Below are 287718 nucleotides of genomic sequence, written 5' to 3' on the forward strand. Positions count from 1 at the left end.
AATCTTGGAACCTCCTGACTCAGAGTACTGCTACCTTCTCACTGCCATAGGAATGCAGCTAGTTGACAGCTGGCTTCAAGACATGCTTCCCTGTGAGAGCTGAGGACAGGGCAGAACCCTCCCGCATGCTGCCTGACTGTAGGAGTAGCTGCTAACATCCTAATGTTAGTGGCTGGGAGAGGTTGCGGGAAAAGCATGTGTGAGCACTGGGCCTGAACTCCCGTGTATCTGAGTTGAATACAGCGATTTCCAATGGCCTTCTCCAATCACAGTGTAGCTAGGTTCCAACTCCCATGTCCGAGTGGGTAGCAGACATCTGCCTCCCATGCATACACACTTCTGAGAGTTGAGCTTATGGCCTGTACCTCCACATCCAGCCTGCTGGTACCCTTTTCTTCTAAAAGGTCTAGGCTCGCTGTTTGACGGAAGTGCTGGGAGAGGTAATTGGAATCACCCGGCACACAAGACTAGTGCCTCCAAGCTCAGTTCAGCGATTTCCTAGTAATTCCTGTGGTAGACTGGTGCTACATACTAAGTTCCATACGTGAGAGGGTAGCTGAACGCCTTGTCCAAAACCATCTTACTTCTGAGAGTTGAGCTCAGCCTCAGTCCCTCACAGTTCCACACTGCCTGCAGAGTGAGTTAAGCAGGTCTTCAGCAGAGACGTTTGCCAGAGGCTTCTGAGACGCAGGGTAACAATGCAGACCTGGAGGGTATCCCCAGGTGTAGTCGACTGATAATCTTGGAACCTCCTGACTCAGAATACTGCTACCTTCTCACTGCCATAGGAATGAAGCTAGTTGACAGCTAGCTGGCTTCAAGACATGCTTCCCTGAGAGAGCTGAGGACAGGGCAGAACCCTCCCGCATGCTGCCTGACTGTAGGAGTAGCTGCTGACATCCTAAAGTTAGTGGCTGGGAGAGGTTGCGGGAAAAGCATGTGTGAGCACTGGGCCTGAACTCCCGTGTATCTGAGTTGAATACAGCGATTTCCAACGGCTTTCCTCAACCAGAGTGTAGCTAGGTTCCAAATCCCATGTACGAGCGGGTAGCAGACATCTGACTCCCATGCATACACACTTCTGAGAGTTGAGCTTATGGCCTGTAACTCCACATCCAGCCTTCTGGTAGCCTTGGCTTCTAAAAGGCCTAGGCTCGCTGTTTGACGGAAGTGCTGGGAGAGGTAATTGGAATCTCCCGGCACACAAGACGAGTGCCTCCAAGCTCAATTCACGATTTCCCAGTAATTCTTGTGGTAGACAGGTGCTACATACTAAGTTCCATATGTGAGATGGTAGCTGAACGCCTTGTCCAAAAGCATCTTACTTCTGAGAGTTGAGCCCAACCTCAGTCCCTCACATTTCCACACTGCCTGCAGAGTGAGTTTCACACGTCTTCACCAGAGACGATTGCCAGAGGCTTCTGAGTACAAGTTAACAATGCAGACCTGGAGGGTATCTCCAGGTGCAGTAGAGTGGTAATCTTGGAACCTCCTGACTCAGAGTACTGCTACCTTCTCAGTGCCATAGGAATGCAGCTAGTTGACAGCTGGCTTCAAGACATGCTTCCCTGTGAGAGCTGAGGACAGGGCAGAACCCTCCCGCATGCTGCCTGACTGTAGGTGTAGCTGCTAACATCCTTATGTTAGTGGCTGGGAGAGGTTGCGGGAAAAGCATGTGTGAGCACTGGGCCTGAACTCCCGTGTATCTGAGTTGAATACAGCGATTTCCAACGGCTTTCCTCAACCAGAGTGTAGCTAGGTTCCAAATCCCATGTACGAGCGGTAGCAGACATCTGCGTCCCATGCATACACACTTCTGAGAGTTGAGCTTATGGCCTGTACCTCCACATCCAGCCTGCTGGTACCCTTGGCTTCTAAAAAGCCTAGGCTCGCTGTTTGACGGAAGTGCTGGGAGAGGTAATTGGAATCACCCGGCACACAAGACGAGTGCCTCCAAGCTCAGTTCAGCGATTTCCTAGTAATTCCTGTGGTAGACTGGTGCTACATACTAAGTTCCATACGTGAGAGGGTAGCTGAACGCCTTGTCCAAAACCATCTTACTTCTGAGAGTTGAGCTCAGCCTCAGTCCCTCACAGTTCCACACTGCCTGCAGAGTGAGTTTCGCAGGTCTTCAGCAGAGACGTTTGCCAGAGGCTTCTGAGAGGCAGGGTAACAATTCAGACCTGGAGGGTATCCCCAGGTGCAGTCGACTGGTAATCTTGGAACCTCCTGACTCAGAATACTGCTACCTTCTCACTGCCATAGGAATGCAGCTAGTTGACAGCTGGCTTCAAGACATGATTCCCTGTGAGAGCAGAGGACAGGGCAGAACCCTCCCGCATGATGTCTGACTGTAGGAGTAGCTGCTAACATCCTTATGTTAGTGGCTGGGAGAGGTTGCGGGAAAAGCATGTGTGAGCACTGGGCCTGAACTCCCGTGTACCTGAGTTGAATACAGCGATTTCCAACGGCTTTCCTCAACCAGAGTGTAGCTAGGTTCCAAATCCCATGTACGAGCGGGTAGCAGACATCTGCCTCCCATGCATACACACTTCTGAGAGTTGAGCTTATGGCCTGTACCTCCACAGCCAGCCTGCTGGTACCCTTGGCTTCTAAAAGGCCTAGGCTCGCTGTTTGACGGAAGTGCTGGGAGAGGTAATTGGAATCACCCGGCACACAAGACTAGTGCCTCCAAGCTCAGTTCAGCGATTTCCTAGTAATTCCTGTGGTAGACTGGTGCTACATACTAAGTTCCATACGTGAGAGGGTAGCTGAACGCCTTGTCCAAAACCATCTTACTTCTGAGAGTTGAGCTCAGCCTCAGTCCCTCACAGTTCGACACTGCCTGCAGAGTGAGTTTCGCAGGTCTTCAGCAGATAGTTTGCCAGAGGCTTCTGAGACGCAGGGTAACAATGCAGACCTGGAGGGTATCCCCAGGTGCAGTCGACTGGTAATCTTGGAACCTCCTGACTCAGAATACTGCTACCTTCTCACTGCCATAGGAATGCAGCTAGTTGACAGCTGGCCTCAAGACATGCTTCCCTGTGAGAGCTGAGGACAGGGCAGAACCCTCCCGCATGATGCCTGACTGTAGGAGTAGCTGCTAACATCCTTATGTTAGTGGCTGGGAGAGGTTTCGGGAAAAGCATGTGTGAGCACTGGGCCTGAACTCCCGTGTACCTGAGTTGAATACAGCGATTTCCAACGGCTTTCCTCAACCAGAGTGTAGCTAGGTTCCAAATCCCATGTACGAGCGGGTAGCAGACATCTGCCTCCCATGCATACACACTTCTGAGAGTTGAGCTTATGGCCTGTACCTCCACAGCCAGCCTGCTGGTACCCTTGGCTTATAAAAGGCCTAGGCTCGCTGTTTGGCGGAAGTGCTGGGAGAGGTAATTGGAATCACCCGGCACACAAGACTAGTGCCTCCTAGCTCAGTTCAGCGATTTCCTAGTAATTCCTGTGGTAGACTGGTGCTACATACTAAGTTCCATACGTGAGAGGGTAGCTGAACGCCTTGTCCAAAACCATCTTACTTCTGAGAGTTGAGCTCAGCCTCAGTCCCTCACAGTTCGACACTGCCTGCAGAGTGAGTTTCGCAGGTCTTCAGCAGAGACGTTTGCCAGAGGCTTCTGAGACGCAGGGTAACAATGCAGACCTGGAGGGTATCCCCAGGTGCAGTCGACTGGTAATCTTGGAACCTCCTGACTCAAATACTGCTACCTTCTCACTGCCATAGGAATGCAGCTAGTTGACAGCTGGCTTCAAGACATGCTTCCCTGTGAGAGCTGAGGACAGGGCAGAACCCTCCCGCATGATGCCTGACTGTAGGAGTAGCTGCTAACATCCTTATGTTAGTGGCTGAGAGAGGTTGCGGGAAAAGCATGTGTGAGCACTGGGCCTGAACTCCCGTGTACCTGAGTTGAATACAGCGATTTCCAACGGCTTTCCTCAACCAGTGTGTAGCTAGGATCCAAATCCCATTTACGAGCGGGTAGCAGACATCTGCGTCCCATGCATACACACTTCTGAGAGTTGAGCTTATGGCCTGTACCTCCACAGCCAGCCTGCTGGTACCCTTGGCTTCTAAAAGGCCTAGGCTCGCTGTTTGGCGGAAGTGCTGGGAGAGGTAATTGTAATCACCCGGCACACAGACTAGTGCCTCCAAGCTCAGTTCAGCGATTTCCTAGTAATTCCTGTGGTAGACTGGTGCTACATACTAAGTTCCATACGTGAGAGGGTAGCTGAACGCCTTGTCCAAAACCATCTTACTTCTGAGAGTTGAGCTCAGCCTCAGTCCCTCACAGTTCGACACTGCCTGCAGAGTGAGTTTCGCAGGTCTTCAGCAGAGACGTTTGCCAGAGGCTTCTGAGACGCAGGGTAACAATGCAGACCTGGAGGGTATCCCCAGGTGCAGTCGACTGGTAATCTTGGAACCTCCTGACTCAGAATACTGCTACCTTCTCACTGCCATAGGAATGCAGCTAGTTGACAGCTGGCTTCAAGACATGCTTCCCTGTGAGAGCTGAGGACAGGGCAGAACCCTCCCGCATGATGCCTGACTGTAGGAGTAGCTGCTAACATCCTTATGTTAGTGGCTGGGAGAGGTTGCGGGAAAAGCATGTGTGAGCACTGGGCCTGAACTCCCGTGTACCTGAGTTGAATACAGCGATTTCCAACGGCTTTCCTCAACCAGTGTGTAGCTAGGTTCCAAATCCCATGTACGAGCGGGTAGCAGACATCTGCGTCCCATGCATACACACTTCTGAGAGTTGAGCATATGGCCTGTACCTCCACAGCCAGCCTGCTGGTACCCTTGGCTTCTAAAAGGCCTAGGCTCGCTGTTTGGCGGAAGTGCTGGGAGAGGTAATTGGAATCACCCGGCACACAGACTAGTGCCTCCAAGCTCAGTTCAGCGATTTACTAGTAATTCCTGTGGTAGACTGGTGCTACATACTAAGTTCCATACGTGAGAGGGTAGCTGAACCCCTTGTCCAAAACCATCTTACTTCTGAGAGTTGAGCTCAGCCTCAGTCCCTCACAGTTCGACACTGCCTGCAGAGTGAGTTTCGCAGGTCTTCAGCAGAGACGTTTGCCAGAGGCTTCTGAGACGCAGGGTAACAATGCAGACCTGGAGGGTATCCCCAGGTGCAGTCGACTGGTAATCTTGGAACCTCCTGACTCAGAATCCTGCTACCTTCTCACTGCCATCGGAATGCAGCTAGTTGACAGCTGGCTTCAAGACATGCTTCACAGTGAGAGCTGAGGACAGGGCAGAACCCTCCCGCACGCTGCCTGACTGTAGGAGTAGCTGCTAACATCCTTATGTTAGTGGCTGGGAGAGGTTGCGGGAAAAGCATGTGTGAGCACTGGGCCTGTACTCCCGTGTATCTGAGTTGAATACAGCGATTTCCAACGGCTTTCCTCAACCAGAGTGTAGGTAGGTTCCAAATCCCATGTACGAGCGGGTAGCAGACATCTGCCTCCCATGCATACACACTTCTGAGAGTTGAGCTTATGGCCTGTACCTCCACAGCCAGCCTGCTGGTACCCTTGGCTTCTAAAAGGCCTAGGCTCACTGTTTGACGGAAGTGCTGGGAGAGGTAATTGGAATCTCCAGGCACACAAGACGAGTGCCTCCAAGCTCAATTCACGATTTCCCAGTAATTCTTGCGGTAGACAGGTGCTACATACTAAGTTCCATATGTGAGAAGGTAGCTGACCGCTTTGTCCAAAAGCATCTTACTTCTGAGAGTTGAGCACACCCTCAGTCCCTCACACTTCCACACTGCCTGCAGAGTGAGTTTCACACGTCTTCACCAGAGACGATTGCCAGAGGCTTCTGAGTACAAGTTAACAATGCAGACCTGGAGGGTATCTCCAGGTGCAGTAGAGTGGTAATCTTGGAACCTCCTGACTCAGAGTACTGCTACCTTCTCACTGCCATAGGAATGCAGCTAGTTGACAGCTGGCTTCAAGACATGCTTCCCTGTGAGAGCTGAGGACAGGGCAGAACCCTCCCGCTTCCTGCCTGACTGTAGGAGTAGCTGCTAACATCCTTATGTTAGTGGCTGGGAGAGGTTGCGGGAAAAGCATGTGTGAGCACTGGGCCTGAACTCCCGTGTATCTGCGTTGAATACACCGATTTCCATCGGCTTTCCTCAACCAGAGTTTAGCTAGGTTCCAAATCCCATGTACGAGAGGGTAGCAGACATCTGCCTCCCATGCATACACACTTCTGAGAGTTGAGCTTATGGCCTGTACCTCCACATCCAGCCTGCTGGTACCCTTGGCTTCTAAAAGGCCTAGGCTCGCTGTTTGACGGAAGTGCTGGGAGAGGTAATTGGAATCACCCGGCACACAAGACTAGTGCCTCCAAGCTCAGTTCAGCGATTTCCTAGTAATTCCTGTGGTAGACTGGTGCTACATACTAAGTTCCATACGTGAGAGGGTAGCTGAACGCCTTGTCCAAAACCATCTTACTTCTGAGAGTTGAGCTCAGCCTCAGTCCCTCACAGTTCCACACTGCCTGCAGAGTGAGTTTCGCAGGTCTTCAGCAGAGACGTTTGCCAGAGGCTTCTGAGACGCAGGGTAACAATGCAGACTTGGAGGGTTCCCCAGGTGCAGTCGACTGGTAATCTTGGAACCTCCTGACTCAGAATACTGCTACCTTCTCACTGCCATAGGAATGCAGCTAGTTGACAGCTGGCTTCAAGACATGCTTCCCTGTTAGAGCTGAGGACAGGGCAGAACCTTCCGCATGCTGCCTGACTGTAGGAGTAGCTGCTAACATCCTTATGTTAGTGGTGGGAGAGGTTGCGGGAAAAGCATGTCTGAGCACTGGGCATGAACTCCCGTGTATCTGAGTTGAATACAACGATTTCCAATGGCCTTCTTCAATCACAGTGTAGCTAGGTTCCAACTCCCATGTCAGAGTGGGTAGCAGACATCTGCCTCCCATGCATACACAATTCTGAGAGTTGAGCTTATGTCCTGTACCTCCACATCCATCCTGCTGGTACCCTTGGCTTCTAAAAGGCCTAGGCTCGCTGTTTCACGGAAGTGCTGGGAGACGTAATTGGAATCACCCGGCACACAAGACTAGTGCCTCCAAGCTCAGTTCAGCGATTTCCTAGTAATTCCTGTGGTAGACTGGTGCTACATACTAAGTTCCATACATGAGAGTTTAGCTGAACGCCTTGTCCAAAACCATCTTACTTCTGAGAGTTGAGCTCAGCCTCAGTCCCTCACAGTTCCACACTGCCTGCAGAGTGAGTTTCGCAGGTCTTCAGCAGAGACGTTTGCCAGAGGATTCTGAGATGCAGGGTAACAATGCAGACCTGGAGGGTATCCCCAGGTGCAGTCGACTGGTAATCTTGGAACCTCCTGACTCAGAATACTGCTACCTTCTCATTGCCATAGGAATGCAGCTAGTTGACAGCTGGCTTCAAGACATGCTTCCCTGTGAGAGCTGAGGACAGGGCAGAACCCTCTCGCATGCTGCCTGACTGTAGGAGTAGCTGCTAACATCCTCATCTTAGTGGCTGGGAGAGGTTGCGGGAAAAGCATGTGTGAGCACTGGGCCTGAACTCCCGTGTATCTGAGTTGAATACAGCGATTTCCAACGGCTTTCCTCAACCAGAGTGTAGCTAGGTTCCAAATCCCATGTACGAGCGGGTAGCAGATATCTGCCTCCCATGCATACACACTTCTGAGAGTTCAGCTTATGGCCTGTACCTCCACATCCAGCCTGCTGGTACCCTTGGCTTCTAAAAGGCCTAGGCTCGCTGTTTGACGGAAGTGCTGGGAGAGGTAATTGGAATCACCCGGCACACAAGACTAGTGCCTCCAAGCTCAGTTCAGCGATTTCCTAGTAATTCCTGTGGTAGACTGGTGCTACATACTAAGTTCCATACGTGAGAGGGTAGCTGAACGCCTTGTCCAAAACCATCTTACTTCTGAGAGTTGAGCTCAGCCTCAGTCCCTCACACTTCCACACTGCCTGGAGAGTGAGTTTCGCAGGTCTTCAGCAGAGACGTTTGCCAGAGGCTTCTGAGACGCAGGGTAACAATGCAGACCTGGAGGGTATCCCCAGGTGCAGTCGACTGGTAATCTTGGAACCTCCTGACTCAGAATACTGCTACCTTCTCACTGCCATAGGAATGCAGCTAGTTGACAGCTGGCTTCAAGACATGCTTCCCTGTGAGAGCTGAGGACAGGGCAGAACCCTCCCGCATGCTGCCTGACTGTAGGAGTAGCTGCTAACATCCTTATGTTAGTGGCTGGGAGAGGTTGCGGGAAAAGCATGTGTGAGCACTGGGCCTGAACTCCCGTGTATCTGAGTTGAATACAGCGATTTCCAACGGCTTTCCTCAACCAGAGTGTAGCTAGATTCCAAATCCCATGTACGAGCGGGTAGCAGACATTTGCCTCCCATGCATACACACTTCTGAGAGTTGAGCATATGGCCTGTACCTCCACAGCCAGCCTGCTGGTACCCTTGGCTTCTAAAAGGCCTAGGCTCGCTGTTTGACGGAAGTGCTGGGAGAGGTAATTGGAATCTCCCGGCACACAAGACGAGTGCCTCCAAGCTCAATTCACGATTTCCCAGTAATTCTTGTGGTAGACAGGTGCTACATACTAAGTTCCATATGTGAGAAGGTAGCTGACCGCTTTGACCAAAAGCATCTTACTTCTGAGAGTTGAGCACACCCTCAGTCCCTCACACTTCCACACTGCCTGCAGAGTGAGTTTCACACGTTTTCACCAGAGACGATTGCCAGAGGCTTCTGAGTACAAGTTAACAATGCAGACCTGGAGGGTATCTCCAGGTGCAGTAGAGTGGTAATCTTGGAACCTCCTGACTCAGAGTACTGCTACCTTCTCCCTGCCATAGGAATGCAGCTAGTTGACAGCTGGCTTCAAGACATGCTTCCCTGTGAGAGCTGAGGACAGGGCAGAACCCTCCCGCATCCTGCCTGACTGTAGGAGTAGCTGCTAACATCCTAATGTTAGTGGCTGTGAGAGGTTGCGGGAAAAGCATGTGTGAGCACTGGGCCTGAACTCCCGTGTATTTGAGTTGAATACAGCGATTTCCAATGGCCTTCTCCAATCACAGTGTAGCTAGGTTCCAACTCCCATGTCCGAGTGGGTAGCAGACATCTGCCTCCCATGCATACACACTTCTGAGAGTTGAGCTTATGGCCTCTACCTCCACATCCAGCCTGCTGGTACCCTTGGCTTCTAAAAGACCTAGGCTCGCTGTTTGACGGAAGTGCAGGGAGAGGTAATTGGACTCACCCGGCACACAAGACTAGTGCCTCCAAGCTCAGTTCAGCGATTTCCTAGTAAGTCCTGTGGTAGACTGGTGCTACATACTAAGTTCCATACGTGAGAGGGTAGCTGAACGCCTTGTCCAAAACCATCTTACTTCTGAGATTTGAGCTCAGCCTCAGTCCCTCACAGTTCCACACTGCCTGCAGAGTGAGTTTCGCAGGTCTTCAGCATAGACGTTTGCCAGAGGCTTCTGAGACGCAGGGTAACAATGCAGACCTGGAGGGTATCCCCAGGTGCAGTCGACTGGTAATCTTGGAACCTCCTGACTCAGAATACTGCTACCTTCTCACTGCCATAGGAATGCAGCTAGTTGACAGCTGGCTTCAAGACATGCTTCCCTGTGAGAGCTGAGGACAGGGCAGAACCCTCCCGCATCCTGCCTGAGTGTAGGAGTAGCTGCTAACATCCTAATGTTAGTGGCTGGGAGAGGTTGCGGGAAAAGCATGTGTGAGCACTGGGCCTGAACTCCCGTGTATCTGAGTTGAATACAGCGATTTCCAATGGCCTTCTTCAATCACAGTGTAGCTAGGTTCCAACTCCCATGTCCGAGTGGGTAGCAGACATCTGCCTCCCATGCATACACACTTCTGAGAGTTGAGCTTATGGCCTGTACCTCCACATCCAGCCTGCTGGTACCCTTGGCTTCTAAAAGGCCTAGGCTCGCTGTTTGACGGAAGTGCTGTGAGAGGTAATAGGAATCTCCCGGCACACAAGACGAGTGCCTCCAAGCTCAATTCACGATTTCCCAGTAATTCTTGTGGTAGACAGGTGCTACATACTAGGTTCCATATGTGAGATGGTAGCTGAACGCCTTGTCCAAAAGCATCTTACTTCTGAGAGTTGAGCCCAACCTCAGTCCCTCACAGTTCCACACTGCCTGCAGAGTGAGTTTCACACGTCTTCACCAGAGACGATTGCCAGAGGCTTCTGAGTACAAGTTAACAATGCAGACCTGGGGGGTATCTCCAGGTGCAGTAGAGTGGTAATCTTGGAACCTCCTGACTCAGAGTACTGCTACCTTCTCACTGCCATAGGAATGCAGCTAGTTGACAGCTGGCTTCAAGACATGCTTCCCTGTGAGAGCTGAGGACAGGGCAGAACCCTCCCGCATCCTGCCAGACTGTAGGAGTAGCTGCTAACATCCTTATGTTAGTGGCTGGGAGAGGTGCGGGAAAAGCATGTGTGAGCACTGGGCCTGAACTCCCGTGTACCTGAGTTGAATACAGCGATTTCCAACGGCTTTCCTCAACCAGAGTGTAGCTAGGTTCCAAATCCCATGTACGAGCGGGTAGCAGACATCTGCCTCCCATGCATACACACTTCTGAGAGCTGAGCTTATGGCCTGTACCTCCACAGCCAGCCTGCTGGTACCCTTGGCTTCTAAAAGGCCTAGGCTAGCTGTTTGACGGAAGTGCTGGGAGAGGTAATTGGAATCACCCGGCACACAAGACTAGTGCCTCCAAGCTCAGTTCAGCGATTTCCTAGTAATTCCTGTGGTAGACTGGTGCTACATACTAAGTTCCATACGTGAGAGGGTAGCTGAACGCCTTGTCCAAAACCATCTTACTTCGGAGAGTTGAGCTCAGCCTCAGTCCCTCACAGTTCGACACTGCCTGCAGAGTGAATTTCGCAGTTCTTCAGCAGAGACGTTTGCCAGAGGCTTCTGAGACACAGGGTAACAATGCAGACCTGGAGGGTATCCCCAGGTGCAGTCGACTGGTAATCTTGGAACCTCCCGACTCAGAATACTGCTACCTTCTCACTGCCATAGGAATGCAGCTAGTTGACAGCTGGCTTCAAGACATGCTTCCCTGTGAGAGCTGAGGACAGGGCAGAACCCTCCCGCATGCTGCCTGACTGTAGGAGTAGCTGCTAACATCCTTATGTTAGTGGCTGGGAGAGGTTGCGGGAAAAGCATGTGTGAGCACTGGGCCTGAACTCCCGTGTATCTGAGTTGAATACAGCGATTTCCAACGGCTTTCCTCAACCAGAGTGTAGCTAGGTTCCAAATCCCATGTACGAGCGGGTAGCAGACATCTGCCTCCCATGCATACACACTTCTGAGAGTTGAGCTTATGGCCTGTACCTCCACAGCCAGCCTGCTGGTACCCTTGGCTTCTGAAAGGCCTAGGCTCGCTGTTTGACGGAAGTGCTGGGAGAGGTAATTGGAATCTCCCGGCACACAAGACGAGTGCCTCCAAGCTCAATTCACGATTCCCCAGTAATTCTTGGGGTAGACAGGTGCTACATACTAAGTTCCATATGTGAGAAGGTAGCAGAACGCCTTGTCCAAAAGCATCTTACTTCTGAGAGTTGAGCACACCCTCAGTCCCTCACACTTCCACACTGCCTGCAGAGTGAGTTTCGCAGGTCTTCAGCAGAGACGTTTGCCAGAGGCTTCTGAGACGCAGGGTAACGATGCAGACCTGGAGGGTAACCGCAGGTGCAGTCAACTGGTAATCTTGGAACCTCCTGACTCAGAATACTGCTACCTTCTCACTGCCATAGGAATGCAGCTAGTTGACAGCTGGCTTCAAGACATGCTTCCCTGTGAGAGCTGAGGACAGGGCAGAACCCTCCCGCATGCTGCCTGACTGTAGGAGTAGCTGCTAACATCCTTATGTTAGTGGCTGGGAGAGGTTGCGGGAAAAGCATGTGTGAGCACTGGGCCTGAACTCCCGTGTACCTGAGTTGAATACAGCGATTTCCAACGGCTTTCCTCAACCAGAGTGTAGCTAGGTTCCAAATCCCATCTACGAGCGGGTAGCAGACATCTGCCTCCCATGCATACACACTTCTGAGAGTTGAGCTTATGGTCTGTACCTCCACAGCCAGCCTGCTGGTACCCTTGGCTTCTAAAAGGCCTAGGCTCGCTGTTTGGCGGAAGTGCTGGGAGAGGTAATTGGAATCACCCGGCACACAAGACTAGTGCCTCCAAGCTCAGTTCAGCGATTTCCTAGTAATTCCTGTGGTAGACTGGTGCTACATACTAAGTTCCATACGTGAGAGGGTAGCTGAACGCCTTGTCCAAAACCATCTTACTTCTGAGAGTTGAGCTCAGCCTCAGTCCCTCACAGTTCCACACTGCCTGCAGAGTGAGTTTCGCAGGTTTCAGCAGAGATGTTTGACAGAGGCTTCTGAGACGCAGGGTAACAATGCAGACCTGGAGGGTATCCCCAGGTGCAGTCGACTGGTAATCTTGGAACCTCCTGACTCAGAATACTGCTACCTTCTCACTGCCATAGGAATGCAGCTGGTGGATAGCTAGCTGGCTTCAAGACATGCTTCCCTGAGGGAGCTGAGGACAGGGCAGAACCCTCCCGCATCCTGCCTGACTGTAGGAGTAGCTGCTAACATCCTTATGTTAGTGGCTGTGAGAGGTTGCGGGAAAAGCATGTGTGAGCACTGGGCCTGAACTCCCGTGTATCTGAGTTGAATACAGCGATTTCCAATGGCCTTCTTCAATCACAGTGTAGCTAGGTTCCAACTCCCATGTTCGAGTGGGTAGCAGACATCTGCCTCCCATGCATATACACTTCTGAGAGTTGAGCTTATGGCCTGTACCTCCACAGCCAGCCTGCTGGTACCCTTGGCTTCTAAAAGGCCTAGGCTCGCTGTTTGACGGAAGTGCTGGGAGAGGTAATTGGAATCACCCGGCACACAAGACTAGTGCCTCCAAGCTCAGTTCAGCGATTTCCTAGTAATTCCTGTGGTAGACTGGTGCTACATACTAAGTTCCATACGTGAGAGGGTAGCTGAACGCCTTGTCCAAAACCATCTTACTTCTGAGAGTTGAGCTCAGCCTCAGTCCGTCACAGTTCCACACTGCCTGCAGAGTGAGTTTCGCAGGTCTTCAGCAGAGACGTTTGCCAGAGGCTTCTGAGACGCAGGGTAACAATGCAGACCTGGAGGGTATCCCCAGGTGCAGTCGACTGGTAATCTTGGAACCTCCTGACTCAGAATACTGCTACCTTCTCACTGCCATAGGAATGCAGCTAGTTGACAGCTGGCTTCAAGACATGCTTCCCTGTGAGAGCTGAGGACAGGGCAGAACCCTCCCGCATGCTGCCTGAGTGTAGGAGTAGCTGCTAACATCCTTATGTTAGTGGCTGGGAGAGGTTGCGGGAAAAGCATGTGTGAGCACTGGGCCTGAACTCCCGTGTACCTGAGTTGAATACAGCGATTTCCAACGGCTTTCCTCAACCAGAGTGTAGATAGGTTCCAAATCCCATGTACGAGCGAGTAGCAGACATCTGCCTCGCATGCATACACACTTCTGAGTGTTGAGCTTATGGCCTGTACCTCCACATCCAGCCTGCTGGTACCCTTGGCTTCTAAAAGGCCTAGGCTCGCTGTTTGGCGGAAGTGCTGGGAGAGGTAATTGGAATCACCCGGCACACAAGACTAGTGCCTCCAAGCTCAGTTCAGCGATTTCCTAGTAATTCCTGTGGTAGACTGGTGCTACATACTAAGTTCCATACGTGAGAGGGTAGCTGAACGCCTTGTCCCAAACCATCTTATTTCTGAGAGTTGAGCTCAGCCTCAGTCCGTCACAGTTCCACACTGCCTGCAGAGTGAGTTTCGCAGGTCTTCAGCAGAGACGTTTGCCAGAGGCTTCTGAGACGCAGGGTAACAATGCAGACCTGGAGGGTATCCCCAGGTGCAGTTGACTGGTAATCTTGGAACCTCCTGACTCAGAATACTGCTACCTTCTCACTGCCATAGGAATGCAGCTAGTTGACAGCTGGCTTCAAGACATGCTTCCCTGTGAGAGCTGAGGACAGGGCAGAACCCTCCCGCATGCTGCCTGACTGTAGGAGTAGCTGCTAACATCCTTATGTTAGTGGCTGGGAGAGGTTGCGGGAAAAGCATGTGTGAGCACTGGGCCTGAACTCCCGTGTATCTGAGTTGAATACAGCGATTTCCAACGGCTTTCCTCAACCAGAGTGTAGCTAGGTTCCAAATCCCATGTACGAGCGGGTAGCAGACATCTGCGTCCCATGCATACACACTTCTGAGAGTTGAGCTTATGGCCTGTACCTCCACATCCAGCCTGCTGGTACCCTTGGCTTCTAAAAGGCCTAGGCTCGCTGTTTGACGGAAGTGCTGGGAGAGGTAATTGGAATCTCCCGGCACACAAGACGAGTGCCTCCAAGCTCAATTCACGATTTCCCAGTAATTCTTGTGGTAGACAGGTGCTACATACTAAGTTCCATATGTGAGATGGTAGCTGAACGCCTTGTCCAAAAGCATCTTACTTCTGAGAGTTGAGAACACCCTCAGTCCCTCACACTTCCACACTGCCTGCAGAGTGAGTTTCACACGTCTTCACCAGAGACGATTGCCAGAGGCTTCTGAGTACAAGTTAACAATGCAGACCTGGAGGGTATCTCCAGGTGCAGTAGAGTGGTAATCATGGAACCTCCTGACTCAGAGTACTGCTACCTTCTCACTGCCATAGGAATGCAGCTAGTTGACAGCTGGCTTCAAGACATGCTTCCCTGTGAGAGCTGAGGACAGGGCAGAACCCTTCCGCATCCTGCCTGACTGTAGGAGTAGCTGCTAACATCCTTATGTTAGTGGCTGGGAGAGGTTGCGGGAAAAGCATATGTGAGCACTGGGCCTGAACTCCCGTGTATCTGAGTTGAATACAGCGATTTCCAATGGCCTTCTTCAATCACAGTGTAGCTAGGTTCCAACACCCATGTCCGAGTGGGTAGCAGACATCTGCCTCCCATGCATACACACTTCTGAGAGTTGAGCTTGTGGCCTGTACCTCCACATCCAGCCTGCTGGTACCCTTGGCTTGTAAAAGGCCTAGGCTCGCTGTTTGACGGAAGTGCTGGGAGAGGTAATTGGAATCTCCTGGCACACAAGACGAGTGCCTCCAAGCTCAATTCACGATTTCCCAGTAATTCTTGTGGTAGACAGGTGCTACATACTAAGTTCCATATGTGAGAAGGTAGCTGAACGCCTTGTCCAAAAGCATCTTACTTCTGAGAGTTGAGCACACCCTCAGTCCCTCACACTTCCACACTGCCTGCAGAGTGAGTTTCACACGTCTTCACCAGGACGATTGCCAGAGGCTTCTGAGTACAAGTTAACAATGCAGACCTGGAGTGTATCTCCAGGTGCAGTAGAGTGGTAATCTTGGAACCTCCTGACTCAGAGTACTGCTACCTTCTCACTGCCATAGAAATGTAGCTAGTTGACAGCTGGCTTCGAGACATGCTTCCCTGTGAGAGCTGAGGACAGGGCAGAACCCTCCCGCATCCTGCCTGACTGTAGGAGTAGCTGCTAACATCCTAATATTAGTGGCTGGGAGAGGTTGCGGGAAAAGCATGTGTGAGCACTGGGCCTGAACTCCCGTGTATCTGAGTTGAATACAGCGATTTCCAACGGCTTTCCTCAACCAGAGTGTAGCTAGGTTCCAAATCCCATGTACGAGCGGGTAGCAGACATCTGCCTCCCATGCATACACACTTCTGAGAGCTGAGCTTATGGCCTGTACCTCCAAAGCCAGCCTGCTGGTACCCTTGGCTTCTAAAAGGCCTAGGCTCGCTGTTTGACGGAAGTGCTGGGAGAGGTAATTGGAATCACCCGGCACACAAGACTAGTGCCTCCAAGCTCAGTTCAGCGATTTCCTAGTAATTCCGGTGGTAGACTGGTGCTACATACTAAGTTCCATATGTGAGAGGGTAGCTGAACGCCTTGTCCAAAACCATCTTACTTCTGAGAGTTGAGCTCAGCCTCAGTCCCTCACATTTCCACACTGCCTGCAGTGTGAGTTTCGCAGGTCTTCAGCAGAGACGTTTGCCAGAGGCTTCTGAGACGCAGGGTAACAATGCAGACCTGGAGGGTATCCCCAGGTGCAGTCGACTGGTAATCTTGGAACCTCCTGACTCAGAATACTGCTACCTTCTCACTGCCATAGGAATGCAGCTAGTTGACAGCTGGCTTCAAGACATGCTTCCCTGTGAGAGCTGAGGACAGGGCAGAACCCTCCCGCATGCTGTCTGACTGTAGGAGTAGCTGCTAACATCCTTATGTTAGTGGCTGGGAGAGGTTGCGGGAAAAGCATGTGTGAGCACTGGGCCTGAACTCCCGTGTATCTGAGTTGAATACAGCGATTTCCAATGGCCTTCTTCAATCACAGTGTAGCTAGGTTCCAACTCCCATGTCCGAGTGGGTAGCAGACATCTGCCTCCCATGCATACACACTTCTGAGAGTTGAGCTTATGGCCTGTACCTCCACATCCAGCCTGCTGGTACCCTTGGCTTCTAAAAGGCCTAGGCTCGCTGTTTGACGGAAGTGCTGGGAGAGGTAATTGGAATCACCCGGCACACAAGACTAGTGCCTCCAAGCTCAGTTCAGCGATTTCCTAGTAATTCCTGTGGTAGACTGGTGCTACATACTAAGTTCCATACGTGAGAGGGTAGCTGAACGCCTTGTCCAAAACCATCTTACTTCTGAGAGTTGAGCTCAGCCTCAGTCCCTCACAGTTCCACACTGCCTGCAGAGTGAGTTTCGCAGGTCTTCAGCAGAGACGTTTGCCAGAGGCTTCTGAGACGCAGGGTAACAATGCAGACCTGGAGGGTATCCCCAGGTGCAGTCGACTGGTAATCTTGGAACCTCCTGACTCAGAATACTGCTACCTTCTCACTGCCATAGGAATGCAGATAGTTGACAGCTGGCTTCAAGACATGCTTCCCTGTGAGAGCTGAGGACAGGGCAGAACCCTCCCGCATGCTGCCTGACTGTAGGAGTAGCTGCTAACATCCTTATGTTAGTGGCTGGGAGAGGTTGCGGGAAAAGCATGTGTGAGCACTGGGCCTGAACTCCCGTGTACCTGAGTTGAATACAGCGATTTCCAACGCCTTTCCTCAACCAGAGTGTAGATAGGTTCCAAATCCCATGTACGAGCGGGTAGCAGACATCTGCCTCGCATGCATACACACTTCTGAGAGTTGAGCTTATGGCCTGTACCTCCACATCCAGCCTGCTGGTACCCTTGGCTTCTAAAAGGCCTAGGCTCGCTGTTTGGCGGAAGTGCTGGGAGAGGTAATTGGAATCACCCGGCACACAAGACTAGTGCCTCCAAGCTCAGTTCAGCGATTTCCTAGTAATTCCTGTGGTAGACTGGTTCTACATACTAAGTTCCATACGTGAGAGGGTAGCTGAACGCCTTGTCCAAAACCATCTTACTTCTGAGAGTTGAGCTCAGCCTCAGTCCCTCACAGTTCCACACTGCCTGCAGAGTGAGTTTCGCAGGTCTTCAGCAGAGACGTTTGCCAGAGGCTTCTGAGACGCAGGGTAACAATGCAGACCTGGAGGGTATCCCCAGGTGCAGTCGACTGGTAATCTTGGAACCTCCTGACTCAGAATACTGCTACCTTCTCACTGCCATAGGAATGCAGCTAGTTGACAGCTGGCTTCAAGACATGCTTCCCTGTGAGAGCTGAGGACAGGGCAGAACCCCCCCGCATGCTGCCTGACTGTAGGAGTAGCTGCTAACATCCTTATGTTAGTGGCTGGGAGAGGTTGCGGGAAAAGCATGTGTGAGCACTGGGCCTGAACTCCCGTGTATCTGAGTTGAATACAGCGATTTCCAACGGCTTTCCTCAACCAGAGTGTAGCTAGGTTCCAAATCCCATGTACGAGCGGGTAGCAGACATCTGCCTCCCATGCATACACACTTCTGAGAGTTGAACTTATGGCCTGTACCTCCACAGCCAGCCTGCTGGTACCCTTGGCTTCTAAAAGGCCTAGGCTCGCTGTTTGACGGAAGTGCTGGGAGAGGTAATTGGAATCTCCCGGCACACAAGACGAGTGCCTCCAAGCTCAATTCACGATTTCCCAGTAATTCTTGTGGTAGACAGGTGCTACATACTAAGTTCCATATGTGAGATGGTAGCTGAACGCCTTGTCCAAAAGCATCTTACTTCTGAGAGTTGAGCACACCCTCAGTCCCTCACACTTCCACACTGCCTGCAGAGTGAGTTTCACACGTCTTCACCAGAGACGATTGCCAGAGGCTTCTGAGTACATGTTAACAATGCAGACCTGGAGGGTATCTCCAGGTGCAGTAGAGTGGTAATCATGGATCCTCCTGACTCAGAGTACTGCTACCTTCTCACTGCCATAGGAATGCAGCTAGTTGACAGCTGGCTTCAAGACATGCTTCCCTGTGAGAGCTGAGGACAGGGCAGAACCCTTCCGCATCCTGCCTGACTGTAGGAGTAGCTGCTAACATCCTTATGTTAGTGGCTGGGAGAGGTTGCGGGAAAAGCATGTGTGAGCACTGGGCCTGAACTCCCGTGTATCTGAGTTGAATACAGCGATTTCCAATGGCCTTCTTCAATCACAGTGTAGCTAGGTTCCAACACCCATGTCCGAGTGGGTAGCAGACATCTGCCTCCCATGCATACACACTTCTGAGAGTTGAGCTTTTGGCCTGTACCTCCACATCCAGCCTGCTGGTACCCTTGGCTTGTAAAAGGCCTAGGCTCGCTGTTTGACGGAAGTGCTGGGAGAGGTAATTGGAATCTCCTGGCACACAAGACGAGTGCCTCCAAGCTCAATTCACGATTTCCCAGTAATTCTTGTGGTAGACAGGTGCTACATACTAAGTTCCATATGTGAGAAGGTAGCTGAACGCCTTGTCCAAAAGCATCTTACTTCTGAGAGTTGAGCACACCCTCAGTCCCTCACACTTCCACACTGCCTGCAGAGTGAGTTTCACACGTCTTCACCAGGACGATTGCCAGAGGCTTCTGAGTACAAGTTAACAATGCAGACCTGGAGTGTATCTCCAGGTGCAGTAGAGTGGTAATCTTGGAACCTCCTGACTCAGAGTACTGCTACCTTCTCACTGCCATAGAAATGTAGCTAGTTGACAGCTGGCTTCGAGACATGCTTCCCTGTGAGAGCTGAGGACAGGGCAGAACCCTCCCGCATCCTGCCTGACTGTAGGAGTAGCTGCTAACATCCTAATGTTAGTGGCTGGGAGAGGTTGCGGGAAAAGCATGTGTGAGCACTGGGCCTGAACTCCCGTGTATCTGAGTTGAATACAGCGATTTCCAACGGCTTTCCTCAACCAGAGTGTAGCTAGGTTCCAAATCCCATGTACGAGCGGGTAGCAGACATCTGCCTCCCATGCATACACACTTCTGAGAGCTGAGCTTATGGCCTGTACCTCCAAAGCCAGCCTGCTGGTACCCTTGGCTTCTAAAAGGCCTAGGCTCGCTGTTTGACGGAAGTGCTGGGAGAGGTAATTGGAATCACCCGGCACACAAGACTAGTGCCTCCAAGCTCAGTTCAGCGATTTCCTAGTAATTCCGGTGGTAGACTGGTGCTACATACTAAGTTCCATATGTGAGAGGGTAGCTGAACGCCTTGACCAAAACCATCTTACTTCTGAGAGTTGAGCTCAGCCTCAGTCCCTCACATTTCCACACTGCCTGCAGAGTGAGTTTCGCAGGTCTTCAGCAGAGACGTTTGCCAGAGGCTTCTGAGACGCATGGTAACAATGCAGACCTGGAGGGTATCCCCAGGTGCAGTCGACTGGTAATCTTGGAACCTCCTGACTCAGAATACTGCTACCTTCTCACTGCCATAGGAATGCAGCTAGTTGACAGCTGGCTTCAAGACATGCTTCCCTGTGAGAGCTGAGGACAGGGCAGAACCCTCCCGCATGCTGTCTGACTGTAGGAGTAGCTGCTAACATCCTTATGTTAGTGGCTGGGAGAGGTTGCGGGAAAAGCATGTGTGAGCACTGGGCCTGAACTCCCGTGTATCTGAGTTGAATACAGCGATTTCCAATGGCCTTCTTCAATCACAGTGTAGCTAGGTTCCAACTCCCATGTCCGAGTGGGTAGCAGACATCTGCCTCCCATGCATACACACTTCTGAGAGTTGAGCTTATGGCCTGTACCTCCACATCCAGCCTGCTGGTACCCTTGGCTTCTAAAAGGCCTAGGCTCGCTGTTTGACGGAAGTGCTGGGAGAGGTAATTGGAATCACCCGGCACACAAGACTAGTGCCTCCAAGCTCAGTTCAGCGATTTCCTAGTAATTCCTGTGGTAGACTGGTGCTACATACTAAGTTCCATACGTGAGAGGGTAGCTGAACGCCTTGTCCAAAACCATCTTACTTCTGAGAGTTGAGCTCAGCCTCAGTCCCTCACAGTTCGACACTGCCTGCAGAGTGAGTTTCGCAGGTCTTCAGCAGAGACGTTTGCCAGAGGCTTCTGAGACGCAGGGTAACAATGCAGACCTGGAGGGTATCCCCAGGTGCAGTCGACTGGTAATCTTGGAACCTCCTGACTCAGAATACTGCTACCTTCTCACTGCCATAGGAATGCAGCTAGTTCACAGCTGGCTTCAAGACATGCTTCCCTGTGAGAGCTGAGGACAGGGCAGAACCCTCCCGCATGCTGCCTGACTGTAGGAGTAGCTGCTAACATCCTTATGTTAGTGGCTGGGAGAGGTTGCGGGAAAAGCATGTGTGAGCACTGGGCCTGAACTCCCGTGTACCTGAGTTGAATACAGCGATTTCCAACGCCTTTCCTCAACCAGAGTGTAGATAGGTTCCAAATCCCATGTACGAGCGGGTAACAGACATCTGCCTCGCATGCATACACACTTCTGAGAGTTGAGCTTATGGCCTGTACCTCCACATCCAGCCTGCTGGTACCCTTGGCTTCTAAAAGGCCTAGGCTCGCTGTTTGGCGGAAGTGCTGGGAGAAGTAATTGGAATCACCCGGCACACAAGACTAGTGCCTCCAAGCTCAGTTCAGCGATTTCCTAGTAATTCCTGTGGTAGACTGGTGCTACATACTAAGTTCCATACGTGAGGGGGTAGCTGAACGCCTTGTCCCAAACCATCTTACTTCTGAGAGTTGAGCTCAGCCTCAGTCCCTCACAGTTCCACACTGCCTGCAGAGTGAGTTTCGCAGGTCTTCAGCAGAGACGTTTGCCAGAGGCTTCTGAGACGCAGGGTAACAATGCAGACCTGGAGGGTATCCCCAGGTGCAGTCGACTGGTAATCTTGGAACCTCCTGAGTCAGAATACTGCTACCTTCTCACTGCCATAGGAATGCAGCTAGTTGACAGCTGGCTTCAAGACATGCTTCCCTGTGAGAGCTGAGGACAGGGCAGAACCCTCCCGCATGCTGCCTGACTGTAGGAGTAGCTGCTAACATCCTTATGTTAGTGGCTGGGAGAGGTTGCGGGAAAAGCATGTGTGAGCACTGGGCCTGAACTCCCGTGTATCTGAGTTGAATACAGCGATTTCCAATGGCCTTCTTCAATCACAGTGTAGCTAGGTTCCAACTCCCATGTCCGAGTGGGTAGCAGACATCTGCCTCCCATGCATACACACTTCTGAGAGTTGAGCTTATGGCCTGTACCTCCACATCCAGCCTTCTGGTACCCTTGGCTTCTAAAAGGCCTAGGCTCGCTGTTTGACGGAAGTGCTGGGAGAGGTAATTGGAATCACCCGGCACACAAGACTAGTGCCTCCAAGCTCAGTTCAGCGATTTCCTAGTAATTCCTGTGGTAGACTGGTGCTACATACTAAGTTCCATACGTGAGAGGGTAGCTGAACGCCTTGTCCAAAACCATCTTACTTCTGAGAGTTGAGCTGAGCCTCAGTCCCTCACAGTTCCACACTGCCTGCAGAGTGAGTTTCGCAGGTCTTCAGCAGAGACGTTTGCCAGAGGCTTCTGAGACGCAGGGTAACAATGCAGACCTGGAGGGTATCCCCAGGTGCAGTCGACTGGTAATCTTGGAACCTCCTGACTCAGAATACTGCTACCTTCTCACTGCCATAGGAATGCAGCTAGTTGACAGCTGGCTTCAAGACTTGCTTCCCTGTGAGAGCTGAGGACAGGGCAGAACCCTCCCGCATGCTGCCTGACTGTAGGAGTAGCTGCTAACATCCTTATGTTAGTGGCTGGGAGAGGTTGCGGGAAAAGCATGTGTGAGCACTGGGCCTGAACTCCCGTGTATCTGAGTTGAATACAGCGATTTCCAATGGCCTTCTTCAATCACAGTGTAGTTAGGTTCCAACTCCCATGTCCGAGTGGGTAGCAGACATCTGCCTCCCATGCATACACACTTCTGAGAGTTGAGCTTATGGCCTGTACCTCCACATCCAGCCTGCTGGTACCCTTGGCTTCTAAAAGGCCTAGGCTCGCTGTTTGACGGAAGTGCTGGGAGAGGTAATTGGAATCACCCGGCACACAAGACTAGTGCCTCCAAGCTCAGTTCAGCGATTTCCTAGTAATTCCTGTGGTAGACTGGTGCTACATACTAAGTTCCATACGTGAGAGGGTAGCTGAACGCCTTGTCCAAAACCATCTTACTTCTGAGAGTTGAGCTCAGCCTCAGTCCCTCACAGTTCCACACTGCCTGCAGAGTGAGTTTCGCAGGTCTTCAGCAGAGACGTTTGCCAGAGGCTTCTGAGACGCAGGGTAACAATGCAGACCTGGAGGGTATCCCCAGGTGCAGTCGACTGGTAATCTTGGAACCTCCTGACTCAGAATACTGCTACCTTCTCACTGCCATAGGAATGCAGCTAGTTCACAGCTGGCTTCAAGACATGCTTCCCTGTGAGAGCTGAGGACAGGGCAGAACCCTCCCGCATGCTGCCTGACTGTAGGAGTAGCTGCTAACATCCTTATGTTACTGGCTGGGAGAGGTTGCGGGAAAAGCATGTGTGAGCACTGGGCCTGAACTCCCGTGTACCTGAGTTGAATACAGCGATTTCCAACGCCTTTCCTCAACCAGAGTGTAGATAGGTTCCAAATCCCATGTACGAGCGGGTAGCAGACATCTGCCTCGCATGCATACACACTTCTGAGAGTTGAGCTTATGGCCTGTACCTCCACATCCAGCCTGCTGGTACCCTTGGCTTCTAAAAGGCCTAGGCTCGCTGTTTGGCGGAAGTGCTGGGAGAGGTAATTGGAATCACCCGGCACACAAGACTAGTGCCTCCAAGCTCAGTTCAGCGATTTCCTAGTAATTCCTGTGGTAGACTGGTGCTACATACTAAGTTCCATACGTGAGAGGGTAGCTGAACGCCTTGTCCAAAACCATCTTACTTCTGAGAGTTGAGCTCAGCCTCAGTCCCTCACAGTTCCACACTGCCTGCAGAGTGAGTTTCGCAGGTCTTCAGCAGAGACGTTTGCCAGAGGCTTCTGAGACGCAGGGTAACAATGCAGACCTGGAGGGTATCCCCAGGTGCAGTCGACTGGTAATCTTGGAACCTCCTGACTCAGAATACTGCTACCTTCTCACTGCCATAGGAATGCAGCTAGTTGACAGCTGGCTTCAAGACATGCTTCCCTGTGAGAGCTGAGGACAGGGCAGAACCCTCCCGCATGCTGCCTGACTGTAGGAGTAGCTGCTAACATCCTTATGTTAGTGGCTGGGAGAGGTTGCGGGAAAAGCATGTGTGAGCACTAGGCCTGAACTCCCGTGTATCTGAGTTGAATACAGCGATTTCCAACGGCTTTCATCAACCAGAGTGTAGCTAGGTTCCAAATCCCATGTACGAGCGGGTAGCAGATATCTACCTCCCGAGCATACACACTTCTGAGAGTTGAGCTTATGGCCTGTACCTCCACATCCAGCCTGCTGGTACCCTTGGCTTCTAAAAGGCCTAGGCTCACTGTTTGTGGGAAGTGCTGGGAGAGGTAATTGGAATCACCCGGCACACAAGACTAGTGCCTCCAAGCTCAGTTCAGCGATTTCCTAGTAATTCCTGTGGCAGACTGGTGCTACATACTAAGTTCCATACGTGAGAGGGTAGCTGAACGCCTTGTCCAAAAGCATCTTACTTCTGAGAGTTGAGCTCAGCCTCAGTCCCTCACAGTTCCACACTGCCTGCAGAGTGAGTTTCGCAGGTCTTCAGCAGAGACGTTTGCCAGAGGCTTCTGAGACGCAGGGTAACAATGCAGACCTGGAGGGTATCCCCAGGTGCAGTCGACTGGTAATCTTGGAACCTCCTGACTCAGAATACTGCTACCTTCTCACTGCCATAGGAATGCAGCTAGTTGACAGCTGGCTTCAAGACATGCTTCCCTGTGAGAGCTGAGGACAGGGCAGAACCCTCCCGCATGCTGCCTGACTGTAGGAGTAGCTGCTAACATCCTTATGTTAGTGGCTGGGAGAGGTTGCGGGAAAAGCATGTGTGAGCACTGGGCCTGAACTCCCGTGTATCTGAGTTGAATACAGCGATTTCCAACGGCTTCCTCAACCAGAGTGTAGCTAGGTTCCAAATCCCATGTACGAGCGGGTAGCAGATATCTACCTCCCGAGCATACACACTTCTGAGAGTTGAGCTTATGGCCTGTACCTCCACATCCAGCCTTCTGGTACCCTTGGCTTCTAAAAGGCCTAGGCTCGCTGTTTGACGGAAGTGCTGGGAGAGGTAATTGGAATCACCCGGCACACAAGACTAGTGCCTCCAAGCTCAGTTCAGCGATTTCCTAAAAATTCCTGTGGTAGACTAGTGCTACATACTAAGTTCCATACGTGAGAGTGTAGCTGAACACCTTGTCCAAAACCATCTTACTTCTGAGAGTTGAGCTCAGCCTCAGTCCCTCACAGTTCCACACTGCCTGCAGAGTGAGTTTCGCAGGTCTTCAGCAGAGACGTTTGCCAGAGGCTTCTGAGACGCAGGGTAACAATGCAGACCTGGAGGGTATCCCCAGGTGCAGTCGACTGGTAATCTTGGAACCTCCTGACTCAGAATACTGCTACCTTCTCACTGCCATAGGAATGCAGCTAGTTGACAGCTGGCTTCAAGACATGCTTCCCTGTGAGAGCTGAGGACAGGGCAGAACCCTCCCGCATGCTGCCTGACTGTAGGAGTAGCTGCTAACATCCTTATGTTAGTGGCTGGGAGAGGTTGCGGGAAAAGCATGTGTGAGCACTGGGCCTGAACTCCCGTGTATCTGAGTTGAATACAGCGATTTCCAATGGCCTTCTTCAATCACAGTGTAGCTAGGTTCCAACTCCCATGTCCGAGTGGGTAGCAGACATCTGCCTCCCATGCATACACACTTCTGAGAGTTGAGCTTATGGCCTGTACCACCACATCCAGCCTGCTGGTACCCTTGGCTTCTAAAAGGCCTAGGCTCGCTGTTTGACGGAAGTGCTGGGAGAGGTAATTGGAATCACCCGGCACACAAGACTAGTGCCTCCAAGCTCAGTTCAGCGATTTCCTAGTAATTCCTGTGGTAGACTGGTGCTACATACTAAGTTCCATACGTTAGAGGGTAGCTGAACGCCTTGTCCAAAACCATCTTACTTCTGAGAGTTGAGCTCAGCCTCAGTCCCTCACAGTTCCACACTGCCTGCAGAGTGAGTTTCGCAGGTCTTCAGCAGAGACGTTTGCCAGAGGCTTCTGAGACGCAGGGTAACAATGCAGACCTGGAGGGTATCCCCAGGTGCAGTCGACTGGTAATCTTGGAACCTCCTGACTCAGAATACTGCTACCTTCTCACTGCCATAGGAATGCAGCTAGTTCACAGCTGGCTTCAAGACATGCTTCCCTGTGAGAGCTGAGGACAGGGCAGATCCCTCCCGCATGCTGCCTGACTGTAGGAGTAGCTGCTAACATCCTTATGTTAGTGGCTGGGAGAGGTTGCGGGAAAAGCATGTGTGAGCACTGGGCCTGAACTCCCGTGTATCTGAGTTGAATACAGCGATTTCCAACGGCTTTCCTCAACCAGAGTGTAGCTAGGTTCCAAATCCCATGTACGAGCGGGTAGCAGATATCTACCTCCCGAGCATACACACTTCTGAGAGTTGAGCTTATGGCCTGTACCTCCACATCCAGCCTGCTGGTACCCTTGGCTTCTAAAAGGCCTAGGCTCACTGTTTGGCGGAAGTGCTGGGAGAGGTAATTGGAATCACCCGGCACACAAGACTAGTGCCTCCAAGCTCAGTTCAGCGATTTCCTAGTAATTCCTGTGGTAGACTGGTGCTACATACTAAGTTCCATACGTGAGAGGGTAGCTGAACGCCTTGTCCAAAACCATCTTACTTCTGAGAGTTGAGCTCAGCCTCAGTCCCTCACAGTTCCACACTGCCTGCAGAGTGAGTTTCGCAGGTCTTCAGCAGAGACGTTTGCCAGAGGCTTCTGAGACGCAGGGTAACAATGCAGACCTGGAGGGTATCCCCAGGTGCAGTCGACTGGTAATCTTGGAACCTCCTGACTCAGAATACTGCTACCTTCTCACTGCCATAGGAATGCAGCTAGTTGACAGCTGGCTTCAAGACATGCTTCCCTGTGAGAGCTGAGGACAGGGCAGAACCCTCCCGCATGCTGCCTGACTGTAGGAGTAGCTGCTAACATCCTAATGTTAGTGGCTGGGAGAGGTTGCGGGAAAAGCATGTGTGAGCACTGGGCCTGAACTCCCGTGTATCTGAGTTGAATACAGCGATTTCCAACGGCTTTCCTCAACCAGAGTGTAGCTACGTTCCAAATCCCATGTACGAGCGGGTAGCAGACATCTGCGTCCCATGCATACACACTTCTGAGAGTTGAGCTTATGGCCTGTACCTCCACAGCCAGCCTGCTGGTACCCTTGGCTTCTAAAAGGCCTAGGCTCGCTGTTTGACGGAAGTGCTGGGAGAGGTAATTGGAATCTCCCGGCACACAAGACGAGTGCCTCCAAGCTCAATTCACGATTTCCCAGTAATTCTTGTGGTAGACAGGTGCTACATAATAAGTTCCATATGTGAGAAGGTAGCTGAACGCCTTGTCCAAAAGCATCTTACTTCTGAGAGTTGAGAACACCCTCAGTCCCTCACACTTCCACACTGCCTGCAGAGTGAGTTTCACACGTCTTCACCAGGACGATTGCCAGAGGCTTCTGAGTACAAGTTAACAATGCAGACCTGGAGGGTATCTCCAGGTGCAGTAGAGTGGTAATCTTGGAACCTCCTGACTTAGAGTACTGCTACCTTCTCACTGCCATAGGAATGCAGCTAGTTGACAGCTGGCTTCAAGACATGCTTCCCTGTGAGAGCTGAGGACAGGGCAGGACCCTCCCGCATGCTGCCTGACTGTAGGAGTAGCTGCCAACATCCTAATGTTAGTGGCTGGGAGAGGTTGCGGGAAAAGCATGTGTGAGCACTGGGCCTGAACTCCCGTGTACCTGAGTTGAATACAGCGATTTCCAACGGCTTTCCTCAACCAGAGTGTAGCTAGGTTCCAAATCCCATGTACGAGCGGGTATCAGACATCTGCGTCCCATGCATACACACTTCTGAGAGTTGAGCTTATGGCCTGTACCTCCACAGCCAGCCTGCTGGTACCCTTGTCTTCTAAAAGGCCTAGGCTCGCTGTTTGGCGGAAGTGCTGGGAGAGGTAATTGGAATCACCCGGCACACAAGACTAGTGCCTCCAAGCTCAGTTCAGCGATTTCCTAGTAATTCCTGTATTAGACTGGTGCTACATACTAAGTTCCATACGTGAGAGGGTAGCTGAACGCCTTGTCCAAAACCATCTTACTTCGGAGAGTTGAGCTCAGCCTCAGTCCCTCACAGTTCGACACTGCCTGCAGAGTGAGTTTCGCTGGTCTTCAGCAGAGACGTTTGCCAGAGGCTTCTGAGACGCAGGGTAACAATGCAGACCTGGAGGGTATCCCCAGGTGCAGTCGACTGGTAATCTTGGAACCTCCTGACTCAGAATACTGCTACCTACTCACTGCCATAGGAATGCAGCTAGTTGAAAGCTGGCTTCAAGACATGCTTCCCTGTGAGAGCTGAGGACAGGGCAGAACCCTCCCGCATGCTGCCTGACTGTAGGAGTAGCTGCCAACATCCTTATGTTAGTGGCTGGGAGAGGTTGCGGGAAAAGCATGTGTGAGCACTGGGCCTGAACTCCCGTGTATCTGAGTTGAATACAGCGATTTCCAACGGCTTTCCTCAACCAGAGTGTAGCTAGGTTCCAAATCCCATGTACGAGCGGGTAGCAGACATCTGCGTCCCATGCATACACACTTCTGAGAGTTGAGCTTATGGCCTGTACCTCCACATCCAGCCTGCTGGTACCCTTGGCTTCTAAAAGGCCTAGGATCGCTGTTTGACGGAAGTGCTGGGAGAGGTAATTGGAATCACCCGGCACACAAGACTAGTGCCTCCAAGCTCAGTTCAGCGATTTCCTAGTAATTCCTGTGGTAGACTGGTGCTACATACTAAGTTCCATACGTGAGAGGGTAGCTGAACGCCTTGTCCAAAACCATCTTACTTCTGAGAGTTGAGCTCAGCCTCCGTCCCTCACAGTTCGACACTGCCTGCAGAGTGATTTTCGCAGGTCTTCAGCAGAGACGTTTGCCAGAGGCTTCTGAGACGCAGGGTAACAATGCAGACCTGGAGGGTATCCCCAGGTGCAGTCGACTGGTAATCTTGGAACCTCCTGACTCAGAATACTGCTACCTTCTCACTGCCATAGGAATGCAGCTAGTTGACAGCTGGCTTCAAGACATGCTTCCCTGTGAGAGCTGAGGACAGGGCAGAACCCTCCCGCATGCTGCCTGACTGTAGGAGTAGCTGCTAACATCCTTATGTTAGTGGCTGGGAGAGGTTGCGGGAAAAGCATGTGTGAGCACTGGGCCTGAACTCCCGTGTACCTGAGTTGAATACAGCGATTTCCAACGGCTTTCCTCAACCAGAGTGTAGCTAGGTTCCAAATCCCATGTACGAGCGGGTAGCAGACATCTGCCTCCCATGCATACACACTTCTGAGAGTTGAGCTTAAGGCCTGTACCTCCACAGCCAGCCTGCTGGTACCCTTGGCTTCTAAAAGGCCTAGGCTCGCTGTTTGACGGAAGTGCTGGGAGAGGTAATTGGAATATCCCGGCACACAAGACGAGTGCCTCCAAGCTCAATTCACGATTTCCCAGTAATTCTTGTGGTAGACAAGTGCTACATACTAAGTTCCATATGTGAGAAGGTAGCTGAACGCCTTGTCCAAAAGCATCTTACTTCTGAGAGTTGAGCACACCCTCAGTCCCTCACACTTCCACACTGCCTGCAGAGTGAGTTTCACACGTCTTCACCAGGACGATTGCCAGAGGCTTCTGAGTACAAGTTAACAATGCAGACCTGGAGGGTATCTCCAGGTGCAGTAGAGTGGTAATCTTGGAACCTCCTGACTCAGAGTACTGCTACCTTCTCACTGCCATAGGAATGCAGCTCGTTGACAGCTGGCTTCAAGACATGCTTCCCTGTGAGAGCTGAGGACAGGGCAGAACCCTCCCGCATCCTGCCTGACTGTAGGAGTAGCTGCTAACATCCTAATGTTAGTGGCTGGGAGAGGTTGCGGGAAAAGCATGTGTGAGCACTGGGCCTGAACTCCCGTGTATCTGAGTTGAATACAGCGATTTCCAATGGCCTTCTTCAATCACAGTGTAGCTAGGTTCCAACTCCCATGTCCGACTGGGTAGGAGACATCTGCCTCCCATGCATACACACTTCTGAGAGTTGAGCTTATGGCCTGTACCTCCACATCCAGCCTGCTGGTACCCTTGGCTTCTAAAAGGCCTAGGCTCGCTGTTTGACGGAAGTGCTGGGAGAGGTAATTGGAATCACCCGGCACACAAGACTAGTGCCTCCAAGCTCAGTTCAGCGATTTCCTAGTAATTCCTGTGGTAGACTGGTGCTACATACTAAGTTCCATACGTGAGAGGTTAGCTGAACGCCTTGTCCAAAACCATCTTACTTCGGAGAGTTGAGCTCAGCCTCAGTCCCTCACAGTTCCACACTGCCTGCAGAGTGAGTTTCGCAGGTCTTCAGCAGAGACGTTTGCCAGAGGCTTCTGAGACGCAGGGTAACAATGCAGACCTGGAGGGTATCCCCAGGTGCAGTCGACTGGTAATCTTGGAACCTCCTGACTCAGAATACTGCTACCTTCTCACTGCCATAGGAATGCAGCTAGTTGACAGCTGGCTTCAAGACATGCTTCCCTGTGAGAGCTGAGGACAGGGCAGAACCCTCCCGCATCCTGCCTGACTGTAGGAGTAGCTGCTAACATCCTTATGTTAGTGGCTGGGAGAGGTTGCGGGAAAAGCATGTGTGAGCACTGGGCCTGAACTCCCGTGTATCTGAGTTGAATACAGCGATTTCCAACGGCTTTCCTCAACCAGAGTGTAGCTAGGTTCCAAATCCCATGTACGAGCGGGTAGCAGACATCTGCCTCCCATGCATACACACTTCTGAGAGTTGAGCTTATGGCCTGTACCTCCACAGCCAGCCTGCTGGTACCCTTGGCTTCTAAAAGGCCTAGGCTCGCTGTTTGACGCAAGTGCTGGGAGAGGTAATTGGAATCACACGGCACACAAGACTAGTGCCTCCAAGCTCAGTTCAGCGATTTCCTAGTAATTCCTCTGGTACACTGGTGCTACATACTAAGTTCCATACGTGAGAGGGTAGCTGAACGCCTTGTCCAAAACCATCTTACTTCTGAGAGTTGAGCTCAGCCTCAGTCCCTCACAGTTCCACACTGCCTGCAGAGTGAGTTTCACAGGTCTTCAGCAGAGACGTTTGCCAGAGGCTTCTGAGACGCAGGGTAACAATGCAGACCTGGAGGGTATCCCCAGGTGCAGTCGACTGGTAATCTTGGAACCTCCTGACTCAGAATACTGCTACATTCTCACTGCCATAGGAATGCAGCTAGTTGACAGCTGGCTTCAAGACATGCTTCCCTGTGAGAGCTGAGGACAGGGCAGAACCCTCCCGCATGCTGCCTGACTGTAGGAGTAGCTGCTAACATCCTTATGTTAGTGGCTGTGAGAGGTTGCGGGAAAAGCATGTGTGAGCACTGGGCCTGAACTCCCGTGTATCTGAGTTGAATACAGCGATTTCCAACGGCTTTCCTCAACCACAGTGTAGCTAGGTTCCAAATCCCATGTACGAGCGGGTAAAAGACATCTGCCTCCCATGCATACACACTTCTGAGAGTTGAGCTTATGGCCTGTACCTCCACAGCCAGCCTGCTGGTACCCTTGGCTTCTAAAAGGCCTAGGCTCGCTGTTTGACGGAAGTGCTGGGAGAGGTAATTGGAATCTCCCGGCACACAAGACGAGTGCCTCCAAGCTCAATTCACGATTTCCCAGTAATTCTTGTGGTAGACAGGTGCTACATACTAAGTTCCATATGTGAGAAGGTAGCTGAACGCCTTGTCCAAAAGCATCTTACTTCTGAGAGTTGAGAACACCCTCAGTCCCTCACACTTCCACACTGCCTGCAGAGTGAGTTTCACACGTCTTCACCAGGACGATTGCCAGAGGCTTCTGAGTACAAGTTAACAATGCAGACCTGGAGGGTATCTCCAGGTGCAGTAGAGTGGTAATCTTGGAACCTCCTGACTCAGAGTACTGCTACCTTCTCACTGCCATAGGAATGCAGCTAGTTGACAGCTGGCTTCAAGACATGCTTCCCTGTGAGAGCTGAGGACAGGGCAGGACCCTCCCGCATGCTGCCTGACTGTAGGAGTAGCTGCCAACATCCTAATGTTAGTGGCTGGGAGAGGTTGCGGGAAAAGCATGTGTGAGCACTGGGTCTGAACTCCCGTGTACCTGAGTTGAATACAGCGATTTCCAACGGCTTTCCTCAACCAGAGTGTAGCTAGGTTCCAAATCCCATGTACGAGCGGGTAGCAGACATCTGCGTCCCATGCATACACACTTCTGAGAGTTGAGCTTATGGCCTGTACCTCCACAGCCAGCCTGCTGGTACCCTTGGCTTCTAAAAGGCCTAGGCTCGCTGTTTGGCGGAAGTGCTGGGAGAGGTAATTGGAATCACCCGGCACACAAGACTAGTGCCTCCAAGCTCAGTTCAGCGATTTCCTAGTAATTCCTGTATTAGACTGGTGCTACATACTAAGTTCCATACGTGAGAGGGTAGCTGAACGCCTTGTCCAAAACCATCTTACTTCTGAGAGTTGAGCTCAGCCTCAGTCCCTCACAGTTCCACACTGCCTGCAGAGTGAGTTTCGCTGGTCTTCAGCAGAGACGTTTGCCAGAGGCTTCTGAGACGCAGGGTAACAATGCAGACCTGGAGGGTATCCCCAGGTGCAGTCGACTGGTAATCTTGGAACCTCCTGACTCAGAATACTGCTACCTACTCACTGCCATAGGAATGCAGCTAGTTGAAAGCTGGCTTCAAGACATGCTTCCCTGTGAGAGCTGAGGACAGGGCAGAACCCTCCCGCATGCTGCCTGACTGTAGGAGTAGCTGCCAACATCCTTATGTTAGTGGCTGGGAGAGGTTGCGGGAAAAGCATGTGTGAGCACTGGGCCTGAACTCCCGTGTATCTGAGTTGAATACAGCGATTTCCAACGGCTTTCCTCAACCAGAGTGTAGCTAGGTTCCAAATCCCATGTACGAGCGGGTAGCAGACATCTGCGTCCCATGCATACACACTTCTGAGAGTTGAGCTTATGGCCTGTACCTCCACATCCAGCCTGCTGGTACCCTTGGCTTCTAAAAGGCCTAGGATCGCTGTTTGACGGAAGTGCTGGGAGAGGTAATTGGAATCACCCGGCACACAAGACTAGTGCCTCCAAGCTCAGTTCAGCGATTTCCTAGTAATTCCTGTGGTAGACTGGTGCTACATACTAAGTTCCATACGTGAGAGGGTAGCTGAACGCCTTGTCCAAAACCATCTTACTTCTGAGAGTTGAGCTCAGCCTCCGTCCCTCACAGTTCGACACTGCCTGCAGAGTGATTTTCGCAGGTCTTCAGCAGAGACGTTTGCCAGAGGCTTCTGAGACGCAGGGTAACAATGCAGACCTGGAGGGTATCCCCAGGTGCAGTCGACTGGTAATCTTGGAACCTCCTGACTCAGAATACTGCTACCTTCTCACTGCCATAGGAATGCAGCTAGTTGACAGCTGGCTTCAAGACATGCTTCCCTGTGAGAGCTGAGGACAGGGCAGAACCCTCCCGCATGCTGCCTGACTGTAGGAGTAGCTGCTAACATCCTTATGTTAGTGGCTGGGAGAGGTTGCGGGAAAAGCATGTGTGAGCACTGGGCCTGAACTCCCGTGTACCTGAGTTGAATACAGCGATTTCCAACGGCTTTCCTCAACCAGAGTGTAGCTAGGTTCCAAATCCCATGTACGAGCGGGTAGCAGACATCTGCCTCCCATGCATACACACTTCTGAGAGTTGAGCTTATGGCCTGTACCTCCACAGCCAGCCTGCTGGTACCCTTGGCTTCTAAAAGGCCTAGGCTCCCTGTTTGACGGAAGTGCTGGGAGAGGTAATTGGAATATCCCGGCACACAAGACGAGTGCCTCCAAGCTCAATTCACGATTTCCCAGTAATTCTTGTGGTAGACAAGTGCTACATACTAAGTTCCATATGTGAGAAGGTAGCTGAACGCCTTGTCCAAAAGCATCTTACTTCTGAGAGTTGAGCACACCCTCAGTCCCTCACACTTCCACACTGCCTGCAGAGTGAGTTTCACACGTCTTCACCAGGACGATTGCCAGAGGCTTCTGAGTACAAGTTAACAATGCAGACCTGGAGGGTATCTCCAGGTGCAGTAGAGTGGTAATCTTGGAACCTCCTGACTCAGAGTACTGCTACCTTCTCACTGCCATAGGAATGCAGCTCGTTGACAGCTGGCTTCAAGACATGCTTCCCTGTGAGAGCTGAGGACAGGGCAGAACCCTCCCGCATCCTGCCTGACTGTAGGAGTAGCTGCTAACATCCTAATGTTAGTGGCTGGGAGAGGTTGCGGGAAAAGCATGTGTGAGCACTGGGCCTGAACTCCCGTGTATCTGAGTTGAATACAGCGATTTCCAATGGCCTTCTTCAATCACAGTGTAGCTAGGTTCCAACTCCCATGTCCGACTGGGTAGGAGACATCTGCCTCCCATGCATACACACTTCTGAGAGTTGAGCTTATGGCCTGTACCTCCACATCCAGCCTGCTGGTACCCTTGGCTTCTAAAAGGCCTAGGCTCGCTGTTTGACGGAAGTGCTGGGAGAGGTAATTGGAATCACCCGGCACACAAGACTAGTTCCTCCAAGCTCAGTTCAGCGATTTCCTAGTAATTCCTGTGGTAGACTGGTGCTACATACTAAGTTCCATACGTGAGAGGGTAGCTGAACGCCTTGTCCAAAACCATCTTACTTCGGAGAGTTGAGCTCAGCCTCAGTCCCTCACAGTTCCACACTGCCTGCAGAGTGAGTTTCGCAGGTCTTCAGCAGAGACGTTTGCCAGAGGCTTCTGAGACGCAGGGTAACAATGCAGACCTGGAGGGTATCCCCAGGTGCAGTCGACTGGTAATCTTGGAACCTCCTGACTCAGAATACTGCTACCTTCTCACTGCCATAGGAATGCAGCTAGTTGACAGCTGGCTTCAAGACATGCTTCCCTGTGAGAGCTGAGGACAGGGCAGAACCCTCCCGCATGCTGCCTGACTGTAGGAGTAGCTGCTAACATCCTTATGTTAGTGGCTGGGAGAGGTTGCGGGAAAAGCATGTGTGAGCACTGGGCCTGAACTCCCGTGTACCTGAGTTGAATACAGCGATTTCCAAAGGCTTTCCTCAACCAGAGTGTAGCTAGGTTCCAAATCTCATGTACGAGCGGGTAGCAGACATCTGCGTCCCATGCATACACACTTCTGAGAGTTGAGCTTATGGCCTGTACCTCCACAGCCAGCCTGCTGGTACCCTTGGCTTCTAAAAGGCCTAGGCTCGCTGTTTGGCGGAAGTGCTGGGAGAGGTAATTGGAATCACCCGGCACACAAGACTAGTGCCTCCAAGCTCAGTTCAGCGATTTCCTAGTAATTCCTGTGGTAGACTGGTGCTACATACTAAGTTCCATACGTGAGAGGGTAGCTGAACGCCTTGTCCAAAACCATCTTACTTCTGAGAGTTGAGCTCCGCCTCAGTCCCTCACAGTTCCACACTGCCTGCAGAGTGAGTTTCGCAGGTCTTCAGCAGAGACGTTTGCCAGAGGCTTCTGAGACGCAGGGTAACAATGCAGACCTGGAGGGTATCCCCAGGTGCAGTCGACTGGTAATCTTGGAACCTCCTGACTCAGAATACTGCTACCTTCTCACTGCCATAGGAATGCAGCTAGTTGACAGCTGGCTTCAAGACATGCTTCCCTGTGAGAGCTGAGGACAGGGCAGAACCCTCCCGCATGCTGCCTGACTGTAGGAGTAGCTGCTAACATCCTTATGTTAGTGGCTGGGAGAGGTTGCGGGAAAAGCATGTGTGAGCACTGGGCCTGATCTCCCGTGTATCTGAGTTGAATACAGCGATTTCCAACGGCTTTCCTCAACCAGAGTGTAGCTAGGGTCCAAATCCCATGTACGAGGGGGTAGCAGACATCTGCCTCCCATGCATACACACTTCTGAGAGTTGAGCTTATGGCCTGTACCTCCACATCCAGCCTGCTGGTACCCTTGGCTTCTAAAAGGCCTAGGCTCGCTGTTTGACGGAAGTGCTGGGAGAGGTAATTGGAATCTCCTGGCACACAAGACGAGTGCCTCCAAGCTCAATTCACGATTTCCCAGTAATTCTTGTGGTAGACAGGTGCTACATACTAAGTTCCATATGTGAGAAGGTAGCTGAACGCCTTGTCCAAAAGCATCTTACTTCTGAGAGTTGAGAACACCCTCAGTCCCTCACACTTCCACACTGCCTGCAGAGTGAGTTTCACACGTCTTCACCAGGACGATTGCCAGAGGCTTCTGAGTACAAGTTAACAATGCAGACCTGGAGGGTATCTCCAGGTGCAGTAGAGTGGTAATCTTGGAACCTCCTGACTCAGAGTACTGCTACCTTCTCACTGCCATAGAAATGCAGCTAGTTGACAGCTGGCTTCAAGACATGCTTCCCTGTGAGAGCTGAGGACAGGGCAGAACCCTCCCGCATGCTGCCTGACTGTAGGAGTAGCTGCTAACATCCTTATGTTAGTGGCTGGGAGAGGTTGCGGGAAAAGCATGTGTGAGCACTGGGCCTGAACTCCCGTGTACCTGAGTTGAATACAGCGATTTCCAACGGCTTTCCTCAACCAGAGTGTAGCTAGGTTCCAACTCCCATGTCCGACTGGGTAGGAGACATCTGCCTCCCATGCATACACACTTCTGAGAGTTGAGCTTATGGCCTGTACCTCCACATCCAGCCTGCTGGTACCCTTGGCTTCTAAAAGGCCTAGGCTCGCTGTTTGACGGAAGTGCTGGGAGAGGTAATTGGAATCACCCGGCACACAAGACTAGTTCCTCCAAGCTCAGTTCAGCGATTTCCTAGTAATTCCTGTGGTAGACTGGTGCTACATACTAAGTTCCATACGTGAGAGGGTAGCTGAACGCCTTGTCCAAAACCATCTTACTTCGGAGAGTTGAGCTCAGCCTCAGTCCCTCACAGTTCCACACTGCCTGCAGAGTGAGTTTCGCAGGTCTTCAGCAGAGACGTTTGCCAGAGGCTTCTGAGACGCAGGGTAACAATGCAGACCTGGAGGGTATCCCCAGGTGCAGTCGACTGGTAATCTTGGAACCTCCTGACTCAGAATACTGCTACCTTCTCACTGCCATAGGAATGCAGCTAGTTGACAGCTGGCTTCAAGACATGCTTCCCTGTGAGAGCTGAGGACAGGGCAGAACCCTCCCGCATGCTGCCTGACTGTAGGAGTAGCTGCTAACATCCTTATGTTAGTGGCTGGGAGAGGTTGCGGGAAAAGCATGTGTGAGCACTGGGCCTGAACTCCCGTGTACCTGAGTTGAATACAGCGATTTCCAAAGGCTTTCCTCAACCAGAGTGTAGCTAGGTTCCAAATCTCATGTACGAGCGGGTAGCAGACATCTGCGTCCCATGCATACACACTTCTGAGAGTTGAGCTTATGGCCTGTACCTCCACAGCCAGCCTGCTGGTACCCTTGGCTTCTAAAAGGCCTAGGCTCGCTGTTTGGCGGAAGTGCTGGGAGAGGTAATTGGAATCACCCGGCACACAAGACTAGTGCCTCCAAGCTCAGTTCAGCGATTTCCTAGTAATTCCTGTGGTAGACTGGTGCTACATACTAAGTTCCATACGTGAGAGGGTAGCTGAACGCCTTGTCCAAAACCATCTTACTTCTGAGAGTTGAGCTCCGCCTCAGTCCCTCACAGTTCCACACTGCCTGCAGAGTGAGTTTCGCAGGTCTTCAGCAGAGACGTTTGCCAGAGGCTTCTGAGACGCAGGGTAACAATGCAGACCTGGAGGGTATCCCCAGGTGCAGTCGACTGGTAATCTTGGAACCTCCTGACTCAGAATACTGCTACCTTCTCACTGCCATAGGAATGCAGCTAGTTGACAGCTGGCTTCAAGACATGCTTCCCTGTGAGAGCTGAGGACAGGGCAGAACCCTCCCGCATGCTGCCTGACTGTAGGAGTAGCTGCTAACATCCTTATGTTAGTGGCTGGGAGAGGTTGCGGGAAAAGCATGTGTGAGCACTGGGCCTGATCTCCCGTGTATCTGAGTTGAATACAGCGATTTCCAACGGCTTTCCTCAACCAGAGTGTAGCTAGGGTCCAAATCCCATGTACGAGGGGGTAGCAGACATCTGCCTCCCATGCATACACACTTCTGAGAGTTGAGCTTATGGCCTGTACCTCCACATCCAGCCTGCTGGTACCCTTGGCTTCTAAAAGGCCTAGGCTCGCTGTTTGACGGAAGTGCTGGGAGAGGTAATTGGAATCTCCTGGCACACAAGACGAGTGCCTCCAAGCTCAATTCACGATTTCCCAGTAATTCTTGTGGTAGACAGGTGCTACATACTAAGTTCCATATGTGAGAAGGTAGCTGAACGCCTTGTCCAAAAGCATCTTACTTCTGAGAGTTGAGAACACCCTCAGTCCCTCACACTTCCACACTGCCTGCAGAGTGAGTTTCACACGTCTTCACCAGGACGATTGCCAGAGGCTTCTGAGTACAAGTTAACAATGCAGACCTGGAGGGTATCTCCAGGTGCAGTAGAGTGGTAATCTTGGAACCTCCTGACTCAGAGTACTGCTACCTTCTCACTGCCATAGAAATGCAGCTAGTTGACAGCTGGCTTCAAGACATGCTTCCCTGTGAGAGCTGAGGACAGGGCAGAACCCTCCCGCATGCTGCCTGACTGTAGGAGTAGCTGCTAACATCCTTATGTTAGTGGCTGGGAGAGGTTGCGGGAAAAGCATGTGTGAGCACTGGGCCTGAACTCCCGTGTACCTGAGTTGAATACAGCGATTTCCAACGGCTTTCCTCAACCAGAGTGTAGCTAGGTTCCAAATCCCATGTACGAGCGGGTAGCAGACATCTGCCTCCCATGCATACACACTTCTGAGAGCTGAGCTTATGGCCTGTACCTCCACAGCCAGCCTGCTGGTACCCTTGGCTTCTAAAAGGCCTAGGCTCGCTGTTTGACGGAAGTGCTGGGAGAGGTAATTGGAATCACCCGGCACACAAGACTAGTGCCTCCAAGCTCAATTCAGCGATTTCCTAGTAATTCCGGTGGTAGACTGGTGCTACATACTAAGTTCCATACGTGAGAGGGTAGCTGAACGCCTTGTCCAAAACCATCTTACTTCTGAGAGTTGAGCTCAGCCTCAGTCCCTCACAGTTCCACACTGCCTGCAGAGTGAGTTTCGGAGGTCTTCAGCAGAGACGTTTGCCAGAGGCTTCTGAGACGCAGGGTAACAATGCAGACCTGGAGGGTATCCCCAGGTGCAGTCGACTGGTAATCTTGGAACCTCCTGACTCAGAATACTGCTACCTTCTCACTGCCATAGGAATGCAGCTAGTTCACAGCTGGCTTCAAGACATGCTTCCCTGTGAGAGCTGAGGACAGGGCAGAACCCTCCCGCATGCTTCCTGACTGTAGGAGTAGCTGCTAACATCCTTATGTTAGTGGCTGGGAGAGGTTGCGGGAAAAGCATGTGTGAGCACTGGGCCTGAATACCGTGTACCTGAGTTGAATACAGCGATTTCCAACGGCTTTCTTCAACCAGAGTGTAGATAGGTTCCAAATCCCATGTACGAGCGGGTAGCAGACATCTGCCTCGCATGCATACACACTTCTGAGAGTTGAGCTTATGGCCTGTACCTCCACATCCAGCCTGCTGGTACCCTTGGCTTCTAAAAGGCCTAGGCTCGCTGTTTGACGGAAGTGCTGGGAGAGGTAATTGGAATCACCCGGCACACAAGACTAGTGCCTCCAAGCTCAGTTCAGCGATTTCCTAGTAATTCCTGTGGTAGACTGGTGCTACATACTAAGTTCCATACGTGAGAGGGTAGCTGAACGCCTTGTCCAAAACCATCTTACTTCTGAGAGTTGAGCTCAGCCTCAGTCCCTCACAGTTCCACACTGCCTGCAGAGTGAGTTTCGCAGGTCTTCAGCAGAGACGTTTGCCAGAAGCTTCTGAGACGCTGGGTAACAATGCAGACCTGGAGGGTATCCCCAGGTGCAGTCGACTGGTAATCTTGGAACCTCCTGACTCAGAATACTGCTACCTTCTCACTGCCATAGGAATGCAGCTAGTTGACAGCTGGCTTCAAGACATGCTTCCCTGTGAGAGCTGAGGACAGGGCAGAACCCTCCCGCATGCTGCCTGACTGTAGGAGTAGCTGCTAACATCCTAATGTTAGTGGCTGTGAGACGTTGCGGGAAAAGCATGTGTGAGCACTGGGCCTGAACTCCCGTGTATCTGAGTTGAATACAGCGATTTCCAACGGCTTTCCTCAACCAGAGTGTAGCTAGGTTCCAAATCCCATGTACGAGCGGGTAGCAGACATCTGCCTCCCATGCATACACACTTCTGAGAGTTGAGCTTATGGCCTGTACCTCCACAGCCAGCCTGCTGGTACCCTTGGCTTCTAAAAGGCCTAGGCTCGCTGTTTGACGGAAGTGCTGGGAGAGGTAATTGGAATCTCCCGGCACACAAGACGAGTGCCTCCAAGCTCAATTCACGATTTCCCAGTCATTCTTGTGGTAGACAGGTGCTACATACTAAGTTCCATATGTGAGAAGGTAGCTGAACGCCTTGTCCAAAAGCATCTTACTTCTGAGAGTTGAGAACATCCTCAGTCCCTCACACTTCCACACTGCCTGCAGAGTGAGTTTCACACGTCTTCACCAGGACGATTGCCAGAGTCTTCTGAGTACAAGTTAACAATGCAGACCTGGAGGGTATCTCCAGGTGCAGTAGAGTGGTAATCTTGGAACCTCCTGACTCAGAGTACTGCTACCTTCTCACTGCCATAGGAATGCAGCTAGTTGACAGCTGGCTTCAAGACATGCTTCCCTGTGAGAGCTGAGGACAGGGCAGAACCCTCCCGCATCCTGCCTGACTGTAGGAGTAGCTGCTAACATCCTAATGTTAGTGGCTGGGAGAGGTTGCGGGAAAAGCATGTGTGAGCACTGGGCCTGAACTCCCGTGTATCTGAGTTGAATACAGCGATTTCCAATGGCCTTCTTCAATCACAGTGTAGCTAGGTTCCAACTCCCATGTCCGAGTGGGTAGCAGACATCTGCCTCCCATGCATACACACTTCTGAGAGTTGAGCTTATGGTCTGTACCTCCACATCCAGCCTGCTGGTACCCTTGGCTTCTAAAAGGCCTAGGCTCGCTGTTTGACGGAAGTGCTGGGAGAGGTAATGGAATCACCCGACACACAAGACTAGTGCCTCCAAGCTCAGTTCAGCGATTTCCTAGTAATTCCTGTGGTAGACTGGTGCTACATACTAAGTTCCATACGTGAGAGGGTAGCTGAACGCCTTGTCCAAAATCATCTTACTTCGGAGAATTGAGCTCAGCCTCAGTCCCTCACAGTTCGACACTGCCTGCAGAGTGAGTTTCGCAGGTCTTCAGCAGAGACGTTTGCCAGAGGCTTCTGAGACGCAGGGTAACAATGCAGACCTGGAGGGTATCCCCAGGTGCAGTCGACTGGTAATCTTGGAACCTCCTGACTCAGAATACTGCTACCTTCTCACTGCCATAGGAATGCAGCTAGTTGACAGCTGGCTTCAAGACATGCTTCCCTGTGAGAGCTGAGGACAGGGCAGAACCCTCCCGCATGCTGCCTGACTGTAGGAGTAGCTGCTAACATCCTTATGTTAGTGGCTGGGAGAGGTTGCGGGAAAAGCATGTGTGAGCACTGGGCCTGAACTCCCGTGTACCTGAGTTGAATACAGCGATTTCCAAAGGCTTTCCTCAACCAGAGTGTAGCTAGGTTCCAAATCTCATGTACGAGCGGGTAGCAGACATCTGCGTCCCATGCATACACACTTCTGAGAGTTGAGCTTATGGCCTGTACCTCCACAGCCAGCCTGCTGGTACCCTTGGCTTCTAAAAGGCCTAGGCTCGCTGTTTGGCGGAAGTGCTGGGAGAGGTAATTGGAATCACCCGGCACACAAGACTAGTGCCTCCAAGCTCAGTTCAGCGATTTCCTAGTAATTCCTGTGGTAGACTGGTGCTACATACTAAGTTCCATACGTGAGAGGGTAGCTGAACGCCTTGTCCAAAACCATCTTACTTCTGAGAGTTGAGCTCAGCCTCAGTCCCTCACACTTCCACACTGCCTGGAGAGTGAGTTTCGCAGGTCTTCAGCAGAGACGTTTGCCAGAGGCTTCTGAGACGCAGGGTAACAATGCAGACCTGGAGGGTATCCCCAGGTGCAGTCGACTGGTAATCTTGGAACCTCCTGACTCAGAATACTGCTACCTTCTCACTGCCATAGGAATGAAGCTAGTTGACAGCTGGCTTCAAGACATGCTTCCCTGTGAGAGCTGAGGACAGCGCAGAACCCTCCCGCATGCTGCCTGACTGTAGGAGTAGCTGCTAACATCCTTATGTTAGTGGCTGGGAGAGGTTGTGGGAAAAGCATGTGTGAGCACTGGGCCTGAACTCCCGTGTATCTGAGTTGAATACAGCGATTTCCAACGACTTTCCTCAACCAGAGTGTAGCTAGGTTCCAAATCCCATGTACGAGCGGGTAGCAGACATCTGCCTCCCATGCATACACACTTCTGAGAGTTGAGCTTATGGCCTTTACCTCCACATCCAGCCTGCTGGTACCCTTGGCGTCTAAAAGGCCTAGGCTCGATGTTTGACGGAAGTGCTGGGAGAGGTAATTGGAATCACCCGGCACACAAGACTAGTGCCTCCAAGCTCAGTTCAGCGATTTCCTAGTAATTCCTGTGGTAGACTGGTGCTACATACTAAGTTCCATACGTGAGAGGGTAGCTGAACGCCTTGTCCAAAACCATCTTACTTCTGAGAGTTGAGCTCAGCCTCAGTCCCTCACAGTTCGACACTGACTGCAGAGTGAGTTTCGCAGGTCTTCAGCAGAGACGTTTGCCAGAGGCTACTGAGACGCAGGGTAACAATGCAGACCTGGAGGGTATCCCCAGGTGCAGTCGACTGGTAATCTTGGAACCTCCTGACTCAGAATACTGCTACCTTCTCACTGCCAAGGGAATGCAGCTAGTTGACAGCTGGCTTCAAGACATGCTTCCCTGTGAGAGCTGAGGACAGGGCAGAACCCTCCCGCATGCTGCCTGACTGTAGGAGTAACTGCTAACATCCTTATGTTAGTGGCTGGGAGAGGTTGCGGGAAAAGCATGTGTGAGCACTGGGCCTGAACTCCCGTGTATCTGAGTTGAATACAGCGATTTCCAACGGCTTTCCTCAACCAGAGTGTAGCTAGGTTCCAAATCCCATGTACGAGCGGGTAGCAGACATCTGCCTCCCATGCATACACACTTCTGAGAGTTGAGCTTATGGCCTTTACCTCCACATCCAGCCTGCTGGTACCCTTGGTTTCTAAAAGGCCTAAGCTCGCTGTTTGACGGAAGTGCTGGGAGAGGTAATTGGAATCTCCCGGCACACAAGACGAGTGCCTCCAAGCTCAATTCACGATTTCCTAGTAATTCTTGTGGTAGACAGGTGCTACATACTAAGTTCCATATGTGAGAAGGTAGCTGAACGCCTTGTCCAAAAGCATCTTACTTCTGAGAGTTGAGCCCACCCTCAGTACCTCACAGTTGAACAGTGCCTGCAGAGTGAGTTTCACACGTCTTCACCAGAGACGATTGCCAGAGGCTTCTAAGTACAAGTTAACAATGCAGACCTGGAGGGTATCTCCAGGTGCAGTAGAGTGGTAATCTTGGAACCTCCTGACTCAGAGTACTGCTACCTTCTCACTGCCATAGGAATGCAGCTAGTTGACAGCTGGCTTCAAGACGTGCTTCCCTGTGAGAGCTGAGGACAGGGCAGAACCCTCCCGCATCCTGCCTGACTGTAGGAGTAGCTGCTAACATCCTAATGTTAGTGGCTGGGAGAGGTTGCGGGAAAAGCATGTGTGAGCACTGGGCCTGAACTCCCGTGTATCTGAGTTGAATACAGCGATTTCCAATGGCCTTCTTCAATCACAGTGTAGCTAGGTTCCAACTCCCATGTTCGAGTGGGTAGCAGACATCTCCCTCCCATGCATATACACTTCTGAGAGTTGAGCTTATGGCCTGTACCTCCACATCCAGCCTGCTGGTACCCTTGGCTTCTAAAAGGCCTAGGCTCGCTGTTTGACGGAAGTGCTGGGAGAGGTAATTGTAATCACCCGGCACACAAGACTAGTGCCTCCAAGCTCAGTTCAGCGATTTCCTAGTAATTCCTGTGGTAGACTGGTGCTACATACTAAGTTCCATACGTGAGAGTGTAGCTGAACGCCTTGTCCAAAACCATCTTACTTCTGAGAGTTGAGCTCAGCCTCAGTCCCTCACAGTTCCACACTGCCTGCAGAGTGAGTTTCGCAGGTCTTCAGCAGAGACGTTTGCCAGAGGCTTCTGAGACGCAGGGTAACAATGCAGACCTGGAGGGTATCCACAGGTGTAGTCGACTGGTAATCTTGGAACCTCCTGACTCAGAATACTGCTACCTTCTCACTGCCATAGGAATGCAGCTAGTTGACAGCTAGCTGGCTTCAAGACATGCTTCCCTGAGAGAGCTGAGGACAGGGCAGAACCCTCCCGCATGCTGCCTGACTGTAGGAGTAGCTGCTAACATCCTAATGTTAGTGGCTGGGAGAGGTTGCGGGAAAAGCATGTGTGAGCACTGGGCCTGAACTCCCGTGTACCTGAGTTGAATACAGCGATTTCCAACGGCTTTCCTCAACCAGAGTGTAGCTAGTTTCCAAATCCCATGTACGAGCGGGTAGCAGACATCTGCCTCCCATGCATACACACTTCTGAGAGTTGAGCTTATGGCCTGTACCTCCACATCCAGCCTGCTGGTACCCTTGGCTTCTAAAAGGCCTAGGCTCGCTGTTTGACGGAAGTGCTGGGAGAGGTAATTGGAATCACCCGGCACACAAGACTAGTGCCTCCAAGCTCAGTTCAGCGATTTCCTAGTAATTCCTGTGGTAGACTGGTGCTACATACTAAGTTCCATACGTGAGAGGGTAGCTGAACGCCTTGTCCAAAACCATCTTACTTCTGAGAGTTGAGCTCAGCCTCAGTCCCTCACAGTTCCACACTGCCTGCAGAGTGAGTTTCGCAGGTCTTCAGCAGAGACGTTTGCCAGAGGCTTCTGAGACGCAGGGTAACAATGCAGACCTGGAGGGTATCCCCAGGTGCAGTCGACTGGTAATCTTGGAACCTCCTGAGTCAGAATACTGCTACCTTCTCACTGCCATAGGAATGCAGCTAGTTGACAGCTGGCTTCAAGACATGATTCCCTGTGAGAGCTGAGGACAGGGAAGAACCCTCCCGCATGCTGCCTGACTGTAGGAGTAGCTGCTAACATCCTTATGTTAGTGGCTGGGAGAGTTTGCGTGAAAAGCATGTGTGAGCACTGGGCCTAAACTCCCGTGTATCTGAGTTGAATACAGCGATTTCCAACGGCTTTCCTCAACCAGAGTGTAGGTAGGTACCAAATCCCATGTACGAGCGGGTAGCAGATATCTGCCTCCATGCATACACACTTCTGAGAGTTGAGCTTATGGCCTGTACCTCCACAGCCAGCCTGCTGGTACCCTTGGCTTCTAAAAGGCCTAGGCTCGCTGTTTGACGGAAGTGCTGGGAGAGGTAATTGGAATCACCCGGCACACAAGACTAGTGCCTCCAAGCTCAGTTCAGCGATTTCCTAGTAATTCCTGTGGTAGACTGGTGCTGCATACTAAGTTCCATACGTGAGAGGGTAGCTGAACGCCTTGTCCAAAACCATCTTACTTCTGAGAGTTGAGCTCAGCCTCAGTCCTCACAGTTCCACACTGCCTGCAGAGTGAGTTTCGCAGGTCTTCAGCAGAGACGTTTGCCAGAGGCTTCTGAGACGCAGGGTAACAATGCAGACCTGGAGGGTATCCACAGGTGCAGTCGACTGTTAATCTTGGAACCTCCTGACTCAGAATACTGCTACCTTCTCACTGCCTTAGGAATGCAGCTAGTTGACAGCTGGCTTCAAGACATGCTTCCCTGTGAGAGCTGAGGACAGGGCAGAACCCTCCCGCATCCTGCCTGACTATAGGAGTAGCTGCTAACATCCTTATGTTAGTGGCTGGGAGAGGTTGCGGGAAAAGCATGTGTGAGCACTGGGCCTGAACTCCCGTGTATCTGAGTTGAATACAGCGATTTCCAATGGCCTTCTTCAATCACAGTGTAGCTAGGTTCCAACTCCCATGTCCGAGTGGGTAGCAGACATCTGCCTCCCATGCATACACACTTCTGAGAGTTGAGCTTATGGCGTGTACCTCCACATCCAGCCTGCTGGTACCCTAGGCTTCTAAAAGGCCTAGGCTCGCTGTTTGACGGAAGTGCTGGGAGAGGTAATTGGAATCACCCGGCACACAAGACTAGTGCCTCCAAGCTCAGTTCAGCGATTTCCTAGTAATTCCTGTGGTAGACTGGTGCTACATACTAAGTTCCATACGTGAGAGGGTAGCTGAACGCCTTGTCCAAAACCATCTTACTTCTGAGAGTTGAGCTCAGCCTCAGTCCCTCACAGTTCCACACTGCCTGCAGAGTGAGTTTCGCAGGTCTTCAGCAGAGACGTTTGCCAGAGGCTTCTGAGACGCAGGGTAACAATGCAGACCTGGAGGGTATCCCCAGGTGCAGTCGACTGGTAATCTTGGAACCTCCTGACTCAGAATACTGCTACCTTCTCACTGATATAGGAATGCAGCTAGTTGACAGCTGGCTTCAAGACATGCTTCCCTGAGAGAGCTGAGGACAGGGCAGAACCCTCCCGCATGCTGCCTGACTGTAGGAGTAGCTGCTAACATCCTAATGTTAGTGGCTGGGAGAGGTTGCGGGAAAAGCATGTGTGAGCACTGGGCCTGAACTCCCGTGTATCTGAGTTGAATACAGCGATTTCCAACGGCTTTCCTCAACCAGAGTGTAGCTAGGTTCCAAATCCCATGTACGAGCGGGTAGCAGACATCTGCCTCCCATGCATACACACTTCTGAGAGTTGAGCTTATGGCCTGTACCTCCACATCCAGCCTGCTGGTACCCTTGGCTTGTAAAAGGCCTAGGCTCGCTGTTTGACGGAAGTGCTGGGAGAGGTAATTGGAATCTCCTGGCACACAAGACGAGTGCCTCCAAGCTCAATTCACGATTTCCCAGTAATTCTTGTGGTAGACAGGTGCTACATACTAAGTTCCATATGTGAGAAGGTAGCTGAACGCCTTGTCCAAAAGCATCTTACTTCTGAGAGTTGAGCACACCCTCAGTCCCTCACACTTCCACACTGCCTGCAGAGTGAGTTTCACACGTCTTCACCAGGACGATTGCCAGAGGCTTCTGAGTACAAGTTAACAATGCAGACCTGGAGGGTATCTGCAGGTGCAGTAGAGTGGTAATCTTGGAACCTCCTGACTCAGAGTACTGCTACCTTCTCACTGCCATAGAAATGTAGCTAGTTGACAGCTGGCTTCGAGACATGCTTCCCTGTGAGAGCTGAGGAGAGGGAAGAACCCTCCCGCATCCTGCCTGAATGTAGGAGTAGCTGCTAACATCCTAATGTTAGTGGCTGGGAGAGGTTGCGGGAAAAGCATGTGTGAGCACTGGGCCTGAACTCCCGTGTATCTGAGTTGAATACAGCGATTTCCAACGGCTTTCCTCAACCAGAGTGTAGCAAGGTACCAAATCCCATGTACGAGCGGGTAGCAGATATCTGCCTCCATGCATACACACTTCTGAGAGTTGAGCTTATGGCCTGTACCTCCACAGCCAGCCTGCTGGTACCCTTGGCTTCTAAAAGGCCTAGGCTCGCTGTTTGACGGAAGTGCTGGGAGAGGTAATTGGAATCACCCGGCACACAAGACTAGTGCCTCCAAGCTCAGTTCAGCGATTTCCTAGTAATTCCTGTGGTAGACTGGTGCTACATTCTAAGTTCCATACGTGAGAGGGTAGCTGAACGCCTTGTCCAAAACCATCTTACTTCTGAGAGTTGAGCTCAGCCTCAGTCCCTCACAGTTCCACACTGCCGGCAGAGTGAGTTTCGCAGGTCTTCAGCAGAGACGTTTGCCAGAGGCTTCTGAGACGCAGGGTAACAATGCAGACCTGGAGGGTATCCCCAGGTGCAGTCGACTGGTAATCTTGGAACCTCCTGACTCAGAATACTGCTACCTTCTCACTGCCATAGGAATGCAGCTAGTTGACAGCTGGCTTCAAGACATGCTTCCCTGTGAGAGCTGACGACAGGGCAGAACCCTCCCGCATGCTGCCTGACTGTAGGAGTAGCTGCTAACGTCCTTATGTTAGTGGCTGGGAGAGGTTGCGGGAAAAGCATGTGTGAGCACTGGGCCTGAACTCCCGTGTATCTGAGTTGAATACAGCGATTTCCAACGGCTTTCCTCAAGCAGAGTGTAGCTAGGTTCCAAATCCCATGTACGAGCGGGTAGCAGACATCTGCCTCCCATGCATACACACTTCTGAGAGTTGAGCTTATGGCCTGTACCTCCACAGCCAGCCTGCTGGTACCCTTGGCTTCTAAAAGGCCTAGGCTCGCTGTTTGACGGAAGTGCTGGGAGAGGTAATTGGAATCTCCCGGCACACAAGACGAGTGCCTCCAAGCTCAATTCACGATTTCCCAGTAATTCTTGTGGTAGACAGGTGCTACATACTAAGTTCCATATGTGAGAAGGTAGCTGAACGCCTTGTCCAAAAGCATCTTACTTCGGAGAGTTGAGCACACCCTCAGTCCCTCACACTTCCACACTGCCTGCAGAGTGAGTTTCACACGTCTTCACCAGAGACGATTGCCAGAGGCTTCTGAGTACAAGTTAACAATGCAGACCTGGAGGTATCTCCAGGTGCAGTAGAGTGGTAATCTTGGAACCTCCTGACTCAGAGTACTGCTACATTCTCACTGCCATAGGAATGCAGCTAGTTGACAGCTGGCTTCAAGACATGCTTCCCTGTGAGAGCTGAGGACAGGGCAGAACCCTCCCGCATCCTGCCTGACTATAGGAGTAGCTGCTAACATCCTTATGTTAGTGGCTGGGAGAGGTTGCGGGAAAAGCATGTGTGAGCACTGGGCCTGAACTCCCGTGTATCTGAGTTGAATACAGCGATTTCCAATGGACTTCTTCAATCACAGTGTAGCTAGGTTCCAACTCCCATGTCCGAGTGGGTAGCAGACATCTGCCTCCCATGCATACACACTTCTGAGAGTTGAGCTTATGGCGTGTACCTCCACATCCAGCCTGCTGGTACCCTTGGCTTCTAAAAGGCCTAGGCTCGCTGTTTGACGGAAGTGCTGGGAGAGGTAATTGGAATCACCCGGCACACAAGACTAGTGCCTCCAAGCTCAGTTCAGCGATTTCCTAGTAATTCCTGTGGTAGACTGGTGCTACATACTAAGTTCCATACGTGAGAGGGTAGCTGAACGCCTTGTCCAAAACCATCTTACTTCTGAGAGTTGAGCTCAGCCTCAGTCCCTCACAGTTCCACACTGCCTGCAGAGTGAGTTTCGCAGGTCTTCAGCAGAGACGTTTGCCAGAGGCTTCTGAGACGCAGGGTAACAATGCAGACCTGGAGGGTATCCCCAGGTGCAGTCGACTGGTAATCTTGGAACCTCCTGACTCAGAATACTGCTACCTTCTCACTGCCATAGGAATGCAGCTATTTGACAACAAGCTGGCTTCAAGACATGCTTCCCTGATTGAGCTGAGGACAGGGCAGAACCCTCCCGCATGCTGCCTGACTGTAGGAGTAGCTGCTAACATCCTAATGTTAGTGGCTGGGAGAGGTTGCGGGAAAAGCATGTGTGAGCACTGGGCCTGAACTCCCGTGTATCTGAGTTGAATACAGCGATTTCCAACGGCTTTCCTCAACCAGAGTGTAGCTAGTTTCCAAATCCCATGTACGAGCGGGTAGCAGACATCTGCCTCCCATGCATACACACTTCTGAGAGTTGAGCTTATGGCCTGTACCTCCACAGCCAGCCTGCTGGTACCCTTGGCTTCTAAAAGGCCTAGGCTCGCTATTTGACGGAAGTGCTGGGAGAGGTAATTGGAATCTCCTGGCACACAAGACGAGTGCCTCCAAGCTCAATTCACGATTTCCCAGTAATTCTTGTGGTAGACAGGTGCTACATACTAAGTTCCATATGTGAGAAGGTAGCTGAACGCCTTGTCCAAAAGCATCTTACTTCTGAGAGTTGAGCACACCCTCAGTCCCTCACACTTCCACACTGCCTGCAGAGTGAGTTTCACACGTCTTCACCAGGACGATTGCCAGAGGCTTCTGAGTACAAGTTAACAATGCAGACCTGGAGGGTATCTGCAGGTGCAGTAGAGTGGTAATCTTGGAACCTCCTGACTCAGAGTACTGCTACCTTCTCACTGCCATAGAAATGTAGCTAGTTGACAGCTGGCTTCAAGACATGCTTCCCTGTGAGAGCTGAGGACAGGGAAGAACCCTCCCGCATCCTGCCTGACTGTAGGAGTAGCTGCTAACATCCTAATGTTAGTGGCTGGGAGAGGTTGCGGGAAAAGCATGTGTGAGCACTGGGCCTGAACTCCCGTGTATCTGAGTTGAATACAGCGATTTCCAATGGCCTTCTTCAATCACAGTGTAGCTAGGTTCCAACTCCCATGTCCGAGTGGGTAGCAGACATCTGCCTCCCATGCATACACACTTCTGAGAGTTTAGCTTATGGCCTGTACCTCCACATCCAGCCTGCTGGTACCCTTGGCTTCTAAAAGGCCTAGGCTCGCTGTTTGGCGGAAGTGCTGGGAGAGGTAATTGGAATCACCCGGCACACAAGACTAGTGCCTCCAAGCTCAGTTCAGCGATTTCCTAGTAATTCCTGTGGTAGACTGGTGCTACATACTAAGTTCCATACGTGAGAGGGTAGCTGAACGCCTTGTCCAAAACCATCTTACTTCTGAGAGTTGAGCTCAGCCTCAGTCCCTCACAGTTCCACACTGCCTACAGAGTGAGTTTCGCAGGTCTTCAGCAGAGACGTTTGCCAGAGGCTTCTGAGACGCAGGGTAACAATGCAGACCTGGAGGGTATCCCCAGGTGCAGTCGACTGGTAATCTTGGAACCTCCTGACTCAGAATACTGCTACCTTCTCACTGCCATAGGAATGCAGCTAGTTGACAGCTGGCTTCAAGACATGCTTCCCTGTGAGAGCTGAGGACAGGGCAGAAGCCTCCCGCATGCTGCCTGACTGTAGGAGTAGCTGCTAACATCCTTATGTTAGTGGCTGGGAGAGGTTGCGGGAAAAGCATGTGTGAGCACTGTGTCTGAACTCCCGTTTATCTGAGTTGAATACAGCGATTTCCAACGGCTTTCCTCAACCAGAGTGTAGCTAGGTTCCAAATCCCATGTTCGAGCGGGTAGCAGATATCTACCTCCCGAGCATACACACTTCTGAGAGTTGAGCTTATGGCCTGTACCTCCACATCCAGCCTGCTGGTACCCTTGGCTTCTAAAAGGCCTAGGCTCACTGTTTGGGGGAAGTGCTGGGAGAGGTAATTGGAATCACCCGGCACACAAGACTAGTGCCTCCAAGCTCAGTTCAGCGATTTCCTAGTAATTCCTGTGGCAGACTGGTGCTACATACTATGTTCCATACGTGAGAGGGTAGCTGAACGCCTTGTCCAAAACCATCTTACTTCTGAGAGTTGAGCTCAGCCTCCGTCCCTCACAGTTCGACACTGCCTGCAGAGTGAGTTTCGCAGGTCTTCAGCAGAGACGTTTGCCAGAGGCTTCTGAGATGCAGGGTAACAATGCAGACCTGGAGGGTATCCCCAGGTGCAGTCGACTGGTAATCTTGGAACCTCCTGACTCAGAATACTGCTACCTTCTCACTGCCATAGGAATGCAGCTAGTTGACAGCTGGCTTCAAGACATGCTTCCCTGTGAGAGCTGAGGACAGGGCAGAACCCTCCCGCATGCTGCCTGACTGTAGGAGTAGCTGCTAACATCCTTATGTTAGTGGCTGGGAGAGGTTGCGGGAAAAGCATGTGTGAGCACTGGGCCTGAACTCCCGTGTATCTGAGTTGAATACAGCGATTTCCAACGGCTTTCCTCAACCAGAGTGTAGCTAGGTTCCAAATCCCATGTACGAGCGGGTAGCAGACATCTGCCTCCCATGCATACACACTTCTGAGAGTTGAGCTTATGGCCTGTACCTCCACAGCCAGCCTGCTGGTACCCTTGGCTTCTAAAACGCCTAGGCTCGCTGTTTGACAGAAGTGCTGGGAGAGGTAATTGGAATCTCCCGGCACCCAAGAGAGTGCCTCCAAGCTCAATTCACGATTTCCCAGTAATTCTGTGGTAGACAGGTGCTACATACTAAGTTCCATATGTGAGAAGGTAGTTGAACGCCTTGTCCAAAAGCATCTTACTTCTGAGAGTTGAGCACACCCTCAGTCCCTCACACTTCCACACTGCCTGCAGAGTGAGTTTCACACGTCTTCACCAGGAGGATTGCCAGAGGCTTCTGAGTACAAGTTAACAATGTAGACCTAGAGGGTATCTCCAGGTGCAGTAGAGTGGTAATCTTGGAACCTCCTGACTCAGAGTACTGCTACCTTCTCACTGCCATAGGAATGCAGCTAGTTGACAGCTGGCTTCAAGACATGCTTCCCTGTGAGAGCTGAGGACAGGGCAGAACCCTCCCGCATCCTGCCTGACTGTAGGAGTAGCTGCTAACATCCTAATATTAGTGGCTGGGAGAGGTTGCGGGAAAAGCATGTGTGAGCACTGGGCCTGAACTCCCGTGTATCTGAGTTGAATACAGCGATTTCCAATGGCCTTCTTCAATCACAGTGTAGCTAGGTTCCAACTCCCATGTCCGAGTGGGTAGCAGACATCTGCCTCCCATGCATACACACTTCTGAGAGTTTAGCTTATGGCCTGTACCTCCACATCCAGCCTGCTGGTACCCTTGGCTTCTAAAAGGCCTAGGCTCGCTGTTTGGCGGAAGTGCTGGGAGAGGTAATTGGAATCACCCGGCACACAAGACTAGTGCCTCCAAGCTCAGTTCAGCGATTTCCTAGTAATTCCTGTGGTAGACTGGTGCTACATACTAAGTTCCATACGTGAGAGGGTAGCTGAACGCCTTGTCCAAAACCATCTTACTTCTGAGAGTTGAGCTCAGCCTCAGTCCCTCACAGTTCCACACTGCCTGCAGAGTGAGTTTCGCAGGTCTTCAGCAGAGACGTTTGCCAGAGGCTTCTGAGACGCAGGGTAACAATGCAGACCTGGAGGGTATCCCCAGGTGCAGTCGACTGGTAATCTTGGAACCTCCTGACTCAGAATACTGCTACCTTCTCACTGCCATAGGAATGCAGCTAGTTGACAGCTGGCTTCAAGACATGCTTCCCTGTGAGAGCTGAGGACAGGGCAGAAGCCTCCCGCATGCTGCCTGACTGTAGGAGTAGCTGCTAACATCCTTATGTTAGTGGCTGGGAGAGGTTGCGGGAAAAGCATGTGTGAGCACTGTGTCTGAACTCCCGTGTATCTGAGTTGAATACAGCGATTTCCAACGGCTTTCCTCAACCAGAGTGTAGCTAGGTTCCAAATCCCATGTTCGAGCGGGTAGCAGATATCTACCTCCCGAGCATACACACTTCTGAGAGTTGAGCTTATGGCCTGTACCTCCACATCCAGCCTGCTGGTACCCTTGGCTTCTAAAAGGCCTAGGCTCACTGTTTGGGGGAAGTGCTGGGAGAGGTAATTGGAATCACCCGGCACACAAGACTAGTGCCTCCAAGCTCAGTTCAGCGATTTCCTAGTAATTCCTGTGGCAGACTGGTGCTACATACTATGTTCCATACGTGAGAGGGTAGCTGAACGCCTTGTCCAAAACCATCTTACTTCTGAGAGTTGAGCTCAGCCTCCGTCCCTCACAGTTCGACACTGCCTGCAGAGTGAGTTTCGCAGGTCTTCAGCAGAGACGTTTGCCAGAGGCTTCTGAGACGCAGGGTAACAATGCAGACCTGGAGGGTATCCCCAGGTGCAGTCGACTGGTAATCTTGGAACCTCCTGACTCAGAATACTGCTACCTTCTCACTGCCATAGGAATGCAGCTAGTTGACAGCTGGCTTCAAGACATGCTTCCCTGTGAGAGCTGAGGACAGGGCAGAACCCTCCCGCATGCTGCCTGACTGTAGGAGTAGCTGCTAACATCCTTATGTTAGTGGCTGGGAGAGGTTGCGGGAAAAGCATGTGTGAGCACTGGGCCTGAACTCCCGTGTATCTGAGTTGAATACAGCGATTTCCAACGGCTTTCCTCAACCAGAGTGTAGCTAGGTTCCAAATCCCATGTACGAGCGGGTAGCAGACATCTGCCTCCCATGCATACACACTTCTGAGAGTTGAGCTTATGGCCTGTACCTCCACAGCCAGCCTGCTGGTACCCTTGGCTTCTAAAACGCCTAGGCTCGCTGTTTGACAGAAGTGCTGGGAGAGGTAATTGGAATCTCCCGGCACCCAAGAGAGTGCCTCCAAGCTCAGTTCAGCGATTTCCCAGTAATTCCTGTGGTAGACTGGTGCTACATACTAAGTTCCATACGTGAGAGGGTAGCTGAACGCCTTGTCCAAAACCATCTTACTTCTGAGAGTTGAGCTCAGCCTCAGTCCCTCACAGTTCCACACTGCCTGCAGAGTGAGTTTCGCAGGTCTTCAGCAGAGACGTTTGCCAGAGGCTTCTGAGACGCAGGGTAACAATGCAGACCTGGAGGGTATCCCCAGGTGCAGTCGACTGGTAATCTTGGAACCTCCTGACTCAGAATACTGCTACCTTCTCACTGCCATAGGAATGCAGCTAGTTGACAGCTGGCTTCAAGACATGCTTCCCTGTGAGAGCTGAGGACAGGGCAGAACCCTCCCGCATGCTGCCTGACTGTAGGAGTAGCTGCTAACATCCTTATGTTAGTGGCTGGAAGAGGTTGCGGGAAAAGCATTTGTGAGCACTGGGCCTGAACTCCCGTGTACCTGAGTTGAATACAGCGATTTCCAACGGCTTTCCTCAACCAGTGTGTAGCTAGTTTCCAAATCCCATGTACGAGCGGGTAGCAGACATCTGCCTCCCATGCATACACACTTCTGAGTTGAGCTTATGGCCTGTACCTCCACATCCAGCCTGCTGGTACCCTTGGCTTCTAAAAGGCCTAGGCTCGCTGTTTGACGGAAGTGCTGGGAGAGGTAATTGGAATCACCCGGCACACAAGACTAGTGCCTCCAAGCTCAGTTCAGCGATTTCCTAGTAATTCCTGTGGTAGACTGGTGCTACATACTAAGTTCCATACGTGAGAGGGTAGCTGAACGCCTTGTCCAAAACCATCTTACTTCTGAGAGTTGAGCTCCGCCTCAGTCCCTCACAGTTCCACACTGCCTGCAGAGTGAGTTTCGCAGGTCTTCAGCAGAGACGTTTGCCAGAGGCTTCTGAGACGCAGGGTAACAATGCAGACCTGGAGGGTATCCCCAAGTGCCGTCGACTGGTAATCTTGGAACCTCCTGACTCAGAATACTGCAACCTTCTCACTGCCATAGAAATGCAGCTAGTTGACAGCTGGCTTCAAGACATGCTTCCCTGTGAGAGCTGAGGACAGGGCAGAACCCTCCCGCATGCTGCCTGACTGTAGGAGTAGCTGCTAACATCCTTATGTTAGTGGCTGGGAGAGGTTGCGGGAAAAGCATGTGTGAGCACTGGGCCTGAACTCCCGTGTACCTGAGTTGAATACAGCGATTTCCAACGGCTTTCCTCAACCAGAGTGTAGCTGGGTTCCAAATCCCATGTACGAGCGGGTAGCAGACATCTGCCTCCCATGCATACACACTTCTGAGAGTTGAGCTTATGGCCTGTACATCCACAGCCAGCCTGCTGGTACCCTTGGCTTCTAAAAGGCCTAGGCTCGCTGTTTGGCGGAAGTGCTGGGAGAGGTAATTGGAATCACCCGGCACACAAGACTAGTGCCTCCAAGCTCAGTTCAGCGATTTCCTAGTAATTCCTGTGGTAGACTGGTGCTACATACTAAGTTCCATACGTGAGAGGGTAGCTGAACGCCTTGTCCAAAACCATCTTACTTCTGAGAGTTGAGCTCAGCCTCAGTCCCTCACAGTTCCACACTGCCTGCAGAGTGAGTTTCGCAGGTCTTCAGCAGAGACGTTTGCCAGAGGCTTCTGAGACGCAGGGTAACAATGCAGACCTGGAGGGTATCCCCAGGTGCAGTCGACTGGTAATCTTGGAACCTCCTGACTCAGAATACTGCTACCTTCTCACTGCCATAGGAATGCAGCTAGTTGACAGCTGGCTTCAAGACATGCTTCCCTGTGAGAGCTGAGGACAGGGCAGAACCCTCCCGCATGCTGCCTGACTGTAGGAGTAGCTGCTAACATCCTTATGTTAGTGGCTGGGAGAGGTTGCGGGAAAAGCATGTGTGAGCACTGGGCCTGAATTCCCGTGTATCTGAGTTGAATACAGCGATTTCCAACGGCTTTCCTCAACCAGAGTGTAGCTAGGTTCCAAATCCCATGTACGAGCGGGTAGCAGACATCTGCCTCCCATGCATACACACTTCTGAGAGTTGAGCTTATGGCCTGTACCTCCACAGCCAGCCTGCTGGTACCCTTGGCTTCTAAAAGGCCTAGGCTCGCTGTTTGACGGAAGTGCTGGGAGAGGTAATTGGAATCTCCTGGCACACAAGACGAGTGCCTCCAATCTTAATTCACGATTTCCCAGTTATTCTTGTGGTAGACAGGTGCTACATACTAAGTTCCATATGTGAGAAGGTAGCTGAACGCCTTGTCCAAAAGCATCTTTCTTCTGAGAGTTGAGCACACCCTCAGTCCCTCACACTTCCACACTGCCTGCAGAGTGAGTTTCACACGTCTTCACCAGGAGGATTGCCAGAGGGTTCTGAGTACAAGTTAACAATGCAGACCTGGAGGGTATCTCCAGGTGCAGTAGAGTGGTAATCTTGGAACCTCCTGACTCAGAGTACTGCTACCTTCTCACTGCCATAGGAATGCAGCTAGTTGACAGCTGGCTTCAAGACATGCTTCCCTGTGAGAGCTGAGGACAGGGCAGAACCCTCCCGCATGCTGCCTGACTGTAGGAATAGCTGCTAACATCCTTATGTTAGTGGCTGGGAGAGGTTGCGGGAAAAGCATGTGTGAGCACTGGGCCTGAACTCCCGTGTATCTGAGTTGAATACAGCGATTTCCAACGGCTTTCCTCAACCAGAGTGTAGCTAGGTTCCAAATCCCATGTACGAGCGGGTAGCAGACATCTGAGTCCCATGCATACACACTTCTGAGAGTTGAGCTTATGGCCTGTACCTCCACAGCCAGCCTGCTGGTACCCTTGGCTTCTAAAAGGCCTAGGCTCGCTGTTTGACGGAAGTGCTGGGAGAGGTAATTGGAATCTCCCGGCACACAAGACGAGTGCCTCCAATCTTAATTCACGATTTCCCAGTAATTCTTGTGGTAGACAGGTGCTACATACTAAGTTCCATATGTGAGAAGGTAGCTGAACGCCTTGTCCAAAAGCATCTTTCTTCTGAGAGTTGAGCACACCCTCAGTCCCTCACACTTCCACACTGCCTGCAGAGTAAGTTTCACACGTCTTCACCAGGACGATTGCCAGAGGCTTCTGAGTACAAGTTAACAATGCAGACCTGGAGGGTATCTCCAGGTGCAGTAGAGTGGTAATCTTGGAACCTCCTGACACAGAGTACTGCAACCTTCTCACTGCCATAGGAATGCAGCTAGTTGACAGCTGGCTTCAAGACATGCTTCCCTGTGAGAGCTGAGGACAGGGAAGAACCCTCCCGCATCCTGCCTGACTGTAGGAGTAGCTGCTAACATCCTAATGTTAGTGGCTGGGAGAGGTTGCGGGAAAAGCATGTGTGAGCACTGGGCCTGAACTCCCGTGTATCTGAGTTGAATACAGCGATTTCCAATGGCCTTCTTCAATCACAGTGTAGCTAGGTTCCAACTCCCATGTCCGAGTGGGTAGCAGACATCTGCCTCCCATGCATACACACTTCTGAGAGTTGAGCTTATGGCCTGTACCTCCACATCCAGCTTGCTGGTACCCTTGGCTTCTAAAAGGCCTAGGCTCGCTGTTTGACGGAAGTGCTGGGAGAGGTAATTGGAATCACCCGGCACACAAGACTAGTGCCTCCAAGCTCAGTTCAGCGATTTCCTAGTAATTCCTGTGGTAGACTGGTGCTACATACTAAGTTCCATACGTGAGAGGGTAGCTGAACGCCTTGTCCAAAACCATCTTACTTCTGAGAGTTGAGCTCAGCCTCAGTCCCTCACAGTTCCACACTGCCTGCAGAGTGAGTTTCGCAGGTCTTCAGCAGAGACGTTTGCCAGAGGCTTCTGAGACGCAGGGTAACAATGCAGACATGGAGGGTATCCCCAGGTCCAGTCGACTGGTAATCTTGGAACCTCCTGACTCAGAATACTGCTACCTTCTCACTGCCATAGGAATGCAGCCAGTTGACAGCTGGCTTCAAGACATGCTTCCCTGTGAGAGCTGAGGACAGGGAAGAACCCTCCCGCATGCTGCCTGACTGTAGGAGTAGCTGCTAACATCCTAATGTTAGTGGCTGGGAGAGGTTGCGGGAAAAGCATGTGTGAGCACTGGGCCTGAACTCCCGTGTATCTGAGTTGAATACAGCGATTTCCAACGGCTTTCCTCAACCAGAGTGTTGCTAGGTTCCAAATGCCATGTACGAGCGGGTAGCAGACATCTACCTCCCATGCATACACACTTCTGAGAGTTGAGCTTATGGCCTGTACCTCCACATCCAGCTTGCTGGTACCCTTGGCTTCTAAAAGGCCTAGGCTCGCTGTTTGACGGAAGTGCTGGGAGAGGTAATTGGAATCTCCCGGCACACAAGACGAGTGCCTCCAAGTTCAATTCACGATTTCCCAGTAATTCTTGTGGTAGACAGGTGCTACATACTAAGTTCCATATGTGAGATGGTAGCTGAACGCCTTGTCCAAAAGCATCTTTCTTCTGAGAGTTGAGCCCACCCTCAGTCCCTCACAGTTCCACACTGCCTGCAGATTGAGTTTCACACGTCTTCACCAGAGACGATTGCCAGAGGCTTCTTAGTACAAGTTAACAATGCAGACCTGGAGGGTATCTCCAGGTGCAGTAGAGTGGTAATCTTGGAACCTCCTGACTCAGAGTACTGCTACCTTCTCACTGCCATAGGAATACAGCTAGTTGACAGCTGGCTTCAAGACATGCTTCCCTGTGAGAGCTGAGGACAGGGCAGAACCCTCCCGCATCCTGCCTGACTGTAGGAGTAGCTGCTAACATCCTAATGTTAGTGGCTGGGAGAGGTTGCGAGAAAAGCATGTGTGAGCACTGGGCCTGAACTCCCGTGTATCTGAGTTGAATACAGCGATTTCCAATGGCCTTCTTCAATCACAGTGTAGCTAGGTTCCAACTCCCATGTCCGAGTGGGTAGCAGACATCTGACTCCCATGCATACACACTTCTGAGAGTTGAGCTTATGGCCTGTACCTCCACAGCCAGCCTGCTGGTACCCTTGGCTTCTAAAAGGCCTAGGCTCGCTGTTTGGCGGAAGTGCTGGGAGAGGTAATTGGAATCACCCGGCACACAAGACTAGTGCCTCCAAGCTCAGTTCAGCGATTTCCTAGTAATTCCTGTGGTAGACTGGTGCTACATACTAAGTTCCATACGTGAGAGGGTAGCTGAACGCCTTGTCCAAAACCATCTTACTTCTGAGAGTTGAGCTCAGCCTCAGTCCCTCACAGTTCCACACTGCCTGCAGAGTGAGTTTCGCAGCTCTTCAGCAGAGACGTTTGCCAGAGGCTTCTGAGACGCAGGGTAACAATGCAGACCTGGAGGGTATCCCCAGGTGCAGTCGACTGGTAATCTTGGAACCTCCTGACTCAGAATACTGCTACCTTCTCACTGCCATAGGAATGCAGCCAGTTGACAGCTGGCTTCAAGACATGCTTCCCTGTGAGAGCTGAGGACAGGGAAGAACCCTCCCGCATGCTGCCTGACTGTAGGAGTAGCTGCTAACATCCTAATGTTAGTGGCTGGGAGAGGTTGCGGGAAAAGCATGTGTGAGCACTGGGCCTGAACTCCCGTGTATCTGAGTTGAATACAGCGATTTCCAACGGCTTTCCTCAACCAGAGTGTAGCTAGGTTCCAAATGCCATGTACGAGCGGGTAGCAGACATCTACCTCCCATGCATACACACTTCTGAGAGTTGAGCTTATGGCCTGTACCTCCACATCCAGCTTGCTGGTACCCTTGGCTTCTAAAAGGCCTAGGCTCGCTGTTTGACGGAAGTGCTGGGAGAGGTAATTGGAATCTCCCGGCACACAAGACGAGTGCCTCCAAGTTCAATTCACGATTTCCCAGTAATTCTTGTGGTAGACAGGTGCTACATACTAAGTTCCATATGTGAGATGGTAGCTGAACGCCTTGTCCAAAAGCATCTTACTTCTGAGAGTTGAGCCCACCCTCAGTCCCTCACAGTTCCACACTGCCTGCAGATTGAGTTTCACACGTCTTCACCAGAGACGATTGCCAGAGGCTTCTTAGTACAAGTTAACAATGCAGACCTGGAGGGTATCTCCAGGTGCAGTAGAGTGGTAATCTTGGAACCTCCTGACTCAGAGTACTGCTACCTTCTCACTGCCATAGGAATACAGCTAGTTGACAGCTGGCTTCAAGACATGCTTCCCTGTGAGAGCTGAGGACAGGGCAGAACCCTCCCGCATCCTGCCTGACTGTAGGAGTAGCTGCTAACATCCTAATGTTAGTGGCTGGGAGAGGTTGCGAGAAAAGCATGTGTGAGCACTGGGCCTGAACTCCCGTGTATCTGAGTTGAATACAGCGATTTCCAATGGCCTTCTTCAATCACAGTGTAGCTAGGTTCCAACTCCCATGTCCGAGTGGGTAGCAGACATCTGCCTCCCATGCATACACACTTCTGAGAGTTGAGCTTATGGCCTGTACCTCCACAGCCAGCCTGCTGGTACCCTTGGCTTCTAAAAGGCCTAGGCTCGCTGTTTGGCGGAAGTGCTGGGAGAGGTAATTGGAATCACCCGGCACACAAGACTAGTGCCTCCAAGCTCAGTTCAGCGATTTCCTAGTAATTCCTGTGGTAGACTGGTGCTACATACTAAGTTCCATACGTGAGAGGGTAGCTGAACGCCTTGTCCAAAACCATCTTACTTCTGAGAGTTGAGCTCAGCCTCAGTCCCTCACAGTTCCACACTGCCTGCAGAGTGAGTTTCGCAGGTCTTCAGCAGAGACGTTTGCCAGAGGCTTCTGAGACGCAGGGTAACAATGCAGACCTGGAGGGTATCCGCAGGTGCAGTCGACTGGTAATCTTGGAACCTCCTGACTCAGAATACTGCTACCTTCTCACTGCCATAGGAATGCAGCTAGTTGACAGCTGGCTTCAAGACATGCTTCCCTGTGAGAGCTGAGGACAGGGCAGAACCCTCCCGCATCCTGCCTGACTGTAGGAGTAGCTGCTAATATCCTAATGTTAGTGGCTGGGAGAGGTTGCGGGAAAAGCATGTGTGAGCACTGGGCCTGAACTCCCGTGTATCTGAGTTGAATACAGCAATTTCCAACGACTTTCCTCAACCAGAGTGTAGCTAGGTTCCAAATCCCATGTCGAGCGGGTAGCAGACATCTGCCTCCCATGCATACACACTTCTGAGAGTTGAGCTTATGGCCTGTACCTCCACAGGCAGCCTGCTGGTACCCTTGGCTTCTAAAAGGCATAGGCTGGCTGTTTGACGGAAGTGCTGGGAGAGGTAATTGGAATCTCCCGGCACACAAGACGAGTGCCTCCAAGCTCAATTCACGATTTCCCAGTAATTCTTGTGGTAGACAAGTGCTACATACTAAGTTCCATATGTGAGAAGGTAGCTGAACGCCTTGTCCAAAAGCATCTTACTTCTGAGAGTTGAGCACACCCTCAGTCCCTCACACTTCCACACTGCCTGCAGAGTGAGTTTCACACGTCTTCACCAGGACGATTGCCAGAGGCTTCTGAGTACAAGTTAACAATGCAGAACTGGAGGGTATCTCCAGGTGCAGTAGAGTGGTAATCTTGGAACCTCCTGACTCAGAGTACTGCTAGCTTCTCACTGCATTGGAATGCAGCTAGTTGACAGCTGGCTTCAAGACATGCTTCCCTGTGAGAGCTGAGGACAGGGCAGAACCCTCCCGCATCCTGCCTGACTGTAGGAGTAGCTGCTAACATCCTAATGTTAGTGGCTGGGAGAGGTTGCGGGAAAAGCATGTGTGAGCACTGGGCCTGAACTCCCGTGTATCTGAGTTGAATACAGCGATTTCCAATGGCCTTCTTCAATCACAGTGTAGCTAGGTTCCAACTCCCATGTCCGACTGGGTAGGAGACATCTGCCTCCCATGCATACACACTTCTGAGAGTTGAGCTTATGGCCTGTACCTCCACATCCAGCCTGCTGGTACCCTTGGCTTCTAAAAGGTCTAGGATCGCTGTTTGACGGAAGTGCTGGGAGAGGTAATTGGAATCACCCGGCACACAAGACTAGTTCCTCCAAGCTCAGTTCAGCGATTTCCTAGTAATTCCTGTGGTAGACTGGTGCAAATACTAAGTTCCATACGTGAGAGCGTAGCTGAACGCCTTGTCCAAAACCATCTTACTTCTGAGAGTTGAGCTCAGCCTCAGTCCCTCACAGTTCCACACTGCCTGCAGAGTGAGTTTCGCAGGTCTTCAGCAGAGACGTTTGCCAGAGGCTTCTGAGACGCAGGGTAACAATGCAGACCTGGAGGGTATCCCCAGGTGCAGTCGACTGGTAATCTTGGAACCTCCTGACTCAGAATACTGCTACCTTCTCACTGCCATAGGAATGCAGCTAGTTGACAGCTGGCTTCAAGACATGCTTCCCTGTGAGAGCTGAGGACAGGGCAGAACCTTCCCGCATGCTACCTGACTGTAGGAGTAGCTGCTAACATCCTTATGTTAGTGGCTGGGAGAGGTTGCGGGAAAAGCATGTGTGAGCACTGGACCTGAACTCCCGTGTACCTGAGTTGAATACAGCGATTTCCAAAGGCTTTCCTCAACCAGAGTGAAGCTAGGTTCCAAATCTCATTACGAGCGTGTAGCAGACATCTGCGTCCCATGCATACACACTTCTGAGAGTTGAGCTTATGGCCTGTACCTCCACAGCCAGCCTGCTGGTACCCTTGGCTTCTAAATGGCCTAGGCTCGCTGTTTGGCGGAAGTGCTGGGAGAGGTAATTGGAATCACCCGGCACACAAGACTAGTGCCTCCAAGCTCAGTTCAGCGATTTCCTAGTAATTCCTGTGGTAGACTGGTGCTACATACTAAGTTCCATACGTGAGAGGGTAGCTGAACGCCTTGTCCAAAACCATCTTACTTCTGAGAGTTGAGCTCAGCCTCAGTCCGTCACAGTTCCACACTGCCTGCAGAGTGAGTTTCGCAGGTCTTCAGCAGAGACGTTTGCCAGAGGCTTCTGAGACGCAGGGTAACAATGCCGACCTGGAGGGTATCCGCAGGTGCAGTCGACTCGTAATCTTCGAACCTCCTGACTCAGAATACTGCTACCTTCTCACTGCCATAGGAATGCAGCTAGTTGACAGCAGGCTTCAAGACATGCTTCCCTGTGAGAGCTGAGGACAGGGCAGAACCCTCCCGCATGCTGCCTGACTGTAGGAGTAGCTGCTAACATCCTTATGTTAGTGGCTGGGAGAGGTTGCGGGAAAAGCATGTGTCAGCACTGGGCCTGAACTCCCGTGTATCTGAGTTGAATACAGCGATTTCCAACGGCTTTCCTCAACCAGAGTGTACCTAGGTTCCAAATCCCATGTACGAGCGGGTAGCAGACATCTGCCTCCCATGCATACACACTTCTGAGAGTTGAGCTTATGGCCTGTACCTCCACAGCCAGCCTGCTGGTACCCTTGGCTTCTGAAAGGCCTAGGCTCGCTGTTTGACGGAAGTGCTGGGAGAGGTAATTGGAATCTCCCGGCACACAAGACGAGTGCCTCCAAGCTCAATTCACGATTTCCCAGTAATTCTTGTGGTAGACAGGTGCTACATACTAAGTTCCATATGTGAGAAGGTAGCTGAACGCCTTGTCCAAAAGCATTTACTTCTGAGAGTTGAGCACACCCTCAGTCCCTCACACTTCCACACTGCCTGCAGAGTGAGTTTCACACGTCTTCACCAGGACGATTGCCAGAGGCTTCTGAGTACAAGTTAACAATGCAAACCTGGAGGGTATCTCCAGGTGCAGTAGAGTGGTAATCTTGGAACCTCCTGACTCAGAGTACTGCTACCTTCTCACTGCCATAGGAATGCAGCTAGTTGACAGCTGGCTTCAAGACATGCTTCCCTGTGAGAGCTGAGGACAGGGCAGAACCCTCCCGCATCCTGCCTGACTGTAGGAGTAGCTGCTAACATCCTAATGTTAGTGGCTGGGAGTAGTTGCGGGAAAAGCATGTGTGAACACTGGGCCTGAACTCCCGTGTACCTGAGTTGAATACAGCGATTTCCAACGGCTTTCCTCAACCAAGTGTAGCTAGGTTCCAAATCCCATTTACGAGCGGGTAGCAGACATCTGCCTCCCATGCATACACACTTCTGAGAGTTGAGCTTATGGCCTGTACCTCCACAGCCAGCCTGCTGGTACCCTTGGCTTCTAAAAGGCCTAGGCTCGCTGTTTGGCGGAAGTGCTGGGAGAGGTAATTGGAATCACCCGGCACACAAGACTAGTTCCTCCAAGCTCAGTTCAGCGATTTCCTAGTAATTCCTGTGGTAGACTGGTGCAAATACTAAGTTCCATACGTGAGAGCGTAGCTGAACGCCTTGTCCAAAACCATCTTACTTCTGAGAGTTGAGCTCAGCCTCAGTCCCTCACAGTTCCACACTGCCTGCAGAGTGAGTTTCGCAGGTCTTCAGCAGAGACGTTTGCCAGAGGCTTCTGAGACGCAGGGTAACAATGCAGACCTGGAGGGTATCCCCAGGTGCAGTCGACTGGTAATCTTGGAACCTCCTGACTCAGAATACTGCTACCTTCTCACTGCCATAGGAATGCAGCTAGTTGACAGCTGGCTTCAAGACATGCTTCCCTGTGAGAGCTGAGGACAGGGCAGAACCTTCCCGCATGCTACCTGACTGTAGGAGTAGCTGCTAACATCCTTATGTTAGTGGCTGGGAGAGGTTGCGGGAAAAGCATGTGTGAGCACTGGACCTGAACTCCCGTGTACCTGAGTTGAATACAGCGATTTCCAAAGGCTTTCCTCAACCAGAGTGAAGCTAGGTTCCAAATCTCATTACGAGCGTGTAGCAGACATCTGCGTCCCATGCATACACACTTCTGAGAGTTGAGCTTATGGCCTGTACCTCCACAGCCAGCCTGCTGGTACCCTTGGCTTCTAAATGGCCTAGGCTCGCTGTTTGGCGGAAGTGCTGGGAGAGGTAATTGGAATCACCCGGCACACAAGACTAGTGCCTCCAAGCTCAGTTCAGCGATTTCCTAGTAATTCCTGTGGTAGACTGGTGCTACATACTAAGTTCCATACGTGAGAGGGTAGCTGAACGCCTTGTCCAAAACCATCTTACTTCTGAGAGTTGAGCTCAGCCTCAGTCCGTCACAGTTCCACACTGCCTGCAGAGTGAGTTTCGCAGGTCTTCAGCAGAGACGTTTGCCAGAGGCTTCTGAGACGCAGGGTAACAATGCCGACCTGGAGGGTATCCGCAGGTGCAGTCGACTCGTAATCTTCGAACCTCCTGACTCAGAATACTGCTACCTTCTCACTGCCATAGGAATGCAGCTAGTTGACAGCAGGCTTCAAGACATGCTTCCCTGTGAGAGCTGAGGACAGGGCAGAACCCTCCCGCATGCTGCCTGACTGTAGGAGTAGCTGCTAACATCCTTATGTTAGTGGCTGGGAGAGGTTGCGGGAAAAGCATGTGTCAGCACTGGGCCTGAACTCCCGTGTATCTGAGTTGAATACAGCGATTTCCAACGGCTTTCCTCAACCAGAGTGTACCTAGGTTCCAAATCCCATGTACGAGCGGGTAGCAGACATCTGCCTCCCATGCATACACACTTCTGAGAGTTGAGCTTATGGCCTGTACCTCCACAGCCAGCCTGCTGGTACCCTTGGCTTCTGAAAGGCCTAGGCTCGCTGTTTGACGGAAGTGCTGGGAGAGGTAATTGGAATCTCCCGGCACACAAGACGAGTGCCTCCAAGCTCAATTCACGATTTCCCAGTAATTCTTGTGGTAGACAGGTGCTACATACTAAGTTCCATATGTGAGAAGGTAGCTGAACGCCTTGTCCAAAAGCATTTACTTCTGAGAGTTGAGCACACCCTCAGTCCCTCACACTTCCACACTGCCTGCAGAGTGAGTTTCACACGTCTTCACCAGGACGATTGCCAGAGGCTTCTGAGTACAAGTTAACAATGCAAACCTGGAGGGTATCTCCAGGTGCAGTAGAGTGGTAATCTTGGAACCTCCTGACTCAGAGTACTGCTACCTTCTCACTGCCATAGGAATGCAGCTAGTTGACAGCTGGCTTCAAGACATGCTTCCCTGTGAGAGCTGAGGACAGGGCAGAACCCTCCCGCATCCTGCCTGACTGTAGGAGTAGCTGCTAACATCCTAATGTTAGTGGCTGGGAGTAGTTGCGGGAAAAGCATGTGTGAACACTGGGCCTGAACTCCCGTGTACCTGAGTTGAATACAGCGATTTCCAACGGCTTTCCTCAACCAAGTGTAGCTAGGTTCCAAATCCCATTTACGAGCGGGTAGCAGACATCTGCCTCCCATGCATACACACTTCTGAGAGTTGAGCTTATGGCCTGTACCTCCACAGCCAGCCTGCTGGTACCCTTGGCTTCTAAAAGGCCTAGGCTCGCTGTTTGGCGGAAGTGCTGGGAGAGGTAATTGGAATCACCCGGCACACAAGACTAGTGCCTCCAAGCTCAGTTCAGCGATTTCCTAGTAATTCCTGTGGTAGACTGGTGCTACATACTAAGTTCCATACGTGAGAGGGTAGCTGAACGCCTTGTCCAAAACCATCTTACTTCTGAGAGTTGAGCTCAGCCTCAGTCCCTCACAGTTCCACACTGCCTGCAGAGTGAGTTTCGCAGGTCTTCAGCAGAGACGTTTGCCAGAGGCTTCTGAGACGCAGGGTAACAATGCAGACCTGGAGGGTATCCCCAGGTGCAGTCGACTGGTAATCTTGGAACCTCCTGACTCAGAATACTGCTACCTTCTCACTGCCATAGGAATGCAGCTAGTTGACAGCTGGCTTCAAGACATGCTTCCCTGTGAGAGCTGAGGACAGGGCAGAACCCTCCCGCATGCTGCCTGACTGTAGGAGTAGCTGCTAACATCCTTATGTTAGTGGCTGGGAGACGTTGCGGGAAAAGCATGTGTGAGCACTGGGCCTGAACTCCCGTGTATCTGAGTTGAATACAGCGATTTCCAACGGCTTTCCTCAACCAGAGTGTAGCTAGGTTCCAAATCCCATGTACGAGCGGGTAGCAGACATCTGCCTCCCATGCATACACACTTCTGAGAGTTGAGCTTTTGGCCTGTACCTCCACAACCAGCCTGCTGGTACTCTTGGCTTCTAAAAGGCCTAGGCTCGCTGTTTGACGGAAGTGCTGGGAGAGGTAATTGGAATCTCCCGGCACACAAGACGAGTGCCTCTAATCTTAATTCACGATTTCCCAGTAATTCTTGTGGTAGACAGGTGCTACATACTAAGTTCCATATGTGAGAAGGTAGCTGAACGCCTTGTCCAAAAGCATCTTTCTTTTGAGAGTTGAGCACACCCTCAGTCCCTCACACTTCCACACTGCCTGCAGAGTGAGTTTCACACGTCTTCACCAGGACGATTGCCAGAGGCTTCTGAGTACAAGTTAACAATGCAAACCTGGAGGGTATCTCCAGGTGCAGTAGAGTGGTAATCTTGGAACCTCCTGACTCAGAGTACTGCTACCTTCTCACTGCCATAGGAATGCAGCTAGTTGACAGCTGGCTTCAAGACATGCTTCCCTGTGAGAGCTGAGGACAGGGCAGAACCCTCCCGCATCCTGCCTGACTGTAGGAGTAGCTGCTAACATCCTAATGTTAGTGGCTGGGAGTAGTTGCGGGAAAAGCATGTGTGAACACTGGGCCTGAACTCCCGTGTACCTGAGTTGAATACAGCGATTTCCAACGGCTTTCCTCAACCAAGTGTAGCTAGGTTCCAAATCCCATTTACGAGCGGGTAGCAGACATCTGCCTCCCATGCATACACACTTCTGAGAGTTGAGCTTATGGCCTGTACCTCCACAGCCAGCCTGCTGGTACCCTTGGCTTCTAAAAGGCCTAGGCTCGCTGTTTGGCGGAAGTGCTGGGAGAGGTAATTGGAATCACCCGGCACACAAGACTAGTGCCTCCAAGCTCAGTTCAGCGATTTCCTAGTAATTCCTGTGGTAGACTGGTGCTACATACTAAGTTCCATACGTGAGAGGGTAGCTGAACGCCTTGTCCAAAACCATCTTACTTCTGAGAGTTGAGCTCAGCCTCAGTCCCTCACAGTTCCACACTGCCTGCAGAGTGAGTTTCGCAGGTCTTCAGCAGAGACGTTTGCCAGAGGCTTCTGAGACGCAGGGTAACAATGCAGACCTGGAGGGTATCCCCAGGTGCAGTCGACTGGTAATCTTGGAACCTCCTGACTCAGAATACTGCTACCTTCTCACTGCCAAGGGAATGCAGCTAGTTGACAGCTGGCTTCAAGACATGCTTCCCTGTGAGAGCTGAGGACAGGGCAGAACCCTCCCGCATGCTGCCTGACTGTAGGAGTAGCTGCTAACATCCTTATGTTAGTGGCTGGGAGACGTTGCCGGAAAAGCATGTGTGAGCACTGGGCCTGAACTCCCGTGTATCTGAGTTGAATACAGCGATTTCCAACGGCTTTCCTCAACCAGAGTGTAGCTAGGTTCCAAATCCCATGTACGAGCGGGTAGCAGACATCTGCCTCCCATGCATACACACTTCTGAGAGTTGAGCTTATGGCCTGTACCTCCACAACCAGCCTGCTGGTACTCTTGGCTTCTAAAAGGCCTAGGCTCGCTGTTTGACGGAAGTGCTGGGAGAGGTAATTGGAATCTCCCGGCACACAAGACGAGTGCCTCTAATCTTAATTCACGATTTCCCAGTAATTCTTGTGGTAGACAGGTGCTACATACTAAGTTCCATATGTGAGAAGGTAGCTGAACGCCTTGTCCAAAAGCATCTTTCTTTTGAGAGTTGAGCACACCCTCAGTCCCTCACACTTCCACACTGCCTGCAGAGTGAGTTTCACACGTCTTCACCAGGACGATTGCCAGAGGCTTCTGAGTACAAGTTAACAATGCAGACCTGGAGGGTATCTCCAGGTGCAGTAGAGTGGTAATCTTGGAACCTCCTGACTCAGAGTACTGCTACCTTCTCACTGCCATAGGAATGCAGCTAGTTGACAGCTGGCTTCAAGACATGCTTCCCTGTGAGAGCTGAGGACAGGGCAGAACCCTCCCGCATCCTGCCTGACTGTAGGAGTAGCTGCTAACATCCTAATGTTAGTGGCTGGGAGAGGTTGCGGGAAAAGCATGTGTGAGCACTGGGCCTGAACTCCCGTGTATCTGAGTTGAATAGAGCGATTTCCAATGGCCTTCTTCAATCACAGTGTAGCTAGTTTCCAACTCCCATGTCCGAGTGGGTAGCAGACATCTGCCTCCCATGCATACACACTTCTGAGAGTTGAGCTTATGGCCTGTACCTCCACATCCAGCCTGCTGGTACCCTTGGCTTCTAAAAGGCCTAGGCTCGCTGTTTGACGGAAGTGCTGGGAGAGGTAATTGGAATCACCCGGCACACAAGACTAGTGCCTCCAAGATCAGTTCAGCGACTTCCTAGTAATTCCTGTGGTAGACTGGTGCTACATACTAAGTTCCATACGTGAGAGGGTAGCTGAACGCCTTGTCCAAAACCATCTTACTTCTGAGAGTTGAGCTCCGCCTCAGTCCCTCACAGTTCCACACTGCCTGCAGAGTGAGTTTCGCAGGTCTTCAGCAGAGACGTTTGCCAGAGGCTTCTGAGACGCAGGGTAACAATGCAGACCTGGAGGGTATCCCCAGGTGCCGTCGACTGGTAATCTTGGAACCTCCTGACTCAGAATACTGCTACCTTCTCACTGCCATAGGAATGCAGCTAGTTGACAGCTGGCTTCAAGACATGCTTCCCTGTGAGAGCTGAGGACAGGGCAGAACCCTCCCGCATGCTGCCTGACTGTAGGAGTAGCTGCTAACATCCTTATGTTAGTGGCTGGGAGAGGTTGCGGGAAAAGCATGTGTGAGCACTGTGCCTGAACTCCCGTGTATCTGAGTTGAATACAGCGATTTCCAACGGCTTTCCTCAACCAGAGTGTACCTAGGTTCCAAATCCCATGTACGAGCGGGTAGCAGACATCTGCCTCCCATGCATACACACTTCTGAGAGTTGAGCTTATGGCCTGTACCTCCACAGCCAGCCTGCTGGTACCCTTGGCTTCTAAAAGGCCTAGGCTCGCTGTTTGACGGAAGTACTGGGAGAGGTAATTGGAATCTCCCGGCACACAAGACGAGTGCCTCCAAGCTCAATTCACGATTTCCCAGTAATTCTTGTGGTAGACAGGTGCTACATACTAAGTTCCATATGTGAGAAGGTAGCTGAACGCCTTGTCCAAAAGCATCTTACTTCTCAGAGTTGAGCACACCCTCAGTCCCTCACACTTCCACACTGCCTGCAGAGTGAGTTTCACACGTCTTCACCAGGACGATTGCCAGAGGCTTCTGAGTACAAGTTAACAATGCAGACCTGGAGGGTATCTCCAGGTGCAGTAGAGTGGTAATCTTGGAACCTCCTGACTCAGAGTACTGCTACCGTCTCACTGCCATAGGAATGCAGCTAGTTGACAGCTGGCTTCAAGACATGCTTCCCTGTGAGAGCTGAGGACAGGGCAGAACCCTCCCGAATCCTGCCTGACTGTAGGAGTAGCTGCTAACATCCTAATGTTAGTGGCTGGGAGATGTTGCGGGAAAAGCATGTGTGAGCACTGGGCCTGAACTCCCGTGTATCTGAGTTGAATACAGCGATTTCCAATGGCCTTCTTCAATCACAGTGTAGCTAGGTTCCAACTCCCATGTCCGAGTGGGTAGCAGACATCTGCCTCCCATGCATACACACTTCTGAGAGTTGAGCTTATGGCCTGTACCTCCACATCCAGCCTGCTGGTACCCTTGGCTTCTAAAAGGCCTAGGCTCGCTGTTTGACGGAAGTGCTGGGAGAGGTAATTGGAATCACCCGGCACACAAGACGAGTGCCTTCAAGCTCAGTTCAGCGATTTCCTAGTAATTCCTGTGGTAGACTGGTGCTACATACTAAGTTCCATACGTGAGAGGGTAGGTGAACGCCTTGTCCAAAACCATCTTACTTCTGAGAGTTGAGCTCAGCCTCAGTCCCTCACAGTTCCACACTGCCTGCAGAGTGAATTTCGCAGGTCTTCAGCAGAGACGTTTGCCAGAGGCTTCTGAGACGCAGGGTAACAATGCAGAACTGGAGGGTATCCCCAGGTGCAGTCGACTGGTAATCTTGGAACCACCTGACTCAGAATACTGCTACCTTCTCACTGCCATAGGAATGCAGCTAGTTGACAGCTAGCTGGCTTCAAGACATGATTCCCTGTGAGAGCTGAGGACAGGGCAGAACCCTCCCGCATGCTGCCTGACTGTAGGAGTAGCTGCTAACATCCTTATGTTAGTGGCTGGGAGAGGTTGCGGGAAAAGCATGTGTGAGCACTGGGCCTGAACTCCCGTGTATCTGAGTTGAATACAGCGATTTCCAACGGCTTTCCTCAACCAGAGTGTAGCTAGGTTCCAAATCCCATGTACGAGCGGGTAGCAGACATCTGCCTCCCATGCATACACACTTCTGAGAGTTGAGCTTATGGCCTGTACCTCCACAGCCAGCCGGCTGGTACCCTTGGCTTCTAAAAGGCCTAGGCTCGCTGTTTGACGGAAGTGCTGGGAGAGGTAATTGGAATCTCCCGGCACACACGACAAGTGCCTCCAAGCTCAATTCACGATTTCCCAGTAATTCTTGTGGTAGACAGGTGCTACATACTAAGTTCCATATGTGAGAAGGTAGCTGAACGCCTTGTCCAAAAGCACCTTACTTCTGAGAGTTGAGCACACCCTCAGTCCCTCACACTTCCACACTGCCTGCAGAGTGAGTTTCACACGTCTTCACCAGGACGATTGCCAGAGGCTTCTGAGTACAAGTTAACAATGCAGACCTGGAGGGTATCTCCAGGTGCAGTAGAGTGGTAATCTTGGAACCTCCTGACTCAGAGTACCGCTACCTTCTCACTGCCATAGGAATGCAGCTAGTTGACAGCTGGCTTCAAGACATGCTTCCCTGTGAGAGCTGAGGACAGGGCAGAACCCTCCCGCATCCTGCCTGACTGTAGGAGTAGCTGCTAACATCCTAATGTTACTGCCTGGGAGAGGTTGCGGGAAAAGCATGTGTGAGCACTGGGCCTGAACTCCCGTGTATCTGAGTTGAATACAGCGATTTCCAATGGCCTTCTTCAATCAAAGTGTAGGGAGGTTCCAACTCCCATGTCCGACTGGGTAGCAGACATCTGCCTCCCATGCATACACACTTCTGAGAGTTGAGCTTATGGCCTGTACCTCCACATCCAGCCTGCTGGTACTCTTGGCTTCTAAAAGGCCTAGGATCGCTGTTTGACGGAAGTGCTGGGAGAGGTAATTGGAATCACCCGGCACACAAGACTAGTGCCTCCAAGCTCAGTTCAGCGATTTCCTAGTAATTCCTGTGGTAGACTGGTGCTACATACTAAGTTCCATACGTGAGAGGGTAGCTGAACGCCTTGTCCAAAACCATCTTACTTCTGAGAGTTGAGCTCAGCCTCAGTCCCTCACAGTTCCACACTGCCTGCAGAGTGAGTTTCGCAGGTCTTCAGCAGAGACGTTTGCCAGAGGCTTCTGAGACGCAGGGTAACAATGCAGACCTGGAGGGTATCCCCAGGTGCAGTCGACTGGTAATCTTGTATCCTCCTGACTCAGAATACTGCTACCTTCTCACTGGCATAGGAATGCAGCTAGTTGACAGCTGGCTTCAAGACATGCTTCCCTGTGAGAGCTGAGGACAGGGCAGAACCCTCCCGCATGCTGCCTTACTGTAGGAGTAGCTGCTAACATCCTTATGTTAGTGGCTGGGAGATGTTGCGGGAAAAGCATGTCTGAGCACTGGGCCTGAAATCCCGTGTATCTGAGTTGAATACAGCGATTTCCAACGGCTTTCCTCAACCAGAGTGTAGCTAGGTTCCAAATCCCATGTACGAGCGGGTAGCAGACATCTGCCTCCCATGCATACACACTTCTGAGAGTTGAGCTTATGGCCTGTACCTCCACAGCCAGCCTGCTGGTACCCTTGGCTTCTAAAAGGCCTAGGCTCGCTGTTTGACGGAAGTGCTGGGAGAGGTAATTGGAATCTCCCGGCACACAAGACGAGTGCCTCCAAGCTCAATTCACGATTTCCCAGTAATTCTTGTGGTAGACAGGTGCTACATACTAAGTTCCATATGTGAGAAGGTAGCTGAACGCCTTGTCCAAAAGCATCTTACTTCTGAGAGTTGAGCACACCCTCAGTCCCTCACACTTCCACACTGCCTGCAGAGTGAGTTTCACACGTCTTCACCAGAGACGATTGCCAGAGGCTTCTGAGTACAAGTTAACAATGCAGACCTGGAGGGTACTCCAGGTGCAGTAGAGTGGTAATCTTGGAACCTCCTGACTCAGAGTACTGCTACCTTCTCACTGCCATAGGAATGCAGCTAGTTGACAGCTGGCTTCAAGACATGCTTCCCTGTGAGAGCTGAGGACAGGGCAGAACCCTCCCGCATCCTGCCTGACTGTAGGAGTAGCTGCTAACATCCTAATGTTAGTGGCTGGGAGATGTTGCGGGAAAAGCATTTGTGAGCACTGGGCCTGAACTCCCGTGTATCTGAGTTGAATACAGCGATTTCCAATGGCCTTCTTCAATCACAGTGTAGCTAGGTTCCAACTCCCATGTCCGAGTGGGTAGCAGACATCTGCCTCCCATGCATACACACTTCTGAGAGTTGAGCTTATGGCCTGTACCTCCACATCCAGCCTGCTGGTACCCTTGGCTTCTAAAAGGCCTAGGCTCGCTGTTTGACGGAAGTGCTGGGAGAGGTAATTGGAATCACCCGGCACACAAGACGAGTGCCTTCAAGCTCAGTTCAGCGATTTCCTAGTAATTCCTGTGGGAGACTGGTGCTACATACTAAGTTCCATACGTGAGAGGGTAGGTGAACGCCTTGTCCAAAACCATCTTACTTCTGAGAGTTGAGCTCAGCCTCAGTCCCTCACAGTTCCACACTGCCTGCAGAGTGAATTTCGCAGGTCTTCAGCAGAGACGTTTGCCAGAGGCTTCTGAGACGCAGGGTAACAATGCAGACCTGGAGGGTATCCCCAGGTGCAGTCGACTGGTAATCTTGGAACCTCCTGACTCAGAATACTGCTACCTTCTCACTGCCATAGGAATGCAGCTAGTTGACAGCTAGCTGGCTTCAAGACATGCTTCCCTGAGAGAGCTGAGGACAGGGCAGAACCCTCCCGCATGCTGCCTGACTGTAGGAGTAGCTGCTAACATCCTTATGTTAGTGGCTGGGAGAGGTTGCGGGAAAAGCATGTGTGAGCACTGGGCCTGAACTCCCGTGTATCTGAGTTGAATACAGCGATTTCCAACGGCTTTCCTCAACCAGAGTGTAGCTAGGTTCCAAATCCCATGTACGAGCGGGTAGCAGACATCTGCCTCCCATGCATACACTCTTCTGAGAGTTGAGCTTATGACCTGTACCTCCACAGCCAGCCTGCTGGTACCCTTGGCTTCTAAAGGGCCTAGGCTCGCTGTTTGACGGAAGTGCTGGGAGAGGTAATTGGAATCTCCCGGCACACAAGACAAGTGCCTCCAAGCGCAATTCACGATTTCCCAGTAATTCTTGTGGTAGACAGGTGCTACATACTAAGTTCCATATGTGAGAAGGTAGCTGAACGCCTTGTCCAAAAGCACCTTACTTCTGAGAGTTGAGCACACCCTCAGTCCCTCACACTCCCACACTGACTGCAGAGTGAGTTTCACACGTCTTCACCAGGACGATTGCCAGAGGCTTCTGAGTACAAGTTAACAATGCAGACCTGGAGGGTATCTCCAGGTGCAGTAGAGTGGTAATCTTGGAACCTCCTGACTCAGAGTACCGCTACCTTCTCACTGCCATAGGAATGCAGCTAGTTGACAGCTGGCTTCAAGACATGCTTCCCTGTGAGAGCTGAGGACAGGGCAGAACCCTCCCGCATCCTGCCTGACTGTAGGAGTAGCTGCTAACATCCTAATGTTAGTGGCTGGGAGAGGTTGCGGGAAAAGCATGTGTGAGCACTGGGCCTGAACTCCCGTGTATCTGAGTTGAATACAGCGATTTCCAACGGCTTTCCTCAACCAGAGTGTAGCTAGGTTCCAAATCCCATGTACGAGCGGGTAGCAGACATCTGCCTCCATGCATACACACTTCTGAGAGTTGAGCTTATGGCCTGTACCTCCACATCCAGCCTGCTGGTACCCTTGGCTTCTAAAAGGCCTAGGCTCGCTGTTTGGCGGAAGTGCTGGGAGAGGTAATTGGAATCACCCGGCACACAAGACTAGTGCCTCCAAGCTCAGTTCAGCGATTTCCTATTAATTCCTGTGGTAGACTGGTGCTACATACTAAGTTCCATACGTGAGAAGGTAGCTGAACGCCTTGTCCAAAAGCATCTTACTTCTGAGAGTTGAGCCCACCCTCAGTCCCTCACACTTCCACACTGCCTGCAGAGTGAGTTTCACACGTCTTCACAGGACGATTGCCAGAGGCTTCTGAGTACAAGTTAACAATGCAGACCTGGAGGGTATCTCCACGTGCAGTAGAGTGGTAATCTTGGAACCTCCTGACTCAGAGTAGTGCTACATTCTCACTGCCATAGGAATGCAGCTAGTTGACAGCTGGCTTCAAGACATGCTTCCCTGTGAGAGCTGAGGACAGGGCAGAACCCTCCCGCATCCTGCCTGACTGTAGGAGTAGCTGCTAACATCCTAATGTTAGTGGCTTGGTGAGGTTGTGGGAAAAGCATGTGTGAGCACTGGGCCTGAACTCCCGTTATCTGAGTTGAATACAGCGATTTCCAACGGCTTTCCTCAACCAGAGTGTAGCTAGGTTCCAAATCCCATGTACGAGGGGGTAGCAGACATCTGCCTCCCATGCATACACACTTCTGAGAGTTGAGCTTATGGCCTGTACCTCCACAGCCAGCCTGCTGGTACCCTTGGCTTCTAAAAGGCCTAGGCTCGCTGTTTGACGGAAGTGCTGGGAGAGGTAATTGGAATCACCCGGCACACAAGACTAGTGCCTCCAAGCTCAGTTCAGCGATTTCCTAGTAATTCCTGTGGTAGACTGGTGCTACATACTAAGTTCCATACGTGAGAGGGTAGCTGAACGCCTTGTCCAAAACAATCTTACTTCTGAGAGTTGAGCTCAGCCTCAGTCCCTCACAGTTCCACACTGCCTGCAGAGTGAGTTTCGCAGGTCTTCAGCAGAGACGTTTGCCAGAGGCTTCTGAGACGCAGGGTAACAATGCAGACCTGGAGGGTATCCCCAGGTGCAGTCGACTGGTAATCTTGGAACCTCCTGACTCAGAATACTGCTACCTTCTCACTGCCATAGGAATGCAGCTAGTTGACAGCTGGCTTCAAGACATGCTTCCTTGTGAGAGCTGAGGACAGGGCAGAACCCTCCCGCATGCTGCCTGACTGTAGGAGTAGCTGCTAACATCCTTATGTTAGTGGCTGGGAGAGGTTGCGGGAAAAGCATGTGTGAGCACTGGGCCTGAACTCCCGTGTATCTGAGTTGAATACAGCGATTTCCAACGGCTTTCCTCAACCAGAGTGTAGCTAGGTTCCAAATCCCATGTACGAGCGGGTAGCAGACATCTGCCTCCCATGCATACACACTTCTGAGAGTTGAGCTTATGGCCTGTACCTCCATATCCAGCCTGCTGGTACCCTTGGCTTCTAAAAGGCCTAGGCTCGCTGTTTGACGGAAGTGCTGGGAGAGGTAATTGGAATATCCCGGCACACAAGACGAGTGCCTCCAAGCTCAATTCACGATTTCCCAGTAATTCTTGTGGTAGACAGGAGCTACATACTAAGTTCCATATGTGAGAATGTAGCTGAACGCCTTGTCCAAAAGCATCTTACTTCTGAGAGTTGAGCACACCCTCAGTCCCTCACACTTCCACACTGCCTGCAGAGTGAGTTTCACACGTCTTCACCAGGACGATTGCCAGAGGCTTCTGAGTACAAGTTAACAATGCAGACCTGGAGGGTATCTCCAGGTGCAGTAGAGTGGTAATCTTGGAACCTCCTGACTCAGGGTACTGCTACCTTCTCACTGCCATAGGAATGCAGCTAGTTGACAGCTGGCTTCAAGACATGCTTCCCTGTGAGAGCTGAGGACAGGGCAGAACCCTCCCGCATCCTGCCTGACTGTAGGAGTAGCTGCTAACATCCTAATGTTAGTGGCTGGGTGAGGTTGTGGGAAAAGCATGTGTGAGCACTGGGCCTGAACTCCCGTGTATCTGAGTTGAATACAGCGATTTCCAATGGCCTTCTTCAATCACAGTGTAGCTAGGTTCCAACTCCCATGTCCGAGTGGGTAGCAGACATCTGCCTCCCATGCATACACACTTCTGAGAGTTGAGCTTATGGCCTGTACCTCCACATCCAGCCTGCTGGTACACTTGGCTTCTAAAAGGCCTAGGCTCGCTGTTTGACGGAAGTGCTGGGAGAGGTAATTGGAATCACCCGGCACACAAGACTAGTGCCTCCAAGCTCAGTTCAGCGATTTCCTAGTAATTCCTGTGGTAGACTGGTGCTACATACTAAGTTCCATACGTGAGAGGGTAGCTGAACGCCTTGTCCAAAACCATCTTACTTCTGAGAGTTGAGCTCAGCCTCAGTCCCTCACAGTTCCACACTGCCTGCAGAGTGAGTTTCGCAGGTCTTCAGCAGAGACGTTTGCCAGAGGCTTCTGAGACGCAGGGTAACAATGCAGACCTGGAGGGTATCCCCAGGTGTAGTCGACTGGTAATCTTGGAACCTCCTGACTCAGAATACTGCTACCTTCTCACTGCCATAGGAATGCAGCTAGTTGACAGCTGGCTTCAAGACATGCTTCCCTGTGAGAGCTGAGGACAGGGCAGAACCCTCCCGCATGCTGCCTGACTGTAGGAGTAGCTGCTAACATCCTTATGTTAGTGGCTGGGAGAGGTTGCGGGAAAAGCATGTGTGAGCACTGGGCCTGAACTCCCGTGTATCTGAGTTGAATACAGCGATTTCCAACGGCTTTCCTCAACCAGAGTGTAGCTAGGTTCCAAATCCCATGTACGAGGGGGTAGCAGACATCTGCCTCCCATGCATACACACTTCTGAGAGTTGAGCTTATGGCCTGTACCTCCACAGCCAGCCTGCTGGTACCCTTGGCTTCTAAAAGGCCTAGGCTCGCTGTTTGACGGAAGTGCTGGGAGAGGTAATTGGAATCACCCGGCACACAAGACTAGTGCCTCCAAGCTCAGTTCAGCGATTTCCTAGTAATTCCTGTGGTAGACTGCTGCTACATACTAAGTTCCATACGTGAGATGGTAGCTGAACGCCTTGTCCAAAACAATCTTACTTCTGAGAGTTGAGCTCAGCCTCAGTCCCTCACAGTTCCACACTGCCTGCAGAGTGAGTTTCGCAGGTCTTCAGCAGAGACGTTTGCCAGAGGCTTCTGAGAGGCAGGGTAACAATGCAGACCTGGAGGGTATCCCCAGGTGCAGTCGACTTGTAATCTTGGAACCTCCTGACTCAGAATACTGCTACCTTCTCACTGCCATAGGAATGCAGCTAGTTAACAGCTGGCTTCAAGACATGCTTCCCTGTGAGAGCTGAGGACAGGGCAGAACCCTCCCGCATGCTGCCTGACTGTAGGAGTAGCTGCTAAGATCCTTATGTTAGTGGCCTGGAGAGGTTGCGGGAAAAGCATGTGTGAGCACTGGGCCTGAACTCCCGTGTATCTGAGTTGAATACAGCGATTTCCAACGGCTTTCCTCAACCAGAGTGTAGCTAGGATCCAAATCCCATGTACGAGCGGGTAGCAGACATCTGCCTCCCATGCATACACACTTCTGAGAGTTGAGCTTATGGCCTGTACCTCCACATCCAGCCTGCTGGTACCCTTGGCTTCTAAAAGGCCTAGGCTCGCTGTTTGACGGAAGTGCTGGGAGAGGTAATTGGAATCTCCCGGCACACAAGACGAGTGCCTCAAAGCTCAATTCACGATTTCCCAGTAATTCTTGTGGTAGACAGGTGCTACATACTAAGTTCCATATGTGAGAAGGTAGCTGAACGCCTTGTCCAAAAGCCTCTTACTTCTGAGAGTTGAGCACACCCTCAGTTCCTCACACTTCCACACTGCCTGCAGAGTGAGTTTCACACGTCTTCACCAGAGACGATTGCCAGAGGCTTCTGAGTACAAGTTAACAATGCAGACCTGGAGGGTATCTCCAGGTGCAGTAGAGTGGTAATCTTGGAACCTCCTGACTCAGAGTACTGCTACCTTCTCACTGCCATAGGAATGCAGCTAGTTGACAGCTGGCTTCAAGACATGATTCCCTGTGAGAGCTGAGGACAGGAACGAACCCTCCCGCTTCCTGCCTGACTGTAGGAGTAGCTGCTAACATCCTTATGGTAGTGGCTGGGAGAGGTTGCGGGAAAAGCATGTGTGAGCACTGGGCCTGAACTCCCGTGTATCTGAGTTGAATACAGCGATTTCCAATGGCCTTCTTCAATCACAGTGTAGCTGGGTTCCAACTCCCATGTCCGAGTGGGTAGCAGACATCTGCCTCCCATGCATAGACACTTCTGAGAGTTGAGCTTATGGCCTGTACCTCCACATCCAGCCTGCTGGTACCCTTGGCTTCTAAAACGCCTAGGCTCGCTGTTTGACGGAAGTGCTGGGAGAGGTAATTGGAATCACCCGGCACACAAGACTAGTGCCTCCAAGCTCAGTTCAGCGATTTCCTAGTAATTCCTGTGGTAGACTGCTGCTACATACCAAGTTCCATACGTGAGAGGGTAGCTGAACGCCTTGTCCAAAACCATCTTACTTCTGAGATTTGAGCTCAGCCTCAGTCCCTCACAGTTCCACACTGCCTGCAGAGTGAGTTACGCAGGTCTTCAGCACAGACGTTAGCCAGAGGCTTCTGAGACGCAGGGTAACAATGGAGACCTGGAGGGTATCTCCAGGTGCAGTAGAGTGGTAATCTTGGAACCTCCTGACTCAGAGTACTGCTACCTTCTCACTGCCATAGGAATGCAGCTAGTTGACAGCTGGCTTCAAGACATGCTTCCTTGTGAGAGCTGAGGACATGGCAGAACCCTCCCGCTTCCTGCCTGACTGTAGGAGTAGCTGCTAACATCCTTATGGTAGTGGCTGGGAGAGGTTGCGGGAAAAGCATGTGTGAGCACTGGGCCTGAACTCCCGTGTATCTGAGTTGAATACAGCGATTTCCAATGGCCTTCTTCAATCACAGTGTAGCTGGGTTCCAACTCCCATGTCCGAGTGGGTAGCAGACATCTGCCTCCCATGCATAGACACTTCTGAGAGTTGAGCTTATGGCCTGTACCTCCACATCCAGCCTGCTGGTACCCTTGGCTTCTAAAAGGCCTAGGCTCGCTGTTTGACGGAAGTGCTGGGAGAGGTAATTGGAATCAGCTGGCACACAAGACTAGTGCCTCCAAGCTCAGTTCAGCGATTTCCTAGTAATTCCTGTGGTAGACTGCTGCTACATACTAAGTTCCATACGTGAGAGTGTAGCTGAACGCCTTGTCCAAAACCATCTTACTTCTGAGAGTTGAGCTCAGCCTCAGTCCCTCACAGTTCCACACTGCCTGCAGAGTGAGTTACGCAGGTCTTCAGCACAGACGTTAGCCAGAGGCTTCTGAGACGCAGGGTAACAATGCAGACCTGGAGGGTATCCCCAGGTACAGTCGACTGGTAATCTTGGAACCTCCTGACTCAGAATACTGCTACCTTCTCACTGCCATAGGAATGCAGCTAGTTGACAGCGAGCTGGCTTCAAGACATGCTTCCCTGAGAGAGCTGAGGACAGGGCAGATCCCTCCTGCATGCTGCCTGACTGTAGGAGTAGCTGCTAACATCCTTATGTTAGTGGCTGGGAAAGGTTGCGGGAAAAGCATGTGTGAGCACTGGGCCTGAACTCCCGTGTATCTGAGTTGAATACAGCGATTTCCAACGGCTTTCCTCAACCAGAGTGTAGCTAGGATCCAAATCCCATGTACGAGCGGGTAGCAGACATCTGCCTCCCATGCATACACACTTCTGAGAGTTGAGCTTATGGCCTGTACCTCCACATCCAGCCTGCTGGTACCCTTGGCTTCTAAAAGGCCTAGGCTCGCTGTTTGACGGAAGTGCTGGGAGAGGTAATTTGAATCAGCTGGCACACAAGACTAGTGCCTCCAAGCTCAGTTCAGCGATTTCCTAGTAATTCCTGTGGTAGACTGCTGCTACATACTAAGTTCCATACGTGAGAGTGTAGCTGAACGCCTTGTCCAAAACCATCTTACTTCTGAGAGTTGAGCTCAGCCTCAGTCCCTCACCGTTCCACACTGCCTGCAGAGTGAGTTACGCAGGTCTTCAGCAGAGACGTTAGCCAGAGACTTCTGAGACGCAGGGTAACAATGCAGACCTGGAGGGTATCCCCAGGTACAGTCGACTGGTAATCTTGGAACCTCCTGACTCAGAATACTGCTACCTTCTCACTGCCATAGGAATGCAGCTAGTTGACAGCGAGCTGGCTTCAAGACATGCTTCCCTGAGAGAGCTGAGAACAGGGCAGATCCCTCCTGCATGCTGCCTGACTGTAGGAGTAGCAGCTAACATCCTTATGTTAGTGGCTGGGAGAGGTTGCGGGAAAAGCATGTGTGAGCACTGGGCCTGAACTCCCGTGTATCTGAGTTGAATACAGCGATTTCCAACGGCTTTCCTCAACCAGAGTGTAGCTAGGATCCAAATCCCATGTACGAGCGGGTAGCAGACATCTGCCTCCCATGCATAGACACTTCTGAGAGTTGAGCTTATGGCCTGTACCTCCACATCCAGCCTGCTGGTACCCTTGGCTTCTAAAAGGCCTAGGCTCGCTGTTTGACGGAAGTGCTGGGAGAGGTAATTGGAATCAGCTGGCACACAAGACTAGTGCCTCCAAGCTCAGTTCAGCGATTTCCTAGTAATTCCTGTGGTAGACTGGTGCTACATACTAAGTTCCATACGTGAGAGGGTAGCTGAACGCCTTGTCCAAAACCATCTTACTTCTGAGAGTTGAGCTCAGCCTCAGTCCCTCACAGTTCCACACTGCCTGCAGTGTGAGTTTCGCAGGTCTTCAGCAGAGACGATTGCCAGAGGCTTCTGAGACGCAGGGTAACATGCAGACCTGGAGGGTATCCCCAGGTGCAGTCGACTGGTAATCTTCGAACCTCCTGACTCAGAATACTGCTACCTTCTCACTGCCATAGGAATGCAGCTAGCTGACAGCTACTGGCTTCAAGACATGGTTCCCTGAGAGAGCTGAGGACAGGGCAGAACCCTCCCGCATGCTGCCTGACTGTAGGAGTAGCTGCTAACATCCTAATGTTAGTGGCTGGGAGTGGTTGCGGGAAAAGCATGTGTGAGCACTGGGCCTGAACTCCCGTGTATCTGAGTTGAATACAGCGATTTCCAACGGCTTTCCTCAACCAGAGTGTAGCTACGTTCCAAATCCCATGTACGAGCGGGTAGCAGATATCTGCCTCCCATGCATACACACTTCTGAGAGTTGAGCTTATGGCCTGTACCTCCACATCCAGCCTGCTGGTACCCTTGGCTTCTAAAAGGCCTAGGATCGCTCTTTGACGGAAGTGCTGGGAGAGGTAATTGGAATCACCCGGCACCCAAGACTAGTGCCTCCAAGCTCAGTTCAGCGATTTCCTAGTAATTCCTGTGGTAGACTGGTGCTACATACTAAGTTCCATACGTGAGAGTGTAGCTGAACGCCTTGTCCAAAACCATCTTACTTCTGAGAGTTGAGCTCAGCCTCAGTCCCTCACAGTTCCACACTGCCTGCAGAGTGAGTTTCGCAGGTCTTCAGCAGAGACGTTAGCCACAGGCTTCTGAGACGCAGGGTAACAATGCAGACCTGGAGGGTATCCCCAGGTACAGTCGACTGGTAATCTTGGAACCTCCTGACTCAGAATACTGCTACCTTCTCACTGCCATAGGAATGCAGCAAGTTGACAGCGAGCTGGCTTCAAGACATGCTTCCCTGAGAGAGCTGAGGACAGGGCAGATCCCTCCTGCATGCTGCCTGACTGTAGGAGTAGCTGCTAACATCCTTATGTTAGTGGCTGGGAGAGGTTGCGGGAAAAGCATGTGTGAGCACTGGGCCTGACCTCCCGTGTATCTGAGTTGAATACAGCGATTTCCAACGGCTTTCCTCAACCAGAGTGTAGCTAGGATCCAAATCCCATGTACGAGCGGGTAGCAGACATCTGCCTCCCATGCATACACACTTCTGAGAGTTGAGCTTATGGCCTGTACTTCCACAGCCAGCCTGCTGGTACCCTTGGCTTCTAAAAGGCCTAGGCTCGCTGTTTGACGGAAGTGCTGGGAGAGGTAATTGGAATCACCCGGCACACAAGACTAGTGCCTCCAAGCTCAGTTCAGCGATTTCCTAGTAATTCCTGTGGTAGACTGGTGCTACATACTAAGTTCCATTCGTGAGAGGGTAGCTGAACGCCTTGTCCAAAACCATCTTACTTCTGAGAGTTGAGCTCAGCCTCAGTCCCTCACAGTTCCACACTGCCTGCACCGTGAGTTTCGCAGGTCTTCAGCAGAGACGTTTGCCAGAGGCTTCTGAGACGCAGGGTAACAATGCAGACCTGGAGGGTATCCCCAGGTGCAGTCGACTGGTAATCTTGGAACCTCCTGACTCAGAATACTGCTACCTTCTCACTGCCAAGGGAATGCAGCTAGTTGACAGCTGGCTTCAAGACATGCTTCCCTGTGAGAGCTGAGGACAGGGCAGAACCCTCCCGCATGCTGCCTGACTGTAGGAGTAACTGCTAACATCCTTATGTTAGTGGCTGGGAGAGGTTGCGGGAAAAGCATGTGTGAGCACTGGGCCTGAACTCCCGTGTATCTGAGTTGAATACAGCGATTTCCAACGGCTTTCCTCAACCAGAGTGTAGCTAGGTTCCAAATCCCATGTACGAGCGGGTAGCAGACATCTGCCTCCCATGCATACACACTTCTGAGAGTTGAGCTTATGGCCTTTACCTCCACATCCAGCCTGCTGGTACCCTTGGTTTCTAAAAGGCCTAAGCTCTTTGTTTGACGGAAGTGCTGGGAGAGGTAATTGGAATCTCCCGGCACACAAGACGAGTGCCTCCAAGCTCAATTCACGATTTCCCAGTAATTCTTGTGGTAGACAGGTGCTACATACTAAGTTCCATATGTGAGAAGGTAGCTGAACGCCTTGTCCAAAAGCATCTTACTTCTGAGAGTTGAGCCCACCCTCAGTCCCTCACACTTCCACACTGCCTGCAGAGTGAGTTTCACACGTCTTCACCAGAGACGATTGCCAGAGGCTTCTGAGTACAAGTTAACAATGCAGACCTGGAGGGTATCTCCAGGTGCAGTAGAGTGGTAATCTTGGAACCTCCTGACTCAGAGTACTGCTACCTTCTCACTGCCATAGGAATGCAGCTAGTTGACAGCTGGCTTCAAGACATGCTTCCCTGTGAGAGCTGAGGACAGGGCAGAACCCTCCCGCATCCTGCCTGACTGTAGGAGTAGCTGCTAACATCCTAATGTTAGTGGCTGGGAGAGGTTGCGGGAAAAGCATGTGTGAGCACTGGGCCTGAACTCCCGTGTATCTGAGTTGAATACAGCGATTTCCAATGGCCTTCTTCAATCACAGTGTAGCTAGGTTCCAACTCCCATGTCCGAGTGGGTAGCAGACATCTGCCTCCCATTCATATACACTTCTGAGAGTTGAGCTTATGGCCTGTACCTCCACAGCCAGCCTGCTGGTACCCTTGGCTTCTAAAAGGCCTAGGCTCGCTGTTTGACGGAAGTGCTGGGAAAGGTAATTGGAATCACCCGGCACACAAGACTAGTGCCTCCAAGCTCAGTTCAGCGATTTCCTAGTAATTCCTGTGGTAGACTGGTGCTACATACTAAGTTCCATACGTGAGAGGGTAGCTGAACGCCTTGTCCAAAACCATCTTACTTCTGAGAGTTGAGCTCAGCCTCAGTCCTTCACAGTTCCACACTGCCTGCAGAGTGAGTTTCGCAGGTCTTCAGCAGAGACGTTTGCCAGAGGCTTCTGAGACGCAGGGTAACAATGCAGACCTGGAGGGTATCCCCAGGTGCAGTCGACTGGTAATCTTGGAACCTCCTGACTCAGAATACTGCTACCTTCTCACTGCCATAGGAATGCAGCTAGTTGACAGCTACCTGGCTTCAAGACATGCTTCCCTGAGAGAGCTGAGGACAGGGCAGAACCCTCCCGCATGCTGCCTGACTGTAGGAGTAGCTGCTAACATCCTTATGTTAGTGGCTGGGAGAGGTTGCGGGAAAAGCATGTGTGAGCACTGGGCCTGAACTCCCGTGTATCTGAGTTGAATACAGCGATTTCCAATGGCCTTCTTCAATCACAGTGTAGCTAGGTTCCAACTCCCATGTCCGAGTGGGTAGCAGACATCTGCCTCCCATGCATACACACTTCTGAGAGTTGAGCTTATGGCCTGTACCTCCACATCCAGCCTGCTGGTACCCTTGGCTTCTAAAAGGCCTAGGCTCGCTGTTTGACGGAAGTGCTGGGAGAGGTAATTTGAATCACCCGGCACACAAGACTAGTGCCTCCAAGCTCAGTTCAGCGATTTCCTAGTAATTCCTGTGGTAGACTGGTGCTACATACTAAGTTCCATACGTGAGAGGGTAGCTGAACGCCTTGTTCAAAACCATCTTACTTCTGAGAGTTGAGCTCAGCCTCAGTCCCTCACAGTTCCACACTGCCTGCAGTGTGAGTTTCGCAGGTCTTCAGCAGAGACGTTTGCCAGAGGCTTCTGAGACGCAGGGTAACAATGCAGACCTGGAGGGTATCCCCAGGTGCAGTCGACTGGTAATCTTGGAACCTCCTGACTCAGAATACTGCTACCTTCTCACTGCCATAGGAATGCAGCTAGTTGACAGCTGGCTTCAAGACATGCTTCCCTGTGAGAGCTGACGACAGGGTAGAACCCTCCCGCTTGCTGCCTGACTGTAGGAGTAGCTGCTAACATCCTTATGTTAGTGGCTGGGAGAGGTTGCGGGAAAAGCATGTGTGAGCACTGGGCCTGAACTCCCGTGTATCTGAGTTGAATACAGCGATTTCCAACGGCTTTCCTCAACCAGAGTGTAGCTAGGTTCCAAATCCCATGTACGAGCGGGTAGCAGACATCTGCCTTCCATGCATACACACTTCTGAGAGTTGAGCTTATGGCCTTTACCTCCACATCCAGCCTGCTGGTACCCTTGGCTTCTAAAAGGCCTTAGCTCGCTGTTTGACGGAAGTGCTGGGAGAGGTAATTGGAATCTCCCGGCACACAAGACGAGTGCCTCCAAGCTCAATTCACGATTTCCCAGTAATTCTTGTGGTAGACAGGTGCTACATACTAAGTTCCATATGTGAGAAGGTAGCTGAACGCCTTGTCCAAAAGCATCTTACTTCTGATAGTTGAGCCCACCCTCAGTCCCTCACACTTCCACACTGCCTGCAGAGTGAGTTTCACACGTCTTCACCAGAGACGATTGCCAGAGGCTTCTGAGTACAAGTTAACAATGCAGACCTGGAGGGTATCTCCAGGTGCAGTAGAGTGGTAATCTTGGAACCTCCTGACTCAGAGTACTGCTACCTTCTCACTGCCATAGGAATGCAGCTAGTTGACAGCTGGCTTCAAGACATGCTTCCCTGTGAGAGCTGAGGACAGGGCAGAACCATCCCGCATCCTGCCTGACTGTAGGAGTAGCTGCTAACATCCTTATGTTAGTGGCTGGGAGAGGTTGCGGGAAAAGCATGTGTGAGCACTGGGCCTGAACTCCCGTGTATCTGAGTTGAATACAGCGATTTCCAATGGCCTTCTTCAATCACAGTGTAGCTAGGTTCCAACTCCCATGTCCGAGTGGGTAGCAGACATCTGCCTCCCATGCATACACACTTCTGAGAGTTGAGCTCATGGCCTGTACCTCCACATCCAGCCTGCTGGTACCCTTGGCTTCTAAAAGGCCTAGGCTCGCTGTTTGACGGAAGTGCTGGGAGAGGTAATTGGAATCACCCGGCACACAAGACTAGTGCCTCCAAGCTCAGTTCAGCGATTTCCTAGTAATTCCTGTGGTAGACTGGTGCTACATACTAAGTTCCCTATGTGAGAAGGTAGCTGAACGCCTTGTCCAAAACCATCTTACTTCTGAGAGTTGAGCTCAGCCTCAGTCCCTCACAGTTCGACACTGCCTGCAGAGTGAGTTTCGCAGGTCTTCAGCAGAGACGTTTGCCAGAAGCTTCTGAGACGCAGGGTAACAATGCAGACCTGGATGGTATCCCCAGGTGCAGTCGACTGGTAATCTTGGAGCCTTCTGACTCAGAATACTGCTACCTTCTCACTGCATTAGGAATGCAGCTAGTTGACAGCTGGCTTCAAGACATGCTTCCCTGTGAGAGCTGAGGACAGGGCAGAACCCTCCCGCATCCTGCCTGACTGTAGGAGTAGCTGCTAACATCCTTATGTTAGTGGCTGGGAGAGGTTGCGGGAAAAGCATGTGTGAGCACTTGGCCTGAACTCCCGTGTATCTGAGTTGAATACAGCGATTTCCAACGGCTTTCCTCAACCAGAGTGTAGCTAGGTTCCAAATCCCATGTACGAGCGGGTAGCAGATATCTGCCTCCCTTGCATACACACTTCTGAGAGTTGAGCTTATGGCCTGTACCTCCACATCCAGCCTGCTGGTACCCTTGGCTTCTAAAAGGCCTAGGCTCGCTGTTTGACGGAAGTGCTGGGAGAGGTAATTGGAATCACCCGGCACACAAGACTAGTGACTCCAAGCTCAGTTCAGCGATTTCCTAGTAATTCCTGTGGTAGACTGGTGCTACATACTACGTTCCATACGTGAGAGTGTAGCTGAACGCCTTGTCCAAAACCATCTTACTTCTGAGAGTTGAGCTCAGCCTCAGTCCCTCACAGTTCCACACTGCCTGCAGAGTGAGTTTCGCAGGTCTTCAGCAGAGACGTTTTCCAGAGGCTTCTGAGACGCAGGGTAACAATGCAGACCTGGAGGGTATCCCCAGGTGCAGTCGACTGGTAATCTTGGAACCTCCTGACTCAGAATACTGCTACCTTCTCACTGCCATAGGAATGCAGCTAGTTGAGAGCTGGCTTCAAGACATGCTTCCCTGTGAGAGCTGAGGACAGGGCAAAACCCTCCCGCATGCTGCCTGACTGTAGGAGTAGCTGCTAACATCCTTATGTTAGTGGCTGGGAGAGGTTGCGGGAAAAGCATGTGTGAGCACTGGGCCTGAACTCCCGTGTATCTGAGTTGAATAGAGCGATTTCCAACGGCTTTCCTCAACCAGAGTGTAGCTAGGTTCCAAATCCCATGTACGAGCGGGTAGCAGACATTTGCCTCCCATGCATACACACTTCTGAGAGTTGAGCTTATGGCCTGTACCTCCACAGCCAGCCTGCTGGTACCCTTGGCTTCTAAAAGGCCTAGGCTCGCTGTTTGACGGAAGTGCTGGGAGAGGTAATTGGAATCACCCGGCACACAAGACAAGTGCCTCCAAGCTCATTTCACGATTTCCCAGTAATTCTTGTGGTAGACAGGTGCTACATACTAAGTTCCATATGTGAGAAGGTAGCTGAACGCCTTGTCCAAAAGCATCTTACTTCTGAGAGTTGAGCACACCCTCAGTCCCTCACACTTCCACACTGCCTGCAGAGTGAGTTTCACACGTCTTCACCAGGACGATTGCCAGAGGCTTCTGAGTACAAGTTAACAATGCAGACCTGGAGGGTATCTCCAGGTGCAGTAGAGTGGTAATCTTGAAACCTCCTGACTCAGAATACTGCTACCTTCTCACTGCCATAGGAATGCAGCTAGTTGACAGCTGGCTTCAAGACATGCTTCCCTGTGAGAGCTGAGGACAGGGCAGAACCCTCCCGCATCCTCCCTGACTGTAGGAGTAGCTGCTAACATCCTTATGTTAGTGGCTGGGAGAGGTTGCGGGAAAAGCATGTGTGAGCACTGGGCCTGAACTCCCGTGTATCTGAGTTGAATACAGCGATTTCCAATGGCCTTCTACAATCACAGTGTAGCTAGGTTCCAACTCCCATGTCCGAGTGGGTAGCAGACATCTGCCTCCCATGCATACACACTTCTGAGAGTTGAGCTTATGGCCTGTACCTCCACATCCAGCCTGCTGATACCCTTGGCTTCTAAAAGGCCTAGGCTCGCTGTTTGACGGAAGTGCTGGGAGAGGTAATTGGAATCACCCGGCACACAAGACTAGTGCCTCCAAGTTCAGTTCAGCGATTTCCTAGTAATTCCTGTGGTAGACTGGTGCTCCATACTAAGTTCCATACGTGAGAGGGTGCTGAACGCCTTGTCCAAAACCATCTTACTTCTGAGAGTTGAGCTCAGCCTCAGTCCCTCACAGTTCCACACTGCCTGCAGAGTGAGTTTCGCAGGTCTTCGGCAGAGACTTTTGCCAGAGGCTTCTGAGACGCAGGGTAACAATGCAGACCTGGAGGGTATCCCCAGGTGCAGTCGACTGGTAATCTTGGAACCTCCTGACTCAAAATACTGCTACCTTCTCACTGCCATAGGAATGCAGCTAGTTGACAGCTAGCTGGCTTCAAGACATGCTTCCCTGAAAGAGCTGAGGACAGGGCAGAACCCTCCCGCATGCTGCCTGACTGTAGGAATAGCTGCTAACATCCTAATTTTAGTGGCTGGGAGAGGTTGCGGGAAAAGAATGTGTGAGCACTGGGCCTGAACTCCCGTGTATCTGAGTTGAATACAGCGATTTCCAACGGCTTTCCTCAACCAGAGTGTAGCTACGTTCCAAATCCCATGTACGAGGGGGTAGCAGACATCTGCCTCCCATGCATACACACTTCTGAGAGTTGAGCTTATGGCCTGTACCTCCACAGCCAGCCTGCTGGTACCCTTGGCTTCTAAAAGGCCTAGGCTCGCTGTTTGACGGAAGTGCTGGGAGAGGTAATTGGAATCTCCCGGCACACAAGACGAGTGCCTCCAAGCTCAATTCACGATTTCCCAGTAATTCTTGTGGTATACAGGTGCTACATACTAACTTCCATATGTGAGATGGTAGCTGAACGCCTTGTCCAAAAGCATCTTACTTCTGAGAGTTGAGCCCACCCTCAGTACCTCACAGTTCCACAGTGCCTGCAGAGTGAGTTTCACACGTCTTCACCAGAGACGATTGCCAGAGGCTTCTAAGTACAAGTTAACAATGCAGACCTGGAGGGTATCTCCAGGTGCAGTAGAGTGGAAATCTTGGAACCTCCTGACTCAGAGTACTGCTACCTTCTCACTGCCATAGGAATGCAGCTAGTTGACAGCTGGCTTCAAGACGTGCTTCCCTGTGAGAGCTGAGGACAGGGCAGAACCCTCCCGCATCCTGCCTGACTGTAGGAGTAGCTGCTAACATCCTAATGTTAGTGGCTGGGAGAGGTTGCGGGAAAAGCATGTGTGAGCACTGGGCCTGAACTCCCGTGTATCTGAGTTGAATACAGCGATTTCCAATGGCCTTCTTCAATCACAGTGTAGCTAGGTTCCAACTCCCATGTTCGAGTGGGTAGCAGACATCTCCCTCCCATGCATATACACTTCTGAGAGTTGAGCTTATGGCCTGTACCTCCACAGCCAGCCTGCTGGTACCCTTGGCTTCTAAAAGGCCTAGGCTCGCTGTTTGACGGAAGTGCTGGGAGAGGTAATTGTAATCACCCGGCACACAAGACTAGTGCCTCCAAGCTCAGTTCAGCGATTTCCTAGTAATTCCTGTGGTAGACTGGTGCTACATACTAAGTTCCATACGTGAGAGGGTAGCTGAACGCCTTGTCCAAAACCATCTTACTTCTGAGAGTTGAGCTCCGCCTCAGTCCCTCACAGTTCCACACTGCCTGCAGAGTGAGTTTCGCAGGTCTTCAGCAGAGACGTTTGCCAGAGGCTTCTGAGACGCAGGGTAACAATGCAGACCTGGAGGGTATCCACAGGTGCAGTCGACTGGTAATCTTTGAACCTCCTGACTCAGAATACTGCTACCTTCTCACTGCCATAGGAATGCAGCTAGTTGACAGCTAGCTGGCTTCAAGACATGCTTCCCTGAGAGAGCTGAGGACAGGGCAGAACCCTCCCGCATGCTGCCTGACTGTAGGAGTAGCTGCTAACATCCTAATGTTAGTGGCTGGGAGAGGTTGCGGGAAAAGCATGTGTGAGCACTGGGCCTGAACTCCCGTGTACCTGAGTTGAATACAGCGATTTCCAACGGCTTTCCTCAACCAGAGTGTAGCTAGTTTCCAAATCCCATGTACGAGCGGGTAGCAGACATCTGCCTCCCATGCATACACACTTCTGAGAGTTGAGCTTATGGCCTGTACCTCCACATCCAGCCTGCTGGTACCCTTGGCTTCTAAAAGGCCTAGGCTCGCTGTTTGACGGAAGTGCTGGGAGAAGTAATTGGAATCACCCGGCACACAAGACTAGTGCCTCCAAGCTCAGTTCAGCGATTTCCTAGTAATTCCTGTGGTAGACTGGTGCTACATACTAAGTTCCATACGTGAGAGGGTAGCTGAACGCCTTGTCCAAAACCATCTTACTTCTGAGAGTTGAGCTCAGCCTCAGTCCCTCACAGTTCCACACTGCCTGCAGAGTGAGTTTCGCAGGTCTTCAGCAGAGACGTTTGCCAGAGGCTTCTGAGACGCAGGGTAACAATGCAGACCTGGAGGGTATCCCCAGGTGCAGTCGACTGGTAATCTTGGAACCTCCTGAGTCAGAATACTGCTACCTTCTCACTGCCATAGGAATGCGGCTAGTTGACAGCTGGCTTCAAGACATGATTCCCTGTGAGAGCTGAGGACAGGGAAGAACCCTCCCGCATGCTGCCTGACTGTAGGAGTAGCTGCTAACATCCTTATGTTAGTGGCTGGGAGAGTTTGCGGGAAAAGCATGTGTGAGCACTGGGCCTGAACTCCCGTGTATCTGAGTTGAATACAGCGATTTCCAACGGCTTTCCTCAACCAGAGTGTAGGTAGGTACCAAATCCCATGTACGAGCGGGTAGCAGATATCTGCCTCCATGCATACACACTTCTGAGAGTTGAGCTTATGGCCTGTACCTCCACATCCAGCCTGCTGATACCCTTGGCTTCTAAAAGGCCTAGGCTCGCTGTTTGACGGAAGTGCTGGGAGAGGTAATTGGAATCACCCGGCACACAAGACTAGTGCCTCCAAGTTCAGTTCAGCGATTTCCTAGTAATTCCTGTGGTAGACTGGTGCTCCATACTAAGTTCCATACGTGAGAGGGTGCTGAACGCCTTGTCCAAAACCATCTTACTTCTGAGAGTTGAGCTCAGCCTCAGTCCCTCACAGTTCCACACTGCCTGCAGAGTGAGTTTCGCAGGTCTTCGGCAGAGACTTTTGCCAGAGGCTTCTGAGACGCAGGGTAACAATGCAGACCTGGAGGGTATCCCCAGGTGCAGTCGACTGGTAATCTTGGAACCTCCTGACTCAAAATACTGCTACCTTCTCACTGCCATAGGAATGCAGCTAGTTGACAGCTAGCTGGCTTCAAGACATGCTTCCCTGAAAGAGCTGAGGACAGGGCAGAACCCTCCCGCATGCTGCCTGACTGTAGGAATAGCTGCTAACATCCTAATTTTAGTGGCTGGGAGAGGTTGCGGGAAAAGAATGTGTGAGCACTGGGCCTGAACTCCCGTGTATCTGAGTTGAATACAGCGATTTCCAACGGCTTTCCTCAACCAGAGTGTAGCTACGTTCCAAATCCCATGTACGAGCAGGTAGCAGACATCTGCCTCCCATGCATACACACTTCTGAGAGTTGAGCTTATGGCCTGTACCTCCACAGCCAGCCTGCTGGTACCCTTGGCTTCTAAAAGGCCTAGGCTCGCTGTTTGACGGAAGTGCTGGGAGAGGTAATTGGAATCTCCCGGCACACAAGACGAGTGCCTCCAAGCTCAATTCACGATTTCCCAGTAATTCTTGTGGTATACAGGTGCTACATACTAACTTCCATATGTGAGATGGTAGCTGAACGCCTTGTCCAAAAGCATCTTACTTCTGAGAGTTGAGCCCACCCTCAGTACCTCACAGTTCCACAGTGCCTGCAGAGTGAGTTTCACACGTCTTCACCAGAGACGATTGCCAGAGGCTTCTAAGTACAAGTTAACAATGCAGACCTGGAGGGTATCTCCAGGTGCAGTAGAGTGGTAATCTTGGAACCTCCTGACTCAGAGTACTGCTACCTTCTCACTGCCATAGGAATGCAGCTAGTTGACAGCTGGCTTCAAGACGTGCTTCCCTGTGAGAGCTGAGGACAGGGCAGAACCCTCCCGCATCCTGCCTGACTGTAGGAGTAGCTGCTAACATCCTAATGTTAGTGGCTGGGAGAGGTTGCGGGAAAAGCATGTGTGAGCACTGGGCCTGAACTCCCGTGTATCTGAGTTGAATACAGCGATTTCCAATGGCCTTCTTCAATCACAGTGTAGCTAGGTTCCAACTCCCATGTTCGAGTGGGTAGCAGACATCTCCCTCCCATGCATATACACTTCTGAGAGTTGAGCTTATGGCCTGTACCTCCACAGCCAGCCTGCTGGTACCCTTGGCTTCTAAAAGGCCTAGGCTCGCTGTTTGACGGAAGTGCTGGGAGAGGTAATTGTAATCACCCGGCACACAAGACTAGTGCCTCCAAGCTCAGTTCAGCGATTTCCTAGTAATTCCTGTGGTAGACTGGTGCTACATACTAAGTTCCATATGTGAGAGGGTAGCTGAACGCCTTGTCCAAAACCATCTTACTTCTGAGAGTTGAGCTCCGCCTCAGTCCCTCACAGTTCCACACTGCCTGCAGAGTGAGTTTCGCAGGTCTTCAGCAGAGACGTTTGCCAGAGGCTTCTGAGACGCAGGGTAACAATGCAGACCTGGAGGGTATCCACAGGTGCAGTCGACTGGTAATCTTTGAACCTCCTGACTCAGAATACTGCTACCTTCTCACTGCCATAGGAATGCAGCTAGTTGACAGCTAGCTGGCTTCAAGACATGCTTCCCTGAGAGAGCTGAGGACAGGGCAGAACCCTCCCGCATGCTGCCTGACTGTAGGAGTAGCTGCTAACATCCTAATGTTAGTGGCTGGGAGAGGTTGCGGGAAAAGCATGTGTGAGCACTGGGCCTGAACTCCCGTGTACCTGAGTTGAATACAGCGATTTCCAACGGCTTTCCTCAACCAGAGTGTAGCTAGTTTCCAAATCCCATGTACGAGCGGGTAGCAGACATCTGCCTCCCATGCATACACACTTCTGAGAGTTGAGCTTATGGCCTGTACCTCCACATCCAGCCTGCTGGTACCCTTGGCTTCTAAAAGGCCTAGGCTCGCTGTTTGACGGAAGTGCTGGGAGAGGTAATTGGAATCACCCGGCACACAAGACTAGTGCCTCCAAGCTCAGTTCAGCGATTTCCTAGTAATTCCTGTGGTAGACTGGTGCTACATACTAAGTTCCATACGTGAGAGGGTAGCTGAACGCCTTGTCCAAAACCATCTTACTTCTGAGAGTTGAGCTCAGCCTCAGTCCCTCACAGTTCCACACTGCCTGCAGAGTGAGTTTCGCAGGTCTTCAGCAGAGACGTTTGCCAGAGGCTTCTGAGACGCAGGGTAACAATGCAGACCTGGAGGGTATCCCCAGGTGCAGTCGACTGGTAATCTTGGAACCTCCTGAGTCAGAATACTGCTACCTTCTCACTGCCATAGGAATGCGGCTAGTTGACAGCTGGCTTCAAGACATGATTCCCTGTGAGAGCTGAGGACAGGGAAGAACCCTCCCGCATGCTGCCTGACTGTAGGAGTAGCTGCTAACATCCTTATGTTAGTGGCTGGGAGAGGTTGCGGGAAAAGCATGTGTGAGCACTGGGCCTGAACTCCCGTGTATCTGAGTTGAATAGAGCGATTTCCAACGGCTTTCCTCAACCAGAGTGTAGCTAGGTTCCAAATCCCATGTACGAGCGGGTAGCAGACATTTGCCTCCCATGCATACACACTTCTGAGAGTTGAGCTTATGGCCTGTACCTCCACAGCCAGCCTGCTGGTACCCTTGGCTTCTAAAAGGCCTAGGCTCGCTGTTTGACGGAAGTGCTGGGAGAGGTAATTGGAATCACCCGGCACACAAGACAAGTGCCTCCAAGCTCAATTCACGATTTCCCAGTAATTCTTGTGGTAGACAGGTGCTACATACTAAGTTCCATATGTGAGAAGGTAGCTGAACGCCTTGTCCAAAAGCATCTTACTTCTGAGAGTTGAGCACACCCTCAGTCCCTCACACTTCCACACTGCCTGCAGAGTGAGTTTCACACGTCTTCACCAGGACGATTGCCAGAGGCTTCTGAGTACAAGTTAACAATGCAGACCTGGAGGGTATCTCCAGGTGCAGTAGAGTGGTAATCTTGAAACCTCCTGACTCAGAATACTGCTACCTTCTCACTGCCATAGGAATGCAGCTAGTTGACAGCTGGCTTCAAGACATGCTTCCCTGTGAGAGCTGAGGACAGGGCAGAACCCTCCCGCATCCTCCCTGACTGTAGGAGTAGCTGCTAACATCCTTATGTTAGTGGCTGGGAGAGGTTGCGGGAAAAGCATGTGTGAGCACTGGGCCTGAACTCCCGTGTATCTGAGTTGAATACAGCGATTTCCAATGGCCTTCTACAATCACAGTGTAGCTAGGTTCCAACTCCCATGTCCGAGTGGGTAGCAGACATCTGCCTCCCATGCATACACACTTCTGAGAGTTGAGCTTATGGCCTGTACCTCCACATCCAGCCTGCTGATACCCTTGGCTTCTAAAAGGCCTAGGCTCGCTGTTTGACGGAAGTGCTGGGAGAGGTAATTGGAATCACCCGGCACACAAGACTAGTGCCTCCAAGTTCAGTTCAGCGATTTCCTAGTAATTCCTGTGGTAGACTGGTGCTCCATACTAAGTTCCATACGTGAGAGGGTGCTGAACGCCTTGTCCAAAACCATCTTACTTCTGAGAGTTGAGCTCAGCCTCAGTCCCTCACAGTTCCACACTGCCTGCAGAGTGAGTTTCGCAGGTCTTCGGCAGAGACTTTTGCCAGAGGCTTCTGAGACGCAGGGTAACAATGCAGACCTGGAGGGTATCCCCAGGTGCAGTCGACTGGTAATCTTGGAACCTCCTGACTCAAAATACTGCTACCTTCTCACTGCCATAGGAATGCAGCTAGTTGACAGCTAGCTGGCTTCAAGACATGCTTCCCTGAAAGAGCTGAGGACAGGGCAGAACCCTCCCGCATGCTGCCTGACTGTAGGAATAGCTGCTAACATCCTAATTTTAGTGGCTGGGAGAGGTTGCGGGAAAAGAATGTGTGAGCACTGGGCCTGAACTCCCGTGTATCTGAGTTGAATACAGCGATTTCCAACGGCTTTCCTCAACCAGAGTGTAGCTACGTTCCAAATCCCATGTACGAGCGGGTAGCAGACATCTGCCTCCCATGCATACACACTTCTGAGAGTTGAGCTTATGGCCTGTACCTCCACAGCCAGCCTGCTGGTACCCTTGGCTTCTAAAAGGCCTAGGCTCGCTGTTTGACGGAAGTGCTGGGAGAGGTAATTGGAATCTCCCGGCACACAAGACGAGTGCCTCCAAGCTCAATTCACGATTTCCCAGTAATTCTTGTGGTATACAGGTGCTACATACTAACTTCCATATGTGAGATGGTAGCTGAACGCCTTGTCCAAAAGCATCTTACTTCTGAGAGTTGAGCCCACCCTCAGTACCTCACAGTTCCACAGTGCCTGCAGAGTGAGTTTCACACGTCTTCACCAGAGACGATTGCCAGAGGCTTCTAAGTACAAGTTAACAATGCAGACCTGGAGGGTATCTCCAGGTGCAGTAGAGTGGAAATCTTGGAACCTCCTGACTCAGAGTACTGCTACCTTCTCACTGCCATAGGAATGCAGCTAGTTGACAGCTGGCTTCAAGACGTGCTTCCCTGTGAGAGCTGAGGACAGGGCAGAACCCTCCCGCATCCTGCCTGACTGTAGGAGTAGCTGCTAACATCCTAATGTTAGTGGCTGGGAGAGGTTGCGGGAAAAGCATGTGTGAGCACTGGGCCTGAACTCCCGTGTATCTGAGTTGAATACAGCGATTTCCAATGGCCTTCTTCAATCACAGTGTAGCTAGGTTCCAACTCCCATGTTCGAGTGGGTAGCAGACATCTCCCTCCCATGCATATACACTTCTGAGAGTTGAGCTTATGGCCTGTACCTCCACAGCCAGCCTGCTGGTACCCTTGGCTTCTAAAAGGCCTAGGCTCGCTGTTTGACGGAAGTGCTGGGAGAGGTAATTGTAATCACCCGGCACACAAGACTAGTGCCTCCAAGCTCAGTTCAGCGATTTCCTAGTAATTCCTGTGGTAGACTGGTGCTACATACTAAGTTCCATACGTGAGAGGGTAGCTGAACGCCTTGTCCAAAACCATCTTACTTCTGAGAGTTGAGCTCCGCCTCAGTCCCTCACAGTTCCACACTGCCTGCAGAGTGAGTTTCGCAGGTCTTCAGCAGAGACGTTTGCCAGAGGCTTCTGAGACGCAGGGTAACAATGCAGACCTGGAGGGTATCCACAGGTGCAGTCGACTGGTAATCTTTGAACCTCCTGACTCAGAATACTGCTACCTTCTCACTGCCATAGGAATGCAGCTAGTTGACAGCTAGCTGGCTTCAAGACATGCTTCCCTGAGAGAGCTGAGGACAGGGCAGAACCCTCCCGCATGCTGCCTGACTGTAGGAGTAGCTGCTAACATCCTAATGTTAGTGGCTGGGAGAGGTTGCGGGAAAAGCATGTGTGAGCACTGGGCCTGAACTCCCGTGTACCTGAGTTGAATACAGCGATTTCCAACGGCTTTCCTCAACCAGAGTGTAGCTAGTTTCCAAATCCCATGTACGAGCGGGTAGCAGACATCTGCCTCCCATGCATACACACTTCTGAGAGTTGAGCTTATGGCCTGTACCTCCACATCCAGCCTGCTGGTACCCTTGGCTTCTAAAAGGCCTAGGCTCGCTGTTTGACGGAAGTGCTGGGAGAAGTAATTGGAATCACCCGGCACACAAGACTAGTGCCTCCAAGCTCAGTTCAGCGATTTCCTAGTAATTCCTGTGGTAGACTGGTGCTACATACTAAGTTCCATACGTGAGAGGGTAGCTGAACGCCTTGTCCAAAACCATCTTACTTCTGAGAGTTGAGCTCAGCCTCAGTCCCTCACAGTTCCACACTGCCTGCAGAGTGAGTTTCGCAGGTCTTCAGCAGAGACGTTTGCCAGAGGCTTCTGAGACGCAGGGTAACAATGCAGACCTGGAGGGTATCCCCAGGTGCAGTCGACTGGTAATCTTGGAACCTCCTGAGTCAGAATACTGCTACCTTCTCACTGCCATAGGAATGCGGCTAGTTGACAGCTGGCTTCAAGACATGATTCCCTGTGAGAGCTGAGGACAGGGAAGAACCCTCCCGCATGCTGCCTGACTGTAGGAGTAGCTGCTAACATCCTTATGTTAGTGGCTGGGAGAGTTTGCGGGAAAAGCATGTGTGAGCACTGGGCCTGAACTCCCGTGTATCTGAGTTGAATACAGCGATTTCCAACGGCTTTCCTCAACCAGAGTGTAGGTAGGTACCAAATCCCATGTACGAGCGGGTAGCAGATATCTGCCTCCATGCATACACACTTCTGAGAGTTGAGCTTATGGCCTGTACCTCCACATCCAGCCTGCTGATACCCTTGGCTTCTAAAAGGCCTAGGCTCGCTGTTTGACGGAAGTGCTGGGAGAGGTAATTGGAATCACCCGGCACACAAGACTAGTGCCTCCAAGTTCAGTTCAGCGATTTCCTAGTAATTCCTGTGGTAGACTGGTGCTCCATACTAAGTTCCATACGTGAGAGGGTGCTGAACGCCTTGTCCAAAACCATCTTACTTCTGAGAGTTGAGCTCAGCCTCAGTCCCTCACAGTTCCACACTGCCTGCAGAGTGAGTTTCGCAGGTCTTCGGCAGAGACTTTTGCCAGAGGCTTCTGAGACGCAGGGTAACAATGCAGACCTGGAGGGTATCCCCAGGTGCAGTCGACTGGTAATCTTGGAACCTCCTGACTCAAAATACTGCTACCTTCTCACTGCCATAGGAATGCAGCTAGTTGACAGCTAGCTGGCTTCAAGACATGCTTCCCTGAAAGAGCTGAGGACAGGGCAGAACCCTCCCGCATGCTGCCTGACTGTAGGAATAGCTGCTAACATCCTAATTTTAGTGGCTGGGAGAGGTTGCGGGAAAAGAATGTGTGAGCACTGGGCCTGAACTCCCGTGTATCTGAGTTGAATACAGCGATTTCCAACGGCTTTCCTCAACCAGAGTGTAGCTACGTTCCAAATCCCATGTACGAGCGGGTAGCAGACATCTGCCTCCCATGCATACACACTTCTGAGAGTTGAGCTTATGGCCTGTACCTCCACAGCCAGCCTGCTGGTACCCTTGGCTTCTAAAAGGCCTAGGCTCGCTGTTTGACGGAAGTGCTGGGAGAGGTAATTGGAATCTCCCGGCACACAAGACGAGTGCCTCCAAGCTCAATTCACGATTTCCCAGTAATTCTTGTGGTATACAGGTGCTACATACTAACTTCCATATGTGAGATGGTAGCTGAACGCCTTGTCCAAAAGCATCTTACTTCTGAGAGTTGAGCCCACCCTCAGTACCTCACAGTTCCACAGTGCCTGCAGAGTGAGTTTCACACGTCTTCACCAGAGACGATTGCCAGAGGCTTCTAAGTACAAGTTAACAATGCAGACCTGGAGGGTATCTCCAGGTGCAGTAGAGTGGTAATCTTGGAACCTCCTGACTCAGAGTACTGCTACCTTCTCACTGCCATAGGAATGCAGCTAGTTGACAGCTGGCTTCAAGACGTGCTTCCCTGTGAGAGCTGAGGACAGGGCAGAACCCTCCCGCATCCTGCCTGACTGTAGGAGTAGCTGCTAACATCCTAATGTTAGTGGCTGGGAGAGGTTGCGGGAAAAGCATGTGTGAGCACTGGGCCTGAACTCCCGTGTATCTGAGTTGAATACAGCGATTTCCAATGGCCTTCTTCAATCACAGTGTAGCTAGGTTCCAACTCCCATGTTCGAGTGGGTAGCAGACATCTCCCTCCCATGCATATACACTTCTGAGAGTTGAGCTTATGGCCTGTACCTCCACAGCCAGCCTGCTGGTACCCTTGGCTTCTAAAAGGCCTAGGCTCGCTGTTTGACGGAAGTGCTGGGAGAGGTAATTGTAATCACCCGGCACACAAGACTAGTGCCTCCAAGCTCAGTTCAGCGATTTCCTAGTAATTCCTGTGGTAGACTGGTGCTACATACTAAGTTCCATATGTGAGAGGGTAGCTGAACGCCTTGTCCAAAACCATCTTACTTCTGAGAGTTGAGCTCCGCCTCAGTCCCTCACAGTTCCACACTGCCTGCAGAGTGAGTTTCGCAGGTCTTCAGCAGAGACGTTTGCCAGAGGCTTCTGAGACGCAGGGTAACAATGCAGACCTGGAGGGTATCCACAGGTGCAGTCGACTGGTAATCTTTGAACCTCCTGACTCAGAATACTGCTACCTTCTCACTGCCATAGGAATGCAGCTAGTTGACAGCTAGCTGGCTTCAAGACATGCTTCCCTGAGAGAGCTGAGGACAGGGCAGAACCCTCCCGCATGCTGCCTGACTGTAGGAGTAGCTGCTAACATCCTAATGTTAGTGGCTGGGAGAGGTTGCGGGAAAAGCATGTGTGAGCACTGGGCCTGAACTCCCGTGTACCTGAGTTGAATACAGCGATTTCCAACGGCTTTCCTCAACCAGAGTGTAGCTAGTTTCCAAATCCCATGTACGAGCGGGTAGCAGACATCTGCCTCCCATGCATACACACTTCTGAGAGTTGAGCTTATGGCCTGTACCTCCACATCCAGCCTGCTGGTACCCTTGGCTTCTAAAAGGCCTAGGCTCGCTGTTTGACGGAAGTGCTGGGAGAGGTAATTGGAATCACCCGGCACACAAGACTAGTGCCTCCAAGCTCAGTTCAGCGATTTCCTAGTAATTCCTGTGGTAGACTGGTGCTACATACTAAGTTCCATACGTGAGAGGGTAGCTGAACGCCTTGTCCAAAACCATCTTACTTCTGAGAGTTGAGCTCAGCCTCAGTCCCTCACAGTTCCACACTGCCTGCAGAGTGAGTTTCGCAGGTCTTCAGCAGAGACGTTTGCCAGAGGCTTCTGAGACGCAGGGTAACAATGCAGACCTGGAGGGTATCCCCAGGTGCAGTCGACTGGTAATCTTGGAACCTCCTGAGTCAGAATACTGCTACCTTCTCACTGCCATAGGAATGCGGCTAGTTGACAGCTGGCTTCAAGACATGATTCCCTGTGAGAGCTGAGGACAGGGAAGAACCCTCCCGCATGCTGCCTGACTGTAGGAGTAGCTGCTAACATCCTTATGTTAGTGGCTGGGAGAGTTTGCGGGAAAAGCATGTGTGAGCACTGGGCCTGAACTCCCGTGTATCTGAGTTGAATACAGCGATTTCCAACGGCTTTCCTCAACCAGAGTGTAGGTAGGTACCAAATCCCATGTACGAGCGGGTAGCAGATATCTGCCTCCATGCATACACACTTCTGAGAGTTGAGCTTATGGCCTGTACCTCCACAGCCAGCCTGCTGGTACCCTTGGCTTCTAAAAGGCCTAGGCTCGCTGTTTGACGGAAGTGCTGGGAGAGGTAATTGGAATCACCCGGCACACAAGACTAGTGCCTCCAAGCTCAGTTCAGCGATTTCCTAGTAATCCTGTGGTAGACTGGTGCTACATACTAAGTTCCATACGTGAGAGGGTAGCTGAACGCCTTGTCCAAAACCATCTTACTTCTGAGAGTTGAGCTCAGCCTCAGTCCCTCAAAGTTCCACACTGCCTGCAGAGTGAGTTTCGCAGGTCTTCAGCAGAGACGTTTGCCAGAGGCTTCTGAGACGCAGGGTAACAATGCAGACCTGGAGGGTATCCCCAGGTGCAGTCGACTGGTAATCTTGGAACCTCCTGACTCAGAATACTGCTACCTTCTCACTGCCATAGGAATGCAGCTAGTTGACAGCTGGCTTCAAGACATGCTTCCCTGAGAGAGCTGAGGACAGGGCAGAACCCTCCCGCATGCTGCCTGACTGTAGGAGTAGCTGCTAACATCCTAATGTTAGTGGCTGGGAGAGGTTGCGGGAAAAGCATGTGTTAGCACTGGGCCTGAACTCCCGTGTATCTGAGTTGAATACAGCGATTTCCAACAGCTTTCCTCAACCAGAGTGTAGCTAGGTTCCAAATCCCATGTACGAGCGGGTAGCAGACATCTGCCTCCCATGCATACACACTTCTGAGAGTTGAGCTTATGGCCTGTACCTCCACATCCAGCCTGCTGGTACCCTTGGCTTCTAAAAGGCCTAGGCTCGCTGTTTGACGGAAGTGCTGGGAGAGGTAATTGGAATCTCCTGGCACACAAGACGAGTGCCTCCAAGCTCAATTCACGATTTCCCAGTAATTCTTGTGGTAGACAGGTGCTACATACTAAGTTCCATATGTGAGAAGGTAGCTGAACGCCTTGTCCAAAAGCATCTTACTTCTGAGAGTTGAGCACACCCTCAGTCCCTCACACTTCCACACTGCCTGCAGAGTGAGTTTCACACGTCTTCACCAGGACGATTGCCAGAGGCTTCTGAGTACAAGTTAACAATGCAGACCTAGAGGGTATCTGCAGGTGCAGTAGAGTGGTAATCTTGGAACCTCCTGACTCAGAGTACTGCTACCTTCTCACTGCCATAGAAATGTAGCTAGTTGACAGCTGGCTTCGAGACATGCTTCCCTGTGAGAGCTGAGGACAGGGAAGAACCCTCCCGCATCCTGCCTGACTGTAGGAGTAGCTGCTAACATCCTAATGTTAGTGGCTGGGAGAGGTTGCGGGAAAAGCATGTGTGAGCACTGGGCCTGAACTCCCGTGTATCTGAGTTGAATACAGCGATTTCCAACGGCTTTCCTCAACCAGAGTGTAGCTAGGTACCAAATCCCATGTACGAGCGGGTAGCAGATATCTGCCTCCATGCATACACACTTCTGAGAGTTGAGCTTATGGCCTGTACCTCCACAGCCAGCCTGCTGGTACCCTTGGCTTCTAAAAGGCCTAGGCTCGCTGTTTGACGGAAGTGCTGGGAGAGGTAATTGGAATCACCCGGCACACAAGACTAGTGCCTCCAAGCTCAGTTCAGCGATTTCCTAGTAATTCCTGTGGTAGACTGGTGCTACATACTAAGTTCCATATGTGAGAAGGTAGCTGAACGCCTTGTCCAAAACCATCTTACTTCTGAGAGTTGAGCTCAGCCTCAGTCCCTCACAGTTCGACACTGCCTGCAGAGTGAGTTTCGCAGGTCTTCTGCAGAGACGTTTGCCAGAAGCTTCTGAGACGCAGGGTAACAATGCAGACCTGGATGGTATCCCCAGGTGCAGTCGACTGGTAATCTTGGAGCCTCCTGACTCAGAATACTGCTACCTTCTCACTGCCATAGGAATGCAGCTAGTTGACAGCTGGCTTCAAGACATGCTTCCCTGTGAGAGCTGAGGACAGGGCAGAACCCTCCCGCATGCTGCCTGACTGTAGGAGTAGCTGCTAACATCCTTATGTTAGTGGCTGGGAGAGGTTGCGGGAAAAGCATGTGTGAGCACTGGGCCTGAACTCCCGTGTATCTGAGTTGAATACAGCGATTTCCAACGGCTTTCCTCAACCAGAGTGTAGCTAGGTTCCAAATCCCATGTACGAGCGGGTAGCAGATATCTGCCTCCCATGCATACACACTTCTGAGAGTTGAGCTTATGGCCTGTACCTCCACATCCAGCCTGCTGGTACCCTTGGCTTCTAAAACGCCTAGGCTCGCTGTTTGACGGAAGTGCTGGGAGAGGTAATTGGAATCACCCGGCACACAAGACTAGTGCCTCCAAGCTCAGTTCAGCGATTTCCTAGTAATTCCTGTGGTAGACTGGTGCTACATACTAAGTTCCATACGTGAGAGTGTAGCTGAACGCCTTGTCCAAAACCATCTTACTTCTGAGCGTTGAGCTCAGCCTCAGTCCCTCACAGTTCCACACTGCCTGCAGAGTGAGTTTCGCAGGTCTTCAGCAGAGACGTTTGCCAGAGGCTTCTGAGACGCAGGGTAACAATGCAGACCTGGAGGGTATCCCCAGGTGCAGTCGACTGGTAATCTTGGAACCTCCTGACTCAGAATACTGCTACCTTCTCACTGCCATAGGAATGCAGCTAGTTGAGAGCTGACTTCAAGACATGCTTCCCTGTGAGAGCAGAGGACAGGGCAAAACCCTCCCGCATGCTGCCTGACTGTAGGAGTAGCTGCTAACATCCTTATGTTAGTGGCTGGGAGAGGTTGCGGGAAAAGCATGTGTGAGCACTGGGCCTGAACTCCCGTGTATCTGAGTTGAATAGAGCGATTTCCAACGGCTTTCCTCAACCAGAGTGTAGCTAGGATCGAAATCCCATGTACGAGCGGGTAGCATACATTTGCCTCCCATGCATACACACTTCTGAGAGTTGAGCTTATGGCCTGTACCTCCACAGCCAGCCTGCTGGTACCCTTGGCTTCTAAAAGGCCTAGGCTCGCTGTTTGACGGAAGTGCTGGGAGAAGTAATTGGAATCACCCGGCACACAAGACCAGTGCCTCCAAGCTCAATTCACGATTTCCCAGTAATTCTTGTGGTAGACAGGTGTCACATACTAAGTTCCATATGTGAGAAGGTAGCTGAACGCCTTGTCCAAAACCATCTTACTTCTGAGAGTTGAGCTCAGCCTCAGTCCCTCACAGTTCGACACTGCCTGCAGAGTGAGTTTCGCAGGTCTTCAGCAGAGACGTTTGCCACAGGCTTCTGAGACGCAGGGTAAAAATGCAGACCTGGAGGGTATCCCCAGGTGCAGTCGACTGGTAATCTTGGAACCTCCTGACTCAGAATACTGCTACCTTCTCACTGCCATAGGAATGCAGCTAGTTGACAGCTGGCTTCAAGACATGCTTCCCTGTGAGAGCTGAGGACAGGGCAGAACCCTCCCGCATGCTGCCTGACTGTAGGAGTAGCTGCTAACATCCTTATGTTAGTGGCTGGGAGAGGTTGCGGGAAAAGCATGTGTGAGCACTGGGCCTGAACTCCCGTGTATCTGAGTTGAATACAGCGATTTCCAACGGCTTTCCTCAACCAGAGTGTAGCTAGGTTCCAAATCCCATGTACGAGCGGGTAGCAGACATCTGCCTCCCATGCATACACACTTCTGAGAGTTGAGCTTATGGCCTGTACCTCCACAGCCAGCCTGCTGGTAACCTTGGCTTCTAAAAGGCCTAGGCTTGCTGTTTGACGGAAGTGCTGGGAGAGGTAATTGGAATCTCCCGGCACACAAGACGCGTGCCTCCAAGCTCAATTCACGATTTCCCAGTAATTCTTGTGGTAGACAGGTGCTACATACTAAGTTCCATATGTGAGAAGGTAGCTGAACGCCTTGTCCAAAAGCATCTTACTTCTGAGAGTTGAGCACACCCTCAGTCCCTCACACTTCCACACTGCCTGCAGAGTGAGTTTCACACGTCTTCACCAGAGACGATTGCCAGAGGCTTCTGAGTACAAGTTAACAATGCAGACCTGGAGGGTATCTCCAGGTGCAGTAGAGTGGTAATCTTGGAACCTCCTGACTCAGAGTACTGCTACCTTCTCACTGCCATAGGAATGCAGCTAGTTGACAGCTGGCTTCAAGACATGCTTCCCTGTGAGAGCTGAGGACAGGGCAGAACCCTCCCGCATCCTGCCTGACTGTAGGAGTAGCTGCTAACATCCTTATGTTAGTGGCTGGGAGAGGTTGCGGGAAAAGCATGTGTGAGCACTGGGCCTGAACTCCCGTGTATCTGAGTTGAATACAGCGATTTCCAATGGCCTTCTTCAATCACAGTGTAGCTAGGTTCCAACTCCCATGTCCGAGTGGGTAGCAGACATCTGCCTCCCATGCATACACACTTCTGAGAGTTGAGCTCATGGCCTGTACCTCCACATCCAGCCTGCTGGTACCCTTGGCTTCTAAAAGGCCTAGGCTCGCTGTTTGACGGAAGTGCTGGGAGAGGTAACTGGAATCACCCGGCACACAAGACTAGTGCCTCCAAGCTCAGTTCAGCGATTTCCTAGTAATTCCTGTGGTAGACTGGTGCTACATACTAAGTTCCCTATGTGAGAAGGTAGCTGAACGCCTTGTCCAAAACCATCTTACTTCTGAGAGTTGAGCTCAGCCTCAGTCCCTCACAGTTCGACACTGCCTGCAGAGTGAGTTTCGCAGGTCTTCAGCAGAGACGTTTGCCAGAAGCTTCTGAGACGCAGGGTAACAATGCAGACCTGGATGGTATCCCCAGGTGCAGTCGACTGGTAATCTTGGAACCTCCTGACTCAGAATACTGCTACCTTCTCACTGCCATAGGAATGCAGCTAGTTGACAGCTAGCTGGCTTCAAGACATGCTTCCCTGAGAGAGCTGAGGACAGGGCAGAACCCTCCCGCATGCTGCCTGACTGTAGGAATAGCTGCTAACATCCTAATGTTAGTGGCTGGGAGAGGTTGCGGGAAAAGAATGTGTGAGCACTGGGCCTGAACTCCCGTGTATCTGAGTTGAATACAGCGATTTCCAACGGCTTTCCTCAACCAGAGTGTAGCTACGTTCCAAATCCCATGTACGAGCGGGTAGCAGACATCTGCCTCCCATGCATACACACTTCTGAGAGTTGAGCTTATGGCCTGTACCTCCACATCCAGCCTGCTGGTACCCTTGGCTTCTAAAAGGCCTAGGCTCGCTGTTTGAGGGAAGTGCTGGGAGAGGTAATTGGAATCTCCCGGCACACAAGACGAGTGCCTCCAAGCTCAATTCACGATTTCCCAGTAATTCTTGTGGTATACAGGTGCTACATACTAACTTCCATATGTGAGATGGTAGCTGAACGCCTTGTCCAAAAGCATCTTACTTCTGAGAGTTGAGCCCACCCTCAGTACCTCACAGTTCCACAGTGCCTGCAGAGTGAGTTTCACACGTCTTCACCAGAGACGATTGCCAGAGGCTTCTAAGTACAAGTTAACAATGCAGACCTGTAGGGTATCTCCAGGTGCAGTAGAGTGGTAATCTTGGAACCTCCTGACTCAGAGTACTGCTACCTTCTCACTGCCATAGGAATGCAGCTAGTTGACAGCTGGCTTCAAGACGTGCTTCCCTGTGAGAGCTGAGGACAGGGCAGAACCCTCCCGCATCCTGCCTGACTGTAGGAGTAGCTGCTAACATCCTAATGTTAGTGGCTGGGAGAGGTTGCGGGAAAAGCATGTGTGAGCACTGGGCCTGAACTCCCGTGTATCTGAGTTGAATACAGCGATTTCCAATGGCCTTCTTCAATCACAGTGTAGCTAGGTTCCAACTCCCATGTTCGAGTGGGTAGCAGACATCTCCCTCCCATGCATATACACTTCTGAGAGTTGAGCTTATGGCCTGTACCTCCACAGCCAGCCTGCTGGTACCCTTGGCTTCTAAAAGGCCTAGGCTCGCTGTTTGACGGAAGTGCTGGGAGAGGTAATTGTAATCACCCGGCACACAAGACTAGTGCCTCCAAGCTCAGTTCAGCGATTTCCTAGTAATTCCTGTGGTAGACTGGTGCTACATACTAAGTTCCATACGTGAGAGGGTAGCTGAACGCCTTGTCCAAAACCATCTTACTTCTGAGAGTTGAGCTCAGCCTCAGTCCCTCACAGTTCCACACTGCCTGCAGAGTGAGTTTCGCAGGTCTTCAGCAGAGACGTTTGCCAGAGGCTTCTGAGACGCAGGGTAACAATGCAGACCTGGAGGGTATCCACAGGTGCAGTCGACTGGTAATCTTTGAACCTCCTGACTCAGAATACTGCTACCTTCTCACTGCCATAGGAATGCAGCTAGTTGACAGCTAGCTGGCTTCAAGACATGCTTCCCTGAGAGAGCTGAGGACAGGGCAGAACCCTCCCGCATGCTGCCTGACTGTAGGAGTAGCTGCTAACATCCTAATGTTAGTGGCTGGGAGAGGTTGCGGGAAAAGCATGTGTGAGCACTGGGCCTGAACTCCCGTGTACCTGAGTTGAATACAGCGATTTCCAACGGCTTTCCTCAACCAGAGTGTAGCTAGTTTCCAAATCCCATGTACGAGCGGGTAGCAGACATCTGCCTCCCATGCATACACACTTCTGAGAGTTGAGCTTATGGCCTGTACCTCCACATCCAGCCTGCTGGTACCCTTGGTTTCTAAAAGGCCTAGGCTCCTGTTTGACGGAAGTGCTGGGAGAGGTAATTGGAATCACCCGGCACACAAGACTAGTGCCTCCAAGCTCAGTTCAGCGATTTCCTAGTAATCCTGTGGTAGACTGGTGCTACATACTAAGTTCCATACGTGAGAGGGTAGCTGAACGCCTTGTCCAAAACCATCTTACTTCTGAGAGTTGAGCTCAGCCTCAGTCCCTCACAGTTCCACACTGCCTGCAGAGTGAGTTTCGCAGGTCTTCAGCAGAGACGTTTGCCAGAGGCTTCTGAGACGCAGGGTAACAATGCAGACCTGGAGGGTATCCCCAGGTGCAGTCGACTGGTAATCTTGGAACCTCCTGACTCAGAATACTGCTACCTTCTCACTGCCATAGGAATGCAGCTAGTTGACAGCTGGCTTCAAGACATGCTTCCCTGAGAGAGCTGAGGACAGGGCAGAACCCTCCCGCATGCTGCCTGACTGTAGGAGTAGCTGCTAACATCCTAATGTTAGTGGCTGGGAGAGGTTGCGGGAAAAGCATGTGTGAGCACTGGGCCTGAACTCCCGTGTATCTGAGTTGAATACAGCGATTTCCAACGGCTTTCCTCAACCAGAGTGTAGCTAGGTTCCAAATCCCATGTACGAGCGGGTAGCAGACATCTGCCTCCCATGCATACACACTTCTGAGAGTTGAGCTTATGGCCTGTACCTCCACATCCAGCCTGCTGGTACCCTTGGCTTGTAAAAGGCCTAGGCTCGCTGTTTGACGGAAGTGCTGGGAGAGGTAATTGGAACCTCCTGGCACACAAGACGAGTGCCTCCAAGCTCAATTCACGATTTCCCAGTAATTCTTGTGGTAGACAGGTGCTACATACAAAGTTCCATATGTGAGAAGGTAGCTGAACGCCTTGTCCAAAAGCATCTTACTTCTGAGAGTTGAGCACACCCTCAGTCCCTCACACTTCCACACTGCCTGCAGAGTGAGTTTCACACGTCTTCACCAGGACGATTGCCAGAGGCTTCTGAGTACAAGTTAACAATGCAGACCTGGAGGGTATCTGCAGGTGCAGTTGAGTGGTAATCTTGGAACCTCCTGACTCAGAGTACTGCTACCTTCTCACTGCCATAGAAATGTAGCTAGTTGACAGCTGGCTTCGAGACATGCTTCCCTGTGAGAGCTGAGGACAGGGAAGAACCCTCCCGCATCCTGCCTGACTGTAGGAGTAGCTGCTAACATCCTAATGTTAGTGGCTGGGAGAGGTTGCGGGAAAAGCATGTGTGAGCACTGGGCCTGAACTCCCGTGTATCTGAGTTGAATACAGCGATTTCCAACGGCTTTCCTCAACCAGAGTGTAGCTAGGTACCAAATCCCATGTACGAGCGGGTAGCAGATATCTGCCTCCATGCATACACACTTCTGAGAGTTGAGCTTATGGCCTGTACCTCCACAGCCAGCCTGCTGGTACCCTTGGCTTCTAAAAGGCCTAGGCTCGCTGTTTGACGGAAGTGCTGGGAGAGGTAATTGGAATCTCCCGGCACACAAGACGAGTGCCTCCAAGCTCAATTCACGATTTCCCAGTAATTCTTGTGGTATACAGGTGCTACATACTAACTTCCATATGTGAGATGGTAGCTGAACGCCTTGTCCAAAAGCATCTTACTTCTGAGAGTTGAGCCCACCCTCAGTACCTCACAGTTCCACAGTGCCTGCAGAGTGAGTTTCACACGTCTTCACCAGAGACGATTGCCAGAGGCTTCTAAGTACAAGTTAACAATGCAGACCTGTAGGGTATCTCCAGGTGCAGTAGAGTGGTAATCTTGGAACCTCCTGACTCAGAGTACTGCTACCTTCTCACTGCCATAGGAATGCAGCTAGTTGACAGCTGGCTTCAAGACGTGCTTCCCTGTGAGAGCTGAGGACAGGGCAGAACCCTCCCGCATCCTGCCTGACTGTAGGAGTAGCTGCTAACATCCTAATGTTAGTGGCTGGGAGAGGTTGCGGGAAAAGCATGTGTGAGCACTGGGCCTGAACTCCCGTGTATCTGAGTTGAATACAGCGATTTCCAATGGCCTTCTTCAATCACAGTGTAGCTAGGTTCCAACTCCCATGTTCGAGTGGGTAGCAGACATCTCCCTCCCATGCATATACACTTCTGAGAGTTGAGCTTATGGCCTGTACCTCCACAGCCAGCCTGCTGGTACCCTTGGCTTCTAAAAGGCCTAGGCTCGCTGTTTGACGGAAGTGCTGGGAGAGGTAATTGTAATCACCCGGCACACAAGACTAGTGCCTCCAAGCTCAGTTCAGCGATTTCCTAGTAATTCCTGTGGTAGACTGGTGCTACATACTAAGTTCCATACGTGAGAGGGTAGCTGAACGCCTTGTCCAAAACCATCTTACTTCTGAGAGTTGAGCTCAGCCTCAGTCCCTCACAGTTCCACACTGCCTGCAGAGTGAGTTTCGAAGGTCTTCAGCAGAGACGTTTGCCAGAGGCTTCTGAGACGCAGGGTAACAATGCAGACCTGGAGGGTATCCACAGGTGCAGTCGACTGGTAATCTTTGAACCTCCTGACTCAGAATACTGCTACCTTCTCACTGCCATAGGAATGCAGCTAGTTGACAGCTAGCTGGCTTCAAGACATGCTTCCCTGAGAGAGCTGAGGACAGGGCAGAACCCTCCCGCATGCTGCCTGACTGTAGGAGTAGCTGCTAACATCCTAATGTTAGTGGCTGGGAGAGGTTGCGGGAAAAGCATGTGTGAGCACTGGGCCTGAACTCCCGTGTACCTGAGTTGAATACAGCGATTTCCAACGGCTTTCCTCAACCAGAGTGTAGCTAGTTTCCAAATCCCATGTACGAGCGGGTAGCAGACATCTGCCTCCCATGCATACACACTTCTGAGAGTTGAGCTTATGGCCTGTACCTCCACATCCAGCCTGCTGGTACCCTTGGTTTCTAAAAGGCCTAGGCTCCTGTTTGACGGAAGTGCTGGGAGAGGTAATTGGAATCACCCGGCACACAAGACTAGTGCCTCCAAGCTCAGTTCAGCGATTTCCTAGTAATCCTGTGGTAGACTGGTGCTACATACTAAGTTCCATACGTGAGAGGGTAGCTGAACGCCTTGTCCAAAACCATCTTACTTCTGAGAGTTGAGCTCAGCCTCAGTCCCTCACAGTTCCACACTGCCTGCAGAGTGAGTTTCGCAGGTCTTCAGCAGAGACGTTTGCCAGAGGCTTCTGAGACGCAGGGTAACAATGCAGACCTGGAGGGTATCCCCAGGTGCAGTCGACTGGTAATCTTGGAACCTCCTGACTCAGAATACTGCTACCTTCTCACTGCCATAGGAATGCAGCTAGTTGACAGCTGGCTTCAAGACATGCTTCCCTGAGAGAGCTGAGGACAGGGCAGAACCCTCCCGCATGCTGCCTGACTGTAGGAGTAGCTGCTAACATCCTAATGTTAGTGGCTGGGAGAGGTTGCGGGAAAAGCATGTGTGAGCACTGGGCCTGAACTCCCGTGTATCTGAGTTGAATACAGCGATTTCCAACGGCTTTCCTCAACCAGAGTGTAGCTAGGTTCCAAATCCCATGTACGAGCGGGTAGCAGACATCTGCCTCCCATGCATACACACTTCTGAGAGTTGAGCTTATGGCCTGTACCTCCACATCCAGCCTGCTGGTACCCTTGGCTTGTAAAAGGCCTAGGCTCGCTGTTTGACGGAAGTGCTGGGAGAGGTAATTGGAATCTCCTGGCACACAAGACGAGTGCCTCCAAGCTCAATTCACGATTTCCCAGTAATTCTTGTGGTAGACAGGTGCTACATACAAAGTTCCATATGTGAGAAGGTAGCTGAACGCCTTGTCCAAAAGCATCTTACTTCTGAGAGTTGAGCACACCCTCAGTCCCTCACACTTCCACACTGCCTGCAGAGTGAGTTTCACACGTCTTCACCAGGACGATTGCCAGAGGCTTCTGAGTACAAGTTAACAATGCAGACCTGGAGGGTATCTGCAGGTGCAGTTGAGTGGTAATCTTGGAACCTCCTGACTCAGAGTACTGCTACCTTCTCACTGCCATAGAAATGTAGCTAGTTGACAGCTGGCTTCGAGACATGCTTCCCTGTGAGAGCTGAGGACAGGGAAGAACCCTCCCGCATCCTGCCTGACTGTAGGAGTAGCTGCTAACATCCTAATGTTAGTGGCTGGGAGAGGTTGCGGGAAAAGCATGTGTGAGCACTGGGCCTGAACTCCCGTGTATCTGAGTTGAATACAGCGATTTCCAACGGCTTTCCTCAACCAGAGTGTAGCTAGGTACCAAATCCCATGTACGAGCGGGTAGCAGATATCTGCCTCCATGCATACACACTTCTGAGAGTTGAGCTTATGGCCTGTACCTCCACAGCCAGCCTGCTGGTACCCTTGGCTTCTAAAAGGCCTAGGCTCGCTGTTTGACGGAAGTGCTGGGAGAGGTAATTGGAATCACCCGGCACACAAGACCAGTGCCTCCAAGCTCAATTCACGATTTCCCAGTAATTCTTGTGGTAGACAGGTGTCACATACTAAGTTCCATATGTGAGAAGGTAGCTGAACGCCTTGTCCAAAACCATCTTACTTCTGAGAGTTGAGCTCAGCCTCAGTCCCTCACAGTTCGACACTGCCTGCAGAGTGAGTTTCGCAGGTCTTCAGCAGAGACGTTTGCCAGAGGCTTCTGAGACGCAGGGTAACAATGCAGACCTGGAGGGTATCCCCAGGTGCAGTCGACTGGTAATCTTGGAACCTCCTGACTCAGAATACTGCTACCTTCTCACTGCCATAGGAATGCAGCTAGTTGACAGCTGGCTTCAAGACATGCTTCCCTGTGAGAGCTGAGGACAGGGCAGAACCCTCCCGCATCCTGCCTGACTGTAGGAGTAGCTGCTAACATCCTTATGTTAGTGGCTGGGAGAGGTTGCGGGAAAAGCATGTGTGAGCACTGGGCCTGAACTCCCGTGTATCTGAGTTGAATACAGCGATTTCCAACGGCTTTCCTCAACCAGAGTGTAGCTAGGTTCCAAATCCCATGTACGAGCGGGTAGCAGACATCTGCCTCCCATGCATACACACTTCTGAGAGTTGAGCTTATGGCCTGTACCTCCACAGCCAGCCTGCTGGTACCCTTGGCTTCTAAAAGGCCTAGGCTCGCTGTTTGACGGAAGTGCTGGGAGAGGTAATTGGAATCTCCCGGCACACAAGACGAGTGCCTCCAAGCTCAATTCACGATTTCCCAGTAATTCTTGTGGTAGACAGGTGTTACATACTAAGTTCCATATGTGAGAAGGTAGCTGAACGCCTTGTCCAAAAGCATCTTACTTCTGAGAGTTGAGCACACCCTCAGTCCCTCACACTTCCACACTGCCTGCAGAGTGAGTTTCACACGTCTTCACCAGAGACGATTGCCAGAGTCTTCTGAGTACAAGTTAACAATGCAGACCTGGAGGGTATCTCCAGGTGCAGTAGAGTGGTAATCTTGGAACCTCCTGACTCAGAGTACTGCTACCTTCTCACTGCCATAGGAATGCAGCTAGTTGACAGCTGGCTTCAAGACATGCTTCCCTGTGAGAGCTGAGGACAGGGCAGAACCCTCCCGCATCCTGCCTGACTGTAGGAGTAGCTGCTAACATCCTAATGTTAGTGGCTGGGAGAGGTTGCGGGAAAAGCATGTGTGAGCACTGGGCCTGAACTCCCGTGTATCTGAGTTGAATACAGCGATTTCCAATGGCCTTCTTCAATCACAGTGTAGCTAGGTTCCAACTCCCATGTCCGAGTGGGTAGCAGACATCTGCCTCCCATGCATACACACTTCTGAGAGTTGAGCTCATGGCCTGTACCTCCACATCCAGCCTGCTGGTACCCTTGGCTTCTAAAAGGCCTAGGCTCGCTGTTTGACGGAAGTGCTGGGAGAGGTAATTGGAATCACCCGGCACACAAGACTAGTGCCTCCAAGCTCAGTTCAGCGATTTCCTAGTAATTCCTGTGGTAGACTGGTGCTACATACTAAGTTCCCTATGTGAGAAGGTAGCTGAACGCCTTGTCCAAAACCATCTTACTTCTGAGAGTTGAGCTCAGCCTCAGTCCCTCACAGTTCGACACTGCCTGCAGAGTGAGTTTCGCAGGTCTTCAGCAGAGACGTTTGCCAGAAGCTTCTGAGACGCAGGGTAACAATGCAGACCTGGATGGTATCCCCAGGTGCAGTCGACTGGTAATCTTGGAGCCTTCTGACTCAGAATACTGCTACCTTCTCACTGCATTAGGAATGCAGCTAGTTGACAGCTGGCTTCAAGACATGCTTCCCTGTGAGAGCTGAGGACAGGGCAGAACCCTCCCGCATGCTGCCTGACTGTAGGAGTAGCTGCTAACATCCTAATGTTAGTGGCTGGGAGAGGTTGCGGGAAAAGCATGTGTGAGCACTGGGCCTGAACTCCCGTGTACCTGAGTTGAATACAGCGATTTCCAACGGCTTTCCTCAACCAGAGTGTAGCTAGGTTCCAAATCCCATGTACGAGCGGGTAGCAGACATCTGCCTCCCATGCATACACACTTCTGAGAGTTGAGCTTATGGCCTGTACCTCCTCATCCAGCCTGCTGGTACCCTTGGCTTCAAAAGGCCTAGGCTCGCTGTTTGACGGAAGTGCTGGGAGAGGTAATTGGAATCACCCGGCACACAAGACTAGTGCCTCCAAGCTCAGTTCAGCGATTTCCTAGTAATTCCTGTGGTAGACTGGTGCTACATACTAAGTTCCATACGTGAGAGGGTAGCTGAACGCCTTGTCCAAAACCATCTTACTTCTGAGAGTTGAGCTTAGCCTCAGTCCCTCACAGTTCCACACTGCCTGCAGAGTGAGTTTCGCAGGTCTTCAGCAGAGACGTTTGCCAGAGGCTTCTGAGACGCAGGGTAACAATGCAGACCTGGAGGGTATCCCCAGGTGCAGTCGACTGGTAATCTTGGAACCTCCTGAGTCAGAATACTGCTACCTTCTCACTGCCATAGGAATGCAGCTAGTTGACAGCTGGCTTCAAGACATGATTCCCTGTGAGAGCTGAGGACAGGGAAGAACCCTCCCGCATGCTGCCTGACTGTAGGAGTAGCTGCTAACATCCTTATGTTAGTGGCTGGGAGAGTTTGCGGGAAAAGCATGTGTGAGCACTGGGCCTGAACTCCCGTGTATCTGAGTTGAATACAGCGATTTCCAACGGCTTTCCTCAACCAGAGTGTAGGTAGGTACCAAATCCCATGTACGAGCGGGTAGCAGATATCTGCCTCCATGCATACACACTTCTGAGAGTTGAGCTTATGGCCTGTACCTCCACAGCCAGCCTGCTGGTACCCTTGGCTTCTAAAAGGCCTAGGCTCGCTGTTTGACGGAAGTGCTGGGAGAGGTAATTGGAATCACCCGGCACACAAGACTAGTGCCTCCAAGCTCAGTTCAGCGATTTCCTAGTAATTCCTGTGGTAGACAGGTGCTGCATACTAAGTTCCATACGTGAGAGGGTAGCTGAACGCCTTGTCCAAAACCATCTTACTTCTGAGAGTTGAGCTCAGCCTCAGTCCTCACAGTTCCACACTGCCTGCAGAGTGAGTTTCGCAGGTCTTCAGCAGAGACGTTTGCCAGAGGCTTCTGAGACGCAGGGTAACAATGCAGACCTGGAGGGTATCCACAGGTGCAGTCGACTGGTAATCTTGGAACCTCCTGACTCAGAATACTGCTACCTTCTCACTGCCTTAGGAATGCAGCTAGTTGACAGCAGGCTTCAAGACATGCTTCCCTGTGAGAGCTGAGGACAGGGCAGAACCCTCCCGCATCCTGCCTGACTATAGGAGTAGCTGCTAACATCCTTATGTTAGTGGCTGGGAGAGGTTGCGGGAAAAGCATGTGTGAGCACTGGGCCTGAACTCCCGTGTATCTGAGTTGAATACAGCGATTTCCAATGGCCTTCTTCAATCACAGTGTAGCTAGTTTCCAACTCCCATGTCCGAGTGGGTAGCAGACATCTGCCTCCCATGCATACACACCTCTGAGAGTTGAGCTTATGGCCTGTACCTCCACATCCAGCCTGCTGGTACCCTTGGCTTCTAAAAGGCCTAGGCTCGCTGTTTGACGGAAGTGCTGGGAGAGGTAATTGGAATCACCCGGCACACAAGACTAGTGCCTCCAAGCTCAGTTCAGCGATTTCCTAGTAATTCCGGTGGTAGACTGGTGCTACATACTAAGTTCCATACGTGAGAGGGTAGCTGAACGCCTTGTCCAAAACCATCTTACTTCTGAGAGTTGAGCTCAGCCTCAGTCCCTCACAGTTCCACACTGCCTGCAGAGTGAGTTTCGCAGGTCTTCAGCAGAGACGTTTGCCAGAGGCTTCTGAGACGCAGGGTAACAATGCAGACCTGGAGGGTATCCCCAGGTGCAGTCGACTGGTAATCTTGGAACCTCCTGACTCAGAATACTGCTACCTTCTCACTGCCATCGGAATGCAGCTAGTTGACAGCTGGCTTCAAGACATGCTTCCCTGTGAGAGCTGAGGACAGGGCAGAACCCTCCCGCATGCTGCCTGACTGTAGGAGTAGCTGCTAACATCCTTATGTTAGTGGCTGGGAGAGGTTGCGGGAAAAGCATGTGTGAGCACTGGGCCTGAACTCCCGTGTACCTGAGTTGAATACAGCGATTTCCAACGGCTTTCCTCAACCAGAGTGTAGCTAGTTTCCAAATCCCATGTACGAGCGGGTAGCAGACATCTGCCTCCCATGCATACACACTTCTGAGAGTTGAGCTTATGGCCTGTACCTCCACAGCCAGCCTGCTGGTACCCTTGGCTTCTAAAAGGCCTAGGCTCGCTGTTTGACGGAAGTGCTGGGAGAGGTAATTGGAATCTCCCGGCACACAAGACGAGTGCCTCTAAGCTCAAATAACGATTTCCCAGTAATTCTTGTGGTAGACAGGTGCTACATACTAAGTTCCATATGTGAGAAGGTAGCTGAACGCCTTGTCCAAGAGCATCTTACTTCTGAGAGTTGAGCACACCCTCAGTCCCTCACACTTCCACACTGCCTGCAGAGTGAGTTTCACACGTCTTCACCAGGACGATTGCCAGAGGGTTCTGAGTACAAGTTAACAATGCAGACCTGGAGGGTATCTCCAGGTGCAGTAGAGTGGTAATCTTGGAACCTCCTGACTCAGAGTACTGCTACCTTCTCACTGCCATAGGAATGCAGCTAGTTGACAGCTGGCTTCAAGACATGCTTCCCTGTGAGAGCTGAGGACAGGGCAGAACCCTCCCGCATGCTGCCTGACTGTAGGAGTAGCTGCTAACATCCTTATGTTAGTGGCTGGGAGAGGTAGCGGGAAAAGCATGTGTGAGCACTGGGCCTGAACTCCCGTGTATCTGAGTTGAATACAGCGATTTCCAACGGCTTTCCTCAACCAAGGTGTAGCTAGGTTCAAAATCCCATGTACGAGCGGGTAGCAGACATCTGCCTCCCATGCATACACACTTCTGAGAGTTGAGCTTATGGCCTGTACCTCCACAGCCAGCCTGCTGGTACCCTTGGCTTCTAAAAGGCCTAGGCTCGCTGTTTGACGGAAGTGCTGGGAGAGGTAATTGGAATCTCCCGGCACACAAGACGAGTGCCTCCAATCTTAATTCACGATTTCCCAGTAATTCTTGTGGTAGACAGGTGCTACATACTAAGTTCCATATGTGAGAAGGTAGCTGAACGCCTTGTCCAAAAGCATCTTTCTTCTGAGAGTTGAGCACACCCTCAGTCCCTCACACTTCCACACTGCCTGCAGAGTGAGTTTCACACGTCTTCACCAGCACGATTGCCAGAGGCTTCTGAGTACAAGTTAACAATGCAGACCTGGAGGGTATCTCCAGGTGCAGTAGAGTGGTAATCTTGGAACCTCCTGACTCAGAGTACTGCAACCTTCTCACTGCCATAGGAATGCAGCTAGTTGACAGCTGGCTTCAAGACATGCTTCCCTGTGAGAGCTGAGGACAGGGCAGAACCCTCCCGCATCCTGCCTGACTGTAGGAGTAGCTGCTAACATCCTAATGTTAGTGGCTGGGAGAGGTTGCGGGAAAAGCATGTGTGAGCACTGGGCCTGAACTCCCGTGTACCTGAGTTGAATACAGCGATTTCCAACGGCTTTCCTCAACCAGAGTGTAGCTAGGTTCCAAATCCCATGTACGAGCGGGTAGCAGACATCTGCCTCCCATGCATACACACTTCTGAGAGCTGAGCTTATGGCCTGTACCTCCACAGCCAGCCTGCTGTTACCCTTGGCTTCTAAAAGGCCTAGGCTCGCTGTTTGACGGAAGTGCTGGGAGAGGTAATTGGAATCACCCGGCACACAAGACTAGTGCCTCCAAGCTCAGTTCAGCGATTTCCTAGTAATTCCGGTGGTAGACTGGTGCTACATACTAAGTTCCATACGTGAGAGGGTAGCTGAACGCCTTGTCCAAAACCATCTTACTTCTGAGAGTTGAGCTCAGCCTCAGTCCCTCACAGTTCCACACTGCCTGCAGAGTGAGTTTCGCAGGTCTTCAGCAGAGACGTTTGCCAGAGGCTTCTGAGACGCAGGGTAACAATGCAGACCTGGAGGGTATCCCCAGGTGCAGTCGACTGGTAATCTTGGAACCTCCTGACTCAGAATACTGCTACCTTCTCACTGCCATAGGAATGAAGCTAGTTGACAGCTGGCTTCAAGACATGCTTCCCTGTGAGAGCTGAGGACAGGGCAGAACCCTCCCGCATGCTGCCTGACTGTAGGAGTAGCTGCTAACATCCTTATGTTAGTGGCTGGGAGAGGTTGCGGGAAAAGCATGTGTGAGCACTGGGCCTGAACTCCCGTGTATCTGAGTTGAATACAGCGATTTCCAATGGCCTTCTTCAATCACAGTGTAGCTAGTTTCCAACTCCCATGTCCGAGTGGGTAGCAGACATCTGCCTCCCATGCATACACACCTCTGAGAGTTGAGCTTATGGCCTGTACCTCCACATCCAGCCTGCTGGTACCCTTGGCTTCTAAAAGGCCTAGGCTCGCTGTTTGACGGAAGTGCTGGGAGAGGTAATTGGAATCACCCGGCACACAAGACTAGTGCCTCCAAGCTCAGTTCAGCGATTTCCTAGTAATTCCTGTGGTAGACTGGTGCTACATACTAAGTTCCATACGTGAGAGGGTAGCTGAACGCCTTGTCCAAAACCATCTTACTTCTGAGAGTTGAGCTCAGCCTCAGTCCCTCACAGTTCCACACTGCCTGCAGAGTGAGTTTCGCAGGTCTTCAGCAGAGACGTTTGCCAGAGGCTTCTGAGACGCAGGGTAACAATGCAGACCTGGAGGGTATCCCCAGGTGCAGTCGACTGGTAATCTTGGAACCTCCTGACTCAGAATACTGCTACCTTCTCACTGCCATCGGAATGCAGCTAGTTGACAGCTGGCTTCAAGACATGCTTCCCTGTGAGAGCTGAGGACAGGGCAGAACCCTCCCGCATGCTGCCTGACTGTAGGAGTAGCTGCTAACATCCTTATGTTAGTGGCTGGGAGAGGTTGCGGGAAAAGCATGTGTGAGCACTGGGCCTGAACTCCCGTGTATCTGAGTTGAATACAGCGATTTCCAACGGCTTTCCTCAACAAGAGTGTAGCTAGGTTCCAAATCCCATGTACGAGCGGGTAGCAGATATCTGCTTCCCGAGCATACACACTTCTGAGAGTTGTGCTTATGGCCTGTACCTCCACATCCAGCCTGCTGGTACCCTTGGCTTGTAAAAGGCCTAGGCTCACTGTTTGGGGGAAGTGCTGGGAGAGGTAATTGGAATCACCCGGCACACAAGACTAGTGCCTCCAAGCTCAGTTCAGCGATTTCCTAGTAATTCCTGTGGTAGACTGGTGCTACATACTAAGTTCCATACGTGAGAGGGTAGCTGAACGCCTTGTCCAAAACCATCTTACTTCTGAGAGTTGAGCTCAGCCTCAGTCCCTCACAGTTCGACACTGCCTGCAGAGTGAGTTTCGCAGGTCTTCAGCAGAGACGTTTGCCAGAGGCTTCTGAGACGCAGGGTAACAATGCAGACCTGGAGGGTATCCCCAGGTGCAGTCGACTGGTAATCTTGGAACCTCCTGACTCCGAATACTGCTACCTTCTCACTGCCATAGGAATGCAGCTAGTTCACAGCTGGCTTCAAGACATGCTTCCCTGTGAGAGCTGAGGACAGGGCAGAACCCTCCCGCATGCTTCCTGACTGTAGGAGTAGCTGCTAACATCCTTATGTTAGTGGCTGGGAGAGGTTGCGGGAAAAGCATGTGTGAGCACTGGGCCTGAACTCACGTGTACCTGAGTTGAATACAGCGATTTCCAACGCCTTTCCTCATCCAGAGTGTAGATAGGTTCCAAATCCCATGTACGAGCGGGTAGCAGACATCTGCCTCCCATGCATACACACTTCTGAGAGTTGAGCTTATGGTCTGTACCTCCACATCCAGCCTGCTGGTACCCTTGGCTTCTAAAAGGCCTAGGCTCGCTGTTTGACGGAAGTGCTGGGAGAGGTAATGGAATCACCCGGCACACAAGACTAGTGCCTCCAAGCTCAGTTCAGCGATTTCCTAGTAATTCCTGTGGTAGACTGGTGCTACATGCTAAGTTCCATACGTGAGAGGGTAGCTGAACGCCTTGTCCAAAATCATCTTACTTCGGAGAATTGAGCTCAGCCTCAGTCCCTCACAGTTCGACACTGCCTGCAGAGTGAGTTTCGCAGGTCTTCAGCAGAGACGTTTGCCAGAGGCTTCTGAGACGCAGGGTAACAATGCAGACCTGGAGGGTATCCCCAGGTGCAGTCGACTGGTAATCTTGGAACCTCCTGACTCAGAATACTGCTACCTTCTCACTGCCATACGAATGCAGCTAGTTGACAGCTGGCTTCAAGACATGCTTCCCTGTGAGAGCTGAGGACAGGGCAGAACCCTCCCGCATCCTGCCTGACTGTAGGAGTAGCTGCTAACATCCTTATGTTAGTGGCTGGGAGAGGTTGCGGGAAAAGCATGTGTGAGCACTGGGCCTGAACTCCCGTGTATCTGAGTTGAATACAGCGATTTCCAACGGCTTTCCTCAACCAGAGTGTAGCTAGGTTCCAAATCCCATGTACGAGCGGGTAGCAGACATCTGCCTCCCATGCATACACACTTCTGAGAGTTGAGCTTATGGCCTGTACCTCCACAGCCAGCCTGCTGGTACCCTTGGCTTCTAAAAGGCCTAGGCTCGCTGTTTGACGCAAGTGCTGGGAGAGGTAATTGGAATCACACGGCACACAAGACTAGTGCCTCCAAGCTCAGTTCAGCGATTTCCTAGTAATTCCTGTGGTAGACTGGTGCTACATACTAAGTTCCATACGTGAGAGGGTAGCTGAACGCCTTGTCCAAAACCATCTTACTTCTGAGAGTTGAGCTCAGCCTCAGTCCCTCACAGTTCCACACTGCCTGCAGAGTGAGTTTCACAGGTCTTCAGCAGAGACGTTTGCCAGAGGCTTCTGAGACGCAGGGTAACAATGCAGACCTGGAGGGTATCCCCAGGTGCAGTCGACTGGTAATCTTGGAACCTCCTGACTCAGAATACTGCTACCTTCTCACTGCCATAGGAATGCAGCTAGTTGACAGCTGGCTTCAAGACATGCTTCCCTGTGAGAGCTGAGGACAGGGCAGAACCCTCCCGCATGCTGCCTGACTGTAGGAGTAGCTGCTAACATCCTTATGTTAGTGGCTGTGAGAGGTTGCGGGAAAAGCATGTGTGAGCACTGGGCCTGAACTCCCGTGTATCTGAGTTGAATACAGCGATTTCCAATGGCCTTCTTCAATCACAGTGTAGCTAGGTTCCAAATCCCATGTACGAGCGGGTAGCAGACATCTGCCTCCCATGCATACACACTTCTGAGAGTTGAGCTTATGGCCTGTACCTCCACATCCAGCCTGCTGGTACCCTTGGATTCTAAAAGGTCTAGGCTCGCTGTTTGACGGAAGTGCTGGGAGAGGTAATTGGAATCACCCGGCACACAAGACTAGTGCCTCCAAGCTCAGTTCAGCGATTTCCTAGTAATTCCGGTGGTAGACTGGTGCTACATACTAAGTTCCATACGTGAGAGGGTAGCTGAACGCCTTGTCCAAAACCATCTTACTTCTGAGAGTTGAGCTCAGCCTCAGTCCCTCACAGTTCCACACTGCCTGCAGAGTGAGTTTCGCAGGTCTTCAGCAGAGACGTTTGCCAGAGGCTTCTGAGACGCAGGGTAACAATGCAGACCTGGAGGGTATCCCCAGGTGCAGTCGACTGGTAATCTTGGAACCTCCTGACTCAGAATACTGCTACCTTCTCACTGCCATAGGAATGCAGCTAGTTGACAGCTGGCTTCAAGACATGCTTCCCTGTGAGAGCTGAGGACAGGGCAGAACCCTCCCGCATGCTGCCTGACTGTAGGAGTAGCTGCTAACATCCTTATGTTAGTGGCTGGAAGAGGTTGCGGGAAAAGCATTTGTGAGCACTGGGCCTGAACTCCCGTGTACCTGAGTTGAATACAGCGATTTCCAACGGCTTTCCTCAACCAGAGTGTAGCTAGTTTCCAAATCCCATGTACGAGCGGGTAGCAGACATCTGCCTCCCATGCATACACACTTCTGAGAGTTGAGCTTATGGCCTGTACCTCCACAGCCAGCCTGCTGGTACCCTTGGCTTCTAAAAGGCCTAGGCTCGCTGTTTGACGGAAGTGCTGGGAGAGGTAATTGGAATCTCCCGGCACACAAGACGAGTGCCTCCAAGCTCAAATCACGATTTCCCAGTAATTCTTGTGGTAGACAGGTGCTACATACTAAGTTCCATATGTGAGAAGGTAGCTGAACGCCTTGTCCAAAAGCATCTTACTTCTGAGAGTTGAGCACACCCTCAGTCCCTCACACTTCCACACTGCCTGCAGAGTGAGTTTCACACGTCTTCACCAGGACGATTGCCAGAGGGTTCTGAGTACAAGGTAACAATGCAGACCTGGAGGGTATCTCCAGGTGCAGTAGAGTGGTAATCTTGGAACCTCCTGACTCAGAGTACTGCTACCTTCTCACTGCCATAGGAATGCAGCTAGTTGACAGCTGGCTTCAAGACATGCTTCCCTGTGAGAGCTGAGGACAGGGCAGAACCCTCCCGCATGCTGCCTGACTGTAGGAGTAGCTGCTAACATCCTTATGTTAGTGGCTGGGAAAGGTTGCGGGAAAAGCATGTGTGAGCACTGGGCCTGAACTCCCGTGTATCTGAGTTGAATACAGCGATTTCCAACGGCTTTCCTCAACCAGAGTGTAGCTAGGTTCAAAATCCCATGTACGAGCGGGTAGCAGACATCTGCCTCCCATGCATACACACTTCTGAGAGTTGAGCTTATGGCCTGTACCTCCACAGCCAGCCTGCTGGTACCCTTGGCTTCTAAAAGGCCTAGGCTCGCTGTTTGACGGAAGTGCTGGGAGAGGTAATTGGAATCTCCCGGCACACAAGACGAGTGCCTCCAATCTTAATTCACGATTTCCCAGTAATTCTTGTGGTAGACAGGTGCTACATACTAAGTTCCATATGTGAGAAGGTAGCTGAACGCCTTGTCCAAAAGCATCTTTCTTCTGAGAGTTGAGCACACCCTCAGTCCCTCACACTTCCACACTGCCTGCAGAGTGAGTTTCACACGTCTTCACCAGCACGATTGCCAGAGGCTTCTGAGTACAAGTTAACAATGCAGACCTGGAGGGTATCTCCAGGTGCAGTAGAGTGGTAATCTTGGAACCTCCTGACTCAGAGTACTGCAACCTTCTCACTGCCATAGGAATGCAGCTAGTTGACAGCTGGCTTCAAGACATGCTTCCCTGTGAGAGCTGAGGACAGGGCAGAACCCTCCCGCATCCTGCCTGACTGTAGGAGTAGCTGCTAACATCCTAATGTTAGTGGCTGGGAGAGGTTGCGGGAAAAGCATGTGTGAGCACTGGGCCTGAACTCCCGTGTATCTGAGTTGAATACAGCGATTTCCAATGGCCTTCTTCAATCACAGTGTAGCTAGGTTCCAACTCCCATGTCCGAGTGGGTAGCAGACATCTGCCTCCCATGCATACACACTTCTGAGAGTTGAGCTTATGGCCTGTACCTCCACATCCAGCCTGCTGGTACCCTTGGCTTCTAAAAGGCCTAGGCTCGCTGTTTGACGGAAGTGCTGGGAGAGGTAATTGGAATCACCCGGCACACAAGACTAGTGCCTCCAAGCTCAGTTCAGCGATTTCCTAGTAATTCCTGTGGTAGACTGGTGCTACATACTAAGTTCCATACGTGAGAGGGTAGCTGAACGCCTTGTCCAAAACCATCTTACTTCTGAGAGTTGAGCTCCGCCTCAGTCCCTCACAGTTCCACACTGCCTGCAGAGTGAGTTGCGCAGATCTTCAGCAGAGACGTTTGCCAGAGGCTTCTGAGACGCAGGGTAACAATGCAGACCTGGAGGGTATCCCCAAGTGCCGTCGACTGGTAATCTTGGAACCTCCTGACTCAGAATACTGCAACCTTCTCACTGCCATAGAAATGCAGCTAGTTGACAGCTGGCTTCAAGACATGCTTCCCTGTGAGAGCTGAGGACAGGGCAGAACCCTCCCGCATGCTGCCTGACTGTAGGAGTAGCTGCTAACATCCTTATGTTAGTGGCTGGGAGAGGTTGCGGGAAAAGCATGTGTGAGCACTGGGCCTGAACTCCCGTGTATCTGAGTTGAATACAGCGATTTCCAACGGCTTTCCTCAACCAGAGTGTAGCTAGGGTCCAAATCCCATGTACGAGGGGTAGCAGACTTCTGCCTCCCATGCATACACACTTCTGAGAGTTGAGCTTATGGCCTGTACCTCCACATCCAGCCTGCTGGTACCCTTGGCTTCTAAAAGGCCTAGGCTCGCTGTTTGAGGGAAGTGCTGGGAGAGGTAATTGGAATCACCCGGCACACAAGACTAGTGCCTCCAAGCTCAGTTCAGCGATTCCTAGTAATTCCTGTGGTAGACTGGTGCTACATACTAAGTTCCATACGTGAGAGGGTAGGTGAACGCCTTGTCCAAAACCATCTTACTTCTGAGAGTTGAGCTCAGCCTCAGTCCCTCACAGTTCGACACTGCCTGCAGAGTGATTTTCGCAGGTCTTCAGGGGAGACGTTTGCCAGAGGCTTCTGAGACGCAGGGTAACAATGCAGACCTGGAGGGTATCCCCAGGTGCAGTCGACTGGTAATCTTGGAACCTCCTGACTCCGAATACTGCTACCTTCTCACTGCCATAGGAATGCAGCTAGTTGACAGCTGGCTTCAAAACATGCTTCCCTGTGAGAGCTGAGGACAGGGCAGAACCCTCCCGCATGCTGCCTGACTGTAGGAATAGCTGCTAACATCCTTATGTTAGTGGCTGGGAGAGGTTGCGGGAAAAGCATGTGTGAGCACTGGGCCTGAACTCCCGTGTACCTGAGTTGAATACAGCGATTTCCAACGGCTTTCCTCAACCAGAGTGTAGCTGGGTTCCAAATCCCATGTACGAGCGGGTAGCAGACATCTGCCTCCCATGCATACACACTTCTGAGAGTTGAGCTTATGGCCTGTACCTCCACATCCAGCCGGCTGGTACCCTTGGCTTCTAAAAGGCCTAGGCTCGCTGTTTGACGGAAGTGCTGGGAGAGGTAATTGGAATCTCCCGGCACACACGACAAGTGCCTCCAAGCTCAATTCACGATTTCCCAGTAATTCTTGTGGTAGACAGGTGCTACATACTAAGTTCCATATGTGAGAAGGTAGCTGAACGCCTTGTCCAAAAGCACCTTACTTCTGAGAGTTGAGCACACCCTCAGTCCCTCACACTTCCACACTGCCTGCAGAGTGAGTTTCACACGTCTTCACCAGGACGATTGCCAGAGGCTTCTGAGTACAAGTTAACAATGCAGACCTGGAGGGTATCTCCAGGTGCAGTAGAGTGGTAATCTTGGAACCTCCTGACTCAGAGTACTGCTACCTTCTCACTGCCATAGGAATGCAGCTAGTTGACAGCTGGCTTTTAGACATGCTTCCCTGTGAGAGCTGAGGACAGGGCAGAACCCTCCCGCATCCTGCCTGACTGTAGGAGTAGCTGCTAACATCCTAATGTTACTGCCTGGGAGAGGTTGCGGGAAAAGCATGTGTGAGCACTGGGCCTGAACTCCCGTGTATCTGAGTTGAATACAGCGATTTCCAATGGCCTTCTTCAATCAAAGTGTAGGTAGGTTCCAACTCCCATGTCCGACTGGGTAGCAGACATCTGCCTCCCATGCATACACACTTCTGAGAGTTGAGCTTATGGCCTGTACCTCCACATCCAGCCTGCTGGTACTCTTGGCTTCTAAAAGGCCTAGGATCGCTGTTTGACGGAAGTGCTGGGAGAGGTAATTGGAATCACCCGGCACACAAGACTAGTGCCTCCAAGCTCAGTTCAGCGATTTCCTAGTAATTCCTGTGGTAGACTGGTGCTACATACTAAGTTCCATACGTGAGAGGGTAGCTGAACGCCTTGTCCAAAACCATCTTACTTCTGAGAGTTGAGCTCAGCCTCAGTCCCTCACAGTTCCACACTGCCTGCAGAGTGAGTTTCGCAGGTCTTCAGCAGAGACGTTTGCCAGAGGCTTCTGAGACGCAGGGTAACAATGCAGACCTGGAGGGTATCCCCAGGTGCAGTCGACTGGTAATCTTGGATCCTCCTGACTCAGAATACTGCTACCTTCTCACTGCCATAGGAATGCAGCTAGTTGACAGCTGGCTTCAAGACATGCTTCCCTGTGAGAGCTGAGGACAGGGCAGAACCCTCCCGCATGCTGCCTTACTGTAGGAGTAGCTGCTAACATCCTTATGTTAGTGGCTGGGAGATGTTGCGGGAAAAGCATGTGTGAGCACTGGGCCTGAACTCCCGTGTATCTGAGTTGAATACAGCGATTTCCAACGGCTTTCCTCAACCAGAGTGTAGCTAGGTTCCAAATCCCATGTACGAGCGGGTAGCAGACATCTGCCTCACATGCATACACACTTCTGAGAGTTGAGCTTATGGCCTGTACCTCCACAGCCAGCCTGCTGGTACCCTTGGCTTCTAAAAGGCCTAGGCTTGCTGTTTGACGGAAGTGCTGGGAGAGGTAATTGGAATCTCCCGGCACACAAGACGAGTGCCTCCAAGCTCAATTCACGATTTCCCAGTAATTCTTGTGGTAGACAGGTGCTACATACTAAGTTCCATATGTGAGAAGGTAGCTGAACGCCTTGTCCAAAAGCATCTTACTTCTGAGAGTTGAGCACACCCTCAGTCCCTCACACTTCCACACTGCCTGCAGAGTGAGTTTCACACGTCTTCACCAGAGACGATTGCCAGAGGCTTCTGAGTACAAGTTAACAATGCAGACCTGGAGGGTACTCCAGGTGCAGTAGAGTGGTAATCTTGGAACCTCCTGACTCAGAGTACTGCTACCTTCTCACTGCCATAGGAATGCAGCTAGTTGACAGCTGGCTTCAAGACATGCTTCCCTGTGAGAGCTGAGGACAGGGCAGAACCCTCCCGCATCCTGCCTGACTGTAGGAGTAGCTGCTAACATCCTAATGTTAGTGGCTGGGAGATGTTGCGGGAAAAGCATTTGTGAGCACTGGGCCTGAACTCCCGTGTATCTGAGTTGAATACAGCGATTTCCAATGGCCTTCTTCAATCACAGTGTAGCTAGGTTCCAACTCCCATGTCCGAGTGGGTAGCAGACATCTGCCTCCCATGCATACACACTTCTGAGAGTTGAGCTTATGGCCTGTACCTCCACATCCAGCCTGCTGGTACCCTTGGCTTCTAAAAGGCCTAGGCTCGCTGTTTGACGGAAGTGCTGGGAGAGGTAATTGGAATCACCCGGCACACAAGACGAGTGCCTTCAAGCTCAGTTCAGCGATTTCCTAGTAATTCCTGTGGGAGACTGGTGCTACATACTAAGTTCCATACGTGAGAGGGTAGCTGAACGCCTTGTCCAAAACAATCTTACTTCTGAGAGTTGAGCTCAGCCTCAGTCCCTCACAGTTCCACACTGCCTGCAGAGTGAGTTTCGCAGGTCTTCAGCAGAGACGTTTGCCAGAGGCTTCTGAGACGCAGGGTAACAATGCAGACCTGGAGGGTATCCCCAGGTGCAGTCGACTGGTAATCTTGGAACCTCCTGACTCAGAATACTGCTACCTTCTCACTGCCATAGGAATGCAGCTAGTTGACAGCTGGCTTCAAGACATGCTTCCTTGTGAGAGCTGAGGACAGGGCAGAACCCTCCCGCATGCTGCCTGACTGTAGGAGTAGCTGCTAACATCCTTATGTTAGTGGCTGGGAGAGGTTGCGGGAAAAGCATGTGTGAGCACTTGGCCTGAACTCCCGTGTATCTGAGTTGAATACAGCGATTTCCAACGGCTTTCCTCAACCAGAGTGTAGCTAGGTTCCAAATCCCATGTACGAGCGGGTAGCAGACATCTGCCTCCCATGCATACACACTTCTGAGAGTTGAGCTTATGGCCTGTACCTCCATATCCAGCCTGCTGGTACCCTTGGCTTCTAAAAGGCCTAGGCTCGCTGTTTGACGGAAGTGCTGGGAGAGGTAATTGGAATATCCCGGCACACAACACGAGTGCCTCCAGGCTCAATTCACGATTTCCCAGTAATTCTTGTGGTAGACAGGAGCTACATACTAAGTTCCATATGTGAGAATGTAGCTGAACGCCTTGTCCAAAAGCATCTTACTTCTGAGAGTTGAGCACACCCTCAGTCCCTCACACTTCCACACTGCCTGCAGAGTGAGTTTCACACGTCTTCACCAGGACGATTGCCAGAGGCTTCTGAGTACAAGTTAACAATGCAGACCTGGAGGGTATCTCCAGGTGCAGTAGAGTGGTAATCTTGGAACCTCCTGACTCAGGGTACTGCTACCTTCTCACTGCCATAGGAATGCAGCTAGTTGACAGCTGGCTTCAAGACATGCTTCCCTGTGAGAGCTGAGGACAGGGCAGAACCCTCCCGCATCCTGCCTGACTGTAGGAGTAGCTGCTAACATCCTAATGTTAGTGGCTGGGTGAGGTTGTGGGAAAAGCATGTGTGAGCACTGGGCCTGAACTCCCGTGTATCTGAGTTGAATAGAGCGATTTCCAATGGCCTTCTTCAATCACAGTGTAGCTAGGTTCCAACTCCCATGTCCGAGTGGGTAGCAGACATCTGCCTCCCATGCATACACACTTCTGAGAGTTGAGCTTATGGCCTGTACCTCCACATCCAGCCTGCTGGTACTCTTGGCTTCTAAAAGGCCTAGGCTCGCTGTTTGACGGAAGTGCTGGGAGAGGTAATTGGAATCACCCGGCACACAAGACTAGTGCCTCCAAGCTCAGTTCAGCGATTTCCTAGTAATTCCTGTGGTAGACTGGTGCTACATACTAAGTTCCATACGTGAGAGGGTAGCTGAACGCCTTGTCCAAAACCATCTTACTTCTGAGAGTTGAGCTCAGCCTCCGTCCCTCACAGTTCGACACTGCCTGCAGAGTGAGTTTCGCAGGTCTTCAGCAGAGACGTTTGCCAGAGGCTTCTGAGACGCAGGGTAACAATGCAGACCTGGAGGGTATCCCCAGGTGCAGTCGACTGGTAATCTTGGAACCTCCTGACTCAGAATACTGCTACCTTCTCACTGCCATAGGAATGCAGCTAGTTGACAGCTGGCTTCAAGACATGCTTCCCTGTGAGAGCTGTGGACAGGGCAGAACCCTCCCGCATGCTGCCTGACTGTAGGAGTAGCTGCTAACATCCTTATGTTAGTGGCTGGGAGAGGTTGCGGGAAAAGCATGTGTGAGCACTGGGCCTGAACTCCCGTGTATCTGAGTTGAATACAGCGATTTCCAACGGCTTTCCTCAACCAGAGTGTAGCTAGGTTCCAAATCCCATGTACGAGGGGGTAGCAGACATCTGCCTCCCATGCATACACACTTCTGAGAGTTGAGCTTATGGCCTGTACCTCCACAGCCAGCCTGCTGGTACCCTTGGCTTCTAAAAGGCCTAGGCTCGCTGTTTGACGGAAGTGCTGGGAGAGGTAATTGGAATCACCCGGCACACAAGACTAGTGCCTCCAAGCTCAGTTCAGCGATTTCCTAGTAATTCCTGTGGTAGACTGCTGCTACATACTAAGTTCCATACGTGAGATGGTAGCTGAACGCCTTGTCCAAAACAATCTTACTTCTGAGAGTTGAGCTCAGCCTCAGTCCCTCACAGTTCCACACTGCCTGCAGAGTGAGTTTCGCAGGTCTTCAGCAGAGACGTTTGCCAGAGGCTTCTGAGAGGCAGGGTAACAATGCAGACCTGGAGGGTATCCCCAGGTGCAGTCGACTGGTAATCTTGGAACCTCCTGACTCAGAATACTGCTACCTTCTCACTGCCATAGGAATGCAGCTAGTTGACAGCTGGCTTCAAGACATGCTTCCCTGTGAGAGCTGAGGACAGGGCAGAACCCTCCCGCATGCTGCCTGACTGTAGGAGTAGCTGCTAACATCCTTATGTTAGTGGCCTGGAGAGGTTGCGGGAAAAGCATGTGTGAGCACTGGGCCTGAACTCCCGTGTATCTGAGTTGAATACAGCGATTTCCAACGGCTTTCCTCAACCAGAGTGTTGCTAGGTTCCAAATCCCATGTACGAGCGGGTAGCAGACATCTGCCTCCCATGCATACACACTTCTGAGAGTTGAGCTTATGGACTGTACCTCCACATCCAGCCTGCTGGTACCCTTGACTTCTAAAAGGCCTAGGCTCGCTGTTTGACGGAAGTGCTGGGAGAGGTAATTGGAATCTCCCGGCACACAAGACGAGTGCCTCCAAGCTCAATTCACGATTTCCCAGTAATTCTTGTGGTAGACAGGTGCTACATACTAAGTTCCATATGTGAGAAGGTAGCTGAACGCCTTGTCCAAAAGCATCTTACTTCTGAGAGTTGAGCACACCCTCAGTCCCTCACATTTCCACACTGCCTGCAGAGAGAGTTTCTCACGTCTTCACCAGAGACGATTGCAAGAGGCTTCTGAGTACAAGTTAACAATGCAGACCTGGAGGGTATCTCCAGGTGCAGTAGAGTGGTAATCTTGGAACCTCCTGACTCAGAGTACTGCTACCTTCTCACTGCCATAGGAATGCAGCTAGTTGACAGCTGGCTTCAAGACATGCTTCCCTGTGAGAGCTGAGGACAGGGCAGAACCCTCCCGCATCCTGCCTGACTGTAGGAGTAGCTGCTAACATCCTAATGTTAGTGGCTGGGAGAGGTTGCGGGAAAAGCATGTGTGAGCACTGGGCCTGAACTCCCGTGTATCTGAGTTGAATAGAGCGATTTCCAATGGCCTTCTTCAATCACAGTGTAGCTAGGTTCCAACTCCCATGTCCGAGTGGGTAGCAGACATCTGCCTCCCATGCATACACACTTCTGAGAGTTGAGCTTATGGCCTGTACCTCCACATCCAGCCTGCTGGTACCCTTGGCTTCTAAAAGGCCTAGGCTCTCTGTTTGACGGAAGTGCTGGGAGAGGTAATTGGAATCACCCGGCACACAAGACTAGTGGCTCCAAGCTCAGTTCAGCGATTCCCTAGTAATTCCTGTGGTAGACTGGTGCTACATACTAAGTTCCATACGTGAGAGGGTAGCTGAACGCCTTGTCCAAAACCATCTTACTTCTGAGAGTTGAGCTCAGCCTCAGTCCCTCACAGTTCCACACTGCCTGCAGAGTGAGTTTCGCAGGTCTTCAGCAGAGACGTTTGCCAGAGGCTTCTGAGACGCAGGGTAACAATGCAGACCTGGAGGGTATCCCCAGGTGCAGTCGACTGGTAATCTTGGAACCTCCTGACTCAGAATACTGCTACCTTCTCACTGCCATAGGAATGCAGCTAGTTGACAGCTGGCTTCAAGACATGCTTCCCTGTGAGAGCTGAGGACAGGGCAGAACCCTCCCGCATGCTGCCTGACTGTAGGAGTAGCTGCTAACATCCTTATGTTAGTGGCTGGGAGAGGTTGCGGGAAAAGCATGTGTGAGCACTGGGCCTGAACTCCCGTGTATCTGAGTTGAATACAGCAATTTCCAACGGCTTTCCTCAACCAGAGTGTAGCTAGGTTCCAAATCCCATGTACGAGCGGGTAGCAGACATCTGCCTCCCATGCATACACACTTCTGAGAGTTGAGCTTATGGCCTGTACCTCCACAGCCAGCCTGCTGGTACACTTGGCTTCTAAAAGGCCTAGGCTCGCTGTTTGACGGAAGTCTGGGAGAGGTAATTGGAATCTCCCGGCACACAAGACGAGTGCCTCCAAGCTCAGTTCAGCGATTTCCTAGTAATTCCTGTGGTAGACTGGTGCTACATACTAAGTTCCATATGTGAGATGGTAGCTGAACGCCTTGTCCAAAAGCATCTTACTTCTGAGAGTTGAGCCCACCCTCAGTCCCTCACAGTTCCACACTGCCTGCAGAGTGAGTTTCACACGTCTTCACCAGAGACGATTGCCAGAGGCTTCTTAGTACAAGTTAACAATGCAGACCTGGAGGGTATCTCCAGGTGCAGTAGAGTGGTAATCTTGGAACCTCCTGACTCAGAGTACTGCTACCTTCTCACTGCCATAGGAATACAGCTAGTTGACAGCTGGCTTCAAGACATGCTTCCCTGTGAGAGCTGAGGACAGGGCAGAACCCTCCCGCATCCTGCCTGACTGTAGGAGTAGCTGCTAACATCCTAATGTTAGTGGCTGGGAGAGGTTGCGGGAAAAGCATGTGTGAGCACTGGGCCTGAACTCCCGTGTATCTGAGTTGAATAGAGCGATTTCCAATGGCCTTCTTCAATCACAGTGTAGGTAGGTTCCAACTCCCATGTCCGAGTGGGTAGCAGACATCTGCCTCCCATGCATACACACTTCTGAGAGTTGAGCTTATGGCCTGTACCTCCACATCCAGCCTGCTGGTACCCTTGGCTTCTAAAAGGCCTAGGCTCGCTGTTTGACGGAAGGGCTGGGAGAGGTAATTGGAATCACCCGGCACACAAGACTAGTGCCTCCAAGCTCAGTTCAGCGATTTCCTAGTAATTCCTGTGGTAGACTGGTGCTACATACTAAGTTCCATACGTGAGAGGGTAGCTGAACGCCTTGTCCAAAACCATCTTACTTCTGTGAGTTGAGCTCAGCCTCACTCCCTCACAGTTCCACACTGCCTGCAGAGTGAGTTTCGCAGGTCTTCAGCAGAGACGTTTGCCAGAGGCTTCTGAGACGCAGGGTAACAATGCAGACCTGGAGGGTATCCCCAGGTGCAGTCGACTGGTAATCTTGGAACCTCCTGACTCAGAATACTGCTACCTTCTCACTGCCATAGGAATGCAGCTAGTTGACAGCTGGCTTCAAGACATGCTTCCCTGTGAGAGCTGAGGACAGGGCAGAACCCTCCCGCATGCTGCCTGACTGTAGGAGTAGCTGCTAACATCCTTATGTTAGTGGCTGGGAGAGGTTGTGGGAAAAGCATGTTTGAGCACTGGGCCTGAACTCCCGTGTATCTGAGTTGAATACAGCGATTTCCAACGACTTTCCTCAACCAGAGTGTAGCTAGGTTCCAAATCCCATGTACGAGCGGGTAGCAGACATCTGCCTCCCATGCATACACACTTCTGAGAGTTGAGCTTATGGCCTGTACCTCCACATCCAGCCTGCTGGTACCCTTGGCGTCTAAAAGGCCTAGGCTCGCTGTTTGACGGAAGTGCTGGGAGAGGTAATTGGAATCACCCGGCACACAAGACTAGTGCCTCCAAGCTCAGTTCAGCGATTTCCTAGTAATTCCTGTGGTAGACTGGTGCTACATACTAAGTTCCATACGTGAGAGGGTAGCTGAACGCCTTGTCCAAAACCATCTTACTTCTGAGAGTTGAGCTCAGCCTCAGTCCCTCACAGTTCGACACTGACTGCAGAGTGAGTTTCGCAGGTCTTCAGCAGAGACGTTTGCCAGAGGCTACTGAGACGCAGGGTAACAATGCAGACCTGGAGGGTATCCCCAGGTGCAGTCGACTGGTAATCTTGGAACCTCCTGACTCAGAATACTGCTACCTTCTCACTGCCAAGGGAATGCAGCTAGTTGACAGCTGGCTTCAAGACTTGCTTCCCTGTGAGAGCTGAGGACAGGGCAGAACCCCCTTCATGCTGCCTGACTGTAGGAGTAGCTGCTAACATCCTTATATTAGTGGCTGGGAGAGGTTGCGGGAAAAGCATGTGTGAGCACTGGGCCTGAACTCCCGTGTACCTGAGTTGAATACAGCGATTTCCAACGGCTTTCCTCCACCAGAGTGTAGCTAGGTTCCAAATCCCATGTACGAGCGGGTAGCAGACATCTGCCTCCATGCATACACACTTCTGAGAGTTGAGCTTATGGCCTGAATCTCCACATCCAGCCTGTTGGTACCCTTGGCTTCTAAAAGGCCTAGGCTCGCTGTTTGGCGGAAGTGCTGGGAGAGGTAATTGGAATCACCCGGCACACAAGACTAGTGCCTCCAAGCTCAGTTCAGCGATTTCCTACTAATTCCTGTGGTAGACTGGTGCTACATACTAAGTTCCATACGTGAGTAGGTAGCTGAACGCCTTGTCCAAAAGCATCTTACTTCTGAGTGTTGAGCCCACCCTCAGTCCCTCACACTTCCACACTGCCTGCAGATTGAGTTTCACACGTCCTCACAGGACGATTGCCAGAGGCTTCTGAGTACAAGTTAACAATGCAGACCTGGAGGGTATCTCCAGGTGCAGTAGAGTGGTAATCTTGGAACCTCCTGACTCAGAGTACTGCTACCTTCTCACTGCCATAGGAATGCAGGTAGTTGACAGCTGGCTTCAAGACATGCTTCCCTGTGAGAGCTGAGGACAGGGCAGAACCCTCCCGAATCCTGCCTGACTGTAGGAGTAGCTGCTAACATCCTAATGTTAGTGGCTGGGAGAGGTTGCGGGAAAAGCATGTGTGAGCACTGGGCCTGAACTCCCGTGTATCTGAGTTGAATAGAGCGATTTCCAATGGCCTTCTTCAATCACAGTGTAGCTAGGTTCCAACTCCCATGTCCGAGTGGGTAGCAGACATCTGCCTCCCATGCATACACACTTCTGAGAGTTGAGCTTATGGCCTGTACCTCCACATCCAGCCTGCTGGTACCCTTGGCTTCTAAAAGGCCTAGGCTCGCTGTTTGACGGAAGTGCTGGGAGAGGTAATTGGAATCACACGGCACACAAGACTAGTGCCTCCAAGCTCAGTTCAGCGATTTCCTAGTAATTCCTGTGGTAGACTGGTGCTACATACTAAGTTCCATACGTGAGAGGGTAGCTGAACGCCTTGTCCAAAACCATCTTACTTCTGAGAGTTGAGCTCAGCCTCAGTCCCTCACAGTTCCACACTGCCTGCAGAGTGAGTTTCGCAGTTCTTCAGCAGAGACGTTTGCCAGAGGCTTCTGAGACGCAGGGTAACAATGCAGACCTGGAGGGTATCCCCAGGTGCAGTCGACTGGTAATCTTGGATCCTCCTGACTCAGAATACTGCTACCTTCTCACTGCCATATGAATGCAGCTAGTTGACAGCTGGCTTCAAGACATGCTTCCCTGTGAGAGCTGAGTACAGGGCAGAACCCTCCCGCATGCTGCCTGACTGTAGGAGTAGCTGCTAACATCCTTATGTTAGTGGCTGGTAGAGGTTGCGCGAAAAGCATGTGTGAGCACTGGGCCTGAACTCCCGTGTATCTGAGTTGAATACAGCGATTTCCAACGGCTTTCCTCAACCAGAGTGTAGCTAGGTTCCAAATCCCATGTACGAGCGGGTAGCAGACATCTGCCTCCCATGCATACACACTTCTGAGAGTTGAGCTTATGGCCTGTACCTCCACAGCCAGCCTGCTGGTACCCTTGGCTTCTAAAAGGCCTAGGCTCGCTGTTTGACGGAAGTGCTGGGAGAGGTAATTGGAATCTCCCGGCACACAAGACGAGTGCCTCCAAGCTCAATTCACGATTTCCCAGTAATTCTTGTGGTAGACAGGTGCTACATACTAAGTTCCATATGTGAGAAGGTAGCTGAACGCCTTGTCCAAAAGCATCTTACTTCTGAGAGTTGAGCACACCCTCAGTCCCTCTTCCACACTGCCTGCAGAGTGAGTTTCACATGTCTTCACCAGGACGTTTGCCAGAGGCTTCTGAGACGCAGGGTAACAATGCAGACCTGGAGGGTATCCCCAGGTGCATCGACTGGTAATCTTGGAACCTCCTGACTGAGAATACTGCTACCTTCTCACTGCCATAGGAATGCAGCTAGTTGACAGCTAGCTGGCTTCAAGACATGCTTCCCTTAGAGAGCTGAGGACAGGGCAGAACCCTCCCGCATGCTGCCTGACTGTAGGAGTAGCTGCTAACATCCTAATGTTTGTGGCTGGGAGAGGTTGCGGGAAAAGCATGTGTGAGCACTGGGCCTGAACTCCCGTGTACCTGAGTTGAATACAGCGATTTCCAACGGCTTTCCTCAACCAGAGTGTAGCTAGGTTCCAAATCCCATGTACGAGCGGGTATCAGACATCTGCCTCCATGCATACACACTTCTGAGAGTTGAGCTTATGGCCTGTACCTCCACAGCCAGCCTGCTGGTACACTTGGCTTCTAAAAGGCCTAGGCTCGCTGTTTGACGGAAGTCTGGGAGAGGTAATTGGAATCTCCCGGCACACAAGACGAGTGCCTCCAAGCTCAGTTCAGCGATTTCCTAGTAATTCCTGTGGTAGACTGGTGCTACATACTAAGTTCCATACGTGAGAGGGTAGCTGAACGCCTTGTCCAAAACCATCTTACTTCTGAGAGTTGAGCTCAGCCTCAGTCCCTCACAGTTCCACACTGCCTGCAGAGTGAGTTTCGCAGGTCTTCAGCAGAGACGTTTGCCAGAGGCTTCTGAGACGCAGGGTAACAATGCAGACCTGGAGCGTATCCCCAGGTGCAGTCGACTGGTAATCTTGGAACCTCCTGACTCAGAATACTGCTACCTTCTCACTGCCATAGGAATGCAGCTAGTTGACAGCTGGCTTCAAGACATGCTTCCCTGTGAGAGCTGAGGACAGGGCAGAACCCTCCCGCATGCTGCCTGACTGTAGGAGTAGCTGCTAACATCCTTATGTTAGTGGCTGGGAGAGGTTGCGGGAAAAGCATGTGTGAGCACTGGGCCTGAACTCCCGTGTATCTGAGTTGAATACAGCGATTTCCAACGGCTTTCCTCAACCAGAGTGTAGCTAGGTTCCAAATCCCATGTACGAGCGGGTAGCAGACATCTGCCTCCCATGCATACACACTTCTGAGAGTTGAGCTTATGGCCTGTACCTCCACAGCCAGCCTGCTGGTACCCTTGGCTTCTAAAAGGCCTAGGCTCGCTGTTTGACGGAAGTGCTGGGAGAGGTAATTGGAATCTCCCAGCACACAAGACGAGTGCCTCCAAGCTCAATTCACGATTTCCCAGTAATTCTTGTGGGAGACATGTGCTACATACTAAGTTACATATGTGAGAAGGTAGCTGAACGCCTTGTCCAAAAGCATCTTACTTCTGAGAGTTGAGCACACCCTCAGTCCCTCACACTTCCACACTGAGTGCAGAGTGAGTTTCACACGTCTTCACCAGAGACGATTGCCAGAGGCTTCTGAGTACAAGTTAACAATGCAGACCTGGAGGGTATCTCCAGGTGCAGTAGAGTGGTAATCTTGGAACCTCCTGACTCAGAGTACTGCTACCTTCTCACTGCCATAGGAATGCAGCTAGTTGACAGCTGGCTTCAAGACATGCTTCCCTGTGAGAGCTGAGGACAGGGCAGAACCCTCCCGCATCCTGCCTGACTGTAGGAGTAGCTGCTAACATCCTAATGTTAGTGGCTGGGAGAGGTTGCGGGAAAAGCATGTGTGAGCACTGGGCCTGAACTCCCGTGTATCTGAGTTGAATAGAGCGATTTCCAATGGCCTTCTTCAATCACAGTGTAGCTAGGTTCCAACTCCCATGTCCGAGTGGGTAGCAGACATCTGCCTCCCATGCATATACACTTCTGAGAGTTGAGCTTATGGCCTGTACCTCCACAGCCAGCCTGCTGGTACCCTTGGCTTCTAAAAGGCCTAGGCTCGCTGTTTGACGGAAGTGCTGGGAAAGGTAATTGGAATCACCCGGCACACAAGACTAGTGCCTCCAAGCTCAGTTCAGCGATTTCCTAGTAATTCCTGTGGTAGACTGGTGCTACATACTAAGTTCCATACGTGAGAGGGTAGCTGAACGCCTTGTCCAAAACCATCTTACTTCTGAGAGTTGAGCTCACCCTCAGTCCCTCACAGTTCCACACTGCCTGCAGAGTGAGTTTCGCAGGTCTTCAGCAGAGACGTTTGCCAGAGGCTTCTGAGACGCAGGGTAACAATGCAGACCTGGAGGGTATCCCCAGGTGCAGTCGACTGGTAATCTTGGAACCTCCTGACTCAGAATACTGCTACCTTCTCACTGCCATAGGAATGCAGCTAGTTGACAGCTACCTGGCTTCAAGACATGCTTCCCTGAGAGAGCTGAGGACAGGGCAGAACCCTCCCGCATGCTGCCTGACTGTAGGAGTAGCTGCTAACATCCTTATGTTAGTGGCTGGGAGAGGTTGCGGGAAAAGCATGTGTGAGCACTGGGCCTGAACTCCCGTGTATCTGAGTTGAATACAGCGATTTCCAATGGCCTTCTTCAATCACAGTGTAGCTAGGTTCCAACTCCCATGTCCGAGTGGGTAGCAGACATCTGCCTCCCATGCATACACACTTCTGAGAGTTGAGCTTATGGCCTGTACCTCCACATCCAGCCTGCTGGTACCCTTGGCTTCTAAAAGGCCTAGGCTCGCTGTTTGACGGAAGTGCTGGGAGAGGTAATTTGAATCACCCGGCACACAAGACTAGTGCCTCCAAGCTCAGTTCAGCGATTTCCTAGTAATTCCTGTGGTAGACTGGTGCTACATACTAAGTTCCATACGTGAGAGGGTAGCTGAACGCCTTGTCCAAAACCATCTTACTTCTGAGAGTTGAGCTCAGCCTCAGTCCCTCACAGTTCCACACTGCCTGCAGTGTGAGTTTCGCAGGTCTTCAGCAGAGACGTTTGCCAGAGGCTTCTGAGACGCAGGGTAACAATGCAGACCTGGAGGGTATCCCCAGGTGCAGTCGACTGGTAATCTTGGAACCTCCTGACTCAGAATACTGCTACCTTCTCACTGCCATAGAATGCAGCTAGTTGACAGCTGGCTTCAAGACATGCTTCCCTGTGAGAGCTGACGACAGGGCAGAACCCTCCCGCTTGCTGCCTGACTGTAGGAGTAGCTGCTAACATCCTTATGTTAGTGGCTGGGAGAGGTTGCGGGAAAAGCATGTGTGAGCACTGGGCCTGAACTCCCGTGTATCTGAGTTGAATACAGCGATTTCCAACGGCTTTCCTCAACCAGAGTGTAGCTAGTTTCCAAATCCCATGTACGAGCGGGTAGCAGACATCTGCCTCCCATGCATACACACTTCTGAGAGTTGAGCTTATGGCCTTTACCTCCACATCCAGCCTGCTGGTACCCTTGGCTTCTAAAAGGCCTAGGCTCGCTGTTTGACGGAAGTGCTGGGAGAGGTAATTGGAATCTCCCGGCACACAAGACGAGTGCCTCCAAGCTCAATTCATGATTTCCCAGTAATTCTTGTGGTAGACAGGTGCTACATACTAAGTTCCATATGTGAGAAGGTAGCTGAACGCCTTGTCCAAAAGCATCTTACTTCTGATAGTTGAGCCCACCCTCAGTCCCTCACACTTCCACACTGCCTGCAGAGTGAGTTTCACACGTCTTCACCAGAGACGATTCCCAGAGGCTTCTGAGTACAAGTTAACAATGCAGACCTGGAGGGTATCTCCAGGTGCAGTAGAGTGGTAATCTTGGAACCTCCTGACTCAGAGTACTGCTACCTTCTCACTGCCATAGGAATGCAGCTAGTTGACAGCTGGCTTCAAGACATGCTTCCCTGTGAGAGCTGAGGACAGGGCAGAACCCTCCCGCATCCTGCCTGACTGTAGGATTAGCTGCTAACATCCTAATGTTAGTGGCTGGGAGAGGTTGCGGGAAAAGCATGTGTGAGCACTGGGCCTGAACTCCCGTGTATCTGAGTTGAATACAGCGATTTCCAATGGCCTTCTTCAATCACAGTGTAGCTAGGTTCCAACTCCCATGTCCGAGTGGGTAGCAGACATCTGCCTCCCATGCATACACACTTCTGAGAGTTGAGCTTATGGCCTGTACCTCCACATCCAGCCTGCTGGTACCCTTGGCTTCTAAAAGGCCTAGGCTCGCTGTTTGACGGAAGTGCTGGGAGAGGTAATTGGAATCACCCGGCACACAAGACTAGTGCCTCCAAGCTCAGTTCAGCGATTTCCTAGTAATTCCTGTGGTAGACTGGTGCTACATACTAAGTTCCATATGTGAGAAGGTAGCTGAACGCCTTGTCCAAAACCATCTTACTTCTGAGAGTTGAGCTCAGCCTCAGTCCCTCACAGTTCGACACTGCCTGCAGAGTGAGTTTCGCAGGTCTTCAGCAGAGACGTTTGCCAGAGGCTTCTGAGACGCAGGGTAACAATGCAGACCTGGAGGGTATCCCCAGGTGCAGTCGACTGGTAATCTTGGAACCTCCTGACTCAGAATACTGCTACCTTCTCACTGCCATAGGAATGCAGCTAGTTGACAGCTGGCTTCAAGACATGCTTCCCAGTGAGAGCTGAGGACAGGGCAGAACCCTCCCGCATGCTGCCTGACTGTAGGAGTAGCTGCTAACATCCTTATGTTAGTGGCTGGGAGAGGTTGCGGGAAAAGCATGTGTGAGCACTGGGCCTGAACTCCCGTGTATCTGAGTTGAATACAGCGATTTCCAACGGCTTTCCTCAACCAGAGTGTAGCTAGGTTCCAAATCCCATGTACGAGCGGGTAGCAGACATCTGCCTCACATGCATACACACTTCTGAGATTGAGCTTATGGCCTGTACCTCCACAGCCAGCCTGCTGGTACCCTTGGCTTCTAAAAGGCCTAGGCTCGCTGTTTGACGGAAGTGCTGGGAGAGGTAATTGGAATCTCCCGGCACACAAGACGAGTGCCTCCAAGCTCAATTCACGATTTCCCAGTAATTCTTGTGGTAGACAGGTGCTACATACTAAGTTCCATATGTGAGAAGGTAGCTGAACGCCTTGTCCAAAAGCATCTTACTTCTGAGAGTTGAGCACACCCTCAGTCCCTCAAATTTCCACACTGCCTGCAGAGTGAGTTTCACACGTCTTCACCAGAGACGATTGCCAGAGGCTTCTGAGTACAAGTTAACAATGCAGACCTGGAGGGTATCTCCAGGTGCAGTAGAGTGGTAATCTTGGAACCTCCTGACTCAGAGTACTGCTACCTACTCACTGCCATAGGAATGCAGCTAGTTGACAGCTGGCTTCAAGACATGCTTCCCTGTGAGAGCTGAGGACAGGGCAGAACCATCCCGCATCCTGCCTGACTGTAGGAGTAGCTGCTAACATCCTTATGTTAGTGGCTGGGAGAGGTTGCGGGAAAAGCATGTGTGAGCACTGGGCCTGAACTCCCGTGTATCTGAGTTGAATACAGCGATTTCCAATGGCCTTCTTCAATCACAGTGTAGCTAGGTTCCAACTCCCATGTCCGAGTGGGTAGCAGACATCTGCCTCCCATGCATACACACTTCTGAGAGTTGAGCTCATGGCCTGTACCTCCACATCCAGCCTGCTGGTACCCTTGGCTTCTAAAAGGCCTAGGCTCGCTGTTTGACGGAAGTGCTGGGAGAGGTAATTGGAATCTCCCGGCACACAAGACTAGTGCCTCCAAGCTCAGTTCAGCGATTTCCTAGTAATTCCTGTGGTAGACTGGTGCTACATACTAAGTTCCCTATGTGAGAAGGTAGCTGAACGCCTTGTCCAAAACCATCTTACTTCTGAGAGTTGAGCTCAGCCTCAGTCCCTCACAGTTCGACACTGCCTGCAGAGTGAGTTTCGCAGGTCTTCAGCAGAGACGTTTGCCAGAAGCTTCTGAGACGCAGGGTAACAATGCAGACCTGGAGGGTATCCCCAGGTGCAGTCGACTGGTAATCTTGGAGCCTTCTGACTCAGAATACTGCTACCTTCTCACTGCATTAGGAATGCAGCTAGTTGACAACTGGCTTCAAGACATGCTTCCCTGTGAGAGCTGAGGACAGGGCAGAACCCTCCCGCATCCTGCCTGACTGTAGGAGTAGCTGCTAACATCCTTATGTTAGTGGCTGGGAGAGGTTGCGGGAAAAGCATGTGTGAGCACTTGGCCTGAACTCCCGTGTATCTGAGTTGAATACAGCGATTTCCAACGGCTTTCCTCAACCAGAGTGTAGCTAGGTTCCAAATCCCATGTACGAGCAGGTAGCAGATATCTGCCTCCCTTGCATACACACTTCTGAGAGTTGAGCTTATGGCCTGTACCTCCACATCCAGCCTGCTGGTACCCTTGGCTTCTAAAAGGCCTAGGCTCGCTGTTTGACGGAAGTGCTGGGAGAGGTAATTGGAATCACCCGGCACACAAGACTAGTGACTCCAAGCTCAGTTCAGCGATTTCCTAGTAATTCCTGTGGTAGACTGGTGCTACATACTACGTTCCATACGTGAGAGTGTAGCTGAACGCCTTGTCCAAAACCATCTTACTTCTGAGAGTTGAGCTCAGCCTCAGTCCCTCACAGTTCGACACTGCCTGCAGAGTGAGTTTCGCAGGTCTTCAGCAGAGACGTTTTCCAGAGGCTTCTGAGACGCAGGGTAACAATGCAGACCTGGAGGGTATCCCCAGGTGCAGTCGACTGGTAATCTTGGAACCTCCTGACTCAGAATACTGCTACCTTCTCACTGCCATAGGAATGCAGCTAGTTGAGAGCTGGCTTCAAGACATGCTTCCCTGTGAGAGCTGAGGACAGGGCAAAACCCTCCCGCATGCTGCCTGACTGTAGGAGTAGCTGCTAACATCCTTATGTTAGTGGCTGGGAGAGGTTGCGGGAAAAGCATGTGTGAGCACTGGGCCTGAACTCCCGTGTATCTGAGTTGAATAGAGCGATTTCCAACGGCTTTCCTCAACCAGAGTGTAGCTAGGTTCCAAATCCCATGTACGAGCGGGTAGCAGACATTTGCCTCCCATGCATACACACTTCTGAGAGTTGAGCTTATGGCCTGTACCTCCACAGCCAGCCTGCTGGTACCCTTGGCTTCTAAAAGGCCTAGGCTCGCTGTTTGACGGAAGTGCTGGGAGAGGTAATTGGAATCACCCGGCACACAAGACAAGTGCCTCCAAGCTCAATTCACGATTTCCCAGTAATTCTTGTGGTAGACAGGTGCTACATACTAAGTTCCATATGTGAGAAGGTAGCTGAACGCCTTGTCCAAAAGCATCTTACTTCTGAGAGTTGAGCACACCCTCAGTCCCTCACACTTCCACACTGCCTGCAGAGTGAGTTTCACACGTCTTCACCAGGACGATTGCCAGAGGCTTCTGAGTACAAGTTAACAATGCAGACCTGGAGGGTATCTCCAGGTGCAGTAGAGTGGTAATCTTGGAACCTCCTGACTCAGAATACTGCTACCTTCTCACTGCCATAGGAATGCAGCTAGTTGACAGCTTGCTTCAAGACATGCTTCCCTGTGAGAGCTGAGGACAGGGCAGAACCCTCCCGCATCCTCCCTGACTGTAGGAGTAGCTGCTAACATCCTTATGTTAGTGGCTGGGAGAGGTTGCGGGAAAAGCATGTGTGAGCACTGGGCCTGAACTCCCGTGTATCTGAGTTGAATACAGCGATTTCCAATGGCCTTCTACAATCACAGTGTAGCTAGGTTCCAACTCCCATGTCCGAGTGGGTAGCAGACATCTGCCTCCCATGCATACACACTTCTGAGAGTTGAGCTTATGGCCTGTACCTCCACATCCAGCCTGCTGATACCCTTGGCTTCTAAAAGGCCTAGGCTCGCTGTTTGACGGAAGTGCTGGGAGAGGTAATTGGAATCACCCGTCACACAAGACTAGTGCCTCCAAGTTCAGTTCAGCGATTTCCTAGTAATTCCTGTGGTAGACTGGTGCTCCATACTAAGTTCCATACGTGAGAGGGTGCTGAACGCCTTGTCCAAAACCATCTTACTTCTGAGAGTTGAGCTCAGCCTCAGTCCCTCACAGTTCCACACTGCCTGCAGAGTGAGTTTCGCAGGTCTTCGGCAGAGACTTTTGCCAGAGGCTTCTGAGACGCAGGGTAACAATGCAGACCTGGAGGGTATCCCCATGTGCAGTCGACTGGTAATCTTGGAACCTCCTGACTCAAAATACTGCTACCTTCTCACTGCCATAGGAATGCAGCTAGTTGACAGCTAGCTGGCTTCAAGACATGCTTCCCTGAAAGAGCTGAGGACAGGGCAGAACCCTCCCGCATGCTGCCTGACTGTAGGAATAGCTGCTAACATCCTAATGTTAGTGGCTGGGAGAGGTTGCGGGAAAAGAATGTGTGAGCACTGGGCCTGAACTCCCGTGTATCTGAGTTGAATACAGCGATTTCCAACGGCTTTCCTCAACCAGAGTGTAGCTACGTTCCAAATCCCATGTACGAGCGGGTAGCAGACATCTGCCTCCCATGCATACACACTTCTGAGAGTTGAGCTTATGGCCTGTACCTCCACAGCCAGCCTGCTGGTACCCTTGGCTTCTAAAAGGCCTAGGCTCGCTGTTTGACGGAAGTGCTGGGAGAGGTAATTGGAATCTCCCGGCACACAAGACGAGTGCCTCCAAGCTCAATTCACGATTTCCCAGTAATTCTTGTGGTATACAGGTGCTACATACTAACTTCCATATGTGAGATGGTAGCTGAACGCCTTGTCCAAAAGCATCTTACTTCTGAGAGTTGAGCCCACCCTCAGTACCTCACAGTTCCACAGTGCCTGCAGAGTGAGTTTCACACGTCTTCACCAGAGACGATTGCCAGAGGCTTCTAAGTACAAGTTAACAATGCAGACCTGGAGGGTATCTCCAGGTGCAGTAGAGTGGTAATCTTGGAACCTCCTGACTCAGAGTACTGCTACCTTCTCACTGCCATAGGAATGCAGCTAGTTGACAGCTGGCTTCAAGACGTGCTTCCCTGTGAGAGCTGAGGACAGGGCAGAACCCTCCCGCATCCTGCCTGACTGTAGGAGTAGCTGCTAACATCCTAATGTTAGTGGCTGGGAGAGGTTGCGGGAAAAGCATGTGTGAGCACTGGGCCTGAACTCCCGTGTATCTGAGTTGAATACAGCGATTTCCAATGGCCTTCTTCAATCACAGTGTAGCTAGGTTCCAACTCCCATGTTCGAGTGGGTAGCAGACATCTCCCTCCCATGCATATACACTTCTGAGAGTTGAGCTTATGGCCTGTACCTCCACAGCCAGCCTGCTGGTACCCTTGGCTTCTAAAAGGCCTAGGCTCGCTGTTTGACGGAAGTGCTGGGAGAGGTAATTGTAATCACCCGGCACACAAGACTAGTGCCTCCAAGCTCAGTTCAGCGATTTCCTAGTAATTCCTGTGGTAGACTGGTGCTACATACTAAGTTCCATACGTGAGAGGGTAGCTGAACGCCTTGTCCAAAACCATCTTACTTCTGAGAGTTGAGCTCAGCCTCAGTCCCTCACAGTTCCACACTGCCTGCAGAGTGAGTTTCGCAGGTCTTCAGCAGAGACGTTTGCCAGAGGCTTCTGAGACGCAGGGTAACAATGCAGACCTGGAGGGTATCCACAGGTGCAGTCGACTGGTAATCTTTGAACCTCCTGACTCAGAATACTGCTACCTTCTCACTGCCATAGGAATGCAGCTAGTTGACAGCTAGCTGGCTTCAAGACATGCTTCCCTGAGAGAGCTGAGGACAGGGCAGAACCCTCCCGCATGCTGCCTGACTGTAGGAGTAGCTGCTAACATCCTAATGTTAGTGGCTGGGAGAGGTTGCGGGAAAAGCATGTGTGAGCACTGGGCCTGAACTCCCGTGTACCTGAGTTGAATACAGCGATTTCCAACGGCTTTCCTCAACCAGAGTGTAGCTAGTTTCCAAATCCCATGTACGAGCGGGTAGCAGACATCTGCCTCCCATGCATACACACTTCTGAGAGTTGAGCTTATGGCCTGTACCTCCACATCCAGCCTGCTGGTACCCTTGGCTTCTAAAAGGCCTAGGCTCGCTGTTTGACGGAAGTGCTGGGAGAGGTAATTGGAATCACCCGGCACACAAGACTAGTGCCTCCAAGCTCAGTTCAGCGATTTCCTAGTAATTCCTGTGGTAGACTGGTGCTACATACTAAGTTCCATACGTGAGAGGGTAGCTGAACGCCTTGTCCAAAACCATCTTACTTCTGAGAGTTGAGCTCAGCCTCAGTCCCTCACAGTTCCACACTGCCTGCAGAGTGAGTTTCGCAGGTCTTCAGCAGAGACGTTTGCCAGAGGCTTCTGAGACGCAGGGTAACAATGCAGACCTGGAGGGTATCCCCAGGTGCAGTCGACTGGTAATCTTGGAACCTCCTGAGTCAGAATACTGCTACCTTCTCACTGCCATAGGAATGCAGCTAGTTGACAGCTGGCTTCAAGACATGATTCCCTGTGAGAGCTGAGGACAGGGAAGAACCCTCCCGCATGCTGCCTGACTGTAGGAGTAGCTGCTAACATCCTTATGTTAGTGGCTGGGAGAGTTTGCGGGAAAAGCATGTGTGAGCACTGGGCCTGAACTCCCGTGTATCTGAGTTGAATACAGCGATTTCCAACGGCTTTCCTCAACCAGAGTGTAGGTAGGTACCAAATCCCATGTACGAGCGGGTAGCAGATATCTGCCTCCATGCATACACACTTCTGAGAGTTGAGCATATGGCCTGTACCTCCACAGCCAGCCTGCTGGTACCCTTGGCTTCTAAAAGGCCTAGGCTCGCTGTTTGACGGAAGTGCTGGGAGAGGTAATTGGAATCACCCGGCACACAAGACTAGTGCCTCCAAGCTCAGTTCAGCGATTTCCTAGTAATTCCTGTGGTAGACTGGTGCTGCATACTAAGTTCCATACGTGAGAGGGTAGCTGAACGCCTTGTCCAAAACCATCTTACTTCTGAGAGTTGAGCTCAGCCTCAGTCCTCACAGTTCCACACTGCCTGCAGAGTGAGTTTCGCAGGTCTTCAGCAGAGACGTTTGCCAGAGGCTTCTGAGACGCAGGGTAACAATGCAGACCTGGAGGATATCCACAGGTGCAGTCGACTGGTAATCTTGGAACCTCCTGACTCAGAATACTGCTACCTTCTCACTGCCTTAGGAATGCAGCTAGTTGACAGCTGGCTTCAAGACATGCTTCCCTGTGAGAGCTGAGGACAGGGCAGAACCCTCCCGCATCCTGCCTGACTATAGGAGTAGCTGCTAACATCCTTATGTTAGTGGCTGGGAGAGGTTGCGGGAAAAGCATGTGTGAGCACTGGGCCTGAACTCCCGTGTATCTGAGTTGAATACAGCGATTTCCAATGGCCTTCTTCAATCACAGTGTAGCTAGGTTCCAACTCCCATGTCCGAGTGGGTAGCAGACATCTGCCTCCCATGCATACACACTTCTGAGAGTTGAGCTTATGGCGTGTACCTCCACATCCAGCCTGCTGGTACCCTTGGCTTCTAAAAGGCCTAGGCTCGCTGTTTGACGGAAGTGCTGGGAGAGGTAATTGGAATCACCCGGCACACAAGACTAGTGCCTCCAAGCTCAGTTCAGCGATTTCCTAGTAATCCTGTGGTAGACTGGTGCTACATACTAAGTTCCATACGTGAGAGGGTAGCTGAACGCCTTGTCCAAAACCATCTTACTTCTGAGAGTTGAGCTCAGCCTCAGTCCCTCACAGTTCCACACTGCCTGCAGAGTGAGTTTCGCAGGTCTTCAGCAGAGACGTTTGCCAGAGGCTTCTGAGACGCAGGGTAACAATGCAGACCTGGAGGGTATCCCCAGGTGCAGTCGACTGGTAATCTTGGAACCTCCTGACTCAGAATACTGCTACCTTCTCACTGCCATAGGAATGCAGCTAGTTGACAGCTGGCTTCAAGACATGCTTCCCTGAGAGAGCTGAGGACAGGGCAGAACCCTCCCGCATGCTGCCTGACTGTAGGAGTAGCTGCTAACATCCTAATGTTAGTGGCTGGGAGAGGTTGCGGGAAAAGCATGTGTGAGCACTGGGCCTGAACTCCCGTGTATCTGAGTTGAATACAGCGATTTCCAACGGCTTTCCTCAACCAGAGTGTAGCTAGGTTCCAAATCCCATGTACGAGCGGGTAGCAGACATCTGCCTCCCATGCATACACACTTCTGAGAGTTGAGCTTATGGCCTGTACCTCCACATCCAGCCTGCTGGTACCCTTGGCTTGTAAAAGGCCTAGGCTCGCTGTTTGACGGAAGTGCTGGGAGAGGTAATTGGAATCTCCTGGCACACAAGACGAGTGCCTCCAAGCTCAATTCACGTTTTCCCAGTAATTCTTGTGGTAGACAGGTGCTACATACTAAGTTCCATATGTGAGAAGGTAGCTGAACGCCTTGTCCAAAAGCATCTTACTTCTGAGAGTTGAGCACACCCTCAGTCCCTCACACTTCCACACTGCCTGCAGAGTGAGTTTCACACGTCTTCACCAGGACGATTGCCAGAGGCTTCTGAGTACAAGTTAACAATGCAGACCTGGAGGGTATCTGCAGGTGCAGTAGAGTGGTAATCTTGGAACCTCCTGACTCAGAGTACTGCTACCTTCTCACTGCCATAGAAATGTAGCTAGTTGACAGCTGGCTTCGAGACATGCTTCCCTGTGAGAGCTGAGGACAGGGAAGAACCCTCCCGCATCCTGCCTGACTGTAGGAGTAGCTGCTAACATCCTAATGTTAGTGGCTGGGAGAGGTTGCGGGAAAAGCATGTGTGAGCACTGGGCCTGAACTCCCGTGTATCTGAGTTGAATACAGCGATTTCCAACGGCTTTCCTCAACCAGAGTGTAGCTAGGTACCAAATCCCATGTACGAGCGGGTAGCAGATATCTGCCTCCATGCATACACACTTCTGAGAGTTGAGCTTATGGCCTGTACCTCCACAGCCAGCCTGCTGGTACCCTTGGCTTCTAAAAGGCCTAGGCTCGCTGTTTGACGGAAGTGCTGGGAGAGGTAATTGGAATCACCCGGCACACAAGACTAGTGCCTCCAAGCTCAGTTCAGCGATTTCCTAGTAATTCCTGTGGTAGACTGGTGCTACATACTAAGTTCCATACGTGAGAGGGTAGCTAAACGCCTTGTCCAAAACCATCTTACTTCTGAGAGTTGAGCTCAGCCTCAGTCCCTCACAGTTCCACACTGCCGGCAGAGTGAGTTTTGCAGGTCTTCAGCAGAGACGTTTGCCAGAGGCTTCTGAGACGCAGGGTAACAATGCAGACCTGGAGGGTATCCCCAGGTGCAGTCGACTGGTAATCTTGGAACCTCCTGACTCAGAATACTGCTACCTTCTCACTGCCATAGGAATGCAGCTAGTTGACAGCTGGCTTCAAGACATGCTTCCCTGTGAGAGCTGAGGACAGGGCAGAACCCTCCCGCATGCTGCCTGACTGTAGGAGTAGCTGCTAACGTCCTTATGTTAGTGGCTGGGAGAGGTTGCGGGAAAAGCATGTGTGAGCACTGGGCCTGAACTCCCGTGTATCTGAGTTGAATACTGCGATTTCCAACGGCTTTCCTCAACCAGAGTGTAGCTAGGTTCCTAATCCCATGTACGAGCGGGTAGCAGACATCTGCCTCCCATGCATACACACTTCTGAGAGTTGAGCTTATGGCCTGTACCTCCACAGCCAGCCTGCTGGTACCCTTGGCTTCTAAAAGGCCTAGGCTCGCTGTTTGACGGAAGTGCTGGGAGAGGTAATTGGAATCTCCCGCCACACAAGACGAGTGCCTCCAAGCTCAATTCACGATTTCCCAGTAATTCTTGTGGTAGACAGGTGCTACATACTAAGTTCCATATGTGAGAAGGTAGCTGAACGCCTTGTCCAAAAGCATCTTACTTCGGAGAGTTGAGGACACCCTCAGTCCCTCACCCTTCCACACTGCCTGCAGAGTGAGTTTCACACGTCTTCACCAGAGACGATTGCCAGAGGCTTCTGAGTACAAGTTAACAATGCAGACCTGGAGGTATCTCCCGGTGCAGTAGAGTGGTAATCTTGGAACCTCCTGACTCAGAGTACTGCTACATTCTCACTGCCATAGGAATGCAGCTAGTTGACAGCTGGCTTCAAGACATGCTTCCCTGTGAGAGCTGAGGACAGGGCAGAACCCTCCCGCATCCTGCCTGACTGTAGGATTAGCTGCTAACATCCTAATGTTAGTGGCTGGGAGAGGTTGCGGGAAAAGCATGTGTGAGCACTGGGCCTGAACTCCGTGTATCTGAGTTGAATACAGCGATTTCCAATGGCCTTCTTCAATCACAGTGTAGCTAGGTTCCAACTCCCATGTCCGAGTGGGTAGCAGACATCTGCCTCCCATGCATACACACTTCTGAGAGTTGAGCTTATGGCCTGTACCTCCACATCCAGCCTGCTGGTACCCTTGGCTTCTAAAAGGCCTAGGCTCGCTGTTTGACGGAAGTGCTGGGAGAGGTAATTGGAATCACCCGGCACACAAGACTAGTGCCTCCAAGCTCAGTTCAGCGATTTCCTAGTAATTCCTGTGGTAGACTGGTGCTACATACTAAGTTCCATATGTGAGAAGGTAGCTGAACGCCTTGTCCAAAACCATCTTACTTCTGAGAGTTGAGCTCAGCCTCAGTCCCTCACAGTTCGACACTGCCTGCAGAGTGAGTTTCGCAGGTCTTCAGCAGAGACGTTTGCCAGAAGCTTCTGAGACGCAGGGTAACAATGCAGACCTGGATGGTATCCCCAGGTGCAGTCGACTGGTAATCTTGGAGCCTCCTGACTCAGAATACTGCTACCTTCTCACTGCCATAGGAATGCAGCTAGTTGACAGCTGGCTTCAAGACATGCTTCCCTGTGAGAGCTGAGGACAGGGCAGAACCCTCCCGCATGCTGCCTGACTGTAGGAGTAGCTGCTAACATCCTTATGTTAGTGGCTGGGAGAGGTTGCGGGAAAAGCATGTGTGAGCACTGGGCCTGAACTCCCGTGTATCTGAGTTGAATACAGCGATTTCCAACGGCTTTCCTCAACCAGAGTGTAGCTAGGTTCCAAATCCCATGTACGAGCGGGTAGCAGATATCTGCCTCCCATGCATACACACTTCTGAGAGTTGAGCTTATGGCCTGTACCTCCACATCCAGCCTGCTGGTACCCTTGGCTTCTAAAAGGCCTAGGCTCGCTGTTTGACGGAAGTGCTGGGAGAGGTAATTGGAATCACCCGGCACACAAGACTAGTGCCTCCAAGCTCAGTTCAGCGATTTCCTAGTAATTCCTGTGGTAGACTGGTGCTACATACTAAGTTCCATACGTGAGAGTGTAGCTGAACGCCTTGTCCAAAACCATCTTACTTCTGAGCGTTGAGCTCAGCCTCAGTCCCTCACAGTTCCACACTGCCTGCAGAGTGAGTTTCGCAGGTCTTCAGCAGAGACGTTTGCCAGAGGCTTCTGAGACGCAGGGTAACAATGCAGACCTGGAGGGTATCACCAGGTGCAGTCGACTGGTAATCTTGGAACCTCCTGACTCAGAATACTGCTACCTTCTCACTGCCATAGGAATGCAGCTAGTTGAGAGCTGACTTCAAGACATGCTTCCCTGTGAGAGCTGAGGACAGGGCAAAACCCTCCCGCATGCTGCCTGACTGTAGGAGTAGCTGCTAACATCCTTATGTTAGTGGCTGGGAGAGGTTGCGGGAAAAGCATGTGTGAGCACTGGGCCTGAACTCCCGTGTATCTGAGTTGAATACAGCGATTTCCAACGGCTTTCCTCAACCAGAGTGTAGCTAGGATCCAAATCCCATGTACGAGCGGGTAGCAGACATGTGCCTCCCATGCATACACACTTCTGAGAGTTGAGCTTATGGCCTGTACCTCCACAGCCAGCCTGCTGGTACCCTTGGCTTCTAAAAGGCCTAGGCTCGCTGTTTGACGGAAGTGCTGGGAGAGGTAATTGGAATCACCCGGCACACAAGACCAGTGCCTCCAAGCTCAATTCACGATTTCCCAGTAATTCTTGTGGTAGACAGGTGTCACATACTAAGTTCCATATGTGAGAAGGTAGCTGAACGCCTTGTCCAAAACCATCTTACTTCTGAGAGTTGAGCTCAGCCTCAGTCCCTCACAGTTCGACACTGCCTGCAGAGTGAGTTTCGCAGGTCTTCAGCAGAGACGTTTGCCAGAGGCTTCTGAGACGCAGGGTAACAATGCAGACCTGGAGGGTATCCCCAGGTGCAGTCGACTGGTAATCTTGGAACCTCCTGACTCAGAATACTGCTACCTTCTCACTGCCATAGGAATGCAGCTAGTTGACAGCTGGCTTCAAGACATGCTTCCCTGTGAGAGCTGAGGACAGGGCAGAACCCTCCCGCATGCTGCCTGACTGTAGGAGTAGCTGCTAACATCCTTATGTTAGTGGCTGGGAGAGGTTGCGGGAAAAGCATGTGTGAGCACTGGGCCTGAACTCCCGTGTATCTGAGTTGAATACAGCGATTTCCAACGGCTTTCCTCAACCAGAGTGTAGCTAGGTTCCAAATCCCATGTACGAGCGGGTAGCAGACATCTGCCTCCCATGCATACACACTTCTGAGAGTTGAGCTTATGGCCTGTACCTCCACAGCCAGCCTGCTGGTACCCTTGGCTTCTAAAAGGCCTAGGCTCGCTGTTTGACGGAAGTGCTGGGAGAGGTAATTGGAATCTCCCGGCACACAAGACGAGTGCCTCCAAGCTCAATTCACGATTTCCCAGTAATTCTTGTGGTAGACAGGTGCTACATACTAAGTTCCATATGTGAGAAGGTAGCTGAACGCCTTGTCCAAAAGCATCTTACTTCTGAGAGTTGAGCACACCCTCAGTCCCTCACACTTCCACACTGCCTGCAGAGTGAGTTTCACACGTCTTCACCAGAGACGATTGCCAGAGGCTTCTGAGTACAAGTTAACAATGCAGACCTGGAGGGTATCTCCAGGTGCAGTAGAGTGGTAATCTTGGAACCTCCTGACTCAGAGTACTGCTACCTTCTCACTGCCATAGGAATGCAGCTAGTTGACAGCTGGCTTCAAGACATGCTTCCCTGTGAGAGCTGAGGACAGGGCAGAACCCTCCCGCATCCTGCCTGACTGTAGGAGTAGCTGCTAACATCCTTATGTTAGTGGCTGGGAGAGGTTGCGGGAAAAGCATGTGTGAGCACTGGGCCTGAACTCCCGTGTATCTGAGTTGAATACAGCGATTTCCAATGGCCTTCTTCAATCACAGTGTAGCTAGGTTCCAACTCCCATGTCCGAGTGGGTAGCAGACATCTGCCTCCCATGCATACACACTTCTGAGAGTTGAGCTCATGGCCTGTAACTCCACATCCAGCCTGCCGGTACCCTTGGCTTCTAAAAGGCCTAGGCTCGCTGTTTGACGGAAGTGCTGGGAGAGGTAATTGGAATCACCCGGCACACAAGACTAGTGCCTCCAAGCTCAGTTCAGCGATTTCCTAGTAATTCCTGTGGTAGACTGGTGCTACATACTAAGTTCCCTATGTGAGAAGGTAGCTGAACGCCTTGTCCAAAACCATCTTACTTCTGAGAGTTGAGCTCAGCCTCAGTCCCTCACAGTTCGACACTGCCTGCAGAGTGAGTTTCGCAGGTCTTCAGCAGAGACGTTTGCCAGAAGCTTCTGAGACGCAGGGTAACAATGCAGACCTGGATGGTATCCCCAGGTGCAGTCGACTGGTAATCTTGGAACCTCCTGACTCAGAATACTGCTACCTTCTCACTGCCATAGGAATGCAGCTAGTTGACAGCTAGCTGGCTTCAAGACATGCTTCCCTGAGAGAGCTGAGGACAGGGCAGAACCCTCCCGCATGCTGCCTGACTGTAGGAATAGCTGCTAACATCCTAATGTTAGTGGCTGGGAGAGGTTGCGGGAAAAGAATGTGTGAGCACTGGGCCTGAACTCCCGTGTATCTGAGTTGAATACAGCGATTTCCAACGGCTTTCCTCAACCAGAGTGTAGCTACGTTCCAAATCCCATGTACGAGCGGGTAGCAGACATCTGCCTCCCATGCATACACACTTCTGAGAGTTGAGCTTATGGCCTGTACCTCCACAGCCAGCCTGCTGGTACCCTTGGCTTCTAAAAGGCCTAGGCTCGCTGTTTGACGGAAGTGCTGGGAGAGGTAATTGGAATCTCCCGGCACACAAGACGAGTGCCTCCAAGCTCAATTCACGATTTCCCAGTAATTCTTGTGGTATACAGGTGCTACATACTAACTTCCATATGTGAGAAGGTAGCTGAACGCCTTGTCCAAAAGCATCTTACTTCTGAGAGTTGAGCCCACCCTCAGTACCTCACAGTTCCACAGTGCCTGCAGAGTGAGTTTCACACGTCTTCACCAGAGACGATTGCCAGAGGCTTCTAAGTACAAGTTAACAATGCAGACCTGGAGGGTATCTCCAGGTGCAGTAGAGTGGTAATCTTGGAACCTCCTGACTCAGAGTACTGCTACCTTCTCACTGCCATAGGAATGCAGCTAGTTGACAGCTGGCTTCAAGACGTGCTTCCCTGTGAGAGCTGAGGACAGGGCAGAACCCTCCCGCATCCTGCCTGACTGTAGGAGTAGCTGCTAACATCCTAATGTTAGTGGCTGGGAGAGGTTGCGGGAAAAGCATGTGTGAGCACTGGGCCTGAACTCCCGTGTATCTGAGTTGAATACAACGATTTCCAATGGCCTTCTTCAATCACAGTGTAGCTAGGTTCCAACTCCCATGTTCGAGTGGGTAGCAGACATCTCCCTCCCATGCATATACACTTCTGAGAGTTGAGCTTATGGCCTGTACCTCCACAGCCAGCCTGCTGGTACCCTTGGCTTCTAAAAGGCCTAGGCTCGCTGTTTGACGGAAGTGCTGGGAGAGGTAATTGGAATCACCCGGCACACAAGACTAGTGCCTCCAAGCTCAGTTCAGCGATTTCCTAGTAATTCCTGTGGTAGACTGGTGCTACATACTAAGTTCCATACGTGAGAGGGTAGCTGAACGCCTTGTCCAAAACCATCTTACTTCTGAGAGTTGAGCTCAGCCTCAGTCCCTCACAGTTCCACACTGCCGGCAGAGTGAGTTTTGCAGGTCTTCAGCAGAGACGTTTGCCAGAGGCTTCTGAGACGCAGGGTAACAATGCAGACCTGGAGGGTATCCCCAGGTGCAGTCGACTGGTAATCTTGGAACCTCCTGACTCAGAATACTGCTACCTTCTCACTGCCATAGGAATGCAGCTAGTTGACAGCTGGCTTCAAGACATGCTTCCCTGTGAGAGCTGAGGACAGGGCAGAACCCTCCCGCATGCTGCCTGACTGTAGGAGTAGCTGCTAACGTCCTTATGTTAGTGGCTGGGAGAGGTTGCGGGAAAAGCATGTGTGAGCACTGGGCCTGAACTCCCGTGTATCTGAGTTGAATACTGCGATTTCCAACGGCTTTCCTCAACCAGAGTGTAGCTAGGTTCCAAATCCCATGTACGAGCGGGTAGCAGACATCTGCCTCCCATGCATACACACTTCTGAGAGTTGAGCTTATGGCCTGTACCTCCACAGCCAGCCTGCTGGTACCCTTGGCTTCTAAAAGGCCTAGGCTCGCTGTTTGACGGAAGTGCTGGGAGAGGTAATTGGAATCTCCCGGCACACAAGACGAGTGCCTCCAAGCTCAATTCACGATTTCCCAGTAATTCTTGTGGTAGACAGGTGCTACATACTAAGTTCCATATGTGAGAAGGTAGCTGAACGCCTTGTCCAAAAGCATCTTACTTCGGAGAGTTGAGGACACCCTCAGTCCCTCACACTTCCACACTGCCTGCAGAGTGAGTTTCACACGTCTTCACCAGAGACGATTGCCAGAGGCTTCTGAGTACAAGTTAACAATGCAGACCTGGAGGTATCTCCAGGTGCAGTAGAGTGGTAATCTTGGAACCTCCTGACTCAGAGTACTGCTACATTCTCACTGCCATAGGAATGCAGCTAGTTGACAGCTGGCTTCAAGACATGCTTCCCTGTGAGAGCTGAGGACAGGGCAGAACCCTCCCGCATCCTGCCTGACTATAGGAGTAGCTGCTAACATCCTTATGTTAGTGGCTGGGAGAGGTTGCGGGAAAAGCATGTGTGAGCACTGGGCCTGAACTCCCGTGTATCTGAGTTGAATACAGCGATTTCCAATGGCCTTCTTCAATCACAGTGTAGCTAGGTTCCAACTCCCATGTCCGAGTGGGTAGCAGACATCTGCCTCCCATGCATACACACTTCTGAGAGTTGAGCTTATGGCGTGTACCTCCACATCCAGCCTGCTGGTACCCTTGGCTTCTAAAAGGCCTAGGCTCGCTGTTTGACGGAAGTGCTGGGAGAGGTAATTGGAATCACCCGGCACACAAGACTAGTGCCTCCAAGCTCAGTTCAGCGATTTCCTAGTAATTCCTGTGGTAGACTGGTGCTACATACTAAGTTCCATACGTGAGAGGGTAGCTGAACGCCTTGTCCAAAACCATCTTACTTCTGAGAGTTGAGCTCAGCCTCAGTCCCTCACAGTTCCACACTGCCTGCAGAGTGAGTTTCGCAGGTCTTCAGCAGAGACGTTTGCCAGAGGCTTCTGAGACGCAGGGTAACAATGCAGACCTGGAGGGTATCCCCAGGTGCAGTCGACTGGTAATCTTGGAACCTCCTGACTCAGAATACTGCTACCTTCTCACTGCCATAGGAATGCAGCTATTTGACAACAAGCTGGCTTCAAGACATGCTTCCCTGAGAGAGCTGAGGACAGGGCAGAACCCTCCCGCATGCTGCCTGACTGTAGGAGTTGCTGCTAACATCCTAATGTTAGTGGCTGGGAGAGGTTGCGGGAAAAGCATGTGTGAGCACTGGGCCTGAACTCCCGTGTATCTGAGTTGAATACAGCGATTTCCAACGGCTTTCCTCAACCAGAGTGTAGCTAGGTTCCAAATCCCATGTACGAGCGGGTAGCAGACATCTGCCTCCCATGCATACACACTTCTGAGAGTTGAGCTTATGGCCTGTACCTCCACATCCAGCCTGCTGGTACCCTTGGCTTGTAAAAGGCCTAGGCTCGCTATTTGACGGAAGTGCTGGGAGAGGTAATTGGAATCTCCTGGCACACAAGACGAGTGCCTCCAAGCTCAATTCACGATTTCCCAGTAATTCTTGTGGTAGACAGGTGCTACATACTAAGTTCCATATGTGAGAAGGTAGCTGAACGCCTTGTCCAAAAGCATCTTACTTCTGAGAGTTGAGCACACCCTCAGTCCCTCACACTTCCACACTGCCTGCAGAGTGAGTTTCACACGTCTTCACCAGGACGATTGCCAGAGGCTTCTGAGTACAAGTTAACAATGCAGACCTGGAGGGTATCTGCAGGTGCAGTAGAGTGGTAATCTTGGAACCTCCTGACTCAGAGTACTGCTACCTTCTCACTGCCATAGAAATGTAGCTAGTTGACAGCTGGCTTCGAGACATGCTTCCCTGTGAGAGCTGAGGACAGGGAAGAACCCTCCCGCATCCTGCCTGACTGTAGGAGTAGCTGCTAACATCCTAATGTTAGTGGCTGGGAGAGGTTGCGGGAAAAGCATGTGTGAGCACTGGGCCTGAACTCCCGTGTATCTGAGTCGAATACAGCGATTTCCAACGGCTTTCCTCAACCAGAGTGTAGCTAGGTTCCAAATCCCATGTACGAGCGGGTAGCAGATATCTGCCTCCCATGCATACACACTTCTGAGAGTTGAGCTTATGGCCTGTACCTCCACATCCAGCCTGCTGGTACCCTTGGCTTCTAAAAGGCCTAGGCTCGCTGTTTGACGGAAGTGCTGGGAGAGGTAATTGGAATCACCCGGCACACAAGACTAGTGCCTCCAAGCTCAGTTCAGCGATTTCCTAGTAATTCCTGTGGTAGACTGGTGCTACATACTAAGTTCCATACGTGAGAGTGTAGCTGAACGCCTTGTCCAAAACCATCTTACTTCTGAGCGTTGAGCTCAGCCTCAGTCCCTCACAGTTCCACACTGCCTGCAGAGTGAGTTTCGCAGGTCTTCAGCAGAGACGTTTGCCAGAGGCTTCTGAGACGCAGGGTAACAATGCAGACCTGGAGGGTATCACCAGGTGCAGTCGACTGGTAATCTTGGAACCTCCTGACTCAGAATACTGCTACCTTCTCACTGCCATAGGAATGCAGCTAGTTGAGAGCTGACTTCAAGACATGCTTCCCTGTGAGAGCTGAGGACAGGGCAAAACCCTCCCGCATGCTGCCTGACTGTAGGAGTAGCTGCTAACATCCTTATGTTAGTGGCTGGGAGAGGTTGCGGGAAAAGCATGTGTGAGCACTGGGCCTGAACTCCCGTGTATCTGAGTTGAATACAGCGATTTCCAACGGCTTTCCTCAACCAGAGTGTAGCTAGGATCCAAATCCCATGTACGAGCGGGTAGCAGACATTTGCCTCCCATGCATACACACTTCTGAGAGTTGAGCTTATGGCCTGTACCTCCACAGCCAGCCTGCTGGTACCCTTGGCTTCTAAAAGGCCTAGGCTCGCTGTTTGACGGAAGTGCTGGGAGAGGTAATTGGAATCACCCGGCACACAAGACCAGTGCCTCCAAGCTCAATTCACGATTTCCCAGTAATTCTTGTGGTAGACAGGTGTCACATACTAAGTTCCATATGTGAGAAGGTAGCTGAACGCCTTGTCCAAAACCATCTTACTTCTGAGAGTTGAGCTCAGCCTCAGTCCCTCACAGTTCGACACTGCCTGCAGAGTGAGTTTCGCAGGTCTTCAGCAGAGACGTTTGCCAGAGGCTTCTGAGACGCAGGGTAACAATGCAGACCTGGAGGGTATCCCCAGGTGCAGTCGACTGGTAATCTTGGAACCTCCTGACTCAGAATACTGCTACCTTCTCACTGCCATAGGAATGCAGCTAGTTGACAGCTGGCTTCAAGACATGCTTCCCTGTGAGAGCTGAGGACAGGGCAGAACTCTCCCGCATGCTGCCTGACTGTAGGAGTAGCTGCTAACATCCTTATGTTAGTGGCTGGGAGAGGTTGCGGGAAAAGCATGTGTGAGCACTGGGCCTGAACTCCCGTGTATCTGAGTTGAATACAGCGATTTCCAACGGCTTTCCTCAACCAGAGTGTAGCTAGGTTCCAAATCCCATGTACGAGCGGGTAGCAGACATCTGCCTCCCATGCATACACACTTCTGAGAGTTGAGCTTATGGCCTGTACCTCCACAGCCAGCCTGCTGGTACCCTTGGCTTCTAAAAGGCCTAGGCTCGCTGTTTGACGGAAGTGCTGGGAGAGGTAATTGGAATCTCCCGGCACACAAGACGAGTGCCTCCAAGCTCAATTCACGATTTCCCAGTAATTCTTGTGGTAGACAGGTGCTACATACAAAGTTCCATATGTGAGAAGGTAGCTGAACGCCTTGTCCAAAAGCATCTTACTTCTGAGAGTTGAGCACACCCTCAGTCCCTCACACTTCCACACTGCCTGCAGAGTGAGTTTCACACGTCTTCACCAGAGACGATTGCCAGAGGCTTCTGAGTACAAGTTAACAATGCAGACCTGGAGGGTATCTCCAGGTGCAGTAGAGTGGTAATCTTGGAACCTCCTGACTCAGAGTACTGCTACCTTCTCACTGCCATAGGAATGCAGCTAGTTGACAGCTGGCTTCAAGACATGCTTCCCTGTGAGAGCTGAGGACAGGGCAGAACCCTCCCGCATCCTGCCTGACTGTAGGAGTAGCTGCTAACATCCTTATGTTAGTGGCTGGGAGAGGTTGCGGGAAAAGCATGTGTGAGCACTGGGCCTGAACTCCCGTGTATCTGAGTTGAATACAGCGATTTCCAATGGCCTTCTTCAATCACAGTGTAGCTAGGTTCCAACTCCCATGTCCGAGTGGGTAGCAGACATCTGCCTCCCATGCATACACACTTCTGAGAGTTGAGCTCATGGCCTGTACCTCCACATCCAGCCTGCCGGTACCCTTGGCTTCTAAAAGGCCTAGGCTCGCTGTTTGACGGAAGTGCTGGGAGAGGTAATTGGAATCACCCGGCACACAAGACTAGTGCCTCCAAGCTCAGTTCAGCGATTTCCTAGTAATTCCTGTGGTAGACTGGTGCTACATACTAAGTTCCCTATGTGAGAAGGTAGCTGAACGCCTTGTCCAAAACCATCTTACTTCTGAGAGTTGAGCTCAGCCTCAGTCCCTCACAGTTCGACACTGCCTGCAGAGTGAGTTTCGCAGGTCTTCAGCAGAGACGTTTGCCAGAAGCTTCTGAGACGCAGGGTAACAATGCAGACCTGGATGGTATCCCCAGGTGCAGTCGACTGGTAATCTTGGAACCTCCTGACTCAGAATACTGCTACCTTCTCACTGCCATAGGAATGCAGCTAGTTGACAGCTAGCTGGCTTCAAGACATGCTTCCCTGAGAGAGCTGAGGACAGGGCAGAACCCTCCCGCATGCTGCCTGACTGTAGGAATAGCTGCTAACATCCTAATGTTAGTGGCTGGGAGAGGTTGCGGGAAAAGAATGTGTGAGCACTGGGCCTGAACTCCCGTGTATCTGAGTTGAATACAGCGATTTCCAACGGCTTTCCTCAACCAGAGTGTAGCTACGTTCCAAATCCCATGTACGAGCGGGTAGCAGACATCTGCCTCCCATGCATACACACTTCTGAGAGTTGAGCTTATGGCCTGTACCTCCACAGCCAGCCTGCTGGTACCCTTGGCTTCTAAAAGGCCTAGGCTCGCTGTTTGACGGAAGTGCTGGGAGAGGTAATTGGAATCTCCCGGCACACAAGACGAGTGCCTCCAAGCTCAATTCACGATTTCCCAGTAATTCTTGTGGTATACAGGTGCTACATACTAACTTCCATATGTGAGATGGTAGCTGAACGCCTTGTCCAAAAGCATCTTACTTCTGAGAGTTGAGCCCACCCTCAGTACCTCACAGTTCCACAGTGCCTGCAGAGTGAGTTTCACACGTCTTCACCAGAGACGATTGCCAGAGGCTTCTAAGTACAAGTTAACAATGCAGACCTGGAGGGTATCTCCAGGTGCAGTAGAGTGGTAATCTTGGAACCTCCTGACTCAGAGTACTGCTACCTTCTCACTGCCATAGGAATGCAGCTAGTTGACAGCTGGCTTCAAGACGTGCTTCCCTGTGAGAGCTGAGGACAGGGCAGAACCCTCCCGCATCCTGCCTGACTGTAGGAGTAGCTGCTAACATCCTAATGTTAGTGGCTGGGAGAGGTTGCGGGAAAAGCATGTGTGAGCACTGGGCCTGAACTCCCGTGTATCTGAGTTGAATACAACGATTTCCAATGGCCTTCTTCAATCACAGTGTAGCTAGGTTCCAACTCCCATGTTCGAGTGGGTAGCAGACATCTCCCTCCCATGCATATACACTTCTGAGAGTTGAGCTTATGGCCTGTACCTCCACAGCCAGCTTGCTGGTACCCTTGGCTTCTAAAAGGCCTAGGCTCGCTGTTTGACGGAAGTGCTGGGAGAGGTAATTGGAATCACCCGGCACACAAGACTAGTGCCTCCAAGCTCAGTTCAGCGATTTCCTAGTAATTCCTGTGGTAGACTGGTGCTACATACTAAGTTCCATACGTGAGAGGGTAGCTGAACGCCTTGTCCAAAACCATCTTACTTCTGAGAGTTGAGCTCAGCCTCAGTCCCTCACAGTTCCACACTGCCGGCAGAGTGAGTTTTGCAGGTCTTCAGCAGAGACGTTTGCCAGAGGCTTCTGAGACGCAGGGTAACAATGCAGACCTGGAGGGTATCCCCAGGTGCAGTCGACTGGTAATCTTGGAACCTCCTGACTCAGAATACTGCTACCTTCTCACTGCCATAGGAATGCAGCTAGTTGACAGCTGGCTTCAAGACATGCTTCCCTGTGAGAGCTGAGGACAGGGCAGAACCCTCCCGCATGCTGCCTGACTGTAGGAGTAGCTGCTAACGTCCTTATGTTAGTGGCTGGGAGAGGTTGCGGGAAAAGCATGTGTGAGCACTGGGCCTGAACTCCCGTGTATCTGAGTTGAATACTGCGATTTCCAACGGCTTTCCTCAACCAGAGTGTAGCTAGGTTCCAAATCCCATGTACGAGCGGGTAGCAGACATCTGCCTCCCATGCATACACACTTCTGAGAGTTGAGCTTATGGCCTGTACCTCCACAGCCAGCCTGCTGGTACCCTTGGCTTCTAAAAGGCCTAGGCTCGCTGTTTGACGGAAGTGCTGGGAGAGGTAATTGGAATCTCCCGGCACACAAGACGAGTGCCTCCAAGCTCAATTCACGATTTCCCAGTAATTCTTGTGGTAGACAGGTGCTACATACTAAGTTCCATATGTGAGAAGGTAGCTGAACGCCTTGTCCAAAAGCATCTTACTTCGGAGAGTTGAGGACACCCTCAGTCCCTCACACTTCCACACTGCCTGCAGAGTGAGTTTCACACGTCTTCACCAGAGACGATTGCCAGAGGCTTCTGAGTACAAGTTAACAATGCAGACCTGGAGGTATCTCCAGGTGCAGTAGAGTGGTAATCTTGGAACCTCCTGACTCAGAGTACTGCTACATTCTCACTGCCATAGGAATGCAGCTAGTTGACAGCTGGCTTCAAGACATGCTTCCCTGTGAGAGCTGAGGACAGGGCAGAACCCTCCCGCATCCTGCCTGACTATAGGAGTAGCTGCTAACATCCTTATGTTAGTGGCTGGGAGAGGTTGCGGGAAAAGCATGTGTGAGCACTGGGCCTGAACTCCCGTGTATCTGAGTTGAATACAGCGATTTCCAATGGCCTTCTTCAATCACAGTGTAGCTAGGTTCCAACTCCCATGTCCGAGTGGGTAGCAGACATCTGCCTCCCATGCATACACACTTCTGAGAGTTGAGCTTATGGCGTGTACCTCCACATCCAGCCTGCTGGTACCCTTGGCTTCTAAAAGGCCTAGGCTCGCTGTTTGACGGAAGTGCTGGGAGAGGTAATTGGAATCACCCGGCACACAAGACTAGTGCCTCCAAGCTCAGTTCAGCGATTTCCTAGTAATTCCTGTGGTAGACTGGTGCTACATACTAAGTTCCATACGTGAGAGGGTAGCTGAACGCCTTGTCCAAAACCATCTTACTTCTGAGAGTTGAGCTCAGCCTCAGTCCCTCACAGTTCCACACTGCCTGCAGAGTGAGTTTCGCAGGTCTTCAGCAGAGACGTTTGCCAGAGGCTTCTGAGACGCAGGGTAACAATGCAGACCTGGAGGGTATCCCCAGGTGCAGTCGACTGGTAATCTTGGAACCTCCTGACTCAGAATACTGCTACCTTCTCACTGCCATAGGAATGCAGCTATTTGACAACAAGCTGGCTTCAAGACATGCTTCCCTGAGAGAGCTGAGGACAGGGCAGAACCCTCCCGCATGCTGCCTGACTGTAGGAGTTGCTGCTAACATCCTAATGTTAGTGGCTGGGAGAGGTTGCGGGAAAAGCATGTGTGAGCACTGGGCCTGAACTCCCGTGTATCTGAGTTGAATACAGCGATTTCCAACGGCTTTCCTCAACCAGAGTGTAGCTAGGTTCCAAATCCCATGTACGAGCGGGTAGCAGACATCTGCCTCCCATGCATACACACTTCTGAGAGTTGAGCTTATGGCCTGTACCTCCACATCCAGCCTGCTGGTACCCTTGGCTTGTAAAAGGCCTAGGCTCGCTATTTGACGGAAGTGCTGGGAGAGGTAATTGGAATCTCCTGGCACACAAGACGAGTGCCTCCAAGCTCAATTCACGATTTCCCAGTAATTCTTGTGGTAGACAGGTGCTACATACTAAGTTCCATATGTGAGAAGGTAGCTGAACGCCTTGTCCAAAAGCATCTTACTTCTGAGAGTTGAGCACACCCTCAGTCCCTCACACTTCCACACTGCCTGCAGAGTGAGTTTCACACGTCTTCACCAGGACGATTGCCAGAGGCTTCTGAGTACAAGTTAACAATGCAGACCTGGAGGGTATCTGCAGGTGCAGTAGAGTGGTAATCTTGGAACCTCCTGACTCAGAGTACTGCTACCTTCTCACTGCCATAGAAATGTAGCTAGTTGACAGCTGGCTTCGAGACATGCTTCCCTGTGAGAGCTGAGGACAGGGAAGAACCCTCCCGCATCCTGCCTGACTGTAGGAGTAGCTGCTAACATCCTAATGTTAGTGGCTGGGAGAGGTTGCGGGAAAAGCATGTGTGAGCACTGGGCCTGAACTCCCGTGTATCTGAGTTGAATACAGCGATTTCCAATGGCCTTCTTCAATCACAGTGTAGCTAGGTTCCAACTCCCATGTCCGAGTGGGTAGCAGACATCTGCCTCCCATGCATACACACTTCTGAGAGTTGAGCTTATGGCCTGTACCTCCACATCCAGCCTGCTGGTACCCTTGGCTTCTAAAAGGCCTAGGCTCGCTGTTTGAGGGAAGTGCTGGGAGAGGTAATTGGAATCAACCGGCACACAAGACTAGTGCCTCCAAGCTCAGTTCAGCGATTTCCTAGTAATTCCGGTGGTAGACTGGTGCTACATACTAAGTTCCATACGTGAGAGGGTAGCTGAACGCCTTGTCCAAAACCATCTTACTTCTGAGAGTTGAGCTCAGCCTCAGTCCCTCACAGTTCCACACTGCCTGCAGAGTGAGTTTCGCAGGTCTTCAGCAGAGACGTTTGCCAGAGGCTTCTGAGACGCAGGGTAACAATGCAGACCTGGAGGGTATCCCCAGTTGCAGTCGACTGGTAATCTTGGAACCTCCTGACTCAGAATACTGCTACCTTCTCACTGCCATAGGAATGCAGCTAGTTGAGAGCTGGCTTCAAGACATGCTTCCCTGTGAGAGCTGAGGACAGGGCAGAACCCTCCCGCATGCTGCCTGACTGTAGGAGTAGCTGCTAACATCCTTATGTTAGTGGCTGGGAGAGGTTGCGGGAAAAGCATGTGTGAGCACTGGGCCTGAACTCCCGTGTATCTGAGTTGAATACAGCGATTTCCAACGGCTTTCCTCAACCAGAGTGTAGCTAGGTTCCAAATCCCATGTACGAGCGGGTAGCAGATATCTACCTCCCGAGCATACACACTTCTGAGAGTTGAGCTTATGGCCTGTACCTCCACATCCAGCCTGCTGGTACCCTTGGCTTCTAAAAGGCCTAGGCTCACTGTTTGGGGGAAGTGCTGGGAGAGGTAATTGGAATCACCCGGCACACAAGACTAGTGCCTCCAAGCTCAGTTCAGCGATTTCCTAGTAATTCCTGTGGCAGACTGGTGCTACATACTAAGTTCCATACGTGAGAGGGTAGCTGAACGCCTTGTCCAAAACCATCTTACTTCTGAGAGTTGAGCTCAGCCTCCGTCCCTCACAGTTCGACACTGCCTGCAGAGTGAGTTTCGCAGGTCTTCAGCAGAGACGTTTGCCAGAGGCTTCTGAGACGCAGGGTAACAATGCAGACCTGGAGGGTATCCCCAGGTGCAGTCGACTGGTAATCTTGGAACCTCCTGACTCAGAATACTGCTACCTTCTCACTGCCATAGGAATGCAGCTAGTTGACAGCTGGCTTCAAGACATGCTTCCCTGTGAGAGCTGAGGACAGGGCAGAACCCTCCCGCATGCTGCCTGACTGTAGGAGTAGCTGCTAACATCCTTATGTTAGTGGCTGGGAGAGGTTGCGGGAAAAGCATGTGTGAGCACTGGGCCTGAACTCCCGTGTACCTGAGTTGAATACAGCGATTTCCAACGCCTTTCCTCAACCAGAGTGTAGATAGGTTCCAAATCCCATGTACGAGCGGGTAGCAGACATCTGCCTCGCATGCATACACACTTCTGAGAGTTGAGCTTATGGCCTGTACCTCCACATCCAGCCTGCTGGTACCCTTGGCTTCTAAAAGGTCTAGGCTCGCTGTTTGGCGGAAGTGCTGGGAGAGGTAATTGGAATCACCCGGCACACAAGACTAGTGCCTCCAAGCTCAGTTCAGCGATTTCCTAGTAATTCCTGTGGTAGACTGGTGCTACATACTAAGTTCCATACGTGAGAGGGTAGCTGAACGCCTTGTCCAAAACCATCTTACTTCTGAGAGTTGAGCTCAGCCTCAGTCCCTCACAGTTCCACACTGCCTGCAGAGTGAGTTTCGCAGGTCTTCAGCAGAGACGTTTGCCAGAGGCTTCTGAGACGCAGGGTAACAATGCAGACCTGGAGGGTATCCCCAGGTGCAGTCGACTGGTAATCTTGGAACCTCCTGACTCAGAATACTGCTACCTTCTCACTGCCATAGGAATGCAGCTAGTTGACAGCTGGCTTCAAGACATGCTTCCCTGAGAGAGCTGAGGACAGGGCAGAACCCTCCCGCATGCTGCCTGACTGTAGGAGTAGCTGCTAACATCCTTATGTTAGTGGCTGGGAGAGGTTGCGGGAAAAGCATGTGTGAGCACTGGGCCTGAACTCCCGTGTATCTGAGTTGAATACAGCGATTTCCAACGGCTTTCCTCAACCAGAGTGTAGCTAGGTTCCAAATCCCATGTACGAGCGGGTAGCAGACATCTGCCTCCCATGCATACACACTTCTGAGAGTTGAGCTTATGGCCTGTACTTCCACAGCCAGCCTGCTGGTACCCTTGGCTTCTAAAAGGCCTAGGCTCGCTGTTTGACGGAAGTGCTGGGAGAGGTAATTGGAATCTCCCGGCACACAAGACGAGTGCCTCCATGCTCAATTCACGATTTCCCAGTAATTCTTGTGGTAGACAGGTGCTACATACTAAGTTCCATATGTGAGATGGTAGCTGAACGCCTTGTCCAAAAGCATCTTACTTCTGAGAGTTGAGAACACCCTCAGTCCCTCACACTTCCACACTGCCTGCAGAGTGATTTTCACACGTCTTCACCAGAGACGATTGCCAGAGGCTTCTGAGTACAAGTTAACAATGCAGACCTGGAGGGTATCTCCAGGTGCAGTAGAGTGGTAATCATGGAACCTCCTGACTCAGAGTACTGCTACCTTCTCACTGCCATAGGAATGCAGCTAGTTGACAGCTGGCTTCAAGACATGCTTCCCTGTGAGAGCTGAGGACAGGGTAGAACCCTTCCGCATCCTGCCTGACTGTAGGAGTAGCTGCTAACATCCTTATGTTAGTGGCTGGGAGAGGTTGCGGGAAAAGCATGTGTGAGCACTGGGCCTGAACTCCCGTGTATCTGAGTTGAATACAGCGATTTCCAATGGCCTTCTTCAATCACAGTGTAGCTAGGTTCCAACTCCCATGTCCGAGTGGGTAGCAGACATCTGCCTCCCATGCATACACACTTCTGAGAGTTGAGCTTATGGCCTGTACCTCCACATCCAGCCTGCTGGTACCCTTGGCTTCTAAAAGGCCTAGGCTCGCTCTTTGACGGAAGTGCTGGGAGAGGTAATTGGAATCTCCTGGCACACAAGACGAGTGCCTCCAAGCTCAATTCACGATTTCCCAGTAATTCTTGTGGTAGACAGGTGCTACATACTAAGTTCCATATGTGAGAAGGTAGCTGAACGCCTTGTCCAAAAGTATCTTACTTCTGAGAGTTGAGCACACCCTCAGTCCCTCACACTTCCACACTGCCTGCAGAGTGAGTTTCACACGTCTTCACCAGGACGATTGCCAGAGGCTTCTGAGTACAAGTTAACAATGCAGACCTGGAGGGTATCTCCAGGTGCAGTAGAGTGGTAATCTTGGAACCTCCTGACTCAGAGTACTGCTACCTTCTCACTGCCATAGAAATGCAGCTAGTTGACAGCTGGCTTCGAGACATGCTTCCCTGTGAGAGCTGAGGACAGGGCAGAACCCTCCCGCATCCTGCCTGACTGTAGGAGTAGCTGCTAACATCCTAATGTTAGTGGCTGGGAGAGGTTGCGGGAAAAGCATGTGTGAGCACTGGGCCTGAACTCCCGTGTATCTGAGTTGAATACAGCGATTTCCAATGGCCTTCTTCAATCACAGTGTAGCTATGTTCCAACTCCCATGTCCGAGTTGGTAGCAGACATCTGCCTCCCATGCATACACACTTCTGAGAGTTGAGCTTATGGCCTGTACCTCCACATCCCGCCTGCTGGTACCCTTGGCTTCTAAAAGGCCTAGGCTCGCTGTTTGACGGAAGTGCTGGGAGAGGTAATTGGAATCACCCGGCACACAAGACTAGTGCCTCCAAGCTCAGTTCAGCGATTTCCTAGTAATTCCGGTGGTAGACTGGTGCTACATACTAAGTTCCATACGTGAGAGGGTAGCTGAACCCCTTGTCCAAAACCATCTTACTTCTGAGAGTTGAGCTCAGCCTCAGTCCCTCACAGTTCCACACTGCCTGCAGAGTGAGTTTCGCAGGTCTTCAGCAGAGACGTTTGCCAGAGGCTTCTGAGACGCAGGGTAACAATGCAGACCTGGAGGGTATCCCCAGGTGCAGTCGACTGGTAATCTTGGAACCTCCTGACTCAGAATACTGCTACCTTCTCACTGCCATAGGAATGCAGCTAGTTGACAGCTGGCTTCAAGACATGCTTCCCTGTGAGAGCTGAGGACAGGGCAGAACCCTCCCGCATGCTGCCTGACTGTGGAGTAGCTGCTAACATCCTTATGTTAGTGGCTGGGAGAGGTTGCGGGAAAAGCATGTGTGAGCACTGGGCCTGAACTCCCGTGTACCTGAGTTGAATACAGCGATTTCCAACGGCTTTCCTCAACCAGAGTGTAGCTAGGTTCCAAATCCCATGTACGAGCGGGTAGCAGACATCTGCCTCCCATGCATACACACTTCTGAGAGCTGAGCTTATGGCCTGTACCTCCACAGCCAGCCTGCTGGTACCCTTGGCTTCTAAAAGGCCTAGGCTCGCTGTTTGACGGAAGTGCTGGGAGAGGTAATTGGAATCACCCGGCACACAAGACTAGTGCCTCCAAGCTCAGTTCAGCGATTTCCTAGTAATTCCGGTGGTAGACTGGTGCTACATACTAAGTTCCATACGTGAGAGGGTAGCTGAACGCCTTGTCCAAAACCATCTTACTTCTGAGAGTTGAGCTCAGCCTCAGTCCCTCACAGTTCCACACTGCCTGCAGAGTGAGTTTCGCAGGTCTTCAGCAGAGACGTTTGCCAGAGGCTTCTGAGACGCAGGGTAACAATGCAGACCTGGAGGGTATCCCCAGGTGCAGTCGACTGGTAATCTTGGAACCTCCTGACTCAGAATACTGCTACCTTCTCACTGCCATAGGAATGCAGCTAGTTGACAGCTGGCTTCAAGACATGCTTCCCTGTGAGAGCTGAGGACAGGGCAGAACCCTCCCGCATGCTGCCTGACTGTAGGAGTAGCTGCTAACATCCTTATGTTAGTGGCTGGAAGAGGTTGCGGGAAAAGCATTTGTGAGCACTGGGCCTGAACTCCCGTGTACCTGAGTTGAATACAGCGATTTCCAACGGCTTTCCTCAACCAGAGTGTAGCTAGTTTCCAAATCCCATGTACGAGCGGGTAGCAGACATCTGCCTCCCATGCATACACACTTCTGAGAGTTGAGCTTATGGCCTGTACCTCCACAGCCAGCCTGCTGGTACCCTTGGCTTCTAAAAGGCCTAGGCTCGCTGTTTGACGGAAGTGCTGGGAGAGGTAATTGGAATCTCCCGGCACACAAGACGAGTGCCTCCAAGCTCAAATCACGATTTCCCAGTAATTCTTGTGGTAGACAGGTGCTACATACTAAGTTCCATATGTGAGAAGGTAGCTGAACGCCTTGTCCAAAAGCATCTTACTTCTGAGAGTTGAGCACACCCTCAGTCCCTCACACTTCCACACTGCCTGCAGAGTGAGTTTCACACGTCTTCACCAGGACGATTGCCAGAGGGTTCTGAGTACAAGTTAACAATGCAGACCTGGAGGGTATCTCCAGGTGCAGTAGAGTGGTAATCTTGGAACCTCCTGACTCAGAGTACTGCTACCTTCTCACTGCCATAGGAATGCAGCTAGTTGACAGCTGGCTTCAAGACATGCTTCCCTGTGAGAGCTGAGGACAGGGCAGAACCCTCCCGCATGCTGCCTGACTGTAGGAGTAGCTGCTAACATCCTAATGTTAGTGGCTGGGAGAGGTTTCGGGAAAAGCATGTGTGAGCACTGGGCCTGAACTCCCGTGTATCTGAGTTGAATACAGCGATTTCCAACGGCTTTCCTCAACCAGAGTGTAGCTAGGTTCAAAATCCCATGTACGAGCGGGTAGCAGACATCTGCCTCCCATGCATACACACTTCTGAGAGTTGAGCTTATGGCCTGTACCTCCACAGCCAGCCTGCTGGTACCCTTGGCTTCTAAAAGGCCTAGGCTCGCTGTTTGACGGAAGTGCTGGGAGAGGTAATTGGAATCTCCCGGCACACAAGACGAGTGCCTCCAATCTTAATTCACGATTTCCCAGTAATTCTTGTGGTAGACAGGTGCTACATACTAAGTTCCATATGTGAGAAGGTAGCTGAACGCCTTGTCCAAAAGCATCTTTCTTCTGAGAGTTGAGCACACCCTCAGTCCCTCACACTTCCACACTGCCTGCAGAGTGAGTTTCACACGTCTTCACCAGCACGATTGCCAGAGGCTTCTGAGTAGAATTTAACAATGCAGACCTGGAGGGTATCTCCAGGTGCAGTAGAGTGGTAATCTTGGAACCTCCTGACTCAGAGTACTGCAACCTTCTCACTGCCATAGGAATGCAGCTAGTTGACAGCTGGCTTCAAGACATGCTTCCCTGTGAGAGCTGAGGACAGGGAAGAACCCTCCCGCATCCTGCCTGACTGTAGGAGTAGCTGCTAACATCCTAATGTTAGTGGCTGGGAGAGGTTGCGGGAAAAGCATGTGTGAGCACTGGGCCTGAACTCCCGTGTATCTGAGTTGAATACAGCGATTTCCAATGGCCTTCTTCAATCACAGTGTAGCTAGGTTCCAACTCCCATGTCCGAGTGGGTAGCAGACATCTGCCTCCCATGCATACACACTTCTGAGAGTTGAGCTTATGGCCTGTACCTCCACATCCAGCCTGCTGGTACCCTTGGCTTCTAAAAGGCCTAGGCTCGCTGTTTGACGGAAGTGCTGGGAGAGGTAATTGGAATCACCCGGCACACAAGACTAGTGCCTCCAAGCTCAGTTCAGCGATTTCCTAGTAATTCCTGTGGTAGACTGGTGCTACATACTAAGTTCCATACGTGAGAGGGTAGCTGAACGCCTTGTCCAAAACCATCTTACTTCTGAGAGTTGAGCTCCGCCTCAGTCCATCACAGTTCCACACTGCCTGCAGAGTGAGTTGCGCAGATCTTCAGCAGAGACGTTTGCCAGAGGCTTCTGAGACGCAGGGTAACAATGCAGACCTGGAGGGTATCCCCAAGTGCCGTCGACTGGTAATTTTGGAACCTCCTGACTCAGAATACTGCAACCTTCTCACTGCCATAGAAATGCAGCTAGTTGACAGCTGGCTTCAAGACATGCTTCCCTGTGAGAGCTGAGGACAGGGCAGAACCCTCCCGCATGCTGCCTGACTGTAGGAGTAGCTGCTAACATCCTTATGTTAGTGGCTGGGAGAGGTTGCGGGAAAAGCATGTGTGAGCACTGGGCCTGAACTCCCGTGTATCTGAGTTGAATACAGCGATTTCCAACGGCTTTCCTCAACCAGAGTGTAGCTAGGGTCCAAATCCCATGTACGAGGGGTAGCAGACTTCTGCCTCCCATGCATACACACTTCTGAGAGTTGAGCTTATGGCCTGTACCTCCACATCCAGCCTGCTGGTACCCTTGGCTTCTAAAAGGCCTAGGCTCGCTGTTTGAGGGAAGTGCTGGGAGAGGTAATTGGAATCACCCGGCACACAAGACTAGTGCCTCCAAGCTCAGTTCAGCGATTTCCTAGTAATTCCTGTGGTAGACTGGTGCTACATACTAAGTTCCATACGTGAGAGGGTAGGTGAACGCCTTGTCCAAAACCATCTTACTTCTGAGAGTTGAGCTCAGCCTCAGTCCCTCACAGTTCGACACTGCCTGCAGAGTGATTTTCGCAGGTCTTCAGGAGAGACGTTTGCCAGAGGCTTCTGAGACGCAGGGTAACAATGCAGACCTGGAGGGTATCCCCAGGTGCAGTCGACTGGTAATCTTGGAACCTCCTGACTCCGAATACTGCTACCTTCTCACTGCCATAGGAATGCAGCTAGTTGACAGCTGGCTTCAAAACATGCTTCCCTGTGAGAGCTGAGGACAGGGCAGAACCCTCCCGCATGCTGCCTGACTGTAGGAATAGCTGCTAACATCCTTATGTTAGTGGCTGGGAGAGGTTGCGGGAAAAGCATGTGTGAGCACTGGGCCTGAACTCCCGTGTACCTGAGTTGAATACAGCGATTTCCAACGGCTTTCTTCAACCAGAGTGTAGCTGGGTTCCAAATCCCATGTACGAGCGGGTAGCAGACATCTGCCTCCCATGCATACACACTTCTGAGAGTTGAGCTTATGGCCTGTACCTCCACAGCCAGCCTGCTGGTACCCTTGGCTTCTAAAAGGCCTAGGCTCGCTGTTTGACGGAAGTGCTGGGAGAGGTAATTGGAATCTCCCGGCACACAAGACGAGTGCCTCCAAGCTCAATTCACGATTTCCCAGTAATTCTTGTGGTGGACAGGTGCTACATACTAAGTTCCATATGTGAGAAGGTAGCTGAACGCCTTGTCCAAAAGCATCTTACTTCTGAGAGTTGAGCACACCCTCAGTCCCTCACACTTCCACACTGCCTGCAGAGTGAGTTTCACACGTCTTCACCAGGACGATTGCCAGAGGGTTCTGAGTACAAGTTAACAATGCAGACCTGGAGAGTATCTCCAGGTGCAGTAGAGTGGTAATCTTGGAACCTCCTGACTCAGAGTACTGCTACCTTCTCACTGCCATAGGAATGCAGCTAGTTGACAGCTGGCTTCAAGACATGCTTCCCTGTGAGAGCTGAGGACAGGGCAGAACCCTCCCGCATGCTGCCTGACTGTAGGAGTAGCTGCTAACATCCTTATGTTAGTGGCTGGGAGAGGTTGCGGGAAAAGCATGTGTGAGCACTGGGCCTGAACTCCCGTGTATCTGAGTTGAATACAGCGATTTCCAACGGCTTTCCTCAACCAGAGTGTAGCTAGGTTCAAAATCCCATGTACGAGCGGGTAGCAGACATCTGCCTCCCATGCATACACACTTCTGAGAGTTGAGCTTATGGCCTGTACCTCCACAGCCAGCCTGCTGGTACCCTTGGCTTCTAAAAGGCCTAGGCTCGCTGTTTGACGGAAGTGCTGGGAGAGGTAATTGGAATCTCCCGGCACACAAGACGAGTACCTCCAATCTTAATTCACGATTTCCCAGTAATTCTTGTGGTAGACAGGTGCTACATACTAAGTTCCATATGTGAGAAGGTAGCTGAACGCCTTGTCTAAAAGCATCTTTCTTCTGAGAGTTGAGCACACCCTCAGTCCCTCACACTTCCACACTGCCTGCAGAGTGAGTTTCACACGTCTTCACCAGGACGATTGCCAGAGGCTTCTGAGTACAAGTTAACAATGCAGACCTGGAGGGTATCTCCAGGTGCAGTAGAGTGGTAATCTTGGAACCTCCTGACTCAGAGTACTGCAACCTTCTCACTGCCATAGGAATGCAGCTAGTTGACAGCTGGCTTCAAGACATGCTTCCCTGTGAGAGCTGAGGACAGGGCAGAACCCTCCCGCATCCTGCCTGACTGTAGGAGTAGCTGCTAACATGCTAATGTTAGTGGCTGGGAGAGGTTGCGGGAAAAGCATGTGTGAGCACTGGGCCTGAACTCCCATGTATCTGAGTTGAATACAGCGATTTACAATGGCCTTCTTCAATCACAGTGTAGCTAGGTTCCAACTCCCATGTCCGACTGGGTAGGAGACATCTGCCTCCCATGCATACACACTTCTGAGAGTTGAGCTTATGGCCTGTACCTCCACATCCAGCCTGCTGGTACCCTTGGCTTCTAAAAGGCCTAGGCTCGCTGTTTGACGGAAGTGCTGGGAGAGGTAATTGGAATCACCCGGCACACAAGACTAGTTCCTCCAAGCTCAGTTCAGCGATTTCCTAGTAATTCCGGTGGTAGACTGGTGCTACATACTAATTTCCATACGTGAGAGCGTAGCTGAACGCCTTGTCCAAAACCATCTTACTTCGGAGAGTTGAGCTCAGCCTCAGTCCCTCACAGTTCCACACTGCCTGCAGAGTGAGTTTCGCAGGTCTTCAGCAGAGACGTTTGCCAGAGGCTTCTGAGACCAGGGTAACAATGCAGACCTGGAGGGTATCCCCAGGTGCAGTCGACTGGTAATCTTGGAACCTCCTGACTCAGAATACTGCTACCTTCTCACTGCCATAGGAATGCAGCTAGTTGACAGCTGGCTTCAAGACATGCTTCCCTGTGAGAGCTGAGGACAGGGCAGAACCTTCCCGCATGCTGCCTGACTGTAGGAGTAGCTGCTAACATCCTTATGTTAGTGGCTGGGAGAGGTTGCGGGAAAAGCATGTGTGAGCACTGGGCCTGAACTCCCGTGTACCTGAGTTGAATACAGCGATTTCCAAAGGCTTTCCTCAACCAGAGTGTAGCTAGGTTCCAAATCTCATTACGAGCGTGTAGCAGACATCTGCGTCCCATGCATACACACTACTGAGAGTTGAGCTTATGGCCTGTACCTCCACAGCCAGCCTGCTGGTACCCTTGGCTTCTAAATGGCCTAGGCTCGCTGTTTGGCGGAAGTGCTGGGAGAGGTAATTGGAATCACCCGGCACACAAGACTAGTGCCTCCAAGCTCAGTTCAGCGATTTCCTAGTAATTCCTGTGGTAGACTGGTGCTACATACTAAGTTCCATACGTGAGAGGGTAGCTGAACGCCTTGTCCAAAACCATCTTACTTCTGAGAGTTGAGCTCAGCCTCAGTCCCTCACAGTTCCACACTGCCTGCAGAGTGAGTTTCGCAGGTCTTCAGCAGAGACGTTTGCCAGAGGCTTCTGAGACGCAGGGTAACAATGCCGACCTGGAGGGTATCCGCAGGTGCAGTCGACTCGTAATCTTGGAACCTCCTGACTCAGAATACTGCTACCTTCTCACTGTCATAGGAATGCAGCTAGTTGACAGCAGGCTTCAAGACATGCTTCCCTGTGAGAGCTGAGGACAGGGCAGAACCCTCCCGCATGCTGCCTGACTGTAGGAGTAGCTGCTAACATCCTTATGTTAGTGGCTGGTAGAGGTTGCGGGAAAAGCATGTGTGAGCACTGTGCCTGAACTCCCGTGTATCTGAGTTGAATACAGCGATTTCCAACGGCTTTCCTCAACCAGAGTGTACCTAGGTTCCAAATCCCATGTACGAGCGGGTAGCAGACATCTGCCTCCCATGCATACACACTTCTGAGAGTTGAGCTTATGGCCTGTACCTCCACAGCCAGCCTGCTGGTACCCTTGGCTTCTAAAAGGCCTAGGCTCGCTGTTTGACGGAAGTGCTGGGAGAGGTAATTGGAATCTCCCGGCACACAAGACGAGTGCCTCCAAGCTCAATTCACGATTTCCCAGTAATTCTTGTGGTAGACAGGTGCTACATACTAAGTTCCATATGTGAGAAGGTAGCTGAACGCCTTGTCCAAAAGCATCTTACTTCTGAGAGTTGAGCACACCCTCAGTCCCTCACACTTCCACACTGCCTGCAGAGTGAGTTTCACACGTCTTCACCAGGACGATTGCCAGAGGCTTCTGAGTACAAGATAACAATGCAGACCTGGAGGGTATCTCCAGGTGCAGTAGAGTGGTAATCTTGGAACCTCCTGACTCAGAGTACTGCTACCTTCTCACTGCCATAGGAATGCAGCTAGTTGACAGCTGGCTTCAAGACATGCTTCCCTGTGAGAGCTGAGGACAGGGCAGAACCCTCCCGCATCCTGCCTGACTGTAGGAGTAGCTGCTAACATCCTAATGTTAGTGGCTGGGAGTAGTTGCGGGAAAAGCATGTGTGAACACTGGGCCTGAACTCCCGTGTATCTGAGTTGAATACAGCGATTTCCAATGGCCTTCTTCAATCACAGTGTAGCTACGTTCCAACTCCCATGTCCGAGTGGGTAGCAGACATCTGCCTCCCATGCATACACACTTCTGAGAGTTGAGCTTATGGCCTGTACCTCCACATCCAGCCTGCTGGAACCCTTGGCTTCTAAAAGGCCTAGGCTCGCTGTTTGGCGGAAGTGCTGGGAGAGGTAATTGGAATCACCCGGCACACAAGACTAGTGCCTCCAAGCTCAGTTCAGCGATTTCCTAGTAATTCCTGTGGTAGACTGGTGCTACATACTAAGTTCCATACGTGAGAGGGTAGCTGAACGCCTTGTCCAAAACCATCTTACTTGTGAGAGTTGAGCTCAGCCTCAGTCCCTCACAGTTCGAAACTGCCTGCAGAGTGATTTTCGCAGGTCTTCAGCAGAGACGTTTGCCAGAGGCTTCTGAGACGCAGGGTAACAATGCAGACCTGGAGGGTATCCCCAGGTGCAGTCGACTGGTAATCTTGGAACCTCCTGACTCAGAATACTGCTACCTTCTCACTGCCATAGGAATGCAGCTAGTTGACAGCTGGCTTCAAAACATGCTTCCCTGTGAGAGCTGAGGACAGGGCAGAACCCTCCCGCATGCTGCCTGACTGTAGGAGTAGCTGCTAACATCCTTATGTTAGTGGCTGGGAGAGGTTGCGGGAAAAGCATGTGTGAGCACTGGGCCTGAACTCCCGTGTACCTGAGTTGAATACAGCGATTTCCAACGGCTTTCCTCAACCAAGTGTAGCTAGGTTCCAAATCCCATTTACGAGCGGGAAGCAGACATCTGCCTCCCATGCATACACACTTCTGAGAGTTGAGCTTATGGCCTGTACCTCCACAGCCAGCCTGCTGGTACCCTTGGCTTCTAAAAGGCCTAGGCTCGCTGTTTGACGGAAGTGCTGGGAGAGGTAATTGGAATCACCCGGCACACAAGACTAGTGCCTCCAAGCTCAGTTCAGCGATTTCCTAGTAATTCCTGTGGTAGACTGGTGCTACATACTAAGTTCCATACGTGAGAGGGTAGCTGAACGCCTTGTCCAAAACAATCTTACTTCTGAGAGTTGAGCTCAGCCTCAGTCCCTCACAGTTCCACACTGCCTGCAGAGTGATTTTCGCAGGTCTTCAGCAGAGACGTTTGCCAGAGGCTTCTGAGACGCAGGGTAACAATGCAGACCTGGAGGGTATCCCCAGGTGCAGTCGACTGGTAATCTTGGAACCTCCTGACTCAGAATACTGCTACCTTCTCACTGCCATAGGAATGCAGCTAGTTGACAGCTGGCTTCAAGACATGCTTCCCTGTGAGAGCTGAGGACAGGGCAGAACCCTCCCGCATGCTGCCTGACTGTAGGAGTAGCTGCTAACATCCTTATGTTAGTGGCTGGGAGAGGTTGCGGGAAAAGCATGTGTGAGCACTGGGCCTGAACTCCCGTGTATCTGAGTTGAATACAGCGATTTCCAACGGCTTTCCTCAACCAGAGTGTAGCTATGTTCCAAATCCCATGTACGAGCGGGTAGCAGACATCTGCCTCCCATGCATACACACTTCTGAGAGTTGAGCTTATGGCCTGTACCTCCACAGCCAGCCTGCTGGTACTCTTGGCTTCTAAAAGGCCTAGGCTCGCTGTTTGACGGAAGTGCTGGGAGAGGTAATTGGAATCTCCCGGCACACAAGACGAGTGCCTCTAATCTTAATTCACGATTTCCCAGTAATTCTTGTGGTAGACAGGTGCTACATACTAAGTTCCATATGTGAGAAGGTAGCTGAACGCCTTGTCCAAAAGCATCTTTCTTTTGAGAGTTGAGCACACCCTCAGTCCCTCACACTTCCACACTGCCTGCAGAGTGAGTTTCACACGTCTTCACCAGGACGATTGCCAGAGGCTTCTGAGTACAAGTTAACAATGCAGACCTGGAGGGTATCTCCAGGTGCAGTAGAGTGGTAATCTTGGAACCTCCTGACTCAGAGTACTGCTACCTTCTCACTGCCAAGGGAATGCAGCTAGTTGACAGCTGGCTTCAAGACATGCTTCCCTGTGAGAGCTGAGGACAGGGCAGAACCCTCCCGCATCCTGCCTGACTGTAGGAGTAGCTGCTAACATCCTAATGTTAGTGGCTGGGAGAGGTTGCGGGAAAAGCATGTGTGAACACTGGGCCTGAACTCCCGTGTATCTGAGTTGAATAGAGCGATTTCCAATGGCCTTCTTCAATCACAGTGTAGCTAGGTTCCAACTCCCATGTCCGAGTGCGTAGCAGACATCTGCCTCCCATGCATACACACTTCTGAGAGTTGAGCTTATGGCCTGTACCTCCACATCCAGCCTGCTGGTACCCTTGGCTTCTAAAAGGCCTAGGCTCGCTGTTTGACGGAAGTGCTGGGAGAGGTAATTGGAATCACCCGGCACACAAGACTAGTGCCTCCAAGCTCAGTTCAGCGATTTCCTAGTAATTCCTGTGGTAGACTGGTGCTACATACTAAGTTCCATACGTGAGAGGGTAGCTGAACGCCTTGTCCAAAACCATCTTACTTCTGAGAGTTGAGCTCCGCCTCAGTCCCTCACAGTTCCACACTGCCTGCAGAGTGAGTTTCGCAGGTCTTCAGCAGAGACGTTTGCCAGAGGCTTCTGAGACGCAGGGTAACAATGCAGACCTGGAGGGTATCCCCAGGTTCCGTCGACTGGTAATCTTGGAACCTCCTGACTCAGAATACTGTTACCTTCTCACTGCCATAGGAATGCAGCTAGTTGACAGCTGGCTTCAAGACATGCTTCCCTGTGAGAGCTGAGGACAGGGCAGAACCCTCCCGCATGCTGCCTGACTGTAGGAGTAGCTGCTAACATCCTTATGTTAGTGGCTGGGAGAGGTTGCGGGAAAAGCATGTGTGAGCACTGGGCCTGAACTCCCGTGTATCTGAGTTGAATACAGCGATTTCCAACGGCTTTCCTCAACCAGAGTGTAGCTAGGTTCCAAATCCCATGTACGAGCGGGTAGCAGACATCTACCTCCCATGCACACAAACTTCTGAGAGTTGAGCTTATGGCCTGTACCTCCACATCCAGCTTGCTGGTACCCTTGGCTTCTAAAAGGCCTAGGCTCGCTGTTTGACGGAAGTGCTGGGAGAGGTAATTGGAATCTCCCGACACGCAAGACGAGTGCCTCCAAGCTCAATTCACGATTTCCCAGTAATTCTTGTGGTAGACAGGTGCTACATACTAAGTTCCATATGTGAGAAGGTAGCTGAACGCCTTGTCCAAAAGCATCTTACTTCTGAGAGTTGAGCACACCCTCAGTCCCTCACACTTCCACACTGCCTGCAGAGTGAGTTTCACACGTCTTCACCAGGACGATTGCCAGAGGCTTCTGAGTACAAGTTAACAATGCAGACCTGGAGGGTATCTCCAGGTGCAGTAGAGTGGTAATCTTGGAACCTCCTGACTCAGAGTACTGCTACCTTCTCACTGCCATAGGAATGCAGCTAGTTGACAGCTGGCTTCAAGACATGCTTCCCTGTGAGAGCTGAGGACAGGGCAGAACCCTCCCGCATCCTGCCTGACTGTAGGAGTAGCTGCTAACATCCTAATGCTCGTGGCTGGGAGATGTTGCGGGAAAAGCATGTGTGAGCACTGGGCCTGAACTCCCGTGTATCTGAGTTGAATACAGCGATTTCCAATGGCCTTCTTCAATCACAGTGTAGCTAGGTTCCAACTCCCATGTCCGAGTGGGTAGCAGACATCTGCCTCCCATGCATACACACTTCTGAGAGTTGAGCTTATGGCCTGTACCTCCACATCCAGCCTGCTGGTACCCTTGGCTTCTAAAAGGCCTAGGCTCGCTGTTTGACGGAAGTGCTGGGAGAGGTAATTGGAATCACCCGGCACACAAGACGAGTGCCTCGAAGCTCAGTTCAGCGATTTCCTAGTAATTCCTGTGGTAGACTGGTGCTACATACTAAGTTCCATACGTGAGAGGGTAGGTGAACGCCTTGTCCAAAAGCATCTTACTTCTGAGAGTTGCGCTCAGCCTCAGTCCCTCACAGTTCCACACTGCCTGCAGAGTGAATTTCGCAGGTCTTCAGCAGAGACGTTTGCCAGAGGCTTCTGAGACGCAGGGTAACAATGCAGACCTGGAGGGTATCCCCAGGTGCAGTCGACTGGTAATCTTGGAACCTCCTGACTCAGAATACTGCTACCTTCTCACTGCCATAGGAATGCAGCTAGTTGACAGGTAGCTGGCATCAAGACATGCTTCCCTGAGAGAGCTGAGGACAGGGCAGAACCCTCCCGCATGCTGCCTGATTGTAGGAGTAGCTGCTAACATCCTTATGTTAGTGGCTGGGAGAGGTTGCGGGAAAAGCATGTGTGAGCACTGGGCCTGAACTCCCGTGTACCTGAGTTGAATACAGCGATTTCCAACGGCTTTCCTCAACCAGAGTGTAGCTAGTTTCCAAATCCCATGTACGAGCGGGTAGCAGACATCTGCCTCCCATGCATACACACTTCTGAGAGTTGAGCTTATGGCCTGTACCTCCACAGCCAGCCTGCTGGTACCCTTGGCTTCTAAAAGGCCTAGGCTCGCTGTTTGGCGGAAGTGCTGGGAGAGGTAATTGGAATCTCCTGGCACACAAGACTAGTGCCACCAAGCTCAGTTCAGCGATTTCCTAGTAATTCCTGTGGTAGACTGGTGCTACATACTAAGTTCCATACGTGAGAGGGTAGCTGAACGCCTTGTCCAAAACCATCTTACTTCTGAGAGTTGAGCTCAGCCTCAGTCCCTCACAGTTCCACACTGCCTGCAGAGTGAGTTTCGCAGGTCTTCAGCAGAGACGTTTGCCAGAGGCTTCTGAGACGCAGGGTAACAATGCAGACCTGGAGGGTATCCCCAGGTGCAGTCGACTGGTAATCTTGGAACCTCCTGACTCAGAATACTGCTACCTTCTCACTGCCATAGGAATGCAGCTAGTTGACAGCTCGCTTCAAGACATGCTTCCCTGTGAGAGCTGAGGACAGGGCAGAACCCTCCCGCATGCTGCCTGACTGTAGGAGTAGCTGCTAACATCCTTATGTTAGTGGCTGGGAGAGGTTGCGGGAAAAGCATGTGTGAGCACTGGGCCTGAACTCCCGTGTATCTGAGTTGAATACAGCGATTTCCAACGGCTTTCCTCAACCAGAGTGTAGCTAGGTTCCAAATCCCATGTACGAGCGGGTAGCAGACATCTGCCTCCCATGCATACACACTTCTGAGAGTTGAGCTTATGGCCTGTACCTCCACAGCCAGCCTGCTGGTACCCTTGGCTTCTAAAAGGCCTAGGCTCGCTGTTTGACGGAAGTGCTGGGAGAGGTAATTGGAATCTCCCGGCACACAAGACGAGTGCCTCCAAGCTCAATTCACGATTTCCCAGTAATTCTTGTGGTAGACAGGTGCTACATACTAAGTTCCATATGTGAGAAGGTAGCTGAACGCCTTGTCCAAAAGCATCTTACTTCTGAGAGTTGAGCACACCCTCAGTCCCTCACACTTCCACACTGCCTGCAGAGTGAGTTTCACACGTCTTCACCAGAGACGATTGCCAGAGGCTTCTGAGTACAAGTTAACAATGCACACCTGGAGGGTATCTCCAGGTGCAGTAGAGTGGTAATCTTGGAACCTCCTGACTCAGAGTACTGCTACCTTCTCACTGCCATAGGAATGCAGCTAGTTGACAGCTGGCTTCAAGACATGCTTCCCTGTGAGAGCTGAGGACAGGGCACAACCCTCCCGCATGCTGCCTGACTGTAGGAGTAGCTGCTAACATCCTAATGTTAGTGGCTGGGAGAGGTTGCGGGAAAAGCATGTGTGAGCACTGGGCCTGAACTCCCGTGTATCTGAGTTGAATACAGCGATTTCCAATGGCCTTCTTCAATCACAGTGTAGCTAGGTTCCAACTCCCATGTCCGAGTGGGTAGCAGACATCTGCCTCCCATGCATACACACTTCTGAGAGTTGAGCTTATGGCCTGTACCTCCACAGCCAGCCTGCTGGTACCCTTGGCTTCTAAAAGGCCTAGGATCGCTGTTTGACGGAAGTGCTCGGAGAGGTAATTGGAATCACCCGGCACACAAGACTAGTGCCTCCAAGCTCAGTTCAGCGATTTCCTAGTAATTCCTGTGGTAGACTGGTGCTACATACTAAGTTCCATACGTGAGAGGGTAGCTGAACGCCTTGTCCAAAACCATCTTACTTCTGAGAGTTGAGCTCAGCCTCAGTCCCTCACAGTTCCACACTGCCTGCAGAGTGAGTTTCGCAGGCCTTCAGCAGAGACGTTTGCCAGAGGCTTCTGAGACGCAGGGTAACAATGCAGACCTGGAGGGTATCCCCAGGTGCAGTCGACTTTTAATCTTGGAACCTCCTGACTCAGAATACTGCTACCTTCTCACTGCCATAGGAATGCAGCTAGTTGACAGCTGGCTTCAAGACATGCTTCCCTGTGAGAGCTGAGGACAGGGCAGAACCCTCCCGCATGCTGCCTGACTGTAGGAGTAGCTGCTAACATCCTTATGTTAGTGGCTGGGAGAGGTTGCGGGAAAAGCATGTGTGAGCACTGGGCCTGAACTCCCGTGTATCTGAGTTGAATACAGCGATTTCCAACGGCTTTCCTCAACCAGAGTGTAGCTAGGTTCCTAATCCCATGTACTAGCGGTTAGCAGACATCTGCCTCCCATGCATACACACTTCTGAGAGTTGAGCTTAAGGCCTGTACCTCCACAGCCAGCCTGCTGGTACCCTTGGCTTCTAAAAGGCCTAGGCTCGCTGTTTGACGGAAGTGCTGGGAGAGGTAATTGGAATCTCCCGGCACACAAGACGAGTGCCTCCAAGCTCAATTCACGATTTCCCAGTAATTCTTGTGGTAGACATGTGCTACATACTAAGTTCCATATGTGAGAAGGTAGCTGAACGCCTTGTCCAAAAGCATATTACTTCTGAGAGTTGAGCACACCCTCAGTCCCTCACACTTCCACACTGCCTGCAGAGTGAGTTTCACACGTCTTCACCAGAGACGATTGCCAGAGGCTTCTGAGTACAAGTTAACAATGCACACCTGGAGGGTATCCCCAGGTGCAGTCGACTGGTAATCTTGGAACCTCCTGACTCAGAATACTGCTACCTTCTCACTGCCATAGGAATGCAGCTAGTTGACAGCTGGCTTCAAGACATGCTTCCCTGTGAGAGCTGAGGACAGGGCAGAACCCTCCCGCATGCTGCCTGACTGTAGGAGTAGCTGCTAACATCCTTATGTTAGTGGCTGGGAGAGGTTGCGGGAAAAGCATGTGTGAGCACTGGGCCTGAACTCCCGTGTACCTGAGTTGAATACAGCGATTTCCAACGGCTTTCCTCAACCAGAGTGTAGCTAGGTTCCAAATCCCATGTACGAGCGGGTAGCAGACATCTGCCTCCCATGCATACACACTTCTGAGAGTTGAGCTTATGGCCTCTACCTACACAGCCAGCCTGCTGATACCCTTGGCTTCTAAAAGGCCTAGGCTCGCTGTTTGACGGAAGTGCTGGGATAGGTAATTGGAATCACCCGGCACACAAGACTAGTGCCTCCAAGCTCAGTTCAGCGATTTCCTAGTAATTCCTGTGGTAGACTGGTGCTACATACTAAGTTCCATACGTGAGAGGGTAGCTGAACGCCTTGTCCAAAACCATTTTACTTCTGAGAGTTGAGCTCAGCCTCAGTCCCTCACAGTTCGACACTGCCTGCAGAGTGAGTTTCGCAGGTCTTCAACAGAGAAGTTTGCCTAGGCTTCTGAGACGCAGGGTAACAATGCAGACCTGGAGGGTATCCCCAGGTGCAGTCGACTGGTAATCTTGGAACCTCCTGACTCAGAATACTGCTACCTTCTCACTGCCATAGGAATGCAGCTAGTTGACAGCTGGCTTCAAGACATGCTTCCCTGTGAGAGCTGAGGACAGGGCAGAACCCTCCCGCATGCTGCCTGACTGTAGGAGTAGCTGCTAACATCCTTATGTTAGTGGCTGGGAGAGGTTGCGGGAAAAGCATGTGTGAGCACTGGGCCTGAACTCCCGTGTATCTGAGTTGAATACAGCGATTTCCAACGGCTTTCCTCAACCAGAGTGTAGCTAGGTTCCAAATCCCATGTACGAGCGGGTAGCAGACATCTGCGTCCCATGCATACACACTTCTGAGAGTTGAGCTTATGGCCTGTACCTCCACAGCCAGCCTGCTGGTACCCTTGGCTTCTAAAAGGCCTAGGCTCGCTGTTTGACGGAAGTGCTGGGAGAGGTAATTGGAATCTCCCGGCACACAAGACGAGTGCCTCCAAGCTCAATTCACGATTTCCCAGTAATTCTTGTGGTAGACAGGTGCTACATACTAAGTTCCATATGTGAGAAGGTAGCTGAACGCCTTGTCCAAAAGCATCTTACTTCTGAGAGTTGAGCACACCCTCTGTCCCTCACACTTCCACACTGCCTGCAGAGTGAGTTTCACACGTCTTCAACAGGACGATTGCCAGAGGCTTCTGAGTACAAGTTAACAATGCAGACCTGGAGGGTATCTCCAGGTGCAGTAGAGTGGTAATCTTGGAACCTCCTGACTCAGAGTACTGCTACCTTCTCACTGCCATAGGAATGCAGCTAGTTGACAGCTGGCTTCAAGACATGCTTCCCTGTGAGAGCTGAGGACAGGGCAGTACCCTCCCGCATCCTGCCTGACTGTAGGAGTAGCTGCTAACATCCTAATGTTAGTGGCTGGGAGAGGTTGCGGGAAAAGCATGTGTGAGCACTGGGCCTGAACTCCCGTGTATCTGAGTTGAATACAGCGATTTCCAATGGCCTTCTTCAATCACAGTGTAGCTAGGTTCCAACTCCCATGTCCGAGTGGGTAGCAGACATCTGCCTCCCATGCATACACACTTCTGAGAGTTGAGCTTATGGCCTGTACCTCCACATCCAGCCTGCTGGTACCCTTGGCTTCTAAAAGGCCTAGGCTCGCTGTTTGACGGAAGTGCTGGGAGAGGTAATTGGAATCACCCGGCACACAAGTCTAGTGCCTCCAAGCTCGGTTCAGCGATTTCCTAGTAATTCCTGTGGTAGACTGGTGCTACATACTAAGTTCCATACGTGAGAGGGTAGCTGAACGCCTTGTCCAAAACCATCTTACTTCTGAGAGTTTAGCTCAGCCTCCGTCCCTCACAGTTCGACACTGCCTGCAGAGTGATTTTCGCAGGTCTTCAGCAGAGACGTTTGCCAGAGGCTTCTGAGACGCAGGGTAACAATGCAGACCTGGAGGGTATCCCCAGGTGCAGTCGACTGGTAATCTTGGAACCTCCTGACTCAGAATACTGCTACCTTCTCACTGCCATAGGAATGCAGCTAGTTGACAGCTGGCTTCAAGACATGCTTCCCTGTGAGAGCTGAGGACAGGGCAGAACCCTCCCGCATGCTGCCTGACTGTAGGAGTAGCTGCTAACATCCTTATGTTAGTGGCTGGGAGAGGTTGCGGGAAAAGCATGTGTGAGCACTGGGCCTGAACTCCCGTGTACCTGAGTTGAATACAGCGATTTCCAACGTCTTTCCTCAACCAGAGTGTAGCTAGGTTCCAAATCCCATGTACGAGCGGGTAGCAGACATCTGCGTCCCATGCATACACACTTCTGAGAGTTGAGCTTATGGCCTGTACCTCCACAGCCAGCCTGCTGGTACCCTTGGCTTCTAAAAGGCCTAGGCTCGCTGTTTGGCGGAAGTGCTGGGAGAGGTAATTGGAATCAACCGGCACACAAGACTAGTGCCTCCAAGCTCAGTTCAGCGATTTCCTAGTAATTCCTGTGGTAGACTCTTGCTACATACTAAGTTCCATACGTGAGAGGGTAGCTGAACGCCTTGTCCAAAACCATCTTACTTCTGAGAGTTGAGCTCAGCCTCAGTCCCTCACAGTTCCACACTGCCTGCAGAGTGAGTTTCGCAGGTCTTCAGCAGAGACGTTTGCCAGAGGCTTCTGAAGCGCAGGGTAACAATGCAGACCTGGAGGGTATCCCCAGGTGCAGTCGACTGGTAATCTTGGAACCTCCTGACTCAGAATACTGCTACCTTCTCACTGCCATAGGAATGCAGCTAGTTGACAGCTGGCTTCAAGACATGCTTCCCTGTGAGAGCTGAGGACAGGGCAGAACCCTCCCGCATGCTGCCTGACTGTAGGAGTAGCTGCTAACATCCTTATGTTAGTGGCTGGGAGAGGTTGCGGGAAAAGCATGTGTGAGCACTGGGCCTGAACTCCCGTGTATCTGAGTTGAATACAGCGATTTCCAACGGCTTTCCTCAACCAGAGTGTAGCTAGGTTCCAAATCCCATGTACGAGCGGGTAGCAGACATCTGCCTCCCATGCATACACACTTCTGAGAGTTGAGCTTATGGCCTCTACCTACACAGCCAGCCTACTGATACCCTTGGCTTCTAAAAGGCCTAGGCTCGCTGTTTGACGGAAGTGCTGGGATAGGTAATTGGAATCACCCGGCACACAAGACTAGTGCCTCCAAGCTCAGTTCAGCGATTTCCTAGTAATTCCTGTGGTAGACTGGTGCTACATACTAAGTTCCATACGTGAGAGGGTAGCTGAACGCCTTGTCCAAAACCATTTTACTTCTGAGAGTTGAGCTCAGCCCCAGTCCCTCACAGTTCGACACTGCCTGCAGAGTGAGTTTCGCAGGTCTTCAGCAGAGAAGTTTGCCTAGGCTTCTGAGACGCAGGGTAACAATGCAGACCTGGAGGGTATCCCCAGGTGCAGTCGACTGGTAATCTTGGAACCTCCTGACTCAGAATACTGCTACCTTCTCACTGCCATAGGAATGCAGCTAGTTGACAGCTGGCTTCAAGACATGCTTCCCTGTGAGAGCTGAGGACAGGGCAGAACCCTCCCGCATGCTGCCTGACTGTAGGAGTAGCTGCTAACATCCTTATGTTAGTGGCTGGGAGAGGTTGCGGGAAAAGCATGTGTGAGCACTGGGCCTGAACTCCCGTGTATCTGAGTTGAATACAGCGATTTCCAACGGCTTTCCTCAACCAGAGTGTAGCTAGGTTCCAAATCCCATGTACGAGCGGGTAGCAGACATCTGCGTCCCATGCATACACACTTCTGAGAGTTGAGCTTATGGCCTGTACCTCCACAGCCAGCCTGCTGGTACCCTTGGCTTCTAAAAGGCCTAGGCTCGCTGTTTGACGGAAGTGCTGGGAGAGGTAATTGGAATCTCCCGGCACACAAGACGAGTGCCTCCAAGCTCAATTCACGATTTCCCAGTAATTCTTGTGGTAGACAGGTGCTACATACTAAGTTCCATATGTGAGAAGGTAGCTGAACGCCTTGTCCAAAAGCATCTTACTTCTGAGAGTTGAGCACACCCTCTGTCCCTCACACTTCCACACTGCCTGCAGAGTGAGTTTCACACGTCTTCAACAGGACGATTGCCAGAGGCTTCTGAGTACAAGTTAACAATGCAGACCTGGAGGGTATCTCCAGGTGCAGTAGAGTGGTAATCTTGGAACCTCCTGACTCAGAGTACTGCTACCTTCTCACTGCCATAGGAATGCAGCTAGTTGACAGCTGGCTTCAAGACATGCTTCCCTGTGAGAGCTGAGGACAGGGCAGTACCCTCCCGCATCCTGCCTGACTGTAGGAGTAGCTGCTAACATCCTAATGTTAGTGGCTGGGAGAGGTTGCGGGAAAAGCATGTGTGAGCACTGGGCCTAAACTCCCGTGTATCTGAGTTGAATACAGCGATTTCCAATGGCCTTCTTCAATCACAGTGTAGCTAGGTTCCAAATCCCATGTACGAGCGGGTAGCAGACATCTGCCTCCCATGCATACACACTTCTGAGAGTTGAGGTAATGGCCTGTACCTACACAGCCAGCCTGCTGGTACCCTTGGCTTCTAAAAGGCCTAGGCTCGCTGTTTGACGGAAGTGCTGGGAGAGGTAATTGGAATCACCCGGCACACAAGACTAGTGCCTCCAAGCTCAGTTCAGCGATTTCCTAGTAATTCCTGTGGTAGACTGGTGCTACATACTAAGTTCCATACGTGAGAGGGTAGCTGAACGCCTTGTCCAAAACCATCTTACTTCTGAGAGTTGAGCTCAGCCTCAGTCCCTCACAGTTCGACACTGCCTGCAGAGTGAGTTTCGCAGGTCTTCAGCAGAGACGTTTGCCAGAGGCTTCTGAGACGCAGGGTAACAATGCAGACCTGGAGGGTATCCCCAGGTGCAGTCGACTGGTAATCTTGGAACCTCCTGACTCAGAATACTGCTACCTTCTCACTGCCATAGGAATGCAGCTAGTTGACAGCTGGCTTCAAGACATGCTTCCCTGTGAGAGCTGAGGACAGGGCAGAACCCTCCCGCATGCTGCCTGACTGTAGGAGTAGCTGCTAACATCCTTATGTTAGTGGCTGGGAGAGGTTGCGGGAAACGCATGTGTGAGCACTGGGCCTGAACTCCCGTGTATCTGAGTTGAATACAGCGATTTCCAACGGCTTTCCTCAACCAGAGTGTAGCTAGGTTCCTAATCCCATGTACGAGCGGGTAGCAGACATCTGCCTCCCATGCATACACACTTCTGAGAGTTGAGCTTATGGCCTGTACCTCCACAGCCAGCCTGCTGGTACCCTTGGCTTCTAAAAGGCCTAGGCTCGCTGTTTGACGGAAGTGCTGGGAGAGGTAATTGGAATCACCCGGCACACAAGACTAGTGCCTCCAAGCTCAGTTCAGCGATTTCCTAGTAATTCCTGTGGTAGACTGGTGCTACATACTAAGTTCCATACGTGAGAGGGTAGCTGAACGCCTTGTCCAAAACCATCTTACTTCTGAGAGTTGAGCTCAGCCTCAGTCCCTCACAGTTCCACACTGCCTGCAGAGTGAGTTTCGCAGGCCTTCAGCAGAGACGTTTGCCAGAGGCTTCTGAGACGCAGGGTAACAATGCAGTCCTGGAGGGTATCCCCAGGTGCAGTCGACTGGTAATCTTGGAACCTCCTGACTCAGAATACTGCTACCTTCTCACTGCCATAGGAATGCAGCTAGTTGACAGCTGGCTTCAAGACATGCTTCCCTGTGAGAGCTGAGGACAGGGCAGAACCCTCCCGCATGCTGCCTGACTGTAGGAGTAGCTGCTAACATCCTTATGTTAGTGGCTGGGAGAGGTTGCGGGAAAAGCATGTGTGAGCACTGGGCCTGAACTCCCGTGTACCTGAGTTGAATACAGCGATTTCCAACGGCTTTCCTCAACCAGAGTGTAGCTAGGTTCCAAATCCCATGTACGAGCGGGTAGCAGACATCTGCGTCCCATGCACTCACACTTCTGAGAGTTGAGCTTATGGCCTGTACCTCCACAGCCAGCCTGCTGGTACCCTTGGCTTCTAAAAGGCCTAGGCTCGCTGTTTGACGGAAGTGCTGGGAGAGGTAATTGGAATCACCCGGCACACAAGACTAGTGCCTCCAAGCTCAGTTCAGCGATTTCCTAGTAATTCCTGTGGTAGACTGGTGCTACATATTAAGTTCCATACGTGAGACGGTAGCTGAACGCCTTGTCCAAAACCATCTTACTTCTGAGAGTTGAGCTCAGCCTCAGTCCCTCACAGTTCCACACTGCCTGCAGAGTGAGTTTCGCAGGTCTTCAGCAGAGACGTTTGCCAGAGGCTTCTGAGACACAGGGTAACAATGCAGACCTGGAGGGTATCCGCAGGTGCAGTCGACTGGTAATCTTGGAACCTCCTGACTCAGAATACTGCTACCTTCTCACTGCCATAGGAATGCAGCTAGTTGACAGCTGGCTTCAAGACATGCTTCCCTGTGAGAGCTGAGGACAGGGCAGAACCCTCCCGCATGCTGCCTGACTGTAGGAGTAGCTGCTAACATCCTTATGTTAGTGGCTGGGAGACGTTGCGGGAAAAGCATGTGTGAGCACTGGGCCTGAACTCCCGTGTATCTGAGTTGAATACAGCGATTTCCAACGGCTTTCCTCAACCAGAGTGTAGCTAGGTTCCAAATCCCATGTACGAGCGTGTAGCAGACATCTGCCTCCCATGCATACACACTTCTGAGAGTTGAGCTTATGGCCTGTACCTCCACAGCCAGCCTGCTGGTATCCTTGGCTTCTAAAAGGCCTAGGCTCGCTGTTTGACGGAAGTGCTGTGAGAGGTAATTGGAATCTCCCGGCACACAAGACGAGTGCCTCCAAGCTCAATTCACGATTTCCCAGTAATTCTTGTGGTAGACAGGTGCTACATACTAAGTTCCATATGTGAGAAGGTAGCTGAACGCCTTGTCCAAAAGCATCTTACTTCTGAGAGTTGAGCACACCCTCTGTCCCTCACACTTCCACACTGCCTGCAGAGTGAGTTTCACACGTCTTAAACAGGACGATTGCCAGAGGCTACTGAGTGCAAGTTAACAATGCAGACCTGGAGGGTATCTCCAGGTGCAGTAGAGTGGTAATCTTGGAACCTCCTGACTCAGAGTACTGCTACCTTCTCACTGCCATAGGAATGCAGCTAGTTGACAGCTGGCTTCAAGACATGCTTCCCTGTGAGAGCTGAGGACAGGGCAGAACCCTCCCGCATCCTGCCTGACTGTAGGAGTAGCTGCTAACATCCTTATGGTAGTGGCTGGGAGAGGTTGCGGGAAAAGCATGTGTGAGCACTGGGCCTGAACTCCCGTGTATCTGAGTTGAATACAGCGATTTCCAATGGCCTTCTTCAATCACAGTGTAGCTAGGTTCCAACTCCTATGTCCGAGTGGGTAGCAGACATCTGCCTCCCATGCATACACACTTCTGAGAGTTGAGCTTATGGCCTGTACCTCCACATCCAGCCTGCTGGTACCCTTGGCTTCTAAAATGCCTAGGCTCGCTGTTTGACGGAAGTGCTGGGAGAGGTAATTGGAATCACCCGGCACACAAGACTAGTGCCTCCAAGCTCAGTTCAGCGATTTCCTAGTAATTCCTGTGGTATACTGGTGCTACATACTAAGTTCCATACGTGAGAGGGTAGCTGAACGCCTTGTCCAAAACCATCTTACTTCTGAGAGTTGAGGTCAGCCTCAGTCCCTCACAGTTCCACACTGCCTGCAGAGTGAGTTTCGCAGGTCTTCAGCAGAGACGTTTGCCAGAGGCTTCTGAGACGCAGGGTAACAATGCAGACCTGGAGGGTATCCCCAGGTGCAGTCGACTGGTAATCTTGGAACCTCCTGACTCAGAATACTGCTACCTTCTCACTGCCATAGGAATGCAGCTAGTTGACAGTTGGCTTCAAGACATGCTTCCCTGTGAGAGCTGAGGACAGGGCAGAACCCTCCCGCATGCTGCCTGACTGTAGGAGTAGCTGCTAACATCCTTATGTTAGTGGCTGGGAGAGGTTGCGGGAAAAGCATGTGTGAGCACTGGGCCTGAACTCCCGTGTATCTGAGTTGAATACAGCGATTTCCAACGGCTTTCCTCAACCAGAGTGTAGCTAGGTTCCAAATCCTATGTACGAGCGGGTAGCAGACATCTGCCTCCCATGCATACACACTTCTGAGTGTTGAGCTTATGGCCTGTACCTCCACATCCAGCCTGCTGGTACCCTTGGCTTCTAAAAGGCCTAGGCTCGCTGTTTGACGGAAGTGCTGGGAGAGGTAATTGGAATCACCCGGCACACAAGACTAGTGTCTCCAAGCTCAGTTCAGCGAATTCCTAGTAATTCCTGTGGTAGACTGGTGCTACATACTAAGTTCCATACGTGAGAGGGTAGTTGAACGCCTTGTCCAAAACCATCTTTCTTCTGAGAGTTGAGCTCAGCCTCAGTCCCTCACAGTTCCACACTGCCTGCAGAGTGAGTTTCGCAGGTCTTCAGCAGAGACGTTTGCCAGAGGCTTCGGAGACGCAGGGTAACAATGCAGACCTGGAGGGTATCCCCAGGTGCAGTCGACTGGTAAATTGGGAACCTCCTGACTCAGAATACTGCTACCTTCTCACTGCCATAGGAATGCAGCTAGTTGACAGCTGGCTTCAAGACATGCTTCCCTGTGATAGCTGAGGACAGGGCAGAACCCTCCCGCATGCTGCCTGACTGTAGGAGTAGCTGCTAACATCCTTATGTTAGTGGCTGGGAGAGGTTGCGGGAAAAGCATGTGTGAGCACTGGGCCTGAACTCCCGTGTATCTGAGTTGAATACAGCGATTTCCAACGGCTTTCCTCAACCAGAGTGTAGCTAGGTTCCAAAACCCATGTACGAGCGGGTAGCAGACATCTGCCTCCCATGCATACACACTTCTGAGGGTTGAGCTTATGGCCTGTACCTCCACAGCCAGCCTGCTGGTACCCTTGGCTTCTAAAAGGCCTAGGCTCGCTGTTTGACGGAAGTGCTGGGAGAGGTAATTGGAATCTCCCGGCACACAAGACGAGTGCCTCCAAGCTCAATTCACGATTTCCCAGTAATTCTTGTGGTAGACAGGTGCTACATACTAAGTTCCATATGTGAGAAGGTAGCTGAACGCCTTGTCCAAAAGCATCTTACTTCTGAGAGTTGAGCACACCCTCAGTCCCTCACACTTCCACACTGCCTGCAGAGTGAGTTTCACACGTCTTCACCAAAGACGATTGCCAGAGGCTTCTGAGTACAAGTTTACAATGCAGACCTGGAGGGTATCTCCAGGTGCAGTAGAGTGGTAATATTGGAACCTCCTGACTCAGAGTACTGCTACCTTCTCACTGCCATAGGTATGCAGCTAGTTGACAGCTGGCTTCAAGAAATGCTTCCCTGTGAGAGCTGAGGACAGGGCAGAACCCTCCCGCATGCTGCCTGACTGTAGGAGAAGCTGCTAACATCCTTATGTTAGTGGCTGGGAGAGGTTGCGGGAAAAGCATGTGTGAGCACTGGGCCTGAACTCCCGTGTATCTGAGTTGAATACAGCGATTTCCAACGGCTTTCCTCAACCAGAGTGTAGCTAGGTTCCAAATCCCATGTACGAGCGGGTAGCAGACATCTGCCTCCCATGCATACACACTTCTGAGAGTTGAGCTTATGGCCTGTACCTCCACAGCCAGCCTGCTGGTACCCTTGGCTTCTAAAAGGCCTAGGCTCGCTGTTTGACGGAAGTGCTGGGAGAGGTAATTGGAAAATCCCGGCACACAAGACTAGTGCCTCCAAGCTCAGTTCAGCGATTTCCTAGTAATTCCTGTGGTAGACTGGTGCTACATACTAAGTTCCATACGTGAGAGGGTAGCTGAACGCCTTGTCCAAAACCATCTTACTTCTGAGAGTTGAGCTCAGCCTCAGTCCCTCACAGTTCCACACTGCCTGCAGAGTGAGTTTCGCAGGTCTTCAGCAGAGACGTTTGCCAGAGGCTTCTGAGACGCAGGGTAACAATGCAGACCTGGAGGGTATCCCCAGGTGCAGTCGACTGGTAATCTTGGAACCTCCTGACTCAGAATACTGCTACCTTCTCACTGCCATAGGAATGCAGCTAGTTGACAGCTGGCTTCAAGACATGCTTCCCTGTGAGAGCTGAGGACAGGGCAGAACACTCCCGCATGCTGCCTGACTGTAGGAGTAGCTGCTAACATCCTTATGTTAGTGGCTGGGAGAGGTTGCGGGAAAAGCATGTGTGAGCACTGGGCCTGAACTCCCGTGTATCTGAGTTGAATACAGCGATTTCCAACGGCTTTCCTCAACCAGAGTGTAGCTAGGTTCCAAATCCCATGTACGAGCGGGTAGCAGACATCTGCCTCCCATGCATACACACTTCTGAGAGTTGAGCTTATGGCCTGTACCTCCACAGCCAGCCTGCTGGTACCCTTGGCTTCTAAAAGGCCTAGGCTCGCTGTTTGATGGAAGTGCTGGGAGAGGTATTTGGAATCTCCCGGCACACAAGACGAGTGCCTCCAAGCTCAATTCACGATTTCCCAGTAATTCTTGTGGTAGACAGGTGCTACATACTAAGTTCCATATGTGAGATGGTAGCTGAACGCCTTGTCCAAAAGCATCTTACTTCTGAGAGTTGAGCCCACCCTCAGTATCTCACAGTTCCACATTGCCTGCAGAGTGAGTTTCACACGTCTTCACCAGAGACGATTGCCAGAGGCTTCTGAGTACAAGTTAACAATGCAGACCAGGAGGGTATATCCAGGTGCAGTAGATTGGTAATCTTGGAACCTCCTGACTCAGAGTACTGCTACCTTCTCACTGCCATAGGAATGCAGCTAGTTGACAGCTGGCTTCAAGACATGCTTCCCTGTGAGAGCTGAGGACAGGGCAGAACCCTCCCGCATCCTGCCTGACTGTAGGAGTAGCTGCTAACATCCTTATGTTAGTGGCTGGGAGAGGTTGCGGGAAAAGCATGTGTGAGCACTGGGCTTGAACTCCCGTGTATCTGAGTTGAATACAGCGATTTCCAATGGCCTTCTTCAATCACAGTGTAGCTAGGTTCCAACTCCCATGTCCGAGTGGGTAGCAGACATCTGCCTCCCATGCATACACACTTCTGAGAGTTGAGCTTATGGCCTGTACCTCCACATCCAGCCTGCTGGTACCCTTGGCTTCTAAAAGGCCAAGGCTCGCTGTTTGATGGAAGTGCTGGGAGAGGTAATTGGAATCACCCGTCACACAAGACTAGTGCCTCCAAGCTCAATTCACGATTTCCCAGTAATTATTGTGGTAGACAGGTGCTACATACTAAGTTCCATACGTGAGAGGGTAGCTGAACGCCTTGTCCAAAACCATCTTACTTCTGAGAGTTGAGCTCAGCCTCAGTCCCTCACAGTTCCACACTGCCTGCAGAGTGAGTTTCGCAGGTCTTCAGCAGAGACGTTTGCCAGAGGCTTCTGAGACGCAGGGTAACAATGCAGACCTGGAGGGTATCCCCAGGTGCAGTCGACTGGTAATCTTGGAACCTCCTGACTCAGAATACTGCTACCTTCTCACTGCCATAGGAATGCAGCTAGTTGACAGCTGGCTTCAAGACATGCTTCCCTGTGAGAGCTGAGGACAGGGCAGAACCCTCCCGCATGCTGCCTGACTGTAGGAGTAGCTGCTAACATCCTTATGTTAGTGGCTGGGAGAGGTTGCGGGAAAAGCATGTGTGAGCACTGGGCCTGAACTCCCGTGTATCTGAGTTGAATACAGAGATTTCCAACGGCTTTCCTCAACCAGAGTGTAGCTAGGTTCCAAATCCCATGTACGAGCGGGTAGCAGACATCTGCCTCCCATGCATACACACTTCTGAGAGTTGAGCTTATGGCCTGTACCTCCACAGCCAGCCTGCTGGTACCCTTGGCTTCTAAAAGGCCTAGGCTCGCTGTTTGATGGAAGTGCTGGGAGAGGTAATTGGAATCTCCCGGCACACAAGACGAGTGCCTCCAAGCTCAATTCACGATTTCCCAGTAATTCTTGTGGTAGACAGGTGCTACATACTAAGTTCCATATGTGAGAAGGTAGCTGAACGCGTTGTCCAAAAGCATCTTACTTCTGAGAGTTGAGCCCACCCTCAGTCCCTCACACTTCCACACTGCCTGCAGAGTGATTTTCACACGACTTCACCAGAGACGATTGCCAGAGTCTTCTGAGTACAAGTTAACAATGCAGACCTGGAGGGTATCTCCAGGTGCAGTAGAGTGGTAATCTTGGAACCTCCTGACTCAGAGTACTGCTACCTTCTCACTGCCATAGGAATGCAGCTAGTTGACAGCTGGCTTCAAGACATGCTTCCCTGTGAGAGCTGAGGACAGGGCAGAACCCTCCCGCATCCTGCCTGACTGTAGGAGTAGCTGCTAACATCCTTATGTTAGTGGCTGGGAGAGGTTGCGGGAAAAGCATGTGTGAGCACTGGGCCTGAACTCCCGTGTATCTGAGTTGAATACAGCGATTTCCAATGGCCTTCTTCAATCACAGTGTAGCTAGGTTCCAACTCCTATGTCCGAGTGGGTAGCAGACATCTGCCTCCCATGCATACACACTTCTGAGAGTTGAGCTTATGGCCTGTACCTCCACATCCAGCCTGCTGGTACCCTTGGCTTCTAAAAGGCCTAGGCTCGCTGTTTGACGGAAGTGCTGGGAGAGGTAATTGGAATCACCCGGCACACAAGACTAGTGCCTCCAAGCTCAGTTCAGCGATTTCCTAGTAAACCTGTGGTAGACTGGTGCTACATACTAAGTTCCATACGTGAGAGGGTAGCTGAACGCCTTGTCCAAAACCATCTTACTTCTGAGAGTTGAGCTCAGCCTCAGTCCCTCACAGTTCCACACTGCCTGCAGAGTGAGTTTCGCAGGTCTTCAGCAGAGACGTTTGCCAGAGGCTTCTGAGACGCAGGGTAACAATGCAGACCTGGAGGGTATCCCCAGGTGCAGTCGACTGGTAATCTTGGAACCTCCGACTCAGAATACTGCTACCTTCTCACTGCCATAGGAATGCAGCTAGTTGACAGCTGGCTTCAAGACATGCTTCCCTGTGAGAGCTGAGGACAGGGCAGAACCCTCCCGCATGCTGCCTGACTGTAGGAGTAGCTGCTAACCTCCTTATGTTAGTGGCTGGGAGAGGTTGCGGGAAAAGCATGTGTGAGCACTGGGCCTGAACTCCCGTGTACCTGAGTTGAATACAGCGATTTCCAACGGCTTTCCTCAACCAGAGTGTAGCTAGGTTCCAAATCCCATGTACGAGCGGGTAGCAGACATCTGCCTCCCATGCATACACACTTCTGAGAGTTGAGCTTATGGCCTGTACCTCCACAGCCAGCCTGCTGGTACCCTTGGCTTCTAAAAGGTCTAGGCTCGCTGTTTGTCGGAAGTGCTGGGAGAGGTAATTGGAATCACCTGGCACACAAGACTAGTGCCTCCAAGCTCAGTTCAGCGATTTCCTAGTAAGTCCTGTGGTAGACTGGTGCTACATACTAAGTTCCATACGTGAGAGGGTAGCTGAACGCCTTGTCCAAATCCATCTTACTTCTGAGAGTTGAGCTCAGCCTCAGTCCCTCACAGTTCCACACTGCCTGCAGAGTGAGTTTCGCAGGTCTTCAGCAGAGACGATTGCCAGAGGCTTCTGAAACGCAGGGTAACAATGCAGACCTGGAGGGTATCCCCAGGTGCAGTCGACTGGTAATCTTGGAACCTCCTGACTCAGAATACTGCTACCTTCTCACTGCCATAGGAATGCAGCTAGTTCACAGCTGGCTTCAAGACATGCTTCCCTGTGAGAGCTGAGGACAGGGCAGAACCCTCCCGCATGCTGCCTGACTGTAGGAGTAGCTGCTAACATCCTTATGTTAGTGGCTGGGAGAGGTTGCGGGAAAAGCATGTGTGAGCACTGGGCCTGAACTCCCGTGTATCTGAGTTGAATACAGCGATTTCCAACGGCTTTCCTCAACCAGAGTGTATCTAGGTTCCAAATCCCATGTACGAGCGGGTAGCAGACATCTGCCTCCCATGCATACACACTTCTGAGAGTTGAGCTTATGGCCTGTACCTCCACAGCCAGCCTGCTGGTACCCTTGGCTTCTAAAAGGCCTAGGCTCGCTGTTTGACGGAAGTGCTGGGAGAGGTAATTGGAATCTCCCGGCACACAAGACGAGTGCCTCCAAGCTCAATTCACGATTTCCCAGTAATTCTTGTGGTAGACAGGTGCTACATACTAAGTTCCATATGTGAGAAGGTAGCTGAACGCCTTGTCCAAAAGCATCTTACTTCTGAGAGTTGAGCACACCCTCAGTCCCTCACACTTCCACACTGCCTGCAGAGTGAGTTTCACACGTCTTCACCAAAGACGATTGCCAGAGGCTTCTGAGTACAAGTTAACAATGCAGACCTGGAGGGTATCTCCAGGTGCAGTAGAGTGGTAATCTTGGAACCTCCTGACTCAGAGTACTGCTACCTTCTCACTGCCATAGGTATGCAGCTAGTTGACAGCTGGCTTCGAGACATGCTTCCCTGTGAGAGCTGAGGACAGGGCAGAACCCTCCCGCATCCTGCCTGACTGTAGGAGTAGCTGCTAACATCCTTATGTTAGTGGCTGGGAGAGGTTGCGGGAAAAGCATGTGTGAGCACTGGGCCTGAACTCCCGTGTATCTGAGTTGAATACAGCGATTTCCAATGGCCTTCTTCAATCACAGTGTAGCTAGGTTCCAACTCCCATGTCCGAGTGGGTAGCAGACATCTGCCTCCCATGCATACACACTTCTGAGAGTTGAGCTTATGGCCTGTACCTCCACATCCAGCCTGCTGGTACCCTTGGCTTCTAAAAGGCCTAGGCTCGCTGTTTGATGGAAGTGCTGGGAGAGGTAATTGGAATCTCCTGGCACACAAGACGAGTGCCTCCAAGCTCAATTCACGATTTCCCAGTAATTATTGTGGTAGACAGGTGCTACATACTAAGTTCCATACGTGAGAGGGTAGCTGAACGCCTTGTCCAAAACCATCTTACTTCTGAGAGTTGAGCTCAGCCTCAGTCCCTCACAGTTCCACACTGCCTGCAGATTGAGTTTCGCAGGTCTTCAGCAGAGACGTTTGCCAGAGGCTTCTGAGACGCAGGGTAACAATGCAGACCTGGAGGGTATCCCCAGGTGCAGTCGACTGGTAATCTTGGAACCTCCTGACTCAGAATACTGCTACCTTCTCACTGCCATAGGAATGCAGCTAGTTGACAGCTGGCTTCAAGACATGCTTCCCTGTGAGAGCTGAGGACAGGGCAGAACCCTCCCGCATGCTGCCTGACTGTAGGAGTAGCTGCTAACATCCTTATGTTAGTGGCTGGGAGAGGTTGCGGGAAAAGCATGTGTGAGCACTGGGCCTGAACTCCCGTGTATCTGAGTTGAATACAGCGATTTCCAACGGCTTTCCTCAACCAGAGTGTAGCTAGGTTCCAAATCCCATGTACGAGCGGGTAGCAGACATCTCCCTCCCATGCATACACACTTCTGAGAGTTGAGCTTATGGCCTGTACCTCCACAGCCAGCCTGCTGGTACCCTTGGCTTCTAAAAGGCCTAGGCTCGCTGTTTGACGGAAGTGCTGGGAGAGGTAATTGGAATCTCCCGGCACACAAGACGAGTGCCTCCAAGCTCAATTCACGATTTCCCAGTAATTCTTGTGGTAGACAGGTGCTACATACTAAGTTCCATATGTGAGAAGGTAGCTGAACGCGTTGTCCAAAAGCATCTTACTTCTGAGAGTTGAGCCCACCCTCAGTCCCTCACACTTCCACACTGCCTGCAGAGTGATTTTCACACGACTTCACCAGAGACGATTGCCAGAGTCTTCTGAGTACAAGTTAACAATGCAGACCTGGAGGGTATCTCCAGGTGCAGTAGAGTGGTAATCTTGGAACCTCCTGACTCAGAGTACTGCTACCTTCTCACTGCCATAGGAATGCAGCTAGTTGACAGCTGGCTTCAAGACATGCTTCCCTGTGAGAGCTGAGGACAGGGCAGAACCCTCCCGCATCCTGCCTGACTGTAGGAGTAGCTGCTAACATCCTTATGTTAGTGGCTGGGAGAGGTTGCGGGAAAAGCATGTGTGAGCACTGGGCCTGAACTCCCGTGTATCTGAGTTGAATACAGCGATTTCCAATGGCCTTCTTCAATCACAGTGTAGCTAGGTTCCAACTCCCATGTCCGAGTGGGTAGCAGACATTGCCTCCCATGCATATACACTTCTGAGAGTTGAGCTTATGGCCTGTACCTCCACATCCAGCCTGCTGGTACCCTTGGCTTCTAAAAGGCCTAGGCTCGCTGTTTGACGGAAGTGCTGGGAGAGGTAATTGGAATCACCCGGCACACAAGACTAGTGCCTCCAAGCTCAGTTCAGCGATTTCCTAGTAAGTCCTGTGGTAGACTGGAGCTACATACTAAGTTCCATACGTGAGAGGGTAGCTGAACGCCTTGTCCAAAACCATCTTACTTCTGAGACTTGAGCTCAGCCTCAGTCCCTCACAGTTCCACACTGCCTGCAGAGTGAGTTTCACAGGTCTTCAGCAGAGACGTTTGCCAGAGGCTTCTGAGACGCAGGGTAACAATGCAGACCTGGAGGGTATCCCCAGGTGCAGTCGACTGGTAATCTTGGAACCTCCTGACTCAGAATACTGCTACCTTCTCACTGCCATAGGAATGCAGCTAGTTGACAGCTGGCTTCAAGACATGCTTCCCTGTGAGAGCTGAGGACAGGGCAGAACCGTCCCGCATGCTGCATGACTGTAGGAGTAGCTGCTAACATCCTTATGTTAGTGGCTGGGAGAGGTTGCGGGAAAAGCATGTGTGAGCACTGGGCCTGAACTCCCGTGTATCTGAGTTGAATACAGCGATTTCCAATGGCCTTCTTCAATCACAGTGTAGCTAGGTTCCAACTCCCATGTCCTAGTGGGTAGCAGACATCTGCCTCCCATGCATACACACTTCTGAGAGTTGAGCTTATGGCCTGTACCTCCACATCCAGCCTGCTGGTACCCTTGGCTTCTAAAAGGCCTAGGCTCGCTGTTTGACGGAAGTGCTGGGAGAGGTAATTGGAATCACCCGGCACACAAGACTAGTGCCTCCAAGCTCAGTTCACCGATTTCCTAGTAAGTCCTGTGGTAGCCTGGTGCTACATACTAAGTTCCATACGTGAGAGGGTAGCTGAACGCCTTGTCCAAAACCATCTTACTTCTGAGAGTTGAGCTCACCCTCAGTCACTCACAGTTCCACACTGCCTGCAGAGTGAGTTTCGCAGGTCTTCAGCAGAGACGTCTGCAGAGGCTTCTGAGACGCAGGGTTTCAATGCAGACCTGGAGGGTATCCCAGGTGCAGTCGACTGGTAATCTTGGAACCTCCTGACTCAGAATACTGCTACCTTCTCACTGCCATAGGAATGCAGCTAGTTGACAGCTGGCTTCAAGACATGCTTCCCTGTGAGACCTGAGGACAGGGCAGAACCCTCCCGCATCCTGCCTGAGTGTAGGAGTAGCTGCTAACATCCTTATGTTAGTGGCTGGGAGAGGTTGCGGGAAAAGCATGTGTGAGCACTGGGCCTGAACTCCCGTGTATCTGAGTTGAGTACAGCGATTTCCAACGGCTTTCCTCAACCAGAGTGTAGCTAGGTTCCAAATCCCATGTACGAGCCGGTAGCAGACATCTGCCTCCCATGCATACACACTTCTGAGAGTTGAGCTTATGGCCTGTACCTCCACAGCCAGCCTGCTGGTACCCTTGGCTTCTAAAAGGCCTAGGCTCGCTGTTTGATGGAAGTGCTGGGAGAGGTAATTGGAATCTCCCGGCACACAAGACGAGTGCCTCAAGCTCAATTCACGATTTCCCAGTAATTCTTGTGGTAGACAGGTGCTACATACTAAGTTCCATATGTGAGATGGTAGCTGAACGCCTTGTCCAAAAGCATCTTACTTCTGAGAGTTGAGCCCACCCTCAGTCCCTCACACTTCCACACTGCCTGCAGAATGAGTTTCACACGTCTTCACCAGAGACGATTGCCAGAGGCTTCTGAGTACAAGTTAACAATGCAGACCTGGAGGGTATCTCCAGGTGCAGTAGAGTGGTAATCTTGGAACCTCCTGACTCAGAGTACTGCTACCTTCTCACTGCCATAGGAATGCAGCTAGTTGACAGCTGGCTTCAAGACATGCTTCCCTGTGAGAGCTGAGGACAGGGCAGAACCCTCCCGCATCCTGCCTGACTGTAGGAGTAGCTGCTAAAATCCTTATATTAGTGGCTGGGAGAGGTTGCGGGAAAAGCATGTGTGAGCACTGGGCCTGAACTCCCGTGTATCTGAGTTGAATACAGCGATTTCCAACGGCTTTCCTCAACCAGGGTGTAGCTAGGTTCCAAATCCCATGTACGAGCGGGTAGCAGACATCTGCCACCCATGCATACACACTTCTGAGAGTTGAGCTTATGGCCTGTACCTCCACATCCAGCCTGCTGGTACCCTTGGCTTCTAAAAGGCCTAGGCTCGCTGTTTGACGGAAGTGCTGGGAGAGGTAATTGGAATCTCCCGGCACACAAGACGAGTGCCTCCAAGCTCAATTCACGATTTCCCAGTAATTCTTGGGGTAGACAGGTGCTACATACTAAGTTCCATATGTGAGATGGTAGCAAAACGCCTTGTCCAAAAGCATCTTACTTCTGAGAGTTGAGCACACCCTCAGTCCCTCACACTTCCACACTGCCTGCAGAGTGAGTTTCACACGTCTTCACCAGAGACGATTGCCAGAGGCTTCTGAGTACAAGTTAACAATGCAGACCTGGAGGGTATCTCCAGGTGCAGTAGAGTGGTAATCTTGGAACCTCCTGACTCAGAGTACTGCTACCTTCTCACTGCCATAGGAATGCAGGTTGTTGACAGCTGGCTTCAAGACATGCTTCCCTGTAAGAGCTGAGGACAGGGCAGAACCCAATGCATCCTGCCTGACTGTAGGAATAGCTGCTAACATCCTTATGTTAGTGGCTTGGAGAGGTTGCGGGAAAAGCATGTGTGAGCACTGGGCCTGAACTCCCGTGTATCTGAGTTGAATACAGCGATTTCCAACGGCTTTCCTCAACCAGAGTGTAGCTAGGTTCCAAATCCCATGTACGAGCGGGTAGCAGACATCTGCCTCCCATGCATACACACTTCTGAGAGTTGAGCTTATGGCCTGTACCTCCACAGCCAGCCTGCTGGTACCCTTGGCTTCTAAAAGGCCTAGGCTCGCTGTTTGATGGAAGTGCTGGGAGAGGTATTTGGAATCTCCCGGCACACAAGACGAGTGCCTCCAAGCTCAATTCACGATTTCCCAGTAATTCTTGTGGTAGACAGGTGCTACATACTAAGTTCCATATGTGAGATGGTAGCTGAACGCCTTGTCCAAAAGCATCTTACTTCTGAGAGTTGAGCCCACCCTCAGTCCCTCATCTTCCACACTGCCTGCAGAGTGAGTTTCACACGTCTTCACCAGAGACGATTGCCAGAGGCTTCTGAGTACAAGTTAACAATGCAGACCAGGAGGGTATCTCCAGGTGCAGTAGAGTGGTAATTTTGGAACCCTCTGACTCAGAGTACTGCTACCTTCTCACTGCCATAGGAATGCAGCTAGTTGACAGCTGGCTTCAAGACATGCTTCCCTGTGAGAGCTGAGGACAGGGCAGAACCCTCCCGCATCCTGCCTGACTGTAGGAGTAGCTGCTAACATCCTTATGTTAGTGGCTGGGAGAGGTTGCGGGAAAAGCATGTGTGAGCACTGGGCCTGAACTCCCGTGTATCTGAGTTGAATACAGCGATTTCCAATGGCCTTCTTCAATCACAGTGTAGCTAGGTTCCAACTCCCATGTCCGAGTGGGTAGCAGACATCTGCCTCCCATGCATACACACTTCTGAGAGTTGAGCTTATAGCCTGTACCTCCACATCCAGCCTGCTGGTACCCATGGCTTCTAAAAGGCCTAGGCTCGCTGTTTGACGGAAGTGCTGGGAGAGGTAATTGGAATCACCCGGCACACAAGACTAGTGCCTCCAAGCTCAGTTCAGCGATTTCCTAGTACGTCCTGTGGTAGACTGGTGCTACATACTAAGTTCCATACGTGAGAGGGTAGCTGAACGCCTTGTCCAAAACCATCTTACTTCTGAGAGTTGAGCTCAGCCTCAGTCCCTCACAGTTCCACACTGCCTGCAGAGTGAGTTTCGCAGGTCTTCAGCAGAGACGTTTGCCAGAGGCTTCTGAGACGCAGGGTAACAATGCAGACCTGGAGGGTATCCCCAGGTGCAGTCGACTGGTAATCTTGGAACCTCCTGACTCAGAATACTGCTACCTTCTCACTGCCATAGGAATGCAGCTAGTTGACAGCTGGCTTCAAGACATGCTTCCCTGTGAGAGCTGAGGACAGGGCAGAACCCTCCCGCATGCTGCCTGACTGTAGGAGTAGCTGCTAACATCCTTATGTTAGTGGCTGGGAGAGGTTGCGGGAAAAGCATGTGTGAGCACTGGGCCTGAACTCCCGTGTATCTGAGTTGAATACAGCAATTTCCAACGGCTTTCCTCAACCAGAGTGTAGCTAGGTTCCAAATCCCATGTACGAGCGGGTAGCAGACATCTGCCTCCCATGCATACACACTTCTGAGAGTTGAGCTTATGGCCTGTACCTCCACATCCAGCCTGCTGGTACCCTTGGCTTCTAAAAGGCCTAGGCTCGCTGTTTGACGGAAGTGCTGGGAGAGGTAATTGGAATCTCCCGGCACACAAGACGAGTGCCTCCAAGCTCAATTCACGATTTCCCAGTAATTCTTGTGGTAGACAGGTGCTACATACTAAGTTCCATATGTGAGAAGGTAGCTGAACGCCTTGTCCAAAAGCATCTTACTTCTGAGAGTTGAGCACACCCTCAGTCCATCACACTTCCACACTGCCTGCAGAGTGAGTTACACACGTCTTCACCAGAGACGATTGCCAGAGGCTTCTGAGTACAAGTTAACAATGCAGACCTGGAGGGTATCTCCAGGTGCAGTAGAGTGGTAATCTTGGAACCTCCTGACTCAGAGTACTGCTACCTTCTCACTGCCATAGGAATGCAGGTAGTTGACAGCTGGCTTCAAGACATGCTTCCCTGTGAGAGCTGAGGACAGGGCAGAACCCTCCCGCATCCTGCCTGACTGTAGGAGTAGCTGCTAACATCCTAATGTTAGTGGCTGGGAGAGGTTGCGGGAAAAGCATGTGTGAGCACTGGGCCTGAACTCCCGTGTATCTGAGTTGAATACAGCGATTTCCAATGGCCTTCTTCAATCACAGTGTAGCTAGGTTCCAACTCCCATGTCCGAGTGGGTAGCAGACATCTGCCTCCCATGCATACACACTTCTGAGAGTTGAGCTTATAGCCTGTACCTCCACATCCAGCCTGCTGGTACCCTTGGCTTCTAAAAGGCCTAGGCTCGCTGTTTGACGGAAGTGCTGGGAGAGGTAATTGGAATCACCCGGCACACAAGACTAGTGCCTCCAAGCTCAGTTCAGCGATTTCCTAGTAATTCCTGTGGTAGACTGGTGCTACATTCTAAGTTCCATACGTGAGAGGGTAGCTGAACGCCTTGTCCAAAACCATCTTACTTCTGAGAGTTGAGCTCAGCCTCAGTCCCTCACAGTTCCACACTGCCTGCAGAGTGAGTTTCGCAGGTCTTCAGAAGAGACGTCTGCCAGAGGCTTCTGAGACGCAGGGTAACAATGCAGACCTGGAGGGTATCCCCAGGTGCAGTCGACTGGTAATCTTGGAACCTCCTGACTCAGAATACTGCTACCTTCTCACTGCCATAGGAATGCAGCTAGTTGACAGCTGGCTTCAAGACATGCTTCCCTGTGAGAGCTGAGGACAGGGCAGAACCCTCCCGCATGCTGCCTGACTGTAGGAGTAGCTGCTAACATCCTTATGTTAGTGGCTGGGAGAGGTTGCGGGAAAAGCATGTGTGAGCACTGGGCCTGAACTCCCGTGTATCTGAGTTGAATACAGCGATTTCCAACGGCTTTCCTCAACCAGAGTGTAGCTAGGTTCCAAATCCCATAACGAGCGGGTAGCAGACATCTGCCTCCCATGCATACACACTTCTGAGAGTTGAGCTTATGGCCTGTACCTCCACATCCAGCCTGCTGTTACCCTTGGCTTCTAAAAGGCCTAGGCTCGCTGTTTGACGGAAGTGCTGGGAGAGGTAATTGGAATTTCCCGGCACACAAGACGAGTGCCTGCAAACTCAATTCACGATTTCCCAGTAATTCTTGTGGTAGACTGGTGCTACATACTAAGTTCCATATGTGAGAAGGTAGCTGAACGCCTTGTCCAAAAGCATCTTACTTCTGAGAGTTGAGCACACCCTCAGTCCCTCACACTTCCAAACTGCCTGCAGAGTGAGTTTCACACGTCTTCACCAGAGATGATTGCCAGAGGCTTCTGAGTACAAGTTAACAATGCAGACCTGGAGGGTATCTCCAGTTGCAGTAGAGTCGTAATCTTGGAACCTCCTGACTCAGAGTACTGCTACCTTCTCAGTGCCATAGGAATGCAGGTAGTTGACAGCTGGCTTCAAGACATGCTTCCCTGTGAGAGCTGAGGACAGGGCAGAACCCTCCCGCTTCCTGCCTGACTGTAGGAGTAGCTGCTAACATCCTAATGTTAGTGGCTGGGAGAGGTTGCGGGAAAAGCATGTGTGAGCACTGGGCTTGAACTCCCGTGTATCTGAGTTGAATACGGCGATTTCCAATGGCCTTCTTCAATCACAGTGTAGCTAGGTTCCAACTCCCATGTCCGAGTGGGTAGCAGACATCTGCCTCCCATGCATACACACTTCTGAGAGTTGAGCTTATGGCCTGTACCTCCACAGCCAGCCTGCTGGTACCCTTGGCTTCTAAAAGGCCTAGGCTCGCTGTTTGACGGAAGTGCTGGGAGAGGTAATTGGAATCACCCGGCACACAAGACTAGTGCCTCCAAGCTCAGTTCAGCGATTTCCTAGTAATTCCTGTGGTAGACTGGTGCTACATACTAAGTTCCATACGTGAGAGTGTAGCTGAACGCCTTGTCCAAAACCATCTTACTTCTGAGAGTTGAGCTCAGCCTCAGTCCCTCACAGTTCCACACTGCCTGCAGAGTGAGTTTCGCAGGTCTTCAGCAGAGACGTCTGCCAGAGGCTTCTGAGACGCAGGGTAACAATGCAGACCTGGAGGGTATCCCCAGGTGCAGTCGACTGGTATCTTTGAACCTCCTGATTCAGAATACTGCTACCTTCTCACTGCCATAGGAATGCAGCTAGTTGACAGCTGGCTTCAAGACATGCTTCCCTGTGAGAGCTGAGGACAGGGCAGAACCCTCCCGCATCCTGCCTGACTGTAGGAGTAGCTGCTAACATCCTTATGTTAGTGGCTGGGAGAGGTTGCGGGAAAAGCATGTGTGAGCACTGGGCCTGAACTCCCGTGTATCTGAGTTGAATACAGCGATTTCCAACGGCTTTCCTCAACCAGAGTGTAGCTAGGTTCCAAATCCCATGTACGAGCGGGTAGCAGACATCTGCCTCCCATGCATACACACTTCTGAGAGTTGAGCTTATGGCCTGTACCTCCACAGCCAGCCTGCTGGTACCCTTGGCTTCTAAAAGGCCTAGGCTCGCTGTTTGACGGAAGTGCTGGGAGAGGTAATTGGAATCTCCCGGCACACAAGACGAGTGCCTCCAAGCTCAGTTCAGCGATTTCCTAGTAATTCCTGTGGTAGACTGGTGCTACATACTACGTTCCATACGTGAGAGGGTAGCTGAACGCCTTGTCCAAAACCATCTTACTTCTGAGAGTTGAGCTCAGCCTCAGTCCCTCACAGTTCCACACTGCCTGCAGAGTGAGTTTCGCAGGTCTTCAGCAGAGACGTTTGCCAGAGGCTCTGAGACGCAGGGTAACAATGCAGACCTGGAGGGTATCCCCAGGTGCAGTCGACTGGTAATCTTGGAACCTCCTGACTCAGAATACTGCTACCTTCTCACTGCCATAGGAATGCAGCTAGTTGACAGCTGGCTTCAAGACATGCTTCCCTGTGAGAGCTGAGGACAGGGCAGAACCCTCCCGCATGCTGCCTGACTGTAGGAGTCGCTGCTAACATCCTTATGTTAGTGGCTGGGAGAGGTTGCGGGAAAAGCATGTGTGAGCACTGGGCCTGAACTCCCGTGTATCTGAGTTGTATACAGCGATTTCCAACGGCTTTCCTCAACCAGAGTGTAGCTAGGTTCCAAATTTTTTTTTTTTATTTATTTATGATAGTCACAGAGAGAGAGAGAGAGAGAGAGAGAGAGAGAGAGAGAGGCAGAGACAGAAGCAGGCTCCATGCACCGGGAGCCTGATGTGGGATTCGATCCCGGGTCTCCAGGATCGCGCCCTGGGCCAAAGGCAGGCGCCAAACCGCTGCGCCACCCAGGGATCCCTGTATCTAGGTTCCAAATCCCATGTACGAGCGGGTAGCAGACATCTGCCTCCCATGCATACACACTTCTGAGAGTTGAGCTTATGGCCTGTACCTCCACATCCAGCCAGCTGGTACCCTTGGCTTCTAAAAGGCCTAGGCTCGCTGTTTGATGGAAGTGCTGGGAGAGGTAATTGGAATCTCCCGGCACACAAGACGAGTGCCTCCAAGCTCAATTCACGATTTCCCAGTAATTCTTGTGGTAGACAGGTGCTACATACTAAGTTCCATATGTGAGAAGGTAGCTGAACGCCTTGTCCCAAAGCATCTTACTTCTGAGAGTTGAGCACACCCTCAGTCCCTCACACTTCCACACTGACTGCAGAGAGAGTTTCACACTTCTTCACCAGAGACGATTGCCAGAGGCTTCTGAGTACAAGTTAATAATGCAGACCTGGTGGGTATCTCCAGGTGCAGTAGAGTGGTAATCTTGGAACCTCCTGACTCAGAGTACTGCTACCTTCTCACTGCCATAGGAATGCAGCTAGTTGACAGCTGGCTTCAAGACATGCTTCCCTGTGAGAGCTGAGGACAGGGCAGAACCCTCCCGCATCCTGCCTGACTGTAGGAGTAGCTGCTAAAATCCTAATGTTAGTGGCTGGGAGACGTTGCGGGAAAAGCATGTGTGAGCACTGGGCCTGAACTCCCGTGTATCTGAGTTGAATACAGCGATTTCCAATGGCCTTCTTCAATCACAGTGTAGCTAGGTTCCAACTCCCATGTCCGAGTGGGTAGCAGACATCTGCCTCCCATGCATACACACTTCTGAGAGTTGAGCTAATGGCCTGTACCTCCACATCCAGCCTGCTGGTACCCTTGGCTTCTAAAACCCTAGGCTCGCTGTTTGACGGAAGTGCTGGGAGAGGTAATTGGAATCACCCGGCACACAAGACTAGTGCCTCCAAGCTCAGTTCAGCGATTTCCTAGTAATTCCTGTGGTAGACTGGTGCTACATACTACGTTCCATACGTGAGAGGGTAGCTGAACGCCTTGTCCAAAACCATCTTACTTCTGAGAGTTGAGCTCAGCCTCAGTCCCTCACAGTTCCACACTGCCTGCAGAGTGAGTTTCGCAGGTCTTCAGCAGAGACGTTTGCCAGAGGCTCTGAGACGCAGGGTAACAATGCAGACCTGGAGGGTATCCCCAGGTGCAGTCGACTGGTAATCTTGGAACCTCCTGACTCAGAATACTGCTACCTTCTCACTGCCATAGGAATGCAGCTAGTTGACAGCTGGCTTCAAGACATGCTTCCCTGTGAGAGCTGAGGACAGGGCAGAACCCTCCCGCATGCTGCCTGACTGTAGGAGTCGCTGCTAACATCCTTATATTAGTGGCTGGGAGAGGTTGCGGGAAAAGCATGTGTGAGCACTGGGCCTGAACTCCCGTGTATCTGAGTTGTATACAGCGATTTCCAACGGCTTTCCTCAACCAGAGTGTAGCTAGGTTCCAAATTTTTTTTTTTTATTTATTTATGATAGTCACAGAGAGAGAGAGAGAGAGAGAGAGAGAGAGGGGCATAGACAGAAGCAGGCTCCATGCACCGGGAGCCTGATGTGGGATTCGATCCCGGGTCTCCAGGATCGTGCCCTGGGCCAAAGGCAGGCGCCAAACCGCTGCGCCACCCAGGGATCCCTGTAGCTAGGTTCCAAATCCCATGTACGAGCGGGTAGCAGACATCTGCCTCCCATGCATACACACTTCTGAGAGTTGAGCTTATGGCCTGTACCTCCACATCCAGCCTGCTGGTACCCTTGGCTTCTAAAAGGCCTAGGCTCGCTGTTTGATGGAAGTGCTGGGAGAGGTAATTGGAATCTCCCGGCACACAAGACGAGTGCCTCCAAGCTCAATTCACGATTTCCCAGTAATTCTTGTGGTAGACAGGTGCTACATACTAAGTTCCATATGTGAGAAGGTAGCTGAACGCCTTGTCCAAAAGCATCTTACTTCTGAGAGTTGAGCACACCCTCAGTCCCTCACACTTCCACACTGACTGCAGAGAGAGTTTCACACTTCTTCACCAGAGACGATTGCCAGAGGCTTCTGAGTACAAGTTAATAATGCAGACCTGGTGGGTATCTCCAGGTGCAGTAGAGTGGTAATCTTGGAACCTCCTGACTCAGAGTACTGCTACCTTCTCACTGCCATAGGAATGCAGCTAGTTGACAGCTGGCTTCAAGACATGCTTCCCTGTGAGAGCTGAGGACAGGGCAGAACCCTCCCGCATCCTGCCTGACTGTAGGAGTAGCTGCTAAAATCCTAATGTTAGTGGCTGGGAGACGTTGCGGGAAAAGCATGTGTGAGCACTGGGCCTGAACTCCCGTGTATCTGAGTTGAATACAGCGATTTCCAATGGCCTTCTTCAATCACAGTGTAGCTAGGTTCCAACTCCCATGTCCGAGTGGGTAGCAGACATCTGCCTCCCATGCATATACACTTCTGAGAGTTGAGCTTATGGCCTGTACCTCCACATCCAGCCTGCTGGTACCCTTGGCTTCTAAAAGGCCTAGGCTCGCTGTTTGACGGAAGTGCTGGGAGAGGTAATTGGAATCACCCGGCACACAAGACTAGTGCCTCCAAACTCAATTCAGCGATTCCCTAGTACTTCCTGTGGTAGACTGGTGCTACATACTAAGTTCCATACGTGAGAGGGTAGCTGAACGCCTTGTCCAAAACCATCTTACTTCTGAGAGTTGAGCTCAGCCTCAGTCCCTCACAGTTCCACACTGCCTGCAGAGTGAGTTTCGCAGGTCTTCAGCAGAGACGTTTGCCAGAGGCTTCTGAGACGCAGGGTAACAATGCAGACCTGGAGGGTATCCCCAGGTGCAGTCGACTGGTAATCTTGGAACCTCCTGACTCAGAATACTGCTACCTTCTCACTGCCATAGGAATGCAGCTAGTTGACAGCTGGCTTCAAGACATGCTTCCCTGTGAGAGCTGAGGACAGGGCAGAACCCTCCCGCATGCTGCGTGACTGTAGGAGTAGCTGCTAACATCCTTATGTTAGTGGCTGGGAGAGGTTGCGGGAAAAGCATGTGTGAGCACTGGGCCTGAACTCCCGTGTATCTGAGTTGAATACAGCGATTTCCAACGGCTTTCCTCAACCAGAGTGTAGCTAGGTTCCAACTCCCATGTCCGAGTGGGTAGCAGACATCTGCCTCCCATGCATACACACTTCTGAGAGTTGAGCTTATGGCCTGTACCTCCACATCCAGCCTGCTGGTACCCTTGGCTTCTAAATGGCCTAGGCTCGCTGTTTGACGGAAGTGCTGGGAGAGGTAATTGGAATCTCCTGGCACACAAGACGAGTGCCTCCAAGCTCAATTCACGATTTCCCAGTAATTCTTGTGGTAGACAGGTGCTACATACTAAGTTCCATATGTGAGAAGGTAGCTGAACGCCTTGTCCAAAAGCATCTTACTTCTGAGAGTTGAGCACACCCTCAGTCCCTCACAGTTCCACACTGCCTGCAGAGTGAGTTTCACACGTCTTCACCAGAGACGATTGCCAGAGGCTTCTGAGTACAAGTTAACAATGCAGACCTGGAGGGTATCTCCAGGTGCAGTAGAGTGGTAATCTTGGAACATCCTGACTCAGAGTACTGCTACCTTCTCACTGCCATAGGAATGCAGCTAGTTGACACCTGGCTTCAAGACATGCTTCCCTGTGAGAGCTGAGGACAGGGCAGAACCCTCCCGCATCCTGCCTGACTGTAGGAGTAGCTGCTAACATCCTTATGTTAGTGGCTGGGAGAGGTTGCGGGAAAAGCATGTGTGAGCACTGGGCCTGAACTCCCGTGTATCTGAGTTGAATACAGCGATTTCCAACGGCTTTCCTCAACCAGAGTGTAGCTAGGTTCCAAATCCCATGTACGACCGGGTAGCAGAAATCTGCCTCCCATGCATACACACTTCTGAGAGTTGAGCTTATGGCCTGTACCTCCACATCCAGCCTGCTGGTACACTTGGCTTCTAAAAGGCCTAGGCTCGCTGTTTCACGGAAGTGCTGGGAGAGGTAATTGGAATCACCCGGCACACAAGACTAGTGGCTCCAAGTTCAGTTCAGCGATTTCCTAGTAATTCCTGTGGTAGACTGGTGCTACATACTAAGTTCCATACGTGAGAGGGAAGCTGAACGCCTTGTCCAAAACCATCTTACTTCTGAGAGTTGAGCTCAGCCTCAGTCCCTCACAGTTCCACACTGCCTGCATAGTGAGTTTCGCAGGTCTTCAGCAGAGACGTTTGCCAGAGCCTTCTGAGACGCAGGGTAAGAATGCAGACCTGGAGGGTATCCCCAGGTGCAGTCGACTGGTAATCTTGGAACCTCCTGACTCAGAATACTGCTACCTTCTCACTGCCATAGGAATGCAGCTAGTTGACAGCTGGCTTCAAGGCATGCTTCCCGGAGAGAGCTGAGGACAGGGCAGAACCCTCCCGCATGCTGCCTGACTGTAGGAGTAGCTGCTAACATCCTTATGTTAGTGGCTGGGAGAGGTTGCGGGAAAAGCATGTGTGAGCACTGGGCCTGAACTCCCGTGTATCTAGTTGAATACAGCGATTTCCAACGGCTTTCCTCAACCAGAGTGTAGCTAGGTTCCAAATCCCATGTACGAGCGGGTAGCAGACATCTGCCTCCCATGCATACACACTTCTGAGAGTTGAGCTCATGGCCTGTACCTCCACATCCAGCCTGCTGGTACCCTTGGCTTCTAAAAGGCCTAGGCTCGCTGTTTGACGGAAGTGCTGGGAGAGGTAATTGGAATCTCCCGGCACACAAGACGAGTGCCTCCAAGCTCAATTCACGATTTCCCAGTAATTCTTGTGGTAGACAGGTGCTACATACTAAGTTCCATATGTGAGATGGTAGTTGAACGCCTTGTCCAAAAGCATCTTACTTCTGAGAGTTGAGCCCACCCTCAGTCCCTCACAGTTCCACACTGCCTGCAGAGTGAGTTTCACACGTCTTCACCAGAGACGATTGCCAGAGGCTTCTGAGTACAAGTTAACAATGCAGACCTGGAGGGTATCTCCAGGTGCAGTAGAGTGGTAATCTTGGAACCTCCTGACTCAGAGTACTGCTACCTTCTCACTGCCATAGGAATGCAGGTAGTTGACAGCTGGCTTCAAGACATGCTTCCCTGTGAGAGCTGAGGACAGGGCAGAAACCTCCCGCATCCTGCCTGACTGTAGGAATAGCTGCTAACATCCTTATGTTAGTGGCTGGGAGAGGTTGCGGGAAAAGCATGTGTGAGCACTGGGCCTGAACTCCCGTGTATCTGAGTTGAATAGAGCGATTTCCAACGGCTTTCCTCAACCAGAGTGTAGCTAGGTTCCAAATCCCATGGACGAGTGGGTAGCAGACATCTGCCTCCCATGCATACACACTTCTGAGAGTTGAGCTTATGGCCTGTACCTCCACAGCCAGCGTGCTGGTACCCTTGGCTTCTAAAAGGCCTAGGCTCGCTGTTTGACGGAAGTGCTGCGAGAGGTAATTGGAATCTCCCGGCACACAAGATGAGTGCCTCCAAGCTCAATTCACGATTTCCCAGTAATTCTTGTGGTAGACAGGTGCTACATACTAAGTTCCATATGTGAGATGGTAGCTGAACGCCTTGTCCAAAAGCATCTTACTTCTGAGAGTTGAGCCCACCCTCAGTCCCTCACAGTTCCACACTGCCTGCAGAGTGAGTTTCACACGTCTTCACCAGAGACGATTGCCAGAAGCTTCTGAGTACAAGTTAACAATGCAGACCTGGAGGGTATGTCCAGGTGCAGTAGAGTGGGAATCTTGGAACCTCCTGACTCAGAGTACTGCTACCTTCTCACTGCCATAGGAATGCAGCTAGTTGACAGCTGGCTTCAAGACATGCTTCCCTGTGAGAGCTGAGGACAGGGCAGAACCCTCCCGCATGCTGCCTGACTGTAGGAGTAGCTGCTAACATCCTTATGTTAGTGGCTGGGAGAGGTTGCGGGAAAAGCATGTGTGAGCCCTGGGCCTGAACTCCAGTGTATCTGAGTTGAATACAGCGATTTCCAACGGCTTTCCTCAACCAGAGTGTAGCTAGGTACCAAATCCCATGTACGAGCAGGTAGCAGATATCTGCCTCCATGCATACACACTTCTGAGAGTTGAGCTTATGGCCTGTACCTCCACAGCCAGCCTGCTGGTACCCTTGGCTTCTAAAAGGCCTAGGCTCGCTGTTTGACGGAAGTGCTGGGAGAGGAATTGGAATCACCCGGCACACAAGACTAGTGCCTCCAAGCTCAGTTCAGCGATTTCCTAGTAATTCCTGTGGTAGACTGGTGCTACATACTAAGTTCCATACGTGAGAGGGTAGCTGAACGCCTTGTCCAAAACCATCTTACTTCTGAGAGTTGAGCTCAGCCTCAGTCCCTCACAGTTCCACACTGCGTGCAGAGTGAGTTTCGCAGGTCTTCAGCAGAGACGTTTGCCAGAGGCTTCTGAGACGCAGGGTAACAATGCAGACCTGGAGGGTATCCCCAGGTGCAGTCGACTGGTAATCTTGGAACCTCCTGACTCAGAATACTGCTACCTTCTCACTGCCATAGGAATGCAGCTAGTTGACAGCTGGCTTCAAGACATGCTTCCTTGTGAGAGCTGAGGACAGGGCAGAACCCTCCCGCATGCTGCCTGACTCTAGGAGTAGCTGCTAACATCCTTATGTTAGTGGCTGGGAGAGGTTGCGGGAAAAGCATGTGTGAGCACTGGGCCTGAACTCCCGTGTATCTGAGTTGAATACAGCGATTTCCAACGGATTTCCTCAACCAGAGTGTAGCTAGTTTCCAAATCCCATGTACGAGCGGGTAGCAGACATCTGCCTCCCATGCATACACACTTCTGAGAGTTGAGCTTATGGCCTGTACCTCCACATCCAGCCTGCTGGTACCCTTGGCTTCTAAAAGGCCTAGGCTCGCTGTTTGACGGAAGTGCTGGGAGAGGTAATTGGAATCTCCCGGCACACAAGACGAGTGCCTCCAAGCTCAATTCACGATTTCCCAGTAATTCTTGTGGTAGACAGGTGCTACATACTAAGTTCCATATGTGAGAAGGTAGCTGAACGCCTTGTCCAAAAGCATCTTACTTCTGAGAGTTGAGCACACCCTCAGTCCCTCACACTTCCACACTGCCTGCAGAGTGAGTTTCACACGTCTTCACCAGAGACGATTGCCAGAGGCTTCTGAGTACAAGTTAACAATGCAGACCTGGAGGGTATCTCCAGGTGCAGTATAGTGGTAATCTTGGAACCTCCTGACTCAGAGTACTGCTACCTTCTCACTGCCATAGGAATGCAGCTCGTTGACAGCTGGCTTCAAGACATGCTTCCCTGTGAGAGCTGAGGACAGGGCAGAACCCTCCCGCATCCTGCCTGACTGTAGGAGTAGCTGCTAACATCCTTATGTTAGTGGCTGGGAGAGGTTGCGGGAAAAGCATGTGTGAGCACTGGGCCTGAACTCCCGTGTATCTGAGTTGAATACAGCGATTTCCAATGGCCTTCTTCAATCACAGTGTAGCTAGGTTCCAACTCCCATGTCCGAGTGGGTAGCAGACATCTGCCTCCCATGCATACACACTTCTGAGAGTTGAGCTTATGGCCTGTACCTCCACAGCCAGCCTGCTGGTACCCTTGGCTTCTAAAAGGCCTAGGCTCGCTGTTTGACGGAAGTGCTGGGAGAGGTAATTGGAATCACCCGGCACACAAGACTAGTGCCTCCAAGCTCAGTTCAGCGATTTCCTAGTAATTCCTGTGGTAGACTGCTGCTACATACTAAGTTCCATACGTGAGAGGGTAGCTGAACGCCTTGTCCAAAACCATCTTACTTCTGAGAGTTGAGCTCAGCCTCAGTCCCTCACAGTTCCACACTGCCTGCAGAGTGAGTTTCGCAGGTCTTCAGCAGAGACGTTTGCCAGAGGCTTCTGAGACGCAGGGTAACAATGCAGACCTGGAGGGTATCCCCAGGTGCAGTCGACTGGTAATCTTGGAACCTCCTGACTCAGAATACTGCTACCTTCTCACTGCCATAATAATGCAGCTAGTTGACAGCTGGCTACAAGACATGCTTCCCTGTGAGAGCTGAGGACAGGGCAGAACCCTCCCGCATGCTGCCTGACTGTAGGAGTAGCTGCTAACATCCTTATGTTAGTGGCTGGGAGAGGTTGCGGGAAAAGCATGTGTGAGCACTGGGCCTGAACTCCCGTGTATCTGAGTTGAATACAGCGATTTCCAACGGCTTTCCTCAACCAGAGTGTAGCTAGTTTCCAAATCCCATGTACGAGCAGGTAGCAGACATCTGCCTCCCATGCATACACACTTCTGAGAGTTGAGCTTATGGCCTGTACCTCCACATCCAGCCTGCTGGTACCCTTGGCTTCTAAAAGGCCTAGGCTCGCTGTTTGACCGAAGTGCTGGGAGAGGTAATTGGAATCTCCCAGCACACAAGACGAGTGCCTCCAAGCTCAATTCACGATTTCCCAGTAATTCTTGTGGTAGACTGGTGCTACATACTAAGTTCCATACGTGAGAGGGTAGTTGAACGCCTTGTCCAAAACCATCTTACTTCTGAGAGTTGAGCTCAGCCTTAGTCCCTCACAGTTCCACACTGCCTGCAGAGTGAGTTACGCAGGTCTTCAGCAGAGACGTTTGCCAGAGGCTTCAGAGATGCAGGGTAACAATGCAGACCTGGAGGGTATCCCCAGGTGCAGTCGACTGGTAATCTTGGAACCTCCTGACTCAGAATACTGCTACCTTCTCACTGCCATAGGAATGCAGCTAGTTGACAGCTGGCTTCAAGACATGCTTCCCTGTGAGAGCTGAGGACAGGGCAGAACCTTCCCACATGCTGCCTGACTGTAGGAGTAGCTGCTAACTTCCTTATGTTAGTGGCTGGGAGAGGTTGCGGGAAAAGCATGTGTGAGCACTGGGCCTGAACTCCCGTGTATCTGAGTTGAATACAGCGATTTCCAACGGCTTTCCTCAACCAGAGTGTAGCTAGGTACCAAATCCCAAGTACGAGCGGGTAGCAGATATCTGCCTCCATGCATACACACTTCTGAGAGTTGAGCTTATGGCCTGTACCTCCACAGCCAGCCTGCTGGTACCCTTGGCTTCTAAAAGGCCTAGGCTCGCTGTTTGACGGAAGTGCTGGGAGAGGTAATTGGAATCACCCGGCACACAAGACTAGTGCCTCCAAGCTCAGTTCAGCGATTTCCTAGTAATTCCTGTGGTAGACTGGTGCTACATACTAAGTTCCATACGTGAGAGGGTAGCTGAACGCCTTGTCCAAAACCATCTTACTTCTGAGAGTTGAGCTCAGCCTCAGTCCCTCACAGTTCCACACTGATTGCAGAGTGAGTTTCGCAGGTCTTAAGCAGAGACGTTTGCCAGAGCCTTCTGAGACGCAGGGTAACAATGCAGACCTGGAGGGTATCCCCAGGTGCAGTCGACTGGTAATCTTGGAACCTCCTTACTCAGAATACTGCTACCTTCTCACTGCCATAGGAATGCAGCTAGTTGACAGCTGGCTTCAAGACATGCTTCCCTGTCAGAGCTGAGGACAGGGCAGAACCCTCCCGCATGCTGCCTGACTGTAGGAGTAGCTGCTAACCTCCTTATGTTAGTGGCTGGGAGAGGTTGCGGGAAAAGCATGTGTGAGCACTGGGCCTGAACTCCCGTGTATCTGAGTTGAATACAGCGATTTCCAACGGATTTCCTCAACCAGAGTGTAGCTAGTTTCCAAATCCCATGTACGAGCGGGTAGCAGACATCTGCCTCCCATGCATACACACTTCTGAGAGTTGAGCTTATGGCCTGTACCTCCACAGCCAGCCTGCTGGTACCCTTGGCTTCTAAAAGGCCTAGGCTCGCTCTTGACGGAAGTGCTGCGAGAGGTAATTGGAATCTCCCGGCACACAAGACGAGTGCCTCCAAGCTCAATTCACGATTTCCCAGTAATTCTTGTGGTAGACAGGTGCTACATACTAAGTTCCATATGTGAGAAGGTAGCTGAACGCCTAGTCCAAAAGCATCTTACTTCTGAGAGTTGAGCACACCCTCAGTCCCTCACACTTCCACACTGCCTGCAGAGTGAGTTTCACACGTCTTCACCAGAGACGATTGCCAGAGGCTTCTGAGTACAAGTTAACAATGCAGACCTGGAGGGTATCTCCAGGTGCAGTAGAGTGGTAATCTTGGAACCTCCTGACTCAGAGTACTGCTACCTTCTCACTGCCATAGGAATGCAGGTAGTTGACAGCTGGCTTCAAGACATGCTTCCCTGTGAGAGCTGAGGACAGGGCAGAACCCTCCCGCATGCTGCCTGACTGTAGGAGTAGCTGCTAACCTCCTTATGTTAGTGGCTGGGAGAGGTTGCGGGAAAAGCATGTGTGAGCACTGGGCCTGAACTCCCGTGTATCTGAGTTGAATACAGCGATTTCCAACGGATTTCCTCAACCAGAGTGTAGCTAGTTTCCAAATCCCATGTACGAGCGGGTAGCAGACATCTGCCTCCCATGCATACACACTTCTGAGAGTTGAGCTTATGGCCTGTACCTCCACAGCCAGCCTGCTGGTACCCTTGGCTTCTAAAAGGCCTAGGCTCGCTCTTGACGGAAGTGCTGCGAGAGGTAATTGGAATCTCCCGGCACACAAGACGAGTGCCTCCAAGCTCAATTCACGATTTCCCAGTAATTCTTGTGGTAGACAGGTGCTACATACTAAGTTCCATATGTGAGAAGGTAGCTGAACGCCTAGTCCAAAAGCATCTTACTTCTGAGAGTTGAGCACACCCTCAGTCCCTCACACTTCCACACTGCCTGCAGAGTGAGTTTCACACGTCTTCACCAGAGACGATTGCCAGAGGCTTCTGAGTACAAGTTAACAATGCAGACCTGGAGGGTATCTCCAGGTGCAGTAGAGTGGTAATCTTGGAACCTCCTGACTCAGAGTACTGCTACCTTCTCACTGCCATAGGAATGCAGGTAGTTGACAGCTGGCTTCAAGACATGCTTCCCTGTGAGAGCTGAGGACAGGGCAGAACCCTCCCGCATCCTCCCTGACTGTAGGAGTAGCTGCTAACATCCTTATGTTAGTGGCTGGGAGAGGTTGCGGGAAAAGCATGTGTGAGCACTGGGCCTGAACTCCCGTGTATCTGAGTTGAATACAGCGATTTCCAATGGCCTTCTTCAATCACAGTGTAGCTAGGTTCCAACTCCCATGTCCGAGTGGGTAGCAGACATCTGCCTCCCATGCATACACACTTCTGAGAGTTGAGCTTATGGCGTGTACCTCCACATCCAGCCTGCTGGTACCCTTGGCTTCTAAAAGGCCTAGGCTCGCTGTTTGACGGAAGTGCTGGGAGAGGTAATTGGAATCACCCGGCACACAAGACTAGTGCCTCCAAGCTCAGTTCAGCGATTTCCTAGTAATTCCTGTGGTAGACTGGTGCTACATACTAAGTTCCATACGTGAGAGGGTAGCTGAACGCCTATCCAAAACCATCTTACTTCTGAGAGTTGAGCTCAGCCTCAGTCCCTCACAGTTCCACACTGCCTGCAGAGTGAGTTTCGCAGGTCTTCAGCAGAGACGTTTGCCAGAGGCTTCTGAGACGCAGGGTAACAATGCAGACCTGGAGGGTATCCCCAGGTGCAGTCGACTGGTAATCTTGGAACCTCCTGACTCAGAATACTGCTACCTTCTCACTGCCATAGGAATGCAGCTAGTTGACAACAAGCTGGCTTCAAGACATGCTTCCCTGAGAGAGCTGAGGACAGGGCAGAACCCTCCCGCATCCTCCCTGACTGTAGGAGTAGCTGCTAACATCCTTATGTTAGTGGCTGGGAGAGGTTGCGGGAAAAGCATGTGTGAGCACTGGGCCTGAACTCCCGTGTATCTGAGTTGAATACAGCGATTTCCAACGGCTTTCCTCAACCAGAGTGTAGCTAGGTTCCAAATCCCATGTACGAGCGGGTAGCAGACATCTGCCTCCCATGCATACAAACTTCTGAGTGTTGAGCTTATGGCCTGTACCTCCACAGCCAGCCTGCTGGTACCCTTGGCTTCTAAAAGGCCTAGGCTCGCTGTTTGACGGAAATGCTGGGAGAGGTAATTGGAATCTCCCGGCACACAAGACGAGTGCCTCCAAGCTCAATTCACGATTTCCCAGTAATTCTTGTGGTAGACAGGTGCTACATACGAAGTTCCATATGTGAGATGGTAGCTGAACGCCTTGTCCAAAAGCATCTTACTTCTGAGAGTTGAGCCCACCCTCAGTCCCTCACAGTTCCACACTGCCTTCAGAATGAGTTTCACACGTCTTCACCAGAGACGATTGCCAGAGGCTTCTGAGTACAAGTTAACAATGCACAACTGGAGGGTATCTCCAGGTGCAGTAGAGTGGTAATCTTGGAACCTCCTGACTCAGAGTACTGCTACCTTCTCACTGCCATAGGAATGCAGCTAGTTGACAGCTGGCTTCAAGACATGCTTCCCTGTGAGAGCTGAGGACAGGGCAGAACCCTCCCGCATCCTGCCTGACTGTAGGAGTCGCTGCTAACATCCTTATGTTAGTGGCTGGGAGAGGTTGCGGGAAAAGCATGTGTGAGCACTGGGCCTGAACTCCCGTGTATCTGAGTTGAATACAGCGATTTCCAATGGCCTTCTTCAATCACAGTGTATCTAGGTTCCAACTCCCATGTCCGAGTGGGTAGCAGACATCTGCCTCCCATGCATACACTCTTCTGAGGGTTGAGCTTATGGCCTGTACCTCCACATCCAGCCTGCTGGTACCCTTGGCTTCTAAAAGGCCTAGGCTCGCTGTTTGACGGAAGTGCTGGGAGAGGTAATTGGAATCACCCGGCACACAAGACTAGTGCCTCCAAGCTCAGTTCAGCGATTTCCTAGTAATTCCTGTGGTAGACTGGTGCTACATACTAAGTTCCATACGTGAGAGGGTAGCTGAACGCCTTGTCCAAAACCATCTTACTTCTGAGAGTTGAGCTCAGCCTCAGTCCCTCACAGTTCCACACTGCCTGCAGAGTGAGTTTCGCAGGTCTTCAGCAGAGACGTTTGCCAGAGGCTTCTGAGACGCAGGGTAACAATGCAGACCTGGAGGGTATCCCCAGGTGCAGTCGACTGGTAATCTTGGAACCTCCTGACTCAGAATCCTGCTACCTTCTCACTGCCATAGGAATGCAGCTAGTTGACAGCTGGCTTCAAGACATGCTTCCCTGTGAGAGCTGAAGACAGGGCAGAACCCTCCCGCATGCTGCCTGACTGTAGGAGTAGCTGCTAACCTCCTTATGTTAGTGGCTGGGAGAAGTTGCGGGAAAAGCATGTGTGAGCACTGGGCCTGAACTCCCGTGTATCTGAGTTGAATACAGCGATTTCCAACGGCTTTCCTCAACCAGAGTGTAGCTAGGTTCCAAATCCCATGTACGAGCGGGTAGCAGACATCTGCCTCCCATGCATACACACTTCTGAGAGTTGAGCTTATGGCCTGTACCTCCACAGCCAGCCTGCTGGTACCCTTGGCTTCTAAAAGGCCTAGGCTCGCTGTTTGACGGAAGTGCTGCGAGAGGTAATTGGAATCTCCCGGCACACAAGACAAGTGCCTCCAAGCTCAATTCACGATTTCCCAGTAATTCTTGTGGTAGACAGGTGCTACATACTAAGTTCCATATGTGAGATGGTAGCTGAACGCCTTGTCCAAAAGCATCTTACTTCTGAGAGTTGAGCCCACTCTCAGTCCCTCACACTTCCACACTGCCTGCAGAATGAGTTTCACACGTCTTCACCAGAGACGATTGCCAGAGGCTTCTGAGTACAAGTTAACAATGCAGACCTGGAGGGTATCTCCAGGTGCAGTAGAGTGGTAATCTTGGAACCTCCTGACTCAGAGTACTGCTACCTTCTCACTGCCATAGGAATGCAGGTAGTTGACAGCTGGCTTCAAGACATGCTTCCCTGTGAGAGCTGAGGACAGGGCAGAACCCTCCCGCATCCTCCCTGACTGTAGGAGTAGCTGCTAACATCCTTATGTTAGTGGCTGGGAGAGGTTGCGGGAAAAGCATGTGTGAGCACTGGGCCTGAACTCCCGTGTATCTGAGTTGAATACAGCGATTTCCAATGGCCTTCTTCAATCACAGTGTAGCTAGGTTCCAACTCCCATGTCCGAGTGGGTAGCAGACATCTGCCTCCCATGCATACACACTTCTGAGAGTTGAGCTTATGGCGTGTACCTCCACATCCAGCCTGCTGGTACCCTTGGCTTCTAAAAGGCCTAGGCTCGCTGTTTGACGGAAGTGCTGGGAGAGGTAATTGGAATCACCCGGCACACAAGACTAGTGCCTCCAAGCTCAGTTCAGCGATTTCCTAGTAATTCCTGTGGTAGACTGGTGCTACATACTAAGTTCCATACGTGAGAGGGTAGCTGAACGCCTTGTCCAAAACCATCTTACTTCTGAGAGTTGAGCTCAGCCTCAGTCCCTCACAGTTCCACACTGCCTGCAGAGTGAGTTTCGCAGGTCTTCAGCAGAGACGTTTGCCAGAGGCTTCTGAGACGCAGGGTAACAATGCAGACCTGGAGGGTATCCCCAGGTGCAGTCGACTGGTAATCTTGGAACCTCCTGACTCAGAATACTGCTACCTTCTCACTGCCATAGGAATGCAGCTAGTTGACAACAAGCTGGCTTCAAGACATGCTTCCCTGAGAGAGCTGAGGACAGGGCAGAACCCTCCCGCATGCTGCCTGACTGTAGGAGTAGCTGCTAACATCCTAATGTTAGTGCCTGGGAGAGGTTGCGGGAAAAGCATGTGTAAGCACTGGGCCTGAACTCCCGTGTATCTGAGTTGAATACAGCGAATTCCAACGGCTTTCCTCAACCAGAGTGTAGCTAGGTTCCAACTCCCATGTACGAGCGGGTAGCAGACATCTGCCTCCCATGCATACAAACTTCTGAGTGTTGAGCTTATGGCCTGTACCTCCACAGCCAGCCTGCTGGTACCCTTGGCTTCTAAAAGGCCTAGGCTCGCTGTTTGACGGAAATGCTGGGAGAGGTAATTGGAATCTCCCGGCACACAAGACGAGTGCCTCCAAGCTCAATTCACGATTTCCCAGTAATTCTTGTGGTAGACAGGTGCTACATACGAAGTTCCATATGTGAGATGGTAGCTGAACGCCTTGTCCAAAAGCATCTTACTTCTGAGAGTTGAGCCCACCCTCAGTCCCTCACAGTTCCACACTGCCTTCAGAATGAGTTTCACACGTCTTCACCAGAGACGATTGCCAGAGGCTTCTGAGTACAAGTTAACAATGCACACCTGGATGGTATCTCCAGGTGCAGTAGAGTGGTAATCTTGGAACCTCCTGACTCAGAGTACTGCTACCTTCTCACTGCCATAGGAATGCAGCTAGTTGACAGCTGGCTTCAAGACATGCTTCCCTGTGAGAGCTGAGGACAGGGCAGAACCCTCCCGCATCCTGCCTGACTGTAGGAGTCGCTGCTAACATCCTTATGTTAGTGGCTGGGAGAGGTTGCGGGAAAAGCATGTGTGAGCACTGGGCCTGAACTCCCGTGTATCTGAGTTGAATACAGCGATTTCCAATGGCCTTCTTCAATCACAGTGTATCTAGGTTCCAACTCCCATGTCCGAGTGGGTAGCAGACATCTGCCTCCCATGCATACACTCTTCTGAGGGTTGAGCTTATGGCCTGTACCTCCACATCCAGCCTGCTGGTACCCTTGGCTTCTAAAAGGCCTAGGCTCGCTGTTTGACGGAAGTGCTGGGAGAGGTAATTGGAATCACCCGGCACACAAGACTAGTGCCTCCAAGCTCAGTTCAGCGATTTCCTAGTAATTCCTGTGGTAGACTGGTGCTACATACTAAGTTCCATACGTGAGAGGGTAGCTGAACGCCTTGTCCAAAACCATCTTACTTCTGAGAGTTGAGCTCAGCCTCAGTCCCTCACAGTTCCACACTGCCTGCAGAGTGAGTTTCGCAGGTCTTCAGCAGAGACGTTTGCCAGAGGCTTCTGAGACGCAGGGTAACAATGCAGACCTGGAGGGTATCCCCAGGTGCAGTCGACTGGTAATCTTGGAACCTCCTGACTCAGAATACTGCTACCTTCTCACTGCCATAGGAATGCAGCTAGTTGACAGCTGGCTTCAAGACATGCTTCCCTGTGAGAGCTGAAGACAGGGCAGAACCCTCCCGCATGCTGCCTGACTGTAGGAGTAGCTGCTAACCTCCTTATGTTAGTGGCTGGGAGAAGTTGCGGGAAAAGCATGTGTGAGCACTGGGCCTGAACTCCCGTGTATCTGAGTTGAATACAGCGATTTCCAACGGCTTTCCTCAACCAGAGTGTAGCTAGGTTCCAAATCCCATGTACGAGCGGGTAGCAGACATCTGCCTCCCATGCATACACACTTCTGAGAGTTGAGCTTATGGCCTGTACCTCCACAGCCAGCCTGCTGGTACCCTTGGCTTCTAAAAGGCCTAGGCTCGCTGTTTGACGGAAGTGCTGCGAGAGGTAATTGGAATCTCCCGGCACACAAGACAAGTGCCTCCAAGCTCAATTCACGATTTCCCAGTAATTCTTGTGGTAGACAGGTGCTACATACTAAGTTCCATATGTGAGATGGTAGCTGAACGCCTTGTCCAAAAGCATCTTACTTCTGAGAGTTGAGCCCACCCTCAGTCCCTCACAGTTCCACACTGCCTGCAGAATGAGTTTCACACGTCTACACCAGAGACGATTGCCAGAGGCTTCTGAGTACAAGTTAACAATGCAGACCTGGAGGGTATCTCCAGGTGCAGTAGAGTGGTAATCTTGGAACCTCCTGACTCAGAGTACTGCTACCTTCTCACTGCCATAGGAATGCAGCTAGTTGACAGCTGGCTTCAAGACATGCTTCCCTGTGAGAGCTGAGGACAGGGTAGAACCCTCCCGCATCCTGCCTGACTGTAGGAGTAGCTGCTAACATCCTTATGTTAGTGGCTGGGAGAGGTTGCGGGAAAAGCATGTGTGAGCACTGGGCCTGAACTCCCGTGTATCTGAGTTGAATACAGAGATTTCCAATGGCCTTCTTCAATCACAGTGTAGCTAGGTTCCAACTCCCATGTCCGAGTGGGTAGCAGACATCTGCCTCCCATGCATACACACTTGTGAGAGTTGAGCTTATGGCCTCTACCTCCACAGCCAGCCTGCTGGTACCCTTGGCTTCTAAAAGGCCTAGGCTCGCTGTGTGACGGATGTGCTGGGAGAGGTAATTGGAATCACCCGGCACACAAGACTAGTGCCTCCAAGCTCAGTTCAGCGATTTCCTAGTAATTCCTGTGGTAGACTGGTGCTACATACTAAGTTCCATACGTGAGAGGGTAGCTGAACGCCTTGTCCAAAACCATCTTACTTCTGAGAGTTGAGCTCAGCCTCAGTCCCTCACAGTTCCACACTGCCTGCAGAGTGAGTTTCGCAGGTCTTCAGCAGAGACGTTTGCCAGAGGCTTCTGAGACGCAGGGTAACAATGCAGACCTGGAGGGTATCCCCAGGTGCAGTCGACTGGTAGTCTTGGAACCTCCTGACTCAGAATACTGCTACCTTCTCACTGCCATAGGAATGCAGCTAGTTGACAGCTGGCTTCAAGACATGCTTCCCTGTGAGAGCTGAGGACAGGGCAGAAACCTCCCGCATGCTGCCTGACTGTAGGAGTAGCTGCTAACATCCTTATGTTAGTGGCTGGGAGAGTTTGCGGGAAAAGCATGTGTGAGCACTGGGCCTGAACTCCCGTGTATCTGAGTTGAATACAGCGATTTCCAACGGCTTTCCTCAACCAGAGTGTAGCTAGGTTCCAAATCCCATGTACGAGCGTGTAGCAGACATCTGCCTCCCATGCATACACACTTCTGAGAGTTGAGCTTATGTCCTGTACCTCCACATCCAGCCTGCTGGTACCCTTGGCTTCTAAAAGGCCTAGGCTCGCTGTTTGACGGAAGTGATGGGAGAGGTAAGTGGAATCTCCCAGCACACAAGACGAGTGCCTCCAAGCTCAATTCACGATTTCCCAGTAATTCTTGTGGTAGACTGCTGCTACATACTAAGTTCCATACGTGACAGGGTAGCTGAACGCCTTGTCCAAAACCATCTTACTTCTGAGAGTTGAGCTCAGCCTCAGTCCCTCAGAGTTCCACACTGCCTGCAGAGTGAGTTTCGCAGGTCTTCAGCAGAGACGTTTGCCAGAGGCTTCAGAGATGCAGGGTAACAATGCAGACGTGGAGGATATCCCCAGGTGCAGTCGACTGGTAATCTTGGAACCTCCTGACTCAGAATACTGCTACCTTCTCACTGCCATAGGAATGCAGCTAGTTGACAGCTGGCTTCAAGACATGCTTCCCTGAGAGAGCTGAGGACAGGGCAGAACCCTCCCGCATGCTGCCTGACTGTAGGAGTAGCTGCTAACATCCTAATGTTAGTGGCTGGGAGACGTTGCGGGAAAAGCATGTGTGAGCACTGGGCCTGAACTCCCGTGTAACTGAGTTGAATACAGCGAATTCCATCGGCTTTCCTCAACCAGAGTGTAGCTAGGTTCCAAATCCCATGTACGAGCGGGTAGCAGACATCTGCCTCCCATGCATACACACTTCTGAGAGTTGAGCTTATGGCCTGTACCTCCACAGCCAGCCTGCTGGTACCCTTGGCTTCTAAAAGGCCTAGGCTCGCTGTTTGACGGAAGTGCTGGGAGAGGTAATTGGAATCTCCCGGCACACAAGACGAGTGCCTCCAAGCTCAATTCACGATTTCCCAGTAATTCTTGTGGTAGACAGGTGCTACATACTAAGTTCCATATGTGAGAAGGTAGCTGAACGCCTTGTCCAAAAGCATCTTACTTCTGAGAGTTGAGCACACCCTAAGTCCCTCACACTTCCACACTGTCTGCAGAGTGAGTTTCACACGTCTTCACCAGAGACGATTGCCAGAGGCTTCTGAGTACAAGTTAACAATGCAGACCTGGAGGGTATCTCCAGGTGCAGTAGAGTGGTAATCTTGGAACCTCCTGACTCAGAGTACTGCTACATTCTCACTGCCATAGGAATGCAGCTAGTTGACAGCTGGCTTCAAGACATGCTTCCCTGTGAGAGCTGAGGACAGGGCAGAACCCTCCCGCATCCTGCCTGACTGTAGGAGTAGCTGCTAACATCCTAATGTTAGTGGCTGGGAGAGGTTGCGGGAAAAGCATGTGTGAGCACTGGGCCTGAACTCCCGTGTATCTGAGTTGAATACAGCGATTTCCAACGGCTTTCCTCAACCAGAGTGTAGCTAGGTTCCAAATCCCATGTACGAGCGGGTAGCAGACATCTGCCTCCCATGCATACACACTTCTGAGAGTTGAGCTTATGGCCTGTACCTCCACATCCAGCCTGCTGGTACCCTTGGCTTCTAAAAGGCCTAGGCTCGCTGTTTGACGGAAGTGCTGGGAGAAGTAATTGGAATCACCCGGCACACAAGACTAGTGCCTCCAAGCTCAGTTCAGCGATTTCCTAGTAATTCCTGTGGTAAACTGGTGCTACATACTAAGTTCCATACGTGAGAGGGTAGCTGAACGCCTTGTCCAAAACCATCTTACTTCTGAGAGTTGAGCTCAGCCTCAGTCCCTCACAGTTCCACACTGCCTGCAGAGTGAGTTTCGCAGGTCTTCAGCAGAGACGTTTGCCAGAGGCTTCTGAGACGCAGGGTAACAATGCAGACCTGGAGGGTATCCCCAGGTGCAGTCGACTGGTAATCTTGGAACCTCCTGACTCAGAATACTGCTACCTTCTCACTGCCATAGGAATGCAGCTAGTTGACAGCTAGCTGGCTTCAAGACATGCTTCCCTGAGAGAGCTGAGGACAGGGGAGAACCCTCCCGCATGCTGCCTGACTGTAGGAGTAGCTGCTAACATCCTAATGTTAGTGGCTGGGAGACGTTGCGGGAAAAGCATGTGTGAGCACTGGGCCTGAACTCCCGTGTAACTGAGTTGAACACAGCGATTTCCATCGGCTTTCCTCAACCAGAGTGTAGCTAGGTTCCAAATCCCATGTACGAGCGGGTAGCAGACATCTGCCTCCCATGCATACACACTTCTGAGAGTTGAGCTTATGGCCTGTACCTCCACATCCAGCCTGCTGGTACCCTTGGCTTCTAAAAGGCCTAGGCTCGCTGTTTGACGGAAGTGCTGGGAGAGGTAATTGGAATCTCCCGGCACACAAGACGAGTGCCTCCAAGCTCAATTCACGATTTCCCAGGAATTCTTGTGGTAGACAGGTGCTACATACTAAGTTCCATATGTGAGAAGGTAGCTGAACGCCTTGTCCAAAAGCATCTTACTTCTGAGAGTTGAGCACACCCTCAGTCCCTCACACTTCCACACTGCCTGCAGAGTGAGTTTCACACGTCTTCACCAGAGACGATTGCCAGAGGCTTCTGAGTACAAGTTAACAATGCAGACCTGGAGGGTATCTCCAGGTGCAGTAGAGTGGTAATCTTGGAACCTCCTGACTCAGAGTACTGCTACCTTCTCACTGCCATAGGAATGCAGCTAGAAAAAAAAAAAAAAGGAATGCAGCTAGTTGACAGCTGGCTTCAAGACATGCTTCCCTGTGAGAGCTGAGGACAGGGCAGAACCCTCCCGCATCCTGCCTGACTGTAGGAGTAGCTGCTAACATCCTTATGTTAGTGGCTGGGAGAGGTTGCGGGAAAAGCATGTGTGAGCACTGGGCCTGAACTCCCGTGTATCTGAGTTGAATACAGCGATTTCCAACGGCTTTCCTCAACCAGAGTGTAGCTAGGTTCCAAATCCCATATACGAGCCGGTAGCAGACATCTGCCTCCCATGCATACACACTTCTGAGTGTTGAGCTTATGGCCTGTACCTCCACAGCCAGCCTGCTGGTACCCTTGGCTTCTAAAAGGCCTAGGCTCGCTGTTTGACGGAAGTGCTGGGAGAGGTAATTGGAATCTCCCGGCACACAAGACGAGTGCCTCCAAGCTCAATTCACGATTTCCCAGTAATTCTTGTGGTAGACAGGTGCTACATACTAAGTTCCATATGTGAGAAGGTAGCTGAACGCCTTGTCCAAAAGCATCTTACTTCTGAGAGTTGAGCACACCCTCAGTCCCTCACACTTCCACACTGCCTGCAGAGTGAGTTTCACACGTCTTCATCAGAGACGATTGCCAGAGGCTTCTGAGTACAAGTTAACAATGCAGACCTGGAGGGTATCTCCAGGTGCAGTAGAGTGGTAATCTTGGAACCTCCTGACTCAGAGTACTGCTACCTTCTCACTGCCATAGGAATGCAGCTAGTTGACAGCTGGCTTCAAGACATGCTTCCCTGTGAGAGCTGAGGACAGGGCAGAACCCTACCGCATCCTGCCTGACTGTAGGAGTAGCTGCTAACATCCTAATGTTAGTGGCTGGGAGACGTTGCGGGAAAAGCATGTGTGAGCACTGGGCCTGAACTCCCGTGTATCTGAGTTGAATACAGCGTTTTCCAATGGCCTACTTCAATCACAGTGTAGCTAGGTTCCAACTCCCATGTCCGAGTGGGTAGCAGACATCTGCCTCCCATGCATACACACTTCTGAGAGTTGAGCTTATGGCCTGTCCCTCCACATCCAGCCTGCTGGTACCCTTGGCTTCTAAAAGGCCTAGGCTCGCTGTTTCACGGAACTGCTGGGAGAGGTAATTGGAATCACCCGGCACACAAGACTAGTGCCTCCAAGCTCAGTTCAGCGATTTCCTAGTAATTCCTGTGGTAGACTGGTGCTACATACTAAGTTCCATACGTGAGAGGGTAGCTGAACGCCTTTTCGAAAACCATCTTACTTCTGAGAGTTGAGCTCAGCCTCAGTCCCTCACAGTTCCACACTGCCTGCAGAGTGAGTTTCGCAGGTCTTCAGCAGAGACGTTTGCCAGAGGCTTCTGAGACGCAGGGTAACAATGCAGACCTAGAGGGTATCCCCATGTGCAGTCGACTGGTAATCTTGGAACCTCCTGACTCAGAATACTGCTACCTTCTCACTGCCATAGGAATGAAGCTAGTTGACAGCTGGCTTCAAGACATGCTTCCCTGTGAGAGCTGAGGACAGCGCAGAACCCTCCCGCATGCTGCCTGAGTGTAGGGGTAGCTGCTAACATCCTTATGTTAGTGGCTGGGAGAGGTTGCGCGAAAAGCATGTGTGAGCACTGGGCCTGAACTCCCGTGTATCTGAGTTTCTACAGCGATTTCCAACGGCTTTCCTCAACCAGAGTGTAGCTAGGTTCCAAATCCCATGTACGAGCGGGTAGCAGATATCTGCCTCCCATGCATACACACTTCTGAGAGTTGAGCTTATGGCCTGTACCTCCATAGCCAGCCTGCTGGTACCCTTGGCTTCTAAAAGGCCTAGGCTCGCTGTTTGACGCAAGTGCTGTGAGAGGTAATTGGAATCACCCGGCACACAAGACTAGTGCCTCCAAGCTCAGATCAGCGATTTCCTAGTAATTCCTGTGGTAGACTGGTGCTACATACTAAGTTCCATACGTGAGAGGGTAGCTGAACGCCTTGTCCAAAACCATCTTACTTCTGAGAGTTGAGCTCACCCTCAGTCCCTCACAGTTCCACACTGCCTGCAGAGTGAGTTTCGCAGGTCTTCAGCAGAGACGTTTGCCAGAGGCTTCTGAGACGCAGGGTAACAATGCAGACCTGGAGGGTATCCCCAGGTGCAGTCGACTGGTAATCTTGGAACCTCCTGACTCAGAATACTGCTACCTTCTCACTGCCATAGGAATGCAGCTAGTTGACAGCTAGCTGGCTTCAAGACATGCTTCCCTGAGAGAGCTGAGGAAAGGGCAGAACCCTCCCGCATGCTGCCTGACTGTAGGAGTAGCTGCTAACATCCTAATGTTAGTGGCTAGGAGAGGTTGCGGGAAAAGCATGTGTGAGCACTGGGCCTGAACTCCCGTGTATCTGAGTTGAATACAGCGATTTCCAACGGCTTTCCTCAACCAGAGTGTAGCTAGGTTCCAAATCCCATGTACGAGCCGGTAGAAGACATCTGCCTCCCATGCATACACACTTCTGAGAGTTGAGCTTATGGCCTGTACCTCCACATCCAGCCTGCTGGTACCCTTGGCTTCTAAAAGGCCTAGGCTCGCTGTTTGACGCAAGTGCTGCGAGAGGTAATTGGAATCTCCCGGCACACAAGACGAGGGCCTCCAAGCTCAATTCACGATTTCCCAGTAATTCTTGTGGTAGACAGGTGCTACATACTAAGTTCCATATGTGAGATGGTAGCTGAACGCCTTGTCCAAAAGCATCTTACTTCTGAGAGTTGAGCCGACGCTCAGTCCCTCACAGTTCCACACTGCCTGCAGAGTGAGTTTCACACGTCTTCACCAGAGACGATTGCCAGAGGCTTCTGAGTACAAGTTAACATTGCAGACCTGGAGGGTATCTCCAGGTGCAGTAGAGTGGTAATCTTGGAACCTCCTGACTCAGAGTACTGCTACCTTCTCACTGCCATAGGAATGCAGCTAGTTGACAGCTGGCTTCAAGACATGCTTCCCTGTGAGAGCTGAGGACAGGGCAGAACCCTCCCGCATCCTGCCTGACTGTAGGAGTAGCTGCTAACATCCTAATGTTAGTGGCTGGGAGAGGTTGCGGGAAAAGCATGTGTGAGCACTGGGCCTGAACTCCCGTGTATCTGAGTTGAATAGAGCGATTTCCAACGGCTTTCCTCAACCAGAGTGTAGCTAGGTTCCAAATCCCATGTACGAGCGGGTAGCAGACATCTGCCTCCCATGCATACACACTTCTGAGAGTTGAGCTTATGGCCTGTACCTCCACAGCCAGCGTGCTGGTACCCTTGGCTTCTAAAAGGCCTAGGCTCGCTGTTTGACGGAAGTGCTGCGAGAGGTAATTGGAATCTCCCGGCACACAAGATGAGTGCCTCCAAGCTCAATTCACGATTTCCCAGTAATTCTTGTGGTAGACAGGTGCTACATACTAAGTTCCATATGTGAGATGGTAGCTGAACGCCTTGTCCAAAAGCATCTTACTTCTGAGAGTTGAGCCCACCCTCAGTCCCTCACAGTTCCACACTGCCTGCAGAGTGAGTTTCACACGTCTTCACCAGAGACGATTGCCAGAAGCTTCTGAGTACAAGTTAACAATGCAGACCTGGAGGGTATCTCCAGGTGCAGTAGAGTGGGAATCTTGGAACCTCCTGACTCAGAGTACTGCTACCTTCTCACTGCCATAGGAATGCAGCTAGTTGACAGCTGGCTTCAAGACATGCTTCCCTGTGAGAGCTGAGGACAGGGCAGAACCCTCCCGCATGATGCCTGACTGTAGGAGTAGCTGCTAACATCCTTATGTTAGTGGCTGGGAGAGGTTGCGGGAAAAGCATGTGTGAGCCCTGGGCCTGAACTCCCGTGTATCTGAGTTGAATACAGCGATTTCCAACGGCTTTCCTCAACCAGAGTGTAGCTAGGTACCAAATCCCATGTACGAGCAGGTAGCAGATATCTGCCTCCATGCCTACACACTTCTGAGAGTTGAGCTTATGGCCTGTACCTCCACAGCCAGCCTGCTGGTACCCTTGGCTTCTAAAAGGCCTAGGCTCGCTGTTTGACGGAAGTGCTGGGAGAGGAATTGGAATCACCCGGCACACAAGAGTAGTGCCTCCAAGCTCACTTCAGCGATTTCCTAGTAATTCCTGTGGTAGACTGGTGCTACATACTAAGTTCCATACGTGAGAGGGTAGCTGAACGCCTTGTCCAAAACCATCTTACTTCTGAGAGTTGAGCTCAGCCTCAGTCCCTCACAGTTCCACACTGCGTGCAGAGTGAGTTTCGCAGGTCTTCAGCAGAGACGTTTGCCAGAGGCTTCTGAGACGCAGGGTAACAATGCAGACCTGGAGGGTATCCCCAGGTGCAGTCGACTGGTAATCTTGGAACCTCCTGACTCAGAATACTGCTACCTTCTCACTGCCATAGGAATGCAGCTAGTTGACAGCTGGCTTCAAGACATGCTTCCCTGTGAGAGCTGAGGACAGGGCAGAACCCTCCCGCATGCTGCCTGACTCTAGGAGTAGCTGCTAACATCCTTATGTTAGTGGCTGGGAGAGGTTGCGGGAAAAGCATGTGTGAGCACTGGGCCTGAACTCCCGTGTATCTGAGTTGAATACAGCGATTTCCAACGGATTTCCTCAACCAGAGTGTAGCTAGTTTCCAAATCCCATGTACGAGCGGGTAGCAGACATCTGCCTCCCATGCATACACACTTCTGGGAGTTGAGCTTATGGCCTGTACCTCCACATCCAGCCTGCTGGTACCCTTGGCTTCTAAAAGGCCTAGGCTCGCTGTTTGACGGAAGTGCTGGGAGAGGTAATTGGAATCTCCCGGCACACAAGACGAGTGCCTCCAAGCTCAATTCACGATTTCCCAGTAATTCTTGTGGTAGACAGGTGCTACATACTAAGTTCCATATGTGAGAAGGTAGCTGAACGCCTTGTCCAAAAGCATCTTACTTCTGAGAGTTGAGCACACCCTCAGTCCCTCACACTTCCACACTGCCTGCAGAGTGAGTTTCACACGTCTTCACCAGAGACGATTGCCAGAGGCTTCTGAGTACAAGTTAACAATGCAGACCTGGAGGGTATCTCCAGGTGCAGTAGAGTGGTAATCTTGGAACCTCCTGACTCAGAGTACTGCTACCTTCTCACTGCCATAGGAATGCAGCTCGTTGACAGCTGGCTTCAAGACATGCTTCCCTGTGAGAGCTGAGGACAGGGCAGAACCCTCCCGCATCCTGCCTGACTGTAGGAGTAGCTGCTAACATCCTTATGTTAGTGGCTGGGAGAGGTTGCGGGAAAAGCATGTGTGAGCACTGGGCCTGAACTCCCGTGTATCTGAGTTGAATACAGCGATTTCCAATGGCCTTCTTCAATCACAGTGTAGCTAGGTTCCAACTCCCATGTCCGAGTGGGTAGCAGACATCTGCCTCCCATGCATACACACTTCTGAGAGTTGAGCTTATGGCGTGTACCTCCACATCCAGCCTGCTGGTACCCTTGGCTTCTAAAAGGCCTAGGCTCGCTGTTTGACGGAAGTGCTGGGAGAGGTAATTGGAATCACCCGGCACACAAGACTAGTGCCTCCAAGCTCAGTTCAGCGATTTCCTAGTAATTCCTGTGGTAGACTGGTGCTACATACTAAGTTCCATACGTGAGAGGGTAGCTGAACGCCTTGTCCAAAACCATCTTACTTCTGAGAGTTGAGCTCAGCCTCAGTCCCTCACAGTTCCACACTGCCTGCAGAGTGAGTTTCGCAGGTCTTCAGCAGAGACGTTTGCCAGAGGCTTCTGAGACGCAGGGTAACAATGCAGACCTGGAGGGTATCCCCAGGTGCAGTCGACTGGTAATCTTGGAACCTCCTGACTCAGAATACTGCTACCTTCTCACTGCCATAGGAATGCAGCTAGTTGACAACAAGCTGGCTTCAAGACATGCTTCCCTGAGAGAGCTGAGGACAGGGCAGAACCCTCCCGCATGCTGCCTGACTGTAGGAGTAGCTGCTAACATCCTAATGTTAGTGCCTGGGAGAGGTTGCGGGAAAAGCATGTGTAAGCACTGGGCCTGAACTCCCGTGTATCTGAGTTGAATACAGCGAATTCCAACGGCTTTCCTCAACCAGAGTGTAGCTAGGTTCCAACTCCCATGTACGAGCGGGTAGCAGACATCTGCCTCCCATGCATACAAACTTCTGAGTGTTGAGCTTATGGCCTGTACCTCCACAGCCAGCCTGCTGGTACCCTTGGCTTCTAAAAGGCCTAGGCTCGCTGTTTGACGGAAATGCTGGGAGAGGTAATTGGAATCTCCCGGCACACAAGACGAGTGCCTCCAAGCTCAATTCACGATTTCCCAGTAATTCTTGTGGTAGACAGGTGCTACATACGAAGTTCCATATGTGAGATGGTAGCTGAACGCCTTGTCCAAAAGCATCTTACTTCTGAGAGTTGAGCCCACCCTCAGTCCCTCACAGTTCCACACTGCCTTCAGAATGAGTTTCACACGTCTTCACCAGAGACGATTGCCAGAGGCTTCTGAGTACAAGTTAACAATGCACACCTGGAGGGTATCTCCAGGTGCAGTAGAGTGGTAATCTTGGAACCTCCTGACTCAGAGTACTGCTACCTTCTCACTGCCATAGGAATGCAGCTAGTTGACAGCTGGCTTCAAGACATGCTTCCCTGTGAGAGCTGAGGACAGGGCAGAACCCTCCCGCATCCTGCCTGACTGTAGGAGTCGCTGCTAACATCCTTATGTTAGTGGCTGGGAGAGGTTGCGGGAAAAGCATGTGTGAGCACTGGGCCTGAACTCCCGTGTATCTGAGTTGAATACAGCGATTTCCAATGGCCTTCTTCAATCACAGTGTATCTAGGTTCCAACTCCCATGTCCGAGTGGGTAGCAGACATCTGCCTCCCATGCATACACTCTTCTGAGGGTTGAGCTTATGGCCTGTACCTCCACATCCAGCCTGCTGGTACCCTTGGCTTCTAAAAGGCCTAGGCTCGCTGTTTGACGGAAGTGCTGGGAGAGGTAATTGGAATCACCCGGCACACAAGACTAGTGCCTCCAAGCTCAGTTCAGCGATTTCCTAGTAATTCCTGTGGTAGACTGGTGCTACATACTAAGTTCCATACGTGAGAGGGTAGCTGAACGCCTTGTCCAAAACCATCTTACTTCTGAGAGTTGAGCTCAGCCTCAGTCCCTCACAGTTCCACACTGCCTGCAGAGTGAGTTTCGCAGGTCTTCAGCAGAGACGTTTGCCAGAGGCTTCTGAGACGCAGGGTAACAATGCAGACCTGGAGGGTATCCCCAGGTGCAGTCGACTGGTAATCTTGGAACCTCCTGACTCAGAGTACTGCTACCTTCTCACTGCCATAGGAATGCAGCTAGTTGACAGCTGGCTTCAAGACATGCTTCCCTGTGAGAGCTGAGGACAGGGCAGAACCCTCCCGCATCCTGCCTGACTGTAGGAGTCGCTGCTAACATCCTTATGTTAGTGGCTGGGAGAGGTTGCGGGAAAAGCATGTGTGAGCACTGGGCCTGAACTCCCGTGTATCTGAGTTGAATACAGCGATTTCCAATGGCCTTCTTCAATCACAGTGTATCTAGGTTCCAACTCCCATGTCCGAGGGGGTAGCAGACATCTGCCTCCCATGCATACACTGTTCTGAGGGTTGAGCTTATGGCCTGTACCTCCACATCCAGCCTGCTGGTACCCTTGGCTTCTAAAAGGCCTAGGCTCGCTGTTTGACGGAAGTGCTGGGAGAGGTAATTGGAATCACCCGGCACACAAGACTAGTGCCTCCAAGCTCAGTTCAGCGATTTCCTAGTAATTCCTGTGGTAGACTGGTGCTACATACTAAGTTCCATACGTGAGAGGGTAGCTGAACGCCTTGTCCAAAACCATCTTACTTCTGAGAGTTGAGCTCAGCCTCAGTCCCTCACAGTTCCACACTGCCTGCAGAGTGAGTTTCGCAGGTCTTCAGCAGAGACGTTTGCCAGAGGCTTCTGAGACGCAGGGTAACAATGCAGACCTGGAGGGTATCCCCAGGTGCAGTCGACTGGTAATCTTGAAACCTCCTGACTCAGAATACTGCTACCTTCTCACTGCCATAGGAATGCAGCTAGTTGACAGCTGGCTTCAAGACATGCTTCCCTGTGAGAGCTGAAGACAGGGCAGAACCCTCCCGCATGCTGCCTGACTGTAGGAGTAGCTCCTAACCTCCTTATGTTAGTGGCTGGGAGAAGTTGCGGGAAAAGCATGTGTGAGCACTGGGCCTGAACTCCCGTGTATCTGAGTTGAATACAGCGATTTCCAACGGCTTTCCTCAACCAGAGTGTAGCTAGGTTCCAAATCCCATGTACGAGCGGGTAGCAGACATCTGCCTCCCATGCATACACACTTCTGAGAGTTGAGCTTATGGCCTGTACCTCCACAGCCAGCCTGCTGGTACCCTTGGCTTCTAAAAGGCCTAGGCTCGCTGTTTGACGGAAGTGCTGCGAGAGGTAATTGGAATCACCCGGCACACAAGACTAGTGCCTCCAAGCTCAGTTCAGCGATTTCCTAGTAATTCCTGTGGTAGACTGGTGCTACATACTAAGTTCCATACGTGAGAGGGTAGCTGAACGCCTTGTCCAAAACCATCTTACTTCTGAGAGTTGAGCTCAGCCTCAGTCCCTCACAGTTCCACACTGCCTGCAGAGTGAGTTTCGCAGGTCTTCAGCAGAGACGTTTGCCAGAGGCTTCTGAGACGCAGGGTAACAATGCAGACCTGGAGGGTATCCCCAGGTGCAGTCGACTGGTAGTCTTGGAACCTCCTGACTCAGAATACTGCTACCATCTCACTGCCATAGGAATGCAGCTAGTTGACAGCTGGCTTCAAGACATGCTTCCCTGTGAGAGCTGAGGACAGGGCAGAAACCTCCCGCATGCTGCCTGACTGTAGGAGTAGCTGCTAACATCCTTATGTTAGTGGCTGGGAGAGGTTGCGGGAAAAGCATGTGTGAGCACTGGGCCTGAACTCCCGTGTATCTGAGTTGAATACAGCGATTTCCAACGGCTTTCCTCAACCAGAGTGTAGCTAGGTTCCAAATCCCATGTACGAGCGGGTAGCAGACATCTGCCTCCCATGCATACACACTTCTGAGAGTTGAGCTTATGTCCTGTACCTCCACATCCAGCCTGCTGGTACCCTTGGCTTCTAAAAGGCCTAGGCTCGCTGTTTGACGGAAGTGATGGGAGAGGTAAGTGGAATCTCCCAGCACACAAGACGAGTGCCTCCAAGCTCAATTCACGAATTCCCAGTAATTCTTGTGGTAGACTGCTGCTACATACTAAGTTCCATACGTGACAGGGTAGCTGAACGCCTTGTCCAAAACCATCTTACTTCTGAGAGTTGAGCTCAGCCTCAGTCCCTCAGAGTTCCACACTGCCTGCAGAGTGAGTTTCGCAGGTCTTCAGCAGAGACGTTTGCCAGAGGCTTCAGAGATGCAGGGTAACAATGCAGACCTGGAGGATATCCCCAGGTGCAGTCGACTGGTAATCTTGGAACCTCCTGACTCAGAATACTGCTACCTTCTCACTGCCATAGGAATGCAGCTAGTTGACAGCTGGCTTCAAGACATGCTTCCCTGAGAGAGCTGAGGACAGGGCAGAACCCTCCCGCATGCTGCCTGACTGTAGGAGTAGCTGCTAACATCCTAATGTTAGTGGCTGGGAGACGTTGCGGGAAAAGCATGTGTGAGCACTGGGCCTGAACTCCCGTGTAACTGAGTTGAATACAGCGAATTCCATCGGCTTTCCTCAACCAGAGTGTAGCTAGGTTCCAAATCCCATGTACGAGCGGGTAGCAGACATCTGCCTCCCATGCATACACACTTCTGAGAGTTGAGCTTATGGCCTGTACCTCCACAGCCAGCCTGCTGGTACCCTTGGCTTCTAAAAGGCCTAGGCTCGCTGTTTGACGGAAGTGCTGGGAGAGGTAATTGGAATCTCCCGGCACACAAGACGAGTGCCTCCAAGCTCAATTCACGATTTCCCAGTAATTCTTGTGGTAGACAGGTGCTACATACTAAGTTCCATATGTGAGAAGGTAGCTGAACGCCTTGTCCAAAAGCATCTTACTTCTGAGAGTTGAGCACACCCTAAGTCCCTCACACTTCCACACTGTCTGCAGAGTGAGTTTCACACGTCTTCACCAGAGACGATTGCCAGAGGCTTCTGAGTACAAGTTAACAATGCAGACCTGGAGGGTATCTCCAGGTGCAGTAGAGTGGTAATCTTGGAACCTCCTGACTCAGAGTACTGCTACATTCTCACTGCCATAGGAATGCAGCTAGTTGACAGCTGGCTTCAAGACATGCTTCCCTGTGAGAGCTGAGGACAGGGCAGAACCCTCCCGCATCCTGCCTGACTGTAGGAGTAGCTGCTAACATCCTAATGTTAGTGGCTGGGAGAGGTTGCGGGAAAAGCATGTGTGAGCACTGGGCCTGAACTCCCGTGTATCTGAGTTGAATACAGCGATTTCCAACGGCTTTCCTCAACCAGAGTGTAGCTAGGTTCCAAATCCCATGGACGAGCGGGTAGCAGACATCTGCCTCCCATGCATACACACTTCTGAGAGTTGAGCTTATGGCCTGTACCTCCACAGCCAGCCTGCTGGTACCCTTGGCTTCTAAAAGGCCTAGGCTCGCTGTTTGACGGAAGTGCTGCGAGAGGTAATTGGAATCTCCCGGCACACAAGACAAGTGCCTCCAAGCTCAATTCACGATTTCCCAGTAATTCTTGTGGTAGACAGGAGCTACATACTAAGTTCCATATGTGAGATGGTAGCTGAACGCCTTGTCCAAAAGCATCTTACTTCTGAGAGTTGAGCCCACCCTCAGTCCCTCACAGTTCCACACTGCCTGCAGAATGAGTTTCACACGTCTACACCAGAGACGATTGCCAGAGGCTTCTGAGTACAAGTTAACAATGCAGACCTGGAGGGTATCTCCAGGTGCAGTAGAGTGGTAATCTTGGAACCTCCTGACTCAGAGTACTGCTACCTTCTCACTGCCATAGGAATGCAGCTAGTTGACAGCTGGCTTCAAGACATGCTTCCCTGTGAGAGCTGAGGACAGGGCAGAACCCTCCCGCATCCTGCCTGACTGTAGGAGTAGCTGCTAACATCCTTATGTTAGTGGCTGGGAGAGGTTGCGGGAAAAGCATGTGTGAGCACTGGGCCTGAACTCCCGTGTATCTGAGTTGAATACAGAGATTTCCAATGGCCTTCTTAAATCACAGTGTAGCTAGGTTCCAACTCCCATGTCCGAGTGGGTAGCAGACATCTGCCTCCCATGCATACACACTTGTGAGAGTTGAGCTTATGGCCTCTACCTCCACAGCCAGCCTGCTGGTACCCTTGGCTTCTAAAAGGCCTAGGCTCGCTGTGTGACGGATGTGCTGGGAGAGGTAATTGGAATCACCCGGCACACAAGACTAGTGCCTCCAAGCTCAGTTCAGCGATTTCCTAGTAATTCCTGTGGTAGACTGGTGCTACATACTAAGTTCCATACGTGAGAGGGTAGCTGAACGCCTTGTCCAAAACCATCTTACTTCTGAGAGTTGAGCTCAGCCTCAGTCCCTCACAGTTCCACACTGCCTGCAGAGTGAGTTTCGCAGGTCTTCCGCAGAGACGTTTGCCAGAGGCTTCTGAGACGCAGGGTAACAATGCAGACCTGGAGGGTATCCCCAGGTGCAGTCGACTGGTAGTCTTGGAACCTCCTGACTCAGAATACTGCTACCTTCTCACTGCCATAGGAATGCAGCTAGTTGACAGCTGGCTTCAAGACATGCTTCCCTGTGAGAGCTGAGGACAGGGCAGAAACCTCCCGCATGCTGCCTGACTGTAGGAGTAGCTGCTAACATCCTTATGTTAGTGGCTGGGAGAGGTTGCGGGAAAAGCATGTGTGAGCACTGGGCCTGAACTCCCGTGTATCTGAGTTGAATACAGCGATTTCCAACGGCTTTCCTCAACCAGAGTGTAGCTAGGTTCCAAATCCCATGTACGAGCGGGTAGCAGACATCTGCCTCCCATGCATACACACTTCTGAGAGTTGAGCTTATGTCCTGTACCTCCACATCCAGCCTGCTGGTACCCTTGGCTTCTAAAAGGCCTAGGCTCGCTGTTTGACGGAAGTGATGGGAGAGGTAAGTGGAATCTCCCAGCACACAAGACGAGTGCCTCCAAGCTCAATTCACGATTTCCCAGTAATTCTTGTGGTAGACTGCTGCTACATACTAAGTTCCATACGTGACAGGGTAGCTGAACGCCTTGTCCAAAACCATCTTACTTCTGAGAGTTGAGCTCAGCCTCAGTCCCTCAGAGTTCCACACTGCCTGCAGAGTGAGTTTCGCAGGTCTTCAGCAGAGACGTTTGCCAGAGGCTTCAGAGATGCAGGGTAACAATGCAGACCTGGAGGATATCCCCAGGTGCAGTCGACTGGTAATCTTGGAACCTCCTGACTCAGAATACTGCTACCTTCTCACTGCCATAGGAATGCAGCTAGTTGACAGCTGGCTTCAAGACATGCTTCCCTGAGAGAGCTGAGGACAGGGCAGAACCCTCCCGCATGCTGCCTGACTGTAGGAGTAGCTGCTAACATCCTAATGTTAGTGGCTGGGAGACGTTGCGGGAAAAGCATGTGTGAGCACTGGGCCTGAACTCCCGTGTAACTGAGTTGAATACAGCGAATTCCATCGGCTTTCCTCAACCAGAGTGTAGCTAGGTTCCAAATCCCATGTACGAGCGGGTAGCAGACATCTGCCTCCCATGCATACACACTTCTGAGAGTTGAGCTTATGGCCTGTACCTCCACAGCCAGCCTGCTGGTACCCTTGGCTTCTAAAAGGCCTAGGCTCGCTGTTTGACGGAAGTGCTGGGAGAGGTAATTGGAATCTCCCGGCACACAAGACGAGTGCCTCCAAGCTCAATTCACGATTTCCCAGTAATTCTTGTGGTAGACAGGTGCTACATACTAAGTTCCATATGTGAGAAGGTAGCTGAACGCCTTGTCCAAAAGCATCTTACTTCTGAGAGTTGAGCACACCCTAAGTCCCTCACACTTCCACACTGTCTGCAGAGTGAGTTTCACACGTCTTCACCAGAGACGATTGCCAGAGGCTTCTGAGTACAAGTTAACAATGCAGACCTGGAGGGTATCTCCAGGTGCAGTAGAGTGGTAATCTTGGAACCTCCTGACTCAGAGTACTGCTACAATCTCACTGCCATAGGAATGCAGCTAGTTGACAGCTGGCTTCAAGACATGCTTCCCTGTGAGAGCTGAGGACAGGGCAGAACCCTCCCGCATCCTGCCTGACTGTAGGAGTAGCTGCTAACATCCTAATGTTAGTGGCTGGGAGAGGTTGCGGGAAAAGCATGTGTGAGCACTGGGCCTGAACTCCCGTGTATCTGAGTTGAATACAGCGATTTCCAACGGCTTTCCTCAACCAGAGTGTAGCTAGGTTCCAAATCCCATGTACGAGCGGGTAGCAGACATCTGCCTCCCATGCATACACACTTCTGAGAGTTGAGCTTATGGCCTGTACCTCCACATCCAGCCTGCTGGTACACTTGGCTTCTAAAAGGCCTAGGCTCGCTGTTTGACGGAAGTGCTGGGAGAAGTAATTGGAATCACCCGGCACACAAGACTAGTGCCTCCAAGCTCAGTTCAGCGATTTCCTAGTAATTCCTGTGGTAAACTGGTGCTACATACTAAGTTCCATACGTGAGAGGGTAGCTGAACGCCTTGTCCAAAACCATCTTACTTCTGAGAGTTGAGCTCAGCCTCAGTCCCTCACAGTTCCACACTGCCTGCAGAGTGAGTTTCGCAGGTCTTCAGCAGAGACGTTTGCCAGAGGCTTCTGAGACGCAGGGTAACAATGCAGACCTGGAGGGTATCCCCAGGTGCAGTCGACTGGTAATCTTGGAACCTCCTGACTCAGAATACTGCTACCTTCTCACTGCCATAGGAATGCAGCTAGTTGACAGCTAGCTGGCTTCAAGACATGCTTCCCTGAGAGAGCTGAGGACAGGGGAGAACCCTCCCGCATGCTGCCTGACTGTAGGAGTAGCTGCTAACATCCTAATGTTAGTGGCTGGGAGACGTTGCGGGAAAAGCATGTGTGAGCACTGGGCCTGAACTCCCGTGTAACTGAGTTGAATACAGCGATTTCCATCGGCTTTCCTCAACCAGAGTGTAGCTAGGTTCCAAATCCCATGTACGAGCGGGTAGCAGACATCTGCCTCCCATGCATACACACTTCTGAGAGTTGAGCTTATGGCCTGTACCTCCACATCCAGCCTGCTGGTACCCTTGGCTTCTAAAAGGCCTAGGCTCGCTGTTTGACGGAAGTGCTGGGAGAGGTAATTGGAATCTCCCGGCACACAAGACGAGTGCCTCCAAGCTCAATTCACGATTTCCCAGTAATTCTTGTGGTAGACAGGTGCTACATACTAAGTTCCATATGTGAGAAGGTAGCTGAACGCCTTGTCCAAAAGCATCTTACTTCTGAGAGTTGAGCACACCCTCAGTCCCTCACACTTCCACACTGCCTGCAGAGTGAGTTTCACACGTCTTCACCAGAGACGATTGCCAGAGGCTTCTGAGTACAAGTTAACAATGCAGACCTGGAGGGTATCTCCAGGTGCAGTAGAGTGGTAATCTTGGAACCTCCTGACTCAGAGTACTGCTACCTTCTCACTGCCATAGGAATGCAGCTAGAAAAAAAAAAAAAAGGAATGCAGCTAGTTGACAGCTGGCTTCAAGACATGCTTCCCTGTGAAAGCTGAGGACAGGGCAGAACCCTCCCGCATCCTGCCTGACTGTAGGAGTAGCTGCTAACTTCCTTATGTTAGTGGCTGGGAGAGGTTGCGGGAAAAGCATGTGTGAGCACTGGGCCTGAACTCCCGTGTATCTGAGTTGAATAGAGCGATTTCCAACGGCTTTCCTCAACCAGAGTGTAGCTAGGTTCCAAATCCCATGTACGAGCGGGTAGCAGACATCTGCCTCCCATGCATACACACTTCTGAGAGTTGAGTTTATGGCCTGTACCTCCACAGCCAGCCTGCTGGTACCCTTGGCTTCTAAAAGGCCTAGGCTCGCTGTTTGACGGAAGTGCTGGGAGAGGTAATTGGAATCTCCCGGCACACAAGACGAGTGCCTCCAAGCTCAATTCACGATTTCCCAGTAATTCCTGTGGTAGACTGGTGCTACATACTAAGTTCCATACGTGAGAGGGTAGCTGAACGCCTTGTCCAAAAGCATCTTACTTCTGAGAGTTGAGCTCAGCCTCAGTCCCTCACACTTCCACACTGCCTGCAGAGTGAGTTTCACACTTCTTCACCAGAGACGATTACCAGAGGCTTCTGAGTACAAGTTAACAATGCAGACCTGGAGGGTATCTCCAGGTGCAGTAGAGTGGTAATCTTGGAACCTCCTGACTCAGAGTACTGCTACCTTCTCACTGCCATAGGAATGCAGCTAGTTGACAGCGGACTTCAAGACATGCTTCCCTGTGAGAGCTGAGGACAGGGCAGAACCCTCCCGCATCCTGCCTGACTGTAGGAGTAGCTGCTAACATCCTAATGTTAGTGGCCGGGAGAGGTTGCGGGAAAAGCATGTGTGAGCACTGGGCCTGAACTCCCGTGTATCTGAGTTGAATACAGCGATTTCCAATGGCCTTCTTCAACACAGTGTAGCTAGGTTCCAACTCCCATGTCCGAGTGGGTAGCAGACATCTGCCTCCCATGCATACACACTTCTGAGAGTTGAGCTTATGGCCTGTAACTCCACATCCAGCCTGCTGGTACCCTTGGCTTCTAAAAGGCCTAGGCTCGCTGTTTGACGGAAGTGCTGGGAGAGGTAATTGGAATCACCCGGCACACAAGACTAGTGCCTCCAAGCTCAGTTCAGCGATTTCCTAGTAATTCCTGTGGTAGACTGGTGCTACATACTAAGTTCCATACGTGAGAGGGTAGCTGAACGCCTTGTCCAAAACCATCTTACTTCTGAGAGTTGAGCTCAGCCTCAGTCCCTCACATTTCGACACTGCCTGCAGAGTGAGTTTCGCAGGTCTTCAGCAGAGACGTTTGCCAGAACGTTCTGAGACGCAGGGTAACAATGCAGACCTGGAGGGTATCCCCAGGTGCAGTCGACTGGTAATCTTGGAGCCTCCTGACTCAGAATACTGCTACCTTCTCACTGCCATAGGAATGCAGCTAGTTGACAGCTGGCTTCAAGACATGCTTCCATGTGAGAGCTGAGGACAGGGCAGAACCCTCCCGCATCCTGCCTGACTGTAGGAGTAGCTACTAACATCCTTATGTTAGTGGCTGGGAGAGGTTGCGGGAAAAGCATGAGTGAGCACGGGGCTTGAACTCCCGTGTATCTGAGTTGAATACAGCGATTTCCAACGGCTTTCCTCAACCAGAGTGTAGCTAGGTTCCAAATCCCATGTACGAGCGGGTAGCAGATATCTGCCTCCCATGCATACACACTTCTGAGAGTTGAGCTTATGGCCTGTACCTCCACATCCAGCCTGCTGGTACCCTTGAATTCTAAAAGGCCTAGGCTCGCTGTTTGACGGAAGTGCTGTGAGAGGTAATTGGAATCACCCGGCACACAAGACTAGTGCCTCCAAGTTCAGTTCAGCGATATCCTAGTAATCCTGTGGTAGACTGGTGCTACATACTAAGTTCCATACGTGAGAGGGTAGCTGAACGCCTTGTCCAAAACCATCTTACTTCTGAGTGTTGAGCTCAGCCTCAGTCCCTCACAGTTCCACACTGCCTGCAGAGTGAGTTTCGCAGGTCTTCAGCAGAGACGTTTGCCAGAGGCTTCTGAGACGCAGGGTAACAATGCAGACCTGGAGGGTATCCCCAGGTGCAGTCGACTGGTAATCTAGGAACCTCCTGACTCAGAATACTCCTACCTTCTCACTGCCATAGGAATGCAGCTAGTTGACAGCTGGCTTCAAGACATGCTTCCCTGTGAGAGCTGAGGACAGGGCAGAACCCTCCCGCATGCTGCCTGACTGTAGGAGTAGCTGCTAACATCCTTATGTTAGTGGCTGGGAGAGGTTGCGGGAAAAGCATGTGTGAGCACTGGGCCTGAACTCCCGTGTATCTGAGTTGAATACAGCGATTTCCAATGGCCTTCTTCAATCACAGTGTAGCTAGGTTCCAACTCCCATGTCCGAGTGGGTAGCAGACATCTGCCTCCCATGCATACACACTTCTGAGAGTTGAGCTTATGGCCTGTACCTCCACATCCAGCCTGCTGATACCCTTGGCTTCTAAAAGGCCTAGTCTCGCTGTTTGACGGAAGTGCTGGGAGAGGTAATTGGAATCACCCGGCACACAAGACTAGTGCCTCCAAGCTCAGTTCAGCGATTTCCTAGTAATTCCTGTGGTAGACTGGTGCTCCATACTAAGTTCCATACGTGAGAGGGTAGCTGAACGCCTTGTCCAAATCCATCTTACTTCTGAGAGTTGAGCTCAGCCTCAGTCCCTCACAGTTCCACACTGCCTGCAGAGTGAGTTTCACACGTCTTCACCAGAGACGATTGCCAGAGGCTTCTGAGTACAAGTTAACAATGCACACCTGGAGGGTATCTCCAGGTGCAGTAGAGTGGTAATCTTGGAACCTCCTGACTCAGAGTACTGCTACCTTCTCACTGCCATAGGAATGCAGCTAGTTGACAGCTGGCTTCAAGACATGCTTCCCTGTGAGAGCTGAGGACAGGGCAGAACCCTCCCGCATGCTGCCTGACTGTAGGAGTAGCTGCTAACATCCTAATGTTAGTGGCTGGGAGAGGTTGCGGGAAAAGCATGTGTGAGCACTGGGCCTGAACTCCCGTGTATCTGAGTTGAATACAGCGATTTCCAATGGCCTTCTTCAATCACAGTGTAGCTAGGTTCCAACTCCCATGTCCGAGTGGGTAGCAGACATCTGCCTCCCATGCATACACACTTCTGAGGATTGAGCTTATGGCCTGTACCTCCACAGCCAGCCTGCTGGTACCCTTGGCTTCTAAAAGGCCTAGGCTCGCTGTTTGACGGAAGTGCTGGGAGAGGTAATTGGAATCACCCGGCACACAAGACTAGTGCCTCCAAGCTCAGTTCAGCGATTTCCTAGTAATTCCTCTGGTAGACTGGTGCTACATACAAAGTTCCATACGTGAGAGGGTAGCTGAACGCCTTGTCCAAAACCATCTTACTTCTGAGAGTTGAGCTCAGCCTCAGTCCCTCACAGTTCCACACTGCCTGCAGAGTGAGTTTCGCAGGCCTTCAGCAGAGACGTTTGCCAGAGGCTTCTGAGACGCAGGGTAACAATGCAGACCTGGAGGGTATCCCCAGGTGCAGTCGACTGGTAATCTTGGAACCTCCTGACTCAGAATACTGCTACCTTCTCACTGCCATAGGAATGCAGCTAGTTGACAGCTGGCTTCAAGACATGCTTCCCTGTGAGAGCTGAGGACAGGGCAGAACCCTCCCGCATGCTGCCTGACTGTAGGAGTAGCTGCTAACATCCTTATGTTAGTGGCTGGGAGAGGTTGCGGGAAAAGCATGTGTGAGCACTGGGCCTGAACTCCCGTGTATCTGAGTTGAATACAGCGATTTCCAACGGCTTTCCTCAACCAGAGTGTAGCTAGGTTCCAAATCCCATGTACGAGCGGGTAGCAGACATCTGCCTCCCATGCATACACACTTCTGAGAGTTGAGCTTATGGCCTGTACCTCCACAGCCAGCCTGCTGGTACCCTTGGCTTCTAAAACGCCTAGGCTCGCTGTTTGACAGAAGTGCTGGGAGAGGTAATTGGAATCTCCCGGCACCCAAGACGAGTGCCTCCAAGCTCAATTCACGATTTCCCAGTAATTCTGTGGTAGACAGGTGCTACATACTAAGTTCCATATGTGAGAAGGTAGCTGAACGCCTTGACCAAAAGCATCTTACTTCTGAGAGTTGAGCACACCCTCAGTCCCTCACACTTCCACACTGCCTGCAGAGTGAGTTTCACACGTCTTCACCAGGACGATTGCCAGAGGCTTCTGAGTACAAGTTAACAATGCAGACCTGGAGGGTATCTCCAGGTGCAGTAGAGTGGTAATCTTGGAACCTCCTGACTCAGAGTACTGCTACCTTCTCACTGCCATAGGAATGCAGCTAGTTGACAGCTGGCTTCAAGACATGCTTCCCTGTGAGAGCTGAGGACAGGGCAGAACCCTCCCGCATCCTGCCTGACTGTAGGAGTAGCTGCTAACATCCTGTGTTAGTGGCTGGGAGAGGTTGCGGGAAAAGCATGTGTGAGCACTGGGCCTGAACTCCCGTGTATCTGAGTTGAATACAGCGATTTCCAATGGCCTTCTTCAATCACAGTGTAGCTAGGTTCCAAATCCCATGTACGAGCGGGTAGCAGACATCTGCCTCCCATGCATACACACTTCTGAGAGTTGAGGTTATGGCCTGTACCTACACAGCCAGCCTGCTGGTACCCTTGGCTTCTAAAAGGCCTAGGCTCGCTGTTTGACGGAAGTGCTGGGAGAGGTAATTGGAATCACCCGGCACACAAGACTAGTGCCTCCAAGCTCAGTTCAGCGATTTCCTAGTAATTCCTGTGGTAGACTGGTGCTACATACTAAGTTCCATACGTGAGAGGGTAGCTGAACGCCTTGTCCAAAACCATCTTACTTCTGAGAGTTGAGCTCAGCCTCGGTCCCTCACAGTTCGACACTGCCTGCAGAGTGAGTTTCGCAGGTCTTCAGCAGAGACGTTTGCCAGAGGCTTCTGAGACGCAGGGTAACAATGCAGACCTGGAGGGTATCCCCAGGTGCAGTCGACTGGTAATCTTGGAACCTCCTGACTCAGAATACTGCTACCTTCTCACTGCCATAGGAATGCAGCTAGTTGACAGCTGGCTTCAAGACATGCTTCCCTGTGAGAGCTGAGGACAGGGCAGAACCCTCCCTCATGCTGCCTGACTGTAGGAGTAGCTGCTAACATCCTTATGTTAGTGGCTGGGAGAGGTTGCGGGAAAAGCATGTGTGAGCACTGGGCCTGAACTCCCGTGTACCTGAGTTGAATACAGCGATTTCCAACGGCTTTCCTCAACCACAGTGTAGCTAGGTTCCAAATCCCATGTACGAGCGGGTAGCAGACATCTGCCTCCCATGCATACACACTTCTGAGAGTTGAGCTTATGGCCTGTACCTCCACAGCCAGCCTGCTGGTACCCTTGGCTTCTAAAAGGCCTAGGCTCGCTGTTTGGCGGAAGTGCTGGGAGAGGTAATTGGAATCACCCGGCACACAAGACTAGTGCCTCCAAGCTCAGTTCAGCGATTTCCTAGTAATTCCTGTGGTAGACTGGTGCTACATACTAAGTTCCATACGTGAGAGGGTAGCTGAACGCCTTGTCCAAAACCATCTTACTTCTGAGAGTTGAGCTCAGCCTCCGTCCCTCACAGTTCGACACTGCCTGCAGAGTGAGTTTCGCAGGTCTTCAGCAGAGACGTTTGCCAGAGGCTTCTGAGACGCAGGGTAACAATGCAGACCTGGAGGGTATCCCCAGGTGCAGTCGACTGGTAATCTTGGAACCTCCTGACTCAGAATACTGCTACCTTCTCACTGCCATAGGAATGCAGCTAGTTGACAGCTGGCTTCAAGACATGCTTCCCTGTGAGAGCTGAGGACAGGGCAGAACCCTCCCGCATGCTGCCTGACTGTAGGAGTAGCTGCTAACATCCTTATGTTAGTGGCTGGGAGAGGTTGCGGGAAAAGCATGTGTGAGCACTGGGCCTGAACTCCCGTGTATCTGAGTTGAATACAGCGATTTCCAACGGCTTTCCTCAACCAGAGTGTAGCTAGGTTCCAAATCCCATGTACGAGCGGGTAGCAGACATCTGCCTCCCATGCATACACACTTCTGAGAGTTGAGCTTATGGCCTGTACCTCCACAGCCAGCCTGCTGGTACCCTTGGCTTCTAAAACGCCTAGGCTCGCTGTTTGACAGAAGTGCTGGGAGAGGTAATTGGAATCTCCCGTCACCCAAGACGAGTGCCTCCAAGCTCAATTCACGATTTCCCAGTAATTCTGTGGTAGACAGGTGCTACATACTAAGTTCCATATGTGAGAAGGTAGCTGAACGCCTTGTCCAAAAGCATCTTACTTCTGAGAGTTGAGCACACCCTCAGTCCCTCACACTTCCACACTGCCTGCAGAGTGAGTTTCACACGTCTTCACCAGGACGATTGCCAGAGGCTTCTGAGTACAAGTTAACAATGCAGACCTGGAGGGTATCTCCAGGTGCAGTAGAGTGGTAATCTTGGAACCTCCTGACTCAGAGTACTGCTACCTTCTCACTGCCATAGGAATGCAGCTAGTTGACAGCTGGCTTCAAGACATGCTTCCCTGTGAGAGCTGAGGACAGGGCAGAACCCTCCCGCATCCTGCCTGACTGTAGGAGTAGCTGCTAACATCCTAATGTTAGTGGCTGGGAGAGGTTGCGGGAAAAGCATGTGTGAGCACTGGGCCTGAACTCCCGTGTATCTGAGTTGAATACAGCGATTTCCAATGGCCTTCTTCAATCACAGTGTAGCTAGGTTCGAGCTCCCATTTCCGAGTGGGTAGCAGACATCTGCCTCCCATGCATACACACTTCTGAGAGTTGAGCTTATGGCCTGTACCTCCACATCCAGCCTGCTGGTACCCTTGGCTTCTAAAAGGCCTAGGCTCGCTGTTTGACGGAAGTGCTGGGAGAGGTAATTGGAATCACCCGGCACACAAGTCTAGTGCCTCCAAGCTCAGTTCAGCGATTTCCTAGTAATTCCTGTGGTAGACTGGTGCTACATACTAAGTTCCATACGTGAGAGGGTAGCTGAACGCCTTGTCCAAAACCATCTTACTTCGGAGAGTTGAGCTCAGCCTCAGTCCCTCACAGTTCCACACTGCCTGCAGAGTGAGTTTCGCAGGTCTTCAACAGAGACGTTTGCCAGAGGCTACTGAGACGCAGGGTAACAATGCAGACCTGGAGGGTATCCCCAGGTGCAGTCGACTGGTAATCTTGGAACCTCCAACTCAGAATACTGCTACCTTCTCACTGCCATAGGAATGCAGCTAGTTGACAGCTGGCTTCAAGACATGCTTCCCTGTGAGAGCTGAGGACAGGGCAGAACCCTCCCGCATGCTGCCTGACTGTAGGAGTAGCTGCTAACCTCCTTATGTTAGTGGCTGGGAGAGGTTGCGGGAAAAGCATGTGTGAGCACTGGGCCTGAACTCCCGTGTAACTCAGTAGAATACAGCGATTTCCAACGGCTTTCCTCAACCAGAGTGTAGCTAGGTTCCAAATCCCATGTACGAGCGGGTAGCAGACATCTGCCTCCCATGCATACACACTTCTGAGAGTTGAGCTTATGGCCTGTACCTCCACAGCCAGCCTGCTGGTACCCTTGGCTTCTAAAAGGTCTAGGCTCGCTGTTTGTCGGAAATGCTGGGAGAGGTAATTGGAATCACCCGGCACACAAGACTAGTGCCTCCAAGCTCAGTTCTGCGATTTCCTAGTAATTCCTGTGGTAGACTGGTGCTACATACTAAGTTCCATACGTGAGAGGGTAGCTGAACGTCTTGTCCAAATCCATCTTACTTCTGAGAGTTGAGCTCAGCCTCAGTCCCTCACAGTTCCACACTGCCTGCAGAGTGAGTTTCACAGGTCTTCAGCAGAGACGATTGTCAGAGGCTTCTGAAACGCAGGGTAACAATGCAGACCTGGAGGGTATCCCCAGGTGCAGTCGACTGGTAATCTTGGAACCTCCTGATTCAGAATACTGCTACCTTCTCACTGCCATAGGAATGCAGCTAGTTGACAGCTGGCTTCAAGACATGCTTCCCTGTGAGAGCTGAGGACAGGGCAGAACACTCCCGCATGCTGCCTGTCTGTAGGAGTAGCTGCTAACATCCTTATGTTAGTGGCTGGGAGAGGTTGCGGGAAAAGCATGTGTGAGCACTGGGCCTGAACTCCCGTGTATCTGAGTTGAATACAGCGATTTCCAACGGCTTTCCTCAACCAGAGTGTATCTAGGTTCCAAATCCCATGTACGAGCGGGTAGCAGACATCTGCCTCCCATGCATACACACTTCTGAGAGTTGAGCTTATGGCCTGTACCTCCACAGCCAGCCTGCTGGTACCCTTGGCTTCTAAAAGGCCTAGGCTCGCTGTTTGACGGAAGTGCTGGGAGAGGTAATTGGAATCTCCCGGCACACAAGACGAGTGCCTCCAAGCTCAATTCACGATTTCCCAGTAATTCTTGTGGTAGACAGGTGCTACATACTAAGTTCCATATGTGAGATGGTAGCTGAACGCCTTGTCCAAAAGCATCTTACTTCTGAGAGTTGAGCCCACCCTCAGTCCCTCACACTTCCACACTGCCTGCAGAGTGAGTTTCACACGTCTTCACCAGAGACGATTGCCAGAGTCTTCTGAGTACAAGTTAACAATGCAGACCAGGAGGGTATTTCCAGGTGCAGTAGATTGGTAATTTTGGAACCTCCTGACTCAGAGTACTGCTACCTTCTCACTGCCATAGGAATGCAGCTAGTTGACAGCTGGCTTCAAGACATGCTTCCCTGTGAGAGCTGAGGACAGGGCAGAACCCTCCCGCATCCTGCCTGACTGTAGGAGTAGCTGCTAACATCCTTATGTTAGTGGCTGGGAGAGGTTGCGGGAAAAGCATGTGTGAGCACTGGGCCTGAACTCCCGTGTATCTGAGTTGAATACAGCGATTTCCAATGGCCTTCTTCAATCACAGTGTAGCTAGGTTCCAAATCCCATGTCCGAGTGGGTAGCAGACATCTGCCTCCCATGCATACACACTTCTGAGTGTTGAGCTTATGGCCTGTACCTCCACAGCCGGCCTGCTGGTACCCTTGGCTTCTAAAAGGCCTAGGCTCGCTGTTTGATGGAAGTGCTGGGAGAGGTATTTGGAATCTCCCGGCACACAAGACGAGTGCCTCCAAGCTCAATTCACGATTTCCCAGTAATTCTTGTGGTAGACAGGTGCTACATACTAAGTTCCATATGTGAGATGGTAGCTGAACGCCTTGTCCAAAAGCATCTTACTTCTGAGAGTTGAGCCCACCCTCAGTCCCTCACACTTCCACACTGCCTGCAGAGTGAGTTTCACACGTCTTCACCAGAGACGATTGCCAGAGTCTTCTGAGTACAAGTTAACAATGCAGACCAGGAGGGTATCTCCAGGTGCAGTAGATTGGTAATTTTGGAACCTCCTGACTCAGAGTACTGCTACCTTCTCACTGCCATAGGAATGCAGCTAGTTGACAGCTGGCTTCAAGACATGCTTCCCTGTGAGAGCTGAGGACAGGGCAGAACCCTCCCGCATCCTGCCTGACTGTAGGAGTAGCTGCTAACATCCTTATGTTAGTGGCTGGGAGAGGTTGCGGGAAAAGCATGTGTGAGCACTGGGCCTGAACTCCCGTGTATCTGAGTTGAATACAGCGATTTCCAATGGCCTTCTTCAATCACAGTGTAGCTAGGTTCCAAATCCCATGTCCGAGTGGGTAGCAGACATCTGCCTCCCATGCATACACACTTCTGAGAGTTGAGCTTATAGCCTGTACCTCCACATCCAGCCTGCTGGTACCCTTGGCTTCTAAAAGGCCTAGGCTCGCTGTTTGACGGAAGTGCTGGGAGAGGTAATTGGAATCACCCGGCACACAAGACTAGTGCCTCCAAGCTCAGTTCAGCGATTTCCTAGTAAGTCCTGTGGTAGACTGGTGCTACATACTAAGTTCCATACGTGAGAGGGTAGCTGAACGCCTTGTCCAAAACCATCTTACTTCTGAGAGTTGAGCTCAGCCTCAGTCCCTCACAGTTCCACACTGCCTGCAGAGTGAGTTTCGCAGGTCTTCAGCAGAGACGTCTGCCAGAGGCTACTGAGACGCAGGGTAACAATGCAGACCTGGAGGGTATCCCCAGGTGCAGTCGACTGGTAATCTTGGAACCTCCTGATTCAGAATACTGCTACCTTCTCACTGCCATAGGAATGCAGCTAGTTGACAGCTGGCTTCAAGACATGCTTCCCTGTGAGAGCTGAGGACAGGGCAGAACCCTCCCGCATGCTGCCTGACTGTAGGAGTAGCTGCTAACATCCTTATGTTAGTGGCTGGGAGAGGTTGCGGGAAAAGCATGTGTGAGCACTGGGCCTGAACTCCCGTGTATCTGAGTTGAATACAGCGATTTCCAACGGCTTTCCTCAACCAGAGTGTAGCTAGGTTCCAAATCCCATGTACGAGCGGGTAGCAGACATCTGCCTCCCATGCATACACACTTCTGAGAGTTGAGCTTATGGCCTGTACCTCCACATCCAGCCTGCTGGTACCCTTGGCTTCTAAAAGGCCTAGGCTCGCTGTTTGACGGAAGTGCTGGGAGAGGTAATTGGAATCTCCCGGCACACAAGACGAGTGCCTCCAAGCTCAATTCACGATTTTCCAGTAATTCTTGTGGTAGACAGGTGCTACATACTAAGTTCCATATGTGAGAAGGTAGCTGAACGCCGTGTCCAAAAGCATCTTACTTCTGAGAGTTGAGCACACCCTCAGTCCCTCACACTTCCACACTGCCTGCAGAGTGAGTTTCACACGTCTTCACCAGAGACGTTTGCCAGAGGCTTCTGAGACGCAGGGTAACAATGCAGACCTGGAGGGTATCCCCAGGTGCAGTCGACTGGTAATCTTGGAACCTCCTGACTCAGAATACTGCTACCTTCTCACTGCCATAGGAATGCAGCTAGTTGACAGCTATCTGGCTTCAAGACATGCTTCCCTGAGAGAGCTGAGGACAGGGCAGAACCCTCCCGCATGCTGCCTGACTGTAGGAGTAGCTGCTAACATCCTAATGTTAGTGGCTGGGAGAGGTTGCGGGAAAAGCATGTGTGAGCACTGGGCCTGAACTCCCGTGTATCTGAGTTGAATACAGCGATTTCCAATGGCCTTCTTCAATCACAGTGTAGCTAGGTTCCAACTCCCATGTCCGAGTGGGTAGCAGACATCTGCCTCCCATGCATACACACTTCTGAGAGTTGAGCTTATGGCCTGTACCTCCATATCCAGCCTGCTGGTACCCTTGGCTTGTAAAAGGCCTAGGCTCCCTGTTTGACGGAATTGCTGGGAGAGGTAATTGGAATCACCCGGCACACAAGACTAGTGCCTCCAAGCTCAGTTCAGTGATTTCCTAGTAATTCCTGTGGTAGACTGGTGCTACATACTAAGTTCCATACGTGAGAGGGTAGCTGAACGCCTTGTCCAAAACCATCTTACTTCTGAGAGTTGAGCTCAGCCTCAGTGCCTCACAGTTCCACACTGCCTGCAGAGTGAGTTTCGCAGGTCTTCAGCAGAGACGTTTGCCAGAGGCTTCTGAGACGCAGGGTAACAATGCAGACCTGGAGGGTATCCCCAGGTGCAGTCGACTGGTAATCTTGGAACCTCCTGACTCAGAATACTGCTACCTTCTCACTGCCATAGGAATGCAGCTAGTTGACAGCTGGCTTCAAGACATGCTTCCCTGTGAGAGCTGAGGACAGGGCAGAACCCTCCCGCATGCTGCCTGACTGTAGGAGTAGCTGCTAACATCCTTGTTAGTGGCTGGGAGAGGTTGCGGGAAAAGCATGTGTGAGCACTGGGCCTGAACTCCCGTGTATCTGAGTTGAATACAGCGATTTCCAACGGCTTTCCTCAACCAGAGTGTAGCTAGGTTCCAAATCCCATGTACGAGCGGGTAGCAGACATCTGCCTCCCATGAATACACTTCTGAGAGTTGAGCTTATGGCCTTTACCTCCACAGCCAGCCTGCTGGTACCCTTGGCTTCTAAAAGGCCTAGGCTCGCTGTTTGACGGAAGTGCTGGGAGAGGTAATTGGAATCTCCCGGCACACAAGACGAGTGCCTCCAAGCTCAATTCACGATTTCCCAGTAATTCTTGTGGTAGACAGGTGCTACATACTAAGTTCCATATGTGAGAAGGTAGCTGAACGCCTTGTCCAAAAGCATCTTACTTCTGAGAGTTGAGCCCACCCACAGTCCCTCACAGTTCCACACTGCCTGCAGAGTGAGTTTCACACGTCTTCACCAGAGACGATTGCCAGAGGCTTCTGAGTACAAGTTAACAATGCAGACCTGGAGGGTATCTCCAGGTGCAGTAGAGTGGTAATCTTGGAACCTCCTGACTCAGAGTACTGCTACCTTCTCACTGCCATAGGAATGCAGCTAGTTGACAGCTGGCTTCAAGACATGCTTCCCTGTGAGAGCTGAGGACAGGGCAGAACCCTCCCGCATCCTGCCTGACTGTAGGAGTAGCTGCTAACATCCTAATGTTAGTGGCTGGTAGAGGTTGCGGGAAAAGCATGTGTGAGCACTGGGCCTGAACTCCCGTGTATCTGAGTTGAATACAGCGATTTCCAATGGCCTTCTTCAATCACAGTGTAGCTAAGTTCCAACTCCCATGTCCGAGTGGGTAGCAGACATCTGCCTCCCATGCATACACACTTCTGAGAGTTGAGCTTATGGCTTGTACCTCCACAGCCAGCCTGCTGGTACCCTTGGCTTCTAAAAGGCCTAGGCTCGCTGTTTTACGGAAGTGCTGGGAGAGGTAATTTGAATCACCCGGCACACAAGACTAGTGCCTCCAAGCTCAGTTCAGCGATTTCCTAGTAAATCCTGTGGTAGACTGGTGCTACATACTAAGTTCCATACGTGAGAGGGTAGCTGAACGCCTTGTCCAAAACCATCTTACTTCTGAGAGTTGAGCTCAGCCTCAGTCCCTCACAGTTCCACACTGCCTGCAGAGTGATTTTCGCAGGTCTTCAGCAGAGACGTCTGCCAGAGGCTTCTGAGACGCATGGTAACAATGCAGACCTGGAGGGTATCCCCAGGTGCAGTCGACTGGTAATCTTGGAACCTCCTGACTCAGAATACTGCTACCTTCTCACTGCCATAGGAATGCAGCTAGTTGACAGCTGGCTTCAAGACATGCTTCCCTGTGAGAGCTGAGGACAGGGCAGAACCCTCCCGCATGCTGCCTGACTGTAGGAGTAGCTGCTAACATCCTTAAGTTAGTGGCTGGGAGAGGTTGCGGGAAAAGCATGTGTGAGCACTGGGCCTGAACTCCCGTGTATCTGAGTTGAATACAGCGATTTCCAATGGCCTTCTTCAATCACAGTGTAGCTAGGTTCCAACTCCCATGTCCGAGTGGGTAGCAGACATCTGCCTCCCATGCATACACACTTCTGAGAGTTGAGCTTATGGCCTGTACCTCCACAGCCAGCCTGCTGGTACCCTTGGCTTCTAAAAGGCCTAAGCTCGCTGTTTGACGGAAGTGCTGGGAGAGGTAATTGGAATCACCCGGCACACAAGACTAGTGCCTCCAAGCTCAGTTCAGCGATTTCCTAGTAATTCCTGTGGTAGACTGGTGCTACATACTAAGTTCCATACGTGAGAGGGTAGCTGAACGCCTTGTCCAAAACCATCTTACTTCTGAGAGTTGAGCTCAGCCTCAGTCCCTCACAGTTCGACACTGCCTGCAGAGTGAGTTTCGCAGGTCTTCAGCAGAGACGTTTGCCAGAGGCTTCTGAGACGCAGGGTAACAATGCAGACCTGGAGGGTATCCCCAGGCGCAGTCGACTGGTAATCTTGGAACCTCCTGACTCAGAATACTGCTACCTTCTCACTGCCATAGGAATGCAGCTAGGTGACAGCTGGCTTCAAGACATGCTTCCCTGTGAGAGCTGGGGACAGGGCAGAACCCTCCCGCATGCTGCCTGACTGTAGGAGTAGCTGCTAACATCCTTATGTTAGTGGCTGGGAGAGGTTGCGGGAAAAGCATGTGTGAGCACTGGGCCTGAACTCCCGTGTATCTGAGTTGAATACAGCGATTTCCAACGGCTTTCCTCAACCAGAGTGTAGCTAGGTTCCAAATCCCATGTACGAGCGGGTAGCCGACATCTGCCTCCCATGCATACACACTTCTGAGAGTTGAGCTTATGGCCTGTACCTCCACATCCAGCCTGCTGGTACCCTTATCTTCTAAAAGGCCTAGGCTCGCTGTTTGACGGAAGTGCTGGGAGAGGTAATTGGAATCTCCCGGCACACAAGACGAGTGCCTCCAAACTCAATTCACGATTTCCCAGTAATTCTTGTGGTAGACAGGTGCTACATACTAAGTTCCATATGTGAGAAGGTAGCTGAACGCCTTGTCCAAAAGCATCTTACTTCTGAGAGTTGAGCACACCCTCAGTCCCTCACACTTCCACACTGCCTGCAGAGTGAGTTTCACACGTCTTCACCAGAGACGTTTGCCAGAGGCTTCTGAGACGCAGGGTAACAATGCAGCCCTGGAGGGTATCCCCAGGTGCAGTCGACTGGTAATCTTGGAACCTCCTGACTCAGAATACTGCTACCTTCTCACTGCCATAGGAATGCAGCTAGTTGACAGCTGGCTTCAAGACATGCTTCCCTGTGAGAGCTGAGGACAGGGCAGAACCCTCCCGCATGCTGCCTGACTGTAGGAGTAGCTGCTAACATCCTTATGTTAGTGGCTGGGAGACGTTGCGGGAAAAGCATGTGTGAGCACTGGGTCTGAACTCCCGTGTATCTGAGTTGAATACAGCGATTTCCAACGGCTTTCCTCAACCAGAGTGTAGCTAGGTTCCAAATCCCATGTACGAGCGGGTAGCAGACATCTGCCTCCCATGCATACACACTTCTGAGAGTTGAGCTTATGGCCTGTACCTCCACATCCAGCCTGCTGGTACCCTTGGCTTCTAAAAGGCCTAGGCTCGCTGTTTGACGGAAGTGCTGGGAGAGGTAATTGGAATCTCCCGGCACACAAGACGAGTGCCTCCAAGCTCAATTCACGATTTCCCAGTAATTCTTGTGGTAGACAGGTGCTACATACTAAGTTCCATATGTGAGATGGTAGCTGAACGCCTTGTCCAAAAGCATCTTACTTCTGAGAGTTGAGCCACCCTCAGTCCCTCACAGTTCCACAATGCCTGCAGAGTGAGTTTCACACGTCTTCACCAGAGACGATTGCCAGAGGCTTCTGAGTACAAGTTAACAATGCAGACCTGGAGGGTATCTCCAGGTGCAGTAGAGTGGTAATCTTGGAACCTCCTGACTCAGAGTACTGCTACCTTCTCACTGCCATAGGAATGCAGCTAGTTGACAGCTGGCTTCAAGACATGCTTCCCTGTGAGAGCTGAGGACAGGGCATAACCCTCCCGCATCCTGCCTGACTGTAGGAGTAGCTGCTAACATCCTTATGTTAGTGGCTGGGAGAGGTTGCGGGAAAAGCATGTGTGAGCACTGGGCCTGAACTCCCGTGTATCTGAGTTGAATACAGCGATTTCCAACGGCTTTCCTCAACCAGAGTGTAGCTAGTTTCCAAATCCCATGTACGAGTGGGTAGCAGACATCTGCCTCCCATGCATACACACTTGTGAGAGTTGATCTTATGGCCTGTACCTCCACAGCCAGCCTGCTGGTACCCTTGGCTTCTAAAAGGCCTAGGCTCGCTGTTTGACGGAAGTGCTGGGAGAGGTAATTGGAATCACCCGGCACACAAGACTAGTGCCTCCAAGCTCAGTTCAGCGATTTCCTAGTAATTCCTGTGGTAGACTGGTGCTACATACTAAGTTCCATACGTGAGAGGGTAGCTGAACGCCTTGTCCAAAACCATCTTACTTCTGAGAGTTGAGCTCAGCCTCAGTCCCTCACAGTTCCACAATGCCTGCAGAGTGAGTTTCGCAGGTCTTCAGCAGAGACGTTTGCCAGAGGCTTCTGCGACGCAGGGTAACAATGCAGACCTGGAGGGTATCCCCAGGTGCAGTCGACTGGTAATCTTGGAACCTCCTGACTCAGAATACTGCTACCATCTCACTGCCATAGGAATGCAGCTAGTTGACAGCTGGCTTCAAGACATGCTTCCCTGTGAGAGCTGAGGACAGGGCAGAACCCTCCCGCATGCTGCCTGACTGTAGGAGTAGCTGCTAACATCCTTATGTTAGTGGCTGGGAGAGGTTGCGGGAAAAGCATATGTGAGCACTGGGCCAGAACTCCCGTGTACCTGAGTTGAATACAGCGATTTCCAACGGCTTTCCTCAACCAGAGTGTAGCTAGGTTCCAAATCCCATGTACGAGCGGGTAGCAGACATCTGCCTCCCATGCATACACACTTCTGAGAGTTGAGCTTATGGCCTGTACCTCCACAGCCAGCCTGCTGGTACCCTTGGCTTCTAAAAGGCCTAGGCTCACTGTTTGACGGAAGTGCTGGGAGAGGTAATTGGAATCTCCCGGCACACAAGACGAGTGCCTCCAAGCTCAATTCATGATTTCCCAGTAATTCTTGTGGTAGACAGGTGCTACATACTAAGTTCCATATGTGAGAAGGTAGCTGAACGCCTTGTCCAAAAGCATCTTACTTCTGAGAGTTGAGCACACCCTCAGTCCCTCACACTTCCACACTGCCTGCAGAGTGAGTTTCACACGTCTTCACCAGGACGATTGCCAGAGGCTTCTGAGTACAAGTTAACAATGCAGACCTGGAGGGTATCTCCAGGTGCAGTAGAGTGGTAATCTTGGAACCTCCTGACTCAGAGTACTGCTACCTTCTCACTGCCATAGGAATGCAGCTAGTTGACAGCTGGCTTCAAGACATGCTTCCCTGTGAGAGCTGAGGACAGGGCAGAACCCTCCCGCATGCTGCCTGACTGTAGGAGTAGCTGCTAACATCCTTATGTTAGTGGCTGGGAGACGTTGCGCGAAAATCATGTGTGAGCACTGGGCCTGAACTCCCGTGTATCTGAGTTTAATACAGCGATTTCCAACGGCTTTCCTCAACCAGAGTGTAGCTAGGTTCCAAATCCCATGTACGAGCGGGTAGCAGACATCTGCCTCCCATGCATACACACTTCTGAGAGTTGAGCTTATGGCCTGTACCTCCACAGCCAGCCTGCTGGTACCCTTGGCTTCTAAAAGGCCTAGGCTCGCTGTTTGACAGAAGTGCTGGGAGAGGTAATTGGAATCTCCCGGCACCCAAGACGAGTGCCTCCAAGCTCAATTCACGATTTCCCAGTAATTCTGTGGTAGACAGGTGCTACATACTAAGTTTCATATGTGAGAAGGTAGCTGAACGCCTTGTCCAAAAGCATCTTACTTCTGAGAGTTGAGTACACCCTCAGTCCCTCACACTTCCACACTGCCTGCAGAGTGAGTTTCACACGTCTTCACCAGGACGATTGCCAGAGGCTTCTGAGTACAAGTTAACAATGCAGACCTGGAGGGTATCTCCAGGTGCAGTAGAGTGGTAATCTTGGAACCTCCTGACTCAGAGTACTGCTACCTTCTCACTGCCATAGGAATGCAGCTAGTTGACAGCTGGCTTCAAGACATGCTTCCCTGTGAGAGCTGAGGACAGGGCAGAACCCTCCCGCATCCTGCCTGACTATAGGAGTAGCTGCTAACATCCTTATGTTAGTGGCTGGGAGAGGTTGCGGGAAAAGCATGTGTGAGCACTGTGCCTGAACTCCCGTGTATCAGAGTTGAATACAGCGATTTCCAATGGCCTTCTTCAATCACAGTGTAGCTAGGTTCCAGCTCCCATTTCCGAGTGGGTAGCAGACATCTGCCTCCCATGCATACACACTTCTGAGAGTTGAGCTTATGGCCTGTACCTCCACATCCAGCCTGCTGGTACCCTTGGCTTCTAAAAGGCCTAGGCTCGCTGTTTGACGGAAGTGCTGGGAGAGGTAATTGGAATCACCCGGCACACAAGTCTAGTGCCTCCAAGCTCAGTTCAGCGATTTCCTAGTAATTCCTGTGGTAGACTGGTGCTACATACTAAGTTCCATACGTGAGAGGGTAGCTGAACGCCTTGTCCAAAACCATCTTACTTCGGAGAGTTGAGCTCAGCCTCAGTCCCTCACAGTTCCACACTGCCTGCAGAGTGAGTTTCGCAGGTCTTCAGCAGAGACGTTTGCCAGAGGCTTCTGAGACGCAGGGTAACAATGCAGACCTGGAGGGTATCCCCAGGTGCAGTCGACTGGTAATCTTGGAACCTCCTGACTCAGAATACTGCTACCTTCTCACTGCCATAGGAATGCAGCTAGTTGACAGCTGGCTTCAAGACATGCTTCCCTGTGAGAGCTGAGGACAGGGCAGAACCCTCCCGCATGCTGCCTGACTGTAGGAGTAGCTGCTAACATCCTTATGTTAGTGGCTGGGAGAGGTTGCGGGAAAAGCATGTGTGAGCACTGGGCCTGAACTCCCGTGTATCTGAGTTGAATACAGCGATTTCCAACGGCTTTCCTCAACCAGAGTGTAGCTAGGTTCCAAATCCCATGTACGAGCGGGTAGCAGACATCTGCCTCCCATGCATACACACTTCTGAGAGTTGAGCTTATGGCCTGTACCTCCACAGCCAGCCTGCTGGTACCCTTGGCTTCTAAAAGGCCTAGGCTCGCTGTTTGACGGAAGTGCTGGGAGAGGTAATTGGAATCTCCCGGCACACAAGACGAGTGCCTCCAAGCTCAATTCACGATTTCCCAGTAATTCTTGTGGTAGACATGTGCTACATACTAAGTTCCATATGTGAGAAGGTAGCTGAACGCCTTGTCCAAAAGCATCTTACTTCTGAGAGTTGAGCACACCCTCAGTCCCTCACACTTCCACACTGCCTGCAGAGTGAGTTTCACACGTCTTCACCAGAGACGATTGCCAGAGGCTTCTGAGTACAAGTTAACAATGCACACCTGTAGGGTATCTCCAGGTGCAGTAGAGTGGTAATCTTGGAACTTCCTGACTCAGAGTACTGCTACCTTCTCACTGCCATAGGAATGCAGCTAGTTGACAGCTGGCTTCAAGACATGCTTCCCTGTGAGAGCTGAGGACAGGGCAGAACCCTCCCGCATGCTGCCTGACTGTAGGAGTAGCTGCTAACATCCTTATGTTAGTGGCTGGGAGACGTTGCGGGAAAAGCATGTGTGAGCACTGGGCCTGAACTCCCGTGTATCTGAGTTGAATACAGCGATTTCCAACGGCTTTCCTCAACCAGAGTGTAGCTAGGTTCCAAATCCCATGTACGAGCGGGTAGCAGACATCTGCCTCCCATGCATACACACTTCTGAGAGTTGAGCTTATGGCCTGTACCTCCACATCCAGCCTGCTGGTACCCTTGGCTTCTAAAAGGCCTAGGCTCGCTGTTTGACGGAAGTGCTGGGAGAGGTAATTGGAATCTCCCGGCACACAAGACGAGTGCCTCCAAGCTCAATTCACGATTTCCCAGTAATTCTTGTGGTAGACAGGTGCTACATACTAAGTTCCATATGTGAGATGGTAGCTGAACGCCTTGTCCAAAAGCATCTTACTTCTGAGAGTTGAGCCACCCTCAGTCCCTCACAGTTCCACAATGCCTGCAGAGTGAGTTTCACACGTCTTCACCAGAGACGATTGCCAGAGGCTTCTGAGTACAAGTTAACAATGCAGACCTGGAGGGTATCTCCAGGTGCAGTAGAGTGGTAATCTTGGAACCTCCTGACTCAGAGTACTGCTACCTTCTCACTGCCATAGGAATGCAGCTAGTTGACAGCTGGCTTCAAGACATGCTTCCCTGTGAGAGCTGAGGACAGGGCATAACCCTCCCGCATCCTGCCTGACTGTAGGAGTAGCTGCTAACATCCTTATGTTAGTGGCTGGGAGAGGTTGCGGGAAAAGCATGTGTGAGCACTGGGCCTGAACTCCCGTGTATCTGAGTTGAATACAGCGATTTCCAACGGCTTTCCTCAACCAGAGTGTAGCTAGTTTCCAAATCCCATGTACGAGTGGGTAGCAGACATCTGCCTCCCATGCATACACACTTGTGAGAGTTGATCTTATGGCCTGTACCTCCACAGCCAGCCTGCTGGTACCCTTGGCTTCTAAAAGGCCTAGGCTCGCTGTTTGACGGAAGTGCTGGGAGAGGTAATTGGAATCACCCGGCACACAAGACTAGTGCCTCCAAGCTCAGTTCAGCGATTTCCTAGTAATTCCTGTGGTAGACTGGTGCTACATACTAAGTTCCATACGTGAGAGGGTAGCTGAACGCCTTGTCCAAAACCATCTTACTTCTGAGAGTTGAGCTCAGCCTCAGTCCCTCACAGTTCCACAATGCCTGCAGAGTGAGTTTCGCAGGTCTTCAGCAGAGACGTTTGCCAGAGGTTTCTGCGACGCAGGGTAACAATGCAGACCTGGAGGGTATCCCCAGGTGCAGTCGACTGGTAATCTTGGAACCTCCTGACTCAGAATACTGCTACCATCTCACTGCCATAGGAATGCAGCTAGTTGACAGCTGGCTTCAAGACATGCTTCCCTGTGAGAGCTGAGGACAGGGCAGAACCCTCCCGCATGCTGCCTGACTGTAGGAGTAGCTGCTAACATCCTTATGTTAGTGGCTGGGAGAGGTTGCGGGAAAAGCATATGTGAGCACTGGGCCAGAACTCCCGTGTACCTGAGTTGAATACAGCGATTTCCAACGGCTTTCCTCAACCAGAGTGTAGCTAGGTTCCAAATCCCATGTACGAGCGGGTAGCAGACATCTGCCTCCCATGCATACACACTTCTGAGAGTTGAGCTTATGGCCTGTACCTCCACAGCCAGCCTGCTGGTACCCTTGGCTTCTAAAAGGCCTAGGCTCACTGTTTGACGGAAGTGCTGGGAGAGGTAATTGGAATCTCCCGGCACACAAGACGAGTGCCTCCAAGCTCAATTCACGATTTCCCAGTAATTCTTGTGGTAGACAGGTGCTACATACTAAGTTCCATATGTGAGAAGGTAGCTGAACGCCTTGTCCAAAAGCATCTTACTTCTGAGAGTTGAGCACACCCTCAGTCCCTCACACTTCCACACTGCCTGCAGAGTGAGTTTCACACGTCTTCACCAGGACGATTGCCAGAGGCTTCTGAGTACAAGTTAACAATGCAGACCTGGAGGGTATCTCCAGGTGCAGTAGAGTGGTAATCTTGGAACCTCCTGACTCAGAGTACTGCTACCTTCTCACTGCCATAGGAATGCAGCTAGTTGACAGCTGGCTTCAAGACATGCTTCCCTGTGAGAGCTGAGGACAGGGCAGAACCCTCCCGCATGCTGCCTGACTGTAGGAGTAGCTGCTAACATCCTTATGTTAGTGGCTGGGCGACGTTGCGCGAAAATCATGTGTGAGCACTGGGCCTGAACTCCCGTGTATCTGAGTTTAATACAGCGATTTCCAACGGCTTTCCTCAACCAGAGTGTAGCTAGGTTCCAAATCCCATGTACGAGCGGGTAGCAGACATCTGCCTCCCATGCATACACACTTCTGAGAGTTGAGCTTATGGCCTGTACCTCCACAGCCAGCCTGCTGGTACCCTTGGCTTCTAAAAGGCCTAGGCTCGCTGTTTGACAGAAGTGCTGGGAGAGGTAATTGGAATCTCCCGGCACCCAAGACGAGTGCCTCCAAGCTCAATTCACGATTTCCCAGTAATTCTGTGGTAGACAGGTGCTACATACTAAGTTTCATATGTGAGAAGGTAGCTGAACGCCTTGTCCAAAAGCATCTTACTTCTGAGAGTTGAGTACACCCTCAGTCCCTCACACTTCCACACTGCCTGCAGAGTGAGTTTCACACGTCTTCACCAGGACGATTGCCAGAGGCTTCTGAGTACAAGTTAACAATGCAGACCTGGAGGGTATCTCCAGGTGCAGTAGAGTGGTAATCTTGGAACCTCCTGACTCAGAGTACTGCTACCTTCTCACTGCCATAGGAATGCAGCTAGTTGACAGCTGGCTTCAAGACATGCTTCCCTGTGAGAGCTGAGGACAGGGCAGAACCCTCCCGCATCCTGCCTGACTATAGGAGTAGCTGCTAACATCCTTATGTTAGTGGCTGGGAGAGGTTGCGGGAAAAGCATGTGTGAGCACTGTGCCTGAACTCCCGTGTATCAGAGTTAAATACATCGATTTCCAATGGCCTTCTTCAATCACAGTGTAGCTAGGTTCCAGCTCCCATTTCCGAGTGGGTAGCAGACATCTGCCTCCCATGCATACACACTTCTGAGAGTTGAGCTTATGGCCTGTACCTCCACATCCAGCCTGCTGGTACCCTTGGCTTCTAAAAGGCCTAGGCTCGCTGTTTGACGGAAGTGCTGGGAGAGGTAATTGGAATCACCCGGCACACAAGTCTAGTGCCTCCAAGCTCAGTTCAGCGATTTCCTAGTAATTCCTGTGGTAGACTGGTGCTACATACTAAGTTCCATACGTGAGAGGGTAGCTGAACGCCTTGTCCAAAACCATCTTACTTCGGAGAGTTGAGCTCAGCCTCAGTCCCTCACAGTTCCACACTGCCTGCAGAGTGAGTTTCGCAGGTCTTCAGCAGAGACGTTTGCCAGAGGCTTCTGAGACGCAGGGTAACAATGCAGACCTGGAGGGTATCCCCAGGTGCAGTCGACTGGTAATCTTGGATCCTCCTGACTCAGAATACTGCTACCTTCCCACTGCCATAGGAATGCAGCTAGTTGACAGCTGGCTTCAAGACATGCTTCCCTGTGAGAGCTGAGGACAGGGCAGAACCCTCCCGCATGCTGCCTGACTGTAGGAGTAGCTGCTAACATCCTTATGTTAGTGGCTGGGAGACGTTGCGCGAAAAGCATGTGTGAGCACTGGGCCTGAACTCCCGTGTATCTGAGTTGAATACAGCGATTTCCAACGGCTTTCCTCAACCAGAGTGTAGCTAGGTTCCAAATCCCATGTACGAGCGGGTAGCAGACATCTGCCTCCCATGCATACACACTTCTGAGAGTTGAGCTTATGGCCTGTACCTCCACAGCCAGCCTGCTGGTACCCTTGGCTTCTAAAAGGCCTAGGCTCGCTGTTTGACGGAAGTGCTGGGAGAGGTAATTGGAATCACCCGGCACACAAGACTAGTGCCTCCAAGCTCAGTTCAGCGATTTCCTAGTAATTCCTGTGGTAGACTGGTGTTACATACTAAGTTCCATACGTGAGAGTGTAGCTGAACGCCTTGTCCAAAACCATCTTACTTCTGAGAGTTGAGCTCAGCCTCAGTCCCTCACAGTTCGACACTGCCTGCAGAGTGAGTTTCGCAGGTCTTCAGCAGAGACGTTTGCCAGAGGCTTCTGAGACGCAGGGTAACAATGCAGACCTGGAGGGTATCCCCAGGTGCAGTCGACTGGTAATCTTGGAACCTCCTGACTCAGAATACTGCTACCTTCTCACTGCCATAGGAATGCAGCTAGTTGACAGCTGGCTTCAAGACATGCTTCCCTGTGAGAGCTGAGGACAGGGCAGAACCCTCCCGCATGCTGCCTGACTGTAGGAGTAGCTGCTAACATCCTTATGTTAGTGGCTGGGAGAGGTTGCGGGAAAAGCATGTGTGAGCACTGGGCCTGAACTCCCGTGTATCTGAGTTGAATACAGCGATTTCCAACGGCTTTCCTCAACCAGAGTGTAGCTAGGTTCCAAATCCCATGTACGAGCGGGTAGCAGACATCTGCCTCCCATGCATACACACTTCTGAGAGTTGAGCTTATGGCCTGTACCTCCACAGCCAGCCTGCTGGTACCCTTGGCTTCTAAAAGGCCTAGGCTCGCTGTTTGACGGAAGTGCTGGGAGAGGTAATTGGAATCTCCCGGCACACAAGACGAGTGCCTCCAAGCTCAATTCACGATTTCCCAGTAATTCTTGTGGTAGACATGTGCTACATACTAAGTTCCATATGTGAGAAGGTAGCTGAACGCCTTGTCCAAAAGCATCTTACTTCTGAGAGTTGAGCACACCCTCAGTCCCTCACACTTCCACACTGCCTGCAGAGTGAGTTTCACACGTCTTCACCAGAGACGATTGCCAGAGGCTTCTGAGTACAAGTTAACAATGCACACCTGTAGGGTATCTCCAGGTGCAGTAGAGTGGTAATCTTGGAACTTCCTGACTCAGAGTACTGCTACCTTCTCACTGCCATAGGAATGCAGCTAGTTGACAGCTGGCTTCAAGACATGCTTCCCTGTGAGAGCTGAGGACAGGGCAGAACCCTCCCGCATCCTGCCTGACTGTAGGAGTAGCTGCTAACATCCTAATGTTAGTGGCTGGGAGAGGTTGCGGGAAAAGCATGTGTGAGCACTGGGCCTGAACTCCCGTGTATCTGAGTTGAATACAGCGATTTCCAATGGCCTTCTTCAATCACAGTGTAGCTAGGTTCCAGATCCCATGTCCGAGTGGGTAGCAGACATCTGCCTCCCATGCATACACACTTCTGAGTGTTGAGCTTATGGCCTGTACCTCCACAGCCAGCCTGCTGGTACCCTTGGCTTCTAAAAGGCCTAGGATCGCTGTTTGACGGAAGTGCTGGGAGAGGTAAATGGAATCACCCGGCACACAAGACTAGTGCCTCCAAGCTCAGTTCAGCGATTTCCTAGTAATTCCTGTGGTAGACTGGTGCTACATACTAAGTTCCATACGTGAGAGGGTAGCTGAACGCCTTGTCCAAAACCATCTTAATTCTGAGAGTTGAGCTCAGCCTCAGTCCCTCACAGTTCCACACTGCCTGCAGAGTGAGTTTCGCAGGTCTTCAGCAGAGACGTTTGCCAGAGGCTTCTGAGACGCAGGGTAACAATGCAGACCTGGAGGGTATCCCCAGGTGCAGTCGACTGGTAATCTTGGAACCTCCTGACTCAGAATACTGCTACCTTCTCACTGCCATAGGAATGAAGCTAGTTGACAGCTGGCTTCAAGACATGCTTCCCTGTGAGAGCTGAGGACAGGGCAGAACCCTCCCGCATGCTGCCTGACTGTAGGAGTAGCTGCTAACATCCTTATGTTAGTGGCTGGGAGAGGTTGCGGGAAAAGCATGTGTGAGCACTGGGCCTGAACTCCCCTGTATCTCAGTTGAATACAGCGATTTCCAACGGCTTTCCTCAACCAGAGTGTAGCTAGGTTCCAAATCCCATGTACGAGCGGGTAGCAGATATCTGCCTCCCATGCATACACACTTCTGAGAGTTGAGCTTATGGCCTGTACCTCCACAGCCAGCCTGCTGGTACCCTTGGCTTCTAAAAGGCCTAGGCTCGCTGTTTGACGGAAGTGCTGGGAGAGGTAATTGGAATCACCCGGCATACAAGACTAGTGCTCCAAGCTCAGTTCAGCGATTTCCTAGTAATTCCTGTGGTAGACTGGTGCTACATACTAAGTTCCATACGTGAGAGGGTAGCTGAACGCCTTGTCCAAAACCATCTTACTTCTGAGAGTTGAGCTCAGCCTCAGTCCCTCACAGTTCCACACTGCCTGCAGAGTGAGTTTCGCAGGTCTTCAGCAGAGACGTTTGCCAGAGGCTTCTGAGATTCAGGGTAACAATGCAGCTCTGGAGGGTATCCCCAGGTGCAGTCGACTGGTAATCTTGGAACCTCCTGACTCAGAATACTGCTACCTTCTCACTGCCATAGGAATGCAGCTAGTTGACAGCTGGCTTCAAGACATGCTTCCCTGTGAGAGCTGAGGACAGGGCAGAACCCTCCCGCATGCTGCCTGACTGTAGGAGTAGCTGCTAACATCCTTATGTTAGTGGCTGGGAGAGGTTGCGGGAAAAGCATGTGTGAGCACTGGGCCTGAACTCCCGTGTATCTGAGTTGAATACAGCGATTTCCAACGGCTTTCCTCAACCAGAGTGTAGCTAGGTTCCAAATCCATGTACGAGCGGGTAGCAGACATCTGCCTCCCATGCATACACACTTCTGAGAGTTGAGCTTATGGCCTGTACCTCCACAGCCAGCCTGCTGGTACCCTTGGCTTCTAAAAGGCCTAGGCTCGCTGTTTGAAGGAAGTGCTGCGAGAGGTAATTGGAATCTCCCGGCACACAAGACGAGTGCCTCCAAGCTCAATTCACGATTTCCCAGTAATTTTTGTGGTAGACAGGTTCTACATACTAAGTTCCATATGTGAGATGGTAGCTGAACGCCTTGTCCAAAAGCGTCTTACTTCTGAGAGTTGAGCCCACCCTCAGTCCCTCACACTTCCACACTGCCTGCACAGTGAGTTTCACACGTCTTCACCAGAGACGATTTCCAGAGGCTTCTGAGTACAAGTTAACAATGCAGACCTGGAGGGTATCTCCAGGTGCAGTAGAGTGGTAATCTTGGAACCTCCTGACTCAGAGTACTGCTACCTTCTCACTGCCATAGGAATGCAGCTAGTTGACAGCTGGCTTCAAGACATGCTTCCCTGTGAGAGCTGAGGACAGGGCAGAACCCTCCCGCATGCTGCCTGACTGTAGGAGTAGCTGCTAACATCCTTATGTTAGTGGCTGGGAGAGGTTGCGGGAAAAGCATGTGTGAGCACTGGGCCTGAACTCCCGTGTATCTGAGTTGAATACAGCGATTTCCAATGGCCTTCTTCAATCACAGTGTAGCTAGGTTCCAACTCCCATGTCCGAGTGGGTAGCAGACATCTGCCTCCCATGCATTCACACTTCTGAGAGTTGAGCTTATGGCCTGTACCTCCACATCCAGCCTGCTGGTACCCTTGGCTTCTAAAAGGCCTAGGCTCGCTGTTTGACGGAAGTGCTGGGAGAGGTAATTGGAATCACCCGGCACACAAGACTAGTGCCTCCAAGCTCAGTTCAGCGATTTCCTAGTAATTCCTTTGGTAGACTGGTGCTACATACTAAGTTCCATACGTGAGAGGGTAGCTGAACGCCTTGTCCAAAACCATCTTACTTCTGAGAGTTGAGCTCAGCCTCAGTCCCTCACAGTTCCACACTGCCTGCAGAGTGAGTTTCGCAGGTCTTCAGCAGAGACGTTTGCCAGAGGCTTCTGAGACGCAGGGTAACAATGCAGACCTGGAGGGTATCCCCAGGTGCAGTCGACTGGTAATCTTGGAACCTCCAACTCAGAATACTGCTACCTTCTCACTGCCATAGGAATGCAGCTAGTTGACAGCTGGCTTCAAGACATGCTTCCCTGTGAGAGCTGAGGACAGGGCAGAACCCTCCCGCATGCTGCCTGACTGTAGGAGTAGCTGCTAACCTCCTGATGTTAGTGGCTGGGAGAGGTTGCGGGAAAAGCATGTGTGAGCACTGGGCCTGAACTCCCGTGTAACTCAGTAGAATACAGCGATTTCCAACGGCTTTCCTCAACCAGAGTGTAGCTAGGTTCCAAATCCCATGTACGAGCGGGTAGCAGACATCTGCCTCCCATGCATACACACTTCTGAGTGTTGAGCTTATGGCCTGTACCTCCACAGCCAGCCTGCTGGTACCCTTGGCTTCTAAAAGGCCTAGGCTCGCTGTTTGACGGAAGTGCTGGGAGAGGTAATTGGAATCACCCGGCACACAAGACTAGTAACTCCAAGCTCAGTTCAGCGATTTCTTGTAATTCCGGTGGTAGACTGGTGCTACATACTAAGTTCCATACGTGAGAGGGTAGCTGAACGCCTTGTCCAAAACCATCTTACTTCTGAGAGTTGAGCTCAGCCTCAGTCCCTCACAGTTCCACACTGCCTGCAGAGTGAGTTTCGCAGGTCTTCAGCAGAGACGTTTGCCAGAGGCTTCTGAGACGCAGGGTAACAATGCAGACCTGGAGGGTATCCCCAGGTGCAGTCGACTGGTAATCTTGGATCCTCCTGACTCAGAATACTGCTACCTTCCCACTGCCATAGGAATGCAGCTAGTTGACAGCTGGCTTCAAGACATGCTTCCCTGTGAGAGCTGAGGACAGGGCAGAACCCTCCCGCATGCTGCCTGACTGTAGGAGTAGCTGCTAACATCCTTATGTTAGTGGCTGGGAGACGTTGCGCGAAAAGCATGTGTGAGCACTGGGCCTGAACTCCCGTGTATCTGAGTTGAATACAGCGATTTCCAACGGCTTTCCTCAACCAGAGTGTAGCTAGGTTCCAAATCCCATGTACGAGCGGGTAGCAGACATCTGCCTCCCATGCATACACACTTCTGAGAGTTGAGCTTATGGCCTGTACCTCCACAGCCAGCCTGCTGGTACCCTTGGCTTCTAAAAGGCCTAGGCTCGCTGTTTGACGGAAGTGCTGGGAGAGGTAATTGGAATCACCCGGCACACAAGACTAGTGCCTCCAAGCTCAGTTCAGCGATTTCCTAGTAATTCCTGTGGTAGACTGGTGTTACATACTAAGTTCCATACGTGAGAGTGTAGCTGAACGCCTTGTCCAAAACCATCTTACTTCTGAGAGTTGAGCTCAGCCTCAGTCCCTCACAGTTCGACACTGCCTGCAGAGTGAGTTTCGCAGGTCTTCAGCAGAGACGTTTGCCAGAGGCTTCTGAGACGCAGGGTAACAATGCAGACCTGGAGGGTATCCCCAGGTGCAGTCGACTGGTAATCTTGGAACCTCCTGACTCAGAATACTGCTACCTTCTCACTGCCATAGGAATGCAGCTAGTTGACAGCTGGCTTCAAGACATGCTTCCCTGTGAGAGCTGAGGACAGGGCAGAACCCTCCCGCATGCTGCCTGACTGTAGGAGTAGCTGCTAACATCCTTATGTTAGTGGCTGGGAGAGGTTGCGGGAAAAGCATGTGTGAGCACTGGGCCTGAACTCCCGTGTATCTGAGTTGAATACAGCGATTTCCAACGGCTTTCCTCAACCAGAGTGTAGCTAGGTTCCAAATCCCATGTACGAGCGGGTAGCAGACATCTGCCTCCCATGCATACACACTTCTGAGAGTTGAGCTTATGGCCTGTACCTCCACAGCCAGCCTGCTGGTACCCTTGGCTTCTAAAAGGCCTAGGCTCGCTGTTTGACGGAAGTGCTGGGAGAGGTAATTGGAATCTCCCGGCACACAAGACGAGTGCCTCCAAGCTCAATTCACGATTTCCCAGTAATTCTTGTGGTAGACATGTGCTACATACTAAGTTCCATATGTGAGAAGGTAGCTGAACGCCTTGTCCAAAAGCATCTTACTTCTGAGAGTTGAGCACACCCTCAGTCCCTCACACTTCCACACTGCCTGCAGAGTGAGTTTCACACGTCTTCACCAGAGACGATTGCCAGAGGCTTCTGAGTACAAGTTAACAATGCACACCTGTAGGGTATCTCCAGGTGCAGTAGAGTGGTAATCTTGGAACTTCCTGACTCAGAGTACTGCTACCTTCTCACTGCCATAGGAATGCAGCTAGTTGACAGCTGGCTTCAAGACATGCTTCCCTGTGAGAGCTGAGGACAGGGCAGAACCCTCCCGCATCCTGCCTGACTGTAGGAGTAGCTGCTAACATCCTAATGTTAGTGGCTGGGAGAGGTTGCGGGAAAAGCATGTGTGAGCACTGGGCCTGAACTCCTGTGTATCTGAGTTGAATACAGCGATTTCCAATGGCCTTCTTCAATCACAGTGTAGCTAGGTTCCAGATCCCATGTCCGAGTGGGTAGCAGACATCTGCCTCCCATGCATACACACTTCTGAGAGTTGAGCTTATGGCCTGTACCTCCACAGCCAGCCTGCTGGTACCCTTGGCTTCTAAAAGGCCTAGGATCGCTGTTTGACGGAAGTGCTGGGAGAGGTAAATGGAATCACCCGGCACACAAGACTAGTGCCTCCAAGCTCAGTTCAGCGATTTCCTAGTAATTCCTGTGGTAGACTGGTGCTACATACTAAGTTCCATACGTGAGAGGGTAGCTGAACGCCTTGTCCAAAACCATCTTAATTCTGAGAGTTGAGCTCAGCCTCAGTCCCTCACAGTTCCACACTGCCTGCAGAGTGAGTTTCGCAGGTCTTCAGCAGAGACGTTTGCCAGAGGCTTCTGAGACGCAGGGTAACAATGCAGACCTGGAGGGTATCCCCAGGTGCAGTCGACTGGTAATCTTGGAACCTCCTGACTCAGAATACTGCTACCTTCTCACTGCCATAGGAATGAAGCTAGTTGACAGCTGGCTTCAAGACATGCTTCCCTGTGAGAGCTGAGGACAGGGCAGAACCCTCCCGCATGCTGCCTGACTGTAGGAGTAGCTGCTAACATCCTTATGTTAGTGGCTGGGAGAGGTTGCGGGAAAAGCATGTGTGAGCACTGGGCCTGAACTCCCCTGTATCTCAGTTGAATACAGCGATTTCCAACGGCTTTCCTCAACCAGAGTGTAGCTAGGTTCCAAATCCCATGTACGAGCGGGTAGCAGATATCTGCCTCCCATGCATACACACTTCTGAGAGTTGAGCTTATGGCCTGTACCTCCACAGCCAGCCTGCTGGTACCCTTGGCTTCTAAAAGGCCTAGGCTCGCTGTTTGACGGAAGTGCTGGGAGAGGTAATTGGAATCACCCGGCATACAAGACTAGTGCTCCAAGCTCAGTTCAGCGATTTCCTAGTAATTCCTGTGGTAGACTGGTGCTACATACTAAGTTCCATACGTGAGAGGGTAGCTGAACGCCTTGTCCAAAACCATCTTACTTCTGAGAGTTGAGCTCAGCCTCAGTCCCTCACAGTTCCACACTGCCTGCAGAGTGAGTTTCGCAGGTCTTCAGCAGACACGTTTGCCAGAGGCTTCTGAGATTCAGGGTAACAATGCAGCTCTGGAGGGTATCCCCAGGTGCAGTCGACTGGTAATCTTGGAACCTCCTGACTCAGAATACTGCTACCTTCTCACTGCCATAGGAATGCAGCTAGTTGACAGCTGGCTTCAAGACATGCTTCCCTGTGAGAGCTGAGGACAGGGCAGAACCCTCCCGCATGCTGCCTGACTGTAGGAGTAGCTGCTAACATCCTTATGTTAGTGGCTGGGAGAGGTTGCGGGAAAAGCATGTGTGAGCACTGGGCCTGAACTCCCGTGTATCTGAGTTGAATACAGCGATTTCCAACGGCTTTCCTCAACCAGAGTGTAGCTAGGTTCCAAATCCATGTACGAGCGGGTAGCAGACATCTGCCTCCCATGCATACACACTTCTGAGAGTTGAGCTTATGGCCTGTACCTCCACAGCCAGCCTGCTGGTACCCTTGGCTTCTAAAAGGCCTAGGCTCGCTGTTTGACGGAAGTGCTGGGAGAGGTAATTGGAATCTCCCGGCACACAAGACGAGTGCCTCCAAGCTCAATTCACGATTTCCCAGTAATTTTTGTGGTAGACAGGTTCTACATACTAAGTTCCATATGTGAGATGGTAGCTGAACGCCTTGTCCAAAAGCATCTTACTTCTGAGAGTTGAGCCCACCCTCAGTCCCTCACACTTCCACACTGCCTGCACAGTGAGTTTCACACGTCTTCACCAGAGACGATTTCCAGAGGCTTCTGAGTACAAGTTAACAATGCAGACCTGGAGGGTATCTCCAGGTGCAGTAGAGTGGTAATCTTGGAACCTCCTGACTCAGAGTACTGCTACCTTCTCACTGCCATAGGAATGCAGCTAGTTGACAGCTGGCTTCAAGACATGCTTCCCTGTGAGAGCTGAGGACAGGGCAGAACCCTCCCGCATGCTGCCTGACTGTAGGAGTAGCTGCTAACATCCTTATGTTAGTGGCTGGGAGAGGTTGCGGGAAAAGCATGTGTGAGCACTGGGCCTGAACTCCCGTGTATCTGAGTTGAATACAGCGATTTCCAATGGCCTTCTTCAATCACAGTGTAGCTAGGTTCCAACTCCCATGTCCGAGTGGGTAGCAGACATCTGCCTCCCATGCATTCACACTTCTGAGAGTTGAGCTTATGGCCTGTACCTCCACATCCAGCCTGCTGGTACCCTTGGCTTCTAAAAGGCCTAGGCTCGCTGATTGACGGAAGTGCTGGGAGAGGTAATTGGAATCACCCGGCACACAAGACTAGTGCCTCCAAGCTCAGTTCAGCGATTTCCTAGTAATTCCTTTGGTAGACTGGTGCTACATACTAAGTTCCATACGTGAGAGGGTAGCTGAACGCCTTGTCCAAAACCATCTTACTTCTGAGAGTTGAGCTCAGCCTCAGTCCCTCACAGTTCCACACTGCTTGCAGAGTGAGTTTCGCAGGTCTTCAGCAGAGACGTTTGCCAGAGGCTTCTGAGACGCAGGGTAACAATGCAGACCTGGAGGGTATCCCCAGGTGCAGTCGACTGGTAATCTTGGAACCTCCAACTCAGAATACTGCTACCTTCTCACTGCCATAGGAATGCAGCTAGTTGACAGCTGGCTTCAAGACATGCTTCCCTGTGAGAGCTGAGGACAGGGCAGAACCCTCCCGCATGCTGCCTGACTGTAGGAGTAGCTGCTAACCTCCTTATGTTAGTGGCTGGGAGAGGTTGCGGGAAAAGCATGTGTGAGCACTGGGCCTGAACTCCCGTGTAACTCAGTAGAATACAGCGATTTCCAACGGCTTTCCTCAACCAGAGTGTAGCTAGGTTCCAAATCCCATGTACGAGCGGGTAGCAGACATCTGCCTCCCATGCATACACACTTCTGAGAGTTGAGCTTATGGCCTGTACCTCCACAGCCAGCCTGCTGGTACCCTTGGCTTCTAAAAGGTCTAGGCTCGCTGTTTGTCGGAAATGCTGGGAGAGGTAATTGGAATCACCCGGCACACAAGACTAGTGCCTCCAAGCTCAGTTCTGCGATTTCCTAGTAATTCCTGTGGTAGACTGGTGCTACATACTAAGTTCCATACGTGAGAGGGTAGCTGAACGTCTTGTCCAAATCCATCTTACTTCTGAGAGTTGAGCTCAGCCTCAGTCCCTCACAGTTCCACACTGCCTGCAGAGTGAGTTTCGCAGGTCTTCAGCAGAGACGATTGTCAGAGGCTTCTGAAACGCAGGGTAACAATGCAGACCTGGAGGGTATCCCCAGGTGCAGTCGACTGGTAATCTTGGAACCTCCTGATTCAGAATACTGCTACCTTCTCACTGCCATAGGAATGCAGCTAGTTGACAGCTGGCTTCAAGACATGCTTCCCTGTGAGAGCTGAGGACAGGGCAGAACACTCCCGCATGCTGCCTGTCTGTAGGAGTAGCTGCTAACATCCTTATGTTAGTGGCTGGGAGAGGTTGCGGGAAAAGCATGTGTGAGCACTGGGCCTGAACTCCCGTGTATCTGAGTTGAATACAGCGATTTCCAACGGCTTTCCTCAACCAGAGTGTATCTAGGTTCCAAATCCCATGTACGAGCGGGTAGCAGACATCTGCCTCCCATGCATACACACTTCTGAGAGTTGAGCTTATGGCCTGTACCTCCACAGCCAGCCTGCTGGTACCCTTGGCTTCTAAAAGGCCTAGGATCGCTGTTTGACGGAAGTGCTGGGAGAGGTAATTGGAATCTCCCGGCACACAAGACGAGTGCCTCCAAGCTCAATTCACGATTTCCCAGTAATTCTTGTGGTAGACAGGTGCTACATACTAGGTTCCATATGTGAGAATGTAGCTGAACGCCTTGTCCAAAAGCATCTTACTTCTGAGAGTTGAGCACACCCTCAGTCCCTCACACTTCCACACTGCCTGCAGAGTGAGTTTCACACGTCTTCACCAAAGACGATGGCCAGAGGCTTCTGAGTACAAGTTAACAATGCAGACCTGGAGGGTATCTCCAGGTGCAGTAGAGTGGTAATCTTGGAACCTCCTGACTCAGAGTACTGCTACCTTCACACTGCCATAGGTATGCAGCCATTTTACAGCTGGCTTCAAGACATGCTTCCCTCTGAGAGCTGAGGACAGGGCAGAACCCTCCCGCATCCTGCCTGTCTGTAGGAGAAGCTGCTAACATCCTTATGTTAGTGGCTGGGAGAGGTTGCGGGAAAAGCATGTGTGAGCACTGGGCCTGAACTCCCGTGTATCTGAGTTGAATACAGCGATTTCCAACGGCTTTCCTCAACCAGAGTGTAGCTAGGTTCCAAATCCCATGTACGAGCGGGTAGCAGACATCTGCCTCCCATGCATACACACTTCTGAGAGTTGAGCTTATGGCCTGTACCTCCACATCCAGCCTGCTGGTACCCTTGGCTTCTAAAAGGCCTAGGCTCGCTGTTTGACGGAAGTGCTGGGAGAGGTAATTGGAAAATCCCGGCACACAAGACTAGTGCCTCCAAGCTCAGTTCAGCGATTTCCTAGTAATTCCTGTGGTAGACTGGTGCTACATACTAAGTTCCATACGTGAGAGTGTACCTGAACGCCTTGTCCAAAACCATCTTACTTCTGAGAGTTGAGCTCAGCCTCAGTCCCTCACAGTTCCACACTGCCTGCAGAGTGAGTTTCGCAGGTCTTCAGCAGAGACGTTTGCCAGAGGCTTCTGAGACGCAGGGTAACAATGCAGACCTGGAGGGTATCCCCAGGTGCAGTCGACTGGTAATCTTGGAACCTCCTGCCTCAGAATACTGCTACCTTCTCACTGCCATAGGAATGCAGCTAGTTGACAGCTGGCTTCAAGACATGCTTCCCTGTGAGAGCTGAGGACAGGGCAGAACCCTCCCGCATGCTGCCTGACTGTAGGAGTAGCTGCTAACATCCTTATGTTAGTGGCTGGGAGAGGTTGCGGGAAAAGCATGTGTGAGCACTGGGCCTGAACTCCCGTGTATCTGAGTTGAATACAGCGATTTCCAACGGCTTTCCTCAACCAGAGTGTAGCTAGGTTCCAAATCCCATGTACGAGCGGGTAGCAGACATCTGCCTCCCATGCATACACACTTCTGAGAGTTGAGCTTATGGCCTGTACCTCCACAGCCAGCCTGCTGGTACCCTTGTCTTCTAAAAGGCCTAGGCTCGCTGTTTCATGGAAGTGCTGGGAGAGGTAATTGGAATCTCCCGGCACACAAGACGAGTGCCTCCAAGCTCAATTCAGGATTTCCCAGTAATTCTTGTGGTAGACAGGTGCTACATACTAAGTTCCATATGTGAGAAGGTAGCTGAACGCGTTGTCCAAAAGCATCTTACTTCTGAGAGTTGAGCCCACCCTCAGTCCCTCACACTTCCACACTGCCTGCAGAGTGATTTTCACACGTCTTCACCAGAGACGATTGCCAGAGTCTTCTGAGTACAAGTTAACAATGCAGACCTGGAGGGTATCTGCAGGTGCAGTAGAGTGGTAATCTTGGAACCTCCTGACTCAGAGTACTGCTACCTTCTCACTGCCATAGGAATGCAGCTAGTTGACAGCTGGCTTCAAGACATGCTTCCCTGTGAGAGCTGAGGACAGGGAAGAACCCTCCCGCATCCTGCCTGACTTTAGGAGTAGCTGCTAACATCCTTATGTTAGTGGCTGGGAGAGGTTGCGGGAAAAGCATGTGTGAGCACTGGGCCTGAACTCCCGTGTATCTGAGTTGAATACAGCGATTTCCAATGGCCTTCTTCAATCACAGTGTAGCTAGGTTCCAACTCCCATGTCCGAGTGGGTAGCAGACATCTGCCTCCCATGCATACACACTTCTGAGAGTTGAGCTTATGGCCTGTACCTCCACATCCAGCCTGCTGGTACCCTTGGCTTCTAAAAGGCCTAGGCTCGCTGTTTGACGGAAGTGCTGGGAGAGGTAATTGGAATCAACCGGCACACAAGACTAGTGCCTCCAAGGTCAGTTCAGCGATTTCCTAGTAATTCCTGTGGTAGACTGGTGCTACATACTAAGTTCCATACGTGAGAGGGTAGCTGAACGCCTTGTCCAAAACCATCTTACTTCAGACAGTTGAGCTCAGCCTCAGTCCCTCACAGTTCCACACTGCCTGCAGAGTGAGTTTCGCAGGTCTTCAGCAGAGACGTTTGCCAGAGGCTTCTGAGACGCAGGGTAACAATGCAGACCTGGAGGGTATCCCCAGGTGCAGTCGACTGGTAATCTTGGAACCTCCTGCCTCAGAATACTGCTACCTTCTCACTGCCATAGGAATGCAGCTTGTTGACAGCTGGCTTCAAGACATGCTTCCCTGTGAGACCTCAGGACAGGGCAGACCCTCCCGCATGCTGCCTGACTGTAGGAGTAGCTGCTAACATCCTTATGTTAGTGGCTGGGAGAGGTTGCGGGAAAAGCATGTGTGAGCACTGGGCCTGAACTCCTGTGTATCTGAGTTGAATACAGCGATTTCCAATGGCCTTCTTCAATCACAGTGTAGCTAGGTTCCAACTCCCATGTCCGAGTGGGTAGCAGACATCTGCCTCCCATGCATACACACTTCTGAGAGTTGAGCTTATAGCCTGTACCTCCACATCCAGCCTACTGGTACCCTTGGCTTCTAAAAGGCCTAGGCTCGCTGTTTGACGGAAGTGCTGGGAGAGGTAATTGGAATATCCCGGCACACAAGACGAGTGCCTCCAAGCTCAATTCACGATTTCCCAGTAATTCTTGGGGTAGACAGGTGCTACATACTAAGTTCCATATGTGAGATGGTAGCAAAACGCCTTGTCCAAAAGCATCTTACTTCTGAGAGTTGAGCACACCCTCAGTCCCTCACACTTCCACACTGCCTACAGAGTGAGTTTCACACGTCTTCACCAGAGACGATTGCCAGAGGCTTCTGAGTACAAGTTAACAATGCAGACCTGGAGAGTATCTCCAGGTGCAGTAGAGTGGTAATCTTGGAACCTCCTGACTCAGAGTACTGCTACCTTCTCACTGCCATAGGAATGCAGGTTGTTGACAGCTGGCTTCAAGACATGCTTCCCTGTGAGAGCTGAGGACAGGGCAGAACCCTATGCATCCTGCCTGACTGTAGGAATAGCTGCTAACATCCTTATGTTAGTGGCTGGGAGAGGTTGCGGGAAAAGCATGTGTGAGCACTGGGCCTGAACTCCCGTGTATCTGAGTTGAATACAGCGATTTCCAACGGCTTTCCTCAACCAGAGTGTAGCTAGGTTCCAAATCCCATGTACGAGCGGGTAGCAGACATCTGCCTCCCATGCATACACACTTCTGAGAGTTTGGCTTATGGCCTGTACCTCCACATCCATCCTGCTGGTAACCTTGGCTTCTAAAAGGCCTAGGCTCGCTGTTTGACGGAAGTGCTGGGAGAGGTAATTGGAATCTCCCGGCACACAAGACGAGTGCCTCCAAGCTCAATTCACGATTTCCCAGTAATTCTTGTGGTAGACAGGTGCTACATACTAAGTTCCATATGTGAGATGGTAGCTGAACGCCTTGTCCAAAAGCATCTTACTTCTGAGAGTTGAGCACACCCTCAGTCCCTCACACTTCCACACTGCCTGCAGAGTGAGTTTCACACGTCTTCACCAGAGACGATTGCCAGAGGCTTCTGAGTACAAGTTAACAATGCAGACCTGGAGGGTATCTCCAGGTGCAGTAGAGTGGTAATCTTGGAACCTCCTGACTCAGAGTACTGCTACCTTCTCACTGCCATAGGAATGCAGCTAGTTGACAGCTGGCTTCAAGACATGCTTCCCTGTGAGAGCTGAGGACAGGGCAGAACCCTACCGCATCCTGCCTGACTGTAGGAATAGCTGCTAACATCCTTATGTTAATGGCTGGGAGAGGTTGCGGGAAAAGCATGTGTGAGCACTGGGCCTGAACTCCCGTGTATCTGAGTTGAATACAGCGATTTCCAACGGCTTTCCTCAACCAGAGTGTAGCTAGGTTCCAAATCCCATGTACGAACGGGTAGCAGACATCTGCCTCCCATGCATACACACTTCTGAGAGTTGAGCTTATGGCCTGTACCTCCACATCCGGCCTGCTGGTACCCTTGGCTTCTAAAAGGCCTAGGCTCGCTGTTTGATGGAAGTGCTGGGAGAGGTATTTGGAATCTCCCGGCACACAAGACGAGTGCCTCCAAGCTCAATTCACGATTTCCCAGTAATTCTTGTGGTAGACAGGTGCTACATACTAAGTTCCATATGTGAGATGGTAGCTGAACGCCTTGTCCAAAAGCATCTTACTTCTGAGAGTTGAGCCCACCCTCAGTCCCTCACACTTGACACTGCCTGCAGAGTGAGTTTCACACGTCTTCACCAGAGACGATTGCCAGAGTCTTCTGAGTACAAGTTAACAATGCAGACCAGGAGGGTATCTCCAGGTGCAGTAGATTGGTAATTTTGGAACCTCCTGACTCAGAGTACTGCTACCTTCTCACTGCCATAGGAATGCAGCTAGTTGACAGCTGGCTTCAAGACATGCTTCCCTGTGAGAGCTGAGGACAGGGCAGAACCCTCCCGCATCCTGCCTGACTGTAGGAGTAGCTGCTAACATCCTTATGTTAGTGGCTGGGAGAGGTTGCGGGAAAAGCATGTGTGAGCACTGGGCCTGAACTCCCGTGTATCTGAGTTGAATACAGCGATTTCCAATGGCCTTCTTCAATCACAGTGTAGCTAGGTTCCAAATCCCATGTCCGAGTGGGTAGCAGACATCTGCCTCCCATGCATACACACTTCTGAGAGTTGAGCTTATAGCCTGTACCTCCACATCCAGCCTGCTGGTACCCTTGGCTTCTAAAAGGCCTAGGCTCGCTGTTTGACGGAAGTGCTGGGAGAGGTAATTGGAATCACCCGGCACACAAGACTAGTGCCTCCAAGCTCAGTTCAGCGATTTCCTAGTAAGTCCTGTGGTAGACTGGTGCTACATACTAAGTTCCATACGTGAGAGTGTAGCTGAACGCCTTGACCAAAACCATCTTACTTCTGAGAGTTGAGCTCAGCCTCAGTCCCTCACAGTTCCACACTGCCTGCAGAGTGAGTTTCGCAGGTCTTCAGCAGAGAGGTTTGCCAGAGGCTTCTGAGACGCAGGGTAACAATGCAGACCTGGAGGGTATCCCCAGGTGCAGTCGACTGGTAATCTTGGAACCTCCTGACTCAGAATACTGCTACCTTCTCACTGCCATAGGAATGCAGCTAGTTGACAGCTGGCTTCAAGACATGCTTCCCTGTGAGAGCTGAGGACAGGGCAGAACCCTCCCGCATCCTGCCTGACTGTAGGAGTCGCTGCTAACATCCTTATGTTAGTGGCTGGGAGAGGTTGCGGGAAAAGCATGTGTGAGCACTGGGCCTGAACTCCCGTGTATCTCAGTTGAATACAGCGATTTCCAACGGCTTTCCTCAACCAGAGTGTAGCTAGGTTCCAAATCCCATGTACGAGCGGGTAGCAGACATCTGCCTCCCATGCATACACACTTCTGAGAGTTGAGCTTATGGCCTGTACCTCCACATCCATCCTGCTGGTACCCTTGGCTTCTAAAAGGCCTAGGCTCGCTGTCTGACGGAAGTGCTGGGAGAGGTAATTGGAATCTCCCGGCACACAAGACGAGTGCCTCCAAGCTCAATTCACGATTTCCCAGTAATTCTTGTGGTAGACAGGTACTACATACTAAGTTCCATATGTGAGATGGTAGCTGAACGCCTTGTCCTAAAGCATCTTACTTCTGACAGTTGAGCACACCCTCAGTCCCTCACACTTCCACACTGCCTGCAGAGTGAGTTTCACACGTCTTCACCAGAGACGATTGTCAGAGGCTTCTGAGTACAAGTTAACAATGCAGACCTGGAGGGTATCTCCAGGTGCAGTAGAGTGGTAATCTTGGAACCTCCTGACTCAGAGTACTGCTACCTTCTCACTGCCATAGGAATGCAGGTAGTTGACAGCTGGCTTCAAGACATGCTTCCCTGTGAGAGCTGAGGACAGGGCAGAACCCTCCCGCATCCTGCCTGACTGTAGGAGTAGCTGCTAACATCCTAATGTTAGTGGCTGGGAGAGGTTGCGGGAAAAGCATGTGTGAGCACTGGGCCTGAACTCCCGTGTATCTGAGTTGAATACAGCGATTTCCAATGGCCTTCTTCAATCACAGTGTAGCTAGGTTCCAACTCCCATGTCCGAGTGGGTAGCAGACATCTGCCTCCCATGCATACACACTTCTGAGAGTTGAGCTTATAGCCTGTACCTCCACTTCCAGCCTGCTGGTACCCTTGGCTTCTAAAAGGCCTAGGCTCGCTGTTTGACGGAAGTGCTGGGAGAGGTAATTGGAATCACCCGGCACACAAGACTAGTGCCTCCAAGCTCAGTTCAGCGATTTCCTAGTAAGTCCTGTGGTAGACTGGTGCTACATACTAAGTTCCATACGTGAGAGGGTAGCTGAACGCCTTGTCCAAAACCATCTTACTTCTGAGAGTTGAGCTCAGCCTCAGTCCCTCACAGTTCCACACTGCCTGCAGAGTGAGTTTCGCAGGTCTTCAGCAGAGACGTCTGCCAGAGGCTTCTGAGACGCAGGGTAACAATGCAGACCTGGAGGGTATCCCCAGGTGCAGTCGACTGGTAATCTTGGAACCTCCTGACTCAGAATACTGCTACCTTCTCACTGCCATAGGAATGCAGCTAGTTGACAGCTGGCTTCAAGACATGCTTCCCTGTGAGAGCTGAGGACAGGGCAGAACCCTCCCGCATGCTGCCTGACTGTAGGAGTAGCTGCTAACATCCTTATGTTAGTGGCTGGGAGAGGTTGCGGGAAAAGCATGTGTGAGCACTGGGCCTGAACTCCCGTGTATCTGAGTTGAATACAGCGATTTCCAACGGCTTTCCTCAACCAGAGTGTAGCTAGGTTCCAAATCCCATGTACGAGCGGGTAGCAGACATCTGCCTCCCATGCATACACACTTCTGAGAGTTGAGCTTATGGCCTGTACCTCCACATCCAGCCTGCTGTTACCCTTGGCTTCTAAAAGGCCTAGGCTCGCTGTTTGACGGAAGTGCTGGGAGAGGTAATTGGAATCTCCCGGCACACAAGACGAGTGCCTCCAAGCTCAATTCACGATTTCCCAGTAATTCTTGTGGTAGACAGGTGCTACATACTAAGTTCCATATGTGAGAAGGTAGCTGAACGCCTTGTCCAAAAGCATCTTACTTCTGAGAGTTGAGCACACCCTCAGTCCCTCACACTTCCACACTGCCTGCACAGTGAGTTTCACACGTCTTCACCAGAGACGATTGCCAGAGGCTTCTGAGTACAAGTTAACAATGCAGACCTGGAGGGTATCTCCAGGTGCAGTAGAGTGGTAATCTTGGAACCTCCTGACTCAGAGTACTGCTACCTTCTCAGTGCCATAGGAATGCAGGTTGTTGACAGCTGGCTTCAAGACATGCTTCCCTGTGAGAGCTGAGGACAGGGCAGAACCCTATGCATCCTACCTGACTGTAGGAATAGCTGCTAACATCCTTATGTTAGTGGCTGGGAGAGGTTGCGGGAAAAGCATGTGTGAGCACTGGGCCTGAACTCCCGTGTATCTGAGTTGAATACAGCGATTTCCAACGGCTTTCCTCAACCAGAGTGTAGCTAGGTTCCAAATCCCATGTACGAGCGGGTAGCAGACATCTGCCTCCCATGCATACACACTTCTGACAGTTGAGCTTATGGCCTGTACCTCCACAGCCAGCCTGCTGGTACCCTTGGCTTCTAAAAGGCCTAGGCTCGCTGTTTGACGGAAGTGCTGGGAGAGGTAATTGGAATCTCCCGGCACACAAGACGAGTGCCTCCAAGCTCAATTCACGATTTCCCAGTAATTCTTGTGGTAGACAGGTGCTACATACTAAGTTCCATATGTGAGAAGGTAGCTGAACGCCTTGTCCAAAAGCATCTTACTTCTGAGAGTTGAGCACACCCTCAGTCCCTCACACTTCCACACTGCCTGCAGAGTGAGTTTCACACGTCTTCACCAGAGATGATTGCCAGAGGATTCTGAGTACAAGTTAACAATGCAGACCTGGAGGGTATCTCCAGGTGCAGTAGAGTGGTAATCTTGGAACCTCCTGACTCAGAGTACTGCTACCTTCTCACTGCCATAGGAATGCAGGTAGTTGACAGCTGGCTTCAAGACATGCTTCCCTGTGAGAGCTGAGGACAGGGCAGAACCCTCCCGCATCCTGCCTGACTGTAGGAGTAGCTGCTAACATCCTAATGTTAGTGTCTGGGAGAGGTTGCGGGAAAAGCATGTGTGAGCACTGGGCCTGAACTCCCGTGTATCTGAGTTGAATACGGCGATTTCCAATGGCCTTCTTCAATCACAGTGTAGCTAGGTTCCAACTCCCATGTCCGAGTGGGTAGCAGACATCTGCCTCCCATGCATACACACTTCTGAGAGTTGAGCTTATGGCCTGTACCTCCACAGCCAGCCTGCTGGTACCCTTGGCTTCTAAAAGGCCTAGGCTCGCTGTTTGACGGAAGTGCTGGGAGAGGTAATTGGAATCACCCGGCACACAAGACTAGTGCCTCCAAGCTCAGTTCAGCGATTTCCTAGTAATTCCTGTGGTAGACTGGTGCTACATACTAAGTTCCATACGTGAGAGGGTAGCTGAACGCCTTGTCCAAAACCATCTTACTTCTGAGAGTTGAGCTCAGCCTCAGTCCCTCACAGTTCCACACTGCCTGCAGAGTGAGTTTCGCAGGTCTTCAGCAGAGACGTCTGCCAGAGGCTACTGAGACGCAGGGTAACAATGCAGACCTGGAGGGTATCCCCAGGTGCAGTCGACTGGTAATCTTGGAACCTCCTGATTCAGAATACTGCTACCTTCTCACTGCCATAGGAATGCAGCTAGTTGACAGCTGGCTTCAAGACATGCTTCCCTGTGAGAGCTGAGGACAGGGCAGAACCCTCCCGCATGCTGCCTGACTGTAGGAGTAGCTGCTAACATCCTTATGTTAGTGGCTGGGAGAGGTTGCGGGAAAAGCATGTGTGAGCACTGGGCCTGAACTCCCGTGTAACTGAGTTGAATACAGCGATTTCCAACGGCTTTCCTCAACCAGAGTGTAGCTAGGTTCCAAATCCCATGTACGAGCGGGTAGCAGACATCTGCCTCCCATGCATACACACTTCTGAGAGTTGAGCTTATGGCCTGTACCTCCACATCCAGCCTGCTGGTACCCTTGGCTTCTAAAAGGCCTAGGCTCGCTGTTTGACGGAAGTGCTGGGAGAGGTAATTGGAATCTCCCGGCACACAAGACGAGTGCCTCCAAGCTCAATTCACGATTTTCCAGTAATTCTTGTGGTAGACAGGTGCTACATA

Source organism: Canis aureus, chromosome 13 (assembly GCF_053574225.1).
Source record: "Canis aureus isolate CA01 chromosome 13, VMU_Caureus_v.1.0, whole genome shotgun sequence".
NCBI lineage: Eukaryota > Metazoa > Chordata > Mammalia > Carnivora > Canidae > Canis > Canis aureus.